At 44.3% G+C, this 288358-nt stretch overlaps 1 protein-coding gene and 1 long non-coding RNA gene across 2 annotated transcripts; both read right to left on the reverse strand.

The window, feature by feature from the left end:
- Positions 1-84383: 84383 nt before the first annotated feature.
- On the reverse strand, positions 84384-218339 carry LOC137443377 (NBAS subunit of NRZ tethering complex-like). The gene is made up of 8 exons (XM_068143015.1): positions 218161-218339; positions 213039-213224; positions 180531-180602; positions 155244-155356; positions 135609-135722; positions 103762-103919; positions 102404-102493; positions 84384-85371 (listed from the first exon to the last, which is right to left on the reverse strand). The coding sequence occupies exons 2-8, from the start codon at positions 213083-213085 to the stop codon at positions 85246-85248; spliced, it is 720 nt and encodes a 239-aa protein (XP_067999116.1). The 5' UTR covers positions 213086-213224; positions 218161-218339; the 3' UTR covers positions 84384-85245.
- LOC137443513 (uncharacterized) lies at positions 168869-171494 on the reverse strand. Its single transcript, XR_010987907.1, has 3 exons — positions 170143-171494; positions 169837-169899; positions 168869-169281 (listed from the first exon to the last, which is right to left on the reverse strand). It is a non-coding gene; the product is annotated as an uncharacterized lncRNA (long non-coding RNA).
- Positions 218340-288358: the final 70019 nt, after the last annotated feature.

The raw sequence follows: 288358 nt of genomic DNA on the forward strand, positions 1-288358 counted from the left end.
CAGTGTTATAGATTTGCGTGTTATAACTGGAGCTACTGTGGGAGCTACTAGGGTTGTTCTGGGGAACTGTGGAAGTAACAGCTACCCTTCTGGTATTGCTACCTTGGGTTCTGCCACTTTGCAATTCCCTCAGTCTCCTGAAAAGATTAGAAGTTGGTTGGCCATCCCACCTGTTTATGTTCTCACCAAACTGGTCACGCAGAGTTATCCAAATATTCCAACGTGACTGCCTTGGTGGTCTGTTTTGATTTGATCTGTTTTGGAATGACCTCCTTGGAGGACGTGTATTCCTCACAGATGAAACTTGTATCCACCTGGAGGAAGAATTAGAATTGTCCCAGAGACAGCTTCAATGGCTCAATTGGCAGGGTGTGGAACTATGAGTGTTGAGGTCATAGGTTCAAATCCTGGAGGAGTAATTGGAGTTATCTTTCTGTGCCAATTGGTATATGGAATCTTTCAGGTCCTTCATGCAACTCTCAATTTTTCCAGACAGAGTTTCAATTGCTGAAACCAAAGAAACATGTGTCATGCTATCCTCCAATTGTCTCTTTTGATCAGTGAATTGGCCAACCGTAGGTGAAGCTCCACCATAATTTCTTGACACAATTCTGCTTGCCAGAATGTTTGCATAATTAGAAGGAGCAAGTTTGATGATCTTTTTAGCAAGACCAATGCCCACAGGAATGTCATCAGGATTCAGAGTTTCATGTTCACCATAGAGTCTCTCTCTAACTGCAAATTCTCTCAAGCGCTTAATTCCCTCATCTATGGTAGTCCAGGGTTTAGGATTCCATGGAAGATCATCTCGGGAAGGGTATATCAGGGCAACCGCCATTAAAAGGCATATTAGAATAACCTTTATTAGAATAAACCAAACCAGGTTGGAAGAGACCTTCAAGATCATCGTGTCCAACCCATCAACCAATCCAACCCACCCAAACAGCTAACCCATGGCACCAAGCACCCCATCAAGTCTCCTTCTGAACACCTTCAATGACGGCGACTCCACCACCTCCCCGGGCAACCCATTCCAATGGGCAATCACTCTTTCTGTATAGAACTTCTTCCTAATATCTAACCTGAACCTCCCCTGGCGCAGCCTGAGACTGTGTCCTCTTGTTCTGGTACTGGGTGCCTGGGAGAAGAGACCATCATCAGCCTGTCTACAACCTCCTTTCAGGTAGTTGTAGAGAGTGATAAGGTCACCCCTGAGTCTCCTCTTCTCCAGGCTAAGCAGCCCCAGCTCCCTCAGCCTCTCCTCGTAGGGCTTGTGTTCCAAACCCCTCACCAACTTTGTTGCTCTTCTCTGGACTCGTTCCAGCAAGTCAACATCCTTCCTAAACTGAGGGGCCCAGAACTGGACACAGTACTAGAGGTGTGGCCTAACCAGTGCAGTGTACAGGGGCAGAATGACCTCCCTGCTCCTGCTGGCCACACTGTTCTTGATGCAGGCCAGGATGCCATTGGCCCTCCACAGATTAACCTTACCGAGAGCCCTGCCTAGATGTCTATCTATTCCATTATCCCTCGAGAGAGTTCCTAACTGAGCTGCTGACTTGTCTCCAACTGTTAGAGCTGGAGCACCTGTATCATAACACCTACTAAGCCAAACTAGAACTGGCTCCTTATCTGCCCTGGTGTAATCTTTACGGACATTTCCAATTCTTCACGTGGTGAAGAACACTCGGAAATATCATCGTCTTCTTCCTCAACTTGTTGTCCATATAATCCTGCTGCCATTTTCTCAAGGATCTCTTTAAGCTGAGAACCATCTTTGCCAGCTCCTGTCCTAGCTGCATCTCTATCCTGTTTTGTTCTCACTAAGTCAGCTAGATCTTTAAAACAAATCTTCTCTTCCTCCTCAGCAGGATCTTTTCTAGTAGAGGGTCCCTCACCAGGATCAGTCTCCTGCTCTTCTTCTCCTTCTTTGGCCTTTCCACCTCTAGTCTTTAAAACAGCCACCTTAACTGGAGCTGTGTTTGAATTTACAGCCACCTTAATAGAAGCTGACAGGTCCTGAGATAAATCAGCTGCTGGGGCAGTGGCTTCCGGTCCCACCGCGCAAGAAGACGGAAATGACCTCGCCCCATTAATGGCCGAAAAAGAAGCGGGAGGAGGAGAAGGAGAAGGCGCCATGTTGACACTTGCCGCCGCCGCCCCTGGCAGCTTGCCAGAATCAGCAGCAAAGCCGTTCAGAGCAGCTTTTCCAATTAACTTTTTAGCCTTCTTTTTAACTGACACAGATTCTCCGCACTCCTCATCACTAGACGTCTCTGGGACTGACTCAGAGCCACGTCGCTTTCTCTTTGATCTAGTTTTAATAACAAAACACGCTCTGGGTATCTTCCTCTCCAGTCACAAAGAAAACAGTTAATATGCAATTACCATCACCAGCAGTAGATTTACACACATCACATAAATCACCTTTGGATCCCAGCCATCACTTAAAGTTACTCTCTCCTCCGCTGGGATCTTAAACCCTTTTATCTCAATCGGGAGAGTGCTGGAGGTCACATACCTGTATCTCGCTGGCCGCAAGAAATCCACACATTTTCCAAACCATAGTCTAACTCTATACATAAACCACAAATAAATTGTCTGCACCAAATATTTACCCAAGTAATCCAGAATCAAACCCAAACAATACCTGTAAACCAGAGCCCCAAAAGTTGAAAAAAATAAACGCTCCAATATCCACAACACCTTCATGGTTTTGCTAATCCGGCTATAAAAGAATAAATCAGTAATGCAGGAAAACAGTAAAGCAATAAATTAAGCTAATTATCCACCGCACGTTGGGAAGCCAAAAAAAAATATGTCGAGGGTCAAGGGGAAGGCCAGGCCTTCTCCCCCCCCCCTTTAAAGTGAAGGGAAGAAAATTGAAAGGAAAAAAAAACACAGCCGGATTAGCAAAGCGATTGTGTGCTGTATTTACAAAGCAGTTTAGGGAATGCAGGTTTATATACAGAATTTACACAATTTACAATATATACACAGGAATATATAACAAAATAACACAGGATGAGATTCCCTTCCCCCGCCAGGAGGAAGGGTTTCCCCCTGTACCCCCTTCTTTCCCCTTTTTCCCCAGAGAGGGTTAGAAAGAGAGAAAAAGAGCAATTGTTAATTAAAAGCAGTTATATGCTTAGAGCAAGTGTGTTAGCAGAGGTCTTATCTGTTCCAAGGTCAGTCTGGCCGAAAGCCAGAAGCGTTGAGCTGCGGGAAGGAGGGGGAAAAGTGCAAGACTGAGACTAGTCTCACTGAACTCAAAACTTAAGGCAATGCTTCTGCTTCTCCACCAATGAAATTAGTTTAGAACTGTCTTGTTTATAAAACATTCAGCCATGGTGTCCCTTTGTTAAAGGCACCGCCTCAAACGGTCACAAGTACTGTCAGAAATAAAGGACAAATACAGCATAGAAATGTTTGGCTGTAAGTAAAATAGTTTTGAAAACAAATTGAAGCATTAAAATTTCTACTTCATAAAAAAAAAATCACAATACTAAAACACCATCTAATCAACTAAACCATGGCATTAAGTGCCTCATACAGTTGCTTTTTAAGCACTTCCAGTGATGGTGACTCCACCACCTCCCTGGGCAGCCCGTTCCAATGACAAATGACTCGCTCGGTGAAGAACTTCCTCCTCACCTCGAGTCTAAACCTCCCCTGGCGCAGCTTGAGACTGTGTCCCTTTGTTCTGGTTCTGGTTGCCTGGGAGAACCCTTCTTATGGATGGGGACCACATTGGCCAGTTTCCAGTCATCTGGGACCTCACCGGTGAGCCAGGACTGGAGGAAAATGATGGAGAGCGGCTTGGCCAGCTCGTCTGCCAGCTCTCTCAGCACCCTAGGATGGATCCCATCTGGCCCCATGGACTTGTGAGAGTCCAAGTGGCTCAGCAGGTCCCGAACTAATTCCTCATGGATTACCGGGGCACTACACTGCTCCCCGACCCCATCGCCCAGCTCAGGAGGCCACTCGTCCTGAACTCCAGCCTTGCTGTTAAAAATAGAGGCAAAGAAGGTGTTCAGGACCTCAGCCTTTTCCTCGTCTTCAGTCACTGTGTTCCCCTTCAGGTCCAATAAGGAGTGGAGGTTCTTCCTGCCCTTCTTCTTATTGTTAATATATTTGTAAAAATGCTTTTTATTATCTTTGACAGAGGTGGCCAGCTTCAGTTCCAAATGGGCCTTTGCCTTCCTAATTTTATTCCTACATAATCTAACAACTTCCTTGAACATGCCTCGAGAAGCCTTCCTCTCCTTCCAAAGGTGATACAGCCACTTTTTTCCCCTTAAATCCTCCAAGAGCTGCTTGCTCATCCAGGCCGGTCACCTTCCCCGCCAGCTCGCCTTTCGGCATGTGGGAACTGCCAGTTCCTGTGCCTTCAAGAGCTCCTGTTTGAACTAGGTCCAACCAGCCTGGACCCCTCGCTTCTTGAGGGCTGGTACCCAGGGGACTTTACAAATAAGTTTCTTAAACAGGCTGAAGTTTGCCCTCCGGAAGTCCAGGGTGAAGGTTCTGTTGGTAGTCCTCCCTATCTCCCTGCATATTGAAAACTTTACTATCTCGTGGTCACTGCACCCTAGGCAGCCTCCCACGATCACATCTCCCACCAGCCCTTCCCTATTGGAGAACAGCAGGTCAAGCAGAGCCTGTCCCCTGGTAGGCTCGCTTAACAGCTGTGTCAGGAAGCAGTCCTCCATTCGCTCCAGGAATCTTCTGGACTGCCTCCTCCCTGCTGAATTAAGTTCCCAGCAGATATCTGGGAGGTTGAAGTCACCGACAAGGACAAAATCTGATGATCTTGAGACGGCCTCCAGTTGCTTGTAGAACAACTCATCAGCCTCCTCATCCTGGTTGGGTGGTCTGTAACAGATTCCAATCAGGATGTCAGATTTGTTAGGCTGCCCTCTGATTTTAACTCACAGGCTCTCAACTCCCTCATCTTCCACCTCAAGTTGTGTGGCAGAGAGTGACTCCCTAATATACAGAGCCACCCCTCCTCCTCTTCTCCCTCACCTGTCTCTCCTAAAGAGCCTGTAGCCCCCCAGCGTAGCACTCCAATCGTGCATGTTGTCCCACCAAGTTTCTGAGATGGCGACTACATCATAGTTGCCCTGATGGATCAGGACCTCCAACTCCTCTTGCTTATTGCCCAGGCTGCATGCATTGGTGTACATGCATCGCAGCTGGGTTCCTGACTTCTCAACTGACCCTACCTTGCGCCCTACTCTTACCTCTGCAGAGGGACCGATTGCCTCACCCACCCCCTTCAGACCTAGTTTAAAGCCCTCCTAATGAGCCCTGCCAACTCTAGTGCCAGGACTCTCTTACCCCTTCTAGATAGATGCACCCCATCAGGACCCAGCAGGTCGGGTGCAGTGAAAGTTGTTCCATGATCAAAGAAACCAAAGTTCTGCCACTGGCACCATCCCCTGAGCCAATTGTTGATGGTGTGGGTTCTCCCATTCCTCTCAGTGTACACCCCTGCCACTGAGGGAACTGAGCAGAACACCACTTGAGCTCCACTTGTTGCCCTTCTATGGACATGGTCCAGCAACTCAAAATCTTTCATGAACTGAGGGGCCCAGAACTGGACACAGTACTCAAGGTATGGTGTAACCAGTGCTGAGTACAGGAGCAGAGTGACTTTCCTGCTCCTTCGGTCTTGACCTTATCTCAGCAAATATGCCAGAAGGCTGGGGTATTTTTTGTGAGTATACTGACATTAAGATTTTGTGGGGGTCTTTTGTTTGTTTATGAACAGACAACTAACATTTCAATATGTTGCTATGTCATCTTGTATGTCTTTGATAATCTTGGAACCATTTCTATTCTTTTGCTTGCTGAGATTTAAATATATGGGCAAAATGAATTTTCTGCCTTTTTTTTTTAACAAGCAAACAACACCCCAAAGAAAACAAACAGAAAACCAAAAAACAACCAAGCAACAAAAACCAACATGATTTTTTTAACACACTTTGTCACTAGCCCCCTAGTGAGTTTTGCACTTGAGTATAGAGTGTATGAGGACAACCTCATCTTTTCTAAAACTCATTTGCTAAAAGTGACCAAAATTGAAAGTTTTCTTTTAGTTCTTCAGATTTTCTTAGCTGACCTTCAAGAAGTTCTGTTCCGGAACTGTATTGAAATTTTTACATGAATAACAATTTATAAATGTTCCCCATATATTCATTTAATTGTAATAATTAAATTAATATGTTTAAAGCTGCTTTGTGCTCCTGCTGATCATTTCAACAAGCAGCAGTATTTGTCTTGGGAACTGTACTAAATGTTACATAAACCAGTTTAACAGACAGTTATAAATAAGGTAAATAGCTATGAGTTGCTGAAATTTGTTGGAACTGTGAAAAATTCATTCAGTTTCTAGACCTATCTTTGCACTTCATATGATCTAGCCTACATAAAAAGTAAATACTGGAAAACAGAGGAACTAATAAAAATGCAATGTTCGCAGTGTTAATGTAAGAGAAAAAAGAAGTTAAGATTTCATCTAAGGAGAGGAATTTTGAAATTGTAGAAGTGACTTCTGTCAGACAGTGAAATGGCTGCCACCATCCTAAAGAGGACAGAACAGTAATGGGGAATTGCACCATTGCAGTTAAAAAGGGCACAAAAAATAGTCAATAAGCTTCCAGGATGGCCCAGAGCACAGCTGTAACATTCTGCACACTATACTATACCTATGTATCACATACTCGAAATGCTATGGATTATGAAACATTTTATTCCCCAGTTTGGGAAATTACTGTGCCTCTAGTAGTACTCAACAGTGATAACAGTAGCAGTTTTGGAAATTTATCTGTTCAGATGTTCCTCTTTTATTTTTTGTATCTCTTGAGACTTAATGCTCAGCAGCATTGAAGAATACACAGACTCAACAGAAAAAAAAAAAAAAACAAAAACAAAAAGACAGGAAATAGACAGTCAGTTTTAAACAAGAAAGCATAGCTTGATTTCCAGAAGTCCTTTGCAACTTTAATTTCATGTAAAGTCGATGAGTGTTTGAATTCTAAAGAAATCAGAATAATCCAACTCAACGTCATTTAAAGGTTAAGACTTACTTAGTGACAATAATATATTTAGAGTAGAGTAGAGTAGAATAGAATAGAATAGAATAGAATAGAATAGAATAGAATAGAATAGAATAGAATAGAATAGACCAGGTTGGAAGAGACCTTCAAGATCATCGCGTCCAACCCATCAACCAATCCAACCCACCTAAACAACTAAACCATGGCACCAAGTACCTCATCAAGTCTCCTCCTGAACACCTCCAATGGTGGTGACTCCACCACCTCCCCAGGCAGCCCATTCCAATGGGCAATCACTCTCTCTGTATAGAACTTCTTCCTAACATCCAACCTAAACCTCCCCTGGTGCAGCCTGAGACTGTGTCCTCTTGTTCTGGTGCTGGCTGCCTGGGAGAAGAGACCAACATCCGCCTGTCTACAACCTCCCTTCAGATAGTTGTAGAGAGCAATAAGGTCACCCCTGAGTCTCCTCTTCTCCAGGCTAAGCAACCCCAGCTCCCTCAGTCTCTCCTCATAGGGCTTGTGTTCTGAACCCCTCTTCTTTCCCTGCATTCTCCAAAGAGTGTGAGAAAGTACTTTCTAGTCATAATATTAATGAATCAGTTTTCCTCAGCTGTTCAAAGCATGGAAAACACATTTTTGCAACCAGTATAAAAAAGTTTTCATTTAAGCAAAATATTTGAAAGCATACCCAAATTATCATCTTCTAAATCTAATAGGTAAAACCTTCAGAGAGCTAGAAATGCTATGGCACAGAAATTTTTTTGCTTTTCAAGGAGTCCTTTTTGGTATTATTTTGTGACATGGTAGAGAACATCTTTTACTTAAAGGAGTCATTCTCTCTTTTCACACCAGATGTGTGCAAAGAATACACTCTTCAGTTACTCTAATGAGTACTGCTTCCATTAATCTGACTTTTAGTTGTTTATTCACCATATAAAGAGAGAAAGAAGGAAAAAAAGTAAACTCTATCTCCTGGAAAATGCTAGACATCTTTGGGTCATTTTGCAATGACAGTAAGTCCACAAGTCCAGGATTTCTTCTAAGAGAAAGCATAAGAAAGGACAAAGAAGAAGATAAGGAGACATTGGTGGATTTTCAGGTACAGTTTCCATTTCTAAACCTGTGTTTATGCTTCACATGGAATAGCTCAATTGTAGAATTGGAAGTGGCCAGAATACTCACCCGGTAATAGGTGTTTGGAAATGCTCCAGACCCACAAGTTCACGGTACATGCCAGGGAGATAAGCCTAAGGTGCCAGCTGGGCTCTGAGACTACATGAAAAACAAACAAACAAGCAAACAAACAAACAAAAACCCAGAAAGGTGGTCTTTTTGCCTCAGTCTGGTCATGATTATGCCCTCAAAATCCCCCCAGAATTTTCATCCAAAGGATAACTACTAAAATGTGGAAAATCCCAGTGTGTCTTCTAGATCAGCCTGTAAGCGGAGACAAGGGCAGTCTATTCAGGTGTTCATGCTGGAGAGAACAAGCCTATTATTAATAGATCCTTTGAGCAAACTGCCAAGCATAAGGAATGGAACATATAATTTGCTCTGATAATGAACGGTGTTTCTCAGCAGCTGTTCCTTTCCATCCTGTAGTGATGACTATGAAAAGCAATGAAAAGTGCAAGCTGCCTTTGTCCATTTCAGCAGTGGAGGAATTTTAGGGCAATCCTTACCAGGCAGCTGAAATGGTAGCTTCAGCTGCCTCCTTAAAATTAAAACAAACAAACAAACAAAAGCCAAAACACAAACAAACAAAAACAATCAGGGAAAGAGGAAAGAGGTTTGGTTGAGATCAAGGAACGCTCAAAGCAGATTAGCAGCTGTGAAACTAGCAGTCCCTCAAAAATTTATATGCTTCTCTCTATTTTGGGCCTCATTCCTCTTACTATCAGACACTTCCACGTTCAGTACAGTGCTCCAAGCATCAGTGGTGCAAGCATATTTTTCAATGCTGTTTTCTTTACAAAAAGTTTCTCCACACAAATATTGCAATTCTGGTAGCAACCTGTGCATTCCTCAAAATATTCTACTGCATGAAACCCTTTTTCTAAATGAAGGATCTACTGGAGAAACTGCTGCATAAAGGCTTTCTGAATAAACTGGTAATCTGTAGCCTTGAGGTTCAGCTGTCTGTGACTGAAGATTCAGTTTTGTGAATCAGAGCTGTGTGATTCTGGTTCAGTTTTAGAGAGATCTGATACTTGAGCTGTAAGGTAAAGCTATGCAAAATAAGGAAAGTGAAAACATAATGGTGAAAATGATGGTTATCAACTTAAGTATTCAAAATACTTGAATGAAAATATATAATACACTAGGACAAGAAAGGATACCAATTTCAGAGGTGGGGGGATGGGGGGTTGGTGGGTATAATTTAAGGAATTATCCCAAGAAACAATGGAGTTTGTCTCTCTAACTTGCTGATACCTGCTAGCTAACAGGGACTCATTAGGTGGCTCATTGGGAGTGGGGAACATCTTAATGCTCAGGTCCCTAAGATGTCAGTCATTGCCATCATTATTAACAGAAAGAATTTTCCATGCTCTAACAAGTTACCAGAAACTTGCTTGTAGAGATTTTTTGAACATAATGAAAGGCACACAAACAAAAGTAGCTGAGTAGAGAAAATATTACAGGTCTGTACAGGAGTAAGTAAAATAATAGGGTGCTTCAGTAGTAGTTATGATGAAGATGGAGAAATGAATTTTCAACATTAAGTCAATGCCAAACCAGCACTTCTTCCTACTTACTGCAAGGAGGTCCATTGTAGGGTGCTTCCCAGGCCCAGGCAAGTATCCCAGATGTTCTTCCTGCAACCTCCTCATGTGGTGCATACTCACTGTCTGTTGAGTTTTGATGTGAATTGCAGAAAGAGGGAGTATCCAGTGACCAGCCAGAAAACAGCTGATTATTTGGTAGGCTGTCTATAATATTACTGCAAGTCCCAAAGCAATATCATTGGGATAATCATGTTTTTTCCAGGAGCCAGGGCCCAGAAGGCATGTCTCATGGTTGAGCAGTGTAAATGCAAAATAGCTCCACAGCATCCCACACATGCTTGCATGGGCCATGCACTTGTACTAAGACTGGCCTTATCCCAGGCTCAAACATAACTAGTTAGCCATATTTACATAACCTGTGAAACCTAATCTTGGTTTAGCTAGCAGTGCTTAACCTAAATGTGCAGTTGGAGATACTGTGAATGAAAGTCATTGAGTTAGGTTTTCATGAAGTTTTATAAATGTGCTGGGTTGCTGGATTACCTTGTGTGGTTCATGTTCTTCAGTGTTGCCTTTCCCAGCATCTAACTAGGATTTATCTCTGCTAGGGAAGGTTTCCCTCCTGACAGCTGAAGCCAGCTTATCAAATAAGAAAAAGTCTTATCTGGACTGCAGAGTTCATGGAGGACAAATATAAACTAAACTGAAATAAGACAAAGGTGTCTACTGGGGGTTGCTTATTCATTTGACAGAATTAATTTAAATTTAAATTAATTTAAATTCTGTTGACAAACAGGGCCTCTGCCTTGTTTATCTTTAAATCTTTTCATAAGCTCTGAATAGCAGATTCACATGCAGTGAGATTATTTATAAACTTCTACACTAAAACTGCTTTCTTGTATTATTTGCACAGCACTTAGCAAAATAAGATCTAATATTTGTTAGGTTTTTTGAGGTTTTCCTGAACTACAAATAATTAGTACTAATGTTGTACATTATATACGTACCTTCTTATTGTCAAAGGTGTTATGAATGTACTGGTGATTTGTGTTAAAATTATAAGACTTAGAGTGCACTGGGATTAAGGGTCAGGATCTTGTGAGGCCTGTTTAGAGGGTAAAGGGAAAGAAGCCTATCTTGCAGACTTGCAAGGATACTGTCTGGTTAATTGGAGACATCACGGCTGAGAAGGAGCTGTCTTAAAGATAAACATTCAGAACTAGGAATTTGTTTTCTTCAGATAAGAAGCCTGCACAATTGGGCATGCGTGAAAGTGGATGCTTTGACCCTTACCACACTGAATGTAGGGAGAAGGGATTTGACCATCTATTCTAAGACTAATTATCATATGCCTGCCTTCTATTTAGCATAAGTTTGCTTATGTAGATGATGTAACTATATAAGATGAAGAAAACTATTGTAAGGTTGCTTTTTGGGTGAAGTTTTGTACCCTCACATGCCCAACTGGTTGCTTTGCTTGCTTTTATTGCTTTTATTGCCTTTTTACAATCTTTTAGTGCCAATAAACCTGTTACCAAAAACTTTTACCTGGAGTCATCTATAACAAAGGCAAGCCTGGAAGGGTTCCAGGGAAAGAGGTTTTATACAGTCTTTATATGCATATATATGTATGCAAAATAAGATAATCTCTCTAGAAGGCACCTGAGCATGCAGCTTGTAGAAGTGTTGATCCAGTTATTTTAAAATATATAGTTATTAACACTCTTGCCCAAAACAAACACAAATGTAACAGAGTGTAGTGGGTTGAGAGAGAAGGCCTAGCTCTCCCTCCCCCACAAAGAGGAAAAAAAAACCACAGCTAACTCAGTCGGAAAAGAAAGGAAAGCTATATTTAGAAGCAATGTGAAAAGGCAGGTTGAATACACACAATATATACAGTATTTACAATATATATACAGAAATATACAGCAAAGAAAAATACAGGAACAAAATTCCCTCCTCCCCCCCGTACCCCTATCTCCCTTTTTTCCCAAAAAGGGTTAGAGAGAGAAAAGGCAGTTATTAAGGGAGAAAGGTTTTAGTAGGCCTCATGCGAATTAATGCTTATCTGTTATCCAAGGTCAGAACTCTGGCTAGTTGCCCAGAAGCAGACAAGCTGGAAAGGGAGAAGGAAAGAAACTGAGAAAAATTCCAACTGCACTAAAACTTAAAGCTGCGTTCTACCAATCTACCAATTAAATTCGTTTAGACCTGTCTTTGTTTACAAAATATTCAGCCAGGGTGTCCCAGCACTGTCCCTTTCTTAAAGGCACTGCCTCAAACAGTCACACAGAGTGCAAATAAAACCTGAAAAGCTTTCAGTTGTTGAAAGGTACATAGAAACTTTTTGCTTTCAAGTCATTCATGTCTCTTGCTGGAGGTGATGTTTTGAGGCAGTGGGGCAGTGGTGTGGAACAATGGGCAAAGGAAAGAGGCCTACAGGACCATCTGGCCTTCTGATAAGATAAGGGATACCTGCAGGACTGCCTGGCGACCTGCCAAGATAAGGAATGCCACAGAACAATGGATCTAGCTGAATCATCAAGAGGTGTCACAAGGGCACTGTAGTCGTGTAATCGTGTAATTGTGAGGGTCGCAAACAAGTAGGGGACTTGAAACAGGAGATATCTGTTTGCCCGTCTGGCAGGAAAGCAGGATGTTAAAACCGCAAGAGGTGGGATTGACATGTAATCTGTAACCAATAGTATGTTACCAAGTAGGCATAGTTATAGTAAACTGTATATAAGATGTGTCTGATGCTCAATAAAGTTGGATTCCGCTGATCACATTGATCGAGTAGCGGCCCCTTCTTGCAACAAATGGTGGAGAATGCGGGCAGCGGCGCCTTGAACAGGGACCCCACAGAGTAGGTCCTGAACCCAACAAGGAGGGTTCTGCAAATCTCCGAAAGGAGTCACGGCGAAGAAGGAAGCCGTGCCGTTCCGACGAGGACTATTCAGGGTTCGAGAGCGCGAAAAGCAAGAAGTATTCCGGTCCAGGATAGCAGTACTGGTGCTGTGTTTACCGACCCACAGAGAGGCGGAGGAAGCAGCAGAAGACCGAAGACGCCGTAAGCCGATACTGCTCTGAGTAGACTGTGCGCACAGGTATTAACGCATAATAGATAATAATGGATAGGCAGGCGGCGTATGATTTGTTTAAGTGCTTTTTAGAAAAGCGAGGATGTAAGTTGGATTTTAAAAGGGAGTTAGTACCCATGTTAGAATATGCAGAGGAGTTAAAGTATTTTAGGGACCCTAACGAGGTATTTGAAAGGAGTGAGTGGAAGAAGTTTGGCCAAGATTTATGGTTGCACGGGTTAGATGAAGATAAGCAAGCACGAAAATGTGGGAAGTATTGGAAGGCAGTTACGGAGTGTTTAGATAGGCACCACGCTGAGCAGGTAGCAGCGCGGCAAGCCAGATCACGTTTGGAATATTCAGACCCCAATGGTGCAGGAATAACGCATAGTGGGTTGCAGTTATCGGAGGAAGTTCAAGAACAACTGTTAACGGAGAAGGCTGCATGTGTTAGAGGTTTGGGTGGCATGGTGGCAGGTACGAGTGAAAGTAGCAGTGTCATTAGCAAAGAGGAGGAATTTCCTCCGTCGCCTCACTCTTCTGAATTGCTGAAGGGTGAAGAAGTTGTGGAGACAAAGGAAGTAAAGAGGGGAGAGGTTAACGGTGATTTAGGACAAAGAAACAGAGATTATTGGAGAAGGGTTGCAGAGCATTTACACGAGGAGGGAGATGAAGAAGGTTTTAGTCGACTGACAGCGTCTGACAGGGTAGCCCTCCCTGTAATTTATACTCAGCTGCCTGGTCAGCCGAATAGGGTACAGGCTGAAGTTACGCATCTGCCGTGGAAGTTGTTATCTCAATTAAGACAGACTGCGTCTCAGTTTGGAATCCAGTCTGAGCCCGTTAGACAAATGGTTGAATTTATTTATATGAATTACAATATGTTGCCAAGAGATTCGTATAATATTATGAAGCTAATATTGTCATCATCGCAGTTTATAACATTTTTGAATGAGTGGGAACACTTAGCCAGACAAGCAGCTGCTGTGCCAAGACCCCCTAATGATCCACTGCAAGGTGTAACGGTAGACCACCTATGTGGAACAGGAGCATATGACAGGGTAGAAATCCAGGCAGTTATGGCTCCAGCTGTAGCTCATGCTGCTGCACATATAGCTAGAGCAGCATTTGATAAACAGAAAGATGGGTCTGCAAATCCCCACTATATGGGAATTAAGCAGGGACGAAATGAACCCCTTGGTGAGTTTGTAGATAAATTATTAGCTGTGTTAAGAGCTGCCCAAGTGGGAGAGCACATCAAGGAGGCAATATTAAAGCAGTGTTTGATTCAGAATGGAAACCAACAGACACAGCAACTTATTACATCTGCAGATGCAAGGTGGACCATAGCAGACCTATTACAAAAGGCTCAAGACCTGCCAGTTGGCCCCATGGCAATGTTAGCAGAGGCAGTTAGGACCATTGATAAAGGGTTACAACAGCAGGTTCAGGTATTATCAGAAAGTATGTCAAAACAGACAGCAGCCCTAGCTAATCAAAACCAGCAGGTTATGGCTGCCTTAATACCTTTGCGCCAGTCCGGAGCCCGGCTGAAACGATCTTCGGGTGGACCGCAATGTTTTAGATGTGGCAACAGAGGACACATAAAGAGGAACTGTAGAGTGGAAAAGGTGTGGTGTCAAAATTGTCGCAGTGATGGCCACAACAGCTCAGCCTGCAGAAACCAGGATTCGGGAAACGGCAAGCGGAGCGCGAACGGTCGCCGCGTGATGACACAAGTAACAACCACGCAGGGCGAGAGCCACGACTACAGCCAGCCACAGCAGGGAGCCTCGGACTGGACCTGGCAGCCACAGTAGAAGTGACCTTGTTGGATAGACAAGTGAAAAGGGTACCCACGGGGGTACTGGGACCCGTAAAGATTAATGGTCAAGCAGTAGGGTGTCTCTTAATAGGTAGATCCTCTGCCTCTATGTCTGGGCTGTTGGTGGTAACAGGGCTTATTGACAAAGACTTTACAGGAGAAATTCAGATAATGGTGCAGGCATTGTTACCTCCAGCAACGGTGCCAAAGGGGAGCAAAATAGCACAGTTGATCCCTTTGCCCCATCTAGCGGAGGGAATGATGCCTCACAACAGACAGTTCAGAGGGGATGGGGGCTTTGGCTCCTCCACGGCTCCTTTGACACTGCTCACAGCCAGTCTACAAGAACGGCCGCAGACGCAAGTAATTGTCACTTTCCAAGGGCAGTCCATCAGTGTGAAGGCACTGTTGGACACCCGTGCGGATGTGACAGTGATCTCAAAAGCTGTATGGCCGACCAGTTGGCCGACATCTGCAGAGGCATCTTCCCTAGCTGGTGTTGGAGGCATGAGGGTGGCTGAAACTTCACCCCCGGTTGCTGTTACTTGTGATGGGAAAACGATGACCTTGAGATGTTCAATTTTGCCCTTGCCACCCCCAGTTCAGATGTTAATAGGCAGAGACGTTCTCGCACAAATAGGAGCAGTGCTGACTACAAAAAACGGGTAGTAGCGGTCACTGCATGGACTTTCCCAATCCAGCTGCAATGGCATAATAATAACCCAATCTGGATTGAGCAATGGCCGCTAAAAGAGGAAAGTCTGTTAGCTGCAAGAAAATTAGTACAGGAACAGTTACAACAAGGACATTTGCAGCCATCAACAAGCCCATGGAACACTCCTATCTTTGTAATTAAGAAAAAATCTGGGAAATATAGGCTGTTACACGATCTTAGAGCAGTGAACGACCAAATGATAGCAATGGGAGCTTTACAACCAGGTTTACCAGCACCATCAATGTTGCCTGAGGGATGGAATTTACTAGTAATTGACCTTAAGGATTGTTTTTTCACCATACAAATACATCCTCATGATACCTGTCGCTTTGCGTTTACAGTCCCATCTATTAACCGACAGGCACCTGCAGATAGATATGAATGGACAGTGTTACCTCAGGGCATGAAAAATTCCCCAGCGCTGTGCCAGCTCTATGTGGCTACAGCTCTAAAACCTATACGAGAACAATGGCCCGAGACAATAATATATCATTATATGGATGACATTTTGTTATGTCAAAAACAACCATTTAGTGTCGCACAGATACAAAAACTGCAGTTACAACTACAAAAAAAGGGACTGGAAATTGCTGAAGAAAAGGTTCAAAATTGCCCACCAATAAAATACCTTGGTTGGAAAATTACAGACAGTCAGATATGTCCCCAGAAATTACAGTTGAAAGAGGACTTAAAAAATTTAAATGATGTTCAGAAGTTTATGGGAGACTTACAGTGGGTACGATCTGTGACAGGAATCACTAATGACATGATAGACCCCTTGAAGCCATTGTTGAAGGGATCCGATCCGGCCCGGCCTGTGGAAGTATTGTCTGACCAACACCTAGCCATTCAGCGAATTGCAGAGCAATTAACACAAGGATGTGTCTCTCGAAGAAACTTTGATGTGCCCATAGACATTACTGTGTTATGTGGTTCACAACACCTTTTGGGGGCACTTACTCAAGTTTTAAAAGAAACGGGGGAGAACACCAGAGTGTTAGAATGGGTATTTCCACCATTACAACCAAAAACAACTATACAACAAAAAATTTTAATTTTGGCAGATTTGATAAAGGCATGTAGACAACGGTTGTGGAGTATTGCGGGGCAAGAGCCCGGCGTGATATATTTGCCAATAAGAAAAAATGACTTGCAGTGGTATTTGCAAAATTGCGAGGCCTTAGCTGATGCATGTTTAGCTAATGGTGCTCGAATAGTAACAACGCCGTTAAAAGACAAAAGACTTATATGGATGCAAAACCGACATTGGTTATGTAAGCCAAAACTTTCCCTTCAGCCTTTGAAAGACGCGTTAACTGTGTATACAGATGCTGGAAAAAAGTCAAGAAAAGCTGTGGTCACCTGGCAAGAAACAGGAACCTGAAAGCATAGGTTGCTAGATGCACAGGACAAGGACTCTTTGCAGACACTGGAGTTGAGAGCAGTAGTTTGGGCTCTACAAGAATGGGTAGAGACGCCACTCAACATAGTGTCTGATTCACTATATGTTGTAGGAGTAGTGCAGAGAATTGAAAGTGCAATGATAAAAAGAATTGAGAATGAGAGATTGTGGGAATTGTTGTTACAGCTGCAAAGAGCAGTACAATTGAGGTCTGTTGAATATTGTATCATACATATTAGAAGTCATTTATATGTTCAAGGCTTGGGAGAAGGCAATGATCGAGCAGACAAATTAGTATCTTTGAGTGTACCAGTATCTGCCATGGAGAAGTGAGGGAGAGTCATGCCGTTTTTCATCAAAATGTAAAAGGACTGGCTAAGGGCTTCAACATACCTTTTGCAGACGCTAAAGCCATTGTCCAATTGTGTCCTGTTTGTAGTTTTCATAACAAAGGTCAAGGACTGGGAATAGGGGTTAACCCAAGAGGTTTAACCAGCAATCAGATTTGGCAAATGGATGTGACTCATGTGCCCAGTTTTGGGAGGTTAAAATATGTTCATGTGTCTATAGATACATATAGTCACATGATATGGGCTACCCCCCAGCCAGGGGAAAAATTGAAAGATGTCAGAAAACATCTATTGTCATGCTTTGCAGTTATGGGGGTACCTCAACTGTTGAAAACAGACAATGGACCTGCGTATGTGAGTAAGGGTATGCAACAGCTATGTAACCAGTGGGACATAAAACATGTGACTGGAATAGCCCACTCTCCTACTGGTCAAGCTATAGTGGAGAGAGCTAATCAGACTTTGAAACTGTACTTAGAGAAACACAAAGAAGGAGACCCCAGGGAACGCCTGCATATGGTACTTTTTGTACTAAACTATCTATGTATTTTTAGATCTGAAGCTAAACCCCCTATTGCTAAACATCAGAATAGGCAGGAGAAGCCACAGGCAGGAATGAAAGTATTTTACAAAGATGTAAAAACTGGACAACGGGTTGGGCCTGTCGATGTATTGTTTATAGGTCGAGGTTACATTTGTGTTTCTACCTCTGAAGGACCTCATTGGGTGCCCAGCCGCTGGACGAAGCCTGCACCATCTCCTCCAGTTGAGCAGAAGGAAGCGGACAACAATGATGCCAGTGATGCCTTTTCTGTTGATAATAATGATGATGCTAATGATGTTTAGTTGTGAGTCACTTGTATATCAGATTAATGATTGTGTCAACATGTGGGTAACATGGGCAAATCAAACGGGTAATACTGATTTTTGTCTAAGCTTGCAATCAGCTACTGTAGTGAAGGATGCTTATGATCAGGATTGTGCCCCAAACATTTGGGTAGGATATATTTCTGTATGTGTTAACCCTCCTTTGTCCCCCCCTCCTTTCTGGGGGCAGCAGGGGGGATCCTGGCGCCACTGAGTCCAGGTAAACAGCCTACCTGGGCGTGGTCTCACCCCTGCAGTACTAGAGGCAGGCTATATATTTGTTTCCCCGAGTATAGCATATACTCAGGCTGTATTTGGTAGCTGGTAGTTCATTGGTTAATGTTCGCGTTGGCAACAGATGCTTATTGGGCCAGTATTCACTGGGGCAAATGGTAAATAGGGGTCGTTTGGCAAATGAGCCCCCCCACCTCGGTGTTGGAGCCTGTGTGTGCGTGCGTGCCAGCCAGTGCTTCGGGAGGCCTCGTGGTCCTTTTGCCACCGTCACCCAGCTGTGTGCGGTGCCGTGGACAGCACTCCGTGGGATCAACCGCTGCGTGATCCATAGTAGGAGAAAACCTGGTAGACCGTGTGAACCAGCATTGCTGACCTGCCACTGCCCCCGCCCCGAGCGAGGAATTTTGTATCCTGGGAGAGAACAGCAGAGCCACGCGGTGTGGCCACGCGGCCGGCACCATTTCCTGCCTCCTTATTACGGCACATCCGTGCCACGTTGTCTGGATTATAAACATTACTGAGGAAAGACTCCACGAAGTTCTCAGCTTGTGAGTAAGCCAAGCCCTTTGTAGAACTTCGTTTAGGATAGCGTTTATATTGCTCCGGGTGGAGGGTTGACGGTCACTGATCAACCCCTCCCCTGCCACTCTCTGACCCAGTTTAGATTCTAAGTTCTGTGAATCATTTTGGTTTAAATGCCCATACATAACATTCTGTAAAGATAGTTCCACTAACCGAATATTGATACCTGTGAAGGGCGATTGTAAATACCCCATTACAGAGTTTGTATATATATAAATAAACTTATATTTTTCGTTGATGGATCTGCCGTGCATTTGTGAGGGCATATCCACGACATTAATGGCGCAGTGCAAGGGTTATCCGATAAGTGACTATCTCTACAGAATGGGATACGTAATAAAACGATCCGATATGCAATGGGCTATAGAAAACCTCAAAAATCCGGATCAAATCACCACGAAATTATCCGAATACGTGGTCGAGCTATGCGCTGATCCAACCGCAATAACCGAGGAGAGAGTTACTGCGATCGGGGCTTGCATAATGCGAGCACAAGACGAATTTACAGCATTAGAGGAAAAGATTAAAAAACTTGAGGGAAAAAATAACTTCCTGGAAAGAGAGTTAGGAAAGTCTGAGGCACAAAATGATAAACTTCATAACTTGTTAACGTTGCAAATTAAAGAAAGCAACGCTACTATGAAGGTTTTAGCGGGATCAGACAGAGACTCTGTTTCAAGCCTTCCTGGGATCTCCCAACCGCCTAGCCCCGAGCAGCCCCGCGACCACGTTGTCGCGCCCAGAGCCAGGTCTCCCGTACAGTCCTTTTACGAATTACCCCCACCGCAGTCTCGCGGAAAGGACAGAAAGGTAGCGAATCCCACCGTAGCGCAAGACTTTAGACCCACGGTCCCATTGGACCTGCCGAGACTCCGAACACTGCAAAGCCCGAGTCCCGATTCACTCGCTCAGCCCAGCACGTCAGCAGCAGCGCGTGAATTAAATTCGCCTGACAATAGTGCTCTGAGAAGCGAAGCCCGGAAAAAATCCCGTAGCTACCGAACGGAGAGAAACCCATCTGACCGGGACAATACGGATTACAGTTCGGAAGATGAACCCATACGGAGGAAAGCCGTGCATTTACGTCCCGTTCTTAAAGAGCAATACACGGACAGCCGCCATGGCCGAGGGACAACAACTACCTCTGTTCGCCCGTACAGCGGAGCAAAGCTTCGGGACCTGCAGGAGACGTTTGCACGAGAACCGGACGAGTCGGTAACAGACTTTTTGTATCGCGTTATGGAATTGGGTGGGGATACAATCATTTTGGACCGTAATGAAGCAAAAGGCTGTTCATGGGGTCATGAAGTATTTTTGGGCATGGGTCCAGAGGGATACCACTCGTTAACTTCCCGTGTCGCTCACTGGACTGGAAGTTTAGATCCTATAGATAGAGACGAACCCACAGAAGTGAGGGTTACCAGTTCGGCCGAACTCACTGCCGCGATTAAAAAGTTGGCGTGCGTTCAAGCAATGTACGATCGCGGGGCATATCCTTCCCCACTAGATGCCCCAATTAACCCAGTGCGACTCAAAATCCTAATCCATGGTCTGCCGCCGGGTCTGAAAAATGTATGTGATGCCAAAAAGGAGGAAATTGAATGAGTAGTCGAAAGGAATATGGCCTCTACTAATTCCCGGGAACACCAATTAACTTGGGAAGAGCTTCTGATGGCATTATCCCACAAGGGCCGAGACTTGGGCTACTCTGATCATACGCTCATGGCCAAGACCCCCAGCGACAGACCCCATACTGGTTTCAAAGGCAACCACGCGGCAACACCGCGGGGGAAAAAGCAGGAAGTGTGCCACATTAAGACATCCCCTACTGCAACTTCTTCGGGTTCAAGAAGCAGCCCGGAGTCAGATCGCCGTCACTCGGGAAGTCCCAGAGGGACAAATTCCGACCGCTGGAGAGATAAACGGCGTACTTCTAATAGATCATTTTCACCCAGAGAGAAATGGTATCGACTAGCACTGTCTTTGAATGTACCTGAATCCTTAATAGCGTCATTACCAACGAGACTGTTAAAAGGCGTAGTGCTGAGCATACAAAATAAATCTGGCAGCTGGGAAGAGGACGACTACCGAAGTGACCGCCACGGCAAGGGGAAGAATGAAGCTGGAAGCAGCAGTCCTAAAAGTGTTTCACCCAGCAAGGATGCTAACCCCTTCATACCTCGCCGCCAGAGCCCAGATAAAAAGCCAAAAAACTAGACACAGCGGTGACTGTTCCAGGCCTCACTCATCGCTTTGTTAATACTTGTCAATGGTCTGAGGATCCAGAGCCTTTCATTTTGATTCCCACTGGACCTACTCGAACTGCTGTAAAATTCCTTATTGACACTGGGGCGCAAATCAGTGTTTTGAATGTGCAACAAGCTAAACGCTTGAAGATCCTGCCATCCCGGAAAAGGATTCAGATACAGGGTGTTACAGGAATGCCTCATATGTGCCATTTAGCCAAAACAAGGTTGTGGCTTCCTGGTGACAAGCGGAGTACCCTGGTAGAAGTTGCCCTGAGTCCATACCCCGAGAACATCCTTGGATTTGATGTTTTAGCTGGCAAACGGTGGCATCTCCCTAACGGTACCCTGTGGTGCTTTGGCTCCTATGGAGTAGGAGCAAAAGGGACTGAAACCGCTCGGGTAGGCACTCTCCAAATTGCTCCACCCTTACCCAAATTGAATATCACATGTGTTGCACAGTATTCCCTACCAGCAGCAGCCAGACAAGGCATCACTGAGGTGATTGCAGACCTGGAAAAGAGACAAATCATTACCAGGACACACTCACCCTATAACTCACCAGTGTGGCCAGTGCGTAAACCTGATGGACGATGGAGACTCACCATTGACTACAGGAGGCTCAATAGCAACACGCCCCCTCTCACCGCTGCAGTCCCAAGCCTGACATCCATCGTGACAGCAATCCAAGCTGCGTCACATACTTGGATGGCTTCACTGGACATTAAGGACATGTACTTTATGATCCCTCTACGTGAGGAGGATAAACCACAGTTCGCTTTCACATGGCAAGGTTCCCAATACACCTTCAATCGTCTTCCCCAGGGGTACAAGCACTCAGGAACCATTGCACACAACTCCTTAGCAGCACTGTTAGACACCATTGAAGTCCCAAAAGATGTAAGTGTCTACCAGTACATAGATGACATCTTTGTCGGGGGAAATGACGAAGGTAAGGTGGGTTCAGTAGCTGCAGCGATCTGGGACCTTTTGACCAAAAATGGGTTACAGGTTCCACAAGCTAAATGTCAAGGCCCGAGCCAAGAAATTAAATTTCTTGGATCCTGGTGGGTAGCAGGAGCAATATCAGTGCCAGAGGATGCTCTTGAGGCTATTGAAAAGGGCCAACTTCCCAATAACAAAAGGGAGCTTCAGCGGCTCTTGGGTACCTTGGGTTACTGGAGAAAACATATTCCAGGTTTCTCAGTAATTGCTCGTCCCCTCTATGACCTGCTTAAAAAGAGCAGAGTCTGGGACTGGACCCCAAGGCACACTGAAAGCCTAAAGGTTTTGAAGGACGAATTAAAGGCTTACCAGAAATTGGGCCCTTTGCACCCACATGACCCCTTAAGGGCAGAATGGGGCTTCTCTGAACATGCTTCCTACTGTGGGATTTTTCAAAGGGGACCTAAAGGCCCAAACAGAGCCCTTTTATTCTCTTCAACGGCATTCAAAGATGCTGAAAGGAGATACTCTGAATGGGAGAAGGGACTCCTGTCTCTGACCCGAGCTGTCAAAGAGGCAGAGAAGCTGCGCACTACGCAGGATATCGTAGTGCAAGGTCCATTCTCTCTGCTCAAAGCAATCCTCAATGGAACCCCACCACCAGAAGGAATTGCTCAGAAGGCTACCATAAGAAAATGGTATGCCTATCTGGAAGGGATGGCTCAGCTTATGCCTCTAAGAGAAGGGCCCACAAAAGTATCCAAATTGCAGCAGCCCATCAACCCACATACCGTCCCACTGTGCCAGCCCTACAAGCCATCTCCTATTCAGGTAGCACCTGAATTGACTGCCGATGCCAATACTGAGGGAGTGTGGTTCACAGATGCATCTGCCCAAAGGGTAGAATCACAGTGGCATTACAAGGCCGCAGCACTGGAGATTGGCACAGACAGGACTGTCATTGAAGAGGGCGAAGGCAGTGCCCAAGTGGGAGAACTGCGTGCCCTTATGTTAGCTGTGGAAAATGGTGCAGAGACCATATACACTGATTCATATGCTACTTTCAAAGGTGCCACAGAATGGATTTGCCAGTGGGAAGCAAACCAGTGGATAGTTGGCAATACCCCAGTTTGGAGGGCAACCGACTGGCAAAGACTACTAGAGATAAGTCGAGCCAGGACCATCAAAGTAGGATGGGTAAAGGGACACTGCAGGAAGCAAACCCCTGCTGCTACTTGGAATCAACAAGTAGATCACTTAGCAAAAATCAGCATAGTTGATTGTGAGGAAAAGGAGTGGGAGCGATTGGCTGAGTGGCTACATATTAAAAGAGGTCACTCAGGTAAGTCAGACCTTTACTATGAATGCAGATCCAGGGGGTGGCCAGTTTCTTTGACCACATGTGAAACCATTGTTTCAGCCTGCCCTCAGTGCCAGATCAGATTAAAAGCTAACCATCCCGGTCTGGCTCCAGCCCAGCATATCAAGAAAGACAAAGTGCTATGGAGCACATGGCAGATTGATTATGTTGGTCCCCTCCGACCCTCACATGGGAAAAAATATATACTGGTAGGGGTAGAAGTGGTTTCAGGCTTAGTCATGGCCACTGCTACTAGCACTGCTTCAGGAGCTCAAACCATTGAAACTCTAAAGGATTGGTTCAGCATTCTGCCTATGCCTGAACATATTCAGAGTGATAATGGTTCACATTTCACCTCAACCTCAGTCCAAGACTGGGCCCGAGGGGAAGGAGTCAAATGGACATTTCATACTCCATATTATCCCCAGGCAAATGGCATAGTGGAGAGGGCAAATGGCCTCATTAAGAAACATGCAAATGTTTCAAGGAGTAATTGGGATAAACGCCTGCCTTCTGCAGTTTTCATTGTAAACAACCGATGGGGGAATTATGGCAGCCCCAAAGTCAAGGCATTTTGCCCTGCTGACCCAGTTAGGGATGTCAGCCACATGCCAGGGGAGGCAAAGGATGAACACCCACATTCTGTAACACAGATGCAGGTGGGCCAACCAGTGTTAGTGAAACTGCCTTCTATCGGGATTGTACCCATGACACTGGCTAAGCCCTGGGGTCTATACGCTTGGGAGGCTACTGACATCAATGGAAAAACTCATCACATAAGTGCTCGGTGGGTCATTCCAAATTACTAACTGTCAAGCCCGGCTTTAACCACCGTGGCCAGTTTTGTTTCTCCACAGAATGACAACGGTTCCAGTGGACAGATTATCCTGGAAAGGAAGACCCGTCTCAGGAGTAACAGGGATCCACCACCGGTCAGGGGGTGGAGACTAGAAAACACTAAGGTCACCGATACTGACCTTAGACTTAAGGAGTTCTATACTGTGTTGTAGCATGCTTTGTTTAGAGTACAGTTCTGAGATATATATATATATATGCATGATGTTCTTGTGATATGCTGAGAGAGCTGGCAGATGTGCTAGCTAGGCCACTCTCCATCATTTTCCTCCAGTCCTGGCTCACCGGTGAGGTCCCAGATGACTGGAAACTGGCCAACGTGGTCCCCATCCACAAGAAGGGTCAGATGGAGGAACCTGGAAACTACAGGCCGGTCAGCCTGACCTCAGTGCCAGGGAAAGTGATGGAGCAGATTATCCTGGCGGCAATAACTGCGCACCTGAAGGATGGCCAAGGGCTCAGGTCCAGCCAACATGGATTCAGGAAGGGCAGATCCTGCCTCTCCAACCTGATCTCTTTCTATGATCAGGTGACCCGCCTGGTGGATGTGGGGAGGCCTGTGGATGTGGTCTACCTAGACTTCAGCAAGGCCTTTGACACCGTCCCCCACAGCAAACTGCTGACTAAGCTGTCAGCCCATGGATTGGACCATTACACTCTGTGCTGGGTTAGGAACTGGCTGGAGGGCCGGGCCCAGAGAGTGGTAGTGAACGGTGCCACATCCAGCTGGAGGCCAGTCACCAGTGGTGTCCCCCAGGGATCAGTGCTGGGCCCTGTCCTCTTCAACATATTCATCGATGATCTGGATGAAGGGGTAGAGTCAGTCATCAGCAAGTTTGCAGATGACACAAAGTTAGGGGCAGATGTTAGTCAGTTAGAGGGTAGAAAGGCTCTGCATAGGGACCTTGACCGACTGGACAGATGGGCAGAGTCCAATGGGATGGCTTTCAACAAGTCCAAGTGCCGAGTGCTGCACTTTGGCTACGGCAATCCCATGCAGAGCTATAGGCTGGGGTCGGAGTGGCTGGAGAGCTCCCAAACAGAGAGGGACCTGGGGGTGCTGATCGACAGCCACCTGAATATGAGCCAGCAGTGTGCCCAGGTGGCCAGGAGGGCCAATAGCATCCTGGCCTGCATTAGGAATAGTGTGGCCAGCAGGAGCAGGGAGGTCATAGTGCCCCTGTACTCTGCTCTGGTTAGGCCGCACCTTGAATACTGTGTCCAGTTCTGGGCTCCTCAGTTTAAGAAGGACATTGAAACACTTGAGCGTGTCCAGAGAAGGGCAACAAGGCTGGTGAGAGGCCTTGAACATAAGCCCTATGAGGAGAGGCTGAGGGAGCTGGGATTGTTTAGCCTGGAGAAGAGGAGGCTCAGGGGTGACCTCATTGCCCTCTACAACTACCTGAAAGGTGGTTGTAGCCAGGAGGGGGTTGGCCTCTTCTCCCAGGCAACCAGCACCAGAACAAGGGGACACAGTCTCAAGCTGCGCCAGGGGAGGTTCAGACTCGAGGTGAGGAGGAAATTCTTCACCGAGCGAGTCATTCGGCATTGGAACCGGTTGCCCAGGGAGGTGGTTGAGTCATCGACCCTGGAGGCGTTCAAGGGGAGATTGGACGTGGCACTTGGTGCCATGGTCTAGTCATGGGGTCTGTGTTGATAGGTTGGACTCGATGATCCTCGAGGTCCTTTCCAACCTAAGTGATACTGTGATACTGTGATATTTCTATATAATGTTTAATTCATCTTTGGTAGAGTTTAATTATAGAATAATATTTGCCCACATATACTTGCCCATAAGCAGGGGGTGGAATGTAGTGAAGGATGCTTATGATCAGGATTGTGCCCCAAACATTTGGGTAGGATATATTTCTGTATGTGTTAACCCTCCTTTGTCCCCCTCTCCTTTCTGGGGGCAGCAGGGGGGATCCTGGCGCCACTGAGTCCAGGTAAACAGCCTACCTGGGCGTGGTCTCACCCCTGCAGTACTAGAGGCAGGCTATATATTTGTTTCCCCGAGTATAGCATATACTCAGGCCGTATTTGGTAGCTGGTAGTTCATTGGTTAATGTTCGCGTTGGCAACAGATGCTTATTGGGCCAGTATTCACTGGGGCAAATGGTAAATAGGGGTCGTTTGGCAAATGAGCCCCCCCACCTCGGTGTTGGAGCCTGTGTGTGCGTGCGTGCCAGCCAGTGCTTCGGGAGGCCTCGTGGTCCTTTTGCCACCGTCACCCAGCTGTGTGCGGTGCCGTGGACAGCACTCCGTGGGATCAACCGCTGCGTGATCCATCGTAGGAGAAAACCTGGTAGACCGTGTGAACCAGCATTGCTGACCTGCCACTGCCCCCGCCCCGAGCGAGGAATTTTGTATCCTGGGAGAGAACAGCAGAGCCACGCGGTGTGGCCACGCGGCCGGCACCATTTCCTGCCTCCTTATTACGGCACATCCGTGCCACGTTGTCTGGATTATAAACATTACTGAGGAAAGACTCCACGAAGTTCTCAGCTTGTGAGTAAGCCAAGCCCTTTGTAGAACTTCGTTTAGGATAGCGTTTATATTGCTCCGGGTGGAGGGTTGACGGTCACTGATCAACCCCTCCCCTGCCACTCTCTGACCCAGTTTAGATTCTAAGTTCTGTGAATCATTTTGGTTTAAATGCCCATACATAACATTCTGTAAAGATAGTTCCACTAACCGAATATTGATACCTGTGAAGGGCGATTGTAAATACCCCGTTACAGAGTTTGTATATATATAAATAAACTTATATTTTTCATTGATGGATCTGCCGTGCATTTCTGAGGGCATATCCACGACAGCTACCGACCCCTTTAAGACATGTTTGATTGGAATTCCCGAGTATGAAATAAGTCGGTTCAAAGGCTTTACCAATTATACTAAGAACTGTCAAGGCAATTCTATTGGACAATGCTCAATAGAATTGATAAGAGGCCTAAATAAGACATTGACATGGGACCCACAAGAACTGCAATTATTAGGTTCAATGCAAATTAACAATCGAAGTAGCAATGGAACCTGTTTTCAATTTATAAATTTTAGGAATCGAACAAAGAATCATGTTTTTCCCATTAATAAGAATCAATATAACTGGACATATTATTGTGGCAATCTGACAAAAGAGTCAGAAAGTGCCCTACGCCAATATAAAAAACCCAGAGCATTGCCTGAAGGTATATTTTTAATTTGTGGAGATAGGGCCTGGCAAGGCATTCCTGTATCACCACAAGGAGGTCCATGTTATCTAGGCAAACTAACAATGTTGATGCCAAAATATCGGGATTGGTTGGCTATATCAAAGCCTACTCAACGACAGAAAAGAGCATTGACTGTTTTAGATACTGATAGTTGTAATGATAATGTACAGTTATGGTCAATTGCAGCCAATGCATTTGCTTCAATTGTAGCACCAGGAGTAGCTACCGCTCAAGCATTAAGGCAAATAGAAAAACTTGCTTGTTGGTGACTTAAGCAGGCTAACATAACTGATGATGTTATACAAGAGTTGTTAATGGATCAAAATAGCCTTAGACATGCTTTGTTACAGAACCGCGCCGCCATAGACTTTTTATTATTAGCTCAAGGCCATGGATGTAACGATGTTGAGGGTATGTGTTGTTTTAATCTTTCTGATCACAGTGAATCTATTCACGCCAGATTGAGCTGGCTTGAAAAACATTCACAGCAAATTCAGAAAGATACTAGTGCTTTTGATTCTTGGCTACAATCAATGTTTGGCGGGTGGTCTAGTTGGATAGGGCCTTTGGTTAAAGAATGCTTACGCTTTTTGTTAGTTGGGCTTTTGATATTAATAGCAGCAAGAATTATTTTTCACTGTATTATGAAACAAGTTAATCACACCATAGAAGCATTTGTAGTTGTTAAAGAGAACGAGGGAATTGTGGAACAATGGGCAAAGGAAAGAGGCCTACAGGACCATCTGGCCTTCTGATAAGATAAGGGATACCTGCAGGACTGCCTGGCGACCTGCCAAGATAAGGAATGCCACAGAACAATGGATCTAGCTGAATCATCAAGAGGTGTCACAAGGGCACTGTAGTCGTGTAATCGTGTAATTGTGAGGGTCGCAAACAAGTAGGGGACTTGAAACAGGAGATATCTGTTTGCCCGTCTGGCAGGAAAGCAGGATGTTAAAACCGCAAGAGGTGGGATTGACATGTAATCTGTAACCAATAGTATGTTACCAAGTAGGCATAGTTATAGTAAACTGTATATAAGATGTGTCTGATGCTCAATAAAGTTGGATTCCGCTGATCACATTGATCGAGTAGCGGCCCCTTCTTGCAACACAGTGGTGAATTGTGAACAATGATAACCGATGGAACTATTGACTCAGGTGCAGGGAATTTTGGCTCAGTAGCTGATCGGGACCGCTCGTCCGGAACCGCTCCGCTTAAGCTGTGAGTTTCTCAGGGTTTTTCTTTCTTTCCTTTCGGGGCTTCGCGGGTCGGGAGGACTGCTGGTAGGGGGAGGAGCCGGCAGGATCGTGCTCACGAGAGCCTGCACGGGTCACGGGAGCCTGACGTCAGCCGCGGCAGTTTTAAAAGCCGCCCTGGCTGCACGCGTGGCGCCATTTTGGCTCAGTAGCTGTCTAGCAGCTGGGTGACAAAAAAAAAAAAAAAAAAAAAATCCCAAACAGAAAACCCAAACCTTAAACGTTGCATCATGGTCGTCACTCGGACGAAGGGTAAAAAAGCAGAATCTGCCCAGACAGAGCTGTTTTACCAACATGCTGGAGTCCAGGCTGTCAGCTGCAGAGAGTGCTTCAGCCTGGCACTTGGAATAGAGGGGGAGGGAGAGGACACCTGTGTCCGGTGTGAGCAGGTGAATTTTCTCCTCAGCATGGTGGCAGAGCTGAAGGATGAAGTGGCCGAGCTGAAGGAGGAGGTAGCTAGGCTAAGGACCATAAGGGAAAGTGAAAGGGAGTTAGACTTGTGGGAGAAGGCTCTGCAGATCTCCCCTGCTGAGGGAAGGGTTCCTGGAGGCGGAGAGGGATGGATACAGGTCCCTGCCAGGGGTGGCAAGAGAAGTCCACCCTGACCCTCTCCTCCTCCTCCGCTGCCCTTGCATAATAAGTATGAGGCCCTGCAGGCTGAGGGCAGTAAGGATGAGAGGGCTGAGGCTGAGGAGCAGCCATCCAGAGGGGAGCCTAAGGCCAAGCGGACCCCACCAGCTCTAATGACCAGCTCTGGGGGGAAGCCTAAGCCCAAGCGGTCCCCACCAGCTATAACGACCAGCTCCACAAAGAAAAGGAGAAGGGTTATAGTTGTTGGGGACTCTCTCCTGGGGGGTACTGAGGGACCCATATGTCATCCCGACCCATCGCACAGGGAGGTCTGCTCCCTACCAGGGGCAGGGGTTAGGGACATTGCGAAGAGAATCCCTGAATTAATCCAGCCCACTGACTATTACCCTCTGATGGTAATACAGGCTGGGAGTGATGAGATTGACAGGAAGGGCACCAGGGCAATTAAGAAGGAATTCAGGGCCCTTGGACAATTGATTGATGGGGCAGGAGCTCAAGTGGTGTTCGGCTCAATTCCCTCAGTGTCAGGGGTGTACACTGAGAGGAATGGGAGAACCCATACCATCAACAATTGGCTCAGGGGATGGTGCCAGAGGCAGAACTTTGGGTTCCATGACCATGGAGCAACTTTCACTGCACCTGACCTGCTGGGTCCTGATGAGGTGCATCTATCTAGAAGGGGTAAGAGAGTCCTGGCACTGGAGTAGGCAGGGCTCATTAGGAGGGCTTTAAACTAGGTCTGAAGGGGGTGGGTGAGGCAATCGGTCCCTCTGCAGAGGTAAGAGTAGGGCGCAAGGTAGGGTCAGTTGAGAAGTCAGGAACCCAGCTGCGATGCATGTACACCAATGCACGCAGCCTGGGCAACAAGCAAGAGGAGTTGGAGGTCCTGATCCATCAGGGCAACTATGATGTAGTCACCATCTCAGAAACTTGGTGGGACAGCACCCACGATTGGAGTGCTACAATGGGGGGTTACAGGCTCTTTAGGAGAGACAGGTGAGGGAGAAGAGGAGGAGGGGTGACTCTGTATATTAGAGAGTCAATCTCTGCCACACAACTTGAGGTGGAAGATGAGGGAGTTGAGAGCCTGTGGGTCAAAATCAGAGGACAGCCTAGCAAGTCTGACATCCTGATTGGAATCTGTTACAGACCACCCAACCAGGATGAGGAGGCTGATGAGTTGTTCTACAAGCAACTGGAGGCTGTCTCAAGATCATCAGATCTTGTCCTTGTTGGTGACTTCAACCTCCCAGATATCTGCTGGGAACTTAATTCAGCAGGGAGGAGGCAGTCCAGAAGATTCCTGGAGCGAATGGAGGACTGCCTCCTGACACAGCTGTTAAGCGAGCCTACCAGGGGACAGGCTCTGCTTGACCTGCTGTTCTCCAATAGGGAAGGGCTGGTGGGAGACGTGATCGTGGGAGGCTGCCTAGGGTGCAGTGACCACGAGATAGTGAAGTTTTCAATATGCAGGGAGATAGGGAGGAGCGCCAACAGAACCTTCACCTTGGACTTCCGAAGGGCGAACTTCAGCCTATTTAAAAAACTTGTCTGCAAAGTCCCCTGGGTACCAGCCCTCATGAACCAAGGGGTTCAGGAGGGTTGGACCTACTTCAAACAGGAGCTCTTGAAGGCACAAGAATTGGCAGTTCCCATGTGCCGGAAGGCAAGCCAGCGGGGAAGGTGACCAGCCTGGATGAGCAAGCAGCTCCTGGAGGATTTAAGGGGGAAGAGGAGGCTGTATCACCTTTGGAAGGAGGGGAAGGCTTCTCGAGGTATGTTCAAGGAAGCTGTTAGATTATGTAGGAATAAAATTAGGGAGGCTAAGGCCCAGCTGGAACTGAAGCTGGCCACCGCAGTCAAAGACAATAAAAAGCATTTTTATAAATATATTAACAATAAGAAGAGGGGCAGGAAGAACCTGCACTCCCTAGTGGATCTGGAGGGGAACACAGTGACTTAGGATGAGGAGAAAGCTGAGGTCCTGAACACCTTCTTTGCCTCAATTTTTAACAGCAAGGCAGGAGTTCAGGGCGAGTGGCCTCCGGAGCTGGGCGATGGGGTCGGGGAGCAGTGTAATACCCTGGAAATCCATGAGGAGTTAGTTCGGGACCTGCTGAGCCACTTGGATATTCACAAGTCCATGGGACCAGATGGGATCCATCCTAGGGTGCTGAGAGAGTTGGCAGATGTGCTAGCTAGGCCACTCTCCATCATTTTCCTCCAGTCCTGGCTCACCGGTGAGGTCCCAGATGACTGGAAACTGGCCAACGTGGTCCCCATCCACAAGAAAGGTCGGATGGAGGAACCTGGAAACTACAGGCCAGTCAGCCTGACCTCAGTGCCAGGGAAAGTGATGGAGCAGATTATCCTGGCGGCAATAACTGCGCACCTGAAGGATGGCCAAGGGCTCAGGTCCAGCCAACATGGATTCAGGAAGGGCAGAGCCTGCCTCTCCAACCTGATCTCTTTCTATGGTCAGGTGACCCGCCTGGTGGACGTGGGGAGGCCTGTGGATGTGGTCTACCTGGACTTCAGCAAGGCCTTTGACACCGTCCCCCACAGCAAACTGCTGACTAAGCTGTCAGCCCGTGGATTGGACCATTACACTCTGTGCTGGGTTAGGAACTGGCTGGAGGGCCGGGCCCAGAGAGTGGTAGTGAACGGTGCCACATCCAGCTGGAGGCCAGTCACCAGTGGTGTCCCCCAGGGATCAGTGCTGGGCCCTGTCCTCTTCAACATATTCATCGATGATCTGGATGAAGGGGTAGAGTCAGTCATCAGCAAGTTTGCAGATGACACAAAGTTAGGGGCAGATGTTAGTCAGTTAGAGGGTAGAAAGGCTCTGCAGAGGGACCTCGACCGACTGGACAGATGGGCAGAGTCCAATGGGATGGCATTCAACAAGTCCAAGTGCCGAGTGCTGCACTTTGGCTACGGCAATCCCATGCAGAGCTATAGGCTGGGGTCGGAGTGGCTGGAGAGCTCCCAAACAGAGAGGGACCTGGGGGTGCTGATCGACAGCCACCTGAATATGAGCCAGCAGTGTGCCCAGGAGGCCAGGAGGGCCAATAGCATTCTGGCCTGCATTAGGAATAGTGTGGCCAGCAGGAGCAGGGACGTCATAGTGCCCCTGTACTCTGCTTTGGTTAGGCCGCACCTTGAGTACTGTGTCCAGTTCTGGGCCCCTCAGTTTAAGAAGGACATCAAAACACTTGAGCGTGTCCAGAGAAGGGCAACAAGGCTGGTGAGAGGCCTTGAACACAAGCCCTATGAGGAGAGGCTGAGGGAGCTGGGATTGTTTAGCCTGGAGAAGAGGAGGCTCAGGGGTGACCTCATTGCCCTCTACAACTACCTGAAGGGTGGTTGTAGCCAGGAGGGGGTTGGCCTCTTCTCCCAGGCAACCAGCTCCAGAACAAGAGGACACAGTCTCAAGCTGCGCCAGGGGAGGTTCAGACTCGAGGTGAGGAGGAAGTTCTTCACCGAGCGAGTCATTCGGCATTGGAACCGGTTGCCCAGGGAGGTGGTTGAGTCATCAACCCTGGAGGCGTTCAAGGGGAGATTGGACGTGGCACTTGGTGCCATGGTCTAGTCATGGGGTCTGTGTTGATGGGTTGGACTCGATGATCCCCGAGGTCCTTTCCAACCTAAGTGATACTGTGATACTGTAATTAAAGGTGCATTGTAATGACAGTCCTGCAACAAATGTCTGTCCAAGCCAATAAGCCTGTGGTTTGTTCTGATTACAGACTGAGAAACACTAAGCCTATAGGGACTGTACTTACAGATTTGCTATCATTTGCAAGCCTGGGGGATCTTTTTAGTCATCAGCCTCAACTTTTCAGTTCATGTCTGAGGGGTTTTTAATTTTCTGTATTTAATCCTACCTTTATTCCTCCTCTGTTCAGATGTGATAATATGCTTTTAACTTGCATATAGCTACCAAGGACTTCTCAGCACACCTGAATATTTAAGACAAGCAGAAGGTCAGATGGGAGGATGTGGTGAAGGCACATTATGCCCCAATACTGAATCTTGTCCCAGCATGTGGGCAAGTTCCCCCTCCTCCTGGAGGAAGACAAAAGCCAAGGCATTAGCCAGGCTTGCACGCACCCAGCGCATGCAGTGTTTGTGCTTACACCAAGTATGGGCATAATTCTAGCTTCACGCTTTCTATAGGCTGAAGCCAGTTGCTTATGAGAGTGCCCATTGGTCAAGCCCAGCCTCGAGGAATCTATAAGTATCACCCCAGTTGGTGAACACGTTGCCCCCTCATTTACTTTGTCTCTGTGCTTGCTCGAGAGAGTAACTCTCGAGCTGCAGCCTTTGCCATTGAGCTTATTGTTGTTAGCTTCTGTTATACATGCACGCATACTGGAAGCCTCTGCATTGTTGAAGAAGCCCAGAGGGAGGACCTTCGCTGAGCCTGAGGAGCTCAGCATTGCTACAACCAGTCGTGCCGATCGGAAGAGCCCATCGTGCCACCGGAGGACTGGACCAACCCCCGCGGGTAAGATCTGCCCAGTTGCCGGGGAGAAGGGACTTGATCAATACCGAGTGCCGCTCTGAGGAGCCGCCGAGTGCCCCTCTGAGCCCTGTGAATTCCAGGGAAAACCAGAGCATTGTTCGTGCTTGTATTGCACCGGACCCGGGACCACTACGAGAGTCCTGTTGCTCCTTTAACCTCATTAAAGAGAATCCGCCGCCTAGCGCAGCCGCATTCTCTCCCTGAGGCTGTTTGCATCAGCCCCGAGAACCGCCGTGGTTGGGCCGACCCCCGTAGCTTCGCCTGCTTCCGTCGTTCGAGCCCACCTACCGGCCACCGTCGTCCCGCCCTGCCGTGCGAGCCGACTTCTGAGGGCCGATCCCACGGACCGACCCCGACCAGGACCGATCCCTGTTGTCTGAAGGGGATTGAATATTGTCCACGTGCTTTCCACCCACTAGCACTCAGTTCAAAGTATCCGCGTCTAGCAGAGTAAGCGCTGACGCATAGAAAGATTATAATACTGCTGTGTATAGCCAGAAGCCGCCCGCGTCCCTCCGAGTCTCCATCTAGTGGCCAAGCGGCGGAACTGCACCCTTCGTTATATAAATATAGAAAGGGTTTATAGATAGTTCAATTACGTTATAATCATAACACTAAGCCAGTTGTGGAATCTATTTCACGAACGTGCACTAGAACATGTATATAAGTTGGTGATTCATCGGTTATTAATAGTTTGATAATTAATAAAATAATATTTTCCATCATTCATATTTCATATTCATAAATTTAATAACCTCTTCACCACAGAGGACTGCTGGCTTTTCAGGTGTTGTGTTTGGTACTCACATTTGTGAGCCTGCAGAGCTGATGGTTGTCAGCAGAGACCACCAGCTGGCACAGCATTCCTGCTAGGTGTACATGAGTGTATAGTTACCCATCTCCTTTGTACTCTCCTCTGTGGCCAGGATCACTCATGAAATCCATCATGTCATAAAATATAAAGCAAAAAACCATAGACATCAAATTTTAGGTATGTAGGTTTTAGTTAACACATTCAAAAACAGTTACCCTATCACTTTATAGTGATCATGGACATACCTCTCCAGAAGACAATTCATCTCTTGTTTCTGAAGTATCCGAGGTATCTGGCACAAAAAGTGAGAGTCAGACACAGTTCTGATGCTGGTAGCACTGCCTGTTCTTAACCTAATGGCCCAGTATTTCCTTTCCCTACATCCTGACTCCAAATACAAAACATCTTAGTCTTGTCCAACTTTAATAATATGTGAATACATCAGCTGAAAGATAATTACAACTCAATTCTTGCATGCAACCCTGGTCAAGCACTTAGAATGGTTGAACTCTAGAAAGCACTGCCATCATTATCTTTGTGCTTGATTATGATATCTTAGACAAAATGTAGACAAGGATAATTCTAAAAAGCAAAGTTCAGGTGTTCCAACATCAGAAGTTATGTACCAGTTCTGAATCTGCAGATACCAAAGTTCCCCCCAGTTACATCGCAGATTAAAGCATTGCACTCAAAGCTGAATTCTGGTAAGACTGCATTGGGTACAGACATTTTCTCCAGAATTACTTTTTTCCCTCAGATGAGCTGGTCTAGTTGAATGGTAAGAGGTCCTGTGATTATGTAAACAAATGCAAATCCAGCTGAAAGTCCTTGATTTTAATACATCAGATTTTGAAAGACTCTCATTTTCTTGTTTCCTATTGACTGAGACATACGAAAATCTAGTGTCCTATTTAAAATCCCAGCTTATTAATGTAACTTTCTTCTAAACAACATACAGAAGTTAGGCGCCAAAGTGTTCCACTCCCAGAACTGAGAGCCTGTGTTGCAGTATTGTAGTTCTTAGGGTCTTGAGAACTAGTCTTATAAAAATATTCTTATTAAAGTACATAATTTAGGAACTTAGCAAGTGATAGAACCTACAAAACCTTATTAAATCTGAAACCTGAGTCATCTGGACAATTGTTTATCCAAAACAGAATGTATACAATGATTCTTGATGAATGACTTCTTAATCAGTGCCTGTTACTGAAGAAATTAAAGAGAATTTATATCAATTTACTTAGCTCTATGGCTTACCATGTTGCAATAAAAGCAGCTAAATTGCTTTTCACAAGCTCACTTTACAGGAACAGAAGACAGTTCTTAGGATAGTGTGACTGTTTGACGCTGTGCCTTTTAGAAAGGGACAGTGCTGGAACACTCTGGCTGAATGTTTTGGAATAGTAACGAAAACAATCAGATATTCTAAACTAATTTCATTGGTAGATTGGTAGAATGCAGTTTTAAGTTTTAGAGCAGCTGGAATTTTCTCTCAGTTTGCTCCTTTCCTTCTCCTTTCTAGCTTTCCTGCTTCTGGGCTCCCTGCCAGAGTGACCCTGAACAGGTAAGCAATTAATTCGCATGAGGCCTACTAAGATTCTGCTATATTAATAATTACCTTTTCTCTCTTTCTAACACTCTTTGGGAAAAAGGGAGGTAGGGGGAGAGAAGAGGGTACGGGGGGGGAATCCTCCTTGGCAGGAGGGAATTTCGTTCCTGTATTCTTGTTTTTTTGACTTTGCTGTATATTTCTGTATATATTGTAAATACTGTATATTGTGTACATATCTTGCATTTTCCACATTGCTCGTAAACTATAGCATTCCCTTTTGCTTCTCCAGCTGAGTTAGCTGTGATTTTTCCTCCTCCTTGTGGGGGAGAGAAAGCTAGGCCTTCCCTCTAAAACCTCCACATTTCTTTTTGGCCGTCCCAACGTGCGGCAGATAATTAGCTTGATTTATTGCTTGCTTGAGCCGGACTAGCAGACATGAAGGTGTTTTGGATTTTGGAGAGTCTGTTCTTCTCAGTTTTTGGGGTTCTGATCTACAAATATTGTTTTGGTTTGATTCTGGATCAAACAGGTAAATATTTAATGCAGAAAATTTATTTGTGGTTTATGTATAAGATCCGGCTTCTACATGATCACTGTCTGGGATTCTTTTGGCTTACCAGATACAGGAATGGGACCTCTAGCACTCTCCTGATTGAGATAAGGTAGTTTAAGACTCCAGTAGGTGAAAGAGTAATTTTAAGTGATGGCTGGGATCCAAAGGTGATTTATTTGATGTGTGTGAATCTGCTGATGATGATAGTGATTGTGCATTTGTTATATTCCTTGCGTCGGGAGAGAAAAATGTCTAGGGCCTGCTTCATTATTAAGCATAGATCAAAGAAGAGGTGGTGTACTTCTGGGTCAGCCCCAGAGACACCCAGTGACAAAGAGAGTGGAGAATCTGTGTCAGTTAAAGATAAAGCTAAAAAGTCTATTGGAAAGGCTGCTTTGAACGGTTCTGTTGCTGCTTATGGCAAGCAGCCAGGGGCGACGGCAGCTCCCAACATGGTGGCTCCCCCATCTTCTTCTTCGGCCATTAACGAGGCAAAGTCATTTCCGCCCGCCTTCCTGGCAGGACCGGAAGCCCCTTCCACAGCAGCTGGTCCGTCTCAAAACCTGTCAGCTTCTGTTAAGGTGGCTATAAATTCAAACACAGCTCCAATTAAGCAAGTAGCAGTTTTAAAGAATAGAAGTGGAAAGACCAAAGAGGATCCAGGAGCTAATGGGGAAGAAGAGCAGAAGACTGATCCTGGTGAGGGACCTTCTACTAGAAAAGATCCTGCTGAGGAGGAAGAGAAGGTTTGTTTTAAAGATCTAGCGGAGTTAGTGAGATCAAAACAGGACAGAGATGCAGCTAGGACAGCAGCTAGCAGTGGTGCTTCTCAGCTTAAAGAGATACTTAGGAGAGTGACAGCAGGATTATTTGGACAACAATCTGAGGAAGAGGAGGCAAAGCAAGAAGAAGATGACATTTCTGAATGTTCTTCACCTTGCGAAGAACTTTGAAACGTCCGTAAAGATTACACCAGAGCAGATAAGGAGCCAGTTCTAGCTTGGCTTCGTAGATGTTATGATACAGGTGCTCCAGCTCTAATGGTTGGAGACAAGTCGGCAGCTCAGTTAGGAAGTCTCTCGAAGGATAATGGAATAGATAGACATCTAGGCAAGATTCTCGGTAAGGTTAATCTGTGGGTATGCCTTTTATTTGCAGTTGCCCTGAGATACCCAAGATGATCTTCCATGGAATCCTAAGCCCTAGACTACCATAGATGAGGGAATTAAGCACCTGAGAGAATTTGCTGTTAGAGAGACACTCTATGGTGAACATGAAACTCTGAATCCTGATGACATTCCTGTAGGAACTGGTCTTGCTAAAAAGCTCATCAAGCTTGCTCCTTCTAATTATGCAAACATTCTGGCGAGGAGAATTGTGGCAAGAAATTATGGTGGTGCTCCTCCTACAGTTGGCCAATTCACTGATCAAATGGGACAATTGGAGGCTAGCATAACACGTGTTTCTTTGGTTTCAGACATTGAAACTTTGTCTGGTGAAATAAAGAATTGCATGAACGAGCTGGAAGATTCCATATACCAATTGGCACAAAAAGATAATTCCAATGACCACTGCAGGATTCGAACCCATGACCTCAAAACTCACAGTTCCACACCCTACCAACTGACCCACTGAAGCTATCTGTTAGACCAAAGCATTCTGATGAATCTGCAGTTGTGGGACAACATAAGATACAGGACATTAAATTGCCAGTTGCTTCTCAGACTGTGCATCACAGACAATACAGAACCAACCGTGACTCTTTGTTGCCCATTCAGAATCTGATTCGTCAGTTGGAGAGCCAGAAAGTCGTCAGCAAAACTCATTCACCTTTCAACAGTCCAGTGTGGCCTGTGCGGAAGCAGAATGGAGTCTGGTGTCTGACGGTCGACTACCGAGCCCTGAATGAAGTAACACTACCCATGAGTGCAGCAGTACCAGACATGATGGAGCTACAGTATGAGCTGGAATCCAAAGAGGCCAAATGGTATGCTACCCTAGACATTGCTAATGCATTTTTCTCTATTCCCATAGCAGAGGAATGCAGGCCTCACTTTGCTTTCACCTGGAGAGGAATCCAGCACACTTTCAACAGATTGCCAATGGGCTGGATCCACAGCTCAAGCATCTGTCATGCAGTAATCCACGATGCTCTGGAGAAAGGCGGTGCTCCAGAACACATCCAGTTCATCGATGATATCATCGTCTGGGGTAAAACTGCTGAGGAAGTCTTTGAGAAAGGGAACAAAATCATTGACATTCTTCTGAATGCAGGTTTTGCCATGAAGCGAGACAAGGTGAAAGGACCTACCACAGAGATTCAGTTTCTGGGAGTGCGGTGGCAGGATGGACGCCGACACATTCCAGTGGATGTGGTAAAGAGAGTCTTTACCATGGCAAATCCCACAAACAAGCAAGAGACCTTATGCTTCTTGGGGATAGTGGGATTTTGGAGACTGCACATTCCTGGATACAGTCAGATTGTGAAACCTCTGTGTGATGTGACTTGAAAGAGAAACCATTTCCACTGGGGACCTGAACAACAAGCAGCCTTTGACCAGATAAAGCAAGAGGTAGTTCAAGCAGTGGGTCTGGGACCTGTCCGAGATGGCCCAGACATTAAGAATATTTTGTACGCGGCTGCAAGTGACAATGGTCCAACCTGGTGCTTGTGGCAAAAAGCTCCAGGTGAGACACGTGGACGACCTCTTGGTTTCTGGAGTCGAGGTTACAGAGGTTCAGAGGCTAATTATACTCCAACAGAGAAAGAGATTCTAGCTGCCTATGAAGGAGTAAAAGCATCTTCTGAAGTAATTGGAACTGAATCACAACTTCTCTTAGCTCCCAGATTACCAGTTTTGAATTGAATGTTCAAAGGCAAAGGTGCCACACCACATCATGCCACAGACTCAACATGGTCCAAGTGGATGGCTCTGCTAACACAGAGAGCTCGAATGGGAAATCTTGAAAGACTTGGTCTAGTGGAGGTGATTTCAAGTTGGCCTGAAGGTACCAACTGTGCTAATCCTCCAGAGGAGAAAGTAACTCATGCTGAGGAAGCTCCTCCTTACAATGACCTTTCTGATGATGAAAAGAAATATGCTTTGTTCACAGACGGTTCCTGTCGTCTTGTTGGGAACAAGCGAAGCTGGAAGTCTGCAGTGTGGAGTCCAACACGCCGAGTTGCAGAGGCGAAGGATGGAGAAGGAGAATCCAGTCAGTTTGCAGAGGTAAAAGATGTCCAGCTTGCTCTCGATGTAGCTGAACATGAGAGATGGCCAAAGCTTTATCTCTACACCGACTCATGGATGGTTGCCAATGCTCTATGGGGTTGGCTAAAGAACTGGAAGAAGAATTGTTGGCAGAGGAACGGAAAACCCATTTGGGCAGCCAACCTGTGGCAAGACATTGCTGATCGAGTCAAGAGAATTCCAGGGAAGGTGAGACACATTGATGCTCACATTCCTAAGAGCAAAGCTACTGAGGAACAGCAACACAACCATCAAGCAGATCTAGCTGCAAGAGTTTCTCAAGTAGACATGGACTCTAATCTTGATCTCGACTGAAAACACCGAGGTGAGATATTCTCAGAGACGCAACATACCAGTGGGCTTGTGACAGATCCATGACATTTCAATAGATACTATCACACAAGTCATCCATGACTGTGACATTTGTGCTGCTATTAAGCAGGCAAAGCGAATTAAGCCCTTGTGGTATGGTGACAGATGGTCCAAGTACAAGTATGGTGAAGCTTGGCAGATTGACTACATCACTCCACCACGTTCTCGTTCTGGTAAGCAATACGTGCTTACTATGGTAGAGGCAAACACTGGATGGTTGGAAACTTATCCAGTTCCACATGCAACTGCATGCAACACCATTCTCGGTCTGGAGAGACAAGTCCTGTGGAGACACGGAACTCCAGAGAGGATTGCGTCAGACAACGGAATTCATTTCAAGAACAGCCTTGTCAAGAACTGGGCAAAGGAGCACGGTATTGAGTGGATTTTCCATATTCCTTATTATGCGCCAGCTGCAGGGAAGATTGAACGCTACAACGGTTTGTTGAAGACCACTCTTAAAGCCATGGGAGGTGGATCTTTGAAAAACTGAGAAAAACATTTAGCACACGCAACCTGGCTGGTGAATAGTAGAGGTTCAGAGAACCGAGCTGCATCTGCACATTCAGATCTGCTACAGAAAGTAGGCGATAGAGTTCCTGTTGTTAGAGAAAATAATCTGTTAGGTAAAACTGTTTGGGTATTTTCTCCTTCAGGAGAGGCTAAACCTGTCCAAGGGGTGGTTTCAGCTGAAGGTCCAGGTCACACTTATTGGGTAATGCAAGAGAATGGTGAAATTCAGTGTATTCCACAAAGAAATTTAGCGTTAGCTGAAAGAATTTAATTTCAAACTGTTGTACAGCTACATCGCATCCAAAGGAAGAATCTACAAGGAATCTACGGTGCACGAACCCTGAGAATCCTGAGAGCCCTGAGTAAATCCTGTACTAATTGTATATCTAACCTGCTTTTTCCATATTGCTTTTTAAGTATAGCATTCCCTTTTGCTTCTCTGGCTGGGTTAGCTGTGTTTTTTCTTCCTGTTTGTGGGGGAGAGTATGCTAGGCCCTCTCTCTCAACCCACCACAGATAGTGACTCCTCAAGGTGTCAGAACAGATCAGCAGATGGGTCAGAGGCTGACATGACAATGGCATTCAGTCCCCATTAGTGAAGGGCAAAATTTCTTTCCATTTCAGTGAAGACAGAACTTCACCCTGAAAATCCTTACTTTGAAATAGTAAAAGACATACATTTCCTGTAAATACTAGTATGGGATTTTGATTTTAAACCCCTGTATTTTACATTCTTTACTTTCTGATATGGAATCATAATGAATGAGTTTGACTCAATACAAACAGCAACAGAAGCAGTTTTGCTTGCACATAATTTTAATACATTGGTCAGCAAGTTTTATCATTTATGCTGGAAAGAGATAAGCTTTGGATTTCCTCTCCACATATAAGCAGCATTGTCCTCTTCCAATAACATGTGCAAGAAGTTAATCAGAAACTAGTAATGTATTTTATTTGTGCTTGTCCTGCTGTAAATTAAAAAGTGTAAAGTAAATGAAAACAGTACCAAAGGTAAGGCATAAATTGCACACGATCTCATTGAGCAAAGCAAAGATCAAAGTTCACTGATTTCCTTTTCTTTTCCTGACTACCCAGCGAAAGACGGTAGAGCTCAAAAATATAGTTATTAATTCTTCAGCATAAAGCAACAGATCCCAAACCATAAGGAGACAAAACCACAGTATAATGTAGAACATGCAATATTACTAGGGTAATATATTCCACTAATAAGTAATCCTCTTTTCAGCTAAGAATGATTTTCATAACATTGAAAAGATTTTTAGCAATTTTACCTACAGCTGTATTGAGAACATATACAGAACACTGAACACTGAGGAGATAATGTAACCATTGACTGACAGAGGCTTTTGAACATACACTGTGACTAGTCTTGCTCCAGATTTCATGTTTGTTGTTGTTTGTTTTTCCATCAGATGCCTTATTTTTCCAAATTAGAGCATTCTGTATTAGTTTACAAGTTATTTGACCATCCTCTGCTTTAGTAAGACCCCAGAGGGAAATAAGTGTGGAAGATTTCCTGTAGCTTCATTCCAGCGTCTCAGGCTTTTTAGCACTTTTAGTGTTAACAGAGCAAATTAAGAGCTCAAATGCCTTTTTCACATTTATGGAGTGATGAGGACTGTGAAATAAATCTATAGGAAATTCACCTATAAAATTTTGACTGGATTTTAGTATTTCATGTCATGTTGTGATAAAAATGACTAATTTCTATCTGCTACAGATAAAGTTATCCATTTGACTATAAGAGCATTACACTGTAAATGGAGGAACACCTCTTGCCCAACTTTGCCTGCAGTCTGCAAACTCAGGCACTAGAGTACTTTGAAACTAATACTTCAATTAATCTCTCTCAAAATAATAAATTAACACTCATATACAATATAGGTTTTCACTCCAATCATATAGAGAATTTTTGAGGAGCTAATAAATATGACATTGACTTAAACTGCATGAACGCTGTTATAATACATGCTAAATTGGTAGTTAACAGTAGGTTTGGATTTTCTAGGATTATTGTAGTCTTCAGAATAGAATAGAATAGAATAAACCAGGTTGGAAGAGACCTTCAAGATCATCGCGTACAACCTATCATCCAACACCACCTAATCAACTAACCCATGCAACCAAGCACCCTGTCAAGTCTCCTCTTGAACACCTCCAGTGATGGCAACTCCACCACCTCTTTGGGCAGCCCATTCCAATGGGCAATCACTCTCTCTGTGTAAAACTTCCTCCTGACCTCCAGCCTGAACCTGCATGGGGTTGTTGTGGCTGATGTTCAGAACTCGGCACTTGGATGTGTTAAATCTCATGCTGTTGGACTCTGCCCATCTGTCCAGCCTGTCAAGGTCTCTCTGCAGAGCCTCTCTATCCTCCAGCAGATCAACTCCTGCCCCCAGCTTGGTGTCATCAGCAAATTTACTGATGATCGACTCAATGCCCTCATCCAGATAATCAATAAAGATGTTAAAGAGCACAGGGCCCAGCACTGATCCCTGGGGTCTCCACTACTGACTGGCCGCCAGCTGGATGTGGCACCATTCACCACCACTCTCTGAGCTTGGCCCTCCTGCCAGTTCCTAACCCAGCTCAGAGTGCTGCTGTCCAAGCCATGGGCTGACAGCTTGGCCAGGAGTTTTCTATGGGGGACGGTGTCAAAGGCCTTGCTGAAGTCCAGGTAGACCACATCCACCGGCCTCCCCACATCCACCAGGCGGGTCACCTGCCCGTAGGAGATCAGGTTGGTCAGGCAGGATCTGCCCTTCCTAAATCCATGCTGGCTGAGCCTGATCCCTTGGCCATCCTCTAAGTAGTGTGATTGTACTAAGGATGACCTGTTCCATGATCCTGCCTGGCACTGAGGTCAGGCTGACAGGCCTATAATTCCCTGGCTCATCCAACAAGCCCTTCTTGTGGATGGGCATCATGTTGGCCAGCTTCCAGTCCTCTGGGACATCTCCAGTGAGCCAGGACTGCTGAAAAATGATGGAGAGCGCCTTGGCCACCTTCTCTGATAGCTCCCTCAACACCCTAGGATGGATCCCATCTGGTCCCATGGACTTGTGGGGATCCAGGCGGCTGAGCAGATCACCAACTACCCCATTTTGGAACAGTGGAAAACTATGCTGCTCCCTGGCTCCTTCTGCCAGCTCTGCAGGCCAGCTGTCTGGAAGACATTCTGTCCTGCTAGTAAAAATTGAGGCAAAGAAGGTGTTAAGTATCTCTGCCTTTTCCTCATCCCTTGTTACAACGTTCCCCTCCGTGTCCACCAAGGAGTGGAGGTTGTCTCTGCCCTTCCTCTTGCTATTAATCTATTTATAGAAGGAATTTTTTTTGTCCTTCACAGCAGAGGCCAGGCTAAGCTCCAAATGTGCTTTTGCCTCCCTAATTTTCTTCCTACAAGACCTAGCAACATCCTTAAATTTTTCATGGGTTGCCTCACCTTTCTTCCAAAGATGATACACCCTCTTTTTTTCCCTTAGTTCTATTAAAAGTTCATTAACCATCCAGGCTGGCCATCTGCCCCGGTGGCTCATCTTCCAGCACATTGGCACAGCCTGTCCCTGCGCCTTCAACAATTCTTCCTTGAAGTAGGACCAGCTCTCCTGTAGTATGCAGAATAGCATACTACATAGCTGAGTAATTAATTGTTCTAAGAAATGGTCCAGTATTCAACAATGTAAAATGTATTTTGGTCAGATTCCAACAATTTCTTGAGAAACAGGTAAAGGAAAGACTGGGTAAATGTAAGGAGAGGGCTGGGATCACATTGGTAAGAAGGCAGAGAATTTATTTACAAATGATGCAGCAAAGATAACAAGGTGGAAACTCAAGGTTTTCAAGAACAAAGGGAGAGCTATAAAAATTATATATGGTTCTACAATCAACTATATGAAATTAATTGAATGAGATGTGTCAGTTGCACAGAAGAAGCTCACAAATATCTCCATGAATACTGCACTGACAGTAAGAATTCTTTATGACAGTGGGACAGAACCTGATCTGCCATGCATGATTACAACAGGAATTATCAAAGAACTGGTACTCACTATCATCAAATAACTAATACAGATGTTCTATCATTAGGCCAAACAGGTTTCAGATCAGCTTCCAAATCTGTGCCTATATTGGCACTACTTTGCCAGGAAGTACCAACTTCTAGAGAAAGAAAATCTTTTTCATTTTTGCTTTTACATCAGCAATGGGATAATTAGAATCAAAATCAAATGCATTGTAAGTAAACCCCTGGCCTGTGGGTGATGTTTATCTGCCTGGACTGAGATATGTCCCTGTCATTCAGTAGTTTCTTAATGAAGTGATGCTTCCTGAAGCACTTCAAGTGGTAGATTTAACTTTTTTAATTACAAAATGCTTTACCTTGAATGTCCTTTTTAGAATAGAACCTAGCCAAAGGGATAAGGGCTGCTGGTAAAGGGCTGTGAAAATAAATATCTGGACATCATTGTCAAAAGACTGAGGTTTTTCAAGAGTTGCTAACTGTTGACACCACTTTCCAATAGGATTTTTTTAAAAACTTGTTTGTGAGGCTGCTGTTAACTGGAGATAAAATTATTTTGCTTGCTGGACTGTAGTTTCATGCCCAAAGTTCCAAACTGATGTTTTGCTCCTGGTGTGATACCACATGATCTAATTAGCACTGGTGCACTATATGAAATGACTGCACTGCAAAATTATAACCAGCTACAATTTTGATAGAAACACTAAAAATGGATTTTTGCAGGCTCTTCCACCACTTGTAGATTCTTTAGTAATATTACTTATTTCTCTGCAATTCTAATTGGAAATAGACATACTGTTGACAATGAAAGTACTTCAGTTTTACAGAAATCTTCACAAAAGCCAAAGCAGAACATAATTTTGCATTTGACATATAGAAATTTGTTTCTGCACCTACAAAAATATTGCTGTCTTAAAAGCAATGACACCTCTAGGTGTAAAATTTAATAGATGGATACTAAACAAGATGTAAACCCCAGGAATAAGTCTAGATTTTAGTAAACATAACTGAAATATATTAATGTATCTTTAAGGCGGTCAAAGAGGAAACATCTCAGGCTTGATAATTAGATTGTTCAGAAAAACATGCAATTTGATTTTTTTTAAAACATGCATTTGCTGAGTGAAAAGAGACAGGTAATACTATTTTGAAACACTTGTACAAATTGTGGATTTTTTTATTTCTAGGGCAATACATTTTACCTAAGTGATGTAAGTAGTAAATGTCTTTCTTCTGTTATATGTTATTCAGCCACTGGGGTTTGACACTGATCTTAAAGTGACTTTTTTTCTGGTAAGAAATTCTTTTAGAACCACATACATCTTATTTCTGCTGTTTTCTACTCAACATCAACATAAAGAGCCTTGCCACTGTTGCCATGGGAATGTCATGTTTCTCTTCATTACAAAGAACCCCCATATCCACTGACTTACATACATCCCTCAACAATGCATACAGAGTCATAGTTTCATAGTTTCATAGTTTCATAGTTTCATTCAGGGTTGGAAGGGACCACAAGGATCATCTAGTACCAAACCCCCTGCCATGGGCAGGGCCACCCCACACTAGATCAGGCTGGACAGAGCCTCATCCAGCCTGCTCTTAAACACCCCCAGGGACGGGGCCTCGACCACCTCCCTGGACAACCCATTCCAGGGTTTCACCACTCTCATGGTGAAGAACCTCCTCCTCACATCTAGCCTGAATCTCCCCACCTCCAGCTTCATTCCATTCCCCCTAGTCCTATCACTACCTGATATCCTGAGAAGTCCTTCCCCAGCCTTCCTGTAGGCCCCCTTCAGATACTGGAAGGCGACAATTAGGTCTCCTCGGAGCCTTCTCTTCTGCAGACTGTACAGCCCCAACTCCTTCAGTCTGTCCTCATAGGAGAGGTGCTCCAGCCCTCTGATCATCCTCGTGGCCCTTCTCTGGACACGTTCCAGCACCTCCACATCCCTCTTGTAATAGGGGCTCCAGAACTGGACACAGTACTCCAGGTGGGGTCTCACCAGGGCTGAGTAGAGGGGGAGGATCACCTCCCTCGACCTGCTCGCCACACTTCTCCTGATGCAGCCCAGGATCTGATTGGCTTTGCGGGCTGCAAGTGCACACTGAGAGCTCATGTTGAGCTTTTTGTCCACCAGCACCCCCAAGTCTCTCTCCTCAGGGCTAACCTCCAGCCAGTCACTGCCCAGCCTGTATTTGTGCCTGGGATTGCCTCGACCCAGATGCAGGACCCTGCACTTGCTCTTATTGAACTTCATGAGGTTGGCCTGTGCCCACCTCTCCAGCCTGTCAAGGTCCCTCTGGATGGCCTCCCTTCCCTCCAGCGTGTCTGCTGCACCACACAGCTTGGTGTCATCAGCAAACTTGCTGAGGGTGCACTCAATGCCACTGTCCATGTCCCCCACAAAGATGTTGAAGAAGACAGGTCCCAGGACTGATCCCTGAGGGACTCCACTTGTCACTGGCCTCCACTAGGACATGGAGCCATTGACAGCCACTCTTTGGGTGCGGCCATCAAGCCAGTTCCTTATCCATCTAGTGGTCCACCCATCAAACCCATGTGTCACCAGTTTGGAGACCAGGATGTGGTGTGGGACAGTGTTGAAGGCTTTACTCAGGTCCAGGTAAACGACATCAGTTGCTCGCCCCTCATCTATTAATTTTGTCACCTGCTCATAGAAGGCCACCAGGTTGGTCAGGCAGGATTTGCCCTTGGCAAAGCCATGCTGACTGTTCCCAATCACCTCTTCACTATTCTTTTGAGCGAGTAGTGACTCCAGGAGGATCTGTTCCATGATCTTTCCAGGCACAGAGGTGAGACTGACTGGCCTGTAGTTCCCTGGTTCCTCCTTCTTGCCCTTTTTGAAGATGGGGGCAATGTTTCCCCTTTTCCAGTCTGTGGGATCTTCACCAGACTGCCAGGACTTTTGAAATATAATAGAGAGGGGTTTAGCAACCTCATCTGCCAGTTCTCTCAGTACCCGTGGGTGTAACCCGTCGGGTCCCATGGACTTGAACACTTTCAGGTTCTTCAGATGATCACGAACCTGATCTGCACTTACAATGGGCAGTTCTTCCTCCCCGTCCCTGGCTTTGACTTCCATAACATCAGGAGTGTGGCTAGAGGCCCTTGCAGTGAAGACTGAGGTAAAGAAGCTATTAAGTACCTCAGCCTTTTCCTCATCACATGTGACCATGTCACCATTTTCCTTTCTGAGGGGGCCCACACCTTCCCTAGTCTTCTTCTTCCCATTAATATACCTGTAAAAGTTCTTAGTATTCCCTTTAATCTCCCTGGCTAGATTCAACTCAAACTCTGCTTTGGCTTTCCTAACCAGGACTCTTGCTGCTCGGGCAGCTTCCTTGTATTCCCCCTGTTCTACCTGTCCTTCCCTCCACTTCCTGTAGAGTTTCCTTTTAAGTAATAGTGTGTCCAGTAGCTCCTTGCCCATCCAGGCAGGCCTCCTAGCATTCTTACCTGCTTTTCTCTTTGTTGGTACACAGAGCTCCTGGACACAGAGGAGGTGGTCCTTGAATACTGACCAGCTGTCCTGGGTCCCTCTTCCCTCCAGGGCTTTGTCCCACGACACTTTGGCTAGCAGATCCCTGAAGCGATCAAAATCTGCATGCCTAAAGTCTAGGGTCGTGAGCTTGGAATACTTCCTCCTGATTGCCCTGAGGATGTTAAATTCAACTGCTTCATGGTCACTGCAGCCAAGGCCGTCTATGAGCCTCACATTGCTTACCAGCCCTTCCCTGTTGGTGAGAACAAGGTCCAGCATAGCACCATTTCTTGTTGGTTCCTCCACCATTTGGAGGAGGAAGTTGTCTTCTATGCAGTCCAGGAACATCCTGGATTGCTGGTGCCTTGCTGTGTTGTCCCTCCAGCAGATATCCGGGTGGTTGAAATCACCCATGAGGACCAGGGCTTGTGACCTGGAAGCTGCTTCTATTTGCCTATGGAGGGCCTCATCTGCTTGGATCTGCTGGTCAGGTGGCCTGTAGGAGACCCCCACAGTAATATCTTCTTTCCCTGTCCTGCCTTTAATTTTGACCCATACACTCTCAACTAGCTTATCATCCCTCCCCAGTTGGAGCTCCACTGATTCCAACTGGCTATTGACATAGAGGGCAACACCTCCTCCTCTCCTTCCCTGACTATCCTTCCTAAAGAGTTTATACCCATCTATGCCTACATCCCAGTCATGGGATTCATCCCACCAAGTTTCAGTAACAGCCACTATGTCGTGGCATCCCAGCAGCACAGTGGCCCTTAACTCATCCTGTTTGTTGCCCAAGCTGCGCGCATTCGCATAGAAGCACTTCAGCTGGGCTGGCCCTGTCCTCCTCTTGTGCCAAATCCCCTCGGTTTCCACAGAATGTCCTGGTGGATCATTCGTGGCTTGCCTCAGGGTAGCAAGTTGAGAGCCCTTACCAGCTCTCCTTCTCTCTACTGCTGGTGAGCTGCCCCTCTGTTTGTCACCAGCCAGCAGGAGACTATTAACCCCTTCCCCCTTCAAATCTAGTTTAAAGCCTTATCAATGAGCCCTGCCAATTCCTGCCCCAGGATTCTTATCCCTCTCTGGGACAAGTGTGTCCCATAAGTTGTTTTCAGCTCAGGTGCCTTGAAAACCAATCCATGATTGTGGAACCCAAAGCCCTGTCGATGGCACCAGCCCCTGAGCCATGAATTGATCTGTCGGCCCTTCCTCAGCGTTTCCTCATCCATTGCTGACGTTAGAGGGATGGCAGAGAACACGACTTGAGCCCCTGATCCCTTTAGCATTTGCCCTAAGGTTCTGAAGTCTTTTTTAATAGATTGTGAGCCTCTCATTGTTACATCGTCACTGCCCACCTGAAAGACCAGCAGTGGGTAGTAGTCCGAAGGACTCACGAGGTTGGGAATTCTATCTACAACATCTTTTACTTGGGCACCAGGGAGGCAGCTGACCGCTCTATGAAATGGGTCTGGTAGTCATGACAACATGCATACAGTAAAGAAAGGCATAAAATACATGATGAGTGTCAAAATGCCAAAACTCTTCCAGTAAGGCAACCAGAATTGAAAAGGGTGCACTGAAAAGATCTACCTTTTCTTGAGCTAAAACCTGTGGAGTCATCTAAAAATGAAGATATAGTAATCTGAAAGCAAATCTCCTGAAGCAGTGGAAAAGGATTACCGCAGAGCCTTGCAATAAGGATGATTTCTTGTTAACCTTCATAAATGACATTTATTTATTTTTTCCTCTTAGAATGTAGAGTAAATGGAGTGTTTGTAGACTGCTAGTCAGTCCAAACACATTTTCAGTAAATTAATTTTGCATCTTATTGATACAACATTCAGAGAACTTCACAAGCATTATTGATTAACCCTCCAAATGCACCTTGAGTCCCATTAGAACTTTCCCGGCAATTTTAGAACTGGGAAAATCCAGCTAATAGTTAAATGTTTCATTCTAGGTCTGGCAGTAGGTCAGTGTCAGGAACAGAAGACGAGAATTACATTTCCAGTTTAAGATCATAATAGCCTGCAAATTATTGTCATGCAATTTTGTTTCATGTGTTCAGTTAATTGTACAATCCATAAAGGGATTTGGAGACAAGTGATAAAAATATATTTGAGTGTGAAGACTCTGGACACTTACTAATGTAAAATGGTTTATAGCTTGCAAATCAAACTTAAATGCTGCCACTTATAGTCACACTCATTTAGGTTTTGAAGATCCTCCTTCCCTATTGAGGATGCTTAGAGGGTAGCTGTTTCCATTATTTTCCCATATAGCTGTAATCATGTCACTGCTTTCTATGGCTGTGTCACTCCCAGAGGTCTTCATAACAACCTCTAAATGATTTGGATGCAGTTTCTCACACATTAATATTAATACTTAACTGTGAACATCAAACTCCTTAATTGCTTTCATAGTGAATACTTGATGTGTCTGAGTAAACATTCCTTACTTAAAGCTGTAGCTCCATTAGTGATGATAATTAAAGTACATTCCACAAATAAAACTCTGATTTTAATATACTTTTAGAGTGAAAGATATGGGTAAGTAATTAGTTCATAGACATGGGAAATAGGAAGAAGTATAAGGAGAAAATATGAATACCCACAGATCAACTGAGGAATGGTTGGGTTATAAAATGCATGTTCTTTTTAGAGGTCAGAGTACACATGATATTTTATACGTTTACATTTTCCTCTTCTGTTCCTTTGGCTTAAAATCTTTCCAGCATAACTTCTGAGAAGTAGCCAGAAGTTTCTTTCTCTGAAGTGCAAGCCTACCTGAAATCCATTTCTTTATCATTTTCCATTAGAGCAGCTCTACTTTTACAGCATTCCAAACCCTGCACTGAAACTACATAGGCTTGCAAAACTCATTGCTCCTTGAGCAAATACTTCCCTTTTGAAGTCATGTCCATCATTTTTTTTTCAAAAGTAAATTCATAGACAACAACCAGGAGACCTTTACCACACTGTCTTTTTAGCTCTGCTGTGTTCAGTACATAAATTAGGGGTCATACTATGAGAAGGGCAGAAGCACCACTTATGACTCATACCCACTGTGACTATCTTTTGCCCCACTGCTTTCCTATTCCTGAAAGTAATGTATCTGAATTTTCTATTCCCACTCAGTCTAAATGGCTTTATTTTCAATAAATCCCAAATCCAAAGAGAAAATTAGATATATAAATCACATTGCAAATTTTTCAACTTCACAAAAAAATCTGAGGAGAGCTTTAATAATCACCCTCCTTCTGCGCACTTAGTACAGTAGGTCAGTGGTCAAGGCTTTCAGAAAGCCTTGGGAATATTTAATTTCAAATCCTGCCTTCGCCATTTCCCCACAGTTACAACCATCTTGTTAACAATGTGGAGTGGAGATACTACCTAACTTTCCCTTGAATCTTCTGATCATAAAGGCAATTAATCACTGTCATCCTGAGGGAGAAATGCATAAGTAATATAGTTCTTTATTCTGATATTTAGAGTATTCATCCTTTTACTTTTTTGCCATATTTAATTGTAACTGAGGTCTAAGAGCTTAATTCAGAGATTTAGGCATATCTTTGTGCATTACTCTTCACTTCTGATTTCACATTTTCTTCCATGATACTTCACATTCACATTTGCCACCATTATATATGCTGCTTTCATCTCTGGGAAAAGATTCATTCAAGTATTTTCCTTACAGCTATTTTGAAATATCCCAAACATTGCTAGACTGTGCTCCCAACAGTCAGCAGCAAAGTTCTGGAATGATTAGTAGAAGTAGCTAGATCAGCCTTGAAAAGACTAGGTCTGCAAATTATTATTATTAAGTCAGTGAATTTTGAGTCAGATATCCTGAATTGTGACTTAATAAATAGCATTGCAACTGTTTATGCACTTTTTCCCAGGAAAGACTGTATGGGAATCTTTATAAAAAGCCTCCCCTCATGGCTTCTGCAGTAATAACTCAGTCATTAAAGCCCCTTCTAGGCTGTGGAAGGTTCAGCTTAAAATATTTACATGGAGACAAGTACCCAGCACCTTCTGCAGTATCTCTAATTGAACCTCCAATATAGTTTTTCAGATAAAATTACACATTTCCCTTACAGATGTGTAAGGTTAAATGAATGCCAAGAAATTAAAGTTCTAAATATGTTCTACAATAGTCATAAATATATGTAGTCTGTGTATTCTCCACAGTGGCACGAGTGGTAGGTAAGTCAAATTCTCCCTTCCAAATATTTTGTATTCTGACAAATATCTGCAAAACCAACATCTGCAGCATAAGAAAAAGCATGACTGACTAGGTGAAATTATGTCTGTGGTTTGCTAATTGTTGGCCTTTTCCTACAAAGTTCCCCCTGAACCAGTCAGGGTTGGAAGGGACCACAAGGATCATGTAGTTCCAATGTGAGAAAGATCACTGCCTTTTAGGGAACACACCTTAAAAAAAAAAAAAAGGCAGGAGAACATTCTGGCTTTTTTACTATGGTAAATCCCTTCTGATTTTCAAAGTCAAATGCATTCCAGGAAAGAGGTAGATATTAAATATAAACTAGTTTCCTTTTAGCCATCTCTCTACTTGGTGTGAATGCATCTTCCCTCCATATGCCTTTCTATTAACTTAGATATTCTTCCATCTCTGTAGCAAACATGCTGAATATATTGTCTGCCTGTAGGGAAGAAGAAAATGAAATTATGCCTTATATATCACAGTACTTTTCTAATTTCTCTCAGGCCTTACATATTACGGAGAAATGCAAAACTTGTGATGAGACTCAAATTATCTAGAGCTTTGAGTTGAATTTACCTCAACCTTCTCCTTAGGTTCACTATCACAAGAAAACTCAAGTCCTTTAAAATGCATTCTCTATTCAAGTTTCATTACAGTAAAAAATTAACATTTTAAACTTAAACTTAACATTTTAAACAGAGAAAACCTCAAATGACTGAGAGAGCAACAGAATTCAAAAGGATTTATGGAGAATTCCTTCCTTCCAATTGCTTTCTTGCAAACAAATACCTTCCAGGAAATGTTTTGATACAGAGAGAGGAAACTAAAAGTGAGGCAACTCCCATTCACAGCTGTGGTGGGTTGGAAGGGTAAGGCCAAGAAGCCTCCTCCCTTCCCCCTTGTAAGGTAAAGGGAAAGAAAAAAAATTGAAGGGAAAGGAAAAAAAACTCACAAGCTGAATTAGCAAAGCAGTGGAGCTTTATATTTACAAAGCAATGAAGGATATGCAGGGGAATATTTACAAATTTACAATATTTACAATATATACAAAGATATACAACAGAGTAACACAGAAATGAGAGTAACCCCCCTTTGCCGAGGGGTTCCCCACCTCCGCTCTCCCCTCTCTCCCCCCCCTTTCCCCAGAGTAGTTTGGAAAAGAGGGAGAAAGAGAAAGAAAGAAGTTAAAAGCAGTTTTGTGTTAATTGGAAGCAGTTAATACAGGCCTTATCAGGTTTGTCAGTTTGAAGGCCGGAGCCTTGGCAGAAAGCCCAGCACAGAGAGAGCTGCTGCCCAAAGAAGAGGCGGAAGCAAGACTAAAGATAGAAGTGCCGGAGTGCCCAGTTCACTCCCAGTTCACTCCCAGTTCAAAAGGTGCTTCCTCCCACTCTTCCAATGAAATTAGTTTAGATTATTCTTTCCGTTTACCAACTTCCGTCCACCATATTCCCTTTCTTAAGGGGACAACGTCAACCGGTCACAACAGCAATTGGAGCAAGTCAACAACTGGTGTTTCCCAAGGGTCAGTCCAATCTTATTCAACATACTTTCAATGATCTGGATGAAAGGATGGTGTGTATCCTCAGCAAGTTTGTTGATGACACCAAATTGGGAGGAGTGACTGGCCAACAGTATTAAGAAGAGTGTGACCAGCAGGATGCGGGAGCTTATCCTACTCCTCTGCTCTGCCCTAATGAGGCCACATGTGGTGTATTGTGTTTAGGTCTGGGCTGTCCAGTTCAAGAGAGCCAGGGAACTACTGGAAAGCCACAGAGATATAAAGACCATCAGAATGAGAACACAGGTATCCCCACTACTATAGCTGGCATTTGTTATAGCTTAATTTGAATACTTCATACAATTTCTGATCATCAAATATAAAGAAAGATGTTATCTAATGGAAGAGTCTAGGGAAGAAATGAGAGACCACCGCAACCCAACAATTTGTTTTTTCCAGTATGAGCTATTTACCTGGATATTTTCCATACTACTTCTGCCAAATGATGACATTTTTATTAATTTCAAGAACTTGTTATATGCATAATAATATTTTGATATGATTACATAACAACTCTTCTCACTATGGCTCAAGAACAGAACTAGATGACAGATGAAGCAGAACTTAGAAGAAAAAGAGTCTTACTCATGCAATCCTATAGCATTTGCCACAGAAGCTGGAAATACATAGCACTTGGGGAATTGAGTTCTGGCTATGTAACATAAAAAACACAGAATTACAGAATCACAGAATTATTGAGGCTGGATGTCGTGGGTTTGGGATAAAGGCCCAGCCTTCTCCCCCACAAAGTGAAGGGAAAAAAAATTACCGCAGCTAGCCACAGCCGGATGAGAAAAGGAACACTGTATTTACAAGCAGGTTTAGGGTATGCAGGGTATATACACAATTTACAGTATTTACAACATATGCACAGAAATATACAGCAAAGTAACACAGGAATGAGATTCCCCTCCCCCTGCTGGAGGAGGGTTCCCCCCCTGTACCCTCTTCTCTCCCCTTTTTCCCCAGAGAGGGTTACAAAGAAAGGAAAGGAGCAGTTGTTAATTAAAAGCAGTTATAAATTAGAGCAAAATGTTAGTAGGTTTGTTAGTAGGCCTCACGCTTATCGGTCCAAGGTCAGTCTGGCAGAGAGCCTAGAAGCCACAAGCTGCAAAAAGGGAGGAGGGAAAGTGCACTGAGAAAAGTCTCTGCTGGACTCAAAACGTAAAGCTGCACTCTACCAATCCACCAATGAAATCCGTTTAGACCTGTCCTTTGTTTATAAAACATTCAGCCATAGTGTCCCTTTCTTAAAGGCACAGCCTCAAACGGTCACAGACCACCCCTTCTAAACAATTTCATTGGCTGTTCATACTGTCCTTCCAATCCAAGACAATATTTACAGTTCATAAGTAAAGTTCATGGTCCATTCTGGCTATACTCAGATGTAGATGATTCAAAAAGTCCAAGAAAATCAGGAAATGAGAAAAAAGGAAAACAGTTTATTTCTTCGCTGACGAAGCGAAGAAAAGGGAAACAGGGATTCTCAGGGTCTCTTAGTTGACTCGGGGCTCTCAGGGTTCGTGCACTGTAGATTCCTCGATTCTTCCTTTGGACGTGATGTAGCTGTTCAACAGTTTGAAATTAAACTCTCACAGCTAAAGTTAAATTTCTTTGTGGAATACACTGAATTTCACCATTCTCTTGCATTACCCAATAAGTGTGACCCGGATCTTCAGCTGAAACCACCCCTCGGACAGGTTTAGCCTCTCCTGAGGGTGAAAATACCCAAACAGTTTTACCTAACAGATTCTTTTCTCTAACAACAGGAACTCTATCACCTTCCACTTTCTGTAGCAAATCTGAATGTGCAGGTCCAGCTCAGTTCACTGAACCTCTACTATTTACCAGCCAGGTTGCTTGTGCTAAATGTTTTTCCCAGTTTTTCAAAGATCCACCCCCCATGGCTTTAAGAGTGGTCTTCAACAAACCGTAGTAGCGTTCAATCTTCCCTGCAGCTGGTGCATAGTAAGGAATGTGGAATATCCACTCAATACTGTGCTCTTTTGCCCAGTTCTTTACAAGGCTGTTCTTGAAATGAATTCCGTTGTCTGACTCAATCCTCTCTGGAGTTCCGTGTCTCCACAGGATTTGTCTCTCCAGACCGAGAATGGTGTTGCATGCAGTTGCATGTGGAACTGGATAAGTTTCCAACCATCCAGTGTTTGCCTCTACCATAATAAGCACGTATTGCTTGCCAGAACGAGAATGTGGTTGAGTGATGTAGTCAACCTGCCAAGCTTCACCATACTTGTACTTGGACCATCTGTCACCATACCACAAGGGCTTAATTTGCTTTGCCTGCTTAATAGCAGCACAAATGTTACAGTCATGGATGACTTGTTTCATCCAGGGTTTCTTGCTTGTTTGTGGGATTTGCCATGGTAGAGACTCTATTTACCACATCCACTGGAATGTGTCGGCGTCCATCCTGCCACTGTACTCCCAGAAACTGAATCTCTGTGGTAGGTCCTTTCACCTTGTCTCGCTTCATGGCAAAACCTGCATCCAGGAGAATGTCAATGATTTTGTTACCTTTCTCGAAGACTTCCTCAGCAGTTTTACCCCAGACGATGATATCATCAATGAACTGGATGTGTTCTGGAGCACCGCCTTTCTCCAGAGCATCATGGATTACTGCATGACAGATGCTTGAACTGTGGATCCAGCCCATAGCCAGTCTGTTGAAAGTGTACTGGATTCCTCTCCAGGTGAAAGTAAACTGAGGCCTGCATTCCTCTGCTATGGGAATAGAGAAAAATGCATTAGCAATGTCTATGGTAGCATACCGTTTGGCATCTTTAGATTCTAGCCCATACTGTAGCTCCATCATGTCTGGTACTGCTGCACTCATATGTGGTTGTGCTGGGTTGAGGCAGCCCCCATCCTCACCACTGGCAACAATAAACACTCAGACAAATGGATTGCAAAAGTAATGGAAAGTTTAAATAGAAAGCAGTGAACATTTACAGAGAAACCAAAAGCGCAGTGACAAAAATCCCAAAACAGGCCCAGAGAGATCCCATTCCCAGGGCTATCAAAGATGACTTCAGGGCCCTGGGAGGCCTGGTTGAGGGGTCAGGGGCACAAATAATTTTTTCATCAATACCCTTAACTGCAGGAGGGAATACCATAAGGAACAGGTCAGCAGCTATAGTTAACAAGTGGCTTAGAGGCTGGTGCAGTCAAAAGAATTTTGGGTTTTTTGATCTTGGGAAACATTCTACTGCACCAGGCCAGCTGGCAACAGATAGAGTACATCTGTCCCAGAGAAGGGGAAAGGTCACTGTATATGAGAACAGCCTGTCCCCCAAAGGTAAAAAGATCCTGGGAAGGGAATTGGCAGGTCTCATCGACAGGGCTTTAAACTAGTTTCGAAGGGGGAAGGGGCTGAAACTAGTCCCCTCAGGCAAGAGTCTGGGGGCGACAAGCTAGAGTCGGAGGTGAAACCAGCAGCCCAGCTGAAGTGCATGTACACTAATGCACGAAGCATGGGCAACAAACAAGAGGAGCTGGAGGCCTTGATGCAGCAGGAAAGTTATGTAGTTGCCATCACAGAGACGTGGTGGGACGACTCACATGACATGATGGCTACAGGCTCTTCAGGAGGGACAGGCAAGGAAGAAGGGGTGGAGGGGTGGCCCTGTATATCAGGAAGGCACTAGATGCCATTGAGATGGAGATTAGGGACGATCGGGTTGAGTGCTTGTGGATAAGAAATAGAGGGAAGACCAGCAGGGCAGACACCCTGGTTGGAGTCTGTTATAGACCACCCAACCAGGAGGAAGATGTTGATGAAGCATTCTATAGTCAGCTTAAGGCTGTCTCAAGATCTCCGGACATTGTTCTCATGGGCAACTTCAACCTGCCCGACATCTGCTGGGATCTCAACACAGCAGAGAGGAGATAGTCTAGGAGGTTCTTAGAATGCATGGAGGACAGCTTCTTATCCCAGGTGCTGCGAGAGCCTACCAGGGGCAAGGCTATGCTTGACCTCCTCTTCACCAACAGGGAAGGGCTGGTGGGTGATGTGGTGGTTGGAGGGTGTTTGGGGTCCAGTGACCACGAGATAATTAAATTCTCGGTTTTTGGACAAGCCAAGAGGGGCGGCAAGAAGACCTCCACTCTGGACTTCCGGAGGGCAGACTTCGGGTTACTCAAGGAACTAATTCAGAGGGTTCCTTGGGATAAAGCCCTTAATAATAAAGGGGTCCAAAAGAACTGGACCTACTTCAAGGAAGAATTGTTGAAGGCTCAGGGACAGGCTGTGCCAAAGTGCCGGAAGATGAGCCATCGGGGAAGACGGCCAGCCTAGATGGTTAATGAACTTTTAATGGAACTGAGGGAAAAAAAGAGGGTGTATCACCTTTGGAAGAGAGGGGAGGCAACCCACGGAATGTTTAAGGATGTTGTAGGAAGAAAATTAGGGAGGCAAAAGACACACTATTACTTAAAAGGAAACTCTACAGGAAGTGGAGGGAAGGACAGGTAGAACAGGGGGAATACAAGGAAGCTGCCCGAGCAGCAAGAGTCCTGGTCAGGAAAGCCAAAGCAGAGTTTGAGTTGAATCTAGCCAGGGAGATTAAAGGGAATACTAAGAACTTTTACAGGTATATTAATGGGAAGAAGAAGACTAGGGAAGGTGTGGGCCCCCTCAGAAAAGAAAATGGTGACATGGTCACCTGTGATAAGGAAAAGGCTGAGGTACTTAATAACTTCTTTACCTCAGTCTTCACTGCAAGGGCCTCTAGCCACGCTCCTGATGTTATGGAAGTCAAAGCCAGGGACAGGGAGGAAGAACTGCCCATTGTAAGTGCAGATCAGGTTCGAGATCATCTGAAGAACCTGAAAGTGTTCAAGTCCATGGGACCCGACGGGTTACACCCACGGGTGCTGAGAGAACTGGCAGATGAGGTTGCTAAACCCCTCTCTATTATATTTCAAAAGTCCTGGCAGTCTGGTGAAGTCCCCACAGACTGGAAAAGGGGAAACATTGCCCCCATCTTCAAAAAGGGCAAGAAGGAGGAACCAGGGAACTACAGGCCAGTCAGTCTCACCTCTGTGCCTGGAAAGATCATGGAACAGATCCTCCTGGAGTCACTACTCGCTCAAAAGAATAGTGAAGAGGTGATTGGGAACAGTCAGCATGGCTTTGCCAAGGGCAAATCCTGCCTGACCAACCTGGTGGCCTTCTATGAGCAGGTGACAAAATTAATAGATGAGGGGCGAGCAACTGATGTCGTTTACCTGGACCTGAGCAAAGCCTTCGACACTGTCCCGCACCACATCCTGGTCTCCAAACTGGTGACACATGGGTTTGATTGGTGGACCACTAGATGGATAAGGAACTGGCTTGATGGCCGCACCCAAAGAGTGGCTGTCAATGGCTCCATGTCCCAGTGGAGGCCAGTGACAAGTGGAGTCCCTCAGGGATCAGTCCTGGGACCTATCTTATTCAACATCTTTGTGGGGGACATGGACAGTGGCATTGAGTGCACCCTCAGCAAGTTTGCTGATGACACCAAGCTGTGTGGTGCAGCAGACACGCTGGAGGGAAGGGAGGCCATCCAGAGGGACCTTGACAGGCTGGAGAGGTGGGCACAGGCCAACCTCATGAAGTTCAATAAGAGCAAGTGCAGGGTCCTGCATCTGGGTCGAGGCAATCCCAGGCACAAATACAGGCTGGGCAGTGACTGGCTGGAGGTTAGCCCTGAGGAGAGAGACTTGGGGGTGCTGGTGGACAAAAAGCTCAACATGAGCTCTCAGTGTGCACTTGCAGCCCGCAAAGCCAATCAGATCCTGGGCTGCATCAGGAGAAGTGTGGCTAGCAGGTCGAGGGAGGTGATCCTCCCCCTCTACTCAGCCCTGGTGAGACCCCACCTGGAGTACCGTGTCCAGTTCTGGAGCCCCTATTACAAGAGGGATGTGGAGGTGCTGGAGCGTGTCCAGAGAAGGGCCACGAGGATGATCAGAGGGCTGGAGCACCTCTCCTATGAGGACAGACTGAAGGAGTTGGGGCTGTACAGTCTGCAGAAGAGAAGGCTCCGAGGTGACCTAATTGTCGCCTTCCAGTATCTGAAGGGGGCCTACAGGAAGGCAGGGGAAGGACTTCTCAGGATATCAGGTAGTGATAGGACTAGGGGGAATGGAATGAAGCTGGAGGTGGGGAGATTCAGGCTGGATGTGAGGAGGAGGTTCTTCACCATGAGAGTGGTGAAACCCTGGAATGGGTTGTCCAGGGAGGTGGTCGAGGCCCCGTCCCTGGGGGTGTTTAAGAGCAGGCTGGATGAGGCTCTGTCCAGCCTGATCTAGTGTGGGGTGTCCCTGCCCATGGCAGGGGGGTTGGAACTAGATGATCCTTGTGGTCCCTTCCAACCCTGAATGAAACTATGAAACTATGAAAAGCACACTTGGAGCTTAAACTGTCCTCTACTGTGAAGGACAACAAAAAGTCCTTCTATAAATAGATTAATAGCAAGAGGAAGGGAAAGGACAACCTCCACTCCTTGATTGACATGGAGGGAAATGTTGTAACAAAGGATGAGGAAAAGGCAGAGATACTTAACACCTTCTTTGCCTCAATTTTTACTAGAAAGACAGAACATCTTCCTGACAGCTGGCCTGCAGAGCTGGAAGAAGGAGCCAGGGTGCTGCACAGTTTCCCTATGTTCCATGAGGTGGTGGTTGGAACTCTCCTTAGCAGCTTGGATCCCCACAAGTCCATGGGACCAGATGGGATTCATCGTAGGGTGCTGAGAGAGCTGGCAGATGAGCTGGCCAAGCCACTATCCATCATTTTCCAGCAGTCCTGGCTCACTGGCGAGGTCCCAGAGGACTGGAAGCTGGCCAACGTGGTGCCCATCCATAAGAAGGGTTGGTTGGATGAGCCAGGGAATTATAGGCCTGTCAGCCTGACCTCAGTGCCAGGCAAGATCATGGAACAGGTCATCCTGAGTGCAATAACACAGCACTTACAGGATGGCCAAAGGATCAGGCCTAGCCAGCATGGATTTAGGAAGGGCAGGTCCTGCCTGACCAACCTGATCTCCTTCTATGATCAGGTGACCCGCCTGGTGGATGTGGGGAGGCCTGTGGATGTAGTCTACCTGGACCTCAGCAAGGCCTTTGACACCGTCCCCCATAGCAAACTCCTGGCCAAACTGTCAGCCCATGGCGTGGATGGGAGCACACTGCGATGGGTTAGGAACTGGCTGGATGGCCGAGCCCAGAGAGTGGTGGTGAATGGTGCCACATCCAGCTGGCGGCCAGTCACTAGTGGTGTGCCCCAAGGATCAGTGCTGGGCCCTGTGCTCTTTAACATCTTTATTGATGATCTGGATGAGGGCATTGAGTCCATCATCGGTAAATTTGCTGAGGATACCAAGCTGGGGGCAGGAGTTGATCTGCTGGAGGGTAGAGAGGCTCTGCAGGCTGGACAGATGGGCAGAATCCAACGGCATGAGATTTAACACATCCAAGTGCCGGGTTCTGCACATCGGCCACAATAACCCCATGCAGTGCTACAGGCTGGGGTCAGAGTGGCTGGAGAGCAGCCAGGCAGAGAGGGTCCTGGGGGTACTGGTCGATGGCAGGCTGAACATGAGCCTGCAGTGTGCCCAGGCAGCCAAGAGGGCCAATGGCATCCTGGCCTGCATCAAGAACAGTGTGGCCAGCAGGAGCAGGGAGGTCATTCTGCCCCTGTACACTGCACTGGTTGGGCCACACCTCGAGTACTGTGTCCAGTTCTGGGCCCCTCAGTTTAGGAAGGATGTTGACTTGCTGGAACGAGTCCAGAGAAGAGCAACAAAGTTGGTGAGGGGTTTGGAACACAAGCCCTATGAGGAAAGACTGAGGGAGCTGGGGTTGCTCAGCCTGGAGAAGAGGAGACTCAGGGGTGACCTTATCACTCTCTACAACTACCTGAAGGGAGGTTGTAGACAGGCAGATGATGGTCTCTTCTCCCAGGCACCCAGTGCCAGAACAAGAGGACACAGTCTCAGGCTGCGCCAGGGGAGGTTCAGGTTGGATGTTAGGAAGAAGTTCTACACAGAGAGAGTGATTGCCCATTGGAATGGGCTGCCCGGGGAGGTGGTGGAGTCGCTGTCATTGGAGGTGTTCAGGAGGAGACTTGATGGGGTGCTTGGTGCCATGGGTTAGCTGTTTGGGTGGGTTGGATTGGTTGATGGGTTGGACACGATGATCTTGAAGGTCTCTTCCAACCTGGTTTGGTTTATTCTAAATAAAGGTTTATTCTAAATAAATGAATTGAAATGAAATGAAATGAAATGAAATGAAATGAAATGAAATGAAATGAAATGAAATGAAATGAAATGAAATGAAATGAAATGAAATGAAATGAAAAATCCCCACCTCAGGGTGCACCCAAGACCCCTAAGGCTCCTTCTTCCCCCTCCCACTTCTAGGCTAGTCTCAGCTGGCCAGATCTCAGACTGCCCATCCCCCCATGGCCTTGGGCCTAGCCAGGCCCAAAGCCAGGAGGCATCTCCCCCAGTTACCAGCGGACGGAGGAGGAAGAAAAGAGAAAGTGCTAGACTCCGCACTGGATCTTATAGAGGTGCAAAGAATTGTGGTAGGAAATACTACATCATTTCCTGTGTCCACCCCTCTGGGCTGGACTTCTGGACACAGGAAGTAAACATTGCAGGGGGGCCCCCAGCTCAAAATGCTACACTCCACCCCTTATTTGATACCACAATCTTTGCACCGAAACACATCATTACATCAGAAATCTTCTGATGACATGTTCGGCGAAGTCCATATCTTCATCTGGGCGTCCACCCAAACAGTCTCTCATTCAGGCTCAAGTGTCAGTCCATTCCACTTCTTCTTCCCTCATCGAATGGTACCTCTCAGCGATGCAGAGTTCACTCTTCTGCAGTGCAAGCTCTTCATGGATCCGTTGGACATCCTGGTCACCTGGAAAGAACCTCACAACTTTCTCAACCAAACCATTATTTCCATCTCTATTTATCCAACGGCATATTTCCACCCCTGAGGCAAGCCAGTCAGAACAATCAGGCTCTAACAGCTTCTTCACCCCTCCAGGAAAACAGCACGCTGAGCCATCCACAGTACTGCACGGACCTATCCCAAGCCCAGTGCTGACCGCTTCCAGCCACGGCCCGAGCTATACAGATGCATGTCACAGCACACCGCCTTCCCACTAGGCGTTCGCGTACCGAGGCGTGACAACATCCAACAACACAACCCTCCCCCGGAAGAGGGAGGGGCTGCACCACAACCTACTGAGAAGAAGAGAGGTGGAGCCAGGTGCTCGGCTCCATTTTCAGAACTCGTCCGAAAAGGTCGGGGAAGAGACAAGGGCCGGCCCCGCCGCAGCCCGAGCGCACGGCCAGGACCGCCATTGCTGATCCGAGCGCACGGCCGGGCTCACCGCCACCGCAGCCCGAGTGGACGGCCGGGGACCGCCGTTGCCGCTCCGAGCGCACAGCTGTGCTCACCGCGGCCGCAGCCCGAGTGGACGGCCGGGGAGCTCAAACTGCAACAGGGGTGTTCCTCTTTTCAGGGCTCGGTATTCAACCGTCAGACGCCAGTCTCCATTCTGCTTTCGCACAGGCCACACTGGACTGTTGAATGGTGAATGAGTATTGCTGACAACTTTCTGACTCTCCAACTGACGAATCAGATTCTGAATGGGCAACAAAGAGTCACGGTTGGTTCTGTATTGTCTGTGATGCACAGTCTGAGAAGCAACCGGCAATTTAATGTCCTGTATCTTGTGCTGTCCCACAACTGCAGATTCATCAGAAAGCTCTGGTCTAACTGACAGCTTCAGTTTTTGTCCATCAATTTCTACAGAAGCTACTCCAAAAGCCCATTTGTAACCTCTAAGGTCTTTGAAATGCCCTTCTCTCAGAAAATCAATTCCCAAAATACAAGGTGCGTCAGGTCTGGTCACAACTGTATGTTTCCTCCATTGTTTACCAGTTAAACTTATATTAACCTCTACCTTACTTAACTCTTGAGATCCACCAGTGACTCCCAGAACAGTTATAGACTCTGATCCCTGATAATTTGATGGCATTATGGTGCACTGAGCTCCTGTGTCAACCAAGGCCCTGTAATTCCAAAATTGTGAAGTGCCAGGCCACTGGATGTACACACCCCAATAGAATCTGTTATCTCTATTATCCCTCTCCTCCTCCTGGTGGGAGGCAGGGCAGGGTGCCTTGGTGGTCTGTTTTGATTTGATCTGTTTTGGAATGACCTCCTTGGAGGACATCTGTTCCTCACAGATGAAACTTGTATCCATCTGGAGGAAGAATTGGAATTGTCTCTCTGTGCCAATTGGTATATGGAATTTTTAAATTCATCCTTCAGCTCTTTCATGCAATTCTCAATTTTTCCAGACAGAGTTTCAATGGCTGAAACCAGAGAAACATGTGTCATGCTATCCTCCAGTTGTCTCATTTGATCATTGAATTAGCCAACCATAGGAGGAGCTCCACCATAATTTCTTGACACAATTCTGCTTGCCAGAGTGTTTGCATAATTAGAAGGAGCAAGCTTGATGAGCTTTTTAGCAAGACCAGTTCCTACAGTAATGTCATCAGGATTCAGAGTTTCATGTTCACCATAGGGTATCTCTCTAACAGCAAATTCTCTCATGCGCTTAATTCCTTCATCTATGGTAGTCCAGGGTTTAGGATTCCATGGAAGATCATCTCGGGAAGGGTATCTCAGGGCACCTGCAAATAAAAGGCATACCCACAGATTCACCTTACCGAGAATCTTGGCTCAATATCTATCTATTTCATTATGCTTCAAGAGATTTCCTAATTGAGCTGCTGACCTCTCCAACTATTAGAGTTGGAGCACCTGTATCATAACATCTACTAAGCCAAGTTAGAATTGGCTCATTATCTGCTCTGGTGTAATCTTTATGGACATGTCTCAGTTCTTCGCGAGGCGAAGGACATTCGGAAATGTCATCTTCTTCTCCATCTACCACATCTTTCTGAACACGTTGTCCCCATAATCCTGCTGTCACTCTCTTAAGGATCTCTCTAAGCTGAGAAGCACCCTTAGCTGCTGTCCTAGCTGCATCTCTTTCTGGTGTTGATCTCAATAATTCAGCTAGATCTTTAAAACAAATCTTCTCTTCCTCCTCAGCAGGATCTTTTCTAGTAGAAGGCCCCTCACCAGGATCTGTCTCCTGCTCTTCATCCCCATTAGCTCCTGGATCATCTTTGGCCTTTCCACTTCTAGTTTTTAAAACTGCTACTTGCTTAATTGGAGCTGTGTTTGAATTTGCAGCCACCTTGACAGAAGCTGACAGGTTTTGAGACAGATCAGCTGCTGTGGGAGTGGCTTCCGGTCCTGCCGAGAGAGTGGGCAGAAGTGACTGTGACTCGTTAATGGCCGAAGAAGAAGAAGGAGGGGAAGCCTCCATGTTGGGAGCTGCCGCTGCCCCTGGCAGCTTGCCAGAATCAACGACAAAACTGTTGAAAGCAGCTTTTCCAATAGACTTTTTAACTTTATCTTTAAGTGACACATATTCTCCATTCTCTTCATCACTGGACGTCTCTGGGGCTGACCCAGGGGTACGCCGCCTTTTCTTTGATCTATGCTTAATAATAAAACATGCTCTGGACACCTTTTTCTCCCGACGCCAAGAATACAGCGAATACACATTAGTTATCACCAGCAGCAGGATTACACACATAAAATAAATCACCTTTGGATCCCAGCCATCACTTAAAATTACCCTTTCACCTACTGGGATCTTAAACTGCCTTATCTCACTCGGGAGAGTGCTAGAGGTCACATTCCTGTATCTGGCAGGCCAGAAAAAATCCAGACAGCGATCATACAGAAGCCTTATTTTATACATAAACCACAAATAAATTTTCTGCATCAAATATTTACCCAGATGATCGATAAGGAGGCCCAGACAATACTTGTAGATCAGAAGCCCAAAAATAGAGAAAAACATACACTCTAAAATCCAAAACACCTTCATGTTTGCTAGTCCAGCTCGAGCAAGCAATAAATCAAGCTAATTATCCTGCCGCACATTGGGAAGCCAAAAAAAAAAAAAAGTGGTGCTTTCGAGAGAGATACCCAGCCTATTCCCCCCACAAAGAGAAAAAAGAAATAAAAACCACAGCTAGCCAGCCGGAGGAGCAAAATGGAAATGCTATATTTACAAGCAATTTTTAGGGAATGCAGGATATATACACAATTTACAGTATTTACAATATATACATAGAAATATACATCAAGGTAAAAAAAGGAAAAAAAATAATAATACAGGAACAAAATTCCCCCTCCCCTCAGGAGGAGGGTTCCCCCCCTGTACCCCTTTCTCTCCCCTTTTTCCCCAAAGAGGGTTAAAAAGAGAGAAAAAGAGCAATTGTTAATAAAGCAGTATATGTTAGTAGGCCTTAGTTTGCTTATCTGTCCAAGGTCAGTCTGGCAGGGAGCCCAGAGGCAGACAAGCTGGAAAGGAGAAAGGAAAAGAGTAAACTAAGGAAAGTCCCAGCAGCACCTAAGCTTAAAACTTCCTTTTTACCAATCCACCAATGAAATTAGTTTAGAATATCTGATTGTTTTCATCAACATTCCAAAACATTCAGCCATAATATCCCAGTACTGTCCTTTTCTTAAAGGCGCAGCCTCAAACGGTCACACTCTCTCTGTATAGAACTTCTTCCTAACATCCAACCTAAACCTCCCCTGGCGCAGCTTGAGACTGTGTACTCTTGTTCTGGTACTGGCTGCCTAGGAGAAGAGACCAACGTCCGCCTGTCTAGAACTTCCCTTCAGGTAGTTGTAGAGAGCAATAAGGTCACCTCTGAGTCTCCTCCTCTCCAGGCTGAGCAACCCCAGATCCCTCAGCCTCTCCTCATAGGGCTTGTGTTCCAAACCCCTTACTAACTTTGTTGTCCTTCTCTGGACTCGTTCCAGCAAGTCAACATCCTTCCTAAACTGAGGGGCCCAGAACTGGACACAGTACTCGAGGTGTGGCCTAACCAGTGCAGTGTACAGGGGCAGAATGACCTCCCTGCTCCTGCTGGCCACACTGTTCTTAATGCAGGCCAGGATGCCATTAGGCCTCCTGGCTGCCTGGGCACACCGCAGGCTCATGTTCAGCCTAGCATCAACCAGCACCCCCAGGTCCCTCTCTACCTGGCTGCCCTCCAGCCACTCTGACTCCAGCCTGTAGCACTGCATGGGGTTGTTGTGGCCGATGTGCAGAACCCGGCACTTGGATGTGTTAAATCTCATGCCGTTGGATTCTGCCCATCTGTCCAGCCTGCAGAGCCTCTCTACCCTCCAGCAGATCAACTCCTGCCCCCAGCTTGGTGTCGTCAGCAAATTTACTGATGATGGATCAATCTGACTTGTTGATGACTTAGGATCTGAATAGTGCAGATCCTGCAATTTACATTTAAGATCAATATCTTCAAGGCAAAGATAAAATATTAATATATGGGATGCCATTGAATCCTAAAATAGTTATAATTCAAAATTAGAAGGGAACTTAATCTTAACAGAGGGTGTTAATATCTCTTTTTATATGCTTGTACTGTTAAATTGGTTGTAACATTCCTGAGTTTGTAGTAAATTCTCCAAGGACATGATCTTTCTGTAGCTGTGAAAGAATAGGTAGACAAGTGTGAGGGACCAAAAGTTTGTCTCTCTTGGTGTGAGTCAACAAAGATAAACTGATAGCAGAGCCACTGGAAAGAAGGTGGAAAGAATTCTGTCTACCAATCCTGGATGCAAATCAGCTTGTGATTGCATCCTGTTAACACGGGACTACAACAATGGACCCAAGGACCCAGCCATCACACCTTTAGGGCAAGAAAATCTCCACCCACCAAGTACCCTGGGCAGAGTGACACAATGAATAAATCTTTATTAGAATAAACCAAACCAGGTTGGTTTTTACCACGTGTTTCCTGATGTGTAAGGAATGTGGGGGGGCTTGTCTGGATGGAGACGGGGGAGATGGAGATTCCCCCCCTCCATCCAAAATCTTGCCCAAACACACAGCAATACACAGAAAGATTTCTGGGGAAACGATACCTGGATATTTACCTAAGGATTATTTCCTGCCCCTGGAATTCCTGAGGGACAATATTTGAATACATACCTAAGGACTAAAAACTGTATAAAAGACTTCACAGTATCACAGTATAGCTTAGGTTGGAAAGGACGTCGAGGATCATCGAGTCCAACCTGTCAACACAGACCCCATGACTAGATCATGGCACCAAGTGCCACATCCAATCTCCTCTTGAACGCCTCCAGGGACGATGACTCAACCACCTCCCTGGGCAACCCATTCCAATGACGAATGACTCGCTCGGTGAAGAATTTCCTCCTCACCTCGAGTCTAAACCTCCCCTGGTGCAGCTTGAGACTGTGTCCCCTTGTTCTGGTGCTGGTTGCCTGGGAGAAGAAGCCAACCCTTTCCTGGCTACAACCACCCTTCAGGTAGTTGTAGAGGGCAATGAGGTCACCCCTGAGCCTCCTCTTCTCCAGGCTAAACAATCCCAGCTCCCTCAGCCTCTCCTCATAGGGCTTGTGTTCAAGGCCTCTCACCAGCCTTGTTGCCCTTCTCTGGACACGTTCAAGTGTTTCGATGTCCTTCTCAAACTGAGGGGCCCAGAACTGGACACAGTACTCAAGGTGCGGCCTAACCAAAGCAGAGTACAGGGGCACAATGACCTCCCTGCTCCTGCTGGCCACACCATTCCTAATGCAGGCCAGGATGCCATTGGCCCTCTTGGCCACCTGGGCACACTGCTGGCTCATACTCAGGTGGTTGTCGATCAGCACCCCCAGGTCCCTCTCTGTTTGGGAGCTCTCCAGCCATTCCGACCCCAACTACTTGAGCAACTTGACTTGAGCAACTACTGTTTTGTAGAGAGAGAAACAGAGGAGGAAAACGGGGAGAAAAACGGAGATGAAGGAAAACACAGGAGACGGACCATGCTGCTGAGAAGGGTAAGCCAGGACAATGCTGCTCCCGAGAAAAGAGGCTGCCCAGAGGACCACAGCTCTTCTCCAGCCAAAGCCTCAGCACCCTTTCTCTACAGACCCAGGCTGCCCAGAGGATCCTCAGCACCGTTCCTGTACCAACCCAACATCTCCCCAGAGGACCACAGCTCTTCTCCAGCAAAAGCCTCAGCACTGTTTGTCTACAGACCCAACATCTCCTGCAGCACCTTTCCTCCACAGACTTTAACTGTCTTGGGGGGGATGAGGGGTGTGGTAATATAATTCCTTTCCTTTTCTCTCTCTCTTCTCTCTCTCCCTCTCTATTTTTTCCCTCTCCCATTCTTATGTCCACTTTATTAATGTAATAAATAGTCTAGTTGTTGATACTTTGGCCTCGTTTGTGCCTCTAATTTCACAACATGGGAATGTTCTAAAAGAACTTGAGTCTCTTTCCCTCTCTGGACCGAGACATTTAAACTTTCCCTCTCCAGACCAAGACAACAAGTCTTTAAATCTCATTACAGTTTTCTGCAGCCCTCAATAGCTAATATGGCTTTTTCATGATGTGCTCCTCTGAGAAATCTCATTATAAGGCTCTCCTTTCAATAATCCAGCTCCCTTACTTTTTGGATGCTTGTTCTTTACTGCAATGTTGAGAAACAGTGCTGAATATTTTTGAGGTCTGTCAAGGTATACTAAAATGACAATGTTAAAACCCCCCATATATATAGATGCATGTATATATATGTATATATTTAAATGACGAATACATAAGTTATGAAACGTGTATTTTACTTTTTAAAATATCATTTGAAAGTAGTTAGTTAGCAATTGACCAAAATGAGGTAATGTGCTATTCTACTTTGTCCTTCTGCAGTCTCCCAGGTTTGTCAGAATGGTACAGCCAATATATGTTACACCCATATTAAGAGTCTGTTGAAGTAGTGGCTTCATCAGAGAAGATAGACAATATTGGTCATAGTCTTTCTCATCAACTGGGGGGTTGCACAAGGCAGTGTTTCTTGAGGAAGAAAAAGAACATGCTCATCTCATAAGCTACAACAGGAAGAGACAACACCTCATCAACAGTCTTAAGATGAAGCTGGGGTTCCAGCCCTATCACTCCCTTTGCTCCACATTTCAAAATGTGGAGAGTTTAAGGTTATATGAGAAGTATCAACACATGAGTCAAATGTGACTTTGCTCCAGCTAAATACAGAATCTAATGTACTTGGAAGCCATGGGATGTACTCAGGTCGAATCTAGAAGAGGCATCATGAATCCAGAAGTCAAATTCACTGCTGACTTTACTAGTTCAGGTGCAATGCAGAGAGATGAACATGGACAGAACGTTTCAATAGCAGAAGCTGTATTTGCATCGTTCTCTGTGTAAGTACACATGCCTGCAGAAAGCTACAAGAGAGCCTGGAAAATGGCCCACTTGTTTTGAATTCACATCTTTCATTTTGCTAAAATATTGTTTTATTCAAAATGTCTTCACAGAGTTTAATGGAAGTAGACCAAAAATGCACTAGACATCATGAAAGTCACACCTTCTGAACTTCAATTAAATTATATAGGTGAAACTCATAAAAAAACATTTGTTTCCCTAAAGCTGATTACTTCAGATAGAATAGAATAGAATAGAATAGAATAGAATAGAATAGAATAGAATAGAATAGACCAGTGTAATGGGTTGGGGCAAACCCCCTCCCCACCACGGGCAGAAACAACGACGCAGACAAACGGATTGCAAAAGTGATGGAAAGTTTAAATAGAAAAACAATTTAAAAACAAACAACAATGAAAACTTTACAGAGAACCACAAGCACCGTGACAAAGAGAGAAATCCCAGAACATGCCCAAGAACATCCCATCCCCACCTGGGGGTACACCCAAACCCCCCCAGGGCTCTTTCCTCCCTCCCAACCCAGCCTTGCGCCTGGGCAGGCCCAAGGGAGGCGGCTCATGCTATTTTACCTAGGCTGCAGCTGGGGACGAAAGAGGAAGTGAATACCCCGCATGGACATTTTATAGGGAAGCAAGGCATTATGGGAATAAAATACCTGCCTGTGACCACCCCCTGGGCTGGGCCCACCCCTTGGGACCTCCCAGGTGTGTTCTGTGCAGTGGCATCCAGGCCAGCACCCAGCCTAAACCACCACAACCAGGTTGGAAGAGACCTTCAAGATCATCGCATCCAACCTATCATCCAACACCACCCAAACAACTAAACCATGCAACCAAGCACCCTGACAAGTCTCCTCCTGAACATCTCCAGTGATGGTGATTCCACCACCTCCCCATGCAGCCCATTCCAATGGGCAATCACTCTCTGTGTAAAACTTCCTCCTGACCTCCAGCCTGAACCTCCCCTGGTGCAGCCTGAGACTGTGTCCTCTTGTTCTGGTACTGGCTGCCTGGGAGAAGAGACCAACCTCTGCCTGTCTACAACCCCCCTTCAGGTAGTTGTAGAGAGCAAGGAGGTCACCCCTGAGTCCCCTCTTCTCCAGGCTGAGCAACCCCAGCTCCCTCAGCCTCTCCTCATAGGGCTTGCGTTCCATGCCCCTCACCAACTTTGTTGCCCTTCTCTGGACACGCTCCAGCAAGTCAACATCCTTCCTAAACTGAGGAGCCCAGAACTGGACACAGTACTCGAGGTGTGGCCTAACCAGTGCAGTGTACAGGGGCAGAATGACCTCCCTGCTCCTTCTGGCCACACTGTTCCTGATGCAGGCCAGGATGCCATTGGCCCTCTTGGCTGCCTGGGCACATGCAGGCTCATGTTCATCCTACCATCAACCAGCACCCTCAGGTCCCTCTCTGCCTGGCCACTCTCCAGCCACTCTGACCCCAGCCTGTAGCTCTGCATGGGGTTGTTGTGGCCAATGTGCAGAACCCGGCACTTGGATGTGTTAAATCTCATGCCTGGTGTGCATTTAGGATTATGATGAGTAGTAAGATAAGATGTAAAGACCCTATCACAGCTCCAAGATGTCAGTGTAAGCAAATTATTTCTGTAGCTGCAAATAAGGAATCATTTAGCAGTAGATGATGTAGAAGAATGAAGCCCAGTTTAAAAAAAAAAAAAAAAACAAAACTAATAACAGCCAAGGGGGTCAGGGTCTGGTTTTTTTTTTTTTCCAAAAAAAAAGTATTACACAAAAGTAAGTGATATCTACTAGAAGACAAAAATAGGAGCAATTCAAGGAAGACGAAAGAGCAGACCCCTTTGTGCTACTGACTCCTTTGTCTCTTATCTACAAGGGAAGAAAACCTGGCCTTTAATTGTAAAGGGCAAGAGGTGTCAACCTTCTGTGTTTGGAAGGACTGAAGTATGGGAATCAAGCCCAGCAGAAGTTAGGCTCTATTTTTACTTCCTATTACCACTTTGATTTCCCTGTTTCTTTGCCATTTGAACTGGATGAACACTAGCATGTCTCTTCAAAAGAAAGTGAAAATGGATTGTGCTCCAGCAGCTTTGAAGTGCTGCCTCTGTAATCTACTATCACATTGACCAGCTGAGCTGGTTAAAACTGCACAAAAAATTTATGAAGAGAGTAAGGTCCTCCCCTTAGATTGTGAAGTCAGTAAATTTGCTATACTCATTTTATTGTTTGTCTGCAATGTAAATATGCTGATATATTATTTCAATCACATTTCAAAAGGGATAATGGAACACCTTTTTATTTCAGACATATCTTTAGAGTTAGAAGCATTCCTTCTCCAATCTTCTCTAAGGGAGCTGTTAAGAGACTATGCTTCTATAAAAAAATTCCATCTTTCAATTCCTGAACTGGTCTATTCATATAATCTTCTCATTTATTTATTCTTTGGGATCTCTCTGAAAGCAGGGCCACAAATATGAAGTGAAGAAATATACAAGGATCCCTTTCCCTGTTGCTAGGTTATTTCGAGAACTGTTTAGCTTATTCAAAATAAAGTAATTAGAAGTCCACTGCAACACTGTGTGTGTTCTCTACAGGGCAGACATATCTCTTAAATATTTTCCCTTGACTTGGCATTTCTGTCAGAATTGATCAGAAAGTGTTAACTGTTATAAGAATGCCTGTAAGTTTAGGTCTAGAACCCGCATATAATGTGAAATTAGATATTAAGTTATCTTTCTAATACAAATTTCTCAAAAAGCAGTGTCATGATTATCCTTAATATTAACTCTTAAAATCAAGAGGTTTTCCAAAACCAACAATTTGCACTTAATGTTAATTTGCACTTAATGATTACTTCCAGTCTAATTTTTCTGGCAGTTCCTTGTTCGTCACCTTGTGCCATTTCAGAATAGATATAGAAACAAAAATATCAACAGAGAGGTAAAAGATCAACTATAACACTGGAATATCATTGGTCACCCTTCATTTATATCACCTAATCATACTCAATCATATTAATATATGTTTGCAAACCAACCTGACAAAGTAAAAAGAATCATAAGATAGCCTCATATTTTGTGGTTTTGTGAGTAATGGAAATGATTGTATGTATATGTTGAGCAAGTGAGTGTAGGAAGAAATGCAAGTACCAGTCTTTATTGTGGTACCTAAAATCACCTTTAGTAAGTGTAAATAAAGTACAAAATGGTCATTAAAACCATAATGATAACTTATGTTCTTAGGTACACCAGTCTCACAACTTTCCCATCACTATAAACACGGTGAACACCTTGTTCTGCTTTTCAGCTGATAAAATTACCTGGTCATACTTCTGGTTATGTAGATAGCCAACAGTGTTGGTTTAAAACTTTTTTTAACAGAACAAGGCTAACCATGCTTCATACAGTTGGATGAAAATGCATACATCTCTCCTGAAGGTGACTGATGACATCGGTTTTATTTATCATTATTTTTAATGTAGTTTCACTTAAATGTCCTAGGGATGTGTGATGTCATGCATACATCTAAAGTGATTTGCGTAATGTTTCATAACAATGGCTTAATGTCCAAACAGAGACCAATGATGAGTGATATTCCTCAAGGGTCACTACTGGGACTGGTGCTGTTCAGCATTTTTGGTGACAATGTAAACAGAGGGAGTGAGTGTACCCTTAGCAAGCATGCCAAGAATACCAAACTATGAAATGTGGTCAGCATGCTGGAGGGAAGGGGTATAATTTAGAGGGGCCTTGACAGGCTTGAGAGGTGGGCCTTTGCTAACCTTAGGCTTTGAGTAACCTGATCCAATGGAAAGGAAGTGAAACTAGATGATCTTTGAGGCCAATTTTAACCCAAAACCTATGAGTCTGTGATGAAATACTTCTGCAAAACTGTGGGGAAATGCTCTTCAATTTAGACTAGACAAGAATAGAATTAACCAGGTTGGAAAAGACCTTCAAGGTCATTGAGTCCAACCCATCATCCAACACTATCAACTAAACCATGGCACCAAGCACTCCATCAAGTCTCTTCTTAAACACCTCCACTGATGGTGACTCCACCACCTCACTGGGCAGCCCATTCCAATGTGAAGAACGTCTTCCTAACATCCAGCCTAAACCTCCTGTGGTGCAGCTTGAGACTGTGTCCTCTTGTTCTGGTGCTGGTTGCCTGGGAGAAGAGACCAGCCTTGTGTGGTACTTGTGTGTGTGTGTGTGTGCATGTGCATGCTTACTTCTCTATTATTCTATCTGCATTTTATGTCTTTTAAAATATTGTCTCAATTTACATTCCTTGACAATAATGTACACTTGAAAATAGAGCTTGACACTGGAGCAACTCTATTAAGCATTTTAATTCTGACACATTATTCATAATACAGTATTACAGTAGTTTTACCTATTTGGTATAGTGCAATTATTAGTATTGTATTTAAAGGCATTAATCAAATAGAAGACTTCTTTACCACATAGTGGAGTCATATATTGCCAGTTTTATGAAAAAAAAGTTAAGTTATATCTCATGCTGTCAAAAATGGGAAAGTATTCTTTTTCTGTAATAAATTTCCTCAGGAGAAGTCTTGTAAGATACTCATCTTAATTACACTAGTATTTTAATGTAAAAAATAGGTTTTCTGGGATGTACAATCAACAGATTCATCCAAATTGTAGCCAAATTTTTTCAGTTTGTTTCAATAAATTAAACTCAGCTTGCAAAATGTAGCTTGTGACTTTGGAGATGAAAACTTTGGCTTTGAAAGTAAAGAAGGTTTTGACCTTTTATCTTTCACATCTGCAAGGAGTAACCTCATCAAAATAGCAGACAGAAAAACAACTGTAGAACACAAAGTTTTGTATATGAAGGGTGAGATTAAATTTTATATTGTTACTGTGGTGAAGAGGTTATTAAATTTATGAATATGAAATATGAATTATAAAAATATTATTTTTATTAATTATCAAACTATTAATAACCGGTGAATCACCAACTTATATACATGTTCTAGTGCACGTTCGTGAAATAGATTCCACAAGTGGCTCAGTGTTATGATTATACCTTAATTGAACTATCTATAAACCCTTTCCATATTTATATAACGAATGGTGCAGTTCCACCGCTTGGCCACTAGATGGAGACTCGGCGGGACGCGGGCGGCTTCCGGCTATACACAGCAATATTAAAATCTTTCTATGCGTCAGCACTTACTCTGCTAGACGCGGATACTTTGAACTGAGTGCTAGTGAATGGAAACCACGTGAACGATACTCTATTCCCTCCAGACAACAGGGATCGGTCCTGGTCGGGGTCGGCCCATGGGATCGGCCCTCAAAAGTCGGCTCGCACGGTAGGGCCGGATGACGGTGGCCGGTAGGTGGGCTCGGACGACGCGGCAGCAGGCAAAGTTACGGGGGTCGGCCCAACCTCGGCGATTCTCAGGGCTGATGCAAACAGCCTCAGGGAGAGAATGCGGCTGCATTAGGCGCCGGATTCTCGTTTACTGAGCTTAAAGGAGCAGCGGGACTCTCGGAGTGGTCCCGGGTTCGGTGCAGTATAGACACGAACAATGCTTTAGTCTTCCCTGAGATTCACAGGGCTCAGAGCGGCACTCGGTGGCTCCTCTCCCGCTACGGGGGGCTAGGCATATGTGGACTCGACATCGATCAAGTCCCTTCTCCCCGGCAAATGGGCAGATCTTACCCTCGGGGGTCGGTCCAGTCCTCCGGTGGCACGGTGGGCTCTCCCGGTCGGTACGACTGGCTGTAGCGACGCTGGATTCCTCAGAAACAGCGAAGGTCCTCCCTCTGGGCTTCTTCATGATGCAGAGGCTTTCAGTATGCGTGCATGTATAACAGAAGCTAACGACAATAAGCTCAATGGCAAAGGCTGCAGCTCGAGAGTTACTCTCTCGAGCAGGCACAGAGACAAAGTGAATGAGGGGGCAACTTGTTTACCAACTGGGGTGATACTTATAGATTCCTCGAGGCTGGGCTTGACCAATGGGCACTCTCATAAACAACTGGCTTCAGCCTATAGAAAGCGTGAAGCTAGAATTATGCCCATACTTGTTGTCAGCACAAGCACTGCATGCGCTGGGTGCGTGCTGGCCTGGCTAATGCCTTGGCTTTTGTCTTCCTCCTGGAGGAGGGGGAACTTGCCCACATGCTGGTGTGAGAAACGAACTCACTGCTGAAAATTTATAACCAGTTTATTATAAAATAAAGGCAACACAGCTCTGGGCGCATAGCGAGTTTGCTAGAGGCGCACTCTAACAACACGAGGTGAACTTATATAGACAGCAATCATACATATTCATATATTAAAACGTGCCTATTCATATAATCCCCAGCACGCTCCCACCCCTCTCCATCAGGACAGACAAAACCTGCACTTTTGACCTGGCCAGTCTTTAGACCTGGTGGCACCTCCCCTTTCTCTCCCAATACCCCCCACAATACAGACCATCAGCCCAACGATCCAGGCCCAACGATCGGGCCCGCCCCGGTCCCCAGTAATTCCCCTTGTGAAAGTCAAATATTATAACCAGTTTCTCACAATGGGACAAGATTCAGTATCTGGGCATAATGTGCCTTCACCACAGTTACCTATGTACAAGTGTTCATACTTAGAATTTTAAATTTTTGCTAGGTTAGTCCAGGGAAATATTTAGTTATCAGAGTCTAAAAAGACATTTAAATTATCAGCTTTTAGCCTCTGGTGTCATTTAACAGAATCACAGAATTACAGAATGGAAGGGGCTGGAAGGAGCTGGAGAATATCTGGTCCAATTCCCTGCTAAAGCAGGTAGAATAGAATAGAATAGAATAGAATAGAATAGAGTAGAGTAGAGTAGAATAGAATAGAATAGAATAGACCAGGTTGGAAAAGACCTTTGAGATCATCAAGTCCAACAACACAAAGTGTCATGAAGCATCTTCTTCTCCTCTGAGCTTCTTCCTTCTGCTCCTCTTCTGCCTACCAATCACTTTTTGCCCCTTAAACATTTTCACAGAGGTGTCACCAGCTTTCCTGATGGGTTCACCTGTGTCCTATGGTCGACCCATTGCAGAGTCAGCTGGAAAAAGTGGTGCCTAGCAAAGGGTAGCACCTGACCTCTCCCCACAATGGTCACTCCTGCAGGTCCCTTACTGCTAATATTTTGATACATACATGCAATACAGAAGGCAAGTAAAACAGGAAAAAAACAGCAAGCCACAGTTGCATCATTTACATTCAAATAGTCACTCTATAACTCAAATTCAACAGTGAACCTTCCAAAAAACATAATGAGAACAGAATTTAATCAGCTAGGCAGTCATTGCCATACTGCTCAAAAGTCTTCCTTTCATGTTGTGGTGAAGGCACATTATGCCCCGATACAGAATCTTGTCCCGGCATGTGGACAAGTTCCCCCTCCTCCAGGAGGAAGACAAAAGCCAAGGCATTAGCCAGGCTTGCACGCACCCAGCGCATGCAGCGCTTGTGCTGACAACAAGTATGGGCATAATTCTTGCTTAACGCTTTCTATAGGCTGAAGCCAGTTGTTTATGAGAGTGCCCATTGGTCAAGCCCAGCCTCGAGGAATCTATAAGTATCACCCCAGTTGGTAAACAAGTTGCCCCCTCATTCACTTTGTCTCTGTGCCTGCTCGAGAGAGTAACTCTCGAGCTGCAGCCTTTGCCATTGAGCTTACTGTCGTTAGCTTCTATTATACATGCACGCATACTGAAAGCCTCTGCATCGTTAAAGAAGCCCAGAGGGAGGACCTTCGCTGTTTCTGAGGAATTCAGCGTCGCTACAGCCAGTCGTACCGACCGGGAGAGCCCACCGTGCCACCGGAGGACTGGACCGACCCCCGAGGGTAAGATCTGCCCAGTTACCGGGGAGAAGGGACTTGATCGATACTGAGTCCACATATGCTTAGGCCCCCGTAGCGGGAGAGGAGCCACCGAGTGCCACTCTGAGCCCTGTGAATCTCAGGGAAGACTAAAGCATTGTTCGTGTCTATACTGCACCGAACCCGGGACCACTCCGAGAGTCCCGCTGCTCCTTTAAGCTCAGTAAACGAGAATCCGCCGCCTAACGCAGCTGCATTCTCTCCCTGAGGCTGTTTGCATCAGCCCTGAGAATCGCCATGGTTGGGTCGACCCCCGTAGCTTTGCCTGCTGCCGCGTCGTCCGAGCCCACCTACCGGCCACCGTCATCCCGCCCTGCCGTGCGAGCTGACCCCGACCAGGACCGATCCCTGTTGTCTGGAGGGAATAGAATATCGTTCACGTGCTTTCCATCCACTAGCACTCAGTTCAAAGTATCCGCGTCTAGCAGTGTAAGCGCTGACACATAGAAAGATTGTAATATTGCTGTGTATAGCCAGAAGCCGCCCGCGTCCCTCCGAGTCTCCATCTAGTGGCCAAGCGGCGGAACCGCACCCTTAGTTATATAAATATAGAAAGGGTTTATAGATAGTTCAATTAAGTTATAATCATAACACTGAGCCACTTGTGGAATCTATTTCACGAACGTGCACTAGAACATGCATATAAGTTGGTGATTAATTGGTTATTAATAGTTTGATAATTAATAAAATTAATATTTTCATAATTCATATTTCATATTAATAAATTTAATAACCTCTTCACCACACATGTTTACATAAATGATTGTTACAGTTTGAGCTGGGTGCCCCCCTGCAGTGTTTACTTCCTGTGTCCAGAAATCCAGCCCAGGGGTGGACACAGGAAATTATGTAGTATTTCATACCACAATCCTTTGCACCACTATAAGATCCAGTGCGGAGTCTAGCACTATCTCTTTTCTTCCTCCTCCGTCAGCCGGTAACTGGGGAGATGTCTCCTGGCTTTGGGCCTGGCTAGGCCCAAGGCCACGGGGGGATGGGCAGTCTCAGATCTGGCCAGCTGAGACTAGCCTAGCAGTGGGAGGGGGAAGAAGGAGCCCTGGGGGTCTCGGATGTACCCTCAGGTGGGGATGGGGTCTCTCTGGGTCTGCTTTGGGATTTTTCTTTGTCACTCTGCTTTTGCTTTTCTGTAAAGGTTCACTGCTTTCTATTTAAACTTTCCATCACTTTTGCAATCCGTTTGTCTGAGTGTTTATTGTTGCCGGGGTGGGGAAGGGGGCTGCCTCAACCCAGCACATTCTTGGTAGCAGAGGATGGTTGAGGTGGGCAGAGTATCTGCCCCCCAACCCCTTTACATTCTTGGCGAGCCAGCCAGGAGAAGGAGTTGGTTATTGTGGCTACTCTGCAGATCAGATTGCAAAAGATAAGAGAGTTTAAATTTAGTTCTGGGCGTCGGTTTGGTTTTTTGGCAGTTGGGGGCTCGTGTTGTTGTTGGGGCGACTGTGTTAAGTTCTTGTGGATTGCAGTGGGACTCCTGGTGCGTGACCGGTGGCAGAGAGTCTCTCCTGCTATTCCAAGCAGGGGTGGTTCTTAACCACCGGAATGGGGGCACCGCTTGAGAATGCGGGACCTGCCTTCCCCCACCTTTATTCTTTGCGGAGCGGTAAAAGCGGCAGGGAGTGAAGGGGGGGAGGAGCAGTGGCGAGCAGATCAAAGTCAGGTCCGTTCTCGCTGCGGGGTAGGGCCAGCCGCGGCGAGCGGGCGAGCTCGACTCCCTATGGGCGAACGGGGACTCCAGCTGAAAGCTGTTCTCAAGGGCCCTGAGGACGTGCTCATGGCTTTTGCTGGATGAGGCGTTTGAATGCCCGAGGGGTGGAGGTGATTTTGATTCTGTACCGCGGCGGCAGAGGTGGGCGGAGCCCTGCTGTGCGCTCGGAGCGGCGGCGGCGGTCCCCGGCCGTCCGCTTGAGCTGCGGTGGCGGCGGGACCGGCCGTGCGCTCGGAGCGGCGGCGGCGGTCCCCGGCCGTCCACTTGAACTGCGGTGGCGGCGGGACCTGCCGTTCGCTCGGGCTGCGGCGGCGGTGAGCACAGCCGTGCGCTCGGAGCGGCGGCGGGGCCGGCCCTAGTCTCTTCCCCGACTTTTTCGGACGAGTTCCGAAAATGGCGCCGAGCACCTGGCTCCACCTCCCTTCTTCTCACTAGATTGTGGTGCAGCCCCTCCCTCCGCCAGGGGAGGGTTGTGTTTTGGATGCTGTCACGTCTCGGTACGCGAACGCCTAGCGGGAAGGCGGTGTACTGTGATAAGCATCTGTAGAGCCTCGGGCCGCGGCTGGAAGCGGTCAGCACTGGGCTTGGGATAGGTCCGTGCAGGGTTGTGAAAGGCTCAGCGTGCTGTTTTCCTGGAGGGGTGGAGAAGCAGTTAGAGCCTGATTGTTCTGACTGGCTTGCCCCAGGGGTGGAAACATGCCGCTGAGTAAATAGAGATGGGAATAAAGGTTTGGTTGAGAAGTTGTGAGGTTCCTTCCAGGTGACCAGGATGTCCAACGGATCCAAGAAGAGCTTGCACCGCAGAAGAGTGAACTCTGCATCGCTGAGAGGTTCTACTAGATGAGGGAAGAAGAACTGGAATGGACGGACACTAGAGCCTGAATGAGAGACCGTTTGGGTGGACGCCCAGATGAAGATAGGGACTTCGCCGAACATGTCATCGGAAGATTTCTGATTTAATGATGTGTTTGGGTGCAAAGATTATGGTATGAAATAAGGGGTGGTATGTTACAGTTTGAGCTGGGTGCCCCCCTGCAGTGTTTACTTCCTGTGTCCAGAAATCCAGCCCAGGGGTGGACACAGGAAATTATGTAGTATTTCATACCACAATCCTTTGCACCACTATAAGATCCAGTGCGGAGTCTAGCACTATCTCTTTTCTTCCTCCTCCGTCAGCCGGTAACTGGGGAGATGTCTCCTGGCTTTGGGCCTGGCTAGGCCCAAGGCCACGGGGGGATGGGCAGTCTCAGATCTGGCCAGCTGAGACTAGCCTAGCAGTGGGAGGGGGAAGAAGGAGCCCTGGGGGTCTCGGATGTACCCTCAGGTGGGGATGGGGTCTCTCTGGGTCTGCTTTGGGATCTTTCTTTGTCACTCTGCTTTTGCTTTTCTGTAAAAGTTCACTGCTTTCTATTTAAACTTTCCATCACTTTTGCAATCCGTTTGTCTGAGTGTTTATTGTTGCCAGGGGTGGGGAAGGGGGCTGCCTCAACCCAGCACAATGATGATGGAAGAAGCTCAAATCTTCCTTAGATGATAACATAAGAGAACTTTACAAGTAACACCATAAAAGCTGCTGCTATCATAAAACAGTCAAATGGATTCTTACTTTTGCTTATATCCAGATCTGCTTTCCCAATCATTTCCTGTGGCAATGCCAGCAACGAGCAGTGTGAGCTATCTGGCAGTGCAGCCCTAGAGCTTGACATGATGGAGCATTCTTGTAGGCTCTCTTCAGATACTGGATGGCCACGATAAGGTCACCTCGAGCCTTCTTTTCTGCTAACTGCAATAATCGCAATAAACAACGGCAGAAGAATCAAGACCATGAGGAAACAGCATTTCCCATGAAGTCAAACATCGAACACAATAACTGTTATGATAATCTGGGATCAAAAACATCACTCAGAAGAATGTACCACAGCATCATGCAAATTAGGACTGAATATTGTGGTTGTTTGATAACTTTGTATTCTCTCTTGTTAACTAAATGTGCCTCTGAATGTAGACATCCTAGGGGATAAAGTTTCATCTTCACATTTTGCTTAGTAGAGATTATTAACAAAAAACAACAAAAGGGGAAAAGAGAGAATACCCCCATAGCAAAAAAATTAGCTCATGGCAACCCTAGAAATGCTGTAACCCTAGGAACATCAACCCTAGAAATTGCTGTAACCCTAGAAACATCAACTTTGCAAAATGCTGTAACCCTCTCATCACAAGACAGCACGAACACAGCACAACTGTCATGAAAATGACAATCAGCAAACCTACTTAGCACTGACCTCAACGACTGTCACAATAAACCAAGATGTCAACAGAAAGCATCTAACTTATAACTGAGTGTCGTGACTGCTTTACTGTTGTGTGAACATTAAGAGATCAGAATTACTAGGATGAGCAAAAACACATTATTATGTGTAATTTTATATTGGGCAAAGCAATGAAGCTCCTTCTGCTCTTGCTGTTTGCCTGCTTCTGTCTGTGAAGCTAGAGCCTGGCCAGATCTGCCTTTACAGATTAAAGAAATCTTGCTACCATTAAACAATTCATGATTTTTGACCAACTGTGGCCGGTTGACGTTGCCCCCTTAAGAAAGGGAATACGGTGGACGGAAGTTGGTAAACGGAAGGAATAATCTAAACTAATTTCATTGGAAGAGTGGGAGGAAGCACCTTCTGAACTGGGACAGCAGGAGGGTATACTGGGTTTTTCCAGCACTTTATCTTTAGTCTTGCTTCCGCCTCTCCACAGTGCAGCAGCTATCTCTGTGCTGGGCTTTCTGCCAAGGCTTTGGCCTTGAGAACCGATAAAGGCCTGTATTAACTCCTTTCCAATTAACACAAACTGCTTCTAACATTTTTTTTTCCTCTCTTTTCTTTCTCTTTCTATCCCATTCTGGGGAAAGGGGGGGAAAGAGGGGAGAGCGGAGGTGGGGAACCCCCTCGGCAGAGGGGGGTTGCTCTCATTTCTGTGTTACTCTGTTGTATATCTTTGTATATATTGTAGATATTGTAAATTTGTAAATATTCCCCTGCATACCCTACACTGCTTTGTAAATATAGCTCCACTGCCTTGCTAATTCAGCTTGAGAGTTTTTTTTTTCCTTTCCCTTCAAGTTTCTTTCCCTTTGCCTTACAAGGGGGAAGGGAGGAGGCTTCTTGGCCTTACCCTTCCACCCCCCCACATTTTTTTTTTTATTGGCGCACCCAACGTGCGGCAGATAATTAGTTTAATTTATTATTTGATTGATTTAGTGTTTTCTAGCTGAATTAGCAAACATGAAGGTATTGTGGTTTGTGGAGCGATTATTCTTTTCAATTTTTGGGGCTCTGGTTTACAGATATTGTTTGGGTTTGATTTTGGATTACCTGGGTAAATATTTGATGCGGACAATTTATATGTGGGTTATGTATAGAGTTAAATTATGGTATGGAAAATGTATTAATTTATTATGGCCAGTGAGATACAGGAATGTTACCTCCACCACTCTCCCAATTGAGATAAAGGGTTTTAAGATTCCGCCTGAGGAGACAGTAACTTTAGGTGATGCCTGGGATCCAAAGGTGATTTATTTCATGTCTGTAATTCTGCTGATGGTGATAATTAACGTGTATCTCCTGATTTCTTTGCGGCGAGAGAGAAAGGTGTCCAGGGCGTGTTTTGTTATTAAAACTAGATCAAAAAGAAAACGCCGTGGCTCTAGGTCAGTCCCAGAGACATCTAGTGACGAGGACTGTGGAGAACCCGTGTCAGTTAAAAAGAAGGCTAAAAAGTTAATTGGTAAAGCAGCTCTAAATGACTTTGCTGATTCTAGCAAGCAGCCAAGGGCATCGGCTGGTATCAACATGGCGCCTACTCCTTCTCCCACTCCTTCTCCTCCTTCTTCTTCTCCGTCGGCCATTAACGGAGCAACGTCACTTCCACCCACTCCCTCGGTGGGACCGGAAGTCACTGCCCCAGCAGCTGATTTATCTCAGGACCTGTCAGCTTCCATTAAGGTGGCTGTAAATTCAAACACAGCTCCAGTTAAGATGGCTCCTTTAAAGACTAGAAGTGGTTCCTCACTCTGCTTCTTGTTTGGGTGGGTGAAGGAGATGTTGGTTGCAGGGCTATTTGATTTAGGGGATCTTGACCCCTGTTCTGGTGAAAAGGTGGTGGTAGGTTATCCAGGGGTTCCCATTTCTCCTTCTCCTTGTCTTTGTCCTTATCCTCAGTTCCTAATATTGGAACAGGAGAGGGCCGTGAGACCCTAATCCAAATAGCAACATATTCAGCTTCTTCCTTACTAAAACACTTTTTAGAATTCACATGATGGTTCAAAGCTTGGCAAATCCAATCCTCAAAAGATCCAAAAACAGGCCAAAACACATGTGGTCTTAATGATTCTTTTGGCCATACCTCCATACAGTAGTGAATCATTCTTTCTTTTGATTTCCCTTTTCTCTGTCCATCATCCTCCCAGTATTGAATGAGCATTCCTAACAGACTCTCTGGAGGAATAGAAGGTAAAGCCTTCTCTCCATTCTGCCTTGACGACTTACTCTTCTTTTGTCCCATTGTCTCCTGACTACCACAAATATTACAAATAATAAATAAATAAAATAAAACTAAACTAAAATAAAACAAAACTAAAATAAAAAAACTAAAAAAAAATAAATCCAAAGAATTCCTGTTCAGGAATACCATTCCTGGCTACCACAAATACTCATGCGAGTGGAACAGTCTAAACAATTCCTACTCACGAATACGATTCCTGGCTACTACAAAAACTCATGCGAGTGGAACAGTCTGAACTATTCCTACTCACGAATACAATTCCTGGCTACCACAAATACTTATGCAAGTGGAATAAACCACAAATACTCATGCAAGTGGAACAATACCACAAATAATCATGCAAGCGGAATAATCAAAATAATTCCTACTCGTGAATACCCCTCTTCTTTACCAGCCAGAGCCACTGCGCCAGATCCACCGTACCTCCCCCCTTGCAGAACCTGAAACAGCGGGCTCAAACACTCAAACTATGGTAGCTGAATACAAATGTAGCCGAATCCTTCCCCCCCCAAGCGGTATTCTCACCACTGTGGTCGTCGTCACTTGGATCTCGTATACGAAGTTTTACAGGGTCCACGTCCTCCAATTGGACGTCAAACAAAAAAAAAGAAAAAACAACACCAAAAAAAAGGAAAATAAAATAAAAGAAAAAATTAAAAGAAAAAAAAATTAAAAATTTCTTTGTTTGCCTTTATTGAGTTCTGATCGTGCTGATCTTTCCGTCTTTTGACTACAATGAAGCCACAGAAAATGCTGTGGGGCGCCCCTTCATTTGCAGTTCAAAAGATGTGAAGGTTCAGACGATTCCCGGCCAACGCACCATTTGTTATAGATGACTCCAGGTAAAAGTTTTTGGTAACAGATTTATTGGCACTAAAAGATCGTAAAAAGGCAATAAAAGCAATAAAAGCAAGCAAAGCAACCGGTTGGGCATGTGAGGGTACAAAACTTCACCCAAAAAGCAACCTTACAATAGTTTTCTTCATCTTATATAGTTACATCATCTACATAAGCAAACTTATGCTAAATAGAAGGCAGGCATATGATAATTAGTCTTAGAATAGGTGGTCAAATCCCTTCTCCCTACATTCAGTGTGGTAAGGGTCAAAGCATCCACTTTCACGCATGCCCAATTGTGCAGGCTTCTTATCTGAAGAAAACAAATTCCTAGTTCTGAATGTTTATCTTTAAGACAGCTCCTTCTCAGCCGTGATGTCTCCGATTAACCAGACAGTATCCTTGCAAGTCTGCAAGATAGGTTTCTTTCCCTTTACCCTCTAAACAGGCCTCACAAGATCCTGACCCTTAATCCCAGTGCACTCTAAGTCTTGTAATTTTAACACAAATCACCAGTATATTCATCACACCCATTCAGAATCTGATTCATCAGTTGGAGAGTGAGAAAGTCATCAGTAAAACTCATTCTCCTTTCAACAGTCCAGTGTGGCTTGTGCGGAAGCAGAATGGAGAGTGGCGTCTGACGGTCGACTACCGAACCCTAAATGAAGTGACACCACCTATGAGTGCAGCAGTACCAGACATGATGCAGCTACACTATGAGCTGGAATCCAAAGAGGCCAAATGGTATGCTACCATAGTGTGGAAGACAACAAGTTTGTCTCTCTTAGTGTGAGTCAACAAAGATAAACTGATAGCAGAGCCACTGGTAAGAAGGTGGAAAGAATTCTGTCTACCAATCCTGGATGCAAATAAGCTTGTGATTGCATCATGATAACACGGGACTACAACAATGGACCCAAGGACCCAGCCATCACACCTTTAGGGCAAGATAATCTCCACCCATCAAGTACCCTGGGCAGGGTGACACAATGGGTTTTACCACCTGTTTCCTGAGGTGTAAGGAATGTGGGGGGCCTTGTCTGGATAGAGATGGGGGAGACGGAGATTCCCCCCCCATCCAAAATCTTGCCCAAACACACAGCAATACACAGAACCTAAGGATTATTTCCTGCCCCTGGAATTCCTGAGGGACAATATTTGAATACATACCTAAGGACTAAAAACTGTATAAAAGACTGGAGCAACTACTGGTTTGTAGAGAGAAACAGAGGAGAGAAACAGAGGAGAAAAACAGGGAGAAAAACGGAGATGAAGGAAAACACAGGAGACGGGCCATGCCGCTGAGAAGAGAAAGCCGGGACAATGCTGCTCTGGAGAAAAGAAGCTGCCCGGAGGACCACAGATCCAGCCAAAGCCTCAGCACCCTTTCTCTACAGACCCAGGCTGCCCAGAGGAGCCTCAGCACCGTTCCTGTACCAACCCAACATCTCCCCAGAGGACCACAGCTCTTCTCCAGCCAAAGCCTCAGCACCCTATCTCTACAGACCCAGGCTGCCCAGAGAAGCCTCAGCACCATTCATAGTTTCATAGTTTCATTCAGGGTTGGAAGGGACCACAAGGATCATCTAGTTCCAACCCCCCTGCCATGGGCAGGGACACTCCACACTAGATCAGGCTGGACAGAGCCTCATCCAGCCTGCTCTTAAACACCCCCAGGGACGGGGCCCCAACCACCTCCCTGGACAACCCATTCCAGGGTCTCACCACTCTCATGGTGAAGAACCTCCTCCTCACATCCAGCCTGAATCTCCTCACCTCTAGCTTTATTCCATTCCCCCTAGTCCTATCACTACCTGAGATCCTGAGAAGTCCTTCTCCAGCCTTCCTGTAGGCCCCCTTCAGATACTGGAAGGCCACAATTAGGTCACCTCGGAGCCTTCTCTTCTGCAGACTGAACAGCCCCAACTCCCTCAGTCTGTCCTCATAGGAGAGGTGCTCCAGCCCTCTGATCATCCTTGTGGCCCTTCTCTGGACACGCTCCAACACCTCCACATCCCTCTTGTAATAGGGGCTCCAGAACTGGACACAGTACTCCAGGTGGGGTCTCACTACAAACCCAACATCTCCTGCAGCACCGTTCCTCCACAGACTTTAACTGTCTTGGGGGGGATGAGGGGTGTGGTAATATAATTCCTTTCCTCTTCTCTCTCTCTTCTCTCTCTCCCTCTCTCTTTTCTCCCTCTCCCCTTCTTATGTCCACTTTATTTATGTAATAAATAGTCTAGCTGTTGATACTTTGGCCTCGTTTGTGCCTCTAATTTCACTACACGGGAATATTTAAAAGAACTGTGTCTCCGGACGGAGACATTTAATGTCTCCGGACCTTGACACATAAACATTGCTAATGCATTTTTCTCTATTCCCATAGCAGAGGAATGCAGGCCTCAGTTTGCTTTCACCTGGAGAGGAATCCAGTACACTTTCAACAGACTGCCAATGGGCTGGATCCATAGCTCAAGCATCTGTCATGCAGTGATGCACGATGCTCTGGAGAAAGGCGGTGCTCCAGAACACATCCAGTTCATTGATGATATCATCGTCTGGGGTAAAACTGCTGAGGAAGTCTTCGAGAAAGGTAACAAAATCATTGACATTCTTCTGAATGCAGGTTTTGCCATCAAACGAGACAAGGTGAAAGGACCTACCACAGAAATTCAGTTTCTGGAAGTGCGGTGGCAGGATGGACGCCGACACATTCCAGGGGATGTGGTAAACAGAGTCTCTACCATGGCAAATCCCTCAAACAAACAAGAGACCCTACGTTTCTTGGGGATAGTGGGATTTTGGAGACTGCACATTCCTGGATACAGTCAGATTGTGAAGCCTCTGTATGATGTGACTCGAAAGAGAAACAATTTCCACTGGGGAACTGAACAACAAGCAGCCTTTGACCAGATAAAGCAAGAGGTGATTCAAGCAATGGGTCTGGGACCTGTCCGAGATGGTCCAGGCATTAAGAACATTTTGTACACGGCTGCAAGTGACAATGGTCCAACCTGGTGCTTGTGGCAAAAAGCTCCAGGTGAGACACGTGGACGACCTCTTGGTTTCTGGAGTCGAGATTACAGAGGTTCAGAGGCTAATTATACTCCAACAGAGAAAGAAATTTTAGCTGCCTATGAAGGAGTAAAAGCATCTTCTGAGGTAATTGGAACAGAATCACAACTTCTTTTGGCTCCAAGATTACCAGTTTTGAATGGGGTGTTCAAAGGCAAAGGTTCCACACCACATCATGCCACAGACTCAACATGGTCTAAGTGGATGGCTCAGATAACACAGAGAGCTCAAATGGGAAATCTTGAAAGACCTGGTCTAGTGGAGGTGATCTCAAGTTGGCCTGAAGGTATCAACTGTGCTAAACCTCCAGAGGAGAAAGTAACTCGTGCTGAGGAAGCTCCTCCTTACAATGACCTTTCTGATGATGAAAAGAAATATGCTTTGTTCACAGACGGTTCCTGTCGTCTTGTTGGAAACAAGCAAAGGTGGAAGCCTTTAGTGTGGAGTCCAACATGCCGAGTTGCAGAGGCGAAGGATGGAGAAGGAGAATCCAGTCAGTTCACAGAGGTAAAAGCTGTCCAGCTAGCTCTTGACGTGGCTGAACGTGAGAGATGGCCAAAGCTTTATCTCTACACCGACTCATGGATGGTAGCCAATGCTCTATGGGGTTGGCTAAAGAACTGGAAGAAGAGTGGTTGGCAGAGGAAAGGAAAACCCATTTGGGCAGCCGACCTGTGGGAGGACATTGCTGACTGAATCGAGAGAATTCCAGTGAAAGTGAGACACATCGATGCTCACATTCCTAAGAGCAAAGCTACTGAGGAACAGCAACACAACCATCAGGCAGATCTAGCTGCAAGAGTTTCTCAAGTAGACATGGACTCTAATCTTGATCTCGACTGGAAACACCGAGGTGAGGTATTCTTAGCTCGGTGGGCTCATGATTCGTCAGGACATCAAGGCAGAGATGCAACATACCAATGGGCTCGTGACAGATCCATAGACATTTCCATGGATGCTATCACACAAGTCATCCATGACTGTGACATTTGTGCTGCTATTAAGCAGGCAAAACGACTTAAGCCCTTGTGGTATGGTGACAGATGGTCCAAGTACAAGTATGGTGAAGCTTGGCAGATTGACTACATCACTCCACCACGTTCTCGTTCTGGTAAGCAATACGTGCTTACTATGGTAGAGGCAAACACTGGATGGTTGGAAACACTATCCAGTTCCACATGCAACTGCACGCAACACCATTCTCGGTCTGGAGAGACAAATCCTGTGGAGACACGGAACTCCAGAGAGGATTGAGTCAGACAACGGAACTCATTTCTAGAACAACCTTGTCAAGAACTGGGCAAAAGGGCACGGTATTGAGTGGATATTCCATATTCCCTACTATGCACCATCTTCAGGGAAGATTGAACGCTACAACGGTTTGTTGAAGACCACTCTTAAAGCCATGGGGGGTGGATCTTTGAAAAACTGGGAAAAACATTTAGCACAAGCAACCTGGCTGGTAAATAGTAGAGGTTCAGTGAACCTAGCTGGACCTGCACATTCAGATTTGCTACAGAAAGTAGAAGGTGATAGAGTTCCTGTGGTTAGAGAAAAGAACCTGTTAGGTAAAACATTTTGTGTATTTCCACCCTCAGGAGAGGCTAAACCTGTCCGAGGGGTGGTTTCAGCTGAAGGTCCGGGTCACACTTATTGGGTAAATCAAGAGAATGGTGAAATTCAGTGTATTCCACAAAGAAATTTAACTTTAGCTGAACGAGGTTAATTTCAAACTGTTGTACAGCTACACCTCGTCCAAAGGAAGAATCAACGAGGAAATCTACGGTGCACGAACCCTGAGAACCCTGAGATCCCTGAGAGCCCTGAGTCAACTAAGAGATCCTGAGATTCCCTATTTCCCTTTTCTTCGCTTTGTCAGCGAAGAAACACACTGTTTTCCATTTTTTTCTCATTTTCTGATTTTCTTGGACTTCTGAATCATCTATATCTGAGCATAGCCGGAATGGACTATGAACTTTATTCACGAACTGTAAATATCGTCTTGGATTGGATGGACAGTATGAAGAGCCAATGAAATTGTTTAGAAGGGGTGGACTGTGACTGTTTGAGGCTGTCCCCTTAAGAAAGGGAATATTGTGGTCAGATGTTTGTAAACTAAAAGACGGATCTAAACTAATTTCATTGGTAGATTGGGGGGAAGCACCTTTTGAACTGGGAGTACAGCAGAGAATCCTGGGTATTCCTGCACTGTTCTAGCCAGTGTGTCTTCCCCCTCCTTCGGTGGCTTGCAGCTCGCAGCTTCTGGGCTTTCGGCCAGGCTTGACCTTGAAACTGATAAACTGCAAGGCCTGTATTAACCGCTTTCCAATTAACACATAACTGCTTTTAATTTTTTTTCTGTCTTTTCTCTCTTTCTAACCCTCTCTGGGGAAAGGGGGAGAGAAGGGGGAGCAGAGGTGGGGAACCCCCTCAGCAGAGGGGGGAACTCTCATTTCTGTGCTACTTTGTTGTATATTTCTGCATATATTGTAAATACTGTAAATTCTGTATATATTTCCCTGCGTTTCCCTAAACTGCTTTGTAAATATACAGCACTCACTGCTTTGCTAATTCAGCTGTGAGGTTGTTTTTTTTTTCCTTCACTTTCCGGGGGGAGGAGAAGGCCCGGCCTTTCCCTTCCAACCCTATGACAAATGATTATGTGAATTACCAGGGAAATTAGCATAAAGCAAATATGTATAAATTCTTGACAAAAAGCCCACCCAAAACCAAGGGAGTTGGTGAAGAGGAACATGAAAACACAGGCAAACACTTTCAATTTATTTCCAAAGTCGTGTTTTCTTCCACCATTAGGCAATAAGGACCTACAATAACAATTCATACTGCAAATATGTGATCATAAATAATAAATCTGTTTTGTTGCTTTATGAAGAGAAATACACTGTGAATACAAAACTCTACAAAAGGCTGGAAGATTACAATATTTCAAACCTAGAGTCTGCAAGGAACAAACTATCTCTTATGTTGGGGGAGTGTTTTGGGGTTTGTTTCTTTTTCATTTCTTTTGGGTGTGTTTGGGGTTTTGGTTTCTTTGGGGTTTGCTTGTTCCGTTTTTTTCTATAGTAGGAATGTTGTATGCTTTTAAAAATCACTGCTGAGACATAATAGTTGAAAACTGAAACACTGGAAATAGGAAAGCAGCATATGACATGACACTACTGCTTCAAGACCATCATGTTAGAAAGTAAGTGAATCTTACAAAGACAAAATCTTGCCCAAAATGCCGGTATGATTAAAGATATGACCTAAGTGGAATCCCAGGGATATTTTCTGCCAACAAAGCCACTAGAAGAGATTCAATTGGCAAGGAGTGAGAGTTAAGCTATTAGCTTTGAATTAAGAATGAGATGTTGCTAACACACAACCTTAAAATAACATTACCTGATGTTCTCATTTCTGGTTCAGAAATTACACAAAAAATATTAATAGAATTAGGCTAGGCAGTGTACAGCATCTATTCTACAAAACCATTGTGTATTTGAAGAGGTACCATAATCACTACCTACAATTACCAGCATACTCATAAATGGGGTGAAAATACAGTTAATAAATGTTATTGCAGCTATACATTTTAAGGTCAGTCACCCACAAAATTAAATCATATAGTCATCCAGGATGTCTGCAGTATTTATAGACAACTGAATGTTAATATATGCATGTTAGGCTAGAAATTGCCTTGAATTTTTACTGAAGATATTTTTAGGTAGATTCCCAAAAGATGAAACTTGGTTACAAAAGTGACAATCTTTTAATAGCCAGCAGCGGATGAAACAATGACAACAAAGTGACTTTAAGCCTAAATAAAAACATCAGGTGTAAGTCAATTCAACTTAGTTACCAGTGCAGAAGTCAGTGTTGCTGCAGGAAAAAAAAATTAAAATTTGCAAGAACCTGCTATTAAGTAATAAAACCAAAATAATTTGATGAGTTGTCCATGAGTTGAACAATCTGCTCTAGTACTCTGTTTTAAATGCTTTTCTGCTTTGTTTTTAATCAGCTATTCTAGCATGAGTGAGAAAATTATTCATCCCGAGAGAAAATATTTTCATATTTTCTGCCTTGTGTTCTCTTAACACACTGTCTCCTGTGGAGTAAGATATTGACAAATCAGGTTTAGGTAGAAAAATCTCAATTTCACCTGACAGCTGTTTTAATGATACCAACATATGATAAGTAAAAGGTCAAAATGTCAACTGAAAGAATGTCTCTGAAAAAAGACAACTACTACATAGCTTTGAGTGAAGTGCCTACCAAATTAACTTCCCATTTGCAGTCATCACTGCTGTCAGTAAATAATGTTGCAGTTTAGGTAATTATCCTAACCTTTTATTTATCTCCCATTTCACTTTTAGAATAGTCTTTAGAATAGAATAGAATAGAATAGAATAGAATAGAATAGAATAGAATAGAATAGAATAGAATAGAATAGAATAGACCAGGTTGGAAGAGACCTTCAAGATCATCGCGTCCAACCTATCACCCAACACCGCCTAATCAACTAACCCATGTAACCAAGCACCCTGTCAAGTCTCCTCCTGAACACCTCCAGTGACGGCGACTCCACCACCTCCCCGGGCAGTCCATTCCAATGGGCAATCACTCTCTCTGTGTAAAACTTCCTCCTGACCTCCAGCCTGAACTTCCCCTGGTGCAGCCTGAGACTGTGTCCTCTTGTTCTGGTGCTGGCTGCCTGGGAGAAGAGACCAACCTCTGCCTGTTTACAACCCCCCTTCAGGTAGTTGTAGAGAGTAATGAGGTCACCCCTGAGTCTCCTCCTCTCCAGGCTAAGCAGCCCCAGCTCCCTCAGTCTCTCCTCATAGGGCTTGTGTTCCAAGCCCCTCACTAACTTCGTTGCTCTTCTCTGGACTCGTTCCAGCAAGTCATAAGCTTGAGCTATATTGCAGCACCCGAGCCATGTACAGACTCTGGGACAAGCATACACGCCTATTATGAAACTTCATTAGAACATGATAAAGTTTAAGTATAAGGCTCTATCCTTTTAAATTGCACAGTTACTGGACTGGATACATGAAAATATTTCTATATCTTACTAATTTAAAGCTTGAAAACTATGGGGGCCAATCTAGCATTTACCCTCAACTATCCTAAATAAATAAATAAATAAAACCAAAACAAAACATCAACCAACCAACCACAACAGAAAGCAAAAAAACCCAAAAACAACAACAACAAAAAACCCACAACCCAACACCCAAACTAACCAACAAAACCAAAGTCAAACAAAACCAACAACAACCAACCAAACAAAAAACCAACCAACCAAACAAAAAAAACACACAAACAAAACCTCCACTGCCAATAGCCAGACCACCAGATGCCAAAGAGATGAAGGATGAAGGAGACAGCTCTTGCACTTGATGGGAATTAAGACTTGCCCGAAAAGTAACCTATACTGTCAACTCAGAGAAGAAAAAAAAAGGCTAAATTATTTGTCTTCTAAGATGAATAGACAATTTCAGTCAGGCTTCTTGCAAAATTTATTATGTTGTGACTGTTTGAGGCTGTGCCTTTAAGAAAGGGACAATGCTGGGACACTCTGGCCAAATGTTTTGGTGAAGACAATGAAAACATTGATATTCTAAATGAATTCAATTGGTAGATTGGTAGAATGCAGTTTTAAGTTTTAGCGCAGCTGGAATTTTTTCTCAGTTTGCTCCTTTCCTTCTCCCTTCCAGCTTGGCTGCTTCTGGGCTCCTTGCCAGAGCGACCTTGAACACATAAGCAACTAATCCTACTAATAGGCCTACTAGAATTCTGCTTTATTAATAACTGCCTTTTTCTTTCTCTCTAGCCCTTTTTGGGAAAAAAGGGGGGTACGGGGAGAGAAGGGGGGGGTACATGGGGGGAACCCTCCTCTGTCCGGAGGAGGGAATTTTGTTCCTGTCTTCTTGTTTTTTTACTTTGCTATATATTTCTGTATATATATTGTAAATACTGTATATTGTGTACATATCTTGCATTTTCCACATTGCTTGTAAAATATAGCATTCCTTCTGCTTCTCCGGCTGAGTTAGCTGTGGTTTTTTTCCCTTTGTGGGGGAGAGAAAGCTAGGCCTTCTCTCTCAACCCACCACATATGTCCACTGACTGGAGAAAAGAGTCAGAGAAGCACAGACAAGGAAAATAAGAAAAGGTAAGGCCAATGGACTAGGGAAAAACTGCTTCAAAATGCTCTTGGTCACCTTTGTACTGTTTCCCAGAGAAGAAACAAACCCTTTGAAGAAAGAAAGCATTAGTACTTAACCCAACTACCTCCCTTGCATGAAAAGCTACAAACACATCTCCAGAGGAGCACAAGCAAGCTAGACCTCAAATCCCTGCTGAAATGAAAGACTGGTTTGAAGATCTTCCTTTCTAAAAGAGTGTTTCTGAACAGCTGGCTCAAGAAAACACTCTGCTTTCAGAAGTAGGATTTAACAGAATAGCTTATATAACTGTTGAGAAACAAAAATAAGCAACACTGTAACCATCATCTTCTTTTTTTAAGTAACATTTATCTTTGAGAAATAAAAAACCTCAAACAAACCCAACCATTTAACAACATCTCCTTTCTGAGTGATTTAAATGTTATTTGGTCCTAGCTTTGTAGTGTTGTGTGCTTAACAAAGAAAAAGGAGGATCTGTGATACACTGGCTTATCTGTATCAAACACACCCTAATCAGAGGAACACAGTTGTCACAATCTGACTGCAATGTCAGTAATTGCTAGATTACTATTTCAGGGATGATACTGGAAGATATTAAAAAATGTCCAAAATGACTCCTAGTTCAGAAAAGATTATTTGTGCTTTAAACACAGTAGTGTTTAGCGAGCTCTCAATTTTTGTTAGCTTCGATATTTATCCATTGTTTGAAAGAACATTTATAGAGGCATCAATGAGGAGTAAGCAAATCAATGAGCAAAACTCATAAAATGTGATTGGTAAAAGAGGAAATTAAAAGGGCTACAAAAATATCTGGAAAGTGTCTTAGGAAGAACAGCAGAGCCAATAGCAAAAAGTTCTGAAAAGTCACTCAAAATCAGGAAGCCATTGAAAAGGTATGAAAGGAGCACTCAGTCTATAAATTGGCAAGATCTTTATGTAATCCTCAGTACTGAAGGACATAGAGGAGAAAATTTGGAAGAGCTACTTGTTAGAAGAAAAAATCTGGGAAGCGTCAGTCCAATTGGCCAAGTTAGAATCAAATAATCATAGAATCAGTCAGAGTTGGAAGAGACCACAAGGATCATCTAGTTCCAACCCCCCTGCCATGGGCGGGGACACCCCACACTAGATCAGGCTGGACAGAGCCTCATCCAGCCTGCTCTTAAACACCCCCAGGGACGGGGCCTCGACCACCTCCCTGGACAACCCATTCCAGGGTTTCACCACTCTCATGGTGAAGAACCTCCTCCTCACATCCAGCCTGAATCTCCCCACCTCCAGCTTCATTCCATTCCCCCTAGTCCTATCACTACCTGATATCCTGAGAAGTCCTTCCCCAGCCTTCCTGTAGGCCCCCTTCAGATACTGGAAGGCGACAATTAGGTCACCTCGGAGCCTTCTCTTCTGCAGACTGAACAGCCCCAACTCCTTCAGTCTGTCCTCATAGGAGAGGTGCTCCAGCCCTCTGACCATCCTTATGGCCCTAAGTTATGTGCTTGTACACTACCATGAGCAGATAGAATTCACCCCTAGGTTCTCAAGGAACACAAAAATGAAATTATGTTATAGGCAAGCTAAGGTGCATCAACAAACTTTATAAAAAATGAAAAGAAAAAAATCCACTGTGCATGAGTGCAAGTTGCATTGTGACATAAATGGAGACAGAAAACAAAAACAAAACAGTGGGGAGGAAAACTTGCTTTGTAGTCACTGAATAAATGTGAGGTGAAAGTAGACCTAATTCTGCCTCTTACAGAGAGACTGATAGAAGCTTCCCTAAGCAGCAAGTAAAAGAAATTTGAAGCAGGTTAAGTGTACAGAGCACAAGTTCATTCTAAAAAATGCATCCTTTCACATAGTGACTCGAAGGCCAGGCTACTACTTTGTAAAACTGAACTCCCAGCTTCTTTGTCAACTGCAGGCTTCATCAAAAGCATCACTAAGGAGAATCTCTGAGGTTGCTGTTTCAATATAATGCCAGTTGCAATGCATGAAAGGACAGGAATGAAATTAAATTTTCTTTAAATAACAGGTAATAGAATTAAAAAAACCCTACTAATTTTCTGCTATCAGCAATTTTCCTCGTGTGCTATTAATTACAGAGTTACCATACCTCTCTGCAACTTTACCAGTATTTGTTAAAACTGGTGCTTGGTGCTCTAAGAAAATGCTTGCCTCCCACTTAAAGTCTGTAAAATACTCCTCTCCAAACCCACAGAAACATCTCAGCATGAGATTAGCATGAGGAATAAAATATTAATTAACCTTAGAGTAATTAAATTTTTCATTCTTTTCCAGAGCAAACAATCTTATAGATATATTTATTCTGGTCACTTATCAGATCATCAGGATAGGACAAATGAGAAGATAAGCTGTTAGGTGCAAAAATTATCCATAAAATTTATTTCTCATCTATATGTTTTTTCTTCTCATTTATTAAAACTGCAAAGTAGGGAGTGGTGAATCAGAGTGGTAGTGGGGAGCCTTGATAATGTTGCATAAAAGGCCCAACAGCAGAGAAAACACTGGGCTGCTGCTACCATGTAACCACAAAGGTAAAGCACATCATCATAGCGGCTGCTATGAAGAAAGCTAACCTCATCCCTGAGATGACCAGTACAGACCTAAACCAAACATAAATACAGCTTCTCAAAGAGCAATGACTGTCTTCTAACCAATGTTTTCTACAGCCAGTCCATTTCTGGAAATGTTGTTCTTGTATCTGGCATTATTCTTACAGACCTTACCTGTGGTTTCATTAGGTTGTAGACTTCCTTTAATATCTTCCTCAGGAGAAGAAACTAATATAGCTTGGATGCCCTGAACTGTTGTAACAACTAAAATTCAAATTTGTCTTGAGTATAGAACTAAAGCAGTATTGGGTACAAACCTGAAGCAATATTTCGCATACAAATTCCTTTCTTTCTCTTAAAAGCAAAGTAAAAACTTCTTCACAAAGAGAAATTATCACATTGATTTCCTTTTCGGTATCAACAGTACAATAAAAATTAAAAAAATAATGAGAATTTTGGGCAATTTATGATTATCTTTACATGTGCAGATATTAGCTATCAGTATTTCATGTCATGGTAATAACAACAAAAAAAAAAAAAAAGAGTAAATTATGCCAGAAGTACTCAAGTACTATTTTTAAAGCTTTATATAATGTCAAAGCAAACACAGGAAACGTAGACTGCATGCGTCTATACAACCTCTTAGAAATTCAGCTAGAGTTTTCACAGTATCGCAGTATAGCCAAGGTTGGAAGAGACCTCGAGGATCATTGAGTCCAACCTATAAACACAGACCCATGACTAGACCATGACACCAAGTGCCACGTCCAATCTCCTCTTGAACACCTCCAGGGATGGTGACTCCTCCACCTCCCCGGGCAGCTCATTCCAATGACTAATGACTCTCTCCTTGAAGAACTTTCTCCTCACCTCGAGCCTAAACTTCCCCTGGTGCAGCTTGAGACTGTGTCCCCTTGTTCTGGTGCTGGTTGCCTGGGAGAAGAGACCAACCCCTTCCTGGCTACAACCACCCTTCAGGTAGTTGTAGAGAGCAATGAGGTCACCCCTGAGCCTCCTCTTCTCCAGGCTAAATAATCCCAGCTCCCTCAGCCTCTCCTCATAGGGCTTGTGCTCAAGGCCTCTCACCAGCCTTGTTGCTCTTCTCTGGACATGTTCAAGTGTCTCAATGTCCTTCTTAAACTGAGGGGCCGAGAGCTGGACACAGTACTCAAGGTGCGGCCTAACCAAAGCAGAGTACAGGGCACAATGACTTCCCTGCTCCTGCTGGCCACACTATTCCTAATGCAGGCCCGAATGCCATTGGCCTTCTTGGCCACCTGGGCACACTGCTGGCTCATATTCAGGCGGCTGTCGATCAGCACCTCCAGGTGCCTCTCCATTTGGCACCTCTCCAGCCACTCTGACTCCAGCCTGTAGCTCTGCCTGGGGTTGCCGTGGCGAAAGTGCAGCACCCGGCACTTGGACTTGTTAAATGACATCCCATTGGACTCTGCCCATCTGTCTAGTAGGTCGAGGTCCCTCTGCAGGGCCCTTCTACCCTCTCACTGACTAACATCTACTCCTAACTTGGTGTTATCTGCAAACTTGCGGATGACTGACTCAATCCCCTCATCCAGATCATCAATGAAGATTGACTGGCCTGTAGTTTCCAGGTTCCTCCATCCGACCTTTCTTACAGATGGGGACCACATTGGCCAGTTTCCAGTCATCTGGGACCTCACCGGTGAGCCAGGACTGGAGGAAAATGATGGAGAGCGGCTTGGCCAGCTCATCTGCCAGCTCTCTCAGCACCCTAGGATGGATCCCATCCGGTCCCATGGACTTGTGAGTGTCCAAGTGGCTCAGCAGGTCCCGAACTAATTCCTCATGGATTTCTGGGGCATTACACTGCTCCCTGACCCCGTCACCCAGCTCAGGAGGCCACTCGTCCTGAACTCCTCCCACCTTGCTGTTAAAAATTGAGGCAAAAAAGGTGTTCAGGACCTCAGCCTTTTCCTCATCTTCAGTCACAGTTTTCCCCTCCAGGTCCAATAAGGAGTGCAGGTACTTCTTGCCTTTCTTGTTAGCGTTAATTTGTAAAAATGCTTTTTATTATTGTTGCAGTTTGAGCTGGGTGCCCACTGCAATGTTTACTTCCTGTGTCCAGAAGTCCAGCCCAGAAGGGGTGGACACAGGAAATTATGTAGTATTTCCTACCACAATTCTTTGCACCACTATAAGGTGCAGTGCGGAGTCTAGCACTTGCTCTTCTCTTCCTCCTCCGTCAGCCGGTAACTGGGGGAGATGTCTCCTGGCTTTAGGCCTGGCTATGCCCAAGTCCATAGGGGGATGGGCAGTCTCAGATCTGGCCAGCTGAGACTAGCCTAGTAGTGGGGGGGAAGAAGGAGCCCTGGGGGTTTTGGGTGTACCCTCAGGTGGGGATGGGATCTCTCTGGGTCTGTTTTGGGATCTTTCTTTGTCACTGCGCTTTTGATTTTCTGTAAATGTTCACTGCTTTCTATTTAAACTTTCCATCACTTTTGCAATCCATTTGTCTGAGTGTTTGTTGTTGCCAGTGGTGGGGAAGGGGGCTGCCTCAACCCAGCACAATTATGTGACCGTTTGAGGCTGTGCATTTAAGAAAGGGACAGTACTGTTCCTTCACTTTGTGGGGGGGAGAAGGCTGGGCCTTCCTCTCAACCCATGACATATTATCTTTCACAGAGGTGGCCAGCTTCAGTTCCAGCTGGGCCTTTGCCTCTCTAATTTTATTCCTACATAATCTAACAACTTCCTTGAACATACCTCGAGAAGCCTTCACCTCCTTCCAAAGGTGATACAGCCTCTTTTTCCCCCTTAAATCCTCCAGGAGCTGCTTGCTCATCCAGGCCGGTCACCTTCCCCGCCGGCTCGTCTTTCGGCACATGGGAACTGCCAGTTACTGTGCCTTCAAGAGCTCCTGTTTGAAGTAGGCCCAACCAGCCTGGACCCCTCGGTTCTTGAGGGCTGCTACCCAGGGGACTTTACAAATAAGTTTCTTAAACAGACTGAAGTTCGCCCTCCGGAAGTCCAAGGTGAAGGTTCTGTTGGTAGTCCTCCCTATCTCCCTGCATATTGTAAACTTCACTATCTCGTGGTCACTGCACCCTAGGCAGCCTCCCACGATCACGTCTCCCACCAGCCCTTCCCTACTGGAGAACAGCAGGTCAAGCAGAACCTGGCCTCTGGTAGGCTCACTTAACAGCTGCATCGGGAAGCAGTCCTCCATGCACTCCAGGAATCTTCTGGACTGCCTCCTCTATGCTGAATTAAGTTCCCAGCAGATATCTGGGAGGTTGAAGTCGCCCACAAGGACAATATCTGATGATCTTGAGACAGCTTCCAATTTCTTGTAGAATAATTCGTCAGCCTCCTCATTCTGGTTGGGTGGTCTATAACAGACTCCAGCCAGGATGTCAGATTTGTTAGGCTGCCTTCCGATTTTAACCCACAGGCTATCAATCCCTTCTTTCTCCACCTCAAGTTGTGTGGCAGAGAGTGACTCCCTAATATACAAAGCCACCCCTCCTCCTCTTCTCCCTTGCCTGTCTCTCCTAAAGAGCCTGTAACCCCCCAGTGCAGCACTCCAATCGTGCATGTTATCCCACCATGTTTCTGAGATGGCCTGGTGGACCAGGACCTCCAGCTCCTCTTGCTTATTGCCCAGGCTGTGTGCATTGGTGTACATGCATCGCAGCTTGGTTCCTGACTTCTCATCTGACCCTACCTTGTGGCCTCCTCTTTCCTCTGCAGAGGGACCGATATCCTCACCCACCCCCTTCAGACCTAGTTTAAAGCCCTCCTAATGAGCCCTGCCAACTCTAGTGCTCTTGTGTGCTCTTCACACAAGATGCTTGATTCGGACTGCTGAAACCACCTCTAGTGTAGCTCTGATGCCGCTAAACAAATGTATGATCTTACATATTCACCTTGTAAGCATATGGTTGAAGTGCTAGATTTGCATCTTTACAGGATATGTAAAGGTTTTGAACAGGAGGAAAAAAACGATTGGTTAGCCAAAGACCCTATCAGTAGGGGATAAACTACATGGTGCTATTAATAAAACTTTGCATATTAAAGTGAAGTTGGAGTAGAAACAGTTCCATCTTTAACATCTCTGTCCTCATTCTTATGATTTACTCTTTCAAAAAGCTTCATAGCTCTTGCTATAAGACTGTTTGAAAGACTAAAATAAACTTTAAAAACTCAATATCCCCAAAACAACCTTTCTTTCATCCAGAATAGAATAGAATAGAATAGAGTAGAGTAGAGTAGAGTAGAGTAGAATAGAATAGAATAGAATAGAATAGAATAGAATAGAATAGAATAGAATAGACCAGACCAGGTTGGAAGAGACCTTTGAGACCACCATGTCCAACCTATCATCCAACACCATCTGTTCAACTAAACCATGGCACCAAGCACCCCATCCAGTCTCTTTCTAAACACCTCCAGGGATGGCGACTCCACCACCTTCCCCGGCAGCCCATTCCAAAGGGCAATCACTCTCTCTGTGAAGAATTTCCTCATAACATCCAGCCTAAACCTCCCCTGGCACAGCTTGCGACTTAGCCTCCTATCCCCCACAGAGAGGAAGAAATAAACCACAGCTAGCCAACCGGAGGAGTAAAAGGGAAATGCTATATTTACAAGTAATTTTTAGGGAATGCAGGATATATACACAATTTACAGTATTTACAATATATACACAGAAATATACAACAAGGTAAAAAAAAAAAACAATAATACAGGAACGAAATTCCCCCCCCCCCTCTGGAGGAGGGTTCCCCCCCGGTACCCCCTTCTCTCCCCTTTTTCCCCAAAGAGGGTTAGAAAGAGAGAAAAAGAGCAATTGTTAATAAAGCAGAATATGTTAGTAGGCCTTATCTGTCCAAAATCTCAAATTCAGCTCTTCAGCAAATCATTACCACTTTAAAAACTTTTTAAAGCTTACCTCTGTATCCTTATTAATCACTCCTGAGCTATTTGCATTCTCACTTCTGTCTGAAGGAAGAAATAGGTAATTCACAGCCTGATAAAGCATCTATAAACACACAGAAAAAAATATACCTTAACAGTCAAATAATCTAATCAAATGTAAGGATTATGGAAGATTGTTAATTGACAGTTTGGTTTATATAGTGACACATGTTTGTTTGACTTCAAATACTCATTCTAGGTATAGGCATATGAGATGAGGAAATAAGTTTTTATTTCAGTCCTGCAAAGATTGCAATAGTGTTTAAACTCATAATCATACCCACCTCTCTGAAATTTGAGTGCTTTCATGATTAAAAAAGAAAGAACAATGAATAGCTTGCAGGAGGCTAGACTTTATTTCAAGTCCTTTGTAGCATTCTATTCTGATGTTATCCTATAAATGAGGCAGCACAATTTGCCTTATGTTGCCTGTATTTCTCATGCACATTACCATATAAATAATTTTTAAGAGAAAGGCCATGCACTTGTAGTTGCCTTAGACTGCATAAGCACTGTAGCCATTGATCCCTTCTACCTCATTCTTCAAACAGAGTGCAAGCTAAGATGGTCTTATTACACAAACATAAATCTGTGAACATTGTGAACTTAGACAATTAAACCTTAAGCAAGACATAGTGCATAGGCCGAGCCACAATTACACTGAACAGGAATTTAACATTTTGACAACCTAAATCACAGAGCTGCAGTTTCAAATACAACTTCTCAAAGGGTTTTCTGTGTCTTGCCATAATTTGTATTTAAATGCTACAATTACGTATTCTTACATATAAAGTATGATCAGCTGAACACCTGAGAAGGGATTCCACTAAGAAGTCAGTCATTGCACAGCTAGTAAAGACGGCTCAAAGTCTATTGTAGCTGTTAAAGCCATTGCACAGTAGAAAACAGTGAGAAAAGAATGTTATTGTATATTGGGTAGAGAGCATAAAAATGTAAGAATAAACCCTTAATAGACATTTATGTGAGCACTAAATGAACCTGAATTAAAAAGTATAAACACCTCGAAATCACTGGAAAAAATTAATTAAATTTGCAGAGAAAATTATTCTTAAATCAGGAAATAAATGAACAAGTTAAAAGTACTAGGAGAGAATAAAAGTGCACTTGGAGTTGAGAAGCCAATTCATCATACAAAAATGTTTAAAAGACTTAAATTTGTTAAAACACAAAAATGAAAGCAGAAAACCAGAGTACAATAAATATAAACTTCTTGGGGGATGGAACTTAAGGGAACAAACTTTAAAAATAAGCCCAAGACCCCTTTACTTTGGTAATCAGTGAATTTGCATGAAAAGTTTCAGAAACACCTACCTGGGTTTGCAGTGAACTGCTTACTCCTAACAATGCCTCTATGGCACTTGGAGGACAGTGTGTCAGAGCAAAAGCCATGAGTTCCTGACGCGCACCCAAATCACGGTAGCCGTCTGATTGCCCAAGCTGACTGCATACTTCCCAGCTTTTAGAATAACCTACAAGAGAATATAAAATGTACTTCTGAGGTTGCCAAGCTTCACAAGTTATAGCAGGATGCCGCATAATTCTTACTGGACAAGTCAAAGGAGGACATGTGTTGTTCTTGATGACATTTAATATCCCCTGAGAAAGGAAGTATAAATAGTCCCTATTTATGTGGTTGCTAAAAAAACAAAACAAAACAAAACAAATCAACCAATTGATCACAGAATATATCCAGTTGGAAGATGCCTCAAAGTTCATCCAACCAGGGGCCATCCAGTGCTAACCCTCAACCCAGCACTGAAGGGTCAACACTAAACCATGCCCCTGAGTGCCTGTGCTGGGTTGAGGCAGCCCCCTTCCCCACCACTGGCAAACAATAAACACTCAGACAAACGGATTGCAAAAGTGATAGAAAGTTTAAATAGAAAGCAGTGAACTTTTACAGAAAAAGCAAAAGCACAGTGACAAAGAAAGATCCCCAAACAGACCCAGAGAGATCCCATCCCTACCTGAGGGTACACCCGAGACCCCCAGGGCTCCTTCTTCCCCCTCCCACTGCTAGGCTAGTCTCAGCTGGCCAGATCTGAGACTGCCCATCCCCCCGTGGCCTTGGGCCTAGCCAGGCCCAAAGCCAGGAGATATCTCCCCAGTTACCGGCTGACGGAGGAGGAAGAAAAGAGATAGTGCTAGACTCCGCACTGCATCTTATAGTGGTGCAAAGGATTGTGGTATGAAATACTACATAATTTCCTGTGTCCACCCCTGGGCTGGACTTCTGGACACAGGAAGTAAACATTGCAGGGGGGCACCCAGCTCAAACTGTAACATACCACCCCTGAAAACAATGTGCCAGGTCAACATGCTGCTTGAAGACCCCCAGGGACAGCAACTCCATTACTGCCCCAGGCACACCATCCTAATGTTGAATAACCCCTTCAGTGAAAAAACATTTCTTAATACCCAGCCTAAACCTCCCCTGGCACAGCTTGTAACCATTTCCTCTAGTCCTGTCGCTTGTCATCAGGCAGAAGAGGCTGGCTGCCTCTTTGCTCAAACCTCTCTTCAGGTAGTTGCAGTTCCCAGAGGCAAACAGAAAAGCTCCCTAAGGCAACATGTCTGTAAGTTTCATAACTATCTCATTAGATAAGAGTATTAAGAGTATTTTCTGTATCAATCTCCATTCTGAAGATGTCATTCGATCTTCACAAATAAAATGTAACTGATTTTTTAATTAAATGGACCAGTCTGAAGTGCAATACATCAGAGTAAACTCAGAGTCAAAAGTCAGGATTTCTGCCAGCATCACCCCACACAATTATTCACTTCACCTGCAGCCATGAGCTCCTGACAATGCATACTAGCTGCTTTGTAGTCCTGGAAACTGAGAGCTTGTTCCACTAAGAGAATTAAAACTTGGCCTTTTCTCTCTATCTGATCATCTCCTGTAAGAAAAGTTCAACATTTTTATTAATTGGAATTAATGGTTCTCTTAAGCTTACTACTTTATTACTTAGGCAATCTGTATGTTGCAACACAAAAGCTCATCTTGAAATTGAAGCAGAATTAAAACTATCTGCTTTTTCCTGAAAGAAACAATAAAATCAGTTATGTAGTTTAAAAAAAACACTAGTCTTATTGCTGGCTAAAAAACCTGCACAGAATATATGCCTAGATTAAAAAAAAAGAGAACAGTATTTATGTGATGGCCAAAACATAGATCAAAACTGATATTTAACGTAAGTGACATAAATCAAAATCTGGACATTGAAAACAGAAAAAAAATAATTCTGTGAACTGTAGTGGAAGATGAGTTTTGAAATTTTTAACTGTTTTCTTACAGCATACAAATCTCTAGTTTAAACTCTCATTTCATAAAGCCAAATAACTCATGGAGATGTGGATGACACATCCATTTAAAAGTTCGTACCCTCATAAATTGAGTGAGCAGAACTGAAACTGTATTTTCACACCATGCACATATCTTGATCACCAGGCCTCCTGGACAATGCCCCTTACCCCATTTATGAGTCAAAAGTTACACTTCAGATACTGTTGAATTCTTACAACTAAAGACTCATGAAGAATCTTTGCAGTAAAATGTTCTGAGATTACTTTTAATACATGAGCATTCACAGATAAAATTCTAATCAGTCATCTTATCTCCTTTTCAAAGACAGTAATACTCCATACAAATAACACAGCTGTCACCCTTTACCAGCCACCGTGGTTTTTTGGGGTACTTTTGGTGGGTTTTGGTTTTTTTTCCAATGAAGAATAAACACAAGAACATAAAAGTTATTTACTTAACTGGCATCAGTTAGTCCCATCTTGTGCTCAACATAATGTATCTAAGCACTGTATAAGAATGTGGCAATGCCAGCGACGAGCAGTGTGAGCAATCTGGCAGTGCAGGCCTAGAGCCTGACATGGTGGTAGGCCATGCTCAGCATAAGTGCAGAGCCAGCTAGCAGTGTAGAAAAACAGTGCTGTGCCTGCAGCATGTAACTAAAACAGGGCACTGGTAGCTATAAACATAGAAAGTTATCTTGGAACAACAGGACATGCACCTGCATGAACAAACCTTGCATGTCATTAGTAGTTGGACCAATAATCTATAATAGTGCAATGTGTGGTCACTCATAGGGAACCAATGAAGCCATGCAAACAAGGCACTCCGAGTTTATATAAGTTGTAGAAGTTCCCTTGCTACGCTCTTCTGCCTTCCCTTCCCTTCCCTTTCTTCTTCTATGCTTTAATTTACTGCGCTATACTCGCATCATAGGCCTGCACCATAGGCCTGCAATACTGGAACAATAAAGGAACAATACTCGATCATATTGGTCAGCTATATTGACACCAATCTCCGTCGTCCCATTACCTGGCGCCCGAATACACGCGAACTCGTGGACATGGGATCCTCGGCCTACGATGCTGCTCAACTCAGCATAAGAGGTATGTCCGAGCGATAACGAAAGCCAGTTGAACCAGCACTGCCCTGGTGCTGACTAAATAAGCAGCGTGCGCTCAGAAAAGGAAGTGAATCTCACCTGGGCCCAGTGAGCGGCCGGAGGGGCAAGGGGAAGCACTCCGCGAAACAGAAGAAGCTGTGCTAAACGCCCTCCAAACTATCCTCTCCGTGAGAGGTATTACTGGCGATTCATGGATCTTAAAAGGGCTATTAGCCTGGGCCTGTAATCATCCCCATGGCAATTGAAGCTTTTACTTCCGAAGCATGGGACAAAATTGCAGCCCAGCTGTGGGATGAGGTGCTTAAATACTTAAAAAGAAGCCTTACGCTATAGCACCATGTGGCAGACTGTCACATACATTGCAATCTAAAAAAGCAGAGAAGTCTACTCCCGATTCAGCTACTGCGGCAATTGGTTCTAACCTAGACGAAAAAGGGAGATTTAGAAGGCACCCCTCACCCTCCGCCCCTCTCCTCTCTCCCTGCACATCGTCTGCCGCTCTGTCAGCATAGTATCATAGTATCATAGTATCATTCAGGGTTGGAAGGGACCACAAGGATCATCTAGTTCCAACCCCCCTGCCATGGGCAGGGACACCCCACACTAGATCAGGCTGGCCAGAGCCTCAACCAGCCTGCTCTTAAACACCTCCAGGGACGGGGCCTTGACCACCTCCTTGGACAACCCATTCCAGGGTTTCACCACTCTCATGGTGAAGAACCTCCTCTTCACATGCAGACTGAATCTCCTCACCTCCAGCTTCATTCCATTCCCCCTAGTCCTATCACTACCTGAGATGTCCTTCCCCAGCCTTTCTGTAGGCCCCCTTCAGATACTGGAAGGCCACAATTAGGTCACCTCGGAGCCTTCTCTTCTCCAGACTGAACAGCCCCAACTCCTTCAGTCTGTCCTCATAGGACAGGTGCTCCAGCCCTCTGATCATCCTTATATACCCCCTGTTCTACCTGTCCTTCTCTCCACTTCCTGTAGAGTTTCTTTTTAAGTAATAGTGTGTCCAGTAACTCCTTGCTCATCCAGGCAGGCCTCCTAGCATTCTTCCCTGCTTTTCTCTTTGTTGGTACACAGAGCTCCTGGACACAGAGGAGGTGGTCCTTGAATACTGACCAGCTGTCCTGGGTCCCTCTTCCCTCCAGGGCTTTGTCCCACGACACTTTGGCTAGCAGATCCCTGAAGCGATCAAAATCTGCATGCCTGAAGTCTAGGGCCATAAGCTTGGAATACTTCCTCCTGATTGCCCTGAGGATATTAAATTCAACTGCTTCATAGTCACTGCAGCCAAGGCCGTCTATGAGCCTCACATTGCTTACCAGCCCTTCCCTGTTGGTGAGAACAAGGTCCAGCATAGCACCATTTCTTGTTGGTTCCTCTACCATTTGGAGGAGGAAGTTGTCTTCTATGCAGTCCAGGAACATCCTGGATTGCTGGTGCCTTGCTGTGTTGTCCCTCCAGCAGACGTCCGGGTGGTTGAAATCACCCATGAGGACCAGGGCTTGCGACCTGGAAGCCGCTTCTATTTGCCTATGGAGGGCCTCATCTGCTTGGATCTGCTGGTCAGGTGGCCTGTAGGAGACCCCCACAGTAATATCTCCTTCCCCTGTCCTGCCTTTAATTTTAACCCATACGCTCTCAACTAGCTCATCATCCCTCCCCAGCTGGAGCTCCACTGATTCCAACTGGTTATTGACATAGAGGGCAACACCTCCTCCTCTCCTTCCCTGCCTATCCTTCCTAAAGAGTTTATACCCATCTATCCCTACATTCCAGTCATGGGATTCATCCCACCACGTTTCAGTAACAGCCACTATGTCGTGGCATCCCAGCAGCACAGTGGCCCTTAACTCATCCTGTTTGTTGCCCAAGCTGCGCGCATTCGCATAGAAGCACTTCAGCTGGGCCGGCTCTGTCCTCCTCTTGTGCCAAATCCCCTCGGTTTCCACTGAATGTCCTGGTGGATCATTCGTGGCTTGCCTCAGGGCAGCAAGTTGAGAGCCCTTACCAGCTCTCCTCTCTACTGCTGGTGAGCTGCCCCTCTGTTTGTCACCAGCCAGCAGGAGACTATTAACCCCTTCCCCCTTCAAATCTAGTTTAAAGCCCTATCAATGAGCCCTGTCAATTCCTGCCCCAGGATTCTTATCCCCCTCTGGGACAAGTGTGTCCCATAAGTTGTTTTCAGCTCTGGTGCCTTGAAAACCAATCCATGATTGTGGAACCCAAAGCCCTGTTGATGGCACCAGCCCCTGAGCCATGAATTGATCTGTCGGCCCTTCCTCAGTGTATCCTCATCCATTGCTGATGTTAGAGGCATAGCAGAGAACATGACTTGAGCCCCTGATCCCTTTAGCATTTGCCCTAAGGTTCTGAAGTCTTTTTTAATAGATTGTGAGCCTCTCATTGTTACATCGTCACTGCCCACCTGAAAGACCAGCAGTGGGTAGTAGTCTGAAGGACTCATGAGGTTGGGAATTCTATCTACAATGTCTTTTACTTGGGCACCAGGTAGGCAGCTGACCGCTGTATGAAATGGGTCTGGTCTGCATATTGGGCCCTCTGTTCCCCTCAGTAGGGAGTCTCCTATGACGATGACCCTACGAGGTTTCTTTTCTGAGTAAGTTTTCATGGCTGGCCTGAGGCAACCTGTCATTGGTGCAGCTTCTGCCCTTCTTGAGTCCTCGACCTTACCAATGACCTGTTCCTCCTGCAGAGCCTCATACCTGTTTTGTAACTGCACTGGAGGCAGCGTGCTGCTCAAAGTAGCAGACTTCCTTAGTTTGCATTTCTTCCGTCGGGCAGAGACCTGTTCCCATTGGCCCTGCTCATGTGGGTTACTACAGGGAGGTTGAGAGTCTTGCTGCTGGGAAGGTATCAAACTACCTGTTCCACTAAGTGTTACCCCCAGTTCTGGTTTAGAAGAGGTTACATTATGGGAATTGTCAATTTTCTGCTCGCCATCTCTTCTAGCTCTTAGCCTTTCCACCTCTTCTTTTAGTTTGACCACCATGCTCATCAGATCACTGACCTGCTCACACCCGACACAGGAGCTGCTCCCTCCATCCTCCATATCGAGTGCCAGGCTCCAGCACTCACTGCAGCCACTTACCTGAACATCTGCATGCTTGTGTGCGGTCTCTGTTTGGGTGCCCACTGTCCTTCTGTTAGCCTTTGCTCTAGTAGTGACCATCTTGCAGTAACCACCCTCTCCACCCGTGGTGGTTTTTTTTTTCTTTTTTTTTCTTCTTTTTTTTTTTTTTTTCCCCTGTCAGTAAGAAGGTGAGCTGCCTCCTCTCTCTTCAGCCACACGCTGGGTTCTGTTTGGTTTGCACGCGGTCTCCGCGGCAACCCCTCCCCCAGCTATGTCACTGCCCTCCGGCAGGTAGGCAATCCGAGCCCCCTGCCCCTCCTCCTCTCTTCGGGAAGTCCCGAGCCACCAGCCCCTTACCGCCTGAAAAGCAAGGGAATCAAAGCCAAAAGCCAAACTCCCAGAGCTGCGCTCCTCAAGCTGCCTCCTCTCTCTTCAGCCATGCGCTGGTTTGTCATCCAGGTTGTGAGGAGCATCCTCCTCACAATTTCAATTGCCTGCTATTCCTCCTTCTACACAAATTGCGGCTCTCTTATTACCGTCCTTTTGCGTGAAAAAATCTGCTCCTGCCACGTCAATAGCAGTAGAATCGAATCCTGATTGAACTGATAAGGCACACGAAATCAAAATGGAAGTCACTACGTATGAAGAATTAGACAATGAAGACGCCACATCCGCCATCTTGGCGAGCACACCGTGTTTATTAGACACCACCACTGCCGTTCAAACCCAGCAGAGAAACCGATAAAAAGGCAGCGAAACTTGTCATTCCGCGTTTTCGGTCCCCTTCATCAACATCATCCTCTGATACCGCCAGTGACGGCTTGGACTTGGAAGATGAGAGGACTGATGCTGAGAAGCCAGACAGTGCCAACTCTGCTCTACAACTCCTCTTAGAAAAAATGGAGCACTTGCAGGCTCGTGATTGCGGCATTCTTGCAGCTGCACCCCGCCCGCGAGCCCTGGCCACCCCAGTGGTGGTTCCCATCCCAGCAGCGCCCATCCCAGCGGCGCCCATGCCTGTGGTGCCCCCTACCCCGGCAGTATTCCTGGCGACGGCTCCCGCGAGCCCCCATGGCCCCCATGGCACTGACGGCTCCCACCGATACCAGCACCGACACCGGCAGCAGCCCCGGCAGCGGCCCTCCCCATGGCAGCGGCAGCAGCAGATCACACCAGCGGCCCTTCCTCCCCAGTGGTTTCACCCGCTACACCCCCCTCACCTCCTACATTGCAGACATTATCAGCAGAGTATAGCACTCCGACAGAGGTTCCAATCGAGTTCCGATAGGACGATTGGGAGGTGGGAGGGACAGGGAACTGTCCCGCTGCACTGGTGGAAAGATATTGTGGGAAATGTAGCCACAGATGGAGAATCTGTAGAAGGTCAACAACGACTATGGCAATCTCTGGACTGATAAATGTTAAGGGAAGCTAGACAAGCCATAGCTACCTATGGGTTACCGTCAGGATACACAACTGCTATAATCAATCAGCTGTTTTCAACACATTTGTTAATCCTTTTTTGATACACGCATGTTAGCAAGTGGTGTTTATTACATGGTCCGAGAGCAATCGATCATGGAGGAGATGAGTGCCTTACAACCTGGCCTCCCAACTCCCAGTCCCCACAAATTGGGACCTGATTATTACTGATTTGAAGGATTGCTTTCTTTACTATTTACTTACACCCGGAGGATTCAAAAAAGTCTGCATCTACTGAGTCATCGATTAAGGCAGGCTCCACCCGCCGATATCAGTGGGTAGACTCAAGGCATGCCAGAATTCTCTGTCTTGGCTTTTGTTCCCATTTAGACAGACTTATTGTGACTTTCTCATCTATAAGTCTATGGAGGATACTCTGATTGCAAAAAAAGTTACATCCTAAGACAGTGCTCTCTGAGTTTCAGCCCCTGTCAGCAAGCAGAGACTTGAAAGTCACACCGCCTCAGACCTTGCAATTAAGTGGCAATTCACTTGCAAATGCCTCGGAAACCACGCCCCAGCAGCCAGCAGACTCTTTACGAGGTGTCACTGCTAAACACCTCGATGGGGCGAGACTTTTGCTAGATGATATCAGCAAATGCAACTTCCTGATAAGGCTTTGCAATTAAGTCAGCATACAGCAATCAAAGAGTGGTCCAGAATCCAGGACAATAACTCTGATCCTGTGCTTCTCACTACTCAGCAGGGCCTAACAGGGCTACTCGGTTCCCTTGTCGATACCTTACATACAACATCAATACTAATTCAGACCTGACTCACGATATGAAAGTAAAAATGCTGGATATTCTGGCATTTGACAATGCTAATGAAGAAACTAAACAGGTTTTCAGCATTTTATCAACAGGTGCCACTGCCTCATGACAGCAGAACGAATGAAGCACTGACAAATAGCAATGTATCTAGCCACGGCCATGGAAGCAGTCCTCAAACCACCAGTACAACCACCGCACAAGGGAAACAACCTGGGTGGAAAACATCGTGCTTCTGGAAACCTAGGTACCTTAAATCGAATTGCCTGACTGCTGGACAGACTGGAAAGTGCTGTGCTCACTGTCACAGACATAATTATTTTACTTCAGATTGTTGTAGGCAGGGAAATTGCTCCCGCAGCGTGAGTATACCAGGGTGCTTGGACCGCCCCCCCACCCCGCAGCCACCCTCTGGCAGCGCATAGCAGACCTGACAACAGCCGCATATCACTTTTGAATCCACAAAGCATTGTCCAGTTCAATTGGCACGGTCCTTTGGGTCACAGACCCAGTGCTCTGTTAATTGGCAGATCGTCTACCTCTAGACAGAGCATCCCTACAATTCCTGGTTCAATAGATTCTGATTATGACTGGGCTATGAAAATTATGCTCTATACCATTACCCCTCCTGTTAGCACTCTTGTTGGGACAGAAATTGCTCAGCTAATACCATCTGAGTCCCGAGTGCCTAAAACTTCTAACAGGATCCAAGGGCAAGAAGGCTTGGGTTCCACTGATATGCCTAATATCTTATTAGCCCTGGAAATCCAAAAGGGAAAACTGGAACAGATTGTATCTGTCAGACACTCTTGTGGACAAACTATACAATTTTCATACAATTTTCAATGATTGTGGTTACTGGAGACGATGGCAATTGTTATACCTCGTCATAAATGGAATGGTCACTAGCCATTGCTCATGGCAAATGCTGAAGTCATGGGTTAAAAAAGTATCCAAACAACCTGGGTTAGAAAAGAGCCAGTGCAATTAGCTTTTAACTATGGCAAATCAATCACTGTAAGACCGTATGTGTTAACCCCTCCAGTTGCTCTATTGGGCTGAGATGCCTTAAGTTAGCTAGGAGCAAAACTCGTTAGTGTTCCTTTTCTGTAGCGGCTACTAGTCAGCAACCAACCCTCAAATTAAAATGGAAAACAGATAATGCAGTATGGTTGGAACAATGGTCACTCAGACACGATAGCCTGCAAGTTGTTAAGACCCTAATACAGAAACAATAGCAACTAGGGTCCTGAACACCTTCTTTGCCTCAATTTTTAACAGCAAGGCAGGAGTTCAGGATGAGTGGCCTACTAAGCTAGGCGATGGGGTCGGGGAGCAGTGTAATGCCCCGGTAATCCATGAGGAATTAGTTCGGGACCTGCTGAGCCACTTGGACACTCACAAGTCCATGGGACCGGATGGGATCCATCCTAGGGTGCTGAGAGAGCTGGCAGATGAGCTGGCCAAGCCGCTCTCCATCATTTTCCTCCAGTCCTGGCTCACTGGTGAGATCCCAGATGACTGGAAACTGGCCAATGTGGTCCACATCCGTAAGAAAGGTCGGATGAAGGAACCTGGAAACTACAGGCCAGTCAGCCTGACCTCAGTGCCAGGGAAAGTGATGGAGCAGATTATCCCGGCGGCAATAACTGCGCACCTGAAGGATGGCCAAGGGCTCAGGTCCAGCCAACATGGATTTAGGAAGGGCAGGTCCTGCCTCTCCAACCTGATCTCCTTCTAGGATCAGGTGACCCATCTGGTGGATGTGGGGAGGCCTGTGGATGTGGTTTACCCGGACTTCAGCAAGGCCTTTGACACCATCCCCCACAGCAAACTGCTGACTAAGCTGTCAGCTCGTGGCTTGGACAACAACACTCTGCTGGGTTAGGAATTGGCTGGAGGGCGGAGCCCAGAGAGTGGTGGTGAATGGTGCCACATCCAGCTGGCGGCCAGTCACCAGTGGCGTCCCCCAGGGATCAGTACTGGGCCCCGTCCTCTTTAACATCTTCATTGATGATCTGGATGAGGGGGTCGAGTCAGTCATCAGCAAATTTGCAGATGACACCAAGTTAGGAGCAGACGTTGGTCAGTTGGAGGGTGGCAAGGCTCTGCAGAGGGACCTCGACTGACTGGACAGATGGGCAGAATCCAATGGGATGGCATTTACCAAGTCCAAGTGCCGAGTGCTGCACTTTGGCTATGGCAACCCCATGCAGAGCTACAGGCTGGGGTCGGAGTGGCTGGAGAGCTCCCAAACAGAGAGGGACCTGGGGGTGCTGATTGACAGCCGCCTGAATATGAGCCAGCAGTGTGCCCAGGTGGCCAAGAGGGCCAATGGCATCCTGGCCCGCATTAGGAATAGTGTGGCCAGCAGGAGCAGGGAAGTCATTGTGCCCCTGTACTCTGCTTTGGTTAGGCCGCACCTTGAGTACTGTGTCCAGTTCTGGGCCCCTCAGTTTAAGAAGGACATCGAGACACTTGAACGTGTCCAGAGAAGGGCAACAAGGCTGGTGAGAGGCCTTGAGCACAAGCCCTATGAGGAGAGGCTGAGGGAGCTGGGATTGTTTAGCCTGGAGAAGAGGAGGCTCAGGGGTGACCTCATTGCCCTCTACAACTACCTGAAAGGTGGTTGTAGCCGGGAAGGGGTTGGTCTCTTCTCCCAGGCAACCAACACCAGAACAAGGGGACACAGTCTCAAGCTGCTCCAGGGGAGGTTTAGGCTTGAGGTGAGGAGAATGTTCTTCACCGAGCGAGTCGTTCGTCATTGGAATGGGCTGCCCGGGGAGGTGGTTGAGTCACCGTCCCTGGAGGTGTTCAAGAGGGGATTGGACGTGGTACTTGGTGCCATGGTCTGGTCATGGGGTCTGTGTTGATAGGTTGGACTCGATGATCCTCGAGGTCTCTTCCAACCTCAGTTATACTGTGATACTGTGATAGGACACACCTTGCTAGCCACCCTCAACCCACCCCTACCCCCACCCCCAGAAAAGGGAGGATTTTCTGGTACAACTCTTTTCAACCAAAGCTCTGCTCTGATTTAAATCAATAGTGCTAATTTCTTCATTTCTGATTGCAATGTTTTTTAGAGATTTGTTATTTAGAGTTTTGCTAAGTTTTCCTGGTAAGCATAATGCATGGCAGGCATTTGGTATTTACAGGTAGTTAGTACATAATAATTGTAGTAAGGTGTATCACAGTATCACAGTATCACAGGGGCCCAGAACTGGACACAGTACTCAAGGTGTGGACTAACCAATGCAGAGTACAGGGGCACAATGACTTCCCTGCTCCTGCTGGCCACACTATTCTTGATGCAGGCCAGGATGCCATTGGCCTTCTTGGCCACCTGGGCACACTGCTGGCTCATGTTTAGGCGGCTGTCGATCAGTACCCCCAGGTCCCTCTCTGTTTGGGAGCTCTCCAGCCACTCCGACCCCAGCCTGTAGCTCTGCATGGGCTTTCCATGGCCAAAGTGCAGCACCTGGCACTTGGACTTGTTAAATGCCATCCCATTGGACTCCGCCCATCTGTCCAGTCGGTCGAGGTCCCTCTGCAGAGCCTTTCTGCCCTCTAACTGACTAACATCTGCTCCTAACTTGGTGTCATCTGCAAACTTGATGACTGACTCAACCCCCTCATCCAGATCATCAGTGAAGATGTTCAAGAGGACAGGGCCCAGTACTGATCCCTGGGGGAAAGTAAGTACTTAGTAACGAGTTCACATTGTGTGATTTTCTTTTGGTTGTGTGCCTAGGCATTTCAAAGGAGCTCCATGTATTATAGTTAAGGTTTGTAGTAAATAGGTATTCATTTAAAAATTATTCCTTAGCTAAGGTGACGTCTTTATATTTCCTTCTTAGACATAGACTAGAAAAAAATACAAAAAATTAAAAAAGGTAAACAAAAAAGGTAACTAGTGCAAAGAAAAAATTTAAACATAGAAATATATAACAAAAAGTACAACAACTCTGGATACAAAAAATAGAGTACTAAATAACAGAATAATAATAAAAAAACCCAATAAAAACAAAATATTAAAAACAAAATGTGACAAACTAAAAAATCATAAGGATTGCTAACATAACATAGCTATTAATAAAAAATATAAGAATTGTTAGCAAAAAAACAAAAATAAGGATTATCAAGACTACTAGATTTAAATGAAAAAAACTCTATAAATAGAAAAATCAAGAAAATTAAAATAAAAAATTATAATAAAAAAGAATTAATGGAACAGAAGAAGGATAAAAAATTAAAAAAAGTAAAAATCTAAATTAAAATAAGAGATAGATTAAATAAAAAAAAACATGCAAAAAATAAAAATAACTAAAGAATATAAGATCAAAAATTAAAGATTAAAAACTAGATAAAAAAAATAACTTAAAACCAAAAAAGTTATAGAATAAAAGAGTAACAAAAATTAAAAAATTGCAATAACAAAATAAAAATAAAATATTAGAAACACGAATAAATTTTAAAATGACAAAATTTAAGTTAAAAATAATAATAATAAAAATTTAAAGAACAAATAAAAATTAAAATAAAATACAAAATAACAAAAAATTAATTAGAAAAAATATCAAAATTAAATTAAAATTAACAAAAATTAAAAAATTAATTAGATATTAAACAAAAAATATAGATTAAAAGTAAAAATATTAAACATAAAAATGATTAGTAAATTCAGAATAGAAAATAATAACTAAAAAATGAAAAATAAGAAAAAAAATACAAGAAATGCATTCAAAACAAAATAAAAAATTAAACAGATTTATTAAAAATAGATTTTAAAATATTAAAGAAATGAAACAAAAAATTAATTACACAGTTTAAAATACACTGCATTCAAAACAAACAGAAATAATTATTTACAAAATATGTAGAATCATAGACTCGTAGAATGAGTCAGGGTTGGAAGGGACCACAAGGATCATTTAGTTCCAAGCAAACTGCCGTGGGCAGGGACTCCTCACACTGGATCAGGCAGGCTAGAGCCTCGTCCAGCCTGGTCTTAAACACCTCCAGGCATGGGGCCTCAGCCACCTCCCTGGGCAACCTATTCCAGGGCTTCACCACTCTCATGGTAAGTATTTCTTCCCCACATCCAGCGTGAATCTTCCCATCCCCATCTTCATTCCATTCTCCCTAGTCCTGTCATTTCCTGACATGCTGGGACGTCCCTCCTCAGCATTCTTGTAGGCTCTCTTCAGATACTGGATGGCCACGATAAGGTCACCTCGAGCCTTCTTTTCTGCTAAACTGCAATTGCAATAAACAACGGCAGAAGAATCAAGACCATGAGGACACAGCATTTCCCATGCAGTCGAACATCGATCACAATAACTGTTATGATAATCTGGGATCAAAAGCATCACTCAGAAAAATGTCCCACAGCACCATGTGAATTAGGACTGAATATTATGGTTGTTTGATAACTTTGTATTCTCTCTTGTTAATTAAATGTGCCTCTGAATGTAGACATCCTAGGGGATAAAGTTTCATCTTTACATTTCGCTTATTAGGGATTATTAACAGGAAAAAAAAACAAAACAAAAAAGGCGGAAAAGAGAGAATACCCTGTCGAGGGTTGGAGGAAAAGGCCGGGCCTTCTCCCCGCCCTGTAAAGTGAAGGGAAGAAAATTGAAAGGAAAGGGAAAAAAAAAAAAAAAACGCACAGCCGGATTAGCAAAAGGATTGTGCTATATATTTACAAAGCAGTTTAGGGAACGCAGGGAAATATATGCACAATTTACAGTATTTACAATATATACAGAAATATACAACAAAGTAACACAGAAATGAGATTTCTCTCCTGTGCCGAGGAGGGTTCCCCACCCCTGTACCCCCTTCTCTCGCCCTTTTCCCCAGAGAGAGTTATAAAGACAGAGGAAAAAAAGGAACAGTTGTTAATTGGAAAGCAGTTAGTACAGGCCTTGCAGTTTATCAGTTTCAAGGCCAGTCTGGCTGAAAGCCCAGAAAGCTGCAAGCTGCCGCAAGGAAGAGAAAGAAGTGCAAGACTGCCCAGAATACTCTGCTGTAATACAATTTAATAGATGAGGGGCGAGCAACTGATGTCGTTTACCTGGACCTGAGCAAAGCCTTCAACACTGTCCCACACCACATCCTGGTCTCCAAACTGGTGACACATGGGTTTGATGGGTGGACCACTAGATGGATAAGGAACTGGCTTGATGGCCGCACCCAAAGAGTGGCTGTCAATGGCTCCATGTCCCAGTGGAGGCCAGTGACAAGTGGAGTCCCTCAGGGATCAGTCCTGGGACCTGTCTTATTCAACATCTTTGTGGGGGACATGGACAGTGGCATTGAGTGCACCCTCAGCAAGTTTGCTGATGACACCAAGCTGTGTGGTGCAGCAGACACGCTGGAGGGAAGGGAGGCCATCCAGAGGGACCTTGACAGGCTGGAGAGGTGGGCACAGGCCAACCTCATGAAGTTCAATAAGAGCAAGTGCAGGGTCCTGCATCTGGGTCGAGGCAATCCCAGGCACAAATACAGGCTGGGCAGTGACTGGCTGGAGGGTAGCCCTGAGGAGAGAGACTTGGGGGTGCTGGTGGACAAAAAGCTCAACATGAGCTCTCAGTGTGCACTTGCAGCCCGCAAAGCCAATCAGATCCTGGGCTGCATCAGGAGAAGTGTGGCTAGCAGGTCGAGGGAGGTGATCCTCCCCCTCTACTCAGCCCTGGTGAGACCCCACCTGGAGTACTGTGTCCAGTTCTGGAGCCCCTATTACAAGAGGGATGTGGAGGTGCTGGAACGTGTCCAGAGAAGGGCCACAAGGATGATCAGAGGGCTGGAGCACCTCTCCTATGAGGACAGACTGAAGGAGTTGGGGCTGTTCAGTCTGCAGAAGAGAAGGCTCCGAGGTGACCTAATTGTCGCCTTCCAGTATCTGAAGGGGGCCTACAGGAAGGCTGGGGAAGGACTTCTCAGGATATCAGGTAGTGATAGGACTAGGGGGAATGGAATGAAGCTGGAGGTGGGGAGATTCAGGCTGGATGTGAGGAGGAGGTTCTTCACCATGAGAGTGGTGAAACCCTGGAATGGGTTGTCCAGGGAGGTGGTCGAGGCCCCGTCCCTGGGGGTGTTTAAGAGCAGGCTGGATGAGGCTCTGTCCAGCCTGATCTAGTGTGGGGTGTCCCCGCCCATGGCAGGGGGGTTGGAACTAGATGATACTTGTGGTCCCTTCCAACCCTGAATGAAACTATGAAACTATAAGTTCAAAAGTGCTTTCTACCAATCTACCAATGAAATTAGTTTAGATCTGTCTTTCATTTATAAACATTCAGCCACAATGTCCCCTTTCTTAAAGGGACAGCCTCAAATGGTCACATACCCCCATAGCAAAAAAAAATTAGCTCATGGTGTAGTGAAGGATGCTTATGGTCAAGATTGTGCCCATAACATTTGTGTAGAATATATTTTCTCTGTGTGTTAACCCTCCTTTGTTCCCCCTTCTTTCTGGGGGCAGCAGGGGGGATCCTGGCGCCACTGAGTCCAGGTAAACAGCCTACCTGGGCGTGGTCTCACCCCTGCAGTACTAGAGGCAGGCTATATGTTTGTTTCCCTGAGTATAGCATATACTCAGGCCATATTTGGTACGTGGTAGTTCATTGGTTAAGGTTTGCGTTGGCAACAGATGCTTATTGGACCAGTATTCACTGGGGCAAATGGTAAATAGGGGTTGTTTGGCAAATGAGCTCCCCCCCACCTCGGTGTTGGAGCCTGTGTGTGTGTGCGTGCCAGCCAGCCAGTGCTTCGGGAGGCCTCGTGGTCCTTTTGCCACCGTCACCCAGCTGCGTGTGGTGCCGTGGACAGCACTCCATGGGATCAACCGCTGCGTGATCCATCGTAGGAGAAAACCTGGTAGCCCGTGTGAACCAGCATTGCTGACCTGCCACTACCCCCCTCCGAGCAAGGAATTTTGTATCCTGGGAGAGAACAGCAGAGCCACGCGGTGCGGCCATGCGGCCGGCGCCATTTCCTGTCTCCTTATTACGGCACATCCGTGCCACGTTGTCTGGACTATAAACATTATTGAGGAAAGACTCCACGAAGTTCTCAGCTTGTGAGTAAGCCGAGCCCTTTTGTAAAGCTTCAGTTAGGATAGTGTTTATATTGCTCCGGGTGGAGGGTTGCCGGTCACTGACCAACCCCTCCCCCGCCACTCTCTGACTCAGTTTCGATTGTAAGTTCTGTGAATCATTTTGGTTTAAATGCCCATACATAACATTCTGTAAAGATAGTTCCACTAACCGAATATTGATACCTGTGAAGGGCGATTGTAAATACCCTGTTACAGAGTTTGTATATATATATAAATAAACTTATATTTTCATTGATGGATCTGCCATGCATTTCTGAGGGCATATCCACGACACATGGCAACCCTAGAAATGCTGTAACCCTAGAAACATCGACCCTAGAAATGCTGTAATCCTAGAAACATCAGCTTTGCAAAGTTTCATAGTTTCATAGTTTCATAGTTTCATTCAGGGTTGGAAGGGACCACAAGGATCATCTAGTTCCAACCCCCCTGCCATGGGCAGGGACACCCCACACTAGACCAGGCTGGACAGAGCCTCATCCAGCCTGCTCTTAAACACCCCCAGGGACGGGGCCTCGACCACCTCCCTGGACAACCCATTCCAGGGTTTCACCACTCTCATGGTGAAGAACCTCCTCCTCACATCTAGCCTGAATCTCCCCACCTCCAGCTTCATTCCATTCCCCCTAGTCCTATCACTACCTGATATCCTGAGAAGTCCTTCCCCAGCCTTCCTGTAGGCCCCCTTCAGATACTGGAAGGCGACAATTAGGTCTCCTCGGAGCCTTCTCTTCTGCAGACTGTACAGCCCCAACTCCTTCAGTCTGTCCTCATAGGAGAGGTGCTCCAGCCCTCTGATCATCCTCGTGGCCCTTCTCTGGACACGTTCCAGCACCTCCACATCCCTCTTGTAATAGGGGCTCCAGAACTGGACACAGTACTCCAGGTGGGGTCTCACCAGGGCTGAGTAGAGGGGGAGGATCACCTCCCTCGACCTGCTAGCCACACTTCTCCTGATGCAGCCCAGGATCTGATTGGCTTTGCGGGCTGCAAGTGCACACTGAGAGCTCATGTTGAGCTTTTTGTCCACCAGCACCCCCAAGTCTCTCTCCTCAGGGCTACCCTCCAGCCAGTCACTGCCCAGCCTGTATTTGTGCCTGGGATTGCCTCGACCCAGATGCAGGACCCTGCACTTGCTCTTATTGAACTTCATGAGGTTGGCCTGTGCCCACCTCTCCAGCCTGTCAAGGTCCCTCTGGATGGCCTCCCTTCCCTCCAGCGTGTCTGCTGCACCACACAGCTTGGTGTCATCAGCAAACTTGCTGAGGGTGCACTCAATGCCACTGTCCATGTCCCCCACAAAGATGTTGAATAAGACAGGTCCCAGGACTGATCCCTGAGGGACTCCGCTTGTCACTGGCCTCCACTGGGACATGGAGCCATTGACAGCCACTCTTTGGGTGCGGCCATCAAGCCAGTTCCTTATCCATCTAGTGGTCCACCCATCAAACCCATGTGTCACCAGTTTGGAGACCAGGATGTGGTGTGGGACAGTGTCGAAGGCTTTGCTCAGGTCCAGGTAAACGACATCAGTTGCTCGCCCCTCATCTATTAATTTTGTCACCTGCTCATAGAAGGCCACCAGGTTGGTCAGGCAGGATTTGCCCTTGGCAAAGCCATGCTGACTGTTCCCAATCACCTCTTCACTATTCTTTTGAGCGAGTAGTGACTCCAGGAGGATCTGTTCCATGATCTTTCCAGGCACAGAGGTGAGACTGACTGGCCTGTAGTTCCCTGGTTCCTCCTTCTTGCCCTTTTTGAAGATGGGGGCAATGTTTCCCCTTTTCCAGTCTGTGGGAACTTCACCAGACTGCCAGGACTTTTGAAATATAATAGAGAGGGGTTTAGCAACCTCATCTGCCAGTTCTCTCAGTACCCGTGGGTGTAACCCGTCGGGTCCCATGGACTTGAACACTTTCAGGTTCTTCAGATGATCACGAACCTGATCTGCACTTACAATGGGCAGTTCTTCCTCCCCGTCCCTGGCTTTGACTTCCATAACATCAGGAGTGTGGCTAGAGGCCCTTGCAGTGAAGACTGAGGTAAAGAAGTTATTAAGTACCTCAGCCTTTTCCTCATCACATGTGACCATGTCACCATTTTCCTTTCTGAGGGGGCCCACACCTTCCCTAGTCTTCTTCTTCCCATTAATATACCTGTAAAAGTTCTTAGTATTCCCTTTAATCTCCCTGGCTAGATTCAACTCAAACTCTGCTTTGGCTTTCCTAACCAGGACTCTTGCTGCTCGGGCAGCTTCCTTGTATTCCCCCTGTTCTACCTGTCCTTCCCTCCACTTCCTGTAGAGTTTCCTTTTAAGTAATAGTGTGTCCAGTAGCTCCTTGCCCATCCAGGCAGGCCTCCTAGCATTCTTACCTGCTTTTCTCTTTGTTGGTACACAGAGCTCCTGGACACAGAGGAGGTGGTCCTTGAATACTGACCAGCTGTCCTGGGTCCCTCTTCCCTCCAGGGCTTTGTCCCACGACACTTTGGCTAGCAGATCCCTGAAGCGATCAAAATCTGCACGCCTAAAGTCTAGGGTCGTGAGCTTGGAATACTTCCTCCTGATTGCCCTGAGGATGTTAAATTCAACTGCTTCATGGTCACTGCAGCCAAGGCCGTCTATGAGCCTCACATTGCTTACCAGCCCTTCCCTGTTGGTGAGAACAAAGTGAAGAAAGTGCTGCAACCCTCTCACCACAAGACACACGAACACAGCACAACTATCATGAAAATGACAGTCAGCAAACCTGCTTAGCACTGATGTCAACAACTATCACGATAATCCAAGATGTCAACAAAAAGCATTTAACTTATAACTGAGTGTCGTGACTGCTTGTGACCGTTTGAGGCTGCGCCTTTAAGAAAGGGACACTATGGTTGAATGTTTTATAAACAAATGACAGGTCTAAACTAATTTCATTGGTGGATTGGTCTCAGGCTGCGCCAGGGGAAGTTCAGGCTGGAGGTCAGGAGGAAGTTTTACACAGAGAGAGTGATTGCCCATTGGAATGGGCTGCCTGGGGAGGTGGTGGAGTCGCCGTCACTGGAGGTGTTCAGGAGGAGACTTGACAGGGTGCTTGGTTACATGGGTTAGTTGATTGAGTGGTGTTGGGTGATAGGTTGGATGTGATGATCTTGAAGGTCTCTTCCAACCTGGTTTATTCTATTCTATTCTATTGGTACAGTACAGCTTTGAGTCCAGAGGAGACTTCTCTCAGTTCACTTTCCCTCAGCCCTTTTCGCAGCTTGTGGCTTCTAGGCTCTCTGCCAGACTGACCCTGGACTGATAAGCGTGAGGCCTGCAAATCCTACTAACATTTTGCTCTAATTTATAACTGCTTTTGATTAACAACTGCTCCTTTCCTCTCTTTCTAACCCTCTCTGGGGAAAAAGGGGAGAGAAGTGGGTACAGGGGGGAACCCTCCTGCAGGGGAGGGGAATCTCATTCCTGTGTTACTTTGCTGTATATTTCTGTGTATATATTGTAAATACTGTAAATTGTGTATATATATCCTGCAGCTCCTAAAACCGCTTGTAAATACAGCATCCCTTTTTGCTCATCCGGCTGTGGTTAGCTGTGGTTTCTTTCATTTTTTTTTTCCCTTCACTTTGTGGGGGGGAGAAGGCTGAGGCCTTCCCCTCAACCCACTACACTGCTTAACTGTTGTGTGAACATTACGAGATCAGAATTACTAGGATGAGCAAAAACACATTATTATGGGTAATTTTATATTGGGCAAGCAATGAAGTTCTTTTGCTCTTGCTCTTTGCCTGCAAGTTTTCTGTCTGTGAAGCTAGAGCCTGGCCAGATCTACTTTTAAAGATTAAAGAAATCTTGCTACCATTAAACAATTCATGATTTTGGACCATCCTAGAGAAAATAAAGATGCAACATAATCCTAAAACAGATTACAAAAGACAGTGCTAAGGATTGTATTTGTGCCTGAATCTCTGTGTGCAATGTGTTCAGGCATAATCAAGTCTTCTCTGTCAATAAGAGGAGTGAAATGTAAAGATTGGAACTATTAAGATCTAAGTTCTTCTTTACAATGTTTGTTATCTTTGACCATGTATTATGCCAACTCTGTTAGAGCATTGTAACTAGTTCAACTTAAGCGTTGTGCCTTGTATGGGTTACATCAGTCTGTTAGACATGCTGTGCTACAGAACTCTTGCTCCTGCTATACAGCCTAGCTTTACCTTTTTTGCTTCTGTGTTTGCAAGTAGTATCTTGTATGGGATGAGAACAACTCCCATGACCAGATTGCTCACAAAAACAAAAAGGGGATTTGTGGCAATGCCAGTGACGAGCAGAGTGAGCAATCTGGCAGTGCAGGTGTAGAGCCTGACATGGTGGTAGGCCATGCTCAGCATAAGCACAGAGCCAGCTAGCAGTTTAGCAAAACAGTGCTGTGCCTGCAGCATGTAACTAAAACAGGGCGCTGGTAGCTATAAATATGGAAAGTTATCTTGGGGCAACAGCACATGCACCTGTGTGGTGGGTGAGGGGGAAGGCCTAGCTTTCTGTCCCCCACAAAGGGAAAAAAAAAACCCACAGCTAACTCAGCCAGAGAAGCGGAAGGAATGCTATATTTTACAAGCAATGTGGAAAATGCAAGATATGTACACAATATACAGTTTTTACAATATATATACAGAAATATACAGCAAAGTAAAAATACAAGAAGGCAGGAATGAAATTCCCTCCTCTGGACAGAGGAGGGTTCCCCCCGTGTACCCCCCTTCTCTCCCCCTACCTCCTTTTTTCCCCAAAGAGGGTTAGAAAGAGAGAAAAAGGCAGTTATTAAAAAAGCAGAATTATAGTAGGCCTATTAGTAGGATTAGTTGCTTATCTGTTCAAGGTCGCTCTGGCAAGGAGCCCAGAAGCAGCCAAGCTGGAAGGGAGAAGGAAAGGAGTGAACTGAGAAAAAAGTTCCAGCTGCATTAAACTTAAAACTGCATTCTACCAATCTACCAATGAAATTCATTCAGAACATCGATGTTTTCATTGCCTTCACCAAAATATTCTACCAGAGTGTCCCAGCACTCTCCCTTTCGTAAAGGCACAGCCTCAAACAGCCAGAACCTGCATCAACAAACCTCACGTGTCATTAGTAGTTGGACCAATAATCTATAATAGTGCAATGTGTGGTCACTCATAGGGAACCAATGAAGCCATGCCAACAAGGCACTCTGAGTTTATATAAGTTGTAGAAGTTCCCTTGCTACGCACTTCTGCCTTTCCTTTCCCTTCTTCTATGCTTTACTGTGCTATACTCACACCATAGGCCTGCACCATAGGCCTGCAATACTGGAACAATAAAGGAACAATACTCGATCGTAATGGTCAGCTGTATTGACTCCAATCTCCGTCATCCCATTATAAGAAGGTGACTAAACATACACAAGAAAAAAGCTCTTGTCATTTTAATTCAGGAAAGAAAGTTGGCAAGAAGCTAGTAAAAATGGCTGGATCTTTTCAAAGCAAGCTTCTTGGGCATGTTTCTCCCCTATTATTAAAAGTCATTTTATGCAGTCACTGCTGCTACAGTCATTTGAAAAGGGCACTGGTTTATGAAACTGTATTAGAACAACTTGTGAAATGCAAATACTTCAGAAGGTTATACAGATTCAGTTCCAAAAACCAGTTAAAGAGTACATGTACCTAAATTGCATAGCTGTTATTTTTAACTCCAGTTTCCAGATCAATCACCTCAGGCAAAGCAAATTTCTTTTTAAAGCTTTCTCAAAGAAAAGATGTAGCAGTTGTACTAGAATGACATTCAGGGAAGTGAAGTTATCCTAATTACTGAACTCAATCAAGACTCCCCTAATCCCAGCACATAGTGACTAACTCAGCTGGGAGAACAGGTTGGCTTCCCATCATTTTATCTTTTGGCCTCTTGCTCTATACACTGCCAACACAATGTTGCAAATTAATCACATTCAAGGCTCCTCTGTTGCAAAATTTTGCCCTCTGGAACCTGGGAACTTCTCATGCAGGCAAAAGCAATAATAGATGACAAAGAGGTTCTAAACATGAACTGCCATTTCTATAAACAAGAGATCAGTATTTGCCCACTTCACCCTGACAGCTTTATGACTTACAAAGACTTGACTAAGTAACAGACACAAATAAAAAGCAAGAGAAATAATCAAGCTATTGTCCCTTAATTTCAGATAGACAAAATCACAGCTATTTATTACTACTTAAAAATCAGTAGGATTGAAGGGAAGAGAGGACCACATCAGATCAAGGAACTGTGCTTGAGTCGCTCTGTGCTGAAAAGTCCCTGATTCCAAATGTGTTAGCTAATTAGTTTTGATGCAGTAAGATATTGCTCCATGTGTTTTACAAAAGCACAAGTATAAGGATCATTTTCCTTCCAGTCCATGGCTGTATTTGCTCATCTTACCTTTACCTTTCACTCATTTAAACTTCTATTATCTTGACGCATACTGTTATGCCACAGAACAACCATTAGCTCCAACACGAGTAGTGAATCCCCTGCAATGCACACCCCGAGCCCTTTCTCATGGAACTTTCATTGCTTCGACAGTGCAGTCACTTAAAATACTATCCACTGCTGTTCATAGGCATGGTCTTGTTCTTCAAACATGAACAATTTTTACTGCTTCAGCTATGTGATGCCTCATTTGAAGTTTTTTTAAATAAAAAATACTTATTAAAGTGAAAGTTTTGAATTCGCAATGGTTACCCTTGTCATTTTGACAGACATTCAAGATTTAAAACCAAGAAAGTTTCAGTGAGAAGAACTATTAAAATGGAGACCTTAGTATATTACATTGTAATTCTGCATTAAGCCTTACTTTTGTCTGACATATAGACTCAAACAAATCAAATTCAGAAACCTGAAAGAGTATTTTAATTTTTGTTTCCCTTTTATTATCTGTGAAAGTTTGTGTGTTCACCTCCCTCAGATTTTTGTTGCCTTATTTCATACAGAACATGCATTTATATTCTAAGAATTACCCCACCCAGTAAGTCTCCAAAGTTCTTTCCATATCTTTTTGTTATGATCCTTAGCATTAAGATAGGAGTTGATACAAGAAGATATGGCATCATATGCAAAATAATTTTGTAGCAGGGTGCGTATCAGTCCCTCTTCCCAGAAGACAAGTGATAGGATGAGTTTACCCAGGGGAAGTTTAGATTAGATATTAGGAAATATTTCTTCATCAAAAAGATTATTAAGCATTGGTAGTGACTGCCCAGGAAAGTTGATTGAGCAACCAACCCTGGAAGTATTCAAAAGACACGCAGAGGTGACACTTAAGGACATGGTTTAGTGGTAGACTTGGTAGTGTTACATTATGAGTGGAAAACTATAGAAGCTCAGAAATAACTATTTTGTTTTAATTTTCTTGAGAAATAAAGGATGTTCTAGTTCTTTTTTCAAAAGTTTGAATTCAATTTGGGTCATATAAAAATCTTATTGAAACACTCTGGGTAAGGTGCACACTATTTGTGTGAAACAATGTCATAAAAACTTAAAAGACAAATGGTATCAAAATTGTTATGTATACTCCAGAAATTACACGACACACATTTAGGAGATCAGAAATAATTTCTATTGTTACTTCATCAAGTGTTAAGCAAGAAAATCAATGTTGAGGAAGGTGGATTTCAAAAATAAGCTTTGACTTGGGAATGTAAGCAAACTTGAGTTACTAGAATGAGCTTGTGGATACTAAAATGGACCACATTACCACAGAAAGTTGAGAGAAAAAGAGAATAACGAACAGAAAACATTTCTGGAGATCTTGAGTCAAGAAACAAAGATCAATGCTCATTAGATCTTACTGATACATAGTAAGAGCAGTGAAGATGTATCAGAAATTAACTGGTTTTGCTCCTCTATTTTGTAGGCAAGTAATTGCACACAGGGAATTCTTTCACACTCCTCCTTCACAAAGAGTGTTTTAGGCAAGGATTGTGACATGTAGAACAGTTCCAGCTCCCTAAGCAGGTGCAGATTTTCTGGCTGTCATGCTGAGCACATTCTCCCTCACTCATTTTGCCCATCTGTGAAATTAAGATAGCACTTGTGTGCTTACTCTACAGAGGTAGTGATGTGAGGTTTAAGTAGAGTTTACTGTATTAACCAAAGACTTTAAAGCAATACAGAAGCCAGCTGATATATCATTACCTAAGCAATATTTTAGCTTTGATAAGAATGACTATAAATTCTATTACTCACTTTCAGTGCTGCTTCCTAAACAAACTGTATTCAGATGTTGCAGTTTGAGCTGGGTGCCCCCCTGCAATGTTTACTTCCTGTGTCCAGAAGTCCAGCCCAGAGGGGTGGACACAGGAAATTATGTAGTATTTCCTACCACAATCCTTTGCACCACTATAAGATCCAGCACGGAGTCTAGCATGCTCTCTTTTCTTCCTCCCCCGTCAGCCGGTAACTGGGGGAGATGCCTCCTGGCTTTGGGCCTGGCTAGGCCCAAGGCCATGGGGGGATGGGCAGACTCAGATCTGGCCAGCTGAGACGAGCCTAGCGTGGGAGGGGGAAGAAGGAGCCCTGGGGGTCTTGGGTGTACCCTCAGGTGGGGATGGTATCTCTCTGGGTCTGTTTTGGGATTTTTCTTTGTCACTGTGCTTTTGGCTTTCTGTAAAAGTTCACTGCTTTCTATTTAAACTTTCCATCACTTATGCAATCCATTTGTCTGAGTGTTTATTGTTGCCAGTGGTGGGGAAGGGGGCTGCCTCAACCCAGCACATCAGAGAACACATCTACTACTACTGTGGTTTCATTTCATTGAGTCCTTGAGGCTAACTATGTGTATTCTACTCTTGTATGCACAGCAAAGGCATTCTTTCAGAACTGAAATTAAAATATATATGCTCATAGTATTTGATAGGCTATATATTATATATAGTATAATAAAGCATATAATATGCACTGTATTACATACTCATTGTGTAAAGTATATATAGGCATGGATAGATATAGCAAGCAGGTCTTTCAAAATCAGTATTCATATGGAGTGCAGTGGCAATGGGAGTGTCGTAGTTTGGGCTGGGTGTCCTCTGCTACAGGGGTGTTTCTTGTGTCCAGAAGTCCAGCCCAGTGGGTGGACACAGGAAATTAGGTTATTTCCTACCATGATCCCTTGCACCACTATAAGTTTCACGGCGGGGTCTGGCACTTCCTCTTTCCTTCCTCCTCGCCACCCGGTAACTGGGGTAGGGATCTCCCGGCCATGGGCCTGGTTAGGCCCAAGGCCACGGGGGGATGGGCAGTCTCAGATCTGGCCAGCTGAGACTAGCCTAGCAGTGGGGGGGGGGGGGGGAAGGAGGAGCCCTGGGGGTTTTGGGTGCACCCTCAGGTAGGGATGGGATCTCTCTGGGTCTGTTTTGGGTCTCTCTCTTGTCACTGTGTTTCTAGCTTTCTGCACGCACTCACCGTTCTATTTAAACTTGCCATCACTTTTGCAATCCGTTTGTCTGAGTCGTTATTTCTGCGCGTGGTGGGGAGGGGGTCTGCCCCAACCCATTACATTGTGGCGCACCAACGTGGGGCTGACTGTTGTGCCCACTCTGCAGATCGATTGCAAAGGATTGAGAGTTTAAATTCAGTTCTGGGCATCGGTTTGGGTTTGGCAGTTGGGGGCTCAAGTGATGTTGCCGGGGCGACCGTGTAAGTTCTTGTGGATTGTGGGGGGATAACTGGTGCGCTGCCGGTGGCGCGGACCCTCTCCTGCTATTTCAGGCAGGGGTGGTTCTCGACCATCGGCATCGGGGGTACCGCTTGAGAACGCGGAACCTGCCCCTCCTCCGCGGCGGGGAGCGAAGTGGGGGAGGGGCAGCGGTGAGCAGATCAGAGTCAGGTCTGTTCTCACTGCGGGGATAGAGCCAGCCACTGCAAGCGGGCGAGCCAGCTCCCGAAGCCCGGGGGGGCCGACGGGGACTCCAGCTGGAAAGCCGTTTTCAAGGGCTCTGAGAACGCGTGTATGGCTTTCGCTGGAGAAGCCGTTTGAGTGTCCGAGGGGTGGAGGTGATTTTGATTCTGTGCTGCGGCGGCAGAGGTGGGCGGAGCCCTGCTGCGTGGCGAGCGGCGGCGGCGGACCCGGCCGTGCGCTCGGGCTGCGGCGGGGCCGGCCCTAGTCTCTCCCCCGACTTTTTCGGACGAGTTCCGAAAATGGCGCCGAGCACCTGGCTCCACCTCTCTTCTTCTCAGTGAGCTGTGGTGCAGCCCCTCCCTTTCCAGGGGGGGTGTGCAGCTGGATGCTGTCTTGCCTTGGTACAGGTACGCCTAGTGGGGGGGCGGAGTACCTCGGACATGCATCCGTGTGGTTCTGGACTGCAGTTGGAAGCGGTTGATTGCGGCACCCTGGATGGATTGAAAAAGGCAGTCGTGGGTTGGATTGTTTCGACTGGCCTGCCCCAGGGGTGGAGAATATGCCGCCGAGTGATCATAGGTGAAAAGTAGAGGCTTGGCTGAGAAGTCGTGAGGCTTTTCCAGGTGACCAGGATGCCCAGCGAATCCATGGAGGACTTGCACCGCAGGAGAATGAGCTCTGCATCGCCGGGAGGTTCCACTGGATGAAGGAGGAAGAACTGGAATGGACAGACACTAGAGCCTGAATGAGAGACTGTTTGAGTGGACGCCCAGATGAAGACACAGACTTCGCCGGACATGTCATCAGTTTTCTGATTTGATGATGTGTTTGGGTGCAGGGATTATGGCATGAAATAAGGGGTGGATCCTGTCGTAGTTTGGGCTGGGTGTCCTCTGCTACAGGGGTGTTTCCTGAGTCCAGAAGTCCAGCCCAGTGGGTGGACACAGGAAATTAGGTTATTTCCTACCATGATCCCTTGCACCACTATAAGTTTCACGGCGGGGTCTGGCACTTCCTCTTTCCTTCCTCCTCGCCACCCGGTAACTGGGGTAGGGATCTCCCGGCCATGGGCCTGGTTAGGCCCAAGGCCACGGGGGGATGGGCAGTCTCAGATCTGGCCAGCTGAGACTAGCCTAGCAGTGGGGGGGGGGGGGGGGGAAGGAGGAGCCCTGGGGGTTTTGGGTGCACCCTCAGGTAGGGATGGGATCTCTCTGGGTCTGTTTTGGGTCTCTCTCTTGTCACTGTGTTTCTAGCTTTCTGCACGCACTCACCGTTCTATTTAAACTTGCCATCACTTTTGCAATCCGTTTGTCTGAGTCGTTATTTCTGCGCGTGGTGGGGAGGGGGTCTGCCCCAACCCATTACAGGGAGCAAAGAGAGGGAAATGCTGAAACTAATTCCTCCAGTTACCAGATAAAGTGCAAGGATGATAGGTTGGACGCAATGATCTTGAAGGTCTCTTCCAACCTGGTCTATTATTTTCTTTTCTTTTCTATTCTGTTCTGCTCTATTCTATTCTATTCTATTCTATTCTATTCTATTCTATTCTATTCTATTCTATTCTATTCTATTCTATTCTATAGCACTTTGCTGCTAAATACACACGGTGGATTGGGAATGGAAAGGACTTAAAATTTGAGCATGCATAACCAATACCAGTAAACATGCTCCAGAAGACAAAATTCAGGACTTCTTTTACAGCAAAGGTGGCTCATAAATCAGGATAATTGAGTAAGTAGTGAAAACCAATTAGGGGTGAAAACCAATTCTTTCTTCCAGCAGTGCTTTAATCTAATTTTTCATTAAGCAAGTCCATAAAGTTCAATCTCTAAATTCTTCTTCAATATCCAGACTCATCCCAATATATCTCCAGAAGAACACTCCCTATCATCATAGGCTTCTAAATATCAAGTTACCGTTTCCCAGTAGTTTTAAACCTGTGCACAAAGACTAGCTGGGCTAAACTTGGAAGTTCTCTAACATTCAGTTTAAAATAAAATATAATCATTCATTCATGAGTCTTAAAATCTACATGCACGAGATGCCCTTTTGCTACAAACTAATCTGTGAAATAGTATTAGTGTTTGTTATCATTCTCATGGCTACTAAGTGCTAAAATAACTCCTAATCATACTAATAATTAACTAGCTCAGTAACTTAAACTACAAGTCAAAAGATACAGAAATGCCATTTCTAGATGTCTTGCGTTATCAAATTTTTAGACCTACTATGAAGTTTTTTGAAACTCCCCATTTACAAGCTATAATTACTGCCATGCCAGTGTCCCACTTACATTCCATTTTAAAAGCTATTATTAACCCAGCTATTAAAAGCACATGCATCTTTAAATTCAATGTCAGGTTACCTATTCCACCACTCACTGGAAGTATCTACAACAGTATTTGAGGACTAAAAAGAAAAGCTTTTATAGACTTTCTTTAATCTGCTGGAAAAATATTTCATTAGCATGCATAAATTAAAATAGCAGTAAAAAGCACGTTTCCTCTTGTATGCCTTGGGATACTTTTCTGGATACTTATCAGTGGGATGGAATGTGAGACAAAAAATCTGCAGTAGTAGTAGCATGATGTTGTGCTGGGTTGAAGCAGCCCCCTTCCCCACCCCTGGCAACAATAAACAGACAAACGGATTGCATAAGTGATGGAAAGTTTAAATAGAAAGCAGTGAACTTTTACAGAAAGCCAAAAGTGCAGTGACAAAGAAAGATCCCAAAGCAGACCCAGAGAGATACCATCCCCACCTGAGGGTACACCCAAGACCCCCAGGGCTCCTTCTTCGCCCTCCCACTGCTAGGCTAGTCTCAGCTGGCCAGATCTGAGACTGCCCATCCCCCCGTGGCCATGGGCCTAGCCAGTCCCAAAGCCAGGAGACATTTCCCCCAGTTACCGGCTGACGGGGGAGGAAGAAAAGAGAGCGTGCTAGACTCCGCACTGGATCTTATAGTGGTGCAAAGAATTGTGGTAGGAAATACTACATAATTTCCTGTGTCCACCCCTCTGGTCTGGACTTCTGGACACAGGAAGTAAACATTGCAGGGGGGCACCCAGCTCAACTGTAACAGATGTTTATAACTTTCAAGCTTTATTGCTTTTGGTGCTTAAAATGAGAGAAACATGTTTTCTCTAGCCCATCTCCTACAACAAATGAATTTAGATAAAATTTACAACTAGAGCAGTGTCATACTGAATCAGTGTTGTGCTTATAAATTAGCATCTTGTACAGAAAATAGTATTTATATATAAGTAACTAACTAGTCATCCCTCAGTGAGAGTGAAATAGTTTTTAATCACACAAGCTTAACATTACTGATTTTCAAAAGAAACAATATACACATACAAATAAACCAAAACCACCACCACATTCACCACCACAGAAAGTCACTACTAGAAATGTTTGCTTGGTATTTTTAACATTCAAATAAATTATTCTTCTATAAATTATTCTTCTATAATCAAAAGATAACTTTCTAAGTGACTGAGTTATTTGTTTACTTCGTGTAAGAGACAAGGGAAAAAAGTGTCAAAGTAACATGCTCCTTACAAAGACTGTCTCCTGAAATATACTTTTACCACTAAAATTCCATACTTACCACAGGAACAACCAATAATTTTAATCCTGAGGTTAAACCATGGTCAGTGTACCCAACACTCTTAGAATAAATATGTAATTTGCAGCTAAGTAGTAGTTTTTAAATAATTTAACTGCTTAAAAATTAGCTATCTCATGCATTCATCGTCTGGTCTTCTCCTGCCCAGTAATGCAAGGAAAAGAAAATCAGGAGGCCATTTCATCACCTGGCTTTAAATATCTCTTTTAAAACTCTTTCAAGTAGTGTCTCAATAGGTACCACTGTGTTTGTAACAGTAGCACCCAGATATTACCAAATCAACAAGCTCTATATAAATTCCCTAAAGTTTTCTACCAAATATAAATTGTTTCTCATCTTTTTGTTTTCAGATATCTGAACCACAAATTTGTTCCTTGTCCAAAGGTAGATACCAGGACACTATTGATGCTACAACCAAGGCACTAGGATGACACTACTGGATAAAATATTTTGTGTTTTTAAGCTTCATATAATCAATGTGGATTTTGCTTTTCCTTCCCTCATACAGTGAAAATAATTCAGATTCAAAAATAAGCTAAAATTCAGCAGCATTAGCCTAAACTTCATAGAAAATTAAGAAGTTAATTTGACAGTTTTTTAACTTGATGTAGGAGGAAGCAGAAAAGAAAGGGAAAAGAACACTATGGCAATCTTGGTTTATGAACTACTGGAAAGATATTTTTACCCAAAAGTCTTGCAAGCAATTAAAAGAGATTCTATAACTGACACTCTATTTTTTTTAATACAGAACAAGAGATCATAAAAATGTTCATCTGTAAAATGAATGAATATGCAGCCTGGATCCAGCTACCATTCCCTCTGCCATTTTTCACATAGCAGCACTACTATTTAACAGAACACTGAGCTTAGAGTCACAACAATGCTTCCAATTATTTGTTTCCTTAAGACCTAGCCATCTCAGAAGGTCAACAACTTAACTTCTTCACCTCTGTTCATCACCTCATCCAACTCTCCCCGAGTATTCTCCTCCCTATATACAATATTATGAAGAATCTGCCAACACTAGGCTTTCTGAAAACATAATAACAAATTCTTATACAATTTAACAAATGCAGAGAGAATGAATTAGCCAGGTATGCATCAGTGGCAAAGCCTGAACACACTGATTTTATATACCACACTACATCATAAAAATACAGCAGTATTGTATCTGTAGTTGCATTGATGAAGTGTTTGTTTTGATGGGTTTTTTTATTGAAATAAAAAATCCTTAGGATTCCATCCCTGAAGATGTTCAGCCCCTTAAATGAATACTTCAGTTAACGTATTATTTTCATGCACACAGGAGATACATGAAGCATTGATGAAATCTATGCACTACAGATTAAGTTTTTCCCCTCTAAAGTGGGACTATTATTAAATCAAACTACCTTCTTTGACAGAGACAATAGTATTTACTGGAATTTTAGTGCTACCAACTAGCTGCAACAAAAAACATGCTCAGCCACAACTCCTCCAGTCTGAAATGAGCTTTTAATGCAAAATCCAGATTAGACAAGGCTGGTTTTGATTTAGGTATCAATGGAACATCAGAGCAGCTGACAATATTAGCTGCTTTACAGGTAGATTTTTTCATTTGTGTGAAGTATTTCATTCCTCCCCAATGACTACTCTTCCAGGTGATTTTTTACTGATATCGTTGAACATGCATTCTAATGAGAATTCAAATGTCCCAAAGCATAACACAAGTGCATGTTGCATTGTAATTCAGAGTCTTATTAACACATCTTACCTGCAACCCGTAGCAAATTTGCAAGTCCCAGGAGCTTAGCAGATTGTTTGTAGTTTGTTGACATCTGAGCAAGGCAGTCCTTGATGAGACTAAGTCGATCCGAACATAAACGCACTGTTGAAAGCAGAACTGTTGTTAGAGACTATATAAGTGAACCATACTGCTTCACTTCTGGTTAAACAATGTAGTCACAGAAAGATTGCTAGGGAGTATAACAATGCAAACACAATCTAAAAACCAGCCCAAAGTTACTTGCCTGTACATCATCAACTACAACTGCAAACAGAAAGTTGAAATAGCACCACAATATATCCAGCCTCAATAACTAGCAAGTGAGGCTGGGACCAGAAGAAGGGGAAGACTGACTTGACTGAAAATTTGTTTCAGGTTTTCAAATTAAATGTTTTTAAGTTTATATCATAGAATCATAGAATTAATAAGGTTGGAAAAGACCTCAAAGATCATCAAGTCCAACCTGTCGCCTAACACCTCATGACTACTAAACCATGGCACCAAGTGCCACGTCCAATCCCCTCTTGAACACCTCCAGGGATGGTGACTCCACCACCTCCACGGGCAGCACATTCCAATGGCTAACAACTCCCTCTGTTAAGAACTTTCTCCTCACCTCGAGCCTGAACTTCCCCTGGTGCAGTTTGAGACTGTGTCCTCTTCTGGTGCTGATCACATGCATTTAAATTATTTTTTTTTTTTTTTTCATTTTTGCCACATTCTCATAAAGACTACTAAAACAGAAATTAACTTTCATTCAGGATGTTGTAAATAACTAGTATTTCACACTTGTCACTGGCTGAGGCTGTCCCCTTAAGAAAGGGAATATGGTGGACGGAAGTTGGTAAATGAAAAGAAGGATCTAAACTAATTTCATTGGTAGAGTGGGAGGAAGCACCTTCTGAACTGGGAGTGCAGGAAGGTATCTTGGCCATTCCAGCACTTTTCTATCAGTCTTTCTTCCGCTTCTCCTTCGGGCAGCAGCTTGCAGCTCCTGGGCTTTCGGCCAAGGCTTTGGCCTTGAAACCGATAAACTACAAAGGCCTGTATTAACTGCTTTCCAATTAACACAACTGCTTCTAACCTTTTTTCTCTTTCTCTCTCTTTCTAACCCGCTCTGGGGAAAAGGGGGAGAGAGGGGGAGAGCGGAGGTGGGGAACCCCCTCAGCAGCGGGGGGGGGAACTCTCATTCCTGTGCTACTCTGTTGTATATCTTTGTATATATTGTAAATATTGTAAATTTGTATATATTTCCCTGCATATCCTACATTGCTTTGTAAATATACAGCTCCACTGCTTTGCTAATTCAGCTGTGAGTTTTTTTTTCCCTTTCCCTTCTATTTTCCTTCCCTTTACTTTACAGGGGGGAGGGAGAAGGCTTTTTGGCCTTACCCTTCCAACCCTACGACAACACTACAGTTTATTTTAGGATGAGCAGGATACATCACACAAACTGAAAGAGCTGTCAGAGGCAGAATCTTCAGGTTGTTTTAATTAACATGAATATTTTCCTGAGCAAGTGGAAAGAGAGCCTGTAAATCACCAGGTTGTGTCAATCATATCTTGAAAAGCTTATAATTGGTACTGTTTAAAAAAAAATATTTCACCAAGAATTAAACAATTACCTTAACTGTATAATTTAATATTGTTCAGTGCTCTTTTTAGCTAGTTAGTGCATGGTTAACTTCACGTTGCTGCTTTAAAAAGGTCATGTTTTCATACCATGCAAGTTCTCAGAGCACAGTGGAACAGCATGCAGATCCTCCACTTAACACTTAGGAAGACATTAATGTCTTGCATGAGGGATAAACTCTGCATTAGCATATTGGTCTTAAAACATATTAAATTAGGTCTCTCAACAAGAGCGAAGAAGCACTTGCATAATGAAAACTCTATTAATACAGTTTTGGAAATCAAATCAGACTATAATGAATTAAGAATGAAGGAGCAGAAAATGGTTACACTTCCAGTTTCATTTTCAATATGCTACCATACATATTCGTATACAGCAGTAAAATATTTTCATTCACTGATTGTATAAGCAAGATTTTTTGAAGTATCTAACACAGCTGAGAGTCATCTGAAATAATAGCATGGGACAAACACTGTAATTAAAGATTGATTTTTCTTCACTTTTGTTTTTTTTTGCCATCAAAATACAACATAAGAGTAGTTCACAACCTTAACTGCTGAGTTTGCTAAAAATACAAGTGGACAGGAAGCTCTAAAGATAACTAAACATAAATGTGACAATAAAAATCCACTGTTAATTCTCACTGTGGGAATAAGTGATCCTTAATATTAGTTTAATGGCATTTTATGAAAGTTACTGACCATTTAAAGGCTTTCATTAAAACCTTAAAATGTAATTTTAATCTTATTAATTTGATTTAAATGAAAGATATTGAAAAAAGTATGTCAGGATCATTAATGAAATTACAGGCATGATTTCACATATTCTAATTAATCTAGACAAGTTTTATTACACATAATATTAATGCAATATCATGTTGCCACTCTTTTTAAATGATGCCTATATCAAACAAATTAAGTAAAGTCAAGAGTGAAACATTGCCAGTGTCTAGAAACCAGACATTCTAAGTCCAAAAATATGAAGATATCTGAATGTAACACGTGGAGCATCAGCTCACTTTGAAGTAATACTTGGTAAAAAGAGAAAAAACACCATCAAAGTAAAGTAACAACAGTCACTAAGAACAACTGCTTCATCTTCCATAGGCCCACAAATGTTTTCCATAAATCCCAGTATTTCTCTGCATAGTTGCCAGAAGTAAAACACTACTATCACCTCATTTCATTGGTACTTAGTGCTCTTATGTCGTGGATATGCCCCCAGAAATGCGCGGCAGATCCATCAACGAAAATGTAAGTTTATTTATATATATACAAACTCTTTAATGGGGTATTTACAATCGCCCTTCACAGGTATCAATATTTGGTTAGTGGAACTATCTTTACAAAATGTTATGTATGGGCATTTAAATCAAAATAATTCACAGAACTTATAATCGAAACTGAGTCAGAGAGTGGCGGGGGAGGGGTTGGTCAGTGAGCGGCAACCCTCCACCCGGAGCAATATAAACACTATCCTAACTGAAGCTCTACAAAAGGGCTTGGCTTACTCACAAGCTGAGAACTTCATGGAGTCTTTCCTCAATAATGTTTATAGTCCAGACAACGTGGCACCGCGTGGCTCTGCTGTTATCTCCCAGGATACAAAAGTTTCCTTGCTCGGAGGGGGGCAGTGGCAGGTCAGCAACGCTGGTTCACACGGGCTACCAGGTTTTCTCCTACGATGGATCACGCAGCGCTTGATCCCACGGAGTGCTGTCCATGGCACCGCACACAGCTGGGTGACGGTGGCAAAAGGACCACGAGGCCTCCCGAAGCACTGGCTGGCACGCACGCACACACAGGCTCCAACACCGAGGTGGGGGGCTCATTTACCAAACGACCCCCATTTACCATTTGCCCCAGTGAATACTGGCCCAATAAGCATCTGTTGCCAACGCAAACCTTAACCAATGAACTGACACCTACCAAATATGGCCTGAGTATATGCTATACTCAGGGAAACAAGCATATAGCCTGCCTCTAGTACTGCAGGGGTGAGACCACGCCCAGGTAGGCTGTTTACCTGGACTCAGTGGCGCCAGGATCCCCCCTGCTGCCTCCAGAAAGGAGGGGGGGACAAAGGAGGGTTAACACATACAGAAATATATCCTACCCAAATGTTTGGGGCACAATCCTGATCATAAGCATCCTTCAATACATTCCACCCCCTGCTTATGGGCAAGTATATGTGGGCAAATATTATTCTATAATTAAACTCTACCAAAGATGAATTAAACATTTTATAGAAACATCACAAGAACATCATGCATATATATATACATATCTCAGAAGTGTACAACTGTACTCTAAACAAAGCATGTTACAACACAGGATTAAACTTGTTAATCATAAGGTCAGTATTGGTGACCTTAGTGTTTTCTAGTCTCCACCCCCTGACCGGTGGTGGACCCCTGTTACTCCCGAGACGGGTCATCCTTTCCAGGATAATCTGTCCACTGGAACCGTTGTCACTCTGTGGAGAAACGAAACTGGCCACGGTGTTTAAAGCCGGGCTTCACAGTTAGTAATTCGGAACGACCCACCAAGCACTTATGCGATGAGTTTTCCCATTGATGTCAGTAGCCTCCCAAGCGTATAGACCCCTGGGCTTAGCCAGTGTCATGGGTACAATCCCGATAGAAGGCAGTTTCACTAACACTGGTTGGCCCACCTGCATCTGTGTTACTGAACGTGGGTGTTCATCCTTTGCCTCCCCTGGCATGTGGCTGACATCCCTAACTGGGTCAGCAGGGCAGAATGCCTTGACTTTGGGGCTGCCATAATTCCCCCATCGGTTGTTTACAATGAAAACTGCAGAAGGCAGGCGTTTATCCCAATTACTCCTTGAAACATTTGCATGTTTCTTAATGAGGCCATTTGCCCTTTCCACTATGCCATTTGCCTGGGGATAATATGGAGTATGAAATGTCCATTTGACTCCTTCCCCTCGGGCCCAGTCTTGCACTGAGGCTGAGGTGAAATGTGAACCATTATCACTCTGAATATGTTCAGGCATAGGCAGAATGCTGAACCAATCCTTTAGAGTTTCAATGGTTTGAGCTCCTGAAGCAGTGCTAGTAGCAGTGGCCATGACTAAGCCTGAAACCACTTCTACCCCTACCAGTATGTATTTTTTTCCATGTAAGGGTCTGACCTGGCACTGAGGGCAGGCTGAAACAATGGTTTCGCATGTGGTCAGAGAAACTGGCCACCCTCTGGATCTGCATTCGTAGTAAAGGTCTGACTTACCTGAGTGACCTCTTTTAATATGTAGCCACTCAGCCAGTCGCTCCCACTCCTCTCCCTCACGATCAACCACACTGATTTTTGCTAAGTGATCTACTTGTTGATTCCAAGTAGCAGCAGGGGTTTGCTTCCTGGAGTGTCCCTTTACCCATCCTACTTTGATGGTCCTGGCTCGACTTATCTCTAGTAGTCTTTGCCAGTTGGTTGCCCTCCAAACTGGGGTATTGCCAACTATCCACTGATTTGCTTCCCACTGGCAAATCCATTCTGTGGCACCTTTGAAAGTAGCATATGAATCAGTGTATATGGTCTCTGCACCATTTTCCACAGCTAGCATAAGGGCATGCAGTTCTCCCACTTGGGCACTGCCTTCGCCCTCTTCAATGACAGTCCCGTCTGTGCCAATCTCCAGCACTGCGGCCTTGTAATGCCACTGTGATTCTACCCTTTGGGCGGATGGATCTGTGAACCACACTCCCTCAGTATTGGCATCGGCAGTCAATTCAGGTGCTACCTGAATAGGAGATGGCTTGTAGGGCTGACATAGTGGAACAGTATGTGGGTTGATGGGCTGCTGCAATTTGGATACTTTTGTGGGCCCTTCTCTTAGAGGCATAAGCTGAGCTATCCCTTCCAGATAGGCATACCATTTTCTTACGGTAGCCTTCTGAGCAATTCCTTCTGGTGGTGGGGTTCCATTGAGGATTGCTTTGAGCAGAGAGAATGGACCTTGCACTACGATATCCTGCGTAGTGCGCAGATTCTCTGCCTCTTTGACAGCTCAGGTCAGAGACAGGAGTCCCTTCTCCCATTCAGAGTATCTCCTTTCAGCATCTTTGAATGCTGTTGAAGAGAATAAAAGGGCTCTGTTCGGGCCTTTAGGTCCCCTTTGAAAAATCCCACAGTAGGAAGCATGTTCAGAGAGGCCCCATTCTGCCCTTAAGGGGTCATGTGGGTGCAAAGGGCCCAATTTCTGGTAAGCCTTTAATTCGTCCTTCAAAACCTTTAGGCTTTCAGTGTGCCTTGGGATCCAGTCCCAGACTCTGCTCTTTTTAAGCAGGTCATAGAGGGGACGAGCAATTACTGAGAAACCTGGAATATGTTTTCTCCAGTAACCCAAGGTACCCAAGAGCCGCTGAAGCTCCCTTTTGTTATTGGGAAGTTGGCCCTTTTCAATAGCCTCAAGAGCATCCTCTGGCACTGATATTGCTCCTGCTACCCACCAGGATCCAAGAAATTTAATTTCTTGGCTCGGGCCTTGACATTTGGCTCGTGGAACCTGTAACCCATTTTTGGTCAAAAGGTCCCAGATCGCTGCAGCTACTGAACCCACCTTACCTTTGTCATTTCCCCTGACAAAGATGTCATCTATGTACTGGTAGACACTTACATCTTTTGGGACTTCAATGGTGTCTAACAGTGCTGCTAAGGAATTGTGTGCAATGGTTCCTGAGTGCTTGTATCCCTGGGGAAGATGATTGAAGGTGTATTGGGAACCTTGCCATGTGAAAGCGAACTGTGGTTTATCCTCCTCATGTAGAGGGATCATAAAGTACATGTCCTTAATGTCCAGTGAAGCCATCCAAGTATGTGATGCAGCTTGGATTGCTGTCACGATGGATGTCAGGCTTGGGACTGCAGCGGTGAGAGGGGGCGTGTTGCTATTGAGCCTCCTGTAGTCAATGGTGAGTCTCCATCGTCCATCAGGTTTACGCACTGGCCACACTGGTGAGTTATAGGGTGAGTGTGTCCTGGTAATGATTTGTCTCTTTTCCAGGTCTGCAATCACCTCAGTGATGCCTTGTCTGGCTGCTGCTGGTAGGGAATACTGTGCAACACATGTGATACTCGATTTGGGTAAGGGTGGAGCATTTTGGAGAGTGCTTACCCGAGCGGTTTTGGTCCCTTTTGCTCCTACTCCATAGGAGCCAAAGCACCACAGGGTACCGTTAGGGAGATGCCACCGTTTGCCAGCTAAAACATCAAATCCAAGGATGTTCTCTGGGTACAGACTCAGGGCAACTTCTACCAGGGTACTCCGCTTGTCACCAGGAAGCCACAACCTTGTTTTGGCTAAATGGCACATATGAGGCATTCCTGTAACACCCTGTATCTTAATCCTTTTCCGGGATGGCAGGATCTTCAAGTGTTTGGCTTGTTGCACATTCAAAACACTGATTTGCGCCCCAGTGTCAATAAGGAATTTTACAGCAGTTCGAGTAGGTCCAGTGGGAATCAAAATGAAAGGCTCTGGATCCTCAGACCATTGACAAGTATTAACAAAGCGATGAGTGAGGCCTGGAACAGTCACCGCTGTGTCTAGTTTTTTGGCTTTTTATCTGGGCTCTGGCGGCGAGGTATGAAGGGGTTAGCGTCCTTGCTGGGTGAAACAGTTTTAGGACTGCTGCTTCCAGCTTCATTCTTCCCCTTGCCGCGGCGGTCACTTCAGTAGTTGTCCTCTTCCCAGCTACCGGATTTATTTTGTATGCTCAGCACTACGCCTTATAACAGTCTCGTTGGTAATGACGCTATTAAGGATTCAGGTACATTCAAAGACAGTGCTAGTCGATACCATTTCTCTCTGGGTGAAAATGATCTATTAGAAGTACGCCGTTTATCTCTCCAGCGGTCGGAATTTCTCCCTCTGGGACTTCCCGAGTGACAGCGATCTGACTCCGGGCTGCTGCTTGAACCCACAGAAGTCGCAGTAGGGGATGTCTTAGTGTGGCGCACTTCCTGCTTTTTCCCCCGCAGTGTCGCCGCGTGGTTGCCTTTGAAATCAGTATGGTGTCTGTCGCTGAGAGTCTTGGCCATGAGTGCATGATCAGAGTAGCCCAAGTCTCGGACCTTGTGGGATAATGCCATCAGAAGCTCTTCCCAAGTTAATTGGTGTTCCCGGGAATTAGTAGAGGTATTATTCCTTTCAACTACTTGTTCAATTTCCTCTTTTTTGGCATCACATACATTTTTTAGACCCGGCAGCAGACCACAGATTAGAATTTTGAGTCCCACTGGGTTAATTGGGGCATCTAGTGGGGAAGAATATGCCCCGCGATCGTACATTGCTTGAACGCACGCCAATTTTTTAATCACGGCAGTGAGTTCGGCCAAACTGGTAACCCTCACTTCTGTTGGTTCGTCTCTATCTATAGGATCTAAACTTACAGCCCAGTGAGCGATACGGGAAGTTAACGAGTGGTATCCCTCAGGACCCATGCCCAAAAATACTTCATGGACCCATGAACAGCCTTTTGCTTCATTACGGTCCAAAATAATTGTATCCCCACCCAATTCCATAACACGATACAAAAAGTCTGTTACCAACTCGTCCGGTTCTCGTGCAAACGTCTCCTGCAGGTCCCGAAGCTTTGCTCTGCTGTACGGGCGAACAGAGGTAGTTGTTGTCCCTCGGCCACGGCGGCTGTCCGTGTATTGCTCTTTAAGAATGGGACGTAAATGCACGGCTTTCCTCTGTATGGGTTCATCTTCCAAACTGTAATCTGTATCGTCCCGGTCAGATGGGTTTCTCCCCGTTCGGTAGCTATGGGATTTTTTCCGGGCTTCGCTTCTCGGAGCACTATTGTCAGGCGAATTTAATTCACGTGCTGCTGCTGACGTGCTGGGCTGAGCGAGTGAATCGGGACTCGGGCTTTGCAGTGTTCGGAGTCTCGGCAGGTCCAAGGGGACCGTGGGTCTAAAGTCTCGCGCTACGGTGGGATTCGCTACCTTTCTGTCCTTTCCGCGAGACTGCGGTGGGGGTAATTCATAAAAGGACTGTATGGGAGACCTGGCTCCGGGCGCGACATCGTGGCCGCAGGGCTGCTCAGGGCTAGGCGGTTGGGAGATCCCAGGAAGGCTTGAAACAGAGTCTCTGTCTGATGCCGCTAATACCTTCATAGTAGCATTGCTTTCTTTAATTTGCAACGTTAACAAGTCATGAAGTTTATCATTTTGTGCCTCAGACTTTCCTAACTCTCTTTCCAGGAAGTTATTTTTTTCCTCAAGTTTTTTAATCTTTTCCTGTAATGCCGTAAATTCATCTTGTGCTTGCATTATGCAAGCCCCGATCGCAGTAACTCTCTCCTCGGTTCTTGCGATTGGATCAGTGCATAGCTCGGCCACGTATTCGGATAATTTCGTGGTGATTTGGTCCGGATTTGTCAGGTTTTCTATAGCCCATTGCATATCGGATTGTTTTATTACGTATCCCATTCTGTAGAGATAGTCACTTATCGGATAACCCTGCTCGCTGCGCCATTAATGTAGTGGATATGCCCTCAGAAAAGCGCGGCAGATCCATCAACGAAAATATAAGTTTATTTATATATATACAAACTCTGTAATGGGGTATTTACAATCGCCCTTCACAGGTATCAATATTCGGTTAGTGGAACTATCTTTACAGAATGCTATGTATGGGCATTTAAATCAAAATGATTCACAGAACTTATAATCAAAACTGAGTCAGAGAGTGGCGGGGGAGGGGTTGGTCAGTGAGCGGCAACCCTCCACCCAGAGCAATATAAACACTATCCTAACTGAAGCTCTGTAAAGAAGGGCTTGGCTTACTCACAAGCTGAGAACTTCGTGGAGTCTTTCCTCAATAATGTTTATAGTCCAGACAACGTGGCACAGATGTGCCATAATAAGGAGACAGGAAATGGCGCCGGCCGCGTGGCCGCACCGCGTGGCTCTGCTGTTATCTCCCAGGATACAAAAGTTTCCTCGCTCGGAGGGGGGCAGTGGCAGGTCAGCAACGCTGGTTCACACGGTCTACCAGGTTTTCTCCTACGATGGATCACGCAGTGGTTGATCCCACGGAGTGCTGTCCACGGCACCGCACACAGCTGGGTGACGGTGGCAAAAGGACCACGAGGCCTCCCGAAGCACTGGCTGGCACGCACGCACACACAGGCTCCAACACCGAGGTGGGGGGCTCATTTACCAAACGACCCCTATTTACCATTTGCCCCAGTGAATACTGGCCCAATAAGCATCTGTTGCCAACGCAAACCTTAACCAATGAACTGACACCTACCAAATATGGCCTGAGTATATGCTATACTCGGGGAAACAAGCATATAGCCTGCCTCTAGTACTGCAGGGGTGAGACCACGCCCAGGTAGGCTGTTTACCTGGACTCAGTGGCGCCAGGATCCCCCCTGCTGCCTCCAGAAAGGAGGGGGGGACAAAGGAGGGTAAACACATACAGAAATATATCCTACCCAAATGTTTGGGGCACAATCCTGATCATAAGCATCCTTCACTACATCTTATCAATCAGTTTTTTTAGTGTCTTTAATACCAGGGGTCATGCAGTCTAACAAAGTTGCCCACATGCCATGCATTCTAGCCTCGCTGAAAGCCAGGAACCATAGCTAGAAGAGAGACGTGAGAAAATAAAACCTCTACAGACACCCTTGTGACCGTTTTAGGCGGTGCCTTTAACAAAGGGACACCATGGCTGAATGTTTTATAAACAAAAGACAGGTCTAAACTAATTTCATTGGTGGAGAGGCAGAGCACTGCCTTAAGTTTTCATTCCCAGTGACACTAGTGTTAGTCTCACACTTTTTCCCCCTCCTTCTGGAGCTCACAGCTTCTGGGCTTTCGGTCAGACTGACCTTGAACAGATAAGGCCTCTACTAACACATTCTGCTTTAATTAACAATTGCTCTTTTTCTCTCTTTCTAACCCTCTTTGGGGAAAAAGGGGAGAAAAGGGGGGTACGGGTGGGGGGAACCCTCCTCAGTAGAGGAGGGAATCTCATTCCTGTGTTACTTTGTTGTATATTTCTGTATATATATTGTAAATATTGTAAATTCTGTATATAAACCTGCATTTTCTAAACCGCTTGTAAATACAGCACATTTCCTTAGCTAATCCGGCAGTGGTTTCTTTCTTTTCTTTCATTTTTCTTTCCCTTCTCTTTACAGGGCGGGGAGAAGGCCTGGTCATTGAAGAAGGGGTGGAAGGGAGTGCTCCAGGCACTGGAAGAGAGATTCTCCTGCAACCCTTGGTGAAGATTGTGGTGAGGCAGATTGTCCCCCTGCAGCCCATGGAGGTTAACAGTGGACCAGGTATCCACTTGCAGTCCACAGAGGACCCTACGCTGGAGAAGGTGCGTGCACAAAGGAGGCTGTGGCCCCATGGGAAGCTTACGCAGGACCAGGAACTCATATTAGAGTAAGTTTGCTGATAGGATTTCTGACTCCATGGGGGACTCACACTGGAAGAGTTCACAAAGAAGAAGGAAGAGTGTGAGGAATTCTACCCCTGATGAGGAAGGAGCAGCAGAGAGCCACCTTCTCATCCCCCTGTGCCCCTGGGGAGGAGAGTAGAGATAAAGAAAATAAGGAGTGAAGTTGAGGCTAGGAATAAGCGAGGAGTGGGAGATGTTTTTTTAAAGATTTAGTTTTCTCATCATCCTGCTCTGATTCGATTTGTAATAAATTATTTTTTATAGAATTGTTTCATGGAAAAGACCTCAAAGACCATTGGTCCAAATGCTGACCTCACACCAACTATGACCATTAAACCATGTCTCAAAGTGCCAAGTCAAGACTGTTTTGTTCATGACGGTAATTGCTAAGAGATCTCCCTGGTCCCTGTCCTGTCCCTGTCCCACAAACCTTTTATTATATTTTGTCTCCCCTGTTCAGCTGAGGAACAGTGTGATAAAGCACCTGCGGCAGGCACTTGGAATCCAGCTAGGGTCAACTCATTAAATAAAGGAATGAATTTTGTTACTTCTGCACAATTTATAAGCAATAAAACATACTGTCATATATTTGGACTTGATGATCTCTGAGGTCTTTTCCAGCCTTATTGATTCTATGCAATTCTATTCTATATTCAGTTTTCTGCTATTGTTCATAACCATCGTTACTTTCCAACATCTGTCCAACAACTTTTCATAGCATTGGTGTCAGAGCTCCAAAACAGATTTCAAGTTTTAAACAATCATCAGAAGAAATACTTCTCTTGTCATGAGAACTAAGTTGGTGAGGGGTTTGGAACACAAGCCCTATGAGGAAAGACTGAGGGAGCTGGGGTTGCTCAGCCTGGAGAAGAGGAGACTCAGGGGTGACCTTATTACTCTCTACAACTGTGACCGGTTGACGTTGTCCCCTTAAGAAAGGGAATATGGTGGACGGAAGTTGGTAAACGGAAAGAATAATCTAAACTAATTTCATTGGTGAAGTGGGAGGAAGCACCTTCTGAACTGGGAGTGAACTGGGCATTCCAGCACTTTTATCTTCAGTCTTGCTTCCGCCTCTTCTTCAGGCAGCAGCTTTCTGTGCTGGGCTTTCTGCCAAGGCTCCGGCCTTCAAACTGACAAACCTGATAAGGCCTGTATTAACTGCTTCCAATTAACACAAAACTGCTTTAAACTTCTTTCTTTCTTCTATCTCCCTTTTCCGACCTACTCTGGGGAAAGGGGGGGAGAGGGGAGAGCGGAGGTGGGGAACCCCTCGGCAAGGGGGGCTACTCTCATTTCTGTGTTACTTTATTGTATATCTTTGTATATATTGTAAATATTGTAAATTTGTATATATTCCCCCGCATACCCTACATTGCTTTGTAAATATAAAGCTCCACTGCTTTGCTAATTCAGCTTGTGAGGTTTTGTTTTTCCTTTTCCTTCAATTTTTCTTTCCCCTTACTTACAGGGGGGAGGGAAGAGGCTTCTTGGCCTTACCCTTCCAACCCTCCACATTTTTTTTCTTGGCGTACCCAACGTGCGGCAGATAATTAGTTCAATTTATTACTTGATTGATTTAGTGTTTTCTAGCTGAATTAGCAAACATGAAGGTATTGTGGTTTGTGGAGCGATTATTCTTTTCAATTTTTGGGGCTCTGGTTTACAGATATTGTTTGGGTTTGATTTTGGATTACCTAGGTAAATATTTGGTGCGGACAATTTATATGTGGGTTATGTGTAGAGTTAAATTATGGTATGGAAAATGCGTGAATTTCTTATGGCCAGTGAGATACAGAAATGTTACCTCCACCACTCTCCCAATTGAGATAAAGGGTTTTAAGATTCCGCCGGAGAAAAGAGTAACTTTAGGTGATGCCTGGGATCCAAAGGTGATTTATTTGGTGTCTATAATTCTGCTGCTGGTGATAATTATCGTGTATCTCCTGATTTCTTTCCGGCGAGAGAGAAAGGTGTCCAGAGCTTGTTTTGTTATTAAAACTAGATCAAAAAGAAAACGCCGTGGCTCTGGATCAGTCCCAGAGTCATCTAGTGATGAGGAATGTGCAGAATCAGTGTCAGCTAAAAAGAAGGCTAAAAAGTCAATTGGTAAAGCAGCTCTAAATGACTTTGCTGATTCTGGCAAGCAGCCAAGGGCATCGGCTGGTATCAACATGGCACCTACTCCTTCTCCTCCTTCTTCTTCTCCATCGGCCATTAACGGAGCAACGTCACTTCCACCCACTCTTTCGGTGGGACTGGAAGTCACTGCCCCAGCAGCTGATTTATCTCAGGACCTGTCAGCTTCCATTAAGGTGGCTGTAAATTCAAACACAGCTCCAGTTAAGGTGGCTCCTTTAAAGACTAGAAGTGGAAAGGCCAAAGATGGAGAGGAAGAGGTGGAGACTGATCCTGGTGAGGGGCCCTCTACTCTAAAAGATCCTGCTCAGGAGGAAGAGAAGGTTTGTTTTAAAGATCTAGCTAACCTAGTGAGATCAAAGCAGGATAGAGATGAAGCTAGGAAAGCAGCTGGCAAAGGTGGTTCTCAGCTTAAAGAGACCCTTAGGAGAATGACAGCAGGATTATATGGACAAAGAATTCAGGGAGACGAGGAAAAAGATGATATTTCAGAATGTTCTTCTCCCCGCAAGGAATTGCGTAATGTCCGTAAAGATTTCACCAGGGCAGATAAGGAGCCAGTTCTAGCTTGGCTTAGTAGGTGTTATGATACAGGTGCTTCAGCTCTGACAGTTGGAGACAAGTCAGCAGCTCAGTTAGGAACTCTCTCAAGGGATAATGGAATAGATAGACATCTAGGAAGGGATCTCGGCAAGGTTAATCTGTGGATACGCCTTTTAATAGCGGTTGCCCTGAGATATACTTCCCAAGATGATCTTCCCTGGAACCCTAAACCCTGGACTACCATAGATGAGGGAATTAAGCGCTTGAGAGAATTTGCTGTTAGAGAGCTACTCTATGGTGAACATGAAACTCTGAATCCTGATGACATTCCTGTGGGTATTGGTCGTGCTAAAAAGATCATCAAACTTGCTCCTTCCAATTATGCAAACATTCTGGCAAGCAGAATTGTGTCAGGAAGTTATGGTGGAGCTTCTCCTACGGTTGGCCAATTCAGTGATCAAATGAGACAATCGGAGGATAGCATGACACGTGGTTCTTTGGTTTCAGCCATTGAAACTCTGTCTGGAAAAATTGAGAGTTGCATGAAGGATCTGAAAGATTCCATATACCAATTGGCACAGAAGGATAATTTCAATTCTTCCTCCAGGTGGATACAAGTTTCATCTGTGAGGAATACACGTCCTCCAAGGAGGTCATTCCAAAACAGGACATTACAAAACAGGTCATTCCAAAACAGACCACCAAGGCAATCACGTAGAACTATTTGGATAACTCTGCGTGATCAGTTTGGTGAGAACATGAACCGCTGGGATGGCCAACCAACTTCTAATCTTTTCAGGAGACTGAGGGAATTGCAAAGTGGCAGAACCCAAGGTAGCAATACCAGAAGGGTAGCTGTTACTTCCACAGTTCCCCAGAACAACCCTAGTAGCACCAACAGTGGCTCCAGTTATAACATGAAAAGTTATAACACTCCAAACTATGTGCAATGCACATGTACGCATGTTCCCCATAATTCGGGGTGCCCTGCCTCCCGCCAGGGGGAGGAGAGGGATAACAGAGATAATAGAATCTATTGGGATGTGTACATCCAGTGGCCTGGCACTTCACAATTTCGGAAGTACAGGGCCTTGGTTGACACAGGAGCTCAGTGCACCATAATACCATCAAATTATCAGGGATCAGAGTCTATAACTATTCTGGGAGTCACTGGTGGATCTCAAGAGTTAAGTAAGGTAGAGGTTAATATAAGTTTAACTGGTAAACAATGGAGGAAGCATACAGTTGTGACCGGACCTGATGCACCTTGTATTTTGGGAATTGATTTTCTGAGAGAAGGGCGTTTCAAAGACCCTAGAGGTTACAGATGGGCTTTTGGAGTAGCTTCAATAGAAATTGATGGACAAAAGTTGAAGCTGTCTGCCAGACCTGAACTTTCTGATGAATCTGCAGTTGTGGGACAACATAAGATACAGGACATTAATTTGCCGGTTGCTTCTCAGACTGTGCATCACAGGCAATACAGAACCAACCGTGACTCTTTGTTGCCCATTCAGAATCTGATTCGTCAGTTGGAGAGTCAGAAAGTCGTCAGCAAAACTCACTCACCTTTCAACAGTCCAGTGCGGCCTGTGCGGAAGCAGAATGGAGACTGGCGTCTGACGGTCGACTACCGAGCCCTGAATGAAGTGACGCCACCTATGAGTGCAGCAGTACCAGACATGATGGAGCTACAGTATGAGCTGGAATCTAAAGAGGCCAAATGGTATGCTACCATAGACATTGCTAATGCATTTTTCTCTATTCCCATAGCAGAGGAATGCAGGCCTCAGTTTGCTTTCACCTGGAGAGGAATCCAGTACACCTTCAACAGACTGCCAATGGGCTGGATCCACAGCTCAAGCATCTGTCATGCAGTGATCCACGATGCTCTGGAGAAAGGTGGTGCTCCAGAACACATCCAGTTCATCGATGATATCATCGTCTGGGGTAAAACTGCTGAGGAAGTCTTCGAGAAAGGTAACAAAATCATTGACATTCTTCTGGATGCAGGTTTTGCCATCAAACGAGACAAGGTGAAAGGACCTACCACAGAGATTCAGTTTCTGGGAGTGCGGTGGCAGGATGGACGTCGAAACATTCCAGTGGATGTGGTAAATAGAGTCTCTACCATGGCAAGTCCCACAAACAAGCAAGAGACCCTACGTTTCTTGGGGATAGTGGGATTTTGGAGACTACACATTCCTGGATACAGTCAGATTGTGAAACCTCTGTATGATGTGACTCGAAAGAGAAACCATTTCCACTGGGGACCTGAACAACAAGCAGCCTTTGACCAGATAAAGCAAGAGGTGGTTCAAGCAATGGGTCTGGGACCTGTCCGAGATGGTCCAGACATTAAGAACATTTTGTACACGGCTGCAAGTGACAATGGTCCAACCTGGTGCTTGTGGCAAAAAGCTCCAGGTGAGACACGTGGACGACCTCTTGGTTTCTGGAGTCGAGGTTACAGAGGTTCAGAGGCTAACTATACTCCAACAGAGAAAGAAATTTTAGCTGCCTATGAAGGAGTAAAAGCATCTTCTGAAGTGATTGGAACTGAATCACAACTTCTCTTAGCTCCCAGATTACCAGTTTTGAATTGGATGTTCAAAGGCAAAGGCTCCACACCACATCATGCCACAGACTCAACCTGGTCTAAGTGGATGGCTCTGATAACACAGAGAGCTCGAATGGGAAATCTTGAAAGACCTGGTCTGGTGGAGGTGATCTCAAGTTGGCCTGAAGGTATCAACTGTGCTAAACCTCCAGAGGAGAAAGTAACTCGTGCTGAGGAAGCTCCTCCTTACAATGACCTTTCTGATGATGAAAAGAAGTATGCTTTGTTCACAGACGGTTCCTGTCGTCTTGTTGGAAACAAGCGAAGGTGGAAGTCTGCAGTGTGGAGTCCAACACGCCGAGTTGCAGAGGCGAAGGATGGAGAAGGAGAATCCAGTCAGTTCGCAGAGATAAAAGCTGTCCAGCTAGCTCTCGACGTGGCTGAACGTGAGAGATGGCCAAAGCTTTATCTCTACACCGACTCATGGATGGTAGCCAATGCTCTATGGGGTTGGCTAAAGAACTGGAAGAAGAGTGGTTGGCAGAGGAAAGGAAAACCCATTTGGGCAGCCGACCTGTGGGAGGACATTGCTGACTGAATCGAGAGAATTCCAGTGAAAGTGAGACACATCGATGCTCACATTCCTAAGAGCAAAGCTACTGAGGAACAGCAACACAACCATCAGGCAGATCTAGCTGCAAGAGTTTCTCAAGTAGACATGGACTCTAATCTTGATCTCGACTGGAAACACCGAGGTGAGATATTCTTAGCTCGGTGGGCTCATGGTTCGTCAGGACATCAAGGCAGAGATGCAACATACCAATGGGCTCGTGACAGATCCATAGACATTTCCATGGATGCTATCACACAAGTCATCCATGACTGTGACATTTGTGCTGCTATTAAGCAGGGAAAGCAAATTAAGCCCTTGTGGTATGGTGACAGATGGTCCAAGTACAAGTATGGTGAAGCTTGGCAGATTGACTACATCACTCTACCACATTCTCGTTCTGGTAAGCAATACGTGCTTACTATGGTAGAGGCAAACACTGGATGGTTGGAAACTTATCCAGTTCCACATGCAACTGCACGCAACACCATTCTCGGTCTGGAGAGACAAATCCTGTGGAAACACGGAACTCCAGAGAGGACTGAGTCAGACAACGGAACTCATTTCTAGAACAACCCTGTAAAGAACTGGGCAAAAGAGCATGGTATTGAATGGATATTCCATATTCCCTACTATGCACCAGCTTCAGGGAAGATTGAACGCTACAACGGTTTGTTGAAGACCACTCTTAAAGCCATGAGGGGTGGATCTTTGAAAAACTGGGAAAAACATTTAGCACAAGCAACCTGGCTGGTAAATAGTAGAGGTTCAGTGAACCGAGCTGGACCTGCACATTCAGATTTGCTACAGAAAGTAGGTGATAGAGTTCCTGTTGTTAGAGAAAAGAATCTGTTAGGTAAAACTGTTTGGGTATTTTCACCCTCAGCAGAGGCTAAACCTGTCCGAGGGGTGGTTTCAGCTGAAGGTCCGGGTCACACTTATTGGGTAATGCAAGAGAATGGTGAAATTCAGTGTATACCACAAAGAAATTTAACTTTAGCTGAAAGAGGTTAATTTCTAACTGTTGTACAGCTACATCGCGTCCAAAGGAAGAATCAATGAGGAATCTACGGTGCACGAACCCTGAGATCCCTGAGAGCCCTGAGTCAACTAAGAGACCCTGAGAATCCCTGTTTCCCTTTTCTTCACTTCGTCGGCGAAGAAATGAACTGTTTTCCATTTTTCTCATTTTCTGATTTTCTTGGACTTTTGAATCATCTACATCTGAGCATAGCCAGAATGGACTATGAACTTTACTCACGAACTGTAAATATCGTTTTGGATTGGATGGACAGTATGAACGGCCAATGAAATTGTTTAGAAGGGGTGGACTGTGACCGGTTGACGTTGTCCCCTTAAGAAAGGGAATATGGTGGACGGAAGTTGGTAAACGGAAAGAATAATCTAAACTAATTTCATTGGTGAAGTGGGAGGAAGCACCTTCTGAACTGGGAGTGAACTGGGCATTCCAGCACTTTTATCTTCAGTCTTGCTTCCGTCTCTTCTTCAGGCAGCAGCTTTTTGTGCTGGGCTTTCTGCCAAGGCTCCGGCCTTCAAACTGACAAACCTGATAAGGCCTGTATTAACTGCTTCCAATTAATACAAAACTGCTTTTAACTTCTTTCTTTCTTCTTTCTCCCTTTTCTGACCTACTCTGGGGAAAGGGGGGGAGAGGGGAGAGCGGAGGTGGGGAACCCCTCGGCAAGGGGGGCTACTCTCATTTCTGTGTTACTTTATTGTATATCTTTGTATATATTGTAAATATTGTAAATTTGTATATATTCCCCCGCATACCCTACATTGCTTTGTAAATATAAAGCTCCACTGCTTTGCTAATTCAGCTTGTGAGGTTTTGTTTTTCCTTTTCCTTCAATTTTTCTTTCCCCTTACTTACAGGGGGGAGGGAAGAGGCTTCTTGGCCTTACCCTTCCAACCCTCCACAACAACTACCTGAAGGGAGGTTGTAGACAGGCGGATGATGGTCTCTTCTCCTAGGCAGCCAGTACCAGAACAAGAGGACACAGTCTCAGGCTGCACCAGGGGAGGTTTAGGTTGGATGTTAGAAAGAAGTTCTATACAGAGAGAGTGATTGCCCTTTGGAATGGGCTGCCTGGGGAGGTGGTGGAGTCGCCATCATTGGAGGTTTTCAGGAGGAGACTTGATGGGGTGCTTGGTGCCATGGGTTAGTTGTTTGGGTGGGTTGGATTGGTTGAAGGGTTGGACGCGATGATCTTGAAGGTCTCTTCCAGCCTGGTTTATTCTATTCTATTCTATATATTTCAAAGTGAAATAGTGTAGTGGAGGCATGAAAACTGCCTATGCATGAAGAACCTGCTCATCAGCACATGACCAAGTAGAGATTATTTTGCAAATATAAGATGAGCTGAAACTACTTCTGATCAAGTCATCATGATCTTCCATTACTCAGTTTTATAATTGCCAAAAAGTCCTCCTAAAAGAGGTCCCACAGCATAGATTCCATATGCAGACATTTTTCTGATCTCACATGAACTGATTTTTTTAAATATATTTTTTTAATAATTTTTTTATATGTTTGTAACATGTTCAGAGGCAGGGAAGGGGCAATTTAGTTTACTTATGCAATATTCTAGCACTAGTAAAGTATTCCTCATGTATATGTGTGTCTGCGATTGAAGTAATCATATGAAGAACAAAAATATGCAGTACCTTGTAATGGTAGTATTTTCACGCCAAACTCTTCAAGGTAGCCAAGGGCACGAATGAGATCTAATTCTTCCTGAATAGCACTCGGACAGTCTACAATAAGCTGTAGACAATGCCTAAAAAGGAAGGAAGAGGAAGCCATTTTTTTTCTAAAACTGTTGAATAAATTAAAAATGAGATTTCTGGAAAAGTTAACCTGTTTTAATGAAAATGTATTCTTGGATTGCCACAATCCTCTTCACCTAATTGTGATCACATGATGTAAACTCTCTTGAATTTAGACCTGAAATGAATTTAACAAAAGAGACCAAAGACACAGGTACTTAAATAAGTAATTATTTCATTAAATATTTCTCCTATCATTATTGAATTATGGAGTTATACAATTTCCATCTGGACATTAAGTTGTTCACTGCTAATCTCTGGATCCAACCATCCAACCAATTACAAAATCACAGGATGCTGGGGCTTGGAAGAGACCTGTGGAAATCATCTAGTCCAACCCCACTGCTGACGCACCTAGAGTGCTCATAAGTAGTAATGACAGTCAATAAAATTTCTTTTGAATAAAAAGGTACCAATATACATAGCATTATATAATTAATACTGTGAAATTGACTGTCATTAAACTTTGACCTAAGGCTTTTTTCCACTGAAAAATGCAAACAACAAAACTCTGCAAAAATAAAGACAAAAAAGCGTGATCCTCTTCTTGCGATTCATTGGTATGTATGCTGATTCCTAAGTGAAAATTCTCTTTGGCATCAGCACACTTATAAACGCACTCATAAACACACATTTTCCTCTCTAGATGAGACATAAGTATTTTTGTTTGGTGATGCAATTGTGTTTTGGATTTTGTTGTTTGGTTTGCAGTTTGTTTAGTTTTTCTGGGGTTTTGGGGCAGGTTTGGTGTTTGGGGTTTTATTTGTATTTTTTGTTTGTTTTCTTGGTTTGTGGGGGTTTTTGTTCAGGATATTTCTTGTTGTCATTATGTTTTTTTGTTTTGGTTTGGGATTTTTAAGTGCTTTAAGAAAAAAGGGAAATTCATTGTGGTGGGTGGAAGGTAAGGCCAAGAAGCCTCCTCCCTTCCCCCTTGTAAAGTAAAAGGGAAAAAAAATTGAAGGGAAAAGAAAAAAAACTCGCAAGCTGGATTAGCAAAGCAGTGGAGCTATATTTACAAAGCGATGTAGGGTTTGCAGGGAGATATTTACAAATTTACAATATCTACAATATATACAAAGATATACAACAGAGTAACACAGAAATGAGAGTGAACCCCTCTCGGCAGAGAGGGGGGTTCCCCACCTCCTCTTTCCCCTCTTTCCCCCCTTTCCCCAGATTAGGTTAGAAGAGAGAGAGAGCGAAAGAAAGAAGTTAAAAGCAGTTTTGTGTTAATTGGAAAGGAGTTAATACAGGCCTTATCAGTTTTTCTCTCAAGGCCGGAGCCTTGGCAGAAAGCCCAGCACAGGGACAGAGAGCAGCCGCACCGTAGAAAGGCGGAAGCAAGACTGACTGAGAAGTGCTGGAAATGTCCACTTCACTCCCACTTCAGAAGGTGCTTCCTCCCACTCGTCCAATGAAATTAGTTTAGACTATTCCTTCCGTTTACCAACTTCCGTCCACCATGTTCCCTTTCTTAAGGGGGCAACGTCAACCGGCCACAGTCCACCCCTTCTAAACAATTTCATTGGCTGTTCATACTGTCCATCCAATCCAAAACGATATTTACAGTTCGTGAGTAAAGTTCATAGTCCATTCCGGCTATGCTCAGATGTAGATGATTCAAAAGTCCAAGAAAATCAGAAAATGAGAAAAATGGAAAACAGTTCATTTCTTCACCGACGAAGCGAAGAAAAGGGAAACAGGGATTCTCAGGGTCTCTTAGTTGACTCAGGGCTCTCAGGGATCTCAGGGTTCGTGCACCGTAGATTCCTCGTTGATTCTTCCTTTGGACGCGATGTAGCTATACAACAGTTTGAAATTAACCTCTTTCAGCTAAAGTTAAATTTCTTTGTGGAATACACTGAATTTCACCATTCTCTTGCATTACCCAATAAGTGTGACCCGGACCTTCAGCTGAAACCACCCCTCGGACAGGTTTAGCCTCTGCTGAGGGTGAAAATACCCAAACAGTTTTACCTAACAGATTCTTTTCTCTAACAACAGGAACTCTATCACCTTCTACTTTCTGTAGCAAATCTGATTGTGCAGGTCCAGCTCGGTTCACTGAACCTCTACTATTTACCAGCCAGGTTGCTTGTGCTAAATGTTTTTCCCAGTTTTTCAAAGATCCACCTCCCATGGCTTTGAGAGTGGTCTTCAACAAACCGTTGTAGCGTTCAATCTTCCCTGAAGCTGGTGCATAGTAGGGAATGTGAAATATCCACTCAATACCGTGCTCTTTTGCCCAGTTCTTTACAAGGTTGTTCTTGAAATGAGTTCAATTGTCTGACTCAATCCTCTCTGGAGTTCCGTGTCTCCACAGGATTTGTCTCTCCAGAACAAGAATGGTGTTGCGTGCAGTTGCATGTGGAACTGGATAAGTTTCCAACCATCCAGTGTTTGCCTCTACCATAGTAAGCACGTATTGCTTACCAGAACGAGAACGTGGTAGAGTGATATAGTCAATCTGCCAAGCTTCACCATACTTGTACTTGGACCATCTGTCACCATACCACAAGGGCTTAAGTCGTTTTGCCTGCTTAATAGCAGCACAAATGTCACAGTCATGGATGACTTGCGTGATAGCATCCATGGAAATGTCTATGGATCTGTCACGAGCCCATTGGTATGTTGCATCTCTGCCTTGATGTCCTGATGAATCGTGAGCCCACCGAGCTAAGAATATCTCACCTCGGTGTTTCCAGTCGAGATCAAGATTAGAGTCCATGTCTACTTGAGAAACTCTTGCAGCTAGATCTGCCTGATGGTTGTGTTGCTGTTCCTCAGTAGCTTTGCTCTTAGGAATGTGAGCATCGATGTGTCTCACTTTCACTGGAATTCTCTCGATTCGATCAGCAATGTCCTGCCATAGGTTGGCTGCCCAAATGGGTTTTCCTTTCCTCTGCCAACCACTCTTCTTCCAGTTCTTTAGCCAACCCCATAGAGCATTGGCTACCATCCATGAGTCGGTGTAGAGATAAAGCTTTGGCCATCTCTCACGTTCAGCCACGTCGAGAGCTAGCTGGACAGCTTTTACCTCTGCGAATTGACTGGACTCTCCTTCTCCATCTTTCGCCTCTGCAACTCGGCGTGTTGGACTCCACACAGCAGACTTCCACCTTCGCTTGTTTCCAACAAGACGACAGGAACCGTCTGTGAACAAAGCATATTTCTTTTCATCATCAGAAAGGTCATTATAAGGAGGAGCTTCCTCAGCACGAGTCACTTTCTCCTCTGGAGGTTTGGCACAGTTGATACCTTCAGGCCAACTTGAGATCACCTCCACTAGACTAGGTCTTTCAAGATTTCCCATTCGAGCTCTCTGTGTTATCAGAGCCATCCACTTAGACCAGGTTGAGTCTGTGGCATGATGTGGTGTGGATCCTTTGCCTTTGAACATCCAATTCAAAACTGGTAATCTGGGAGCTAAGAGAAGTTGTGATTCAGTTCCAATCACTTCAGAAGATGCTTTCACTCCTTCATAGGCAGCTAAAATTTCTTTCTCTGTTGGAGTATAGTTAGCCTCTGAACCTCTGTAACCTCGACTCCAGAAACCAAGAGGTCGTCCACGTGTCTCACCTGGAGCTTTTTGCCACAAGCACCAGGTTGGACCATTGTCACTCGCAGCCGTGTACAAAATGTTCTTAATGTCTGGACCATCTTGGACAGGTCCCAGACCCATTGCTTGAATCACCTCTTGCTTCATCTGGTCAAAGGCTGCTTGTTGTTCAGGTCCCCAGTGGAAATGGTTTCTCTTTCGAGTTACATCATACAGAGGTTTCACAATTTGACTGTATCCAGGAATGTGCAGTCTCCAAAATCCCACTATCCCCAAGAAACGTAGGGTCTCTTGCTTGTTTGTGGGACTTGCCATGGTAGAGACTCTATTTACCACATCCACTGGAATGTGTCGGCGTCCATCCTGCCACCGCACTCCCAGAAACTGAATCTCTGTGGTAGGTCCTTTCACCTTGTCTCGCTTGATGGCAAAACCTGCATTCAGAAGAATGTCAATGATTTTGTTACCTTTCTCAAAGACTTCCTCAGCAGTTTTACCCCAGACGATGATATCATCGATGAACTGGATGTGTTCTGGAGCACCGCCTTTCTCCAGAGCATCGTGGATCACTGCATGACAGATGCTTGAGCTGTGGATCCAGCCCATTGGCAGCCTGTTGAAAGTGTACTGGATTCCTCTCCAGGTGAAAGCAAACTGAGGCCTGCATTCCTCTGCTATGGGAATAGAGAAAAATGCATTAGCAATGTCTATGGTAGCATACCATTTGGCCTCTTTGGATTCCAGCTCATACTGTAGCTCCATCATGTCTGGTACTGCTGCACTCATAGGTGGTGTCACTTCATTTAGGGCTCGGTAGTCTACCGTCAGACGCCAGTCTCCATTCTGCTTCCGCACAGGCCACACTGGACTGTTGAAAGGTGAATGAGTTTTGCTGACGACTTTCTGACTTTCCAACTGACGAATCAGATTCTGAATGGGCAACAAAGAGTCACGGTTGGTTCTGTATTGTCTGTGATGCACAGTCTGAGAAGCAACCGGCAAATTAATGTCCTGTATCTTATGTTGTCCCACAACTGCAGATTCATCAGAAAGCTCAGGTCTGGCAGATAGCTTCAATTTTTGTCCATCAATTTCTATAGAAGCTACTCCAAAAGCCCATTTGTAACCTTTAGGGTCTTTGAAACGCCCTTCTCTCAGAAAATCAATTCCCAAAATACAAGGTGCATCAGGTCCGGTCACAACTGTATGCTTCCTCCATTGTTTACCAGTTAAACTTATATTAACCTCTACCTTACTTAACTCTTGAGATCCACCAGTGACTCCCAAAATAGTTATAGACTCTGATCCCTGATAATTTGATGGTATTATGGTGCACTGAGCTCCTGTGTCAACCAAGGCCCTGTACTTCTGAAATTGTGAAGTGCCAGGCCACTGGATGTACACATCCCAATAGATTCTGTTATCTCTGTTATCCCTCTCCTCCCCCTGGCGGGAGGCAGGGCACCCCTAGTTATGGGGAACATGCGCACATGTGCATTGCACATATTGTGCAGGGTTATAACTTTGCGTGTTATAACTGGAGCCACTGTTGGAGCCATAAGAGTCGTTCTGGGGAACTGTGGAAGTAACAGCTACCCTTCTGGTATTGCTACCTCGGGTTCTGCCACTTTGCAATTCCCTCAGTCTCCTGAAAAGATTAGAAGTTGGTTGGCCATCCCAGCGGTTCATGTTCTCACCAAACTGATCACGCAGAGTTATCCAAATAGTTCTACGTGATTGCCTTGGTGGTCTGTTTTGGAATGACCTGTTTTGGAATGTCCTGTTTTGGAATGACCTCCTTGGAGGACGTGTATTCCTTACAGATGAAACTTGTACCCACCTGGAGGGAGAATTGAAACTATCCCTTTGTGCCAATTGGTATATGGAATCTTTCAGATCCTTCATGCAATTCTCAATTTTTCCAGACAGAGTTTCAATGGCTGAAACCAAAGAACCACGTGTCATACTATCCTCCAATTGTCTCATTTGATCACTGAATTGGCCAACCGTAGGAGAAGCTCCACCATAACTTCTTGACACAATTCTGCTTGCCAGAATGTTTGCATAATTGGAAGGAGCAAGCTTGATGATCTTTTTAGCAAGACCAATACCCACAGGAATGTCATCAGGATTCAGAGTTTCATGTTCACCATAGAGTAGCTCTCTAACAGCAAATTCTCTCAAGCGCTTAATTCCCTCATCTATGGTAGTCCAGGGTTTAGGATTCCATGGAAGGTCATCTCGGGAAGGGTATCTCAGGGCAACCGCTATCAAAAGGCGTATCCACAGATTAACCTTACCGAGAGCTTCGCCTAGATGTCTATCTATTCCATTGTCCCTTGAGAGAGTTCCTAACTGAGCTGCTGACTTGTCTCCAACTGTTAGAGCTGAAGCACCTGTATCATAACACCTACTAAGCCAAGCTAGAACTGGCTCCTTATCTGCCCTGGTGAAATCTTTACGGACATTTCTCAATTCCTCCCGTGGTGACGAACAGTCTGTAATATCATCTTCATCTTCATCTCCCTGAATTCTTTGCCCGTAAAATCCTGCTGTCATTCTCCTAAGGATCTCTTTAAGCTGAGAACCACCTTTGCCAGCTGCTTTCCTAGCTTCATCTCTATCCTGCTTTGATCTCACTAGGTTAACTAGATCTTTAAAACAAACCTTCTCTTCCTCCTGAGCAGGATCTTTTAGAGTAGAGGGCCCCTCACCAGGATCAGTCTCCTCCTCTTCTTCTCCATCTTTGGCCTTTCCACCTCTAGTCTTTAAAGGAGCCACCTTAACTGGAGCTGTGTTTGAATTTACAGCCACCTTAATGGAAGCTGACAGGTCCTGAGATAAATCAGCTGCTGGGGCAGTGACTTCCGGTCCCACCGAGGGAGTGGGTGGAAGTGACGTTGCTCCGTTAATGGCCGACGGAGAAGAAGAAGAAGGAGAAGGAGTGGGAGAAGGAGTAGGCGCCATGTTGATACCAGCCGATGCCCTTGGCTGCTTGCTAGAATCAGCAAAGTCATTTAGAGCTGCTTTACCAATTAACTTTTTAGCCTTCTTTTTGACTGACACGGGTTCTCCACAGTCCTCGTCACTAGATGACTCTGGGACTGACCTAGAGCCATGGTGTTTTCTTTTTGATCTAGTTTTAATAACAAAACAAGCTCTGGACACCTTTCTCTCTCGCCGTAAAGAAATCAGGCGATACACGATAATTATCACCAGCAGCAGAATTATAGACATGAGATAAATCACCTTTGGATCCCAGGCATCACCTAAAGTTACTGTCTCCTCAGGCGGAATCTTAAAACCCTTTATCTCAATTGGGAGAGTGGTGGAGGTAACATTCCTGTATCTCACTGGCCATAATAAATTAATACATTTTCCATACCATAATTTAACTTTATACATAACCCACATATAAATTGTCCGCACCAAATATTTACCCAGGTAATCCAAAATCAAACCCAAACAATACCTGTAAATCAGAGCCCCAAAAATTGAAAAGAATAATCGCTCCACAAACCACAATACCTTCATGTTTGCTAATTCAGCTGGAAAACACTAAATCAATCAGATAATAAATTAAACTAATTATCTGCCGCACGTTGGGTACGCCAATAAAAAAAATGTGGTGGGTGGAAGGGCAAGGACAAGAAGCCTCCTCCCTTCCCCCTTTGTAAAGTAAAAGGGAAAAAAAATTGAAGGGAAAGGAAAAAAAAACTCGCAAGCTGAATTAGCAAAGCAGTGGAGCTATATTTACAAAGCGATGTAGGGTTTGCAGGGAGATATTTACAAATTTACAATATCTACAATATATACAAAGATATACAACAGAGTAACACAGAAATGAGAGTAAACCCCTCGGCAGAGAGGGGTCCCCCACCTCCGCTCTCCCCGCTCTCCCCCCCTTTCCCCAGAATGGGATAGAAAGAGAAAGGAAAGAGAGGAAAAAAAGTTAGAAGCAGTTCATGTTAATTGGAAGGGAGTTAGTATACAGGCCTGGTGTCTGGATTTCAAGGCCGGGGCCTTGGCAGAAAGCCCAGCACAGGCAAAGCTGCTGCACGAAGCAAAGACAGAAGCAAGACTGACTGAGAAGTGCTGGAAATGTCCACTTCACTCCCACTTCAGAAGGTGCTTCCTCCCACTCGTCCAATGAAATTAGTTTAGACTATTCCTTCCGTTTACCAACTTCCGTCCACCATGTTCCCTTTCTTAAGGGGGCAACGTCAACCGGCCACAGCCATGAAGGCCATATTACTACAACTGCAATATTGTCTTAAATTATTAAAGTCATATGTGGTTCTTCATTAGGACAATACTTAAAATATTATAAAAAAACTCTCAAGGAACCAAAAAAAAACCCCCACCACAAACCCCCAAAACCCAACAACAACAAAAACATCCCCAAACCCTGAGAATTTCTTTTTGTGAGTAATTGAGACTGAATGTCTCAAAGTAGGCAAAACTTTGACCTGAAAATAAATTAATGTCTCGTGGCAGATTCAGCATTATGTTAGTATGCATTATTTGAAGATAAGTGTTAATTGATACTTTTAAAGCCACTTAAATGCTTAGTTGTAAATATTCTAAGTTGCTTCACAGATAGAAATTTTTTTTTGTTGTTGCTTTTAAGTTCTTAATACTGAACTGCCTTTTTAGATTCTTACATCCTTCTAGCTCCTTAGAATGTAGGTATAAATAATTTTTGATCTCTAAGTCATACTGTAAAAAGGCTGCTAGTAAGTTTGGGGTTTTTTTTCCTACAGGAAGTCAAAATACCTAGCTGCCAGTTAATTTCAGCTTTACTTAAATTGTGGAAATTCCTTGGTAGAAGTTGGACTTTCTGCTTGGAATGAATATGTTCTTTTTGACTTGAAAGATGGAAGGGCTTGGTTCATGCAACGTAGATAAGCTTGTTTGAAACTGCTGCTGCAGGTTATTAAATTAATGTTCTTCCTTTTAGATATTCACAGAAAGTCTTTTATGCTCAAGCAGCATAGACAATATCCACTTGGCTGGGCAAATGATGCATTGCAGTGTTTGGTCGGTGGATCTACCGAGTTCATCAAAAGGGAAGTCACAGTACCGAGTCAGCTATGCAAAAAGTATCGAACTGGTTTTGGCTGCTGGCAGAGAATATTTCAATTCTTCAACAAGTTTGACTGATAGCTGCATGGATTTGGCCAGGTATATTTATGGTTATCATATATGAAAAGAAATACTGCTCTTTTAATGGAAACTTGGATTTCACTTTCCCAATAAGAAGAGGTTTACTTCTCTTTATGCAAACTACAAACTAATTTGAAATGGTATCTTTCAGTTTTGTAACTTTTTTTGTTTTTGGTTGGTTGGTTGGTTTGGTTTTGGCAGGACTGTTATGAGAGATTTGTTTGTTTGTAATTTTGTATTTTTTGTAATTTAGAATAGATTAGAATAAACCAGGTTGGAAGAGACCTTCAAGATCATCGTGTCCAACCCACCGTTTTATTTTCTCCTGTCTTGCTTTGTGTGTGTGTGTGTACATCATTGCCCCCTGAAAAGGGCAAGTTTTTCTCTGTGGATAGGAAGCTTTTTGGTGTGTCATAGGAACTTTTTCCTCTTTATGGCACAACTATAGCTCCCACTTTTTGCCACTGTAGAAAACAGAATTTTTCTGATTCTTCTCTTACTTTCCCAATTCTGAGAGTTCATTTGAGTCTCTCTGCCTCTCTTTCTTACATTAAGAAATAAGACAAATAGTTCAGCCATAGAATAGCCTTGGAGGTTGCAGTGCAGGTGTTCATTCTCCTGTAGATTTAGATATGAAAGAATCTTCTTTTACAGCATAGATGCAAATAGGTAAAATAATATTACCTGTGTAGAAGATTGATGCCTAGCTTACTGTAAATATTGAAAACAGAGGCATGTGTTAATATTTCCAGCCTTTCCCATTTAAGAATTTGGTGTTTCATTGAGATGTGTTAATCTAAATGAATTTCCCTTTTTTCTTAAAGCACTTAAAAATCCCAAACCAAAACAAAAAAACATACATTTTTACATTTGAAAGTAAACTCATTATTTCTAGATAGTCTCTCCAAGCCACTTTGTTGTGTTGCTTGTGGGTTTTTAATCCTATGGTACAGAGATTTTATTTTTTTTTAATTATAATCACAGAATGTTAGGGGTTGGAAGGGATCTCCAGAGATCATCAAGTCCAACCCCACTGCCAAAGCTGGGTCATCTAGGGCAGGCTGCACATTAGCTCATGCAGGCAGGTTCTGAAAGTCTCCAGAGAAGGAGACTCCACAAACTGTGCAGCCTGTTCCAGTGCTCCATTACCCTCACTGTAAAGGAATGTCTTTTCATGTTGAGATGGAACCTCCTACGTTCCACATTTCTTGTCCTGCCACTGGGCATTACCAATCAGTTCTTCTCCCAAGAGCTAACCAGACTGGTAGCCCTACGCAATTTTATTTGCAGACTAATAAAACTAATTTAAAACTTTTAAAAGATGTAACTACTTGAACACCAATTATAGCGGACACAGCACTGTTTCTGTAATAAATTGCAGTACCTTGAAGTGAAAATGTAGGTAAGAATACATGCATAATCAGATTCTGCATCAGTCTTTTTCAAATATTAATAACATAGATTTGAGATTTAGGCACATGCAGGGTTTCTGTGGTGGGTTAACACCTTTTTCTGAAAACAAAAGAAGAAAGCAGGGTGGAGGGCTTGCGGGTACTTTACACTCCCTGAAGGGCGTCTCCCCCCTGGGAAAGCTGAGTCTGTTCCACTCCCCCCTCCCTGCCCAGCAAGGGTATAAAAAGCAGGACCTCATAGCTGTTGGATCTCCTTTTTGGCTCCTGCCTCTGCTGGATGAGAGCTACTGCAGCTGCTCTCCTGATCCTCAGCCACGTGGCTGGACCTGATCCTTCTCCCTGCTGCCTCTGCGCCTCCTCAGAGACAGACTGGTTTTGTATTATTTTTTTTTTCTATTCCCCTCCCATCCATTCTTGTTCCTTGTCCTTGTGAACCTTTTTCCCTGTTATTGATGGATGGTAGCCAACGCCTTGTGGGGGTGGCTGAAGGAATGGAGGAGGAACGGGTGGCAGAGAAAAGGGAAGCCTGTTTGGGCCGCTGACCTGTGGCAAGACATCGCCGCCCGCCTGGACAGGCTGCCAACCAAGGTACGGCACATCGATGCACACATCCCCAAGAGCAGAGCCACAGAGGAGCACAAGCACAACCACCAAGCAGACCTGGCTGCTAAGATCTCCCAAATAGACTTGGACTGGGAACACAAGGGTGAGCTGTTCTTAGCTCACTGGGCCCATGACACTTCTGACCACCAAGGGAGAGATGCCACATACCGGTGGGCTCGGGACAGAGCTGTGGACATCTCTATGGAGGCCATCTCACAGGTCATCCATGAGTGTGACATCTGTGCTGCCATCAAGCAGGCCAAGCGCATGAAGCCTCTGTGGTATGGGGGGAGATGGTCGAAATATAAATATGGAGAGGCCTGGCAGATCGACTACATCACCCTTCCTCGGTCTCACAGTGGCAAGCAGTACGTACTGACCATGGTGGAGGCAAGTACAGGGTGGCTGGAGACCTATCCAGTTCCTCATGCCACTGCTCGCAACACCATCCTGGGCCTAGAGAGACATATCCTGTGGAGACACGGCACCCCCGGGAGGATTGAATCAGACAATGGAACCCACTTCAGGAACCATCTCATAAGGGACTGGGCAAAGGAACATGGGATTGAGTGGATTTACCACATCCCATACCATGCACCAGCTGCAGGGAAGGTTGAGCGCTACAATGGCTTGCTAAAGACCACCCTAAAAGCCATGGGGGGTGGAACCTTCAGGAACTGGGAAAAGCACCTAGCTCAAGCCACTTGGTTAGTGAACAGCAGAGGATCTGTGAACCGAGCTGGTCCTGCCCAGTCCGACCTGCTGCAAACAGTGGATGGAGATGGAGTTCCTGTGATTGCTGAGAAGAACCTGCTGGGGAAGTCAGTGTGGCTTTTTCCTGCTGCTGGTGGGGGCAAACCAACCCGAGGGGTGGTCTCGGCTGAGGGGCCTGGTCACACGTACTGGGTTATGTTAGAAACTGGGGACATTCAGTGTATCCCACAGCAGAACGTGACTCTGGCTGAGAGAGGATGAACTCAGAGGAGGCAACCCTCATCAATGTAATTATGTGAATAGTTATAAGTTGTTCTAAGTTTCTCCATCCTAGTTTAATACCAGCCCAGCATCCAGGACCCAACGTACCCACTGCCCACCAACCCAAAGAGCATCATCTCACCTGTACCCGTTCCTGATGTCCCTACAGCAACGGACTGTAATGACAAAAGTCATGGCAATCTGGTGAAGTCCCCACAGACTGGAAAAGGGGAAACATTGCCCCCATCTTCAAAAAGGGCAAGAAGGAGGAACCAGGGAACTACAGGCCAGTCAGTCTCACCTCTGTGCCTGGAAAGATCATGGAACAGATCCTCCTGGAGTCACTACTCGCTCAAAAGAATAGTGAAGAGGTGATTGGGAACAGTCAGCATGGCTTTGCCAAGGGCAAATCCTGCCTGACCAACCTGGTGGCCTTCTATGAGCAGGTGACAAAATTAATAGATGAGGGGCGAGCAACTGATGTCGTTTACCTGGACCTGAGCAAAGCCTTCGACACTGTCCCACATCACATCCTGGTCTCCAAACTGGTGACACATGGGTTTGATGGGTGGACCACTAGATGGATAAGGAACTGGCTTGATGGCCGCACCCAAAGAGTGGCTGTCAATGGCTCCATGTCCCAGAGGAGGCCAGCGACAAGCGGAGTCCCTCAGGGATCAGTCCTGGGACCTGTCTTATTCAACATCTTTGTGGGGGACATGGACAGTGGCATTGAGTGCACCCTCAGCAAGTTTGCTGATGACACCAAGCTGTGTGGTGCAGCAGACACGCTGGAGGGAAGGGAGGCCATCCAGAGGGACCTTGACAGGCTGGAGAGGTGGGCACAGGCCAACCTCATGAAGTTCAATAAGAGCAAGTGCAGGGTCCTGCATCTGGGTCGAGGCAATCCCAGGCACAAATACAGGCTGGGCAGTGACTGGCTGGAAAGCAGCCCGGAGGAGAGAGACTTGGGGGTGCTGGTGGAAAAAAAGCTCAACATGAGCTCTCAATGTGCACTTGCAGCCCGCAAATCCAATCAGATCCTGGGCTGCATCAGGAGAAGTGTGGCTAGCAGGTCGAGGGAGGTGATCCTCCCCCTCTACGCAGCTCTGGTGAGACCCCACCTGGAGTACTGCCTCCAATTCTGGAGCCCCTATTACAAGAGGGATATGGACGTGCTGGAATGTGTCCAGAGAAGGGCCACGAGGATGATCAGAGGGCTGGAGCACCTCTCCTATGAGGACAGACTGAAAGAGTTGGGGCTGTTCAGTCTGCAGAAGAGAAGGCTCCGAGGTGACCTAATTGTCGCCTTCCAGTATCTGAAGGGGGCCTACAGGAAGGCTGGGGAAGGACTTCTCAGGATATCAGGTAGTGATAGGACTAGGGGGAATGGAATGAAGCTGGAGGTGGGGAGATTCAGGCTGGATGTGAGGAGGAGGTTCTTCACCATGAGAGTGGTGAAACCCTGGAATGTGTTGTCCAGGGAGGTGGTTGGGGCCCCGTCCCTGGGGGTGTTTAAGAGCAGGCTGGATGAGGCTCTGGCCAGCCTGATCTAGTGTGGGGTGTCCCTGCCCATGGCAGGGGGGTTGGAACTAGATGATCTTTGTGGTCCCTTCGAACCCTGACTGATACTATGATACTATGATACTATACCCCAAACCCAGAAAGTGTTATTTTACAAATCCTATACTGTCAGTAAATTAAATAGTCTAAAAAGATCTCATTTACAATGTGTTAACTTTTTACTGTTCATCCTTTCGCAGCATTTTATAATTGGCATTTTAGGACTGTTTGCTTTACCACAAACCTACTGAAAAAGTTTTGAAGCAAAACAAAAGTTGTCTGAATGTGGACAATGAAGCCAAAATACTAATCATGTTAATCATGAGGTTAACAAATGTGGTTTATGTATACTGTATTCAGTTTGAATACTACAGTTCCGTATTGCAACTGAACAGGCAAGTACACTCTCTCACAATAAGTGCTGTTATTTTAATGTCCTTTCACCCTTATCTGCCATTTCCATTTGAATACTAACTTGCGGCCCATTTGCCTCATCAACCTGGTCATCAGCTTTTGTGCCTCCTCTGCATTGTCCTTAGTGTCTTTCACAAAGGAAACAGGTTTCTGAAGTCCATGTTTCTCCAACAGCTCTGACACACTGCAAATGAATAGTCTACATTTTTGAATCCTGCACAGTTGTACAAGTACTCTCAGCAGTTGTAAAGCGCTCTGAGAGAATGCACTGCGAATGCAGTTTCCTCAAACCCTCTAACAGTATGGCTTAGACACTGTAACATTTACCCCCCCAAAAAAAATCAATACTGCTAAGTAAACGCATATCACCAGTAACCCGATGATGCACATTCACAGTTTTTAGTCTTTGATCACTCAAAGCATTATAAACTATCAAGATCATAACAAATGCCCCAGGTAACCTTCTTGTCCCTCCCAAAAGAAAACAAAAGAAAAAATAATAAAAGCAAAACTTCCACTTTTATTCCAAGAAAAATTTCTGTGTAGTTTTATAATATTCAAACAGTTCAAACCATTTAAAATATCTAAGTTCTAAATACAAATAAATTAGAGATTATGTTGCTGACAGCACTAAAACTAAGATAAATACTCATGATGCCTTCTTGTCATTCAAAAAGTCCTTGGCTATGCCTAGTGACTTCTGTAATAATACATTATTTATTTTAGTAAAATTAAATACCTAAGAATTCATTCCAGTTCATCTACTTCATCATGAAGAGTGTTTGTTTTATCTGTTTCAGGCCTTCAAATATATTGTATAATTAATATTAAATACATACATCTTGCAATCTCTTCATGCAATTCATATAACAGATATCACGAAAAGCACTTTGAAACATTGCTTGATGAAAATCAAATACATGTTTGTTTGAAATGATTACAACTGCTGGAAGGGTAGCTAACTATTATTTTTTTTAAAGATTAAATTCACAGCTATATTTAGCATATCTAAAATATTTACAAATAACTAGCTGAAAATGTTTACCCATATCCTCTTTGTGGAAGGCATTCCAAAATATCATAACAGAGTGCAAGCTGATCATCTCGTTCACAACTGTAGATATATTCCAATGCAATAATCATAAGCTGGTCTTGCTCAGGAATAATTTTTTGCTGACACTAACAAGAAAAGAAAGCACATTATTTTTTATTTTCTGTTCCTACTTCAAGTTAAGTTTCTTCTGAACACTAAAAGATGTGGACTTGAAGTAAAATTGAATACTTCACTAAGTTAGAAAGAGATACCTGTTGAAGTTACAACCTGAAACATAACTAGGCTGGTTTCCTATGATATAGATGCTTGAAAGAATATGCTCCTTATACCCTTTTTGAATTTAAGAGGTGTGAGGTTGAAAGGCAGTGGAAATAAACTGTAAATGCTGCAAACATTTATTTAATATTTACAATAGTATTAATGTACAAAAACCAGCTGTGGTTTATGCAAAAATGTGCTTATGTGCCCTGGAATACTATTTGAACTGTAGAGGCAGTATGAAAACCTCAGTTGTAAAGTAACTTCAGCTCTTGCTCATGGAATTCCTGGCTCCATCCTAATGGCCCATTTTATTCTTTACATTTGTTGCGCAAAGGGGGAGTGGGAGAGTTTGGTGTAGGATGTGTGTTGGAATGACTTAAAATCTAATGCTAGTGAAATTCCTTAGGAAACAAAAAGATACCAGTGAGGTCATGAAACTTTCATATATATTTTTCAAAAGGAAATATGCTGGGAACTACTTTAAACACATCACCAGAAAATTACTTAAAAGAAGAATCTACATTAATTTTTGTTCTATTAGGTCAAGATCATAATTACAAACTACTATAAATAATGAAGCGTGGAACAATAAAGTTCGATGATTTCTATTACTCATATTGAGTGCTGTCGTCTCTGTCTCTGTTTTCATCAGTGCATCAGGTCTGGTCACAAATGTATGCTTCTTCCATTGTTTACCGGTTAAACTTATATTAACCTCTACCTTACTTAACTCTTGAGATCCACCAGTGACTCCCGGAATAGTTATAGACTCTGATCCCTGATAATTTGATGGCATTATGGTGCACTGAGCTCCTGTGTCAACCAAGGCCCTGTACTTCCGAAATTGTGAAGTGCCAGGCCACTGGATGTACACATCCCAATAGATTCTGTTATCTCTGTTATCCCTCTCCTCCCCCTGGCGGGAGGCAGGGCACCCCTAGTTATGGGGAACATGCCCACATGTGCAATTAGCACACTGTGTAGTGTTAGAACTGGAGCCAATGTTGGAGCTATTTGAGTTGTCCTGGGGAACTGTGGAAGTAACAGCTACCCTTCTGGTATTGCTACCTCGGGTTCTGCCACTTTGCAGTTCCCTCAGTCTCCTGAAAAGATTAGAAGTTGGTTGGCCATCCCACCGCTTCATGTTCTCACCAAACTGATCATGCAGAGTTATCCAAATACTCCCACGTGATTGCCTTGGCGGTCTGTTTTGGTTTGACCTGTTTTGGAATGAGCTCCTTGGAGGACGTGTATTCCTCACAGATGAAACTTGTATCCACCTGGAGGAAGAATTGCAATTATCTCTTTGTGCCAATTGGGATATGGTATTTTTAAATTCATCCTTCAGCTCTTTCATGCAATTCTCAATTTTTCCAGATAGAGTTTCAATGGCTGAAACCAAAGAAACACATGTCATGCTATCCTCCAATTGTCTCATTTGATCACTGAATTGGCCAACCGTAGGAGAAGCTCCACCATAATTTCTTAACACAATTCTGCTTGCCAGAATGTTTGCATAATTAGAAGGAGCAAGCTTGATGAGCTTTTTAGCAAGACCAATACCCACAGGAATGTCATCAGGATTCAGAGTTTCATGTTCACCATAGAGTATCTCTCTAAGAGCAAATTCTCTCAAGCGCTTAATTCCCTCATCTATGGTAGTCCAGGGTTTAGGATTCCATGGAAGATCATCTCAGGAAGGGTATCTCAGGAAAACTGCCAATAAAAGGCGTACCCACAGATTAACCTTACCGAGAGCCTTGGCTAGATGTCTATCTATTCCATTATCCTTCAAGAGAGTTCCTACCTGAGCTGCTGACTTGTCTCCAACTGTTAGAGCTGGAGCACCTGCATCATAACATCTAATAAGCCAAGTTAGAACTGGCTCCTTATCTGTTCTGGTGTAATTTTTACGGACATTTCTTAACTCTTCCCGTGGTGAAGAACATTCCGAAATATCATCTGACGCCTCCTTTGTCTCCTCTTCCTCAACTTGTTGTCCAAATAATCCTGTTGCCACTCTCCTAAGGATCTCTTTAAGCTGAGAAGCACCACCACTAGCTGTTGTCCTACCAAGGGCTGCATCTTGATCCTCTGATGATCTCAATAACTCAGATATATCTTTAAGACAAATCCCCCATCATCTTTGGCCTTTCCACTCCTTGTTGTTAAAACTGCTACTTGCTTAATTGGAGCTGTGTTTGAATTTACAGCTGCCTTAACAGAAGCTGACAGGTTTTGAGACGGACCAGCTGCCATGGAGGACACTTCTGGTCCTGCCATGGAAGAAAGAGGAAATGACTTTGCCTCGTTAATGGTGGCTGCTGAGGATGTGGGAGCCACCATGTTAGGAGCTGCCACAGCCCCTGGCTGCTTCCCAGAATCAGCAACAGCACCATTCAAAGTAGCCTTTCCGATAGACTTTTTAGCTTTATCCTTAAGTGATACAGATTCTCCACTCTCCTCATCACTAGAAGTCTCTGGAGCAGAGCCAGAGCTATGCTTCTTTCCTTTTTATCTATGCTTAATAATGAAACAGGCCTTAGATACTTTTTTCTCCTGGTGCAAAGCATATAACAAATACACATTAGTTATCACCAGCAGCAGGATTACACACATTGAAAAAATCAGCTTTGGATCCCAGCCATCACTTAAAATTACTCTTTCACCTACTGGAATCTTAAACTCCCTTATCTTAATTGGGAGAGTGTTCAAAGTTACATTTCTGTATCTCGTAAGCCAAAAGAATGCCAGGCAGTGATCACAGAGAAGCTGAATTTTACACTTAAGCCATAAATAAAATTTATGCATTGGATATTTCCCTATTTGATCGAGAATCAAACCAAAACAATATTTGTAGATCAGGACCCCAAAAATTGAGAAAAACAGATGCTCTAAAATCCAAAACACCTTCATGTTTGCTACTCCGACTCAAGCAAGCAATATATCAAGCTAATTATGCTGCACGCTGGGACCGCCAATAATGTGGTGGGTTGAGAGAAGGCCTTCTATCAACCCACCACAATGATCTAGTCAGTCACATGCCAGTGCTCAATCTTGCTCCCTCACCCTTTTGACTCTACCACGGTAAGTGTAGCCAATAAGGCACAAGGCAATTTGTCTCAGCCATGAATGCGCATTTGCAGCTCAAAGAAGCCAGTAAAGCCTTTTTCCTGTTTAGACCATCACAGCAGCTTTCAGACATCCGGATGAACTAAAAAGATACCAGGTCAAGTTATAGCAATTTGGAACACTATAAAATTATTCCTGGACTCCAAAAGGAATAGAAATAGTAGCAAACAGAATTCGATTTAGTGGTGTGGGCTGTTTTCTAACCTATCCATTCATCTTTAGCCACTGCTTTGGAGCTAGTTTACACTTTTTGTACTTTGCCTTCTCCTTCCAGAATTGCTTTCCAGTGGTCAGCTGAACTTCTAGGTTTTGATTATCTTGAAATGAAATATTTTGAATTTTTTATATCCAGTCAGAATGATGCCTATAAGTTAACAGATTGTCACCATTTTTCTGGGATCCAAGCAACTGTACCTCTGTTTTCAGGAGCAAAGACAAGTGAAGTTCATGAAAGGCCTTTGAAAAATTATTTATATAGCAGCTGTAATAAAGTTCTACTGTAAAAATTGTTAAAAAGCAATCCCCCAGCCAAAAGCCTTTGGATGTGTTTAGTCTCACTTAGGTCAATATTATGATCCATCTTAAACTGGATACAATTTCTTCCCAGATTTCAAGAATTCTCATATACAGCAGGCTCTTTCCAGATGTGTATGAGTTTTTCACTCTACTAGCCATGGATTTTCATCTCAAACCATATAGGAATTATTTTAATCCAAAGACAGGATTAATCAGGATAAATATAGACATCTAAATTTCAACTAGTCTAAATTTTTTATAATGTCAATAAACTATCTTTTCTTGTGATACATCTCATACCAAAATAAGTGTCTAAATAAGACAGATAAATCATGTTCTAAGACAGTCTATTCCTCTCTGTTACCTACAAAAGGACAGCAGTCCAGATGAACAGAGCTACATCTGTTCTAGTGAATCTCATTGCAAACATTTTCTGGGTTGGTGCCCTATTAGTCAATCCACTTCTTCACATTGGAGGAGGGGTGGGAGCAGGAAATGAAAACCATAAGTGCACCTGTCTAAGGAGCAACTGTTAGCTATGTCTGACAGTAGCTAATCAACCTTGCTATCCCAAAAGATGCCATAAGCTGAACTATTTTTTTTTTTTAAAGTCCCACAACTATTACAGAACTCTGTAGCACCATTAAAGGGGAAAAAAAGAGCATTCTACTCATTTTCACAGACTATTTAATTGTTCTGCATTGGGCTATGACAGCACAATTCCGATCTTGCTGGGAGTTCTATGATTTCCCAGTTATATTTGAGAGGAAGAGGTAAAAATTAAATGTCTGTAACAGGAAGAATGAGAGTCAATGAAAACTATGGTTACAAAACTCTCAGAGACAAACTCACAGGCTGAATCCAAAAGCAAAGGTGGCCCTTGACAGTGTGGTGGGTTTGAGAGAAGGCTTATCCTCCTCTCCCCCACAAAAAAACACAACTAAAAAAAACAATAATAAAGGAACAAAATTCCCTCCTCCGGAGGAGGGTTCCCCCCCTGTACCCCCTTCTCTCCCCTTTTTCCCCAAAGAGGGTTAGAAAGAAAGAAAAATAGCAATTATTAATTAAAGCAAAATATATTAGTAGGCCTTAGTTTGCTTATCTGTCCAAGGTCAAGGTCAGACTGGCAGGGAGCCCAGAAGCGGACGAGCTGGAAAGGAGAAAGGAAAGGAGCGAACTGAGGAAAGTCCCAGCTGCACCTAAGCTTAAAACTGCCTTTTTACCAATCCACCAATGAAATCAGTTTAGAATATCTGATTGTTTTCGTTATTATTCCAAAACATTCAGCCATAGTGTCCCAGCACTGTCATTTTCTTAAAGGCACAGCCTCAAACGGTCACAGTCCACCCCTTCTAAACAATTTAATTGGCTGTTCACACTGTCCATCCAATCCAAGCCAATATTTACAGTTCGTAAGTAAAGTTCATAGTCCATTCCGGCTATACTCAGATATAGATGATTCAAAAGTCTAAGAAAATCAGGAAGTGAGAAAAATGGAAAACAGTTTATCTCTTTGCTGACAAAGCAAAGAAAAGTGAAACAGGGATTCTCAGGGTCTCTTAGTTGACTCAGGGCTCTCAGGGATCTCAGGGTTCATGCACCGTAGATTCCTCATTGATTCTTCCTTTGGACGCGATATAGCGGTACAACAGTTCGAAATTAAATTCTTTCAGCTAAAGTTAAATTTCTTTGTGGAATACACTGAATTTCACCATTCTCTTGCATTACCCAATAAGTGTGACCCGGACCTTCAGCTGAAACCACCCCTCAGACAAGTTTAGCCTCTCCTGAGGGTGAAAACACCGACACAGTTTTACCTAACAGATTCTTTTCTCTAACAACAGGAACTCTATCGCCTTCTACTTTCTGTAGCAGATCTGAATGTGCAGGTCCAGCTCGGTTCACTGAACCTCTACTATTTACCAGCCAGGTTGCTTGTGCTAAATGTTTTTCCAAGTTTTTCAAAGATCCACCCCCCATGGCTTTAAGAGTGGTCTTCAACAAACCGCTGTAGCGTTCAATCTTCCCTGCAGCGGGTGCATAGTAAGGAATATGGAATATCCACTCAATACCATGCTCTTTTGCCCAGCTCTTTACAGGGTTGTTTTTGAAGTGAGTTCAATTGTCTGACTCAATCCTCTCTGGAGTTCCATGTATCCACAGGATCTGTTTCTCCAGACCAAGAATGGTGTTGCATGCAGTTGCATGTGGAACTGGATAAGTTTCCAACCATCCAGTGTTTGCCTCTACCATAGTAAGCACGTATTGTTTACCAGAACGAGAACGTGGTAGAGTGATATAGTCAATCTGCCAAGCTTCACCATACTTGTACTTGGACCATCTGTCACCATACCACAAGGGCTTAATTTGCTTTCCCTGCTTAATAGCAGCACAAATGTCACAGTCATGGATGACTTGTGTGATAGCATCCATGGAAATGTCTATGGATCTGTCATGAGCCCACTGGTATGTTGCATCTCTGCCTTGATGTCCTGACGAATCGTGAGCCCACCGAGCTAAGAATATCTCACCTCGGTGTTTCCAGTCGAGATCAAGATTAGAGTCCATGTCTACTTGAGAAACTCTTGCAGCTAGATCTGCCTGATGGTTGTGTTGCTGTTCCTCAGTAGCTTTGCTCTTCGGAATGTGAGCATCGATGTGTTTCACCTTCACTGGAATTCTCTCGATTCGACTAGCAAAGTCTTGCCACAGTTCAGTTGCCCAAATAGGTTTTCCTTTCTTCTGCAACCCCTCTACTTCCAGTTCTTTAGCCAACCCCATAGAGCATTGGCTACCATCCATGAGTCGGTGTAGAGATAAAGCTTTGGCCATCTCTCGCATTCAGCTACGTCGAGAGCTAGCTGGACAGCTTTTACCTCTGCGAACTGACTGGATTCTCCTTCTCCATCCTTCGCCTCTGCAACTCGGCGTGTTGGACTCCACACTGCAGACTTCCACCTTTGCTTGTTTCCAACAAGACAGGAACCGTCTGTGAACAAAGCATATTTCTTTTCATCATCAGAAAGGTCTTTGTAAGGAGGAGCCTCCTTCACCATGAGTTACTTTCTCCTCTGGAGGTTTAGCACAGTTGGTACCTTCAGGCAAACTTGAGATCACCTCCACCAGACCAGGCCTTTCAAGATTTCCCATTTGAGCTCTCTATGTTATCAGAGCCATCCACTTAGACCAGGTTGAATCTGTGGCATGATGTGGTGTGGAACCTTTGCCTTTGAACATCCCATTCAAAACTGGTAATCTGGGAGATAAGAGAAGTTGTGATTCAGTTCCAATCACTTCAGAAGATGCTTTTACTCCTTCATAGGCAGCTAGAATCTCTTTCTCTGTTGGAGTATAATTAGCCTCTGAACCTCTGTAACCTCAACTCCAGAAAGCACGCGGTCATCCACGTGTCTCACCTGGAGCTCTTTGCCACAAGCACCAGGTTGGACCATTGTCACTTGCAGCCGTGTACAAAATGTTCTTAATGTCTGGACCATCTCGGACAGGTCCCAGACCCATTGCTTGAAATACCTCTTGCTTTATCTGGTCAAAGGCTGCTTGTTTTTCAGGTCCCCAGTGGAAATGGTTTCTCTTTCAAGTCACATCATACAGAGGTTTCACAATCTGACTGTATCCAGGAATGTGCAGTCTCCAAAATCCCACTGTCCCCAAGAAACGTAGGGTTTCTTGCTTGTTCATGGGATTTGCCATGGTACAGACTCTATTTACCACATCCACTGGAATGTGTCGGCGTCCATCTTGCCATCGCACTCCCAGAAACTGAATCTCTGTGGTAGATCCTTTCACCTTGTCTCGCTTGATGGCAAAACCTGCATTCAGAAGAATGTAAATAATTTTGTTACCTTTCTCGAAGACTTCCTCAGCAGTTTTACCCCGGACGATGACATCATCAATGAACTGTATGTGTTCTGGAGCACCGCCTTTCTCCAGAGCATCGTGGATTACTGCATGACAGATGCTGGGGCTGTGGATCCAGCCCATTGGCAGCTTGTTGAAAGTGTACTGGATTCCTCTCCAGGTGAAAGCAAACTGAGGCCTGCATTCCTCTGCTATGGGAATAGAGAAAAATGCATTAGCAATGTCTATGGTAGCATACCATTTGGCCTCTTTGGATTCCAGCTCATACTGGAGTATGACATCAGGTCTGGTACTGCTGCACTCATGGGTGGTGTTACTTCATTTAGGGTTCGGTAGTCGACCGTCAGACACCAGTCTCCATTCTGCTTATGCACAGGCCACACTGGACTGTTGAAAGGTGAATGAGTATTGCTGATGACTTTCTGACTCTCCAACTGACAAATCAGATTCTGAATGGGCAACAGAGTTACGGTTAGTTCTGTATTGTCTGTGATGCACAGTCTGAGAAGCAACCGGCAATTTAATGTCCTGTATCTTATGTTGTCCCACAACTGCAGATTCATCAGAAAGCTCAGGTCTAGCAGACAGCTTCAATTTTTGTCCATCAGTTTCTATAGAAGCTACTCCAAAAGCCCATTTGTAACCTCTAGGGTCTTTGAAATGCCCTTCTCTCAGAAAATCAATTCCCAAAATACAAAATGCGTCAGGTCCGGTCACAATTGTATGCTTCCCCCATTGTTTACCAGTTAATCTGATATTGACCTCACCTTACTTAACTCTTGAGATCCACCAGTGACTCCTAGAATAGTTATAGACTCTGATCCCTGATAATTTGATGGCATTATGGTGCACTGAGCTCCTGTGTCAACCAAGGCCCTGTACTTCCGAAATTGTGAAGTGCCAGGCCACTGGATGTACACATCCCAATAGATTCTGTTATCTCTGTTATCCCTCTCCTCCCCCTGGCGGGAGGCAGGGCACCCCGAGTTATGGGGAACATGCCCACATGTGCATTGAGCACAGTCTGCAGTGTTTTAACTGGAGCCACTTTTGGAGCTACTAGAGTTGTTCTGGGGAACTGTGAAAGTAACAGCTACCCTTCTGGTATTGCTACCTTGGGTTCTGCCACTTTGCAGTTCCCTCAGTCCCCTGAAAAGATTAGAAGTTGGTTGGCCATCCCACCGCTTCATGTTCTCACCAAACTGATCACGCAGATTTATCCAAATAGTCCTACGTGACTGCCTTGGTGGTCTGTTTTGGTTTGATCTGTTTTGGCATGACCTCCTTGGAGGACATCTATTCCTGACAGATGAAACTTCTATCCACCTGTAGGAAGAATTAGAATTATCCTTCTGTGCCAATTGGTATATGTAATCTTTCAGATCCTTCATGCAACTCTCAGTTTTTCCATACAGAGTTTCAATGGCTGAAACAACGAAACACGTGTCATGCTATCCTCCAGTAGTCTCAGATCAGTCAATTGGCCAACCATAGAAGGAGCTCCACCATAATTTCTTGACACATTTCTGCTTGCCAGAATGTTTGCATAATTAGAAGGAGCAAGTTTGATGAGCTTTTTAACAAGACCAATACCCACAGGAATGTCATCAGGATTCAGAGTTTCATGTTCACCATAGAGTATCTCTCTAACAGCAAATTCTCTCAAGTGCTTAATTCCCTCATCTATGGTAGTCCAGGGCTTAGGATTCCATGGAAGATCATCTCGGGAAGGGTATCTCAGGGCAACCGCAAATAAAAGGCATACCCACAGATTAACCTTACCGAGAGCCTTGGCTAGATATCTATCCCATTATCCCTCGAGAGATTTCCTAGCTGAGCTGCTGACTTGTCTCCAACTGTTAGAGTTGGAGCACCTGTATCATAACATCTACTAAGCCAAGTTAGCATAGGCTCCTTATCTACTCTGATGTAATCTTTGCAGACATTTCTCAGCTCTTCCCTTGGTGATGGACGGCTTGAAAGATCATCATCTTCTCCATCTACCACATCTTCCTGAACTGGTTGTCCCCATAATCCTGCTGTCGCTGTCCTAAGCAGCTCTCTAAGCTGAGAAGCACCCTTAGCTGCTGTCCTAGCTGCATCTCTTTCTGGTGTTGATCTCAATAATTCAGCTAGATCTTTAAAACAAATCATCTCTTCCTCCTCAGCAGGACCTTTTCTAGTACAGGGTCTCTCACCAGGATCAGTCTCCTGCTCTTCTTTCCCATCAGCTCCTGGATCAGCTTTGGTCTTTCCACTTCTATTCTTTAAAACTGCTACTTGCTTAATTGAAGCTGTGTTTAAATTTACAGCAACCTTGAAAGAAGCTGACAGGTTTTGAGACAGATCAGCTGCTGTGGAGGTGGCTTCTGGTCCTGCCGTGCAAGGAGGCGGAAATGACTGCCTCATTAATAGCTGCCACAGCCGGAGCCGAGGGAGCTACCATGTTGGGAGCTGCCGCTGCCCCTGGCAGCTTGCCAGAATCAGCAAAAGAACCGTTCAAAGCAGCCTTTCCAATAGACTTTTTAACTTTATCTTTAACTGACACAGATTCTCCATTCTCCTCATCACTAGATGTCTCTGGGGCTCACCTGGAGGTATGCTGCCGCCTTCTCTTTGATCTATGCTTAATAATGAAACATGCCCTGGACACCTTTTTCTCCCTACGAAAGAAAAAAAGCAAATATGCAATCACTATCATCAGCAGGAGGATTACACACATCAAATAAATCACCTTTGGATCCCAGCCATCACTTAAAATCACCCTTTCGCCTACTGGGATCTTAAACTCCTTTTGACACACCTATATCAGCATATGGTGTTTATTACATGGTCTGAGAGCGATCATGGAGGAGATGGGTGCCTTACAACCTGGCCTTCCAACTCCCAGTCCCCACAAATTGGGACCTGATTATTATTCATTTGAAGGATCGTTTTCTTTACAATTTGCTTACACCCGGAGGACTCAACAAAGTCTGCATCTACTGAGTCATTGATTAAGGCAGACTCCACCCACCGACTTGAAAGTCACACCGCCTTAGACCTTGCAACTTATCAATTAACTGGCAAGTCACTTGCAAATGCCTGGGAAGCCACGCCCCGGCAGCCAGCAGACTCTTTACAAGGTGTCACCGCTAACCATCTCGTTGGGGCGAGATCTTTTCCAGATCATATCAGCAAATGCAGCTTCCTGATAAGGCTTTGTAATTAAGTCAGGATTTAGTGATCAAAGAGTGGTCCAGAATCCAGGACAGTAACTCTGATGCTGTGCTTTTCACTACTCAGCAGGGTCCAACAGGGCCACTTGGTTCCTTTGTCAATACCATCCCTTACATATGGCATTCAATACATTCAGACCTGACTGACGATATGAAGGTAAAAATGCTGGATATTTTGGCATTTGACAATGCTAATGAAGGAACCAAACAGGTTCTCAGCATTTTATCAACAGGTGCCACTGTCTCATGACTGCAGGATGCCACAACGAATGAAGGCATTGACAAGCAGCAATGTATTTAGCCACGGCCATAGAAGCAGTTATGAAACCACCAGCACGACCACCACAAAAAGGAAACAACCTGGGTGGAAATCATCGTGCCTCTGAGAAACCTAGGTACCTTAAATCAAAGTGCCAGACTGTTGGACAGACTCGAAAGTGTCACAGACCTAATCATTTTACTCAAGATCGTCGCAGAAGCTGCTCCTGCAGCATGAATATACCCCGCGCGACAACACCAAACCAGGGTGCTTGGACCGCGCCCATTCCCCCCCCCCCCCCAGCCCCCTCTGGCAGCACATCGCGGACCTGACAACAGCCACATATCACTTTTGAATCCACAAAGCGTTGTCGAGTTCAATTGGCACGGTCCTTTGGGTCACAGACCCTGTGCTCTGTTAATTGGCAGATCGTCTACCTCTAGACAGGGCATTCTTATAATTCCTGGTTCAATACATTCTGATTATGACTGGGCTATGAAAATTATGCTCTATACCATTGCCTCTCCTGTTAGCACTCTTGTTGGAACAGAAATTGCTCAGCTAATACCATCTGAGTCCCGAGTGCCTAAAACTTCTAAAAGGATCCGAGGGCAAGAAGGCTCGGGTTCCACCGATATGCCTAATACCTTATTAGCCCTAGAAATCCAAAAGGGAAAACTGGAACAGATTGTAACTGTCAGACACCCTTGTGGACAAATTATACAATTTTCAATTATTATGGGTACTGAAGATGATGTCATCATTATACCTAGTCATAAATGGAATGGTCACTAGCCATTGCTCATGGCAAATGTTGAAGTCATGGGTTTAAAAGGTATCCCAACAACCTGGGTTAGCAAAGAGCCAGTGCAATTAGCTTTTAACTACAGCAAATCAATCACTGTAAGACCGTACGTGTTAACCCTTCCGGTTGCTCTGTTGGGTTGAGATTAGCTAGGAGCAAAACTTGTTACAGTTCCTTCTTTGTAGTGGCTACTAGTCAGCAACCAACCCTCAAATCAAAATGGAAAACACATAATCCAGTATGGGTGGAACAATGGTCGTTCAGACACGATAGGCTGCAAGTCGTTAAGACCCTAATACAGAAACAATAGCAACTAGGTCACTCCTTGCTAGCCACCCACCCCTACCCCCAGCCCCAGAAAAGGGAGGATTTTCTGGTATGACTCTTGCCAACCAAAGCTCTGCTCTGATTTAAAGCTTCAGTGCTAAATTTTTCATTTCTGATTGCAATGTCCTTAAGAGATTTGTTATTTAGAGTTTTGCTAAGTTTTCCTGGTAAGCATAATGAATGGTAAGCATTTGGTATTTATAGATACCTAGTACATAGTAATTGTAGTAAGATGTAAGTACTTAGTAATGAGTTCACATTGTAAGATTTCTCTTGGTGTGTGCCTAGGCATTTCAAAGGAGCTCCATGTAGTATAGTTAAGATTTGTAGTAAATAGGTATTAATTTTAAAAGCATTCCTTAGCTAAGGTAATGTCTTTATATTTCCTTCTTAGATATAGACTAGAAAAAATACAGAAAAATGCAAAAAAAAAAAAAAGGTAAAAAAAAGGTAACAAGTGCAAAGAAAAAATGTAAACATAGAAATATATAACAAAAGCACAAAAACTCTGGATGCAAAACATAGAGTACTAAATAACAGAATAGTAATAAAAAAGAAGAGCAACAATAAAAACAAAATATTAAAAACAAGTATGACACACTGAAAAATCATAAAGATTACTAACAAAAAAGTTTCATCTTTACATTTTGCTTAGTAGAGATTATTAACAAAAAAAAAAAAAAGGGGGGGGGAAAAGAGAGAATACCCCATAGCAAAAAATTAGCTCATGGCAACCCTAGAAATGCGTGAAATGCTGTAACCCTAGGAACATCAACTTTGCAAAGTGCTGTAACCCTCTCACCACAAGACAGCACGAACACGGCACAACTGTCATGAAAATGACAATCAGCAAACCTGCTTAACACTGACCTCAACGACTGTCACGATAATCCAAGATGTCAACAGAAAGCATCTAACTTATAACTGAGTGTCGTGACTGCTTAATTGTTGTATGAACATTAAGAGATCAGAATTACTAGGATGAGCAAAAACACATTATTCCGTGTAATTTTATATTGGGCAATGCAATGAAGCTCTTTTTGCTCTTGTTGTTTGCTGTGGCAATGCCAGCGACGAGCAGTGTGAGCAATCTGGCAGTGCAGGCCTAGAGCCTGACATGGTGGTAGGCCATGCTCAGCATAAATGCAGAGTTAGCTAGCAGTGGAGCAAAACAGAGCTGTGCCTGCAGCATGTAACTAAAACAAGACACTGGTAGCTATAAACATGGACAGTTATCTTGGGACAACAGGACATGCGCCTGCATCAACAACCTCGTTGTGTCATTAGTAGTTGGACCAATAATCTGTAATAGTGCAATGTGTGGTCACTCATAGGGAACCAATGGAGCTATGCCAACAGGGCACTCCGAGCTTATATAAGTTGTAGCAGTTGCCTTGCTACGCACTTCTTCTGCCTTTCCTGTCTCCTGTTTCTTCTACACTTTACAGTGCTATACTTGCACTACAGGCCTACTCCATAGGCCTGCACCTCAGGCCTGCACCATCGGCCTGCTACACTGGAACAATAAAGGAACAATACTCGATCGCATTGGTCAGCCGTATTGGTTCCCAATCTCCGTCGTCCTACATCTGGCGCCCGAATAAACCTGAACTCATGGACAAGGGATCCTCGGACTACAATACTGATCGACTCAGCACACAGAGGTACGTCCGAGCAATACGGAAAGCCGGTCGGACAGCACTGCCCCGCTGCTGGAAAATTAGCAGCGCGCGCTCACAAAGGAAGTGAATCTCACCCTGGCCCGGTGAGCGACCGGAGGAGGGTCAAGGGGAAGCACGCCACCACAGAAGAGGCTGTGCTAAACGCCTTCCACCTATCCTCTCTGTGAGAGGTATTACTGGCAATTCTGGGATCGTAAAAGGGCTATTAGCCTGTGCCCAGAGTCATCCCCACGGCAATTAAGCTTTTACTTCCGAAGCATGGGACGAAATTGCAGCCCAGCTGTGGGATGAGGTGCTAAATGCTTAAAAAAGCAGCTTTTCGCTATAGCACCGTGTGATGGATCGTCACGGACATTGCAATCGAAAAAAGCAGAGCAGGCTACTCCCGATTCAGCTGCTGCGGCGTTTGGTTCTAACCGAGACGAGAAAGAGAGACTCGGAAGGCACTCCCCGCCCTCCGCCGCCCCCCGCCCCCGCCCCCCCCCCCCCCCCCGTCTCTCCTTGCACATCGTCTGCGGCTCCGTCAGCATCCTCCTCAATTTCAGTTGCCCGCTACTCCATCTACACGAATCGCGGCTCTCTATTACCGTCCCTTTGCGCGGAAAAATCTGCTCCTGCCACGTCAATAGCGGCAGAAGCGAATCCTGATCGAACTGATAAGGCGCGCGAAATCAAAATGGAGGTCGCTACACATTAAGAATTAGACAAAGGAGACGCCACCTCCGCCATCTTGGCAAGCACGCCGTGTTTATTAGCACACCAGCACAGCCGCCCGCGCCCAGCGGAGAAACCCATTAAAAAAAAAAAAAAAAAAAAAAAAAACCGGCGAAACTTGCGGCTCGGCGTTTTCCATCCCCTTCATGAACATCTTCCTGATACCGCCAGCGATGGCTTGGGCTAGGAAGCCGGACAGCGCGAACTCTGCCCTAGAACTCCTGGAGCGCTTGCAAGCTCGCGATCACGGCATTTTTGCACCCCCGCCGCGAGCCCCGGCCGCTCCGATGGTGGCCCCCACCACCCCGGCAGCCCTCAGCCCGGCAGCCCTCACCTCAGCAGCCCTCAGGCCCGGCGGCGCCCACCCCAACGGCGCCCCACCCTCCAGCAGTTCTCCTGGCGACGCCTCCCGCGACCCCCTATGGCCCCCACGAGTACCAGCGGCTCCGATCAAGCGGCATCGACCGACGCACCGCCGACAACAGCGGCCGCGGCAACAGCCACCCCCATGGCAGACGGCAGGAACGGCCCCAGCGGCTCCTTCCCCCCAGCGGTTTCAGCTGTGCTACACACACACCCCCCCCTCCCCCCGCCTCCTACATTCCAGTCATTAGCAGAGTATAGCCTCGGACGGAGATTTCAATTGAGTCCCAATGGGGCGATCGGGAGGTGGGAGGGACAGGGAACTGTCCCGCTGAGCTGGTGGAAAGGTATTGTGGGAAATGTAGTCACAGATGGAGAAGGTTAACAATGACTATGGTAATCTGAACTGACTAATGTTCTTTAACAGAAGCTAGTCAAGCCATAGCTACCTATGGGCTACAGCCAGGATACACAACTGCTGTAATCAATTAGTTGTTTTCAACACATTTGTTAATCCCTTTTGACACACGTATGTCAGCAAATGGGGTTTATTACGAGGTCTGAGAGCGATCACGGAGGAGGTGGGTGCCTTACAACCTGGCCTCCCAACTCCCAGTCCCCACAAATTAGGACCTGATTATTATTCATTTGAAGGATCATTTTCTTTACAATTTGCTCACACTCGGAGGACTTAACAAAGTCTGCATCTACTGAGTCATCGATTAAGGCAGACTCCACCCACCGATATCAACGGGTAGCCTGAAGGCACTCTCTTCCCACTTAAACAGACTCATTGTGGCATAGACTTGTGACATCTATAAGTCTATGGATGGTATTCTGATTGCAACAAAAAAGTTACATCTAAGACAGTGCTGTCTGAGTTTCAGCAGCAAGCAGACTTGAAAGTCACACCGTCTTAGCCCTTGCAACTTCTCAATTAACTGACAATTCACTTGCAAATGCCTGAGAAGCCATGCCCCGGCAGCCAGCAGACTCTATGAGGTGTCACCATTAACCATCTCATTGGGGCGAGATCTTTGCCAGATCTTATCAACAATTGCAGCTTCCTGAGAAGGCTTTGCAATTAAGTCAGGATGTAGTGATCAAAGGGTGGTCCACCATCCAGGACAATAACTCTGATCCTGTGTTTCTTATTACTGAGCAGGGTCTAACAGGGACACTTGGTTCCTTTGTCAATACCATCCCTTACATATGGCATTCAATACTAATTCAGACCTGACTCACGATATGAAGGTAGAAATGTGGATATTTTGGCATTTGACAATGCTAATGAAGAAACTAAACAGGTTCTCAGCATTTTATCAACAGGTGCCACTGCCTCATGACTGCAGGACCACAATGAATGAAGACATCGACAAGCAGCAATGTATCTAGCCACGGCCATAGAAGCAGTCCTGAAATCATCGTGCCTCTGAGAAACCTAGGTACCTTAAAGTGTCTGACTGTTGGACAGACTCGAAAGGGTCACAGATTTAATCATTTTACTCGAGATCGTCGCAGAAGCTGCTCCTGCAGCGTGAATATACCCCGCACAACGACACCAAACCAGGGTCCTTGGACCGCGCCCCCCACCTTCCCCTCCCCCTTCCCCCCCCAGCCCCCTCTGGCAGCGCACAGCGGACCTGACAACAGCCGCATATCACCTTTTGAATCCACAAAGCGCAGTCGAGTTTAACTGGCATGGTCCTTTGGGTCACAGACCCTGTGCTCTGTTAATTGGCAGACGACAGTCTATCTTTAGACAGGGCATCCTTATAATTCCTGGTTCAACACATTCTGATTATGACTGGGCTATGAAAATTATGCTCGATACCATTGCCTCTCCTGTTAGCACTCTTGTTGGGACAGAAATTGCTTAGCTAATACCATCTCAGTCCTAAGTGCCTAAAACTTCTAACAGAATCCAAGGGCAAGAAGGCTCAGGTTCCACCGATATGCCTAATACCTTATTAGCCCTAAAAATCCAAAAGAGAAAACTGGAACAGATTTTATCTGTCAGACACCCTTGTGGACAAATTATACAATTTTCAATTATTATGGGTACTGGAGATGATGTCATCATTATACCTAGTCATAAATGGAATGGTCACTAGTCATTGCTCATGGCAAATTTTGAAGTCATGTGTTTAAAAGGTATCCCAACAACCTGGGTTAGCAAAGAGCCAGTGCAATTAGCTTTTAACTACAGCAAATCAATCACTGTAAGACCGTACATGTTAACCCTTCCAGTTGCTCTATTGGGCTGATATGCCTTAAGTCAACTAGGAGCAAAACTTGTTACCGTTCCTTTTTTGTAGTGGCTACTAATCAGCAACCAACCCTCAAATTAAAATGGAAAACACATAATCCAATATGGGTGGAACAATGGTCGTTCAGACACGATAGGCTGCAAGTCGTGAAGACCCTAATACAGAAACAATAGCAACTAGGTCACTCCTTGCTAGCCACCCACCCACAGAAAAGGGAGGATTTTCTAGTATGACTCTTGCCAACCAAAGCTCTGCTCTGATTTAAAGTTACAGTGCTAATTTTTTCATTTCTGATTGCAATGTCCTTAAGAGATTTGTTATTTAGATATTTGCTAAGTTTTCCTGGTAAGCATAATGAATGGTAAGCATTTGGTTTTTACAGATACCTAGTACATAGTAATTGTAGTAAGGTGTAAGTACTTAGTAATGAGTTCACATTGTAAGATTTCTTTTGGTTCGAACCTTCTTAGTTGTGTGCCATGGCATTTCAAAGGAGCTCCATGTAATATAGTTAAGACTTGTAGTAAATAGGTATTCATTTTAAAAAAAGTATTCCTTAGCTAAGGTAAAAAAAAGGTAACAAGTGCAAAGAAAAAATGTAAACATAGAAATATATAACAAAAGCACAAAAACTCTGGATACAAAACATAGAGTACTAAATAACAGAATAGTAATAAAAAAGAAGAGCAACAATAAAAACAAAATATTAAAAACAAATATGACACATTGAAAAATCATAAAGATTACTAACACAGAATAGCTATTAACAAAAAAAATGACATAAGAATTGTTAGCAAAAAAAAGAAAATAAGGATTATCAAGACTATTAGATTAAAACAAACAAAAAATTATACAAAGAAAAAATCGTGTAGATTAAAATGAAAAATGATAATAAAAAAGAATTAATAGAAAAGGTTAAAAAATATAATAAATAAAAATTAAAATTAAAGTAGAAAATAGATTAAATAGAACATGCAAAATAAAAAATAATTACAATAAGAATATAAGATAAAAAATAAAAGATTAAACACTAGATAAAAAGAAAAAATAGAAATTACAAAAATAAAAGAAATTGAAAAAGAAAAAATTGATTAGTATAACAAATTAAAATACAGATTAAAAAAATTACAATAAGAAAATAAAAATTATAATAAAGAAGGTAAAAAAGAAATAAATTAAAAATTACAAAAAGTACATTAAAAATAATAATAAAAATTTAAAGAACAACGAAAAATTAAAATACAAAAATAACAAAAATTAATTGAATAAAATTATATCAAAATTAGATTAAAATTAACAAACAAAAAAGTTAACAAAAAATAATTAAAAAGTGCAAAAAAATTATAATAAAATGCAATAAAAAAACCCAACATTAAAACAATATAGAAATAAATTTAAAAACAAAATTTGAAATTAATTAAATATTAGACAAAAGAACTAGATTAAAAGTCAAAATATTAAACATATCAAAATAATAAATTCACTATAGAAAATAATAACTAAAAATTAAATAAAATAACAAAAGAAACAAAATAAATAATAAAATAAATACATTCAACGTAAAGCGTGAAACAACTCAAGTTAGGATTAAAAAGAAAAAACTATAAAAATAATTTACAAAATCAAAATTGAAATGAAAATAAATTAAAAAATTAAATAAAAACAATTGCAAACATGTAAAAAATAATAAAAAACCCCATAAATCCATATAATGAAATCAAACAAAAATGAAATAGATTTATTGAAAGTAGATTTCAAACTATTAAAGAAATGAAGCAAAAAATTAATTACAAATTTAAAAATAGCTCACATTAAAAACAAACAAAAAACACTCAAAATTAGTTAGAAAATCTGTGGAATCATAGACTCGTGGAATGAGTCAAGGTTGGAAAGGACCACAAGGATCATATAGTTCCAACCACTGCCATGGGCAGGGACATCTCACACTGGATCAGGCAGGCTAGAGCCTCGTCCAGCCTGGTCTTAAACACTTCCAGGCATGGGGCCTCGGCCATCTCCTTGGGCAACCCATTCCAGGGCTTCACCACTTTCACAGTGAAGAATTTCTTCTTCACATCCAGCCTGAATCTTCCCATCCCCAGCCTTGTTCCATTCTCCCTAGTCCTGTCATTTCCTGACATGCTAGGATGTCCCTCCCCAGCATTCTTGTAGGCTCTCTTCAGATACTGGATGGCCACGATCAGGTCACCTCGAGCCTTCTTTTCTGCTAACTGCAATCATCGCAACAAACAATGGCGGAAAAATCAAGACCACGAGGACACAGCATTTCCCATGCAGTCAAACATCGATCACAACAACTGCTATGATCATCTGGGATCAAACAGCATCACTCAGAAGAATGTACCACAGCATCATGTGAATTAGGACTGAATATTGTGGTTGCTTGATAACTTTGTATTCTCTCTTGTTAACTAAGTGTGCCTCTGAATGTAGACATCCTAGAGGATACAGTTTCATCTTTACATTTTGCTTAGTAGAGATTATTAACAAAAAAAAAAAAAAAAAAAAAAAAAGGGGAAAAGAGAGAATACCCCATAGCAAAAAATTAGCTCATGGCAACCCTAGAAATGCTGTAACCCTAGAAATATCAACCCTAGAAAATGTTGTAACCCTAGAAAATGCTGTAACCCTAGAAACATCAACTTTGCAATGTGCTGTAACCCTCTCACCACAAGACAGCACGAACACGGCACAACTGTCATGAAAATGACAATCAGCAAACCTGCTTAGCACTGACCAGAATGACGGTCATGATAAACCAAGATGCCAACAGAAAGCATCGAACTTATAACTGAGTGTCGTGACTGCTTTACTGTTGTGTGAACATTAAGCGATCAGCATTACTAGGATGAGCAAAAACACATTATTCTGTGTAATTTTATATTGGGCAATGCAATGAAGCTCTTTTTGCTCTTGCTGCTTGCCTGCAAGTTTTCTGCCTGTGAAGCTAGAGCCTGGCCAGATCTACCTTTACAGATTAAAGAAATCTTGCTACCATTAAACAATTCATGATTTTTGACCATCCTAGAGAAAATAAAGCTGCATCATAATCCTAAAGCAGATCGCAAAAGACAGTGCTAAGGATTGCATTTGTGCCTCAATCTCTGTGTGCAATGCATTCAGGCATAATCAAGTCTTCTCTGTCAATAAGAGGACTGAAATGTAAAGATCGGAACTGTTAAGATCTAAGTTCTTCTTTACAATGTTTGTTATCTTTGCCCATGTATTATGCCAGCTCTGTAGAGCATTGTAACTAGTTCAACTTAAGCTTTGTGCTTTGTGTGGGTTACATCAGTCTGTTAGACATGCTGCACTACAGAACTCTTGCTTTTGCTACACAGCTTAGCTTTACCTTTCTTGCTTCTGTGTTTGCAGTAGCATCTTGTATGGGATGAGAACAACTCCCATGACCAGATTGCTCACAAAAACAAAAAGGGGGATTTGTGGCAATGCCAGCGACGAGCAGTGTGAGCAATCTGGCAGTGCAGGCCTAGAGCCTGACATGGTGGTAGGCCATGTTCAGCATAAATGCAAAGCCAGCTAGTAGTGTAGCAAAACAGTGCTGTGCCTGCAGCATGTAACTAAAACAAGACACTGGTAGCTATAAACATGGAAAGTTATCTTGGGACAACAGGACATGCACCTGCATGAACAAACCTTGCATGTCGTTAGTAGTTGGACCAATAATCTGTAATAGTGCAATGGGAACCAATGAAGCCATGCCAACAAGGCACTCTGAGTTTATATAAGTTGTAGAAGTTCCCTTGCTACGCACTTCTGCCTTTCCTGCCTCTTCTTCTTCTACACTTTACTGTGCTATACTCGCACTACAGGCCTCACCACAGGACTGCACCTCAGGCCTGCACCATCGGCCTGCAACACTGGAACAATAAAGGAACAATACTCAATCATATTGTTCAGTCGTATTGATTCCAATCTCCGTCGCCCCATAGTAATGATTCAGTTTTCCAAGTCTGCTTCTAATATACCTCTGAAATGTTCCCATTATGTGTTTTTTTTTAATTCTCCTGGTAGCCATCTGCCATAGTTAGAATTATGAATTCCAATATGTCTTTAAATTTTAAATAGGCCTAGAAATAAACCCCCTACTTACTCAAGATTCCAGTATTGTGTTTCTAGCATCATAGTTCCTTAAGCTCAGATTGAAATAAATTAGAAAACATACAGATCTATTAGAAGGCTGCATTTATTTCTGTGAACTGTCTAAAACTGTTAACAGAGAGAAATCACTTGATGCAAATTTAAATCTTATTCTTTATAAGAGCCTACAAATAACTTTATATTTATTGTGCCATTCTGTTCTAGATTTCTCTGGAATACTTAATTCTTCTCCTAGTGGCTGGTACAGTGCTGTGTTTTGTATTTAGTATGAGAATGATGTCAACACCACACTGATGGTTTAGATAAGCACTAAGTAGTGCTAAGTAGTACTTATCCCAGTCAAGAGATTTTCAGTTTCCTGTACTATGCCAGCAAGGAAGTACAGAAGAATCTGGGAGGGAGCATGACCAGGACAGTTGACTCTAAGTTGAAGGTATAGTCCTTTACACGTTCCTTATTAAGGGATATGATACTCAGTATATAAACATGTAGGTGCTGGCTCAGGGGTGGACTGATTGCTCCTCAGGGACTAACTGAACATCAGCTAGTAGTTGGTGAGCAACTTCATTGTGAATCACTTCTATTTCTTGGGGTTTATTTCTCTTCATTACCTTCCTTTTCATTACTATTATCATAATATTTTATTTTATTTATTAAATTGTTCTCATGTCAACTCAACAGTTTTATGTATTTTCCCCAGTTCTCTTCACCATTCCATCAGAGAGGGGAGGGATGAATGAGCAACGGGCTATGTAGTGGATGGGATTAATCCACAAGACACTCCTGAGGAATTTATTTATTTATAATCATGTTTTTTCCTGTCCTCTGGCCATAAAGACTACTGGTGTGAATTCTAGTCAGGTGTGGCTGGATAACAAAGTGGTTGCCTCCAAACTAAGTTATCAGCAAACAAAACTTTAGTATATCATATTTTCATTTACCATTCATTCCTTTTTTAAGCTTTCCCACATCTAGCTGCCTTCATTTTTCGTTATCTTCCTGAATAATATTGTCCTTTCCTTATTAAATTTGTTAATCTCTTTCCTCAGTGCTCAACTTGGATCATAATTAGAATTAATTTCCAGAATTATAGTTAATTTCCATGGAATTTTTATATTTTCTTCATTTTTTCTCCTTTAGTATCCTAATAAGATAGGATATCATGCATGTCCGTCCCCTTAGAGACCACAGATATTGCTAAGATATGCAATTACACACTGTGAGATTATGTATGCAAATTCATTTCAACGATATTGAGAGGGAATTGTCCAGGCTTCAGAATAACAACATTTTGGTGACTTATGTTAAACAGTTTCTGTGGAAAGACTAAAAATTTAGAGATGTTGCATAATTATGATTAAAATATTTCCAGACAGAGTATATTTGGATGAATTTCTGATGGTAACTAGGATAAATCATTACTTAGGAACTGTAAAATGGGAGGTATAGTAGTACATTCAGACAAAATAACATATGTAAAGCTAATGACTATTTAGTCAGTATATAAACAATTTAACTTGAAATTAAACATGAAATACTGTGATAGTTGATCTATTACTTCATATTATTTAGTGATTTAGATATTCTTCTGCAGGAAAGCATCCATCAAAGCAGATTAGTACACATGCTACAAAAAACAAACAAACAAAACAAAGATTTTACTGATTAAAAAGTAATAGGCACCAAGATGACCAACAGGGAAAACAACCATAAACTTCTGAGTTGCTTTTAGGATTTTTTTTTTTTTTTTTAACTAATGGGAATGAGAAAAGCCATTTGATGCTCTACCTCTCAGCACTTTCTGGGGAAAGAACTAACTCACATTTGCAACAAGATAGTGTTCCATTTACTCAAAATCTTAAAAATAGTTCAAGACCTTTGTTATCAGGAAGTAAAAGAGAAAACATCTCTAGCTCCTCACATTTCTAAAACTGCTCCATACTTCAGGCACCTAAGGGTTTTCATCTAGTATATTGACCCTGGTTAACTAAAAGTACTTCACATTTTCCTGAATTCACTTAAACACTGAAAAATTGCAAAGCCAGTAAACACATAAAGATGCTTGTTTTATGCAAGTTCTGCACAGAAAAAGGTGGTATTTGTACAACAAAATATATTAGCTACACCTAATGTCAACACCTATTAACTAACCATAATTTAGTCTCTTTCTTCATTCATCTTAAAGATATAGCTATCTTTAAATTCACTATTCATGTTCAGAAGGTAAGGGGCTTATTTGCTTAAGGGCTTCTTTAGGTAGGAGGTGTAGGCTTTCCCTTTAAAATGATAATAAAAAGAGCTAAGTTCAACATTTGGGCATCACTTTGGGAGGCTTTACTGACTTTACCATATGATATAAATTCTAAAGGTCTGGTGTTTTGGGAAATTGGTGTTTCATCCTTGAAAAGGTTTTACTGGAATCAGCTACAGCATCAGACTCGTCGGGCAGCTTCCTCGAGACAGCACCCAGACCAGCAACCGCCGGGGACCAGCCGCTGCGGGGTTGCTTAGCCTGGAGAAGAGGAGGCTTGGGGTTGTAGCCAAGTAGGGGTTGGTCTCTTCTCCCAGGCAACCAGCACCAGAACAAGAGGACACAGTCTCAAGCTGGGCCAGGGGAGGTTTGGGCTGGATGTTAGGAAGAAATTCTTCCCAGAAAGAGTGATTGGCCATTGGAATGGGCTGCCCAGGGAGGTGTTGGAGTCACCATCACTGGAGGTGATGGGGTGCTTGGTGCCATGGTTTAGTTGATTAGATAGTGTTGGATGATAGGTTGGACTCGATGCTCTCAAAGGTCTTTTCCAACCTGGTCTGGTCTATTCTATTCTATTCTATTCTATTCTATTCTATTCTATTCTATTCTATTCTATTCTATTCTATTCTATTCTACCTGCTCCTAAAGGCTATGACAGGGGCAAATTTACCTAGCCATAAAACAGGCAGGGGCTTGTTTTTTGATCTCACAGCCATCTGGTAGGGCCAGGTATGTGTGTATAAAGCTGATCTCTTGCACCACAAAGTGGTCACAAGACTTTTCATTCCATTCACTAATGAACTACATATCACAATATCACAATATCACTTAGGTTGGAAAGGACCTCGAGGATCATCGAGTCCAACCTATCAACAGAGACCCCATGACTAGACCATGGCACCAAGTGCCACGTCCAATCTTCCCTTGAACGCCTCCAGGGTCGATGACTCAACCACCTCCCTGGGCAACCCATTCCAATGACAAATGACTCCCTCGGTGAAGAACTTCCTCCCCTGGCGCAGCTTGAGACTGTGTCCCCTTGTTCTGGTGCTGGTTGCCTGGGAGAAGAGGCCAACCCCTTCCTGGCTACAACCACCTTTCAGGTGTCTTCAATGACATTGAATTGGGTCACCTTACCATTTGATAGCAACATACAAAACTTATATTAAAAAAGGGCATGTAGGCCAGAACTTTCCCTCTCTTTAATTAGCTCCGAATTCTTTTTTTATCAAGCAAGGATGTGCCCACCACCAGGATCACAATTGCACATTGTTGAACTGGATAATCTTTGAGGTCTCTTCCAACCAGATATTCTATGATTCCTGTGTGACTGAAGCCAGTCAGACATATCTTTGCATCTTTAGCCTTTGAAAACTACATATTGTGATGAAGGCAACTGCTGAAAAACTTTTGCTATTGTGCCTAGAGACTCTGTGTAGAAGAGTTAGTTTTTAGACCAAATAAGTTTACTTTTTGTGAGAGTCTAATAAGTTTGCCTCTCTCTATGTGAGTCAACAAAGATAAAGTGATAGCAGAGCCACTGGAAAGAAGGTGGAAAGAATCCTGTCCACCGATCCTGGATGCAAATCAGCTTGTGATTGCATCGTGATAACACAGGACTACAACAATGGACCCAAGGACCCAGCCATCACACCTTTAGGGCAAGATAATCTCCACCCATCAAGTTCCCTGGGCAGGGTGATACAATGGGTTTTACCACCTGTTTCCTGAGCCTTGTCTTGATGGAGACGGGGTAGATGGAGATTCCCCCCCCTCCAGCCAGGATCTTGCCCAAACACACAGCAATACACAGAACCTAAGGATTATTTCCTGCCACTGGAATTCCTGAGGACAATATTTGAATACATACCTAAGGACTAAAAACTGTATAAAAGACTGGAGCAACTACTGGTTTGTAGAGAGAAACAGAGGAGAAAAACGGGGAGAAAAATGGAGATGAAGGTGACTTAGAGAATGACACACAAGAGACTCAGTAAGTTTCTTGTATTATGCTTCTATTCTGGCGCGCCTGACACAGGTAGAATCATTTCAAAAGACCTGTGTGTCTTCAGAGAGTTTTGGGCAAGCTTTTATACAAAAAGTTATCTGTCTATAATGACAGGGGTCCAGATGCTTCCTATCTATACAAAGCTTATCTATCTAAAAGAGCAGAAGTATACATATCATGTAGGTGTCCTTTATCTTATACAAAAGATCATCTTGTCCAAGACTAACAGAAGTAAATCACTGAAAAATCCTGCTATTCCTTATCTATCCAAAGGCTGTCTGCCAACCCCTCTCCCCCTCCCTGCATTCCAGCATTTCAGCTAACAAGCAGAAAATTCTTATCAACTCTGTTGTTCTGTTAATGAGACTTTTCTGTTCATCAATTCCCCCCTTTCTTACAGCCAAGAGTATATTCCTATACTATATTTTCTTAAAATAATGTCCTGTTTCCAGCTCATGCCTGAGTTTATAATTTTTATACTTATGGTAGGATTCTACACTACTCTTTCCAGTACACATAATTATCTCAATCAAAACTAGCAGTAATATTATTAATAAAACAATCATTACAATTCCCAGCAACAACTGTTTAAGCCAGCGTATATTGGGCATCCATGAGGTTAACTCTTCCCAGAGGTCTGATAATCCATATGATGTATCATCCTTGCTTACCTCATGTAATACTTTCCCCTGTTCCCATATATTTTGTACATCAGTTTTAATTTGTCCTGATCTATCTACATAGGTGCAACAAGTGGTGTTTATCAGGGTACACACCCCTCCCATTTCAGCTGTAATAATATCCAAAGCCAGCCTGTTTTGTAGTGACACACTGCTCGCAGACTTAACTTCCACCTGCAGATTCTGCACTGCATCAGCTGCTGAATTAGCAATGACTTCCATTGTAGCTGATATATTTACAATTGCTTTTTCAAGTTGTGCAATGCCTAATGCAGGGAACAATGCTCGAACAAAACTGTGATATCCAGTCCAAGCTTTCTGAGCTATCTTTCCCATGCTGACAATTGTGGAAGTTACTATCAGATGTAGTCACCCAGTCTGACGGCCCCCATGTCCAATTCATTGAGGCTACCCCAAATAAAGGGGTCCTCATTTGGCCTCGAGGAAGTTCAGTGCATATCCAACAGTTAGAAAGATTAGTTTGCAAAGCCAATTCTTGACTAACATTTAAGTACATATTGCCTTCCCATCCTTCAATAGTATTAACCAACAAACAAATCACGATTATCGATACAGCTTGAGCTTCAGGGGTCCCTGAGATTCGAGTTTCCATTCTCTTGCTGAAGTCTTCTTGACTCTGGTGTGGTGAATCCAAGCAGCTTGTTCCTTGATTTTGATGGCTGTGAAGGATGTCAATAACACCTGATATGGTCCGGTCCACTTGGGCTCCAGAGGGTTTTCTGAAAGAGATCTGACATAGACATAATCTCCAGGTTCCACATCATGGACTGGTCTGTCTAACCCTCTCACGTTGGTTCCAATCACCTGTTTGTTAACAATGCTCAGGTTCTTATAAATTTGCTGAACATACTTGTTCAACCTTTCCTCTCTAAATTGCCCTGGTTCAGAAGGGTCCATAGTTCCTACTACATAAGGTCTTCCAAACAGGATTTCAAATGGGCTCAACCCTTCCTTTATTCTTTGCTTAGTTCGAATTCGCAACAGGGCAATTGGTAATGCTTGTGGCCAAGGAAGGTTTGCTTCCTGTCCAATTTTTACTATCTGGTTTTTGATTAAATGGTTCATTTTCTCCACTTGCCCACTCGAATGTGGATTGTAGGGGGTGTGGAGTTGCCAATCAATCCCTAAAATTTTGCTCACCTGTTGTACCACCTTGGCCACAAAATGAGGTCCCCTGTCTGAGGAAATAGCAGCAGGTACCCCAAAACCAGGTATTATTTCTTGTAACACTGCCTTAGTAACCTCCCGTGCTTTGTTTGTGCGACAGGGAAATGCTTCTGGCCAACCAGAGAAGGTGTCAGTGAGTACCAACAGGTACCTGTATCCCCCCTTTCTTGGGAGCTCAGTAAAATCAATTTGCCATTGTTGTCCTGGATAATTTCCTCTGCTAATTTGTCCCAGTCTAACTCCTCTTCTTACTTTGGGGTTAGCCTTAAGACACACCTCAGATTGCCGGGTTACCTGTTCGACCGTGGTGTATAATTTCCGTGCTATACACTCCTGAACCAATTTTCGATACAGGGCTTCTGCTCCCCAGTGAGTCTTTGCATGTTCCATCTGAACAAAAGCCCAGAGAAGGTTCGTGGGAATGATTAATCTCCCATCCGGTGTCCTGGCCCAGCCCTTTCCTGTCCTATTCCCCAAAAGGTCTTTAATTAATTTCTGATCCTCTGTGCTATACACAGGTTCTGGCTCTTTTTGCTCAATTGACAGTTTACCATCTGGGATCAAAACAAACTCTGACACCTTTCTCCCCTCCCTGGCCACCCTTTTAGCTGTTTCATCTGCCAGTCTGTTGCCTCTTTCTTGACCAGTATTTCCTTTTTGGTGTGCTTTGCAGTGCATTATGGTGACTTTGCTTGGCTTCTGCACTGCTTCTAGCAGCCTCAGTATTTCTTCTGCATGTTTAATACCTTTTCCTTGAGATGTCAACAGTCCTCTTTCTTTCCAAATGGCTCCATGGGCATGTACCACCCCAAAGGCATACTTGGAGTCAGTCCATATGTTTGCACTTTTCCCTCGGGAAAGCTCAAGAGCTCTGGTCAGTGCTATTATCTCTGCCTTTTGAGCGGAGGTGTTACTTGGTAGGGCTTCTGCCTCGATTACCTCTTCTCCTGTAGTTACAGCGTACCCAGCTTTTCTTTCTCCCTGGATCACAAAACTGCTTCCATCGGTGTACCAATTATGGTCTGCCTTTTCTAGGGGTTCTTCCTTCAGGTCAGGTCTGCTGGAATAAGTGGCCTCAATTGTTTCCAAACAATCATGAATAACTCGTTCTCCATCACCACCCTGGAGGAAAGAGGCTGGATTGACAAAGTTAGCAACTTTAATTTCTACATCATCCTGCTCTACTAGGATGGCTTGGTATTTAAGAAATCGTTGTGGAGACAGCCAGTGTCCTCCCTTGGCTTCTAGAACAGCAGAGATGGTGTGTGATACTAGGACTGTGATCTTCTGCCCCATTGTGAACTTTCGAGACTCTTGAATGTTAATTGCAACTGCTGCCACAGCCCTCAGGCATCCTGGCCATCCCTTGCTTACCTCATCCAGTTGTTCAGAGAGGTATGCCACCGCCCTTCGGTAGGGTCCTAAGGTTTGTGCTAGGACTCCGAGTGCTATCCCTTGGCTTTCATGGGAATACAATAAAAAAGGTTTAGTGACATCAGGTAGGCCTAGTGCTGGTGCCCTCATCAATTCCTTCTTTAAGGTACGGAAAGCTTGTTCAGCTTCTCCATTCCATTGCAAGTCCTTATCAGTATCTTTCAATAATTCATAGAGGGGTTTCACAAGCAGGCCATAATTATAAATCCACAACTGGCACCACCCTGTCATTCCCAAAAAGGTTCGGAGTGCCTTTACTGTGTTTGGAAGTGGAATAGAACAGATGGCCTCCTTTCTTTCAGGGCCCAGCACTCGTTGTCCTGCTGTTAATTCATATCCCAAGTAGGTTACTTGCTGCTGTACTATTTGGGCCTTCTGCGGGGAAACTCGGTACCCATGAAGTCCCAGGAAATTCAGCATACTCACAGTCCAGCTTTCACATTCCGCTCTGGTCTGGGTGGCCAGCAGGATGTCATCTACATACTGTAGCAGAGCCCCGTTGCCTTCTGGCCTGTTCCACTTCTCTAATTCTTTTGCGAGCTGATTTCCAAAGACAGTAGGGCTGTTCTTAAATCCTTGGGGCAAGACTGTCCAAGTTAATTGACACTTTCGGTTAGTTTCTGGGTTCTCCCATTCAAAGGCAAACAGTGGCTGGCTCTCAGGGGCCAGGGGTAAACAGAAAAAGGCATCCTTTGGATCCAAGACGGTAAACCATTCTAATTCTATTCTCAATTGAGTCAAGAGGGTATATGGGTTTGCCACCACAGGATGGATATCCTTTGTTATTTTATTTATAGCCCTTAGGTCCTGCACTAACCGATACCCTCCAGCTGCTTTCCTTACAGGTAAAATTGGAGTATTGTAAGCTGATTCACACTCTGTTATCAGCCCATACTTTAAGAATTTTTCTACAATAGGCAAAACTCCTTCCCTATCTTCTTTCCTTAAAGGATATTGTTTTAATCTAACAGGTTGAGCTCCAGGCTTAAGATCTATTATCACAGGTAGGGCATTTTTGGCCCTTCCAGGCTGCTCAGTGTCCCAAACCCCAGGATATACTTGATCTTTTATGCTTTCTTTTATTCCGTTTTTCTCTTGTTGAGGGCTCATTAATGCAAGACTTAAAACCTCAACCAACTGTTCCTCCCTTACTCTGAATTCTACCTTCCCCTTATTAAATTTAATTTCAGCTCCCAATGCTTCCAACAAATCCCTCCCCAGCAATGACTTTGGGGCATTTGGCATATATAAAAACTTATGTAAGCCCCAAGTTTTACCATATTTATATTTAAGAGGTTTAAAAAAATATGCCTTCTCAGTTTGACCTGTAGCCCCTACCACAGAAACATAGCTCTCATCCAGAGGCAGCAGTGCTTGATTTAAGACTGAAAAGGTTGCTCCTGTGTCAACTAGGAATTCCAGTTTATTTTCTTGTTCCCCTAGCTTCATTATAACCAGAGGATCTGCTAGGGTATTGTGGCCGGTTGACGTTGCCCCCTTAAGAAAGAGAATATGGTGGACGGAAGTTGGTAAACGGAAGGAATAGTCTAAACTAATTTCATTGGACGAGTGGGAGGAAGCACTTTTCGGAACTGGGAGTGAACTGGACATTTCCACGACTTTTCTATCAGTCTTGCTTCCGCCTTTCTACGGTGCGGCTGCTCTCTGTCCCTGTGCTGGGCTTTCTGCCAAGGCTCCGGCCTTGAGAGAAAAACAGATAACAGGCCTGTATTAACTCCTTTCCAATTAACACAAACTGCTTCTAACATTTTTTTTTCTTTCCTCTCTTTTCTCTCTCTTCCTATCCCACTCTGGGGAAAGGGGGGAGAGAGGGGAGAGCGGAGGTGGGGAACCCCCTCTGTCCAGAGGGGGGTCACTCTCATTTCTGTGTTACTCTGTTGTATATCTTTGTATATATTGTAGATATTGTAAATTTGTAAATAATTCCCTGCAAACCCTACATCGCTTTGTAAATATAGCTCCACTGCTTTGCTAATTCAGCTTGCGAGTTTTTTTTCCTTTCTCTTCAATTTTTTTTTCCCTTTTACTTTACAAGGGGGAAGGGAGGAGGCTTCTCAGCCTTATCCTTCCAAACCCACTACATTTTTTTTTATTGGCGTACCCAACGTGCGGCAGATAATTAGTTTAATTCATTATTTGATTGATTTAGTGTTTTCTAGCTGAATTAGCAAACATGAAGGTATTGTGGTTTGTGGAGCGATTATTCTTTTCAATTTTTGGGGCTCTGATTTACAGATATTGTTTGGGTTTGATTTTGGATTACCTGGGCAAATATTTGGTGCGGACAATTTATATGTGGGTTATGTATAAAGTTAAATTATGGTATGGAAAATGTATTAATTTATTATGGCCAGTGAGATACAGGAATGTTACCTCCACCACTCTCCCAATTGAGATAAAGGGTTTTAAGATTCCGCCTGAGGAGACAGTAACTTTAGGTGATGCCTGGGATCCAAAGGTGATTTATGTGATGTGTATAATTCTGCTGCTGGTGATAACTAATGTGTTTTCTCTGTATTCCTTGTGGCGAGAGAAAAAGGTGTCCAGGGCGTGTTTTGTTATTAAAACTAGATCAAAAAGAAAACGCCGTGGCTCTCGATCAGTCCCAGAGTCATCTAGTGATGAGGACTGTGGAGAACCCGTGTCAGTCAAAAAGAAGGCTAAAAAGTTAATTGGTAAGGCAGCTCTAAATGACTTTGCTGATTCTGGCAAGCAGCCAAGGGCATCGGCTGGTATCAACATGGCACCTACTCCTTCTCCCACTCCTTCTCCTTCTTCTTCTTCTCCGTCGGCCATTAACGGAGCAACGTCACTTCCACCCACTCCCTCGGTGGGACCGGAAGTCACTGCCCCAGCAGCTGATTTATCTCAGGACCTGTCAGCTTCCATTAAGGTGGCTGTAAATTCAAACACAGCTCCAGTCAAGATGGCTCCTTTAAAGACTAGAGCTGGAAAGGGCAAAGATGGAGAAGAAGAGGAGGAGACTGATCCTGGTGAGGGGCCCTCTACTGTAAAAGATCCTGCTCAGGAGGAAGAGAAGGTTTGTTTTAAAGATCTAGCTAACCTAGTGAGATCAAAGCAGGATAGAGATGAAGCTAGGAAAGCAGCTGGCAAAGGTGGTTCTCAGGTTAAAGAGATCCTTAGGAGAATGACAGCAGGATTTTATGGGCAAAGAATTCAGGGAGATGAAGATGAAGATGATATTACGGACTGTTCGTCACCACGGGAGGAATTGAGAAATGTCCGTAAAGATTTCACCAGGGCAGATAAGGAGCCAGTTCTAGCTTGGCTTAGTAGATGTTATGATACAGGTGCTTCAGCTCTAACAGTTGGAGACAAGTCAGCAGCTCAGTTAGGAACTCTCTCAAGGGACAATGGAATAGATAGACATCTAGGCGAAGCTCTCGGTAAGGTTAATCTGTGGATACGCCTTTTAATAGCAGTTGCCCTGAGATACCCTTCCCGAGATGATCTTCCCTGGAATCCTAAACCCTGGACTACCATAGATGAGGGAATTAAGCGCTTGAGAGAATTTGCTGTTAGAGAGCTACTCTATGGTGAACATGAAACTCTGAATCCTGACGACATTCCTGTGGGTATTGGTCTTGCTAAAAAGATCATCAAACTTGCTCCTTCCAATTATGCAAACATTCTGGCAAGCAGAATTGTGTCAAGAAGTTATGGTGGAGCTTCTCCCACGGTTGGCCAATTCAGTGATCAAATGAGACAATTGGAGGATAGCATGACACGTGGTTCTTTGGTTTCAGCCATTGAAACTCTGTCTGGAAAAATTGAGAATTGCATGAGAGAGTTAAAGGATGAATTTAGAAATTCCATATCCCAATTGGCACAAAAGGATAATTTCAATTCTTCCTCCAGGTGGGTACAAGTTTCATCTGTGAGGAATACACGTCCTCCAAGGAGGTCATTCCAAAACAGGTCATTCCAAAACAGGTCATTCCAAAACAGACCACCAAGGCAATCACGTAGAACTATTTGGATAACTCTGCGTGATCAGTTTGGTGAGAACATGAACCGCTGGGATGGCCAACCAACTTCTAATCTTTTCAGGAGACTGAGGGAATTGCAAAGTGGCAGAACCCGAGGTAGCAATACCAGAAGGGTAGCTGTTACTTCCACAGTTCCCCAGAGCGACTCTTATGGCTCCAACAGTGGCTCCAGTTATAACATGCAAAGTTATAACCCTGCACAATATGTGCAATGCACATGTGCGCATGTTCCCCATAACTAGGGGTGCCCTGCCTCCCGCCAGGGGGAGGAGAGGGATAACAGAGATAATAGAATCTATTGGGATGTGTACATCCAGTGGCCTGGCACTTCACAATTTCAGAAGTACAGGGCCTTGGTTGACACAGGAGCTCAGTGCACCATAATACCATCAAATTATCAGGGATCAGAGTCTATAACTATTCTGGGAGTCACTGGTGGATCTCAAGAGCTAAGTAAGGTAGAGGTTAATATAAGTCTAACTGGTAAACAATGGAGGAAGCATACAGTTGTGACCGGACCTGATGCACCTTGTATTTTGGGAATTGATTTTCTGAGAGAAGGGCGTTTCAAAGACCCTAGAGGTTACAAATGGGCTTTTGGAGTAGCTTCAATAGAAATCGATGGACAAAAATTGAAGCTGTCTGCCAGACCTGAACTTTCTGATGAATCTGCAGTTGTGGGACAACATGAGATACAGGACATTAAATTGCCGGTTGCTTCTCAGACTGTGCATCACAGACAATACAGAACCAACCGTGACTCTTTGTTGCCCATTCAGAATCTGATTCGTCAGTTGGAAAGTCAGAAAGTCGTCAGCAAAACTCATTCACCTTTCAACAGTCCAGTGTGGCCTGTGCGGAAGCAGAATGGAGACTGGCGTCTGACGGTAGACTACCGAGCCCTAAATGAAGTGACACCACCTATGAGTGCAGCAGTACCAGACATGATGGAGCTTCAGTATGAGCTGGAATCCAAAGAGGCCAAATGGTATGCTACCATAGACATTGCTAATGCATTTTTCTCTATTCCCATAGCAGAGGAATGCAGGCCTCAGTTTGCTTTCACCTGGAGAGGAATCCAGTACACTTTCAACAGATTGCCAATGGGCTGGATCCACAGCTCAAGCATCTGTCATGCAGTGATCCACGATGCTCTGGAGAAAGGAGGTGCTCCAGAACACATCCAGTTCATCGATGACATCATCGTCTGGGGCAAAACTGCTGAGGAAGTCTTCGAGAAAGGTAACAAAATCATTGACATTCTTCTGAATGCAGGTTTTGCCATCAAACGAGACAAGGTGAAAGGACCTACCACAGAGATTCAGTTTCTGGGAGTGAAGTGGCAGGATGGACGCCGACACATTCCAGTGGATGTGGTAAATAGAGTCTCTACCATGGCAAGTCCCACAAACAAGCAAGAGACCCTACGTTTCTTAGGGATAGTGGGATTTTGGAGACTGCACATTCCTGGATACAGTCAGATTGTGAAACCTCTGTATGACGTGACTCGAAAGAGAAACCATTTCCACTGGGGACCTGAACAACAAGCAGCCTTTGACCAGATAAAGCAAGAAGTAATTCAAGCAATGGGTCTGGGACCTGTCCGAGATGGTCCAGACATTAAGAACATTTTGTACACGGCTGCAAGTGACAATGGTCCAACCTGGTGCTTGTGGCAAAAAGCTCCAGGTGAGATACGTGGACGACCTCTTGGTTTCTGGAGTCGAGGTTACAGAGGTTCAGAGGCTAACTATACTCCAACAGAGAAAGAAATTCTAGCTGCCTATGAAGGAGTAAAAGCATCTTCTGAAGTGATTGGAACTGAATCACAACTTCTCTTAGCTCCCAGATTACCAGTTTTGAATTGGATGTTCAAAGGCAAAGGATCCACACCACATCATGCCACAGACTCAACCTGGTCTAAGTGGATGGCTCTGATAACACAGAGAGCTCGAATGGGAAATCTTGAAAGACCTGGTCTAGTGGAGGTGATCTCAAGTTGGCCTGAAGGCATCAACTGTGCTAAACCTCCAGAGGAGAAAGTAACTCGTGCTGAGGAAGCTCCTCCTTACAATGACCTTTCTGATGATGAAAAGAAATATGCTTTGTTCACAGATGGTTCCTGTCGTCTTGTTGGAAACAAGCGAAGGTGGAAGTCTGCTGTGTGGAGTCCAACACGCCGAGTTGCAGAAGCGAAAGATGGAGAAGGAGAATCCAGTCAGTTTGCAGAGGTAAAAGCTGTCCAGCTAGCTCTCGACGTAGCTGAACGTGAGAGATGGCCAAAGCTTTATCTCTACACCGACTCATGGATGGTAGCCAATGCTCTATGGGGTTGGCTAAAGAACTGGAAGAAGAGTGGTTGGCAGAGAAAAGGAAAACCCATTTGGGCAGCCAACCTGTGGCAGGACATTGCTGATCGAATCGAGAGAATTCCAGTGAAAGTGAGACACATCGATGCTCACATTCCTAAGAGCAAAGCTACTGAGGAACAACAACACAACCATCAGGCAGATCTAGCTGCAAGAGTTTCTCAAGTAGACATGGACTCTAATCTTGATCTCGACTGGAAACACCGAGGTGAGATATTCTTAGCTCGGTGGGCTCACGATTCGTCAGGACATCAAGGCAGAGATGCAACATACCAATGGGCTCGTGACAGATCCATAGACATTTCCATGGATGCTATCACACAAGTCATCCATGACTGTGACATTTGTGCTGCTATTAAGCAGGCAAAACGACTTAAGCCCTTGTGGTATGGTGACAGATGGTCCAAGTACAAGTATGGTGAAGCTTGGCAGATTGACTACATCACTCTACCACGTTCTCGTTCTGGTAAGCAATACGTGCTTACTATGGTAGAGGCAAACACTGGATGGTTGGAAACTTATCCAGTTCCACATGCAACTGCACGCAACACCATTCTTGGTCTGGAGAGACAAATCCTGTGGAGACACGGAACTCCAGAGAGGATTGAGTCAGACAACGGAACTCATTTCAAGAACAACCTTGTAAAGAACTGGGCAAAAGAGCACGGTATTGAGTGGATATTCCACATTCCCTACTATGCACCAGCTTCAGGGAAGATTGAACGCTACAATGGTTTGTTGAAGACCACTCTCAAAGCCATGGGAGGTGGATCTTTGAAAAACTGGGAAAAACATTTAGCACAAGCAACCTGGCTGGTAAATAGTAGAGGTTCAGTGAACCGAGCTGGACCTGCACATTCAGATTTGCTACGGAAAGTAGAAGGTGATAGAGTTCCTGTTGTTAGAGAAAAGAATCTGTTAGGTAAAACTTTTTGGGTATTTTCACCCTCAGGAAAGGCTAAACCTGTCCGAGGGGTGGTTTCAGCTGAAGGTCCGGGTCACACTTATTGGGTAATGCAAGAGAATGGTGAAATTCAGTGTATTCCACAAAGAAATTTAACTTTAGCTGAAAGAGGTTAATTTCAAACTGTTGTATAGCTATATCGCGTCCAAAGGAAGAATCAACGAGGAGTCTACGGTGCACGAACCCTGAGATCCCTGAGAGCCCTGAGTCAACTAAGAGACCCTGAGAAATCCCTGTTTCCCTTTTCTTCGCTTCATCGGTGAGGAAATGAACTGTTTTCCATTTTTCTCATTTTCTGATTTTCTTGGACTTTTGATTCATCTACATCTGAGCATAGCCGGAATGGACTATGAGCAGCCAATGAAATTGTTTAGAAGGGGTGGACTGTGGCCGGTTGACGTTGCCCCCTTAAGAAAGAGAATATGGTGGACGGAAGTTGGTAAACGGAAGGAATAGTCTAAACTAATTTCATTGGACGAGTGGGAGGAAGCACTTTTCGGAACTGGGAGTGAACTGGACATTTCCACGACTTTTCTATCAGTCTTGCTTCCGCCTTTCTACGGTGCGGCTGCTCTCTGTCCCTGTGCTGGGCTTTCTGCCAAGGCTCCGGCCTTGAGAGAAAAACAGATAACAGGCCTGTATTAACTCCTTTCCAATTAACACAAACTGCTTCTAACATTTTTTTTTCTTTCCTCTCTTTTCTCTCTCTTCCTATCCCACTCTGGGGAAAGGGGGGAGAGAGGGGAGAGCGGAGGTGGGGAACCCCCTCTGTCCAGAGGGGGGTCACTCTCATTTCTGTGTTACTCTGTTGTATATCTTTGTATATATTGTAGATATTGTAAATTTGTAAATAATTCCCTGCAAACCCTACATCGCTTTGTAAATATAGCTCCACTGCTTTGCTAATTCAGCTTGCGAGTTTTTTTTCCTTTCTCTTCAATTTTTTTTTCCCTTTTACTTTACAAGGGGGAAGGGAGGAGGCTTCTCAGCCTTATCCTTCCAAACCCACTACAGGTATTTATAGTCTCCTCCGGTCCTCCCTAATCATCCTCTTCTAGTTGTGCCTGTATTCTGTTTTTCTTTTTCCTCTCTGGACATTCTCTTTTCCAGTGTCCCTTCTTTCTACAAATCGCACACTGATCCTTTTCCAACCGCACTCTATTAGTCCCTTAATCTTCTTACTTTCCTGCAACGCTGCTACCAACATTCTCTTCTCTTTTCTCCTACTTTCTTCTTCCCTGTTAGAAAATACTCTCCATGCTACATCCAAAAGTGCCTCTAAATCCCTTCCCTGCGGGGGTGACAACTTTTGCAGCTTCTTTCTGATATCACTAGCAGATTGGCCAATAAATAGGGATACCAGTTGTTGTATACCTACTTCTGATCCGGGGTCAAGAGAGGTGTTTTTCCTCATTACTTCCCTCAGCTTATCCAAGAATTCTGAGGGTGATTCACCAGGTCCTTGTCTGACTGAGTATAACACAGACCAGTTAATTGCTTTCGGAATGGCTTTTTCTATTCCCCTGGCTACAAACTCCCGGTATTCCTCCAATTTAGTCCTTTGCAGCGCATTGTTTGTATTCCATTCCGGATTTTGGAGTGGAAATACATCTCCAATGTTTGCCCCCCCTCCCCGGGTTTGAATTCTTTCTGTTGCAAGCTCCAATCCATGTTTTTCAATTAATTGTTTCTCTGTTTCAGTCATTTGTTCTAATAATAACTGGATATCGTCCCAGTCTGGATTGTGCTGCCTAACCATGAATCGAAAATGTGTAGCTGTCCCTGTGGGATCATTACGATAATTTTTAGCCTTTTCTCTCCAACTATCCAAATCATGACTTGTAAAAGGCACCTTAATCCAGACTGGGTCCCCCTCAGGCCCTACTGCTTGTCGCAGGGGGGCTTGAATGAGTACCTGGGAAGCCGGGGCATTTGCTTGCTGTCCTCGGGTCCTTCTTGCCACTGGGCTTCCCTGAGCGTAGCTCTGGGAACTTACGCCAGTATCACTATCTGAATTGCTGCCACTCCCAAAACCTCCGACATTATTTTCCGAACTCTCTGTCACTACCTCTTGCAATTTTCCTGGAGATTGATAAAATTCAGGCAGGTCTTTTATTTCCTCAAGTTTAAGACACCTCTGCCCTATACTACACGCAGAGCAACACCTTTTCAACTGTGTCTGCCTCTTATTCTTGGCCTTGTTTTCTTTTTCAAGGGCCAAAACCATTGGATCTGAGGGAGCTCTAACACCACAGTCCCTTTGAAACTCCAGATGCTCTCGGAGATAGAAAAACATATCAGCATATATTGTCTCATCCCATTTCTTTTCTCTTCTTAAAAACAACATCAATTGCAGTAAAGTATCATACTCCAGACTCCCATTTACAGGCCATTTCTCTCCACCATCTAATTTATATAATGGCCACCACCGGGTACAAAATTTAATTAGAGTCTTTTGATTTGTTGACCCTCCTGGGGGGCCTCCAATTTCCCCCCAGTGGGCAAGTATACAACCAAGTGGGCTATGTCTTGGGATCTCACTACTTTGTCTCCCTCCCATTTTACACAATACAACACAGTACTTTCTTTTTACAGCACACAGAACACAAAACAAATACAAATACAACTACAACAATAATGACCGGTCCTTAGCACACAGTTATTGGCCACACACACTCAGCCACACATTCAAAACCTCTAGTACTTTATGTTCTTTAGGGACCCTCTTGGCCCCTCGCACACTTAAACGGTACTAATAATTCCCTTTGGGACCCCCCTGGTCCCAACCCAAGAGCTCTTTTACCTAGGGGTGCAATAAATGCCTCTCTCCCGTGCAGGGCGTCCCCTCGCGACTTACGGAGCTACCCCTTTCATAGAAGCATACCTTCTCTGTGCTGGCAGTCTTGTCTGTTCCTGCAGCGATCTGATGAGCAGCGGAGCTCTCCTCGAGAATTTCTCGGCGGGCCCTGAGAGGTCCGGCTCCTCAGCAGGTCCTGCAGCCAAACAGAGTCGTCCTGCCGCGGTCGCCAAATTGACTTAGAGAATGACACACAAGAGACTCAGTAAGTTTCTTGTATTATGCTTCTATTCTGGCGCGCCTGACACAGGTAGAATCATTTCAAAAGACCTGTGTGTCTTCAGAGAGTTTTGGGCAAGCTTTTATACAAAAAGTTATCTGTCTATAATGACAGGGGTCCAGATGCTTCCTATCTATACAAAGCTTATCTATCCAGATGCTTCCTATCTATACAAAGCTTATCTATCTAAAAGAGCAGAAGTATACATATCATGTAGGTGTCCTTTATCTTATACAAAAGATCATCTTGTCCAAGACTAACAGAAGTAAATCACTGAAAAATCCTGCTATTCCTTATCTATCCAAAGGCTGTCTGCCAACCCCTCTCCCCCTCCCTGCATTCCAGCATTTCAGCTAACAAGCAGAAAATTCTTATCAACTCTGTTGTTCTGTTAATGAGACTTTTCTGTTCATCAAAGGAAAACACAGGAGACGGGCCAGGCCGCTGAGAAGAGAAAGCCGGGACAATGCTGCTCTGGAGAAAAGAAGCTGCCCGGAGGACCACAGCTCCAGCCAAATCCTCAGCACCCTTTCTCTACAGACCCAGGCTGCCCAGAGGAGCCTCATCACTGTTTCTCTACAAACCCAACATCTCCTGCAGCACCTTTCCTCCACAGACTTTAACTGTCTTGGGGGGGATGAGGGGTGTGGTAATATAATTCCCTTCCTCTTCTCTCTCTCTTCTATCTCTCGTCTCTCTCTCTCCCTCTTTATTTTCTCCCTCTCCCTTTCTTATTTATGTAATAAATAGTCTAGCTGTTGATACTTTGGCCTCGTTTGTGCCTTTAATTTCACAACACGGGAATATTTAAAAGAACTGTGTCTCCGGACTGAAACATCTAATGTCTCCGGACCATGACACTTTTTGACATTAGTCGTCTTTAGATAAAATTAATTCTTGGGAAGTCAGGTTTGTCCAAGATTCCCACCTGCTTACACACTGCTTAATCATATTCTAAGCTTTGAATATTTTCCTGCAACGTGAAACTGCTCTTTAATAGTTTCAATTTTACTATTATTTGCAGATCCCTCCCTCTGCAAAATAAGTTAATGAAAACAAATCAATACTCTCACATCCCTCTTTACATAGAAAGGCCACTCATTAAAAAAAGATTATGGACTATTAATCTGATGATTCTGTGGTTCTACAAGACAGCATGGGAAAGAGGGAAATGTTAAAGAAAGTACTTCTGTCTTTTCCTTGATGTAAATGTATTTTGTTGTGATAATTGTCTTTTAAGCACTACAGTCTGTGATGTGTGAATGACTTTTCCTAGTCTTGGAAAGATTTCACAGTAATTTTAACAAGACCTTTATATGTTAAAAAGAATAGACTTTGCAGTACATTTCAGAATAAGTAATTTTTGAGTTAAAATGATATAGCTAGAAAATATATTTTTTTTAATTTCCTATTCCTATGACATTTATTTTGACCTTTCACATTTACACCAAATCTTTCCTGCTGCTTTGTCATAGAGCTCCCTTCTTACAAATGCTGTAGATCCATCTGCTCATTAGAAGTTCAAATTACAGACATTTTTTGAAAGCATAAGCCAGAGAATAATGGTAGTTCAATTATTATATTGGAACATATTTTGATTGTAAGATGCAATGAAGCTGGTCTCAACTTTCTTGTTGTCTATAAGCCTTAGGGGGGAAAAAAAAGACTACAAAATTTAAAAGTCAGTAACGACAAGGAAGCTTTTGTGACATGAGGTGCTTCTCAGAGTGTCTCAACAGCTGTTTTATTTTTCTATGCAACATGTACTCTATCTTGTACTTACCCTGAAATCTATATTTATTCTGTATAGAATTTGTGTGTCACAATAATACATTCTGGAATAACATTGGGTTTTACCCCATTTACTTTTTAATCTTTTGTAAGAAAAAGCAAATATGTGTTGCTTTCAAACTTTATTACAAGGACAAGCCTCTTGAAAATGCTATTTTTGCACCAGTGGAGAAAAACACGAGCTTTGAAAGATGGATATATTTTGCAAAATAGAGGAGTGCATGTTTTCTAAATCTTATTCCATTTAATTGACCTTCAGTCATTTATTTTTCAATCTCACTTGTAGTTCTTGAAAGTCACTATTAAAGAGATTCATGATGAATAATAGAGATTCCATGCTCACTGTAATGTTTTTCTTTTTTCTTCTCTCCTTTTTTTTTTTTTTTTAATAAAGATTGCTTTATATGCAACTACCTAATTTACTGAGGCAACCGTAATGAAAATACTGCATCTACTCAGCTGGCTACTCTGAAGTAACACTTCACAGTTATCACCTTTTAACCCATTTAGAGCATGATATCCCTTACTAAATAGGTTAGAAAGTCTACAATAAATTGGAAAAAAAAATACAATAAGTGTTAGTGAACCTGCTGGTACAAATTTCTACTTCACACAGCTGGAAATATTCCCATCTGCATTTGACAGCACAGTAGGTCAGGCACTAGCTTGAGACAAGCAATTATTTTCTTTGCCACAGTCTTTCAATATGACTTTAGGAAGGCTATTTTTCCTTCTTTGGTTTCCACTCTGTCTTGTCCATTAAATTTGGGGTGTAGAACTGTCTTTTACTATACATTTGTATAGTACCTTAGGGACCTTGATATACTCCCACAAAACTGGTAATAGTAACAGATAATAGCATCAAGAATTCTGAAAGAGCATAGGGAAATATTTATGAATACAATTCTGTAGTCTGAGATTTCACATTCAATGGTAAAGTCTTATACCATGATAGATAATAATTCATTCCCATTTTCATGCATTGTATGCCATGTCATGAGGGACCCCATTCCACCATGGCTATTTGTAAGATTAGATGACAGACCAGAATAGAACTAAGTCAGTTAGTGGTTTTTGAGGCATGTTCCCTAAAGGAACTGCAGAAATTTGCTGAGGACAAGGACAATGGGATTGATTATGCCCTCAGTAGGATGCAGATGACACCAAGATGAGTGTGTGGTTGATAATCTGACCATCCCACGGGAAGAGATGCCATTCAGAATGAGCTTAACATTTTAGAGAGGTGAGCTTATGTGAACACCTTGAAGTTCAAAAATGCCAAATGTAAGCTCTTGCATATGGGTTGGCTCAAGTTCAAATATGGATACAGTTTAGCCTTAAGAGTGGACTGAGAGCAGCCCTGTGGAATGTTTGAGGATACTGAAGGATCAGAAATGGAAGGAATCAGAAACTTGTTCTAGCAGCCCAGAAAGCAAATCATATCCTGGACTGCAGCAAGATAGGTGTAGCCAGCATATCAAGGAAGGTGACCATTGCCCTCTACTCCACTCTGGTGACAACTCACCTGGAGTAATGAGTTGAGCTCTGGGGCCTGCAGCTTGAAAAAGACATGGGCAGGACTGAGAAGATGATCAAGGGACAGGAGCACCTCCTTTATGAAGACAGGATGAAAGAGTTGTTGTTGTTTAGCCTAGAGTAGAGAAGTCTTCAGGGAGACTTTAGTACAACCTTCCAGTGGTGAAAGGGAGTCCTACAAAAAAGATGCAGAGGGACTCTTTATGAAGATCATGAAAGAAGGATGATTTAGGTTAGATATTAGGAAGAAATTCTTTGTGAGAATGGTGAAGCACTAGAACAGTTTGCCCAGAGAAATTCCATCTGTAATTTTTGCTATGAGTCAAGTTAAAACACCTCTCAATGTCATCTAAACAAACTTCTTAAAGCAGCATGCCTATTTTGAAGCTAACACAGAAATTACTTTATATACCACAGAAATACATTATCCCTCTGACTTACATGGAGTAGCTGCTTAACAGTCCATAGAAGCAATGTTCAGCATTTCTGAATAAGTAATGAATAATTTTGTCAGCTGAATATTTGAGGCAAGATGAGTATAGAGAAGCAGATGAGTATAGAGAAGCAGATATTTTGTTGAAAGACTTTAGCTAATATAGCCATAATGTCAAAGATGAGGCATTATTTCACAACTGAAAAAAAGATCAAATGCTTCACCTTCAGGTTCTTAAAGTTTTTTCCAATCCTAATTACTTAATTTACCTTCATCTTCTCAATTACCTTTAAGAGTATTCTTACTGTATATGTCAATGCAGAAGTACTGACAATATATTCAAAGCATTTTAAAAATAAGCCAGTACTAAATTTATTAGGTTTCTTCTCAAGGATTATTTTTTAATTACTTGTGGAATTAACTGCAGTAGTCTTAGTATCTGTAATTTACTTACTTAAAATTATTATTTTAACATCTGCTTTATCAGAAATTGACACTGCAAAATTTGTCCTTTGGCTTTTAGTCCAGCCCTTAAAAGCTGGACTCAGGCAAAAACCTGAACATGGAACTGCTCCTTGAAGAAAGAAAAAGTTAAAAGTGAAGGTAAAATTATAACACCACTCAAGTGAATAGCAAAGTTCTCAACGACTTTGATGGGCCTAGAATTTCATGCTGAGTATGGAATTACAGATTTATTTTCCTGAAAATGAAAATACATCCCTCTTTCTTATGTCATTTCACTGTGTAAAGACAGTATCTCTATAGATTATAGACAAACTGCTCCAATCCTTCAAATACTTAATGAAAACACAATTCAGTGACAGAAAAGCAATTTCCAAAAATCAGTACTATATGATATTATACGCTCTGCATTTAGTAATAAGCAAGTAAAACTGCAGAGAATAATGGTTATACTAAAGTACAGGCTAATAAAAGTTTGTGCATTTGCTCCTAACTTGTGACAAGGAGGGATGTAAGTCTTTCTCCTGGGTTGAGGGGAAGGCCTCAGCCTTCTCCCCCTGTGTAAGTGAAGGGGAAAAAAAAATGAAAGAAAACCACAGTTGGATAAGCAAAGGAATGTGCTATATTTACAAGTGGTTTTTAGGGGCTGCAGGAGATATATATACACACACACCATTTACAGTATTTACAATATATACACAGAAATATACAACAAAGTAACACAGGAATAAGATTCCCCTCCCCCGCCAGGAGGAAGGGTTTTCCCCCCTGTACCCCCTTCTCTCCCCCTTTTCCCCAGAGAGGGTTAGAAAGAGAGAAAAGGAATAATTGTTAATTAAAAGCAGTTATAATTAGAGCAAATGTGTTAGTAAGTTTTTGCAGGCCTCACGCTTTATCAGTTCCAAGGTCAGTCTGGCAGAAAGCCTAGAAGCCGCAAGCGCAAAAGGAGGAAAAAAGTGCAAGACTGCCCGAAATCTCTGCCGGAGTCAGAACTTAAAGTTGCTTTCTACCAATCCACCAATGAAATTAGTTTAGACCTGTCCTTTGTTTATAAAACATTCAGTCACAGTGTCCCTTTCTTAAAGGCACAGCCTCAAACGGTCACAGTATTTTTAAATGTAAGAAGTTTCTGGTTTATGATCTCCATGTAAGATGGCTGATAACAGACATGCATCATAGTTTTCCTTTCCTGTGTTAGGTATAACCCCAAGACTCCCTACAGCTTGGTATGGGGAGCTGAGCAATACTTTCTTCAGCTTTTCCAATGACTTGACAGAGATGGGATGATGTCAAAAATATCTCCAATATCTAGGACTTTAGATCACAGGGGTTGGCACAATAAGAGAATAGTTTATGTTAGAAATATGAGAGAAAATATTTTAATAACAACTGCATATGTATTAAAAGTTTGCCCATTGTATTTTCTTTTTGGTAATGCTCAGAATCTCTGTACACTTGATTCTTAAGGTGTAAGTTCCTATTGAAAACAGTGAATGCTGAAGCTATAAGAAATGGCTTTTATAACAATGCCAGTATAATTTTACAGTGTTGTATCTGGAAGAATCTTTACATACAATTTTTTGGTAAGATGTTCCACTTAAATAAAAAGGTAAAAACAAAGTTAAAGTTAAATAAAAGCTGTCAAAATTGCAAGACATACCCCAATGCCTATTATCTCAAGTAAGCTTAATAAATTAGATGGCTCATAAAAATGGAAAAGTGAAATTAAAATGAAATTAGATACCCCAAAAAAATAGAGGTGGGAAAAAAGGATAATTTAAAGTACATATCTTATGCAAATGCATACAAAAATGTAGAAAGATCTGAAGATACAGAAAATAATCCACAGAAATTTCTACTTATCTGTATCAGCTGATGTTTTAACAAAATGCTTGAAGGAATAAAGTTTTCATATACATACCTATTTTGCAAATAATTTCAGTTTTCCAGTTTAATTTTTTTAAAGGCTTTATGACAACTTAACAAAGTATAAACTTGCTACAAATATAACAATTTCATAGCCTCCAGTGTTTGCACAAATGCCACAACTAGTAGCTACTTAGAAAGTAGCTGCACAGTATGTTGAGGGCTTTGAATTGCCCTCTTTTTTATTATTTCATGCTACCAATAGCTGAATAGAAAACCTATTTACAATAATCATGTTCAGTAGTGCCTGCAACATGAGAAGAAAGAATGAGCAAAACAGAAATATAGAAAATGCCCTCCAAACACAAGGAGAAAAAAAAAAAACAAATACAAAACCCCCAAACCATAAGGTTTCAAATACAGAATACAGAATACGGAATTAACCAGGCTGGAAAAGACCTTCTAGATCATGAAGTGCAACCTATCACCCAACACCATCTAATCAACTAAACCATGGCACTAAGCGCATGGATTTAGGAAGGGCAGGTCCTGCCTGACCAACCTGATCTCCTCCTATGATCAGGTGACCCACCTGGTGGATGTGGGGAAGGCTGTGGATGTAGTCTACCTGGACTTGAGCAAGGCCTTTGATACCATCCCCCACAGCAAACTCCTGATTGACCTCCCTCCCTCTAGTCTTTCTTTAGCTCTTACATGTTTCTTTGTCTTTAGATGTTACGACATCTCATTTCAACATTCCATAATAGGTTTTGCACAAGCCCACATGCATGCCTTCTCATATATCTTGTAATAAGTAGGTACTTTCCCATGACACCCATAATGATCTTGTTTCTCCTGTTTTATCAGAAGTGAAGTTCAAGCTGAACCTTACAAAAGCTACACACAAGTCGATTTTTCAGTGGTCCAGGTATCAGCAACCTGAGTTCTCCTCTCTATTATTTCCATTTATTAGGGTTTGGTTTTATTAGTTTTCTTTACTTTTGTTCTCTTTCTTGTGTGTGGAATAGTTTCTAACTAGATATCCTTCCATCCTTATATTTGAAGATAATACAGAAAGACAGCAAAATATCTATATTCATATTATATTTTGCTTAAATAAGACAAATGGAATTTATGTAAGTACTTCAGTACACATGTGTGTGTATATATATACACATATATAAATATCTTATTTGGAATCCAGTATGAATTTACAGAAATAGCACTGGCAAAAAACAACAGCTGTGAAATACACAGATGAATAGATGAGGAATCTTTCCCACTCAGTGACAGGAGAACACATGCTACTGAACACTACTTATAGGAGAACACTAGGCACTCTGTAATAGACAGTTTTCTGACTTTCTAGGAGTATACTCTTTAATCTATTTTCAAAAATAAAGGTTATTGTTTTATACTTAACTTTCATTAACTTTCAGTTAGTAGAATAAGGTTAATTGAAATTTCATAATCCCACAACATAATACAGGAATAAACTTACAAAGAAAAAAATAATTAAAAAATTAATGTTTTCAAAATGCAACAAGAAAAAAAAAAGCATAAAAAGGTTTTCACTGAAAAATGCACACCCTGATGTTTGAATATTGCTATACATTTCAACAACAATTCTCCCCAATGTCCCTCATAAAATCTATTGATGTTATTGATCTTGTATAAATCCTAGCCCAAGGAAATGAAGGGAACCTAAAAGAAAGGAAATGAAACACACATCTATAGATTTATTAAAATAAAATAAAGAAACATTTATCAGGCCTGACAGAATCCTTTTCTATACAAAATGAAAAAGACCCTCAGATAAAATTATCATTTTCCATCTCACACCAGATAACCATAAATTTCCAGACTGAGACAACATATACAAAAGAATATATATAGGTTGAAATTTTATTTTTTCTCCTGAAGTAGTAGTCTCACAGTCTATAATATAGGCAAAACTTAGTTTTTTACTGTAACATTTGTGCATAGATCACTCAAGAGAAAAGCATAATACCCAATAACAGTCTGGGCAATGTGTTTACATTTCTAGTAAAAATTTGTCTGATTCATTTTTTTCTGCCCATATTAGCTAATAAAAAATATTGTAAGGCTTGAGAAATAAATATGGAACTCAAAAAACTCCTCACCTTGAGCCTAAACTTCCCCTGGCCCAGCTCGAGACTCAGTCTCTCCTCATAGGGCCTCGTTGCCCTTCTCTGGACATGTTCAATAGATGTAAGCATAAATTTTAATAAAGCTCACTACTTTTTTTTCCCCTCAGGAAAGAAGCCCATGTTACATTCCATAAACTTAAAAATGTATTAATTTTATTTTTTTATTGCAAACATCATACCTCTCAGTACATTGTCATTTCATAAAAGTCCAAGTAACTCCAATTTCTAAGACACTGTTACAGTTTGAGCTGGGTGCCCCCCTGCAATGTTTACTTCCTGTGTCCAGAAGTCCAGCCCAGAGGGGTGGACACAGGAAGTTATGTAGTATTTCATACCACAATCCTTTGCACCACTATAAGATCCAGTGCGGAGTCTAGCACTATCTCTTTTCTTCCTCCTCCGTCAGCCGGTAACTGGGGAGATGTCTCCTGGCTTTGGGCCTGGCTAGGCCCAAGGCCACGGGGGGATGGGCAGTCTCAGATCTGGCCAGCTGAGACTAGCCTAGCAGTGGGAGGGGGAAGAAGGAGCCCTGGGGGTCTCGGATGTACCCTCAGGTGGGGATGGGGTCTCTCTGGGTCTGCTTTGGGATTTTTCTTTGTCACTCTGCTTTTGCTTTTCTGTAAAGGTTCACTGCTTTCTATTTAAACTTTCTATCACTTTTGCAATCCATTTGTCTGAGTGTTTATTGTTGCCAGGGGTGGGGAAGGGGGCTGCCTCAACCCAGCACATTCTTGGTAGCAGAGGATGGTTGAGGTGGGCAGAGGATCTGCCCCCAACCCCTTTACATTCTTGGCGAGCCAGCCAGGAGAAGGAGTTGGTTATTGTGGCTACTCTGCAGATCGGATTGCAAAAGATAAGAGAGTTTAAATTTAGTTCTGGGCGTCGGTTTGGTTTTTTGGCAGTTGGGGGCTCGTGTTGTTGTTGGGGCGACTGTGTTAAGTTCTTGTGGATTGCAGGGGGACTCCTGGTGCGTGACTGGTGGCAGAGAGTCTCTCCTGCTATTCCAAGCAGGGGTGGTTCTTAACCATCGGAATGGGGGCACCGCTTGAGAATGCGGGACCTGCCTTCCCCCACCTTTATTCTCTGCGGAGCGGTAGAAGCGGCAGGGAGTGAAGTGGGGGAGGAGCAGTGGCGAGCAGATCAAAGTCAGGTCCGTTCTCGCTGCGGGGTAGGGCCAGCCGCGGCGAGCGGGCGAGCTCGACTCCCTATGGGCGAACGGGGATTCCAGCTGAAAGCTGTTCTCAAGGGCCCTGAGGACGTGCTCATGGCTTTTGCTGGATGAGGCGTTTGAATGCCCGAGGGGTGGAGGCGATTTTGATTCTGTACCGCGGCGGCAGAGGTGGGCGGAGCCCTGCTGTGCCCTCGGAGCGGCGGCGGCGGCGGTCCCCGGCCGTCCGCTTGAGCTGCGGTGGCGGCGGGACCGGCCGTGCGCTCGGAGCGGCGGTGGCGGTCCCCGGCCGTCCACTTGAACTGCGGTGGCGGCGGGACCTGCCGTGCGCTCGGGCTGCGGCGGCGGTGAGCACAGCCGTGCGCTCGGAGCGGCGGCGGCGGTGAGCACGGCCATGCGCTCGGGCTGCGGCAGGGCCGGCCCTAGTCTCTTCCCCAACCTTTTCGGACGAGTTCCGAAAATGGCGCCGAGCACCTGGCTCCACCTCCCTTCTTCTCACTAGGTTGTGGTGCAGCCCCTCCCTCCGCCAGGGGAGGTTAAGTTGTTGGATGCTGTCACGTCTGGGTACGCGAACGCCTAGCGGGAAGGCGGTGTACCGTGACATGCATCTGTAGAGCCTCGGGCCGCGGCTGGAAGCGGTCAGCACTGGGCTTGGGATAGGTCCGTGCAGGGTTGTGAAAGGCTCAGCGTGCTGTTTTCCTGCAGGGGTGGAGAAGCAGTTAGAGCCTGATTGTTCTGACTGGCTTGCCCCAGAGGTGGAAACATGCCGCTGAGTAAATAGAGATGGGAATAAAGGTTTGGTTGAGAAGTTGTGAGGTTCCTTCCAGGTGACCAGGATGTCCAACGGATCCATGAAGAGCTTGCACCGCAGAAGAGTGAAATCTGCATCGCTGAGAGGTTCTACTAGATGAAGGAAGAAGAACTGGAATGGACTGACACTAGAGCCTGAATGAGAGACTGTTTGGGTGGACGCCCAGATGAAGATATGGACTTCGCCGAACATGTCATCGGAAGATTTCTGATTTGATGATGTGTTTGGGTGCAAAGATTGTGGTATGAAATAAGGGGTGGTATGTTACAGTTTGAGCTGGGTGCCCCCCTGCAATGTTTACTTCCTGTGTCCAGAAGTCCAGCCCAGAGGGGTGGACACAGGAAATTATGTAGTATTTCATACCACAATCCTTTGCACCACTATAAGATCCAGTGCGGAGTCTAGCACGTTCTCTTTTCTTCCTCCTCCGTCAGCCGGTAACTGGGGAGATGTCTCCTGGCTTTGGGCCTGGCTAGGCCCAAGGCCACGGGGGGATGGGCAGTCTCAGATCTGGCCAGCTGAGACTAGCCTAGCAGTGGGAGGGGGAAGAAGGAGCCCTGGGGGTCTCGGATGTACCCTCAGGTGGGGATGGGGTCTCTCTGGGTCTGCTTTGGGATTTTTCTTTGTCACTCTGCTTTTGCTTTTCTGTAAAGGTTCACTGCTTTCTATTTAAACTTTCCATCACTTTTGCAATCCGTTTGTCTGAGTGTTTATTGTTGCCAGGGGTGGGGAAGGGGGCTGCCTCAACCCAGCACAAATGTTTACTTCCTGTGTCCAGAAGTCCAGCCCAGAGGGGTGGACACAGGAAGTTATGTAGTATTTCATACCACAATCCTTTGCACCACTATAAGATCCAGTGCGGAGTCTAGCACTATCTCTTTTCTTCCTCCTCCGTCAGCCGGTAACTGGGGAGATGTCTCCTGGCTTTGGGCCTGGCTAGGCCCAAGGCCACGGGGGGATGGGCAGTCTCAGATCTGGCCAGCTGAGACTAGCCTAGCAGTGGGAGGGGGAAGAAGGAGCCCTGGGGGTCTCGGATGTACCCTCAGGTGGGGATGGGGTCTCTCTGGGTCTGCTTTGGGATTTTTCTTTGTCACTCTGCTTTTGCTTTTCTGTAAAGGTTCACTGCTTTCTATTTAAACTTTCTATCACTTTTGCAATCCATTTGTCTGAGTGTTTATTGTTGCCAGGGGTGGGGAAGGGGGCTGCCTCAACCCAGCACAACATTGCAGGGGGGCACCCAGCTCAAACTGTAACATACCACCCCTTATTTCATACCATAATCTTTGCACCCAAACACATCATTAAATCAGAAATCTTCCAATGACATGTTCGGCGAAGTCCATATCTTCATCTGGGCGTCCACCCAAACAGTCTCTCATTCAGGCTCTAGTGTCCATCCATTCCAGTTCTTCTTCCCTCATCTAGTAGAACCTCTCGGCGATGCAGAGTTCACTCTTCTGCGGTGCAAGCTCTTCATGGATCCGTTGGACATCCTGGTCACCTGGAAGGAACCTCACAACTTCTCAACCAAACCTTTATTCCCATCTCTATTTACTCAGCGGCATATTTCCACCCCTGGGGCAAGCCAGTCAGAACAATCAGGCTCTAACTGCTTCTCCACCCCTGCAGGAAAACAGCACGCTGAGCCTTTCACAACCCTGCACGGACCTATCCCAAGCCCAGTGCTGACCGCTTCCAGCCGCGGCCCGAGGCTCTACAGATGCTTGTCACAGTACACCGCCTTCCCGCTAGGCGTTCGCGTACCCAGACGTGACAGCATCCAACAACTTAACCTCCCCTGGCGGAGGGAGGGGCTGCACCACAACCTAGTGAGAAGAGGGGAGGTGGAGCCAGGTGCTCGGCGCCATTTTCGGAACTCGTCCGAAAAAGTCGGGGAAGAGACTAGGGCCGGCCCCGCCGCACCCGAGCGCACGGCCAGGACCGCCGCCGCCGCTCCGAGCGCACAGCCGGTCCCGCCGCCACCGCAGCCCGAGCGCACGGCCAGGACCGCCGGCGCCGCTCCGAGCGCACAGCAGGGCTCCGCCCACCTCTGCCGCCGCGGTACAGAATCAAAATCGCCTCCACCCCTCGGGCATTCAAACGCCTCCTCCAGCAAAAGCCATAAGCACGTCCTCAGGGCCCTTGAGAACAGCTTTCAGCTGGAGTCCCCGTTCGCCCATAGAGAGCCGAGCTCGCCCGCTCGCCGCGGCTGACCCTACCCCGCAGCGAGAGCGGACCTGACTTTGATCTGCTCGCCACTGCTCCTCCCCCACTTCACTCCCTGCCGCTTCTACCGCTCCGCAGAGAATAAAGGTGGGGGAAGGCAGGTCCCGCATTCTCAAGCGGTGCCCCCATTCCGATGGTTAAGAACCACCCCTGCTTGGAATAGCAGGAGGGACTCTCTGCCACCAGTCACGCACCAGGAGTCCCCCTGCAATCCACTAGAACTTAACACAATCGCCCCAACAACAACACGAGCCCCCAGCTGCCAGAAAACCAAAACGACGCCCAGAACTAAATTTAAACTCCCTTATCTTTTGCAATCCGATCTGCAGAGTAGCCACAATAACCAACTCCTACTCCTAGCCGGCTCGCCAAAAATGTAAAAAGGGGTTGGGGGCAGATCCTCTGCCCACCTTAACCATCCTCTGCTACCAAGAAATGTGCTGGGTTGAGGCAGCCCCCTTCCCCACCCCTGGCAACAATAAACACTCAGACAAACGGATTGCAAAAGTGATGGAAAGTTTAAATAGAAAGCAGTGAACCTTTACAGAAAAGCAAAAGCAGAGTGACAAAGAAAAATCCCAAAGCAGACCCAGAGAGACCCCATCCCCACCTGAGGGTACATCCGAGACCCCCAGGGCTCCTTCTTCCCCCTCCCACTGCTAGGCTAGTCTCAGCTGGCCAGATCTGAGACTGCCCATCCCCCCGTGGCCTTGGGCCTAGCCAGGCCCAAAGCCAGGAGACATCTCCCCAGTTACCGGCTGACGGAGGAGGAAGAAAAGAGAACGTGCTAGACTCCGCACTGGATCTTATAGTGGTGCAAAGGATTGTGGTATGAAATACTACATAATTTCCTGTGTCCACCCCTCTGGGCTGGACTTCTGGACACAGGAAGTAAACATTGCAGGGGGGCACCCAGCTCAAACTGTAACAGACACCTTAAAATATAAATAATTATTTGTTCAAGCAAGAATCAACATGCTTGCATATGGCATGAAAATTTGTGGAATGGAAGCATTACATAAAAATAGTCAAGTGGTACAGGAGACAATGAAGTGAGGAAAAGGAACTTCTTTGACTTTAACTTTGCAGATTATGGATAAGACACCAGGCATATTAATCTTTCAAAGCAGTTCCTCACTCATCTCCAGGAATGATTTATGTCATCAAATCTCAATAGCATGCTCTGTGATTTAATGCATTTCATTTAGAGCAAGGCAGACCTTCTTAATCTGCCCACAAGAAAGGTATGAGCTAGATATATGAAAAGTTGAAGTTCACCTTAGCAATGAAAGCTTGCCAGTCTTGCCATTTTGCAAAAGAGAACAGCAGATGCCTGTACCCAGGTAACAGTGACCAAGTGATCATGAACTGACCAGTCATTCAGGTCATATATCTGAAAAATGGTGTCTGTGAGTTTGCCTCTAGGAAAGTTTTCTGCACTTTGCAGGGTCTGTAATGCAAAAGAAGCTATGGAATAGAAATTAGGACAAATCACCTCAACCCAGAAAGCCACACAATCAGGCTTTTCCTTTCCTTCTAACCCCTATAATCTTATTAACCCTGTGAATCCTTTGTTGCAAACCCAAGAGACGGCCTGGAGGATACCCTCAGACTGTCTAGCCTTTCAGTTGTAGCATGTTCTCAAAGGATTTGCTTTAATTCCCTCAAGTCAAGTAAAATGTATGACCTATATCTCTTTTTCTCAGTAATTGCTCTTGTGGGCATCAGAGAGGATTATGTGTTGCTCTGACTAATGCAGCCAAGGGAGCAGGAGCTAAGAGTTCAGATGTCTATATAATGTGTGCATTTTACTAGTTGATATCCACTTAGCCTACAGGTTTCTTGTTCACCAGACATCCAAAAAGCTTGTCTAGTTTCCCAGTCTAAATCACCACCCTGAAGCTAAAATGATGTTGCAAAACCTGGAAGACCCAGACAGCTTTTCCAGATGCAGCTCAAATGCATCTAATTGGACCAGGATAATTTAAAGTGAGGTATGTTATGTCTCTCAGAGTTTGTAGGGTACCCTGTAGACATTTACCACCCCACAGTATCCATCACTGTACTGAAAAAAATTAAAATCCTACACTATGCAATGTGGTTGTGCCATGGCCATTACTGTACCTTGTCTTCTTATCACATTTCTGAAACCCCAAAATTTAAATGTTTACATGTGGTATAAAATGTTATATATTTATAAAGTGTATGTGTTAGACATTATGGCAGAATTAGTCTCTAAGAGGACTTCAGAAGGAAAAACTGGATGTATATTGTGCTATACTAACATCCTAAAGCAGCCCACAAACAGTATATAAAAAAGCATAATGAGGATTTATATAATCCATAGTTTTCATTATGTATATTTTATCGAAAGTGAAGTAATTATTGTGCTACAGTTAGCAATTAAAATGACCATATAAATGTTAAGAAGCTGGTATGAGCTCTTCAGGTACAGCAGTTAGTAATTTCTTCAATGTATTTAACTGTCAAAATGTTTATAGCTCATGGAGGAATTAAAGACTCTTTTTTTCACTATTAAAAATAGAAAATACAAACTGATATCTTGCTTTATTCCAGCTGGTAGTTTAACTTTGAGAAATACAATAATCCAATGTCTAATACTTTAAGAAACAAGAAAAACTATAATATTCTCCTACTCTCATCCACCTAGAAACTAAATTCATAGTGGGGAAAAAAACCTGCTGAATTTTACACTGAGGAAGCCAGTTCATTTTAGATTCAAGGGGTTTTTCCATTTATTGTTGTGGATTAGTTTTATGCTTTACACTTTTATACCAAACCAAGAATGAGTTATCAGAAGTGTACCTAAGAACACCGCCCTTTGAATAACTCCTTTTCCTGCTTTGGAAATGGATCTACTCTTATTTTTCCTACCTTGTAAGAACACTCCAAACACTTCATCCTCAGTTTGAGGATGCCTAGTTTCTCCCTCGATCATAGCAGAATGAACTCCATCTGATAAAGAAACTGAAGGAAAGATTTTTATATCACTGTCCCTTCAGAATAATAAATACTAGTATCCTTTTCAATTACATATCTATTTGATTTTTGCTTAAGAAGTTATATGTTGAGTGTCAGTGAGTCATTATGAAACTTAAATGAATTGAGATTGTGCTACTCTAAGGATTCCTGTTTCTGCTGCTGGTAAAGTTATTAAGAGTAAACAAGCCATGAACTGTGGCAGAGACCTGTAAAATTAAATAACTCAAAAGGACAGAAAGAGAGAAAATCTTAATTCAAGCCTTCCTTCTATTTTATTATTCTACCACACAGATTCATTTTAACAGTGTTTCTATAATTTGCAATGATTGCCAGTCTGTGAATTGTCAGTTAAACAAAACATTTCACATAAATAGTAATTTTCGGATTGGCTTTTTGCATCCCAGTGGAGCTCTCTAATTTGCAATGTACGTTTTATACTGGGGGAAACATGCCAGCATGACATACAATCAGTAAGGAAAAATGCACTTAATAATAATCAGTGAGAATAATATGTGCATTGCAGATCTGTTTCATGCTATCCCACATCTTTAAGAAATTAAGAATAATCCGATAGCTATGACTGAATATATTGCAAAAATAACAACAAAACACGTGACAGCAATGACAAGAATGTATCAGTAGGGGGTAAAAAAAAAAAAAAAAAAAGATGAGAAAGAAAAGAATATTTGAGTAGGAAAAGGCTACTTTTATTTTCAGTTCAGCGATAAGATTGCCATTTGGAAACTGTTGATCCCTAATGGCATGCTCGATCTATGTACAGATGAATACATCTATTCATAATAGATGCATTAGCCCTATGAGGAGAGGCTAAGGAAGTTGGGATTTTTTAGCCTGCGGAAGAGGAGGCTCAGGGGAGACCTTATTGCTCTCTACAAATACCTGAAGGGAGGTTGTAGATAGGTGGGGGTTGGTCTCTTCTCCCAGGCAACCAGCACCAGAACAAGAGGACACAGTCTCAAGCTGCACCAGGGGAAGTTTAGGCTAGAGGTGAGGAGAAAGTTCTTCACAGAAAGAGTTGTTGGCCATTGGAATGGGCTACCCAGGGATGTGGTGGAGTCACTGTCCCTGGAGGTGTTCAAAAAGGGATTGGACATGGCACTTGAAGCCATGATTTAGTGGTCATGAGGTGTTGAGTGACAGGTTGGACTTGATGATCTCCGAGGTCTTTTCCAACCTTATTGATTCTATGATTCTATGATTCTATGATTCTGGATACAGCTATTCCTCTAATTTTTTTTCTCATAATAAACATAATACTTCCTAGTTTCTTGAAACCTGGTGGTAAAGTGTTATATCATATATGGAATACGATATAACATGAAATGAAATACGATATAACTTGAACTGACCTTTTAAGCCTAAATTGTGTTTGTGGTGTTAGTCTGCCTTAGTATCGTTGCAGTTACCTCAATGGTTCTATCTACATCTATATGTTATGATCTAAAGAACTGTATAATACATTAAATTATTAAACTAATTTGCATTGAAAAATGTCCAGTTTTCAGGGGAAAGCATTCATCCCACAGTATCCATTAATTCAGTGCTTGAAGGACTCCTTAAGTTATAGTCTCTTAAAAGCAGCTACAAACAGGAAATTATAACCTCTTTTCCCTGCTTGTGCTTGAAACACTATGTGACCGTTTGAGGCGGTGCCTTTAACAAAGGGATACTATGGCTGAATGTTTGTAAATGAAAGACGGATCTAAACTAATTTCATTGGTGGAGAGGCAGAAGCACTGCCTTAAGTTTGATTCCCAGTGGGACTAGTGTCAGTCTTGTTTTCCCCCCTTTGCAGCTCACAGCATTCTGGGCTCTCGGCCAGGCTTGACCTTGCAGCAGATAAGTGTGAGGCCTGTTCTAACATTCTAACACGTAACTGCTTTTTAATTAACAGTTTCTCTTTTCCTCTCTTTCTAACCCTCTCTGGGGAAAGGGGGAGAGAAGGGGGAGCAGGGGTGGGGAACCCCCTCAGCAGAGGAGGAAACCCTCATTTCTGTGTGACTTTGTTGTATATTTCTGTATATATTGTAAATACTGTAAATTCTGTGCATAAACCTGCATTTCCTAAACTGCTTTGTAAATAAACAGCACCCACTCCTTTGCTAATCCGGCTGTGCATTTTTTTTTTCCTTTCAATTTTCTTCCCTCTACTCACAGGGGGGGAAAGGACCCGGCCTTTACCCCAACCCTACGACATTCTTTTTCTTGGCTTTCCCAACATGCGGCAGATAATTAGCTTGATTTCTTACTTTATTGATTTAGTGCTTTATAGCCGGATTAGCAAACATGAAGGTGTTGTGGTTCGTAGAACGATTATTCTTTTCAATTTTTGGGGCTCTGGTTTACAGATATTGTTTGGGTTTGATTTTGGATTACCTGGGTAAATACTTCGTGCAGACAATTTATCTGTGGTTTATGTATAGAGTTAGACTATGGTATGGAAAATGCGTGGATTTCTTTCGGCCAGCGAGATACAGAAATGTCACCTCTAGTACCCTCCCAATTGAGATAAAGGGTTTTAAGATTCCGCCAGAGGAGAGAGTAACTTTAGGTGATGGCTGGGATCCAAAGGTGATTTATTTTATGGGTGTACTTCTGCTGCTGGTGATAATTATCGTGTATCTGCTGATTTCTTTGCGGCGAGAGAGGAAGATATCCAGAGCATGCTTTGTTATTAAAACTAGATCAAAGAGAAAACGCCGTGGCTCTGGGTCAGTCCCAGAGACATCTAGTGATGAGGAGTGTGGAGAATCTGTCAGTTAAAGAGGGCTAAAAAGTTAATTGGTAAAGCAGCCCTGAACGACTTTGCCACTGATTCTGGCAGGCTGCCAAGGGCGGCGGCTAGTATCAACATGGCACCTCCTCCTTCTCCTCCTCCTTCTTCTCCGTCAGCCATTAACAGAACCAGGACCAGAAGTCACTGCCCCAGCAGCTGATTTATCTCAGGACCTCTCAGGTTCTATTAAGGTGGCTGTAAATTCAAACACAGCTCCAGTTAAAGTGGCTGTTTTAAAGACTAGAAGTGGAGAGACCAAAGCAGATGGAGAAGAAGAGCAGGAGACTGATCCTGGTGAGGGACCCTCTACTCTAAAAAATCCTGCTGAGGAGGAAGAGAAGATTTGTTTTAAACATCTAGCTGACCTAGTGAGAGCAAAGCAGGATAGAGCTGCAGCTAGGAAAGGAGCTGGCAAAGGTGGTTCTCAGCTTAAAGAGGTTCTTGAGAAAATGGCAACAGGGTTATTAGGGCAGCAAGTTGAGGGGGACGAGCAAGAGGCAAATGACATAACTGACTGTTCCTTCCCGAGGGAGGAGCTGAGAAATGTCCGTAAAGATTACACCAGGGCAGATAAGGAGCCAGTTCTAGCTTAGCTTAGTAGGTGTTACGATACAGGTGCTCCAGCTCAAACAGCTGGAGACAAGTCAGCAGCTCAGTTAGGAACTCTCTCAAGGGATAATGGAATAGATAGACATCTAGCCAACATTCTCGGTAAGGTTAATCTGTAGATACGCCTTGCAATGGCGGTTGCCCTGAGATACCCTTCCGGAGATGATCTTCCATGGAATCCTAAACCCTGGACTACCATAGATGAGGGAATTAAGCGCCTGAGAGAATTTGCTCTAGAAGAGATACTCTATGGTGAACATGAAACTCTGAATCCTGATGACATTCCTGTGGGTACTGGTCTTGCTAAAAAGATCATCAAACTTGCTCCTTCTAATTATGCAAACATTCTGGCAAGCAGAATTGTGTCAAGAAATTATGGTGGAGCTTCTCCTACGGTTGGCCAATTCAGTGATCAAATGAGAAAATTGGAGGACAGCATGACACGTGTTTCTTTGGTTTCAGCCATTGAAACTCTGTCTGGAAAAATTGAGAATTGCATTCAGAGAGTTAAAGGATGAATTTAAAAATTCCATATCCCAATTGGCACAAAGGGATAATTTCAATTCTTCTTCCAGGTGGATACAAGTTTCATCTGTGAGAAATACATGTCCTCCAAAGAGGTCGTTCCAAAACAGATCAAATCAAAACAGACCACCAAGGAAATCACGTAGAACTATTTGGATAACTCTGCGTGATCAGTTTGGTGAGAACATGAACCAGTGGGATGGCCAACCAACTTCTAATCTTTTCAGGAGACTGAGGGAATTGCAAAGTGGCAGAACCCGAGGTAGCAATACCAGAAGGGTAGCTGTTACTTCCACAGTTCCCCAGAATGACTCTAGTAGCTCCAACAGTGGCTCCAGTTATAGCATGCAAAGTTATAACACAGCACACTGTGCGCAATTCACATGTGGGCATGTTCCCCATAACTAGGGGTGCCCTGCCTCCCGCCAGGGGGAGGAGAGGGATAACAGCAATATTAGAATCTATTGGGATGTGTACATCCAGTGGCCCGGCACTTCACAATTCCGGAAGTACAGGGCCTTGGTTGACACAGGAGCTCAGTGCACCATAATGCCATCAAATTATCAGGGATCAGAGTCTATAACTATTCTGGGAGTCACTGGTGGATCTCAAGAGTTAAGTAAGGTGGAGGTTAACTGGTAAACAATGGAGGAAGCATACAGTTGTGACCGGACCTGACGCACCTTGTATTTTGGGAATTGATTTTCTGAGAGAAGGGCGTTTCAAAGACCCTAGAGGTTACAAATGGGCTTTTGGAGTAGCTTCTATAGAAATTGATGGACAAAAATTAAAGCTGTCAGCTAGACCTGAGCTTTCTGATGAGTCTGCAGTTGTGGGACAACATAAGATACAGGACATTAAATTGCCGGTTGCTTCTCAGACTGTGCATCACAGACTATACAGAACCAACCGTAACTCTTTGTTGCCCATTCAGAATCTGATTCATCAGTTGGAGAGTCAGAAAGTCGTCAGCAAAACTCATTCACGTTTCAACAGTCCAGTGTGGCCTGTGCGAAAGCAGAATGGAGACTGGCATCTTACAGTAGACTAACGAGCCCTGAATGAAGTGCCACCACCTATGAGTGCAGCAGTACCAGACATGATGGAGCTACAGTATGAGCTGGAATCCAAAGAGGCCAAATGGTATGCTACCAATGCAAATGCATTTTTCTCTATTCCCATAGCAGAGGAATGCAGGCCTCAGTTTGCTTTCACCTGGAGAGGAATCCAGTACACTTTCAACAGATTGCCAATGGGCTGGATCCACAGCTCAAGCATCTGTCATGCAGTAATCCACGATGCTCTGGAGAAAGGCGGTGCTCCAGAACACATCCAGTTCATCAATGATATCATCGTCTTGGGTAAAACTGCTGAGGAAGTCTTCGAGAAAGGTAACAAAATTATTGACATTCTTCTGAATGCAGGTTTTGCCATCAAGCGAGACAAGGTGAAAGGACCTACCACAGAAATTCAGTTTCTGGGAGTGCGGTGGCAGGATGGACATCGACACATTCCAGTGGATGTGGTAAATAGAGTCTCCACCGTGGCAAATCCCACGAACAAGCAAGAGACCCTACGTTTCTTGGGGATAGTGGGATTTTGGAGACTGCACATTCCTGGATACAGTCAGATTGTGAAACCTCTGTATGATGTGACTCGAAAGAGAAACAATTTCCACTGGGGACCTGAAAAACAAGTAGCCTTTGACCAAATAAAGAAAGAGGCAATTCAAGCAATGGGTCTCGGACCTGTCCGAGATGGTCCAGACATTAGGAACATTTTGCACATGGCTGCAAGTGACAATGGTCCAGCCTGGTGCTTGTGGCAAAAACCTCCAGGTGAGACACGTGGACGACCTCTTGGTTTCTGGAGTCGAGGTTACAGAGATTCAGAGGCTAATTATACTCCAACAGAGAAAGAAATTTTAGCTGCCTATGAAGGAGTAAAAGCATCTTCTGAAGAATATGGAACTGAATCACAACTTCTCTTAGATCCCAGATTACCAGTTTTGAATTGGATGTTCAAAGGCAAAGGATCCACACCACATCATGCCACAGACACAACATGGTCTAAGTGGATGGCTCTGATAACACAGAGAGCTCAAATGGGAAATCTTGAAAGGCCTGGTCTAGTGGAGGTGATCTCAAGTTGGCCTGAAGGTATCAACTGTGCTAAACCTCCAGAGGAGAAAGTAGCTCGTGCAGAGGAAGCTCCTCCTTACAATGACCTTTCTGATGATGAAAAGAAATATGCTTTGTTCACAGACGGTTCCTGTCGTCTTGTTGGAAACAAGCGAAGGTGGAAGTCTGCAGTGTGGAGTCCAACACGCCGAGTTGCAGAGGCGAAGGATGGAGAAGGAGAATCCAGTCAGTTCGCAGAGTTAAATGCTGTCCAGCTAGCTCTCAATGCGGCTGAACGTGAAAGATGGCCAAAGCTTTATCTCTACATCGACTCATGGATGGTAGCCAATGCTCTATGGGGTTGGCTAAACAACTGGAAGAAGAGTGGTTGGCAGAGGAAAGGAAAACCCATTTGGGCAGCCAACCTGTGGCAGGACATTGCTGATCGAATCGAGAGAATTCCAGTGAAAGTGAGACACATTGATGCTCACATTCCTAAGAGCAAAGCTACTGAGGAACATCAACACAACCATCAGGCAGATCTAGCTGCAAGAGTTTCTCAAGTAGACATGGACTCTAATCTTGATCTCGACTGGAAACACCGAGGTGAGATATTCTTAGCTCGGTGGGCTCATGATTCGTCAGGACATCAAGGCAGAGATGCAACATACCAATGGGCTCGTGACAGATCCATAGACAATTCCATGGATGCTATCACACAAGGCATCCATGACTGTGACATTTGTGCTGCCATTAAGCAGGCAAAACGACTTAAGTCCTTGTGGTATGGTGACAGATGATCCAAGTACAAGTATGGTGAAGCTTGGCAGATTGACTACATCACTCTACCGCGTTCTCGTTCTGGTAAGCAAGAAGTGGTTACTATGGTAGAGACAAACACTGGATGGTTGGAAACTTATCCAATTCCACATGCAAATGCACACAACACCATTCTCGGTCTGGAGAGACAAACCCTGTGGAGACACGGAACTCCAGAGAGGACTGAGTCAGACAACGGAACTCATTTCAAGAACAACCTTGTCAAGAACTGGGCAAAAGAGCACGGTATTGAGTGGACATTCCATATTCCCTACTATGCACCAGCTGCAGGGAAGATTGAACGCTACAACGGTTTGTTGAAGACCACTCTTAAAGCCATGGGGGGTGGATCTTTGAAAAACTGGGAAAAGCATCAAGCACAAGCAACCTGGCTGGTACATAGTAGAGGTTCAGTGAACCGAGCTGGACCTGCACATTCAGATCTGCTACAGAAAGTAGAAGGCGATAGAGTTCCTGTTGTTAGAGAAAAGAATCTGTTAGGTAAAACTGTTTGGGTATTTTCTCCCTCAGGAGAGGCTAAACCTGTCTGAGGGGTGGTTTCAGCTGAAGGTCCGGGTCACACTTATTGGGTAATGCAAGAGAATGGTGAAATTCAGTGTATTCCACAAAGAAATTTAACTTTAGCTGAAAGAGGTTAATTTCAAACTGTTGTACAGCTACATCGTGTCCAAAGGAAGAATCAACGAGGAAATCTATGGTGCACAAACCCTGAGATCCCTGAGAGCCCTGAGTCAACTAAGAGACCCTGAGATTCCCTGTTTCCCTGTTTGTTTTAAAGATCTAGCTAACCTAGTAAGAGCAAAGCAGTATAGAGATGAAGGCAGGAAAGGAGCTGGCAAAGGTGGTTCTCAGCTTAAAGAGATCCTTGAGAAAATGGCAGGAGGATTATTAGGACAAAAAGTTCAGGGAGAAGAGGAGGACTGGAAAAGTGCCGGAATGCCCAGGATACCCTCCTGCACTCCCAGTTCAGAAGGTGCTTCCTCCCAATCTACCAATGAAATTAGTTTAGATCCATCTTTTCATTTACAAACATCCGACTACCATATTCCCTTTCTTAAGGGGACAGCCTCAAACGGTCACAGCACTGCCGACAACAGCGGCCCCGGCAGCAGCCACCCCCACGGCAGCGGAAGGAACGGCCGTAGCGGCCCCTTCACCCAGCGGTTTCAGCTGCCCTACACCCCCCCCCCCCCCCCCCCCCGCACCTCCTACATTCCACACGTTATCAGCACTTGGACGGAGATTCCAATTGAGTCCCGATGGGGCGATTGGGAGGTGGGAGGGACAGGGAACTGTCCCGCTGTGCTGGTGGAAAGGTGTTGTGGGAAATGTAGTCACAGATGGAGAAGGTTAACAATGACTAATCTCTGAACTGATTAATGTTCTTTAACAGTAGCTAGACAAACTATAGCTACCTATGGGCTACAGCCAGGATACACAACTGCTGTGATCAATCAGTTGTCTCCAACACATTTGTTAATCCCTTTTGACACACGTATGTCAGCAAATGGTGTTTATTACGAGGTCTGAGAGTGATCATGGAGGAGATGGGTGCCTTACAACCTGGCCTCCCAACTCCCAGTCCCCACAAATTGGGACCTGATTATTATTCATTTGAAGGATCGTTTTCTTTACAATTTGCTTACACCCGGAGGACTTAACAAAGTCTGCATCTACTGAGTCATCGATTAAGGCAGACTCCACCCACCGATATCAATGGGTAGCCTGAAGGCATGCTTGAATCCTCAAGGCACTCTCTTCCCACTTTAACAGACTCATTGTGACATAGACTTGTGACATCTATAAGTCTATGGATGATATTCTGATTGCAACAAAAAAGTTACATCCAAGACAGTGCTGTCTGAGTTTCAGCAGCAAGCAGACTTGAAAGGCACACCGTCTTAGACCTTGCAACTCCTCAATTAACTGACAATTCACTTGCAAATGCCTGGGAAGCCATGCCCCGGCAGCCAGCAGACTCTTTACAAGGTGTCACCATTAACCATCTCGTTGGGGCGAGATCTTTGCCAGATCTTATCAGCAATTGCATCTTCCTGAGAAGGCTTTGCAATTAAGTCAGGATGTAGTGATCAAAGGGTGGTCCACCATCCAGGACAATAACTCTGATCCTGTGTTTCTTATTACTGAGCAGGGTCTAACAGGGACACTTGGTTCCTTTGTCAATACCATCCCTTACATACGGCATTCAATACTAATTCAGACCTGACTCACGATATGAAGGTAGAAATGCTGGATATTTTGGCATTTGACAATGCTAATGAAGAAACTAAACAGGTTCTCAGCATTTTATCAGCAGGTGCCACTGCCTCATGACTGCAGGACCACAACGAATGAAGGCATCGACAAGCAGCAATGTATCTAGCCACGGCCATAGAAGCAGTCTTGAAATCATCGTGCCTCTGAGAAACCTAGGTAACCTTAAAGTGTCTGACTACTGGACAGACTTGAAAGTGTCACAGACCTAATCATTTTACTCGAGATCGTCGCAAAAGCTGCTCCCGCAGTGCAAGTACACCCCGCGACGACGCCAAACCAGGGTGCTTGGACCACGCCCCCCCTTCCCCCCCCCCCAGCCCCCTCTGGCAGCACATCGCGGACCTGACAACAGCCACATATCACTTTTGAATCCACAAAGCATTGTCGAGTTTAACTGGCATGGTCCTTTGGGTCACAGACCCTGTGCTCTGTTAATTGGCAGACTGTCTACCGTTAGACAGGGCATTCTTATAATTCCTGGTTCAATACATTCTGATTATGACAGGGCTATGAAAATTATGCTCTATACCATTGCCTCTCCTGTTAGCACTCTTGTTGGGACAGAAATTGCTCAGCTAATACCATCTGAGTCCCGAGTGCCTAAAACTTCTAACAGGATCCAAGGGCAAGAAGGCTCGGGTTCCACCGATATGCCTAATACCTTATTAGCCCTAGAAATCCAAAAGGGAAAACTGGAACAGATTGTATCTGTCAGACACCCTTGTGGACAAATTATACAATTTTCAATTATTATGGGTACTGGAGATGATGTCATCATTATACCTAGTCATAAATGGAATGGTCACTAGCCATTGGTCATGGCAAATGTTGAAGTCATGGGTTTAAAAGGTATCCAAACAACCTGGGTTAGCAAAGAGCCAGTGCAATTAACTTTTAACTACAGCAAATCAATCACTGTAAGACCGTACATGTTAACCCTTCCAGTTGCTCTATTGGGTTGAGAAGCCTTAAGTCAGCTAGGAGCAAAACTTGTTACCGTTCCTTCTTTGTAGTGGCTACTAGTCAGCAACCAACCCTCAAATCAAAATGGAAAACACATAATCCAGTATGGGTGGAACAATGGTCGTTCAGACAGGATAGGCTGCAAGTCGTTAAGACCCTAATACAGAAACAATAGCAACTAGGTCACACCTTGCTAGCCACCCACCCCTACCCCCACCCCCAGAAAAGGGAGGATTTTCTGGTATGACTCTTGCCAACCAAAGCTCTGCTCTGATTTAAAGCTACAGTGCTAATTTCTTCATTTCTGATTGCAATGTCCTAAAGAGATTTGTTATTTAGAGTTTTGCTAAGTTTTCCTGGTAAGCATAATGAATGGTAAGCATTTGGTATTTATAGATACCTAGTACATAGTAATTGTAGTAAGATGTAAGTACTTAGTAATGAGTTCACATTGTAAGATTTTCTTTTGGTTCGAACCTTCTTAGTTGTGTGCCATGGCATTTCAAAGGAGCTCCATGTAATATAGTTAAGATTTGTAGTAAATAGGTATTCATTTTAAAAAGTATTCCTTAGCTAAGGTAATGTCTTTATATTTCCTTCTTAGACAAAAAATGCAAAAAAATAAAGGTAAACAAAAAGGTAACATGTGCAAAGAAAAAATGTAAACGTAGAAATATGTAACAAAAGCACAAAAACTCTGGATACAAAACATAGAGTACTAAATAACAGAATAGTAATTAAAAAGAAGAGCAACAATAAAAATAAAATATTAAAAACAAATATGACACACTGAAAAATCATAAAGATTATTAACAAAAAATAGCTATTAACAAAAAAAACATAAGAATTGTTAGCAAAAACTAAGGATTATCAAGACTACTTGATTAAAACAAACAAAAATTTATACAAAGAAAAATCAAGAAAATTAAAAAGAAAAATTATAACAAAGAATTAATAGAAAAGGTTAAAAATATAACAAAAAAGTAAAAATAAAAATTAAAACAGAAAATAGATTAAATAAAATAAACATGCAAAATAAAAAATAATTACAGTAAAGAATATAAGATAAAAAATAAAAGATTAAACACTAGATAAAAGGAAAAGATAGAAATTACAAAAATAAAAGAAATTGAAAGAAAAAATTGATTAGAATAACAAATTAAAATACAGATTAAAAAATTACAATACGAAAATAAAAACTATAATAAAGAATGTAAAAAAGAAATGAAAATGACAAAAAGTTAAAAATAATAATAAAAATTTAAAGAACAAAGAAAATTAAAATACAAAATAACAAAAATTAATTTAATAAAATAAATCTCAAAATTAGATTAAAATTAACAAAACAAAAAAGTTAAAAAATAATTAAAAAGTGCAGATAAAAAATATAATAAAATGCAATAAAAAAAACATTAAAACAGTATAAAAATAATTTTAAAACAAAAATTAAAATGAATTAAAGAATAAACAAAAGAACTAGATTAAAAGTAAAAATATTAAACATATGAAAATAATAAATTCAGAATAGAAAATAATGACTAAAAATGAAGTAAAATAACAAAAGAACCTGAAGGATGGCCAAGGGCTCAGGTCCAGCCAACATGGATTCAGGAAGGGCAGATCCTGCCTCTCCAACCTGATCTCTTTCTATGATCAGATGACCCGTCTGGTGGATGTGGGGAGGCCTGTGGATGTGGTCTACCTGGACTTCAGCAAGGCCTTTGACATCGTCCCCCACAGCAAACTGCTGGCTAAGCTGTCAGCCCGTGGATTGGACCATTACACTCTGTGCTGGGTTAGGAACTGGCTGGAGGGCCGGGCCCAGAGAGTGGTAGTGAACGGTGCCACATCCAGCTGGAGGCCAGTCACCAGTGGTGTCCCCCAGGGATCAGTGCTGGGCCCTGTCCTCTTCAACATATTCATCGATGATCTGGATGAAGGGGTAGAGTCAGTCATCAGCAAGTTTGCAGATGACACAAAGTTAGGGGCAGATGTTAGTCAGTTAGAGGGTGGAAAGGCTCTGCAGAGGGACCTCGACCGACTGGACAGATGGGCAGAGTCCAATGGGATGGCTTTCAACAAGTCCAAGTGCCGAGTGCTGCACTTTGGCTACGGCAATCCCATGCAGAGCTATAGGCTGGGGTCGGAGTGGCTGGAGAGCTCCCAAACAGAGAGGGACCTGGGGGTGCTGATCGACAGCCACCTGAATATGAGCCAGCAGTGTGCCCAGGTGGCCAGGAGGGCCAATGGCATCCTGGCCTGCATTAGGAATAGTGTAGCCAGCAGGAGCAGGGAGGTCATATTGCCCCTGTACTCTGCTTTGGTTAGGCCGCACCTTGAGTACTGTGTCCAGTTCTGGGCCCCTCAGTTTAAGAAGGACATCAAAACACTTGAGCGTGTCCAGAGAAGGGCAACAAGGCTGGTGAGAGGCCTTGAACATAAGCCCTATGAGGAGAGGCTGAGGGAGCTGGGATTGTTTAGCCTGGAGAAGAGGAGGCTCAGGGGTGACCTCATTGCCCTCAACAACTACCTGAAGGGTGGTTGTAGCCAGGAAGGGGTTGGCCTCTTCTCCCAGGCAACCAGCACCAGAACAAGAGGACACAGTCTCAAGCTGCGCCAGGGGAGGTTTAGACTCGAGGTGAGGAGGAGGTTCTTCACCGAGCGATTCATTCGTCATTGGAAAGGGTTGCCCAGGGAGGTGGTTGAGTCATCGACCCTGGAGGTGTTCAAGGGGAGATTGGACGTGGCACTTGGTGCCATGGTCTAGTCATGGGGTCTGCGTTGATAGGTTGGACTCGATGATCCTCGAGGTCCTTTCCAACCTAAGTGATACTGTGATACTGTGATTAGAATCTATTGGGATGTGTACATCCAGTGGCCTGGCACTTTACAATTTTGGAAGTACAGGGCCTTGGTTGACACAGGAGCTCAGTGCACCATACTGCATCAAATTATCAGGGATCAGAGTCTATAACTATTCTGGTGTGGTAATGGTTGTGACAGGCAGTGTGAGCAATCTGGCAGTGTAGGCCTAGAGCCTGACATGGTGGTAGGCCGTGCCCAACATGAGTGCGGAAGTGGCTAGCAGTACAGCAGAACAGTGCTGTGCCCGCTCTGTGTAACCAAAGCAGGGCACTGGTAGCCATAAACATAGAGAGTTATCTTGGAATGACAGGACACACACGTATATCAACAATCCCGCGTGTTAACCAATAATCCACAGTAGTACAGTGTGTGGTCACTCGTGAGGGGCCAATGAAGCCATGCCAGCAATGCCCCCCGAGCTTATATAAGTTGTAAAGTTTTTCTTAATACGCACTTCTTCTGCGCACTCCTTACTAGCCTGTCAGCTCTACTGTCTGCTTTGCACTATGCTTGCTTTATAACGGAACAATGATGAAGCAATAAAGGAACAATACTAGATCATATTGATCAGCCGTATTGGTTCCAATCTCCGTCGTCCCCAGAACTGGCGCCCGAACTCGTGATTTGGGATCCTCGGCCTACAATGCTGATCGATTCAGCATAAAGAGGTACGTCCGAGCGATACGGAAAGCCGGCCGAACAGCACTGCCCCGGTGCTGAAAAATTTAGCAGCGCGCGCGCGCTCGAAAAGGAAGTGAATCTCCCCAGGATCCGGTGAGCGGCCCGGGGAGGACATGGGGTCAGCACTTAGTAAAGAAGAAGAGGCTGTGCTGAAAGTCCTCCAAGATATCCTCTCTATGAGAAGTATTACTTATGATTCTGGGACTTTGAAAGGGCTATTAGCCTGGGCCCGGGATCACGGTCTAATCCCCACAGTACATGAAACTTTTACTTCCGAAGCATGGGACAAAATTGGAGCCCGGCTGTGGGATGAGGTGTCTCAGGGCTCGAAAAGGGCCTTTCGCTATGGCACCTTGTGGCGAACGGTTACAGATACACTGCAATCGTTAAAAGCAGAAAAATCTGCTCTCGATTCGGCTGCAGCGGCGTTAGTTGAAGCCAGGACGAAAAAGGGAGACGCGGAACCTTCCGCACCCCCCCACACCCCCCCCTCCCTACATCATCTGCCGCCCCGACAGCCCTCTCGCCACAATCGCAAAATAAATTACCGGCTACGCGTTCTTCTGCACAAACTGCTACTCCTTTATTACCTGCTTCTGGCAAAGAAAGATCTTTTACCACTGCGTCAGTAGCGACAGAAAAAAATTCCGACCCGACTGAGGAAACGCCCACAGACAAGATGGAGGTCGTTGCGCGCCAAAAAATGCAGAAAGAAGACGCCACGTCGGCCATCTTGGTGCATGCATTGCGTTCAGCAGACGCCACGCCTGCCGTCCGTCCAAAGCAGCAAAAAAGCAACAAAAAGGCAGTAAAGTCTGTGGCTCGGCGTGCTCGATCCTCATCATCGTCATCTTCCTCCAATGCTGCCAGCAACAGCTCAGATTCAGAAGACGAATGCACCGATAGCAGGAAGCCGAACAGCGTCAGCGCCATTCTGCAGCTTCTCCTGGACAGGATGGATCGCTTGGAGGCTCGTGGTTGCGGCACTTCTGCGACCGCGACCGCCCCGGCCTCGGCCTCGGCTTCGGCCCCGGCCCCGGCGCCCGCCGCAGTCCCGGCCTCAGCGGTCCCGCCAGTCTCGGCTGCCCCCGCGACCCCAGCGGTCCCGCCAGTCTCGGCTGCCCCCGCGACCCCAGCGGTCCCGCCAGTCTCGGCTGCCCCCGCGACCCCAGCGGTCCCGCCAGTCTCGGCTGCCCTCGCGGTCCCAGCGGTCCCGACCAACGCGACCCGGACCGACGCACCACCGATACCACCACCGACCGTGGCGGCGGCGGCGATTTCCGCCCCGGCAGCCCTGACGGCCGTCCCCGCCCCGGTAGCAGTCACCGCAGCAGCGACTTCGGCGGCCCCAACAGCCCTAGCGGCGCTCCCTCCTGCAACGGCCCCTCCAGCAGCGGCCCCCCCAGCGCCTTTGGCCGTTGTACCCTTCTCGCCTCGTTCATCTCAGTCATTATCGGGGGACGACACCATCACGACCGAAAACCAGCTCGTATTACGACGGGCCGATAATGTGTGGGATGGGGAGGTGGGAGGATCGGGAATCGACCCAATATTGGGTCAGTGGAGAGCTATTGTGCAAAATGCAGCTACAGAGGGATTGATTGTAGATTTTCCTGCATGTGCATATCCAGTAGTACTGCAAGGTCAAGACAGAGTATGGCAATCTCTGGATTGGAAACTGCTAAAAGAAGCTAGGCAGGCTATAACTACTTATGGTCTGAAGTCAGGCTATACCTCTGCCATAGTCGATCAGTTGTTCTCAACACATTTGCTAACGCCCTTCGATACACGCATGTTGGCAAATACCTTATTAACACCACATCAGCGCTTACAATTTCTCGATAAGTGGCAAACTGCCTGCACTGCCGCGGAAGCCACACCCCGGCAGCCAACAGACCCCTTACACGGTGTCACTCTTAATCAACTCATTGGGACAGGAGACTTCATTAGAACAGATCGGCAAATACGACTCCCTGATCAGGTCCTGCAGTTAAGCCAGGATCTAGCGATCAGAGCTTGGTGGAAAATCCAGGACGATAAGTCCAGCCCTACATTTTTCTCCATTCAGCAGGGCCCCACAGAGTCGTTCGGTTCCTTCATAGATAGGTTGCACACAGCAGTAAATTCTAATCCAGACTTGAGTGCCGACATGAAGACTAAAATGATGGACATTCTGGCATTTGATAATGCTAACGACAAAACTAAGCAGGCTCTAAGCACTGTACCGAGAGGTGCTTCTACCGCACAGCTGCTGGATGCAGCAGAACGAATGATGCACCAGCACACGGCTACCTATTTGGCCACAGCCGTACAGGCAGTCTCAAAATCAGCACCAAAACCACTCAAAAAAGGCAAATACCATGTTGGTAAACGACATAATCCTGGGAAATTTCGGCAGCCAAAATCTAGTTACTCGACTGCTGTGCAGCCTCGAAGGTTCTGTGCTCATTGCCAAAGTCCTACTCATTCTACCCAAGATTGTCGCAGGCAGGGAAACTTCTCTCGAAGCGCGCATGCACCCCGCACAACGACACCAAATCAGGGTGCTTGGACCACTGGACCACCACCCCGCGGCCACCTCTGGCAGCGGCGGAGTGGACCTGGCAACAGCAGTAGACATTACCCTTGAGTCCACAGATGTTGCTGTTGTCAACTCAGATCAACATGGTCCTTTGGGTCATGGACTTTGTGCTCTGTTAATTGGTAGATCGTCTACCTCTAGACAGGGTATCTTTATAGTTCCTGGCCTAATAGATTCTGACTATGAAGGTATTATAAAAATTATGCTTTACACTATTGCCCCTCCTGTTAGTATTCCTGCTGGAACAAAAATTGCACAACTAATTCCATTTGAATCTCGAGTGCCTGTAGCTTCAGACAGGGTTCGAGGACAAGGAGGCTTTGGTTCCACTGGCATGCCTAATATTTTATGGGCTTTAGATATCCAAAAGGGTAAACCTGAAGAGGTTGTAACCATCAGACACCCTTATGGGCAAACTGTACAGCTTTCAATGCTTGTGGATACTGGAGCTGATGTTACCATCATACCTCGTCATAGGTGGAATACTCAGTGGCCATTACTCATGGCAAATTCTGGAGTTATGGGTGTAGGAGGTGTGCAAACAACCTGGGTCAGCAAAGAGCCTCTGCAACTTACTTTTCAGGATGGCAAGTCAATCACTTCAAGACCATATGTGCTAACCCTACCAGTCGCTTTATTGGGCAGAGATGCCTTAAGTCAGCTGGGAGCACGACTTGTTACTGATCCTTTTTTGTAGCGGCAGCTGGTCAGCAGCCAACCCTCAAATTAAAATGGAAAACAGATGAACCAGTATGGGTGGAGCAGTGGCCGCTCAGACAAGATAGGCTGCAAATTGTCAAGACCCTAGTGCGGGAACAATTGCAATTAGGGCACATAATTCCATCCACTAGTCCATGGAACACCCCAATTTTTACCATTCCAAAAAAATCTGGTAAATGGCGTTTACTACATGATCTGAGAGCAATCAATTCGATCATGGAGGAGATGGGTGCCTTACAACCTGGCCTCCCTACTCCTACCATGATCCCCCAAAATTGGGATTTGATCATCATTGATCTAAAGGATTGCTTCTTCACAATTTATTTACATCCGGAGGATTCAGAAAGGTTTGCATTCACTGTTCCATCAGTTAATAAGGCAGAGCCCGCCCAACGATATCAATGGGTAACCTTGCCTCAAGGCATGAAGAATTCTCCCACCCTGTGCCAAATGTATGTGGCCTGGGCCTTGTCCCCATTTAGACAGATTCATCATGACTTTCTCATTTACCACTACATGGATGACATCCTAATCGCAGGAAAAGAGTTAGATCCTAAGACGATATTGTCTGAGCTTCAACCCATGTTGGAAGCTAGAGGCTTGAAGATAGCACCTGAAAAAATTCAGCAATCAGCCCCCTGGAAATATCTGGGGTGGATAATTAATCAAGCCACCATTCGGCCACAAAAAGTTACACTAACCACTAAAATCTCTACTCTAGCAGATGTTCAGAAACTGTTAGGCGACATTCAGTGGCTGCGACCTGTCTGTGGTATAACCAATGATGACATAGCACCTTTAATGCCTCTTTTAGGATCTTCAGTGCATGCAAATGACAGCAGACACCTTGATAAGTGTCAGCAAAATGCACTGCAAAAAATACTTGATAAAGTGCTTCATGCTTCTACTTGTCGTATCCTAGAAGACGAGGCATTATCCCTCTTAATAATTAACCGTAGCAATGGACAAAAACATATGGCAGGAGTTATTTGTCAACCCTGCAAGGAATCATTGAACATCATCGAATGGATATTTTTGTCATATACACCAGACAAAACCGTACTTTCTCAAGATGAAATTTTTGCTCGGTTGGTTATTAAGGGCAGGCGTCGTATTATTGACATCAGTGGAAATGATCCTGATTCAATCTTCCTGCCAGTAGCTCAAGAATACCTTTGTTGGTTGTTGGAAACATCCACTCCCTTTCAAATTGCAATTTCTGATTATTTGGGTCGCATTAGTGTACATCCACCCTCTAGTAAGTTATTACCCTTTTTGCAGAACCAAGAAATCTCTTGCAAACCGCTAATATCTGCAAGACCTGTAGATGGTGATACGGTATTCACAGACGCGGGCCGGAAGTCTCATCGTGCCGCAATCACCTGGAATACATCAGGTCAATGGCATTCACGGCTTATACAAGGCCAGCCAGGAGATTCTCTCCAAACCTTAGAGTTAGCAGCTGTTCAGGTATTTCATGACTGGAAATCACAACCAGTCAACATTGTTTCTGATTCTCTTTATGTGGTAGGGATTGTCACTAGGCTAGAAGGTGATATGGTGAAATCTTTAAAAAACGAACGCCTGTATCACCTGTTAATACAACTCCTATCACTGTTGAATCATCGTGCGCACTCATATTTCATCACGCATATCCGCAGTCACCAGCAATGTGGTGGCTTAGCCATTGGGAATAATAGAGTGGATATGCTGGTGGCTCCGGCCTGGGCTGGTCCACCCACCAACATTTTTCAACAGGCAGCGTTATCTCATGGATTTTTTCATCAGTCCGCTAAGATGCTAGTGCGTCAATTTGGCATTCCTCATTCTGATGCGCAAGGCATTGTTCAATCTTGTTCGTCTTGCCAACAGGCCACCTTTGGTATGGGCCTTGGAGTGAATCCAAGAGGACTACAAGCCCTCGAATTATGGCAAATGGATGTCACTCATCTTTCAGAATTTGGTCGTCTACGCTTTGTGCATGTGGTTATAGATACCTTTTCTCATGCCATGTGGGCCACAGCACAGTCTGGGGAATCTGCTAAACATGTTATTAAGCATATGCATGCAGCTATTGCAGCCTTGGGGGTACCACAAACCCTTAAGACTGACAATGGTCCTGGCTACACCTCTCACCGTTTCAATCGTTTTTGTGCGAATTGGGGCATCCACAGAATCGCAGGCATTCCACACTCCCCTACTGAACAGGCCATTGTTGAGCGTGTTCATGGAGTGTTGAAATCGCTGTTGCAGAAACAGAAAGGTGGAGAGGAACTTGACAGCCCTCATGAACGCTTAGCAAAAGCAGTATATGTTATGAATTTCTAACGGCTCACACAAAACCGACAAGAGCCCCCCATAGTGATTCATAACAATTCCCTTCACTCAGGCCGTAAACCCTTATCATCAAAGGTTCTGGTTCGATACCGCAATCCAGCGACAGGAACCTGGGAAGGTCCAGTAGAACTCTTAACAATGGGCCGTGGTTATGCTTGTGTTCTGACAGATGCTGGTAGCCAGTGGATCCCCAGCAGGTGGATTCGACCATGGAAGGAGGAATTGCCAGAAGCAGCTCATACCTCTGCCACTTGAGTGCAATTATACTATTAGTTGGTCCAAATTAATTTTTCCTTTTTATGTTTGTGTGGATTGATGTTTGGCTAATTTAGGCTGATTCATTAGGTATTAGGATAATGACCTTAGGTCTTCCAAAGATTTTCCTTTGGTTTATGGTTTTCTTTTCCCTTATAGTTCCTTTTCTGCGCGCCATGGCATTTTAGGAGATCTCCATAGAATATAGGACATAGATGAATATTGTGTTAAATGATTTTTTCATGTTAAGGATTTTGTCTTTAGTTAGCCTACCATTCCTTTTATTGTCCTTTTAGGTATTGAAGTTTTAAGGATTTTTGGTAGTAGCATAAGTTAAGTTAAGAGGTTAATATAAGGATATCATAGAATGTAAGTGTTCCTTTGTGTTCATAGTAATTAAAAAATAAGGATTACTAAGTATTATTTAAAAAACAACAAAGAAAAAGAGTTATTAATAGACATAAGGATTAGTAATATAAGAAATGTAGTTAACCATAAGGATTATTAGCAAACATAGATAAGATTGTTAAGATAATAAGATTGTTAAGATAATAAGATTGTTAAGATAATAGGATTGTTAAGATAATAGGATTTTTAAGATACGTATGATTAAGTAAAATATAACATAGATAAGGATTGTTAGAATAAGTATGACTAACTAGAATACAAAATAGAAAAATAAGAATAACAAATAATATACAAAAACAAACAAAAAAATTGAAAAAATAAAAGATAAATTAACAAAAATAAAGAAAAAATTAACAAAAAAAAAATAGATAAAGATAAGTTAACAAAACATGTATATAGTAGAGTTGACAACAAAATATATAGTGAAGTTTAGAAATGAGCAAATATATGATAAAAAATACAAACAAAACAACAATGACAAAATTAATAAAGAGTAACAAATAATATAGAAAATCTAATGAAGAAACATGATACAAATAAGTAGTTACAAAAATTGAAATAACAAGCAATTAAATAATACCAACGAATATCGCTAAGTACCATCAAGATTATAATGAAACAAAAATACATGCAGCAAAACAACAAATATGCAACAGACAAGCACAAAACCTTAACAGAGCCAATAACAAAATCAACTGCAAACTAAGTCTGAACACGAGAAATCATAAAAAAAAAAAAAAGGGGGGGGAAAGGAGAGAATACCCCATAGCAAAAAAAAAGGTTTTGATGGTAACCCTAGAAATGCTGTAACCCTAGGAATGTCCTAACCCTAGAAATGCTGTAACCCTAGAAATGCTCTAACCCTAGAAACATCAATTTTCTCACCGCAAGATAGCACAACCATCATGAAAATGACAAGCAGCAAACCTACCTAGCACTGACCTCAACAACTCTTACAATAATCCAAGATGTCAGCAGGAAGCATCTAGCTTAGATTTGAGTGTAACACCTAAGAGATTCATATCATCAGGATGAGTAGAAAGGCATCATTGTGGTTAGTTTAGCTTAAAATAATGAGTACTCAGAATGTCATCTACGACCCACTGATGGAGCCTTTTTCACTCTCACTGCTTGCCTGCAAAGCAGTTTTCCCCTATCTGTGAAGAAGAAGTCTGGCCAACTTCATCTTCGTGGATTGAGGAGAGTCTTGCTAACCCTAAACAGCTTGTGACTCTCAAGCATCTTGGAAAAATAAAGATGTGACTTGCCCATAAAGTAGATTGCAGAGGATCGTGCTGAGGATTAACATGCTGTATTTGTGAACCGCTTGTGCCTTGATCTTTGTACACAATGTGCTCAGACCTGACTGGGTCTTTACTGCTGATGTTTCTTTTGTTTTCATTGCTTTTGTGCCTTATAGCTGACAATGCTGTTAATGCTATTTCCTTTAATGTATGCAATGATTGACTTATGCTGTATGGGATGGGAATAGCTCCCGTGACCAGATTGCTCACAAAAACAAAAAGGGGGATTTGTGGTAATGGTTGTGACAGGCAGTGTGAGCAATCTGGCAGTGTAGGCCTAGAACCTGACATGGTGGTAGGCCGTGCCCAGCATGAGTGCGGAAGTGGCTAGCAGTACAGCAGAACAGTGCTGTGCCCGCTCTGTGTAACCAAAGCAGGGCACTGGTAGCCATAAACATAGAGAGTTATCTTGGAATGACAGGACACACACGTATATCAACAATCCCGCGTGTTAACCAATAATCCACAGTAGTACAGTGTGTGGTCACTCGTGAGGGTCCAATGAAGCCATGCCAGCAATGCCCCCCGAGCTTATATAAGTTGTAAAGTTTTTCTTAATACGCACTTCTTCTGCGCACTCCTTACTAGCCTGTCAGCTCTACTGTCCGCTTTGCACTATGCTTGCTTTATAACGGAACAATGATGAAGCAATAAAGGAACAATACTAGATCATATTGATCAGCCGTATTGGTTCCAATCTCCGTCGTCCCCAGATTCTGGGAGTCACTGGTGGATCTCAAGAGTTAAGTAAGGTGGAGGTTAATATAAGTTTAACTGATAAACAATTGAGGAAGCACACAGTTGTGACCAGACCTGAAGCACCTTGTATTTTGGGAATTGATTTTCTGAGAGAAGGGCGTTTCAAAGACCCTAGAGGTTACAAGTGGGCTTTTGGAGTAGCTTCTGTAGAAATTGATGGACAAAAATTAAAGCTGTCTGTTAGACCTGAGCTTTCTGATGAATCTGCAGTTGTGGGACAAGACAAGATACAGGACATTAAATTGCCAGTTGCTTCTCAAAAAATACAGAACCAACCGTGACTCTTTGTTGCCCATTCAGAATCTGATTCGTCAGTTGGAGAGTCAGAAAGTCATCAGCAAAACTCATTCACCTTTCAACAGTCCAGTGTGGCCTGTGTGGAAGCAGAATGGAGACTGGCATCTGACAGTAGACTACCGAGCCCTGAATGAAGTAACACCACCCATGAGTGCAGCAGTACCAGACATGATGGAACTCCAATATGAGCTGGAATCCAAAGAGGCCAAATGGTATGCTATCCTAGACATTGCTAATGCATTTTTCTCTATTCCCATAGCAGAGGAATGCAGGCCTCAGTTTGCTTTCACCTGAAGAGAAATCCAGAACACTTTAACAGACTGCCAATTGGCTGGATCCACAGCTCAAGCATCTGTCATTCAGTAATCCACGATGCTCTGGAGAAAGGTGGTGCTCCAGAACACATCCAGTTCATCGATGATATCGTCTGGGGTAAAACTGCTGAGGAAGTCTTCGAGAAAGGTAACAAAATCATCGACATTCTTTTGAATGCAGGTTTTTCTATCAAGCAAGATAAGGTAAAAGGACCTACCACAGAGATTCAGTTTCTGGGAGTGCGGTGGCAGGATGGACGCCGACACATTCCAGTGGATGTGGTAAATAGAGTCTCTACCATGGCAAATCCCATGAACAAGCAAAAAACCCTACGTTTCTTGGGGATAGTGGGATTTTGGAGACTGCACATTCCTGGATACAGTCAGATTGTGAAACCTCTGTATGATGTGACTCAAAAGAGAAACCATTTCCACTGGGGACCTGAACAACAAGCAGCTTTTGACCAGATAAAGCAAGAGGTAGTTCAAGCAATGGGTCTGGGACCTGTCCGAGATGGTCCAGACATTAAGAACATTTTGTACACAGCTGCAAGTGACAATGGTCCAACCTGGTGCTGATGACAAAAAGCTCCAGGCGAGACGCATGGACGACCTCTTGGTTTCTGGAATCGAGGGTACAGAGATTCAGAGGCTAATTATACTCCAACAGAGAAAGAAATTTTAGCTGCCTATGAAGGAGTAAAAGCATCTTCTGAAGTAACTGGAACTGAATCACAACTTCTCTTAGATCCCAGATTACCAGTTTTGAATTGGATGTTCAAAGGCAAAGGCTCCACACCACATCATGCCACAGACTCAACCTGGTCTAAGTGAATGGCTCTGATAACACAGAGAGCTCAAATGGGAAATCTTGAAAGACCTGGTCTGGTGGAGGTGATTTCAAGTTGGCCTGAAGGTACCAACTGTGCTAAGCCTCCAGGGGAGAGAGTAACTCGTGCTGAGGAAGCTCCTCCTTACAATGACCTTTCTGATGATGAAAAGAAATATGCTTTGTTCACAGACGGTTCCTGTCGTCTTGTTGGAAATAAGCGAAGGTGGAAGTCTGCAGTGTGGAGTCCAACATGCCGAGGTGCAGGGGCAAAGGATGGAGAAGGAGAATCCAGACAGTTCGCAGAGGTAAAAGCTGTCCAGCTAGCTCTCAACATAGCTGAACGTGAGAGATGGCCAAAGCTTTATCTCTACACTGACTCATGGATGGTAGTCAATGCTCTGTGGGGTTGGCTAAAGGACTGGAAAAAGAATGATAGACAGAGGAAAGGAAAACCTATTTGGGCAGCCGACCTGTGGCAGGACATTGCTGATCGAGTCGAGAGGATTCCAGTGAAGGTGAGACACATTGATGCTCACATTCCTAGAGCGAAGCCACTGAGGAACATCAACACAACCATCACGCAGATCTAGCTGCAAGAGTTTCTCAAGTAGACATGGACTCTAATCTTGATCTCGACTGGAAACACCGAGGTGAGATATTCTTAGCTCGGTGGGCTCACGATTCGTCAGGACATCAAGGCAGAGATGCAACATACCAATGGGCTCGTGACAGATCCATAGACATTTCCATGGATGCTATCACGCAAGTCATCCATGACTGTGATATTTGCACTGCTATTAAGCAGGGAAAGCGGATTAAGCCCTTGTGGTATGGTGACAGATGGTCCAAGTACAAGTATGGTGAAGCTTGGCAGACTGACTACATCACTCTACCACGTTCTCATTCTGGTAAGCAATACGTGCTTACTATGGTAGAGGCAAACACTGGATGATTGGAAACTTATCCAGTTCCACATGCAACTGCACACAACGCCATTCTCGGTCTGGAGAGACAAATCCTGTGGAGACACAGAGCTCCAGAGAGGATTGAGTCAGACAACGGAACTCATTTCAAAAAAGAACTGGGCAAAAGTGCACGGTATTGAGTGGATATTCCATATTCCTTACTATGCACCAGCTTCAGGGAAGATTGAATGCTACAGCGGTTTGTTGAAGACCACTCTTAAAGCCATGGGGGGTGGATCTTTGAAAAACTGGGAAAACCATTTAGCACAAGCAACCTGGCTGGTAAATAGTAGAGGTTCACTGAATCGAGCTGGACTGGCACACGCAGATCTGCTACGGAAAGTAGAAGGTGATAGAGTTCCTGTTGTTAGAGAAAAGAATCTGTTAGGTAAAACTGTTTGGGTATTTTCTCCCTCAGGGGAGGCTAAACCTGTCTGAGGGGTGGTTTCAGCTGAAGGTCCGGGTCACACTTATTGGGTAATGCAAGAGAATGGTGAAATTCAGTGTATTCCGCAAAGGTTTCAGTATTCAGTATTCCTAAGGTTGGAAGAGACCTCAAAGATCATCGAGTCCAACCCATCACCACAAAAAGAAATTTAACTTTAGCTGAAAGAGTTTAATTTCAGAGTGTTGTACAGCTACATCACATCCAAAGGAAGAATCCATGAGGAATCTACGGTGCACGAACCCTGAGACCCTGAGAATCCCTGTTTCCCTTTTCTTCGCTTCGTCTGCGAAGGGACAAACTGTTTTCCATTTTCTTATTTTCTTATTTTCTTATTTTCTTGGACTTCTGAATCATCTACATCTGAGGATAGCTGGAATGGACTATGAGCTTTACTTATGAACTGTAAATATTGTTTTAGATTGGATGGATAGTATAAACAGCCAATAAAATTTTTAGAAGGGGTGGACTGTGACCGTTTGAGGTTGTGCCTTTAAGAAAGGGACAGTGCTGGGACACTCTGGCTGAATGGTTTTGGTATTAAAATGAAAACAATCAGATATTCTAAACGAATTTCATTGTTAGATAGGTAGAATGCAACTTTAAGTTTTAGTTCAGTTGGAATCTTTGTCTGTCCACTCTGTTCAGCCTTTCCAGCCTGTCTGCTTCTGTGCAACTAGCCAGAGTTTTACATTGAATACCAGATAAGAACTAATCCCTGCATGCACTCGGAATAAAATGGGCAAATGTGGGGACTGAGCCAACAGGAGCTTCATGGAGTTCAACAAGATTGTGCTCCCACTTCTGCACCTGGTGTGGGATAACCCCTATACATTAGTGTAGGCTGAGAGAAGCACCCTGCTGACATCACTGTGAACACAATGTAGAATATAAGACATCAAACAATGCATTCTCATTCTATAAGGCAAAAATCTCCTACTGAACTACATTAGAAAAAGTGTCAAAAACAGACTGAGAGAAGTCATCTTCCTGGTTTACTTCCATTCAGGAGGTGTGTGGAAAAGCTGGAGAAGGTCCAGAGGAAGGTACTATGTAAGAGGTCTAGACCACGAGGGGAGAACTTGAAGGAACTGGGTTAGCAGAATCTGGTGACAAGGACTATGGATACTCCTAATAGCAATCTACAGCTACTTGAAAGGAATTATCATGATCGGAATAGCTGATACAACAGCAAAGAATGCCAGCCACACACTCTAGTTTGAGACATTCAGATTGCATTCCTTTCAGAAGAATACTTCAGAAAGTGACAGGTTTGTATGACCTTGATCTAATCAAACCATGCATAAAAAAAATCAGCATTGCATAAGCTTTCATGAGTGTTTAACAAAAAGCAGATATGAATACCAAGAAAGAGGAAGAATTGTCAAAGAAGTACAAGGCAGTATTTGAAAATAATGGTTTAGACTGAGCATTATCAATGTTTTCTTACTGGCAAAACCTTGATCTTGTTTAGTCCAGCACAAAAATCTAAAAAAATTATATTTCTTTGCTATTAATGACCATTAAACCATGATTTTTCCCTCCCAACATTGATGGATAAAGTGTACTTTTAAAAATGAATGGCTTAAACTACTTATTTTTTAATGTCTAACCATTCATTCCTGCTTAGGATACTTTGATGTAGGAAGTGCACTGACACATATGCACAATCTGTTCTTTTTTCTCATTGCATCTTAAGAACCCTGTCCCTTTCCCAATCTGAAAGCATGCTGTGATGTCTCAGTGAGATGTGTATTGCTTCTGAAGAATGCTCTATTAACATGCTCATCTTCAGGAATACTAACCAGCTGAAGTGTGCTGTATAGATTAAAGCACAGCATGCATATTACTTCCACCCTGGCAGAGGATATGGGGCGCATCTTGCAAGACTATTATACTGACTAAATGCTTGTCTGGAGTAGGATAAAAGGTGCATTTTAAAAACATGTGCCTGACAAGTTGAAGTTATGTCAACAGTAACTACTAAAAATGCTAATAGCTAAGGATCTTGAGATTTATATTACTTTTTTTGTAATGTGAATTCTCCCCTTTTATGGGAAATTTAATTAAAACACTATTTGGGGAATTAAAGGATAGCTTTTCTTTGTTTCCATTCTTTGCTTATGATTATGACCATTCAACATTTTAGGTGAAGCAGAACAAATGTTAATGGTAAATTGCTGGAGTGTGATAATTGATTTCTTTATTAATAAGGGAGGTTTAATGCTCCATGGAAAGCTTGATCTGACTCACTGTTAGAGATTTTGTTTTAAGAGTCATCTACAAAGTGCAATTTTTCACCTTGAAGGGTAGTTATTTCTCTTACTAATCATAACTGCCTTTGCACAACTGATCATCATATGCAGGATATGATATTATGGAATCACTAAGTCCTTAACACTGTCATTAACTTCCTGTGAGATTGTGTTTTTACTTGTAAGAGCCAGTTTTGGGGATGAATATATTCTGCCATTAAACACATGGATGATTAAAGCACAAGTAGACCCACAGCAAGCTTATGAGAAAAGGAGAGAACAGGTCTGTCTTAATTTGAATGTGTATGAAATAAGTTCTTGTGGCAGGGTATCCCACAGAGCACAGGTACAGCCTCCAGAGGATGAGCACACCATGACAGAGACCTAACAACACAAACGATAATCACCAACCATCAATTACCGGTCACTAAAAAAGTACAACCCAGAGACACTTGTAAGCTCTATTCTTTCCTGTAATACGATATTAGGAAGATGCATATCCTGAGGGTATAGAACATCATGCATTTGGTGCACACATAGAAGAGGTAACAAACACCTATATAACAAACCCACACAGTCACAAGCTGCAGAAAAAGAAGAGAGGGTTTGCTCCAGCTCTACCCTCTTGATGCAGGAAAACAGATGTGACCTTCCTGAGTGTCTTCCATAGCACCTTACCTCACCAGACAAAAGTGACTGTTTTCTGACTCACTCTTCATCATATTTTCCCCTATGCAAACTCAGCAATCATGTATACAATGTTACTTTTTACTATATCTTCCAGTAAATGTAACAGAATTTTAGAGGGCTTTGTGCATGTGTGCATGTCCAAAGGACAAGTTGCTCAGTACTGAAGAGGAAATCTGGAGAAAATATTCTGTCCTTTCACTGCAACATAAACAGTTACCACACTTAAGGCAGTACCACAAGAGAAAACATGGCAATAGAAATATAATTTTAAAAAGCATCTTTGTCTTCTTAACAAGAAAAAAAAAAAAAAGTAGAGCATTTTAAATTCAGATACCTGAAAAGCAACTTTTCTAATTTAAAGGTAGACTTCCAAAGATATACATTAGCATAAGTCAAGCTTTCATTCCGACTGACATGATCACTGCCCTAGTTGGTCTCTATTCACATGTTCAAAGGCCATTTGTTTAAATCACCTCCAGCTAGCAAAAGCAAATTGAGAAGTGTGTGGAAATGCTTGAGGGCAATTATGAATGCTACTTTAGCAACAGTTTTTCTAGAATACTCCAAAGGACTTAGAATAGAATAGAATTAACCAGTTTGGAAAAGACCTCCGAGATCATCGAGTCCAACCTATCACCCAATACTATCTAATCAATTAAACTATGGCACCAAGCTCCCCATATCTTTACATAAGATACTAGATAGCTACTCCAGAGGCACACGTAGGATGCCAAAATGCTTTTTATTGTTTGTTACAACATGAGATATTTATTCCCTGCTATGTTACTACTTGTGTGAATTAGTAAATCTCATTTTATAGTTACTAATGAGCCATATCAAACAGATACAAAAATTATTAAGAACTAAAACTTCAGCTACTGCAATTCAACATATTCTGAATAAATGGAGCCTCAAGTGCCATCTAGTGTAGACCTGACTCTTACAGTCAAAACATGAATTCACTCCTGTCATGTCTATCAAAGGATAAAGTGTGTGGCTGCTTTCAATTTCTACAGATACTTAGAAATATAGTTAGCATTTCAGCAACTTTATTTAACCTCTAGTGCTAGCATAATTAACATAGTAATTTCAGTGAGATATTTTTTGGTCACATTTTCAAATCAGAAAAAGTAAAATACTTTAAATTCACATGTTCTCTTTTTCAAGGAGTGGAATTTGTAGCACAAGCAGGTACATTAATTTGATGTGATTATAAGCCAAGGTTACTACAAAACTGAGAAGCCTTATCTCCTGTAACGCTGTCCTATGGAGTTTGGTATCCAGCATGCTACTAAGACCAGCAATATCTGCTTGCTGGCAGCACTCATTTGAGTTTCATTTCTGTGGCTACAGAGGAACTTGCTCTCTTTAAGATCACCTCATACTTTTAGACATGATTAAAAATTTTCCACGAGGTTAAAAAAAAAAAAAAAAGATTCTAAGGAGAGTCTAACAGATCATACCTAAAATGAAGAAAAAAAGGGGGGTGGGGGGTGTGGTAAAAAAAGGCCAAAAAAAATTGCAAAGCCATTGGAAAACGCCACTGAACAAGAGAAGGCCAAAACTATAAGAAGTGAATACATAAAAAGACAGTTCTGCTTGCACTTCGTCAGAAGTATGGCCTGGAACTACAGCTCCCAGAGATTCAAATGTTATCAATGTCAATTTAAAGAAATAGTGGCGGCTTATTGAACTCTTTTGAGGGAAAGTATTTTTTGAAATCTGAGTATTTTTGTGATAACATGCCATGGTTTAGTAGTCATGAGGTCTTGGGTGACAGGTTGGACTTGATAATCTTTGAGGTCTTTTCCAACCTTACTGATTCTATGATTCTATATTCATAGTCTTACAGCCAATGAGAGTAGTTTAGAAATTTTGAAATCATGTTTTATCACTGATGCATCTAGGTTTTACATCTTGCATTATCTTTGCTTTATAAATGTGTGCAAAACATATTGTAAATAGGTCCATATGTAAAGTTAAATATAAACAAAATATTGTACATATAGAGAAAAAATAATCAAAAATTTACTGCTTGTTACTTAATTTCAGCATGAACAGACATGCTTCTCTGCAGCAAATATTATTTTCTATAAAATTCACTAAGAATAGAAAATATTTCACGATAAATTGAACTTATTTCCAAATTAAAGAAGAAGACAAGGAATGAAAACATAAAAGGAAGCTAATGCTGTATTGCCAACACAATCTGCAATAATAAATGGGAATTTTCTGCAGCATCTAGATATACTTCATACAGCTAAGCTTTCCTATAACTCTTCAATAATCTAAAGCTGTCTTCATTACTTAAAGTGCAAAGATGCATAACATGGAATATAATAATTAAAACAAACACAACCAGTGATATGTTGAGAAGATTCTTTGTTTTATAATAAAAACAATAATAATAACAACAACAATAACAATAAACCAGGTTGGAAGAGACCTTCAAGATCATCGTGTCCAACCCATCAACCAATCCAACCCACCTAAACAACTAAACCATGGCACCAAGAACCCCATCAAGTCTCCTCCGGAACACCTCCATTGATGATGACTCAAACACCTCCCCGGGCAGCCCATTCCAATGGGCAATCACTCTCTCTGTATAGAACTTCTTCCTAACATCCAACCTAAACCTCTCCTGGCGCAGCCTGAGACTGTGTCCTCTTGATCTGGTACTGGCTGCCAACATCCGCCTGTCTACAACCTCCCTTCAGGTAGTTGTAGAGAGCAATAAGGTCACCCCAGAGTCTCCTCTTCTCCAGGCTAAGCAACCCGAGATCCCTCAGTCTCTCCTCATAGGACTTGTGTTCCAAACCCCTCACCAACTTCATTGCCCTTCTCTGGACTAGCTCCAGCAAGTCAACATCCTTCCTAAACTGAGGGGCCTAGAACTGGACACAGTACTCAAGGTGCAGCCTAACCAGTGCAGTGTACAGGGGCAGAATGACCTCCCAGATTCTGCTGGCCACACTGTTCTTGATGCAGGCCAGGGTGCCATTGGCCCTCTTGGCTGCCTGGGCACACTGAAGGCTCATGTTCAGCCTACCATCGACCAGTACCCCCAGGTCCCTCTCTACCTGGTCGCAATCCAGCCACTCTAACCCCAGCCTGTAGCTCTGCATGGGGTTGTTGTGGCCAATGTGCAGAATCCGGCACTTGGATGTGTTAAATCTCATGCCATTGGATTCTGCCCATCTGTCCAGCCTGTTGAGGTCCCTCTACAGAGCCTCTCTACCCTCCAGCAGATCAACTCCTGCCCCCAGCTTGGTGTCAGTCATGAGCCCATTGGTATGTTGCATCTCTGCCTTGATGTCCTGACGAATCATGAGCCCACCGAGCGAAGAATATCTCACCTCAGTGTTTCCAGTCGAGATCAAGATTAGAGTCCATGTCTACTTGAGAAACTCTTGCAGCTAGATCTGCCTGATGGTTGTGTTGCTGTTCCTCAGTAGCTTTGCTCTTAGGAATGTTAGCATCAATATGTCTCACTTTCACTGGAATTCTCTCGACTCGATCAGCAATGTCCTGCCACAGGTCGGCTGCCCAAATGGGTTTTCCTTTCCTCTGCCAACCACTCTTCCTCCAGTTCTTTAGCCAATCCCATAGAGCATTGGCTACCATCCATGAGTCAGTGTAGAGATAAGGCTTTGGCCATCTCTTACGTTCAGCTACGTCGAGAGCTAGCTGGACAGCTTTTACCTCTGCAAACTGACTGGATTCTCCTTCTCCATCTTTCGCCTCTGCAACTCGGCGTGTTGGACTCCACACTGCAGACTTCCACCTTCGCTTGTTTCCGACAGGACGGCAGGAACCGTCTGTGAACAAAGCATATTTCTTTTCATCATCAGAAAGGTCATTGTAATGAGGAGCTTCCTCTGCACGAGTTACTTTCTCCTCTGGAGGTTTAGCACAGTTGGTACCTTCAGGCCAACTTGAGATCACCTCCACTAGACCAGGTCTTTCGAGATTTCCCATTCGAGCTCTCTGTGTTATCAGAGCCATCCACTTAGACCAGGTTGAGTCTGTGGCATGGTGTGGTGTGGAGCCTTTGCCTTTGAACATCCAATTCAAAACTGGTAGTCTGGGAGCTAGAAGAAGCTGTGATTCAGTTCCAATTACTTCAGAAGATGCTTTTACTCCTTCATAGGCAGCTAGAATTTCTTTCTCTGTTGGAGTATAATTGGCCTCTGAACCTCTGTAACCTCGACTCCAGAAACCAAGAGGTCGTCCACGTGTCTCACCTGGAGCTTTTTGCCACAAGCACCAGGTTGGACCATTGTCACTTGCAGCCGTGTACAAAATGTTCTTAATGTCTGGACCATCTCGGACAGGTCCCAGACCCATTGCTTGAATTACCTCTTGCTTTATCTGGTCAAAGGCTGCTTGTTGTTCAGGTCCCCAGTGGAAATTGTTTCTCTTTCGAGTCACATCATACAGAGGTTTCACAATCTGACTGTATCCCGGAATGTGCAGTCTCCAAAATCCCACTATCCCCAAGAAATCTAAGGTCTCTTGCTTGTTTGTGGGATTGCCATGTGTTGTGGGGTTGGAAGGGTAAGGCCAAAAAGCCTCCTCCCTCCCCCCTGCAAAGTAAAGGGAAGGAAAAATTGAAGGGAAAGGAAAAAAAACTCACAGCTAAATTAGCAAAGCAATGGGTGCTGTATATTTACAAAGCAGGGAAACGCAGGGAAATTCACAGAATTTACAATATATACACAGGTATACAGTAAAGTAGCACAGAAATGAGAGTTCCCCCCTCTGCTGAGGGGGTTCCCCACCTCCGCTCCCCCCTCTCTCCCCCTTTCCCCAGAGAGGGTTAGAAAGAGAGAGAAAGAGAAAAAAGTTAGAAGCAGTTATGTGTTAATTGGAAAGCAGTTAATACAGGCCTTGCAGTTTATCAGTTTCAAAGTCAAGCCTTGGCCGAAAGCCCAGAACTGCAAGCTGCTGCTACCAGAGGAGGGGAGACAGAACTGAACTGGAAAAGTGCAGGAAAGTCCAAGATACCCTGCTGTACTCCCAGTTCAGAAGGTGCTTCCTCCCAATCAACCAATGAAATTAGTTTAGATCCGCTTTTTCGTTTACAAACATCCGTCCACCATATTCCCTTTTTTAAGTGGACAGCCTCAAATGGTCACAGTCCACCCCTTCTAAACAATTTAATTGGCTGTTCACACTGTCCATCCAATCCAAAACGATATTTACAGTTCGTGAGTAAAGTTCATAGTCCATTCCGGCTATGCTTAGATGTAGATGATTCAAAAGTCCAAGAAAATCAGAAAATGAGAAAAATGGAAAACAGTTCATTTCTTCACCGACGAAGCGAAGAAAAGGGAAACAGGGAATCTCAGGGTCTCTTAGTTGACTCAGGGCTCTCAGGGATCTCAGGGTTCGTGCACCGTAGATTCCTCATTGATTCTTCCTTTGGACGTGATGTAGCTAAAAACCGTTTGAAATTAACCTCTTTCAGCTAAAGTTTAATTTCTTTGTGGTATACACAGAATATCACCATTCTCTTGCATTACCCAATAAGTGTGACCCGGACCTTCAGCTGAAACCACCCCTCAGACAGGTTTAGCCGCTCCTGAGGGTGAAAATACCCAAACAGTTTTATATAACAGATTCTTTTCTCTACCAACGGGAACTCTATCACCTTCTACTTTCTGTAGCAAATCTGAATGTGCAGGTCCAGCTAGGTTCACTGAACCTCTAACTATTCACCTGTGGCAATGCCAGCGACGAGCAGTGTGAGCAATCTGGCAGTGCAGGCCTAGAGCCTGACATGGTGGTAGGCCATGCTCAGCATAAATGCAGAGTCAGCTAGCAGTGGAGCAAAACAGTGCTGTGCCTGCAGCATGTAACTAAAACAAGGCACTGGTAGCTATAAACATGGACAGTTATCTTGGGATAACAGGACATGCACCTGCATCAACAACCTCGTTGTGTCATTAGTAGTTGGACCAATAATCTGTAATAGTGCAATGTGTGGTCAGTCATAGGTAACCAATGGAGCTATGCCAACAGGGCACTCCGAGTTTATATAAGTTCTAGCAGTTGCATTGCTACGCACTTCTGCCTTTCCTGTCTCCTGTTCTTCCTTACTTTACTGTGCTATACTTGCACTACAGGGCTGCTCCATAGGCCTGCACCTCAGGCCTGCACCATCGGCCTGCAACACTGGAACAATAAAGGAACAATACTCGATCACATTGGTCAGTCATATTGATTCCTATCTCCGTCATCTACATTTACCAGCCAGGTTGCTTGTGCTAAATGTTTTTCCCAGTTTTTCAAAGATCCACCCGCCATAGCTTTAAGAGTGATCTTCAACAAACCGTTGTAGCGTTCAATCTTCCCTGAAGCTGGTGCATAGTAGGGAATATGGAATATCCACTCAGTACCGTGCTCTTCTGCCCAGTTCTTTACAAGGCTGTTCTTGAAATGAGTTCCGTTGTCTGACTCAATCCCCTCTGGAGTTCCGTGTCTCCACAGGATTTGTCTCTCCAGACCGAGAATGGTGTTGCGTGCAGTTGCATGTGGAACTGGATAAGTTTTGAACCGTCCAGTGTTCGCCTCTACCATAGTAAGCACATATTTCTTACCAGAACGAGAACGTGGTAGAGTGATGTAGTCAATCTGCCGAGCTTCACCATATTTGGACTTGGACTGTCGCCATACCACAAGGGCTTAAGTCGTTTTGCCTGCTTAAGAGCAGCACAGATGTCACAGTCATGGATGACTTGCGTGATAGCATCCATGGAAATGTCTATGAATCTGTCACGAGCCCATTGGTATGTTGCATCTCTGCCTTGATGTCCTGACGAATCACGAGCCCACCGAGCTAAGAATATCTCACCTCGGTGTTTCCAGTCGAGATCAAGATTAGAGTCCATGTCTACTTGAGAAACTCTTGCAGCTAGATCTGCCTGATGGTTGTGTTGCTGTTCCTCAGTAGCTTTGCTCTTAGGAATGTGAGCATTGATGTGTCTCACTTTCACTGGAATTCTCCCGATTCGATCAGCAATGTCCTGCCACAGGTCGGCTGCCCAAATGGGTTTTCCTTTCCTCTGCCAACCACTCTTCTTCCAGTTCTTTAGCCAATCCCATAGAGCATTGGCTACCATCCATGAGTCGGTGTAGAGATAAAGCTTTGGCCATCTCTCACGTTCAGCTACGTCGAGAGCTAGCTGGACAGCTTTTACCTCTGCAAATTGACTGGATTCGCCTTATCCATCCTTTGCCTCTGCAGCTTGGCGTGTTGGACTCCACACTGCAGACTTCCACCTTCGCTTGTTTCCAACAAGACGACAGGAACCGTCTGTGAACAAAGCATATTTCTTTTCATCATCAGAAAGGTCATTGTAAGGAGGAGCTTCCTCAGCATGAGTTACTTCCTCCTCTGGAGGTTTAGCACAGTTGGTACCTTCAGGCCAACTTGAAATCACCTCCACTAGACCAGGTCTTTCAAGATTTCCCATTCGAGCTCTCTCTGTGTTATCAGAGCAATCCACTTAGACCATGTTTAGTCTGTGGCATGATGTGGTGTGGAGCCTCTGCCTTTGAACATCCAATTCAAAACTGGTAATCTGGGAGCTAGAAGAAGCTGTGATTCAGTTCCAATCACTTCAGAAGATGCTTTTACTCCTTCATAGGCAGCTAAAATTTCTTTCTCTGTTGGAGTATAATTGGCCTCTGAGCTTCTGTAACCTCGACTCCAGAAACCAAGAGGTCGTCCACGTGTCTCACCTGGAGCTTTTTGCCACAAGCACCAGGTTGGACCATTGTCACTTGCAGCCGTGTACAAAATGTTCTTAATGTCTGGACCATCTCGGACAGGTCCCAGACCCATTGCTTGAATTACCTCTTGCTTTATTTGGTCAAAGGCTGCTTGTTGTTCAGGTCCCCAGTGGAAATTGTTTCTCTTTCGAGTCACATTATACAGAGGTTTCACAATCTGACTGTATCCAGGAATGTGCAGTCTCCAAAATCCCACTATTCCAAAGAAACGTAGGGTTTTTTGCTTGTTCATGGGATTTGCCATGGTAGAGACTCTATTTACCACATCCACTGGAATGTGTCGGTGTCCATCCTGTCACCGCACTCCCAGAAACTGAATTTCTGTGGTAGGTCCTTTTACCTTGTCTCGCTTGATGGCAAAATCTTCATTCAGAAGAATGTCAATAATTTTGTTACCTTTCTCGAAGACTTCCTCAGCAGTTTTACCCCAGACGATGATATCATCGATGAACTGGATGTGTTCTGGAGCACCGCCTTTCTCCAGAGCATCGTGGATCACTGCATGACAGATGCTTGAGCTGTGGATCCAGCCCATTGGCATTCTGTTGAAAGTGTACTGGATTCCTCTCCAGGTGAAAGCAAACTGAGGCCTGCATTCCTTTGCTATGGGAATAGAGAAAAATGCATTAGCAATGTCTATGGTAGCATACCATTTGGCCTCTTTGGATTCTAGCTCATACTGGAGTTCCATCAGGTCTGGTACTGCTGCACTCATAGGTGGTGTCACTTCGTTCCGGGCTCAGAAGTCTACTGTCAGACGCCAGTCTCCATTCTGCTTCCGCACAGGCCACACTGGACTGTTGAAAGGGGAATGAGTTTTGCTGACGACTTTCTGACTCTCCAACTGACGAATCAGATTCTGAATGGGCAACAAAGAGTCACGGTTGGTTCTGTATTGTCTGTGATGCACAGTCTGAGAAGCAACCGGCAATTTAATGTCCTGTATCTTATGTTGTCCCACAACTGCAGACTCATCAGAAAGCTCAGGTCTAGCAGACAGCTTCAGTTTTTGTCCATCAATTTCTATAGAAGCTACTCCAAAAGCCCATTTGTAACCTTTAGGGTCTTTGAAACGCCCTTCTCTCAGAAAATCAATTCCCAAAATACAAGGTGCATCAGGTCCAGTCACAACTGTATGCTTCCTCCATTGTTTACCAGTTAAACTCATACTAACCTCCACCTTACTTAACTCTTGAGACCTACCAGTGACTCCCAGAATAGTTATAGACTCTGATCCCTGATAATTTGATGGCATTATGGTGCACTGAGCTCCTGTGTCAACCAAGGCCCTGTACTTCCGAATTTGTGAAGTGCCAGGCCACTGGATGTACACATCCCAATAGATTCTATTATCTCTGTTATCCCTCTCCTCCCCCTGGTGGGAGGCAGGGCACCCCTAGTTATGGGGAACATGCCCACATGTGCATTGTGCACAGCGTGCAGTGTTATCGCTGGAGCCACTGTTGGAGCTACTAGAGTTGTTCTGGGGAACTGTGGAGGTAACAGCTACCCTTCTGGTATTGCTGCCTCGGGCTCGGCCACTTTTCAGTTCTCTCAGTCTCCTGAAAAGATTAGAAGATGGTTGGCCATCCTACCTGTTCATGTTCTCACCAAACTGATCACGCAGAGTCATCCAAAAAGTTCTACGTGATTGCCTTGGTGGTCTGTTTTGATTTGATCTGTTGTGGAATGACCTCCTTGGAGGACGTGTATTCCTCACAGATGAAACTTGTATCCATCTGGAGGAAGAATTGCAATTATCTCTTTGTGCCAATTGGGATATGGAATCTTTCAGATCCTTCATGCAACTCTCAATTTTTACAGACAGAGTTTCAATGGCTGAAACCAAAGAAACACGTGTCATGCTATCCTCCAATTGTCTCATTTGATCATTGAATTGGCCAACCGTAGGAGAAGCTCCACCTAAATTTCTTGACACAATTCTGCTTGCCAGAATGGTTGCATAATTAGAAGGAGCAAGTTTGATGATCTTTTTAGCAAGACCAATACCCACAGGAATGTCATCAGGATTCAGAGTTTCATGTTCACCATAGAGTAGCTCTCTAACAGCAAATTCTCTCAGGCGCTTAATTCCCTCATCTATGGTAGTCCAGGGTTTAGGATTCCATGGAAGATCATCTTGGGAAGGATATCTCAGGGCAACCGCTATTAAAAGGCGTATCCACAGATTAACCTTACTGAGGGCCCTGCCTAGATGTCTATCAATTCCATTATCCCTTGATAGAGTTCCTAATTGAGCTGCTGACTTGTCTCCACCTGTTAGAGCTGGAGCACCTGTATCATAACATCTACCTAGCCAAGCTAGAACTGGCTCCTTATCTGCTCTGGTGTAATCTTTGCGAACATTTCGTAATCCTTCGCGTGGTGAAGAACAGTCGGAAATGTCATCCTCCTCTTCCTCAACTTGTCCTAATAATCCTGCTGCCACTCTCTCAAGGATCTCTTTAAGCTGAGAACCACCACTGTGAGCTCCTTTCCTAGCTTCATCTCTATCCTATTTTGCTCTTACTAACTCAGCTAGATCTTTAAAACAAATCTTTTCTTCCTCCTCAGGAGGGTCTTTTCTAGTAGAGGGTCCCTCACCAGGATCAGTCTCCTGCTCTTCTCCTCCATTAGCTCCTGGATCATCTTTGGTCTTTCCACTTCTAGTCTTTAAAACAGTCTCTTTAACTGGAGCTGTGTCTGAATTTACAGCCACCTTAACAGAAGCTGACAGGTTCTCAGACAAATCAACTGCTGGGGCAGTGGCTTCCAGTCTCACCGTGCAAGACGGAAATTACTTCGCCCCATTAATGGCCGAAGGAGAAACAGGAGGAGGAGAAGGAGGAGACGCCATGTTGGCATTTGCCGCCGCCCTTGGCAGCTTGCCAGAATCAGCGGCAAAACCGTTCAGAGCAGCTTTACCAATTAACTTTTTAGCTTTCTTTTTAACTGACACAGATTCTCCACACTCCTCATCACTAGATGCCTCCTGCACTGACCCAGAGCCATGCCACCTTCTCTTTGATCTATTCTTAATAACAAAACACGCTCTCGATACCTTCCTCTCCCGATGCAATGAAAACAACAGATACACATTAGTTATCACCAGCAGCAGGATTACACACATCAAATAAGTCACCTTTGGATCCCAGCCATCACTTAAAGTTACTCTTTCTCCTACTGGGATCTTAAACTCTTTTATCTCAATCGGGAGACTGCTAGAGGTCACATTCCTGTATCTCGCTGGCCAGAAAAAATCCACACATCTTCCATACCAAAATCTGACTCTATACATACACCAGAAATAAATTGTCCGCACAAAATATTTACCCAGGTAATCCACAATCAAACCCAAACTATATCTGTAAACCAGAGCCCCAAAAATTGAAAAAAATAAACGCTCTAATATGCACAGCACCTTCATGTTTTGCTAATCGGGCTATAAAGCAATAAATCAATAAAGAAATAAATCAAGCTAATTGTCTGCCCCACGTTGGGCGCCAAGAAAAAAATGTGAAGGGTTGAGGGGAAGGCCCAGCCTTCTCCCCCCCTTGTAAGTGAAGGGAAGAAAATTGAAAGAAAACCACAGCCGGATTAGCAAAGGATTGTGCTGTATTTACAAGCGGTTTAGGAAATGCAGGTTTATATACACAATTTACAGTATTTACAATATATACACAGAAATATAGAACAAAGTAACACAGGAATGCGATTCCCCTCCCCCGCCAGGAGGAAGGGTCTTCTCCCCTGTACCCCTTTCTCTCCCCCTTTTCCCCAGAGAGGGTTAGAAAGAGAGAAAAAGAGCAATTGTTAATTAAAGCAAAATATGTGAGTCAGTTTTAGTGCAGGCCTTACGCTTTATCAGTTCCAAGGTCAGTCTGGCTGAAAGCCCAGAAGCTGCAAGCATGCGAAAGGAGTGGGAAGAAGTGCAAGACTGCACTGAGAGAAGTCCCTCTGGGAATCAAAACTTAAGGCAGTACTCTGCCACTCCACCAATGAAATTAGTTTAGACCTGTTCCTAAAACATTCAGCCATGTTGTCCCTTTGTTAAAGGCACAGCCTCAAACGGTCACAGTGTCATCAGCAAATTTACTGATGATCTACTCAATGCCGTCATCCAGATCATCAATAAAGATGTTAAAGAGCACAGGGCCCAGCACTGATCCTTGGGGCACACCACTAGTGACTGGCTGCCAGCTGGATGTGGCACCATTCACCACCACTCTCTGGGCTCGGCCATCCAGCCAGTTCCTAACCCATCGCAGTGTGCTCCTGTCCAAGCCATGGGCTGACAGCTTGGCCAGCAGTTTGCTATGGGGGATGGTGTCAAAGGCCTTGCTGAGGTCCAGGTAAACCACATCCACAGGCCTCCCCACATCCACCAGGTGGGTTACCTGATCATAGAAGGAGATCAGGTTGGTCAGGCAGGACCTGCCCTTCCTAAATCCATGCTGGCTAGGCCTGATCCCTTGGCCATCCTGTAAGTGTTGTGTGATCGCACTCAGGATGACCTGTTCCATAATCTTGCCTGGCACTGAGGTCAGTCTGACAGGCCTGTAATTCCCTGGCTCATTCAACTGGCCCTTCTTGTGAATGGGCACAACTTTGGCCAGCTTCCAGTCTTCTGGGACCTCTCCAGTGAGCCAGGACTGATGAAAAATTATGGAGAGTGGCTTAGCCAGCTCATCTGCCAGCTCTCTCAGCACCCTAGGATGGATCCCATCTGGTCCCATGGACTTGTGGGGATCCAAGCTGCTGAGGAGAGCTCCAACTATCTGCTCCTGGAACATAGGGAAACTGTGCAGCTCCCTGGCTCCTTCTGCCAGCTCTGCAGGCCAGATGTCTGGAAGATGTTCTGTCCTGATAGTAAAAATTGAGGCAAAGAAAGTGTTAAGTACCTCTGCCTTTTCCTCATCCTTTGATACAACATTTCCCTCCATGTCCACCAAGGAGTGGAGGTTGTCCTTGCCCTTCCTCTTGCTATTGATGTATTTATAGAAGGACTTTTTGTTGTCCTTCACAGTAGAGGCCAGTTTAATCTCCAAATGTGCTTTTGCCTCCCTAATTTTCTTCCTACATGATCTAGCAACATCCTTAAACATTCCGTGGGTTGCCTCACCTTTCTTCCAAAGATGATACACCCTCTTTTTTTCCCTTAGTTCTATTAAAAGTTCATTACCCATCCAGGCTGCCCGTCTGCCCTTGCGGCTCATCTTCCGGCACGTTGGCACAGCCTGTTCCTGTGCCTTCAGGAGTTCTTCCTTGACGCAGGTCCAGCCCTCCTGGACCCTTTTATTTTTAAGGGCTTTATCCCAAGGAACCCTCTGAGTTAGTTCCTTGAGTAATCTGAAGTGTGCCCTCTGGAAGTCCAGAGTGGAGGTCTTCTTGCTGCCCCTCTTAGCTTGACCAAAAACCGAAAATTCAATTATCTCGTGGTCACTGGCCCCTAAACACCCTCCAACCACCTCTTCACCCACCAGCCCTTCCCTATTGGTGAAGCGGAGGTCAGGCATAGCCTTACCCCTGGTAGGCTCTTGCAGCACCTGGGATAAGAAGCTGTCCTCCATGCACTCTAAGAACCTCCTAGACTGTCTCCTCTCTGCTGTGTTGAGATCCCAGCAGACGTCAGGAAGGTTGAAGTCACCCATGAGAACAAGTTCAGGCGATCCTGAGACAGCCCTAAGCTGCCTATAGAATGCTTCATCAACATCTTCCTCCTGGTTGGGTGGTCTATAAGAGACTGTATAACTTTATAATGTCTATAACAGACTATAACAGACTTTATTTATACAAATGAGCAAACTGAACAAGTTAAGGTCATTCTACTTGAAGCCTTAGTTTTGTACCTGCAAAACACAGTAAACAGAAAATCAAGAATTTTAACCTAAAATTTTTCCTTGGAATTTTTCTTTTGACTCCTTTTCAGCAGTTTTCATGTCTGATTTAAAGATCTAATAATCTGAAGTTTTCTACTCATTAGCACTGCCCTTTTATGGAGCCCCTGAAGTGCTCTACAATTGCATCACAAAAAAACTTTCAAAACCCCTTCTCTGTGCAAGGAGCAGGAATGACCACTGCCTGAAGTAGCTCACTGCTCATTTCCTATGCATGACAAAAAAATTCACTATCAGCTTATTTAAGTGAAATTATTCAGTTTTGCACCAATCTATTTCAGTAGCTGTTGGATTATTGGAGTACTATGTGGACCATTCCAATTAATACTAATAACATGATTGTCATCACTACAGCATGTATAAGACTTTTATATATGCATATATACATGCTCCTCACCAGGTGGAAATTAATGACATTTTCTGAGCTGTATTAGCAGGAAAAGTACAATATGGTATTTTATTCTCTGCAGAATTAATTATTCTCTGAAAGTAGGCCCAAGAGCCTTGCTAGATTTCCCATTTCTGCAAACTCTGTTATTATTAAGACTTACTAATTGGTCGTATCTTCTTGAGTCACCCATAAATATACTGTCGCTTATGGCAGTAGTATCTATTTTTTATGCTTAGGGCTCATTACAATCTGCTGCTTTTCCTCATGCTGTCCCTCTCCATTATTACACCTTGTATGCACACAGTAATTCACCAATATTAATATTCCACTCCAGTTCTTATGTGAATAATAATGGTGCTTTTAATTAGATCTGTGATCTGTCCGTTGCCAAATAGCCAACTGTACTGTTTCTTTTATTCATCTGCCCTCAAGGTAACAGTTCAAATGGCCACGTCCAAAGCTAATCTAACAAAAAGAAAGAATAGCTTTCTACTGGTAGCAGCTAGACATAAGATCAATGTCTCTCTAACATCAGGCTATCCCCATTGAGTGTGCTGTGCTGCTGCACACTACCATCTCTTCAGGTAGCCGCCCAGGAAATTATGCTCTGATGATGTAAAAGACAAAATATTTTCAATAGCAGGATTAGTTTAAACCAATCATTCCTCTGGAAATCCAATAAAACATTATTTCTGAGTTTCTAAAATTTGAGATCACCGTTTCAAAAGGGACTTAATATTTACAAAGTGTAGAAGTGATGATTTCACTCAATGCACACACGTCTTCTGCAACACAGAAAGGTGTCATGATGTGAAAACATATTTGCAGACACTTTTTAAGATGTATAACTAAAACAGGAATTTCTAACATACCATTTTGGAAGGTCAAAATTAATTCAAATATTTGATAGTTCTTTAAATATTGTATTTTCAATCAAGATTATAACCTGAACAAAATATTATTGGACAGAAACAAAAAATAAAATAAAATGAATTGTGTTGTCCTTTATTACATATTCTATGGTTCATGTAATTTTACTTATTTTGTACAGCAGTTGTGGCTGTTTGAGGCTGTGCCTTTAAGAAAGGGACAGTGCTGGGACACTCTGGCTGAACGTTTTGGTGAAGACAATGAAAACATCGATATTCGAAACGAATTTCATTGGTAGATTGGTAGAATGCAGTTTTAAGTTTTAGCGCAGCTGGAGTTTTTTCTCAGTTCGTCCCTTTCCTTCTCCCTTCCAGCTTGCCTGCTTCTGGGCTCCTTGCCAGAGCAACCTTGAACAGATAAGCAACTAATCCTACTAATAGGCCTATGTAGTGAAGGATGCTTATGGTCAGGGTTGTGCCCCAAACATTTGGGTAGGATATATTTCTGTATGTGTTAACCCTCCTTTGTTCCCCCTCCTTTCTGGAGGCAGCAGGGGGGATCCTGGCGCCACTGAGTCCAGGTAAACAGCCTACCTGGGCGTGGTCTCACCCCTGCAGTACTAGAGGCAGGCTATATGTTTGTTTCCCCGAGTATAGCATATACTCAGGCCATATTTGGTAGGTGTCAGTTCATTGGTTAATGTTTGCATTGGCAACAGATGCTTATTGGGCCAGTATTCACTGGGGCAAATGGTAAATAGGGGTCGTTTGGTGGATGAGCCCCCCCACCTCGGTGTTGGAGCCTGTGTGTGCGTGCGTGCCAGCCAGTGCTTCAGGAGGCCTCGTGGTCCTTTTGCCACCGTCACCCAGCTGCGTGCGGTGCCGTGGACAGCACTCCGTGGGATCAACTGCTGCGTGATCCATCATAGGAAAAAACCTGGTAGACCGTGTGAACCAGCGTTGCTGACCTGCCACTGCCCCCCTCCGAGCGAGGAACCTTTTATATCCTGGGAGAGAACAGCAGAGCCACGCGGTGCAGCCACGCGGCCGGCGCCATTTCCTGTCTCCTTATTACGGCACATCCGTGCCACGTTGTCTGGATTATAAACATTATTGAGGAAAGACTCCACGAAGTTCTCAGCTTGTGAGTAAGCCAAGCCCTTTTGTAGAGCTTCAGTTAGGATAGCGTTTATGTTGCTCTGGGTGGAGGGTTGCCGGTCACTGACCAACCCCTCCCCCACCACTCTCTGACTTAGTTTAGATTATAAATTCTGTGAATTATTTTGATTTAAATGCCCATACATAACATTCTGTAAAGACAGTTTCACTAACCGAATATTGATACCTGTGAAGGGCGATTGTAAATACCCCGTTACAGAGTTTGTACATATATAAATAAACTTATATTTTCATTGATGGATCTGCCGCGCATTTCTGAGGGCATATCCACGACAGCCTACAAGAATTCTGCTTTATTAATAACTGCCTTTAATAACTGCCTTTTTCTCTCTTTCTAGCCCTTTTTGGGAAAAAAGTGAGGTAGGGGGTGGGGGGGGGTACAGGGGGGGAACCCTCCTCTGTCCAGAGGAGGGAATTTCGTTTGCTGTATATTTCTGTATATATATTGTAAAGACTGTATAAATTGTATATCTAACCTGCTTTTCCACATTGCTTGTAAAATATAGCATTCCTTCCGCTTCTCCGACTGAGTTAGCTGTGTTTTTTTTTCCTCTTTGTGGGGGAGAGAAAGCTAGGCCCTCTCTCTCAAACCACCACAGCAGTTGAAGCACAAAATTCCGTGAGAAATACCTGCCGAGAGATATCACCTTTTTTGTTGTTTTGTTTTTACATAGCTGGACATTTGTGTGAGTGAAGAGAATCCATGTGAGTTTGCCTTTAAAGTTATCTTAAATGGATTAGAGAAAGGGAGGGGCATCTTTTGTTTAATAATTACATTATATAATTTGCTACTCTATATTGTGTTTCATATTGTACTAGCCTTAAAATAGTCATTTCAGATGGACAAATTGGTGCTCTCTGTAACTTTTTGTTTATTCTTCATTGCCAATGCTGTATTTCACTGCTGCTACTTTAAATCAGTATTTAGGCTAGCAGGCCAGACCTCATAACACATTCAAAAGATTTCCTGCCAGACCTCAGCAGATGTATGTTACCTTGTGCTGGTAGCGGCATCAGTGCCCGCATTCTCCACCAGGAGATATCTCCCCCAGTTACCGGCTGACGGAGGAGGAAGAAAAAAGAGAAAGTGCTAGACTCCGCACTGCATCTTATAGTGGTGCAAAGGATTGTGGTAGGAAATACTACATAATTTCCTGTGTCCACCCCTCTGGGCTGGACTTCTGGACACAGGAAGTAAACATTGCAGGGGGGCACCCAGCTCAAACTGCAACATACCTATATACCGTAAAATATTTAATTCACATTAAATTAAGTATCCCAATGGAAAAAAGACAGAATTCCTTAAGGATACTGTGAAATACTGCTTAAAGTTTTATGGTTTAGGTCAGCATTTCCTATTCAAGCACACACAGAGATCATGTCAATACAAATTTAAAGGCATGTATATAAGTACACCATGCTGTGGAAGTAACTTCTCAAGTGTATGAACACTGACATTATTTTTCTTTTAATCATTAACAATATTTAAGATTATAATAGTATGCATTAATTTGCATATTATGGTAAAACTTATTTTCCTTTTCTTTCATCACTGGGGCTCATTTCACTGAATTGTACCTTGGCCTTACATTCTTTTTGTAGACTGGACAAGGCAAAATGAATCTTCACATTACAATTCATCTGATATATTGAAGCTGAGGAATCGTAGTTACTTTAGAAGGAGGTGTTTCACCCTCTGCAGGTGCTAGGCCACATTTGGGCTTTTTGATGTCTGAAGTAAGGAAAGTGATTCTCACCACACTTTGCTTGCACAATACACTTCCAGAATAAGTAACTTGCAAGTATGAAGGTGTGGAAAGTTTAAACTGTTGGATTAAAGTGAAATTTTGAGTAATGAGTTTAGTGACCCAACTCACCTATTTAAAGCTCTGATCATGTTTCCCAGGGTAGTCTAGGAGTATGCAAAACATCACATTCATCTGCTCCTTAAGTCAACATGAGGTCACACAGCACAGTCATTCCAACAGAGCAATCCACCAGTTGAAGGAAAGAGGATCAACTGCTTATCCTATTTGTTGACATGGATTTAGATTGTTACCAGCCTTAGTATCATTAGAGGTTGTTAAATTCAAAACTACCTTTTCTCATAGTACTTACAACAGCAAATACATTCATTTTCTAGCATGAACATTGTTAATATAAATGTATACTTGTATTAGTTGCAGTTGGCATTGGACATATACATATATCAACATTTCACACACAGATCTCCAGTGGATTTTTCAGAGGTTCACTGTCTAAACAGCTACAGAAGCCATAGCAAAGAATGTCACAATTCTGGGGGGGGGGGTATTTTATTTTTGAAGGTGGGTGGTAAGGAATTTGGCCTTAGCTTCCCTGAAATGTGAGAGGAATATAAAATAACTGCATCTTTTGCAAACAGTAAGAACTTTTACATGACACAAATATCAATATCATATAAACAAATACATCTTATTTAGAGGTAAATCACATCTTTGCCATGTACTCTAATGCAGAGAACAAGCAGGAAATGTTAATAAGAGAATAAGAATATTATCTATGACTCAAGGGAGGCCAGCAGTTCTGAAATAGACGTGAAATAGTATGCATATGCTAATGCCTGATCATACTGTTGGAAGAGCACTGTGTTGCTTATACTAAATACACTTGATAGTCAAAACATCTGCCAAGGATATATGCAACGTAATCTAAACGCAATAGCAGCAAAATGCCAATTTTTTTCTCATTAAATCAATTAATTTATCCAGCAATGAAAAGATGTAAAGCTTCTTTTTCCAGTTAGAGAAATTCACCTTCTCTAAAAATTTTAATTTTAAACTGAGGCATTAGCAAATATGACCTAGGAGCAAAGAAATAGAGGTTGACCACTTCTGCAAACAGTTGCTTTAATCAAAGAAAAATCACAAAGCTCCAAGTGATTTATCTACAGTTTCCTCACAAACATGTTTTGCCCTTTCTATTTAGCAGTTTTGAGGAAACACTACTTTCCTCTTTTCATGGACATAAGCCAGGAGAATGAGTTGGGGAAGGTAGGTAAAGGCAAGATGCTATAACATAACCGCTCTAACTGCAAATGCAGCCTACTCTACCTAGTCATCTTTACCTGCACTTGCATAGAGAAATGAAGTTTAGACTTATTACCAAGGCCAGTGGCTTAGTATTGAGAATGGGCACAGATCCATAGACAGTGCAGGTTGAAGTGGTTTTCCAGAAGTGTCTATTAGAGAACATACTGATATTTTATGGAGATTATTAGAAATGCATGAATTCTAAACAGTAAATAACAATGGAGTCATTAAGAAAGAGATCCTACATTGTCTAAGGAAAGGTAAGAAAGGAAGTCTTTGCTTTTGTCGTGCCTTGATCAAAATAGTGACTACTGGTCTTCTAAACAGACATGCCATATAGAGATTATATATTATTTAATTGAAGAAAAACCCCAAGTAAAACCCAACCACCTTTCAAATATTCCCATGCAAATTAATGAGAAGTCCTTTTAATATCTAGAAATAATTTGCAAAGTCTAGTTCATATACCAAGGTCACAAACTGTGAATTTAAGCAGACTATATATCAACCTAAAGTCATTCCAGGAAAGTGACATCTTCATTCAAGTTAGGAATTGCTCCCCAAGTAATTTTTGACTTCATGATTCTGTGTGAAAAGTTACATGCTGATTTTTAGGAGATAACACATCCATTTTAACTTTCCTGGGGAACTGTTAGGAGTACATACATAATTAAACTGAAATGTTTTTTTTTTTAACTATAGATAAGTAAGCGATAAGGTAAATAAAACCAGTTTAAAAAAAAGTTTACTGTATTTGTGTCTCACATAGAACAACAATATTTAAAATGCCATTAGAAAGTTAAATACAAAGGGTCACTAATGACAAACAGTGCACTAACCTAACCTTAACTCTGCCATTTAGGTAAATTGTTTGTGTTATTAAGAGATTTTAGATTTTACTTCTGACCTAATGCCATTCTCAAAAGTCACTTCATTAGGAATCATAAGATTAATAAGAAACTAATGATGTGTGGATTTGTTACTCACTTGTGTATTGCTCAGGGGTTTTAACTATATTCTTGACAGCCAACAAAGCACTGTAAGTTAAAGTTCAAATTCATCTCGAACTAGATGTTAAAATTATTTACACACATCTGCTAATGCTTTTTTATTGGCCATAACTTTCTTCCCAGAGAAAGATTGAGAACATGATTTTCTCTGGGATCTATTCTTTCCCAAGACAAGAAGAACCAATAAACTTGAGAACTAAATTTGATTTACTGACAGAAATTGTTATTGCCTGAGAGAATGTATGAGTTCAGTTAAAACCTACATTAAAGGAAACAGGGCACAGAAGCTACCTAAACCTCATAAACATAAAATGCTAACTCACATTACCATGTTGCAAATTAGCACAAGGAGAAATACAGGAAGGAGCAATGGAAGAACACCATGACATGACAGAATGCTGAACCTATGATTGCATCACACATGGAAAAGGGGGTTACATAGGAAGATACAGAATTATATATTGAAGGCATGCTCAAGAAAGCATTCAAGAGTGAGAAGAGGACCAACTTCAACCTCCAAACCCAAAAACAATAAAAAAAAATATTATCATTAGAGCACAAACTGGATGGAAGTCTATCAACATTTCAGTCAAATTCTGATTTAAACATCAGCATAATGTCCAGAGAGGCCTAGATGCATGCCGAATGTGTCTCACCAGTCCTCACTTTTCACTTATGCAATCACATGCAATTTACCTTTCTTTTTGCAGCGTATGTGGGAGGTTACTCAACAAGGCTGGATTACAAGAGCAAAGATGACTCATGAGTAGCATTTGCTTTAAATATGAAGTTACAGTCTGAACAAATGAAAAAGCAACTTAATAGCATTGTGTTTGGACCCTAAAGGCATAGACATTGAAGACCACAGCCATTTTGTTAGATGAGTTATACCGAGATGTTGTTTCATCAATTGGATTCCAAGTTTAGACTGTACATGACCATCAGATTGGGTTGGTGCCTTTTGTAGGTTAGTGTAACTCTGAACAAATGAATTTGAGCCAACTAGTTTCAAATAAAAGAATTTACAAAGCCTGGGCAAGCCATATTTTTCTGGATTATTGCTCTTCTCTTCCAAGCACACAGCCTAGGAAAACATGCAAATGATGAGGGGCGAGCAACTAATGTCGTTTACCTGGACCTGAGCAAAGCCTTCGACACTGTCCCGCACCATATACTGGTCTCCAAACTGGTGACACATGGGTTTGATGGGTGGACCACTAGATGGATAAGGAACTGGCTTGATGGCCGCTTAATGATGAAGCATTGCAGTATCACAGTATCACTATGGTTGGAAGAGACATCAAGGATCATCGAGTCCAACCTATAAACACAGACCCCATGACTAGACCATGGCACCAAGTGCCACGTCCAATCTCCTCTTGAACACCTCCAGGGACAGTCACTCCACCACCTCCCTGGGCAGCCCATTCCAATGACGAACGACTCACTCGGTGAAGAACTTTCTCCTCACCTCGAGTCTAAACCTCCCCTGACGCAACTTGAGACTGGGTCCCCTTTGATGCCGAATTTTGCCCCAAAAGGCAAGAATAACTGCCTAAGAGACTCAGTTTAAGTCAGATAGACAGGAGGTATTTTATTAGCAACGCGTTGGAGAAATCACTAAATGGATTTCTGCCTTTCCCGTAACAAAAGCATGTCTTTTATACAGTTTTGGATGTGGTATTGCATCAGATCACATACATAATCATATCTTTGCATACATATTCATAAGAGGCGTGGTGTAGGCGGAGCGTGGGCAGGGACATCTCTTTTGATGATCTTCTTGGTGGTCAATTCCCGGTGTGCCTGGCTTACTTTTACTGACTGGACAAGGCTGTTAGGGTCAGTTTGACCTTTCTGGTTCTGAATCATGCTCACTTCGTCAGCCCTTATCACTTTATCTCCTTTTTCTGTCACAGTGTCCCAGGCCTTAGCGATTTATTGCTCTATGTGGTTTGTGCTTCCTTCAATTGCTTCACATTCTCGAAAGCTATCTGTTTTGGGGCTTCATTTCCCCCTTTTTTTTCTTATAACTTACGAATTCTTTCGTCAAATTCTAATCCTATAGGGCTCTGATATGCTCGTACCATAGCCCAAACCATTTGGGTCCTTTTCATTATAATTCTTAGTCTCCACCACATACAAATATTTGTGAGAGTTAATAGTAACAGAACTACAATTACTATTAGTATTGGGTGTACCAGATAGTTGAAGACCTGTGTAGCTGTTGGGGAGTATCCTGTAAAGATGTCCCACCAATGATGCTGGCCTACTTGTTCTACTTTGGTCAGGACATCTGTTATTTTTTCTGAATTATGTTCTACCTGCTATACCATTCGTTTAGTCGTTTGATTCACCTGTTGCACCAATTTCTTCACTTTAGGATGTGCGAGCATCGCTTTAAGAATTTTGACGTCCATCCCTATTTGTAATTTCGGTATCTTTTGATATAGATTAAAATCTGCGTTAATTAGCTGTTGAGTAGTTATTGGGACAGTATAGTGAAAATCACAACCCACTATTTTGGTGAAGTTGCACACACAGAAGTTAGTATTGTTAGTCTCCTCTTGACAATTATCTATAGTGACGTTGTCACAATCTGTCCTCACGCAAGCACACCCATTCCCTATATAGTAAACTTGTGATTGTGTTCTATTATGTGAAAGCATTTCAAAGGTACATACACTATTTTCGACATCTAAGCATAAATCTTCTGCTTCTACTACAGCGTTTTCGCAAACATAGCCTAATTGTCCTCTAGGAATACATGCCTCAGTGCTAACTGATTGCCATCTATTTTTGGTATAATCATAACTGGCCCAGACATTGTGGTCTATTGGTCTGACAATGACATGTTGATGTTTTCAATTGAGAATGAAAATGCATGTTGTGTTGTTATGAATTTTGATTTTCCCTCTAGGTGTAAAATTATAGCGAACTGGTGAGATAACATATAAATCCCTTCTCCCTACATTCAGTGTGGTAAGGGTCAAAGCATCCACTTTCACACATACTCAATTGTGCAGGCTTCTTATCTGAAGAAAACAAATTCCCAGTTCTGAATGTTTATCTTTAAGACAGCTCCTTCTCAGCCGTGGTGTCTCCAATTAACCAGACAGTGTCCTTGCAAGTCTGCAAGATAGATTTCTTTCTCTTTACCCTCTAAACAGGCCTCACAACATCCTGACCCTTAATCCCAGTGCACTCTAAGTCTTACAATTTTGACACAAATCACCAGTATATTCATCACAATTCCCCCCTTTTTCTTTCTTTTTTTCTTTTTTTTTTTTTTTTTTTTTTGTCACCATTGATTTACGTTAAAATTTCCAGATATTTCAGAACCTTCTTAATTGGATCATAATTAAGTTCCTCTGTTTTGATCACCTTCTGATCATAATCATTTGCTTGTAACTTATTGGCATAAACAATTTTATCTAAAGGTCTTACCATTTTAAAACAACAATTACAATGAATTACACAGATCAGTATTACAATTATTCCAACAGGTATTGCAAACAAATTTTTTTTTTTTTTTTTTTTTAAAGCAACTCATATTCGATAAGCAAGAAGTTAACTTATCCCATATTTCCTTAAATCCACAAGAAGTATCATCCAAAGAAATCTGATGTAATATCTGATTGTGGTTTACAATCGCCTGTAAATCTGTTTCCACCCGTTTATCTGGATTAACATAACTACAATAACTTACATGTATGACTACACACACACCCCCTTCCTTAACATAAAAAAAAAAATCCAAAGCTAATCTATTCTGAGTAGACATTTTCGAGAGACTATTGATTTCAATTTGCTGCGCTTTTATTGCATCTGTGCTTGCATTTACTATGATTTCAACTGTAGCAGAAAAATTTACCATTGCTTTTTCAAGTTCAAGTCTTTTCTCTCTGGTCTGATCAAGATTCCACACATGGGAAAGTGGTTTTTGATTTCGATTGGACTATTTATGTACAAATAGGGTTAGGATCAAAATTAGGCTCCAGCAGTATATGTAAACTCTGCCTCCTCAGCCTGCTGGGGTGCAACCAGCAGCCGGGTGTATTTTCTTCTCGGCAGCAGTTACATTCTTCAGGAGCCCTACAGATTCTTTTTTTTTTTAACTCCTTAACCCACTTCAAAATTCCATGTGGAGTCTCTTCTTGTTAGCTTGAGACACTGCTGTCCAATACTACATGCATCACAGCAACGTTCTTTAGGCTTTGGTGTCTTTCTCCCACAAGCACTATATGCCAATATATATTCTAACACACAATTTCCAATCGCTTTGTCCGTCTCCGACCTGGCTTCTCGCGAAGAACAGGAAATGCGGATCAGGACTCCCTCTCGCTTCGCAGCGATGCTGCGTCTCATCCACTCCCACTCTTACGCATTCATTCAAACTTTCCTACCTTTCCAGTCTATCAGAGTACACTGCTTTACCACGAGATGTTGCTGGCCAACCGTATAGTACCGATACTAGTCAGCTTCAGGCTGTTGCAGAGGATATCACAATAAATTCTTACACACAAAAGAGATTACAGTTAACACAAAATACCGAGTACCAAATTACAAGATTCTTGCAGACAACATAACAATGTTAGACAAACGTATAACACAAATGTATTCTCTCAGAACCACAGTAACAACATTAAGATGAAAGAGAAACATACACCCGATTAACAAACACCCAGTGGGGACTCCAACCCCAATTTCCAGTGGGGACTCCAACCCCAATTTCCAGTGGGGACTCCAACCCCTATATACGGGATTATGCCAGGGCGTCCCCAGGCCTTCCCATCAGGTGACCACGTCTGGTCCCCGTTTCCCAGTCAAAGCGCTTTTATCCCCAAACAAATAAACAGTTAAAATACCTCTTGATTGGAGCAGGAGATGCAGGTAACCCTTTGTCCACCAACGAGCGCTGGTCCGGGGGGGGTCTCTTCTGACAAAAAGTCGTCAGGGGCGCCCAGAGGGTCCCGGCCCCGGCCCCGGCTCAGGAGGACCCTTTAAGGTCTGCATCTCCGGCCTGGCTCCTGGCTGGCTCGCCAGAAAAATGATGCCGAATTTTGCCCCAAAAGGCAAGAATAACTGCCTAAGAGACTCAGTTTAAGTCAGATAGACAGGAGGTATTTTATTAGCAACGCGTTGGAGAAATCACTAAATGGATTTCTGCCTTTCCCGTAACAAAAGCATGTCTTTTATACAGTTTTGGATGTGGTATTGCATCAGATCACATACATAATCATATCTTTGCATACATATTCATAAGAGGCGTGGTGTAGGCGGAGCGTGGGCAGGGACATCTCTTTTGACGATCTTCTTGGTGGTCAATTCCCGGCGTGCCTGGCTTACTTTTACTGACTGGACAAGGCTGTTAGGGTCAGTTTGACCTTTCTGGTTCTGAATCATGCTCACTTCGTCAGCCCTTATCACTTTATCTCCTTTTTCTGTCACAGTGTCCCAGGCCTTAGCGATTTATTGCTCTATGTGGTTTGTGCTTCCTTCAATTGCTTCACATTCTCGAAAGCTATCTGTTTTGGGGCTTCACCTTGTTCTGGTGCTGGTTGCCTGGGAGAAGAGACCAACCCCTTCCCGGCTACAACCACCTTTCAGGTAGTTGTAGAGGGCAATGAGGTCAACCCTGAGCCTCCTCTTCTCCAGGCTAAACAATCCCAGCTCTCTCAGCCTCTCCTCATAGGGCTTGTGCTCAAGGCCTCTCACCAGCCTTGTTGCCCTTCTCTGGACACGCTCAAGTGTTTCGATGTCCTTCTTAAACTGAGGGGCCCAGAACTGGACACAGTACTCAAGCTGCGGCCCAACCAATGCAGAGTACAGGGGCACAATGACTTCCCTGCTCCTGCTGGCCACGCTATTCCTAATGCAGGCCAGGATGCCATTGGCCCTCTTGGCCACCTGGGCACACTCCAGGCTCATATTCAAGCAGCGGTCAATCAGCACCCCCAGGTCCCTCTCTGTTTGGGAGCTCTCCAGGCACTCCAACCCCAACCTATAGCTCTGCATGGGATTGCCATAGGCAAAATGCAGCACTCAGCACGTGGACTTAGTTTCATAGTTTCATAGTTTCATAGTTTCATTCAGGGTTGGAAGGGACCACAAGGATCATCTAGTTCCAAACCCCCTGCCATGGGCAGGGACACCCCACACTAGATCAGGCTGGACAGAGCCTCATCCAGCCTGCTCTTAAACACCCCCAGGGACGGGGCCTCGACCACCTCCCTGGACAACACATTCCAGGGTTTCACCACTCTCATGGTGAAGAACCTCCTCCTCACATCTAGCCTGAATCTCCCCACCTCCAGCTTCATTCCATTCCCCCTAGTCCTATCACTACCTGATATCCTGAGAAGTCCTTCCCCAGCCTTCCTGTAGGCCCCTTTCAGATACTGGAAGGCGACAATTAGGTCACCTCGGAGCCTTCTCTTCTGCAGACTGAACAGCCCCAACTCCCTCAGTCTGTCCTCATAGGAGAGGTGCTCCAGCCCTCTGATCATCCTTGTGGCCCTTCTCTGGACACGTTCCAGCACCTCCACATCCCTCTTGTAATAGGGGCTCCAGAACTGGACACAGTACTCCAGGTGGGGTCTCACCAGGGCTGAGTAGAGGGGGAGGATCACCTCCCTCGACCTGCTAGCCACACTTCTCCTGATGCAGCCCAGGATCTGATTGGCTTTGCGGGCTGCTAGTGCACACTGAGAGCTCATGTTGAGCTTTTTGTCCACCAGCACCCCCAAGTCTCTCTCTTCAGGGCCACTTTCCAGCCAGTCACTGCCCAGCCTGTATTTGTGCCTGGGATTGCCTCGACCCAGATGCAGGACCCTGCACTTGCTCTTATTGAACTTCATGAGGTTGGCTTGTGCCCACCTCTCCAGCCTGTCAAGGTCCCTCTGGATGGCCTCCCTTCGCTCCAGCGTGTCTGCTGCACCACACAGCTTGGTGTCATCAGCAAACTTGCTGAGGGTGCACTCAATGCCACTGTCCATGTCCCCCACAAAGATGTTGAATAAGACAGGTCCCAGGACTGATCCCTGAGGGACTCCGCTTGTCACTGGCCTCCACTGGGACATGGACCCATTGACAGCCACTCTTTGGGTGCGGCCATCAAGCCAGTTCCTTATCCATCTAGTGGTCCACCCATCAAACCCATGTGTCACCAGTTTGGAGACCAGGATGTGGTGCGGGACAGTGTCGAAGGCTTTGCTCAGGTCCAGGTAAACGACATCAGTTGCTCGCCCCTCATCTATTAATTTTGTCACCTGCTCATAGAAGGCCACCAGGTTGGTCAGGCAGGATTTGCCCTTGGCAAAGCCATGCTGACTGTTCCCAATCACCTCTTCACTATTCTTTTGAGCAAGTAGTGACTCCAGGAGGATCTGCTTCATGATCTTTCCAGGCACAGAGGTGAGACTGACTGGCCTGTAGTTCCCTGGTTCCTCCTTCTTGCCTTTTTTGAAGATGGGGGCAATGTTTCCCCTTTTCCAGTCTGTGGGGACTTCACCAGATTGCCATGACTTTTGAAATATAATAGAGAGGGGTTTAGCAACCTCATCTGCCAGTTCTCTCAGTACCCGTGGGTGTATCCCGTCGGGTCCCATGGACTTGAACACTTTCAGGTTCTTCAGATGATCACGAACCTGATCTGCACTTACAATGGGCAGTTCTTCCTCCCCGTCCCTGGCTTTGACTTCCATAACATCAGGAGTGTGGCTAGAGGCCCTTGCAGTGAAGACTGAGGTAAAGAAGTTATTAAGTACCTCAGCCTTTTCCTCATCACATGTGACCATGTCACCATTTTCCTTTCTGAGGGGGCCCACACCTTCCCTAGTCTTCTTCTTCCCATTAATATACCTGTAAAAGTTCTTAGTATTCCCTTTAATCTCCCTGGCTAGATTCAACTCAAACTCTGCTTTGGCTTTCCTAACCAGGACTCTTGCTGCTCGGGCAGCTTCCTTATATTCCCCCTGTTCTACCTGTCCTTCCCTCCACTTCCTGTAGAGTTTCCTTTTAAGTAATAGTGTGTCCAGTAACTCCTTGCCCATCCAGGCAGGCCTCCTAGCATTCTTACCTGCTTTTCTCTTTGTTGGTACACAGAGCTCCTGGACACAGAGGAGGTGGTCCTTGAATACTGACCAGCTGTCCTGGGTCCCTCTTCCCTCCAGGGCTTTGTCCCACGACACTTTGGCTAGCAGATCCCTGAAGCGATCAAAATCTGCACGCCTAAAGTCTAGGGTCGTGAGCTTGGAATACTTCCTCCTGATTGCCCTGAGGATGTTAAATTCAACTGCTTCATGGTCACTGCAGCCAAGGCCGTCTATGAGCCTCACATTGCTTACCAGCCCTTCCCTGCTGGTGAGAACAAGGTCCAGCATAGCACCATTTCTTGTTGGTTCCTCTACCATTTGGAGGAGGAAGTTGTCTTCTATGCAGTCCAGGAACATCCTGGATTGCTGGTGCCTTGCTGTGTTGTCCCTCCAGCAGATGTCAGGGTGGTTGAAATCACCCATGAGGACCAGGGCTTGTGACCTGGAAGCTGCTTCTATTTGCCTGTGGAGGGCCTCATCTGCTTGGATCTGCTGGTCAGGTGGCCTGTAGGAGACCCCCACAGTAATATCTTCTTCCCCCGTCCTGCCTTTAATTTTGACCCATACACTCTCAACTAGCTTATCATCCCTCCCCAGTTGGAGCTCCACTGATTCCAACTGGCTATTGACATAGAGGGCAACACCTCCTCCTCTCCTTCCCTGACTATCCTTCCTAAAGAGTTTATAGCCATCTATGCCTACATCCCAGTCATGGGATTCATCCCACCAAGTTTCAGTAACAGCCACTATGTCGTGGCATCCCAGCAGCACAGTGGCCCTTAACTCATCCTGTTTGTTGCCCAAGCTGCGTGCATTCGCATAGAAGCACTTCAGCTGGGCTGGCCCTGTCCTCCTCTTGTGCCAAATCCCCTCGGTTTCCACGGAATGTCCTGGTGGATCATTCGTGGCTTGCCTCAGGGTAGCAAGTTGAGAGCCCTTACCAGCTCTCCTTCTCTCTACTGCTGGTGAGCTGCCCCTCTGTTTGTCACCAGCCAGCAGGAGACTATTAACCCCTTCCCCCTTCAAATCTAGTTTAAAGCCCTATCAATGAGCCCTGCCAATTCCTGCCCCAGGATTCTTATCCCTCTCTGGGACAAGTGTGTCCCATGAGTTGTTTTCAGCTCAGGTGCCTTGAAAACCAGTCCGTGATTGTGGAACCCAAAGCCCTGTCGATGGCACCAGCCCCTGAGCCATGAATTGTTATGTCGGCCCTTCCTCAGTGTGTCCTCATCCATTGCTGATGTTAGAGGGATGGCAGAGAACACGACTTGAGCCCCTGATCCCTTTAGCATTTGCCCTAAGGTTCTGAAGTCTTTTTTAATAGATTGTGAGCCTCTCATTGTTACATCATCACTGCCCACCTGAAAGACCAGCAGTGGGTAGTAGTCCGAAGGACTCACGAGGTTGGGAATTCTATCTACAACGTCTTTTACTTGGGCACCAGGGAGGCAGCTGACCGCTCTATGAAATTGGTCTGGTCTGCATATTGGGCCCTCTGTTCCCCTCAGTAGGGAGTCTCCTATGACGATGACCCTGCGAGGTTTCTTTTCTGGGTAAGTTTTGATGGCTGGCCTGAGGCAACCTGTCATTGGTGCAGCTTCTGACCTTCTTGAGTCCTTGACCTTACCAATGACCTGTTCCTCCTGCAGAGCCTCATACCTGTTCTGTAACTGCACTGGAGGCAGCGTGCTGCTCACAGGAGCAGACTTCCTTTGTTTGCATTTCTTCCGTCGGGCAGAGACCTGTTCCCATTGGCCCTGCTCATGTGGGTTACTACAGGGAGGTTGAGAATCTTGCTTCTGGGAAGGTATCAAACTCCCTGTTCCCCTAAGTGTTACCCCCTGTTCTGGTTTAGAAGAGATTACATTATGGGAATCGTCAATTTTCTGCTTGCCATCTCTTCTAGCTTTTAGCCTTTCCACCTCTTCTTTTAGTTTGACCACCATGCTCATCAGATCACTGACCTGCTCACACCTGAAACAGGAGCTGCTCCCTCCAGCCTCCATGTCGAGTGCCAGGCTCCAGCACTCACTGCAGCCACTTACCTGAACATCTGCATCCTTGTGTGTGGTCTCTGTTTGGGTGCCCACTGTCCTTCTGCTAGCCTTTGCTCTAGTGGTCACCATCTTGTAGTAACCACCCTCTCCCTCCGGCAGGTATGCAATCCGAGCCCGCTGCCCCTCCTCCTCTCTTCGGGAAGTCCCGAGCCACCAACCCCTTACCGCCTGAAAAGCAAGGGAATCAAAGCCAAAAGCCAAACTCCCAGAGCTGCGCTCCTCAAGCTGCCTTGTTGTTAAATGACATCCCATTGGATTCGGCCCATCTGTCCAGTCTGTCAAGGCCCCCCTGGAGAGCTCCCAGACAGAGAGGGACCTGGGTGTGCTGATCGATAGCCACCTGAATGTGAGCCAGCAGTGTGCTCAGGTGGCCAGGAGGGCCAATGGCATTCTGGCCTGCATTAGGAATAGTGTGGCCAGCAGGAGCAGGGAGGTCATAGTGCCCCTGTACTCTGCTCTGGTTAGGCTGCACCTTGAGTACTGTGTCCAGTTCTGGGCTCCTCAGTTTAAGAAGGACATTGAGACACTTGGGCGTGTCCAGAGAAGGGCAACAAGGCTGGTGAGAGGCCTTGAACGCAAGCCCTGTGAGGAGAGGCTGAGGGAGCTGGGATTGTTTGGCCTGGAGAGGAGGAGGCTCAGGGGTGACCTTATTGCCCTCTACAACTACCTGAAGGGTGGTTGTACCCAGGAGGGAGTTGGCCTCTTCTCCCAGGCAACCAGCACCAGAACAAGGGGACACAGTCTCAAGCTGCGCCAGGGGAGGTTCAGACTCGAGGTGAGGAGGAAGTTCTTCACCGAGCGAGTCATTCGGCATTGGAATGGGTTGCCCAGGGAGGTGGTTGAGTCATCGACCCTGGAGGCGTTCAAGGGGAGATTGGACGTGGCACTTGGTGCCATGGTCTAGTCATGGGGTCTGTGGTGTCAGGTTGGACTCGATGATCCTCGAGGTCCTTTCCAACCTAAGTGATACTGTGATACTGTGATACTGTAACCCTCCAATTGACTAACATCTGCTCCTAAATTGGTGTCATCTGCAAACTTGCCGATGACTGACTCGACCCCCTCATCCAGATAATCAATGAAGGCTGTCTCAAGATCTCCTGACCTTGTTCTCATGGGCGACTTCAACCTGCCTGACATCTGCTGGGATCTCAACACAGCAGAGAGGAGACAGTCTAGGAGGTTCTTAGAGTGCATGGAGGACAGCTCCTTATCCCAAGTGCTGTGAGAGTCTACCAGGGGTAAGGCTATGCTTGACCTCCTCTTCACCAATAAGGAAGGGCTGGTGGGTGAAGAGGTGGTTGGAGGGTGTTTAGGGGCCAGTGATCACAAGATAATTGAATTTTCAGTATTCGGTCAAGCTAAGAGGGGCAGCAAGAAGACCTCCACTCTTGACTTCCAGAGGGCAGACTTCAGGTTACTCAAGGAACTAATTCAGAGGGTTCCTTGGGATAAAGCCCTTAATAATAAAGGGGTCCAGGAGGGCTGGACCTGCTTCAGGGAAGAATTGTTGAAGGCACAATGACAGGCTGTGCCAACGTGCTGGAAGATGAGCCACCGGGTCAGACGGGCAGCCTGGATGGTTAATGAACTTTTAATAGAACTAAGGGAAAAAAAGAGGGTGTATCACCTTTGGAAGAGAGGGGAGGCAACCCATGGAATGTTTAAGGATGTTGCAAGGTCTTGTAGGAAGAAAATTAGGGAGGCAAAAGCACACTTGGAGCTTAAACTGGCCTCTTCTGTGAAGGACAACAAAAAGTCCTTCTATAAATAGATTAATACCAAGAGGAAGGGCAAGGACAACCTCCACTCCTTGGTTGACATGGAGGGAAATGTTGTATCAAAGGATAAGGAAAAGGCAGAGGTACTTAACACTTTCTTTGCCTCAATTTTTACTAGAAGGACAGAACGTCTTCCTGGCAGCTGGCCTGCAGAGCTGGCAGAAGGAGCCAGGGAGCTGCACAGTTTCCCTATGTTCCATGAGCAGGTGGTTGGAAGTCTCCTCAGCACCTTGGATCCCCACAAGTCCATGGGACCAGATGGGATCCATCCTAGGGTGCTGAGGGAGCTGGCAGATGAGCTGGCCAAGCCACTATCCATCATTTCCGAGCAGTCCTGGCTCACTGGAGAGGTCCCAGAGGACTGGAAGCTGGCCAACGTTGTGCCCATCCACAAGAAGGGCCAGTTGAATGAGCCAGGGAATTATAGGCCTGTCAGCCTGACCTCAGTGCCAGGCAAGATTATAGAACAGGTCATCTTGAGTGCAATTACACAGCACTTACAGGATGGCCAAGGGATCAGGCCTAGCCACCATGGATTTAGGAAGGGCAGGTCCTGCCTGACCAACCTGATCTCCTTCTATGATCAGGTGACCCGCCTGGTGGATGTGGGGAGGCCTGTGGATGTGGTCTACCTGGACCTCAGCAAGGCCTTTGACACCATCCCCCATAGCAAACTCCTGGCCAAGCTGTCAGCCCATGGCTTGGACAGGAGCACACTGCGATGGGTTAGGAACAGGCTGGATGGCTGAGCCCAGAGAGTGGTGGTGAATGGTGCCACATCCAGCTGGCGGCCAGTCACTAGTGGTGTGCCCCAAGGATCAGAGCTGGGCCCCATGCTCTTTAACATCTTTATTGATGATCTGGATGAGGGCATTGAGTCCATCATCAGTAAATTTGCTGACGACACCAAGCTGGGGGCAGGAGTTGATCTGCTGGAGGGTAGAGAGGCTCTGCAGAGGGACCTCGACAGGCTGGACAGATGGGCAGAGTCCAACAGCATGAGATTTAACACATCCAAGTGCCGGGTTCTGCACATCAGCCACAACAACCCTATGCAGAGCTACAGGCTGGAGTTAGAGTGGCTGGAGAGCAGACAGGCGGAGAGGGACCTGGGGGTACTGGTCGATGGTAGGCTGAACATGAGCCTGCAGTGTGCCCAGGCAGCCAAGAGGGCCAATGGCATCCTGGCCTGCATTAAGAACAGTGTGGCCAGCAGGAGCAGGGAGGTCATTCTGCCCCTGTACACTGCATTGGTTAGGCCACACCTTGAGTACTGTGTCCAGTTCTAGGCCCCTCAGTTTAGGAAGGATGTTGACTTGCTGGAACGAGTCCAGAGAAAGGCAACGAAGTTGGTGAGGGGTTTGGAACACAAGCCCTATGAGGAAAGACTGAGGGAGCTGGAATTGCATAGACTGGAGAAGAGGAGACTCAGGGGTGACCTTATCACTCTCTACAACTACCTGAAGGGAGGTTGTAGACAGGCTGATGATGGTCTCTTCTCCCAGGCACCCAGTACCAGAACAAGAGGACACAGTCTCAAGCTGCGCCAGGGGAGGTTCAGGTTGGATGTTAGGAAGAAGTTCTATACAGAAAGAGTGATTGCGCTATGGAATGGGTTGCCCGGGGAGGTGGTGGAGTCGCCGTCATTGAAGGTGTTCAGAAGGAGACTTGACGGGGTGCTTGGTGCCATGGGTTAGCTGTTTGGGTGGGTTGGATTGGTTGATGGGTTGGACACGATGATCTTGAAGGTCTCTTCCAACCTGGTTTGGTTTATTCTAATAAAGGTTTATTCTAATAAAAGCCTTGGAGAAGTCCAGGTAGATAATACCAACTGCTTGGCTTGCATTGACCAAGTGAGTTACTTTGTCATAGAAGGTGATCAGGTTTGTTTGAGCATGATTTTCCCCTGGTGAATGTATGTAAATAGTGGAGCCTGGATATTAGCGGTATGGTATGTTAAATGGTACCACAGCCCTCCGTGAATCCTTAATGAAATGCTCAGTATGGTGCTGAATCACTCTGGCAGGCAAACTCTAAGCTCTACTCAGAATATATGGGAAAACCACGCTTGATTTCTGACTGACTGGTGAGAGAAAGGTACTTCTGAAGGAATTTCCAAGTACAGTGTGGGTCATGGAAGACATTTAGCCAGAGATTAATACTATAGTTAATTTTTTTACACTGAGTAATCTTAGCATCTCTTTGAGGAGTATTAAGGGTGCATTAGTCTTTTACATAGATAGAGTCAGAGGTGAAAACAGCAGCACAGCTGCAGTGCATGTACACTAATGCACAAAGCATGGGCAACAAACAAGAGGAGTTGGAAGCCTTGCTGCAGCAGGAAAGTTATGATGTAGTTGCCATCACAGAGACGTGGTGGGACGACTCACATGACTGGAGCACTGCAATTGACGGCTACAGGCTCTTCAGGAGAGACAGGCAAGGAAGAAGGGGTGGAGGGGTGGCCCTGTACATCAGGGAGGCACTAGATGCCATTGAGATGGAGGTTAGGGGTGATCAGGTTGAGTGCTTGTGGGTAAGAATTAGAGGGAAGACCGGGAGGGCAGGCATCCTGGTTGGAGTCTGTTATAGACCACCCAACCAAGAGGAAGATGTTGATGAAGCATTCTATAGGCAGCTTAAGGCTGTCTCAAGATCTCCTGACCTTGTTCTCATGGGCGACTTCAACCTGCCTGACATCTGCTGGGATCTCAACACAGCAGAGAGGAGACAGTCTAGGAGGTTCTTAGAGTGCATGGAGGACAGCTCCTTATCCCAAGTGCTGTGAGAGTCTACCAGGGGTAAGGCTATGCTTGACCTCCTCTTCACCAATAAGGAAGGGCTGGTGGGTGAAGAGGTGGTTGGAGGGTGTTTAGGGGCCAGTGATCACAAGATAATTGAATTTTCAGTATTCGGTCAAGCTAAGAGGGGCAGCAAGAAGACCTCCACTCTTGACTTCCGGAGGGCACACTTCAGATTACTCAAGGAACTAACTCAGAGGGTTCCTTGGGATAAAGCCCTTAAAAATAAAGGGCTCCAGGAGGGCTGGACCATGCGTCAAGGAAGAACTCTTGTAGGTGCAGGAACAGGCTGTGCCAATGTGCTGGAAGATGAGCCGCCAGGGCAGACAGCCAGCCTGGATTGGTAATGAACTTTTAATAGAACTAAGGGAAAAAAAG

This window comes from Melanerpes formicivorus, unplaced genomic scaffold (assembly GCF_026170545.1).
Source record: "Melanerpes formicivorus ecotype bairdi unplaced genomic scaffold, bMelFor1.0.p_v2 SCAF_9, whole genome shotgun sequence".
Classification (NCBI taxonomy): Eukaryota; Metazoa; Chordata; class Aves; order Piciformes; family Picidae; genus Melanerpes; species Melanerpes formicivorus.

Bases quoted from the DNA above. Each gene is read 5' to 3' on its own strand.
- LOC137443377 (XM_068143015.1), bottom strand. From the start codon at position 213,085: ATGTCTTTTTCAAGCTGCAGGCCCCAGAGCTCAACTCATTACTCCAG. The intron at 155,357-180,530 runs GTGAGCCCCAGA...CTTCCTTTTTAG, and splicing joins AGGCGGCAGCATACCTCCAG to GCATTGTCTACAGCTTATTG. The intron at 135,723-155,243 runs GTACTGCATATT...TGCTTTCAACAG, and splicing joins GAAAATACTACCATTACAAG to TGCGTTTATGTTCGGATCGA.